Source organism: Rhinoderma darwinii, chromosome 6 (assembly GCF_050947455.1).
Source record: "Rhinoderma darwinii isolate aRhiDar2 chromosome 6, aRhiDar2.hap1, whole genome shotgun sequence".
Taxonomy (NCBI): Eukaryota; Metazoa; Chordata; class Amphibia; order Anura; family Rhinodermatidae; genus Rhinoderma; species Rhinoderma darwinii.
The window spans coordinates 54,056,671-54,345,028 of NC_134692.1; the positions used below are offsets into that span (position 1 = coordinate 54,056,671).

General features: G+C 43.1%; 3 protein-coding genes and 1 long non-coding RNA gene across 5 annotated transcripts in view; 3 read left to right on the top strand and 1 right to left on the bottom strand.

Moving 5' to 3' along the window:
- The first annotated feature begins 6,292 nt into the window (after positions 1-6,292).
- Positions 6,293-10,163, top strand: FZD7 (frizzled class receptor 7). The gene has a single exon (XM_075829744.1). It carries the CDS (start codon positions 6,625-6,627, stop codon positions 8,296-8,298), a length of 1,674 nt encoding a protein of 557 aa, XP_075685859.1. The 5' UTR covers positions 6,293-6,624; the 3' UTR covers positions 8,299-10,163.
- Positions 10,164-68,518: 58,355 nt separating this feature from the next.
- On the top strand, positions 68,519-80,991 carry LOC142655507 (uncharacterized). The gene is made up of 3 exons (XR_012849509.1): positions 68,519-68,676; positions 75,431-75,589; positions 80,908-80,991. It is a non-coding gene; the product is annotated as an uncharacterized LOC142655507 (long non-coding RNA).
- A 714-nt stretch (positions 80,992-81,705) lies between these two features.
- KIAA2012 (KIAA2012 ortholog) lies at positions 81,706-233,290 on the top strand. The gene is made up of 22 exons (XM_075829745.1): positions 81,706-81,979; positions 83,670-83,767; positions 86,860-87,064; positions 90,589-90,738; positions 109,184-109,375; positions 110,420-110,557; positions 116,190-116,258; positions 164,041-164,126; positions 169,838-169,894; positions 182,734-182,898; positions 185,369-185,491; positions 186,801-186,863; positions 203,244-203,376; positions 214,751-214,918; positions 216,625-216,721; positions 218,180-218,336; positions 219,688-219,829; positions 220,730-221,088; positions 222,710-222,912; positions 224,308-224,480; positions 228,821-229,040; positions 232,371-233,290. The coding sequence occupies exons 1-22, from the start codon at positions 81,835-81,837 to the stop codon at positions 232,528-232,530; spliced, it is 3,303 nt and encodes a 1,100-aa protein (XP_075685860.1). The 5' UTR covers positions 81,706-81,834; the 3' UTR covers positions 232,531-233,290.
- Positions 233,291-269,461: 36,171 nt separating this feature from the next.
- Positions 269,462-288,358, bottom strand: part of SUMO1 (small ubiquitin like modifier 1) — a 20,470-nt gene continuing 1,573 nt past the window's right edge. For both annotated transcript variants that reach the window (XM_075831211.1, XM_075831212.1), the window contains exons 2-5: positions 274,790-274,867; positions 272,714-272,791; positions 271,234-271,305; positions 269,462-270,072 (exon numbers count right to left, since the gene is read on the bottom strand). In XM_075831211.1, the coding sequence (XP_075687326.1) occupies positions 270,004-270,072; positions 271,234-271,305; positions 272,714-272,791; positions 274,790-274,867 (297 nt within the window). In that variant the 3' untranslated portion in view covers positions 269,462-270,003. The remainder of the gene's footprint in view (positions 270,073-271,233; positions 271,306-272,713; positions 272,792-274,789; positions 274,868-288,358) is intronic.

The following is a 288,358-nucleotide window of genomic DNA, read 5'->3' on the forward strand; positions in this document are numbered from 1 at the left end:
CTGGTCCTTTAAGGCCTTTATTTATATATTTCTTCTGTTTTGATTCCATTCTAGGGTTTGACTTAAAAATACATGCAAAATCTGCACTGTGTGAACAAGGCCTAAAAAGACATCCAGGCTGTTCTCACAGATATTAAATGGTCAGCAGATAAAAAATGTCACATTTATGTACGGTACAGACTGACATTACCGTCGTGGTTAGAAATTGGTCACATGATGGTGAGACAGGACATCATCACAGCAACCAAGCTGTTAGTGCAGGGAGATGCGGCGGGGATAGGGTGACATCCCTCTGAAATTACTTTGATGCCGAGGTTGCTATTGACCGTAGCATCTAAAGGCTTTAACGGCTGGGATCCGAGGTAATTCCGATCCCAGCTGTTAGAGCAGGAGCCCGGCTATCGTTAGACAGTCCAGCACCCACTCCACCTGGCACGGGACACACGTGCTGGGCTTATGACACAGCACCATGAAAATACAGCACTGTGGCATAAATACCTTTAATGACCGCAGTAAAAACATGTATGGGCAGTCATTAAGAGGTTAAAAGAAACATACCTGCGCTATATGGTGTAGTCGACAGTCAAAGGAGGAGAACTTATTTAATCAGGAAGGTATTGCACTCACCAAATCCTTTTTAAATGACAGGCACATAGCACTCAATGGCGCATGAAAACCGTCTTCAGTTTCAGAGGATCCTTGTCAAAATGAAACCCAAGCAGTTGTATTCGCCGGATTGGGTGGCTCAATGTTAAAGAGCTAATACATAATACAAACCCATCAATGTATTCAAATGGGTGTTTTATATTACAAAAAAATGAAATAAACAAATCCATAACTATAAGAGCTCAACATAACGCTCTACGTACCTCAGTGTCCGATTCAGAGGTTCATGAAACGTTACGTTGAGCTCTTATAGTTATGGATTTGTTTGTTTATTGTCTTGCGAGCAGGGTCCTCACTCCTCGTTTGAATTATTAATTTGTTTGTCAATTGTCACTATGTAATGTCTGATATTGTCTGTACATGTTCCTCCTGAAAAGTTTAATATTATTATTTCATTTTACCGAATGGACATCTTATTGAATACATTGATGGGTTTATATTATTTATTAGCTCTTTGGACTGAGCGAGCCAATCTGGTGGATACAACTACTTGGGTTTGATATCGATCAAGATCCACTGTGATTAAAGACGGTTTCCATGCATTTTTGAGTGCGATGTGCCTATCATTCAAAAGAATTTGGTGCGTGCAATACCTGAGTGCTCTCCCTTTTAGGCTGGGTTCACACGTGGCGGAATTTCACTTAAATTCCGCTGCGGACACTCCGCAGCGTTAATCCGCAGCGGAGCCGTTTGTCCATTGACTTTCACTTTAATTTAGCAGTGTTCGTTTAGACGATGCGTAAAATTCCGCTGCGGAGCATAGGCTGCGGAGCGGAATTTGGTGTCCGCAGCATGCTCTGTCTGTTGCGGAGCAGTGGCGGACTCATGGCGGAATTTCTCCATTGACTTCAATGGAGATTCTAATTTCCGCAATGAAGTCCGCAGCTGTCATGCACATGTTATGTGTGCTGCGGATGCGTCTTGCTTTTTTAACTTGACATTTCTTCATTCTGGCTGGACCTATGTATTTCTAGGTCTACAGCCAGACTGAGGAAGTCAATGGGGCTCCCGTAATGACGGGAGCGTTGCTAGGAGACGTCTGTAAATAGTCACTGTCCAGGGTGCTGAAAGAGTTAAGCGATCGGCAGTAACTGTTTCTGCACCCGGGACAGTGACTACCGATCACAATATAGAGCAACCTGTCAAAAAAATAGAAGTTCATACTTACCGAGAACTCCCTGCTTCTGTCTCCAGTCCGGCCTCCCAGGATGACGTTTCAGTCTAAGTGACGGCTGCAGCCAATCACAGGCCAAGCACAGGCTGCAGCGGTCACATGGACTGGCGCGTCATCCAGGGAGGTCGGGCTGGATGCCGAAAGAGGGACGCGTCACCAAGACAACGGCCGGTAAGTATGAAATTCGTTTACTTTCACTAGGGAAAGTGCTGTCCCTTCTCTCTATCCTGCACTGATAGAGAGAAGGGAAGTACTTTTCCCGCAGTCCGCAGCAGCTAGTCCGCATCAATGTACTGCACATTTTGTGCAGATCCGCAGCAGAATCTGCAACGCAGATTCTGTGCGGCATTGATGCGGACAGTTGCGGAGGAAATCCGCCACGTGTGGTCATGCCCTTACTGCCTTCTACACTATCTGGTGCGGGTATTTATTTCTTTATATTTCTATATATGCAGTTTCTGAGGATCATCCGGACTTTGAAACTTCGCTGCCAGCCATATCGGGATCTCTGAACATTCCTGCAAAAGGTCTTTGTGCTGACACCATTTTGTTGTTTTATTAAAGCTTGGACAACCCCTCTAAGGAAGAAAGAATAAAGGACCTTTCACACTGGGCGATTATCGTGCAGACGAGCGTTCATAGAACGCTCTTTGCCGATAATTTCCCTGTGTAAACAGGGCAGCGTTCAGCAGATGAACGAGCCAACGCTCGATCATCGGCTGATCGTATCGTTTTAAAAAAGTTAAATATTATCGTTGTCGGCAGCACATCACCCTGCGTAAACAGAAGTTACGACCGCTCGTCCCCATCCATAGCTCTGTGTGACAGGAGCAAACGAGCACCGATCAACGATATTTCGTTGATCAGCGCTCGCTGCATTGGCCGGCGTAAAAGGCACTTAAGTTGTTCTCAAAGTTGATCTCACACCATGTATGCAACTTTTAATGGTAAAAAAAACATATACTTTGCAAAAGGTATGACAGATGTCTGACCACAAAAAAAAGGTCCACCCCTTTTTTCTTGGGGGGGGGGGGGGATTCTGGACACAAAAAAAGATAGGCTATAATGCATTATAAAATAGACCATATTATCTCATTGACTTTTATTATAAAAAAAAAAGTATATGGCATGCATACAATTTTTTATATACATATTGTAAATGCCTGCGCTGCACCTGAAAAAAGCATTCATGAAGTATTCTACAAAAACATATGGCAAAGGGTACCAATTCTGGCATACGTTTTACCCGTAGACAACAATGGGACCCTTTAGAAATAAGTATATTTTATTTGTTGCTGTAATTCAATTCAATTTCACTTTCTTTTTTTATCAATTAGATAAAGAAATAGAATGCAAAACTACTAAAGAGCCACACCTTTATTATGCTATGTCAAAAAAGACCAAAAAACGCTTCACAAAACACCTAAAGAAAAAAAAGAACTCAAAATAATACAAAACATCCCTGTGAACCCATATCAAGCAGTGATGAGGCTTTCCATATGCACAATAAAAGACCAAGTAAATAAATATTAGATCACACACAGTTTTGATGCAGTTCTTGGCTCAGTTTTTTTAGCTAAACACAGGAGCAGACACAAAAAAGGCGATGCATCAGTCTTTTCTTTATACCTTTCCATCCTTTTGGATTCACTTCTGGCTTCGGCTCCAAAAAGTGAGCCAGAAACTGCGTCAAAACTGTGAGTGATCCTAGCCTAAGGGTATGTTCACACGCAAGATCAAAAACGGCTGACAATTAGGGTATGTTCACACTAAGGGCAGATTCACACGAGCGTTGCGTTTTTGCGCGCGCAAACAACGCAGCGTATTGCGCGCGCAAAAACCATTTGACAGCTGCGTGTGTCATCCGTGTCTGATGCGCGGCTGCGTGATTTTCGCGCAGCCGCCATCATAGAGATGAGGCTAGTCGACGGCCGTCACTGTCCAAGGTGCTGAAAGAGCTAACTCTTTCAGCACCCTCGACAGTGAATGCCGAACACAATATCGCAAAACCTGTAGAAAAAAAAGAAAAAGTTCGTACTTACCGAGAACTTCCCGGCCGTTGCCTTGGTGACGCGTCCTTGATGACGCGCCTCTCTTGACATCGGGCCCCACCTCCCTGGATGACGCGCCAGTCCATGTGACCGCTGCAGCCTGTGCTTGGCCTGTGATTGGCTGGAGCTGTCACTTGGACTTAATTGTCATCCCGGGAGGTCAGACTGGAGGAAGAAGCCGGGAGTTAGCGGTAAGTCAGAACTTCGTTTTTTTTTCTACAGGTTCATGTATATTGGGATCGGAAGTCACGGTCCATGGTGCTGAAACAGTTTAACTCTTTCAGCACCATGGACAGTGACTATCTCCTGACGTCGCGTACCGATAATTTTTTTGCCGGGTTCGGCCAAAACGAGTTCGGTCGAACCCGGTGAAGTTCGGTTCGCTTGTCCGGCTTCGCTCATCGCAAAGACACTCCGTTTGGATGTTCGGAAACAGAAAAGCACGTGGTGCTTTTCTGTTTTCATTCATCCTTTTCACTGCTTTTGCGCGAATCACGCTCGTCCCACGGAAGTGCTTCCGTGTGGTGCGCGTGGTTTTCACGCACCCATTGACTTCAATGGGTGCGTGATGCGCGAAATACGCAGAGTTATTGAACGGACTGTCTGTACTGCCCCATAGACTTGTATTGGTCCATGCGTGCCGCGTGAAAACCACGCGGCCCGCACGGACCAAATACACGCTCGTGTGAATCCCCCCTAACTGTTTTCAGCCGTTTTTCGGGCCGTAAACGTCCCAAAAAAGTCTGAAAAAACTGAAGCAGAACGCCTCCAAACATCTGCCCATTGATTTCAATGGGAAAAACGTCATTCTGTTCCAACGGGGAGTTTTTTACGCGTTTTTCAAAACAGCCGCATAAAAAAATGGCCGCGAAATAGAAGTGCATGTCACTTCTTCAGCTGTTTTTGGAGCTGTTTTTCATAGACTATAGAAAAACAGCTCCAAAAACGGACGTAAAAACGCTGCAAAGAACGCGAGTTTGATTAAAAAAACGGCTGAAACTCAGGAGCTGTTTTCCCTTGAAAATATCTCCATATTTTAAGACGTTTTTTATTTTGTGTGTGCACATACCCTAAGGCTGGATTCACACGAGGTCATTACGTCCGTAATTGACGGACGTATTTCGGCCGCAAGTCCTGGACCGAACACAGTGAAGGGAGCCGGGCTCCTATCATCATAGTTATGTACGATGCTAGGACTCCCTGCCTCGCTGCGGGACAACTGTCCCGTACTGTAATCATGTTTTCAGTACGGGACAGTAGTTCCATGGAGAGGCAGGGACTCCTAGCATCGTACATAACTATGATAACTTTGTTCGGTCCGGGACTTGCGGCCGAAATACGTCCGTCAATTACGGACGTAATGACCTTGTGTGAATCCAGCCTAACGGAGCTGTTTTCTGAGAAACAGCCTCTGATATTCAGCTGTTTTTTATGGGGCTGTTTTTTAAAGCGGCTGCGGAAAAAAACGCCCCGTCTGAACTATGTCTTTTATCCCATTGAATTCAATGGGAAGATGTTTGTAGGTGTTTAGCTACCGTTTTTTCCAGGCGTATTTCGGGATGTTTACTCCCCGAAATACATCTGAAAACACAGCGTGTGAACATACCCTTAGGACTCGTGCACACGGTCGTATTGCGGCTTCCATAGAGGTACATGGGGCCTCATCTGTACGTCTCCGATTTTATTTTGTCAGAATCTGACAGAAAAAAAATTGTGACACTGTCCATCGGATGCCGTATGTACAGAGGTATTTTCTGCTAGAAACTCTGCTTCTAGGGGAGAATATATCCGTACTCCGTACATACGACACCTGACAGAGACTGTGTAGCAGCACATGGAGCCATTTTTGAACGACGTGCGTCACACGACACCATCATATAGATAGGGTGTAGTTATGTATGTTAGAAGACATTCTAACGACTATGGTGCCAGACAAAGAATAACGGTTTTAATGACCACTACAGTGTGAAATACCGATATATGGCTCATAAGGGATATTTTCTTTATTTAATGCTACATAAAGAAGAGAACTTATTACTGATATTTAAGAATTAAACTGTTGAATTTTAACCTTCACATAATATAACTTTGTAGTAAATGGGACAGCAGAGAACTTATTTACATTTCCCTCACACACTTTCCATCTGAGTTTCACTACACAACGCCCTCCCCCCCTTTGGGCGCCCCTTGCTTTGTTCAGTTTCCAACATTCCCCCATTTAATCCCATCCAATGAGGACGGGCGCTGTGAAGAAAAACAAAAGTGGCCATTGGTGGACTCTTCAGCGTGACACCCCGCCCATTTTGAGTCTGCCACGGGTTTGTGAATGGGGGGTCCAGCACACTGATTAGTATAGTGGGCGGGGACTAGGAGTTTGGCGGAGACCCCGCCCCTTTCCCTTGTTGCAGAGTTACGCCTTCTTATAAGGAGAGGGGCGCTTGTTGCTGCACTGGAGTGAGTTATGTTTGGAGAGGAGATTCAGCTGACGGACATTGTTATTTACAGCTGTCCGCATTCACATTACTGGAAGCGCCACAGCGGGACTCTCTGACTATTTCCCGCGACTGTTTCTGGACTACGAGCCGCTGTATAACTCTGGACACCCGAGTGGAGCTTCTCTTCAGTGCACTAAAGAGTCCGTGGATTTACTCTCGGATTGCTCCCTGCGCTCTGGCGCCTCCTTTTGATAGGAGTCGCGCACAGCAGACACTTGTTGCCCGGGACTAGTACACGATGAGGAGTGCGGGGCGCCTGCTGTGTGCGCTCACCCTGCTGCTGCTGGGGGTCCCCCTTCCTCCTGGCTCAGCAGCCCAGCCCTACCATGGAGAGAAGGGTATCTCTGCCCCGGAACACGGCTTCTGCCAGCCTATCTCCATCCCCTTGTGCACGGACATTGCCTACAACCAGACCATCATGCCCAATCTGCTGGGCCACACCAACCAAGAGGACGCAGGGCTGGAGGTGCACCAGTTCTACCCGCTGGTGAAGGTGCAGTGCTCGCCGGAGCTGCGCTTCTTCTTGTGCTCCATGTACGCACCAGTGTGTACGGTGCTGGAGAACGCCATCCCTCCGTGCCGGTCGCTGTGTGAACGGGCCAGGCAAGGCTGTGAGGCCCTGATGAACAAGTTCGGCTTCCAGTGGCCAGAGAGACTCCGCTGCGAGAACTTCCCGGTGCACGGAGCGGGAGAGATCTGCGTGGGGCAGAACACATCGGACACACCGGCCGGTCCCACCGCCAACCCGACGCCGTTCCTGCCTGATCTGATCACCTTCCAGCCGAACTCCCCGCACCGGGACTTTACCTGCCCCCGCCAGCTCAAAGTGCCCCCGTACCTGGGGTACCGCTTTCTGGGAGAGAAGGACTGTGGTGCGCCGTGCGAGCCCAGCAAAGCCAACGGCTTGATGTACTTCAAGGAGGAGGAGGTGCGCTTCGCCCGGCTCTGGGTGGGCATCTGGGCCATCCTGTGCGGCATCTCCACCCTCTTCACCGTGCTAACCTACCTAGTGGACATGCGGCGCTTCAGCTACCCGGAGCGGCCCATCATCTTCCTGTCCGGCTGCTACTTCATGGTGGCGGTGGCTTATGCCGCGGGCTTCCTGCTGGAGGAGCGCGCCGTGTGCCTGGATCGCTTCTCGGAGGACACGTACCGCACGGTGGCGCAGGGCACCAAGAAGGAGGGCTGCACCATCCTCTTCATGATCCTCTACTTCTTCGGCATGGCCAGCTCCATCTGGTGGGTCATCCTGTCTCTCACCTGGTTCCTGGCCGCTGGCATGAAATGGGGCCACGAAGCCATAGAAGCCAACTCTCAGTACTTCCACCTGGCGGCCTGGGCCGTGCCCGCCGTGAAGACCATTACCATCCTAGCTATGGGCAAGGTGGACGGCGACCTCCTGAGTGGCGTGTGCTACGTGGGTATCAACAGCGTGCCGTCCCTCCGCGGCTTCGTGCTGGCGCCGCTCTTCGTCTACCTGTTCATCGGCACGTCGTTCCTGCTGGCCGGCTTCGTGTCCCTGTTTCGTATCCGCACCATCATGAAGCACGACGGCAGCAAGACGGAGAAGTTGGAGAAGCTGATGGTGCGAATCGGGGTGTTCAGCGTCCTGTACACGGTGCCCGCCACCATCGTGCTGGCATGTTACTTCTACGAGCAGGCGTTCCGGGAGACGTGGGAGAAGACGTGGCTCATGCAGACATGTAAGAGCTTCGCCATCCCGTGCCCTAGCCATCACTTCTCCCCCATGAGCCCGGATTTCACCGTGTTCATGATCAAGTATCTGATGACCATGATCGTGGGCATCACCTCCAGCTTCTGGATCTGGTCCGGGAAAACTCTGCAGTCCTGGCGTAAGTTCTACCATAGACTCAGCAACGGCAGCAGCGGTAAAGGAGAGACCGCGGTATGAGGAGCCCCCCCACCCATATGAACTGCCTGATCTACCCCACAGTGCTGCCGGTCTGTGGATCATTGACTCCTTACTGGTCTTATTGCACATGTTCCTCCAGGTCTTCTCCTTCATCCCATGTGGACTGTTTCATTATAAGTTATAATAACTTGACTGCAGTTGGGCCATGCACATTGTTCCACACCCTGTGATGTATGATAACCCTGCTGGAGATCGGTGTACTCTGTGCCTCACTGATAGGGACTCTTAAGCCCAGGTCCTACCTTTGCTGTGAAGTTGAATACAATTGATTGCTCTCTGTTATCTGCTGTGACTTTTACCAATAGGGATTATTGCCAGCAAGTCCAGAAGATCTACCCAAGGATCACTATCTCGCAGATCTCCAGTGAGATCATCTTCTATATCTGTGGATGATGCTAGCAGATCTTCTTATTGTATAAGCTTTGTACTTTTTTTGTTTTTTCTCACTTTTTTGTTTTTGTTTTTTATATAATATATTTGCTTGTAAATGCCAGGATATTTAGTAAACAGCAGTGGTCTGCAACCTGTGGCTCTCCCATATGATAGAATGCCAACTCTGCATTCCCTGATGGCCTGTAGTTGCCACTTAAGAGCCACAAGTTGCAGATTGTTGCTGTAACTTGTAGTGGAGACATTGTTACGTTTGCCATTTACTCAGCTGTAGGACAGGCCATGTTTACACAGCAGATCAGGCTTTGTGGGTGCCCAATAACCCGGCTCCTTTGAGTTCCATGCAGACAGTTAATTAAAGTTCCAGTGACTGGAGTGTCACCTACCCAGCAGCTGGGCAAATAGCACCTTTTGGTGGAGATTCTCCTACTATTATGTCAACAAGGTTCACACAAAAGCTCTGTGTCCCACAATCTATTGACCTTAAATCTATGGGATCCAATTTACATGATCTGTATGCTTTTAATTTGGGAATGGGATTTTTAAATGCAAAAGTTTGTTCTTTTTATTCCTATTGTCATGGCTTGTTGATAGATGTATTGGCTAGTGTTAACCCTTGTGGGGTAAGAAGTGTTCTTGCAGGTCAGGGGAGAAATAGTTAAATATTCTAGTGTCTGGGGCTAGCAACACATTCTTCTTGCAAAGCATTGCCATCTTCTCCAGCTGCAAATTGGGTTAAAGCATTTCCTTTGTAGACAAACGCCAAATGGCCTTTCTGATTAATCTGCCACCCATAACTTGTGGGGGAGGGGGGAGTTTGGGCTTTAACAATATCCAGGCATTGTAAAGTGAATTTTTATGGTTTAAAGAGTATTATGTCTTTTTAAATGGTCTTACAGCACTAGCAAAGCAATGTTTAACACTTAACACCATTTTTTTTATAGCTCACCCCTTGTGAGCAGAGGTTAAAGGTGACCATACATATCATCCTTTTTTTTTATAGCGGAGTATACTGACTGTGTCCAGTCTGTAATGGCAACTTATTAGTTCTCAGTCCTGGTACATTCAATGGTCTTTATCTAATTCTAGGAAAGTATTTAGAACAAAAAGCTTAGGCAGGTTTAACTTTTTTTTTATTTTTTTTATTTTCCGGTGTATTGTCAGTTCTATCCCCAGATGAAATCTCCATTTATTTTTCTACACCCAGGGAGTATAATAGTTGCTGCATAACGTGTATTTTGACAGTCATACTATGTACAACCTTTAAGAGACTATTTTATAAATGGATTTTTGTAATGTGCATGTCAAGCTATTGACAGATGAAGACGACATTGTTATATATTTTTTGTAAATAACTACCTTTTTTGTACGAAGATATATATGTATTTATACATTTCTAAGCCTCACTCTTATCTCATGTACAGAACACTAAATAAAGCCTACTTTTTAGGTAATATTGTTGGTGTTTTTAATGGGGATTTGTGTTTTTATGTAAATGGTAGAACATGTAAATCGGGTATGCAATCGACAGTCTAACAAATGAAAACTGAAATATAACATATAGCAATTTTAAAATTTCAGTTTATCTGATATTGACTTAAAAATATTTAGTAAGGGTATGCTCACACGCTTATCAAAAAACATGACAATACGGAGCTGTTTTCAAGCGAAAACAGCTTCTGATTTTCGGCCATTTTTTTTAGGCAAACTCACGTCTTTTTACGGCTGTTTGTGGAGCCTTTTTTTCTATAAACCATGAAAATCGGCTGCAAAAACTGGTCAGGAAGTGACACACTTCTGTTTCGCAGGTGTTTTTAAACACGGCCGTTTTTTTTGTTTTTTTAAAACGACATTGTCAAAAAAAACGCCCCGTCGGAACAGAATGCTGTTTTTCCCATTGAAATCAATGGGCAGGTGTTTGGAGGCGTTCTGCTTCCGAATTTATGGCCCAAAAATAAGCTGTGTGAACGTACCCTAATACTTGCTATGGAGAACATCCTGCCCAGTGGTAGCAAACGAAAGATCATTTGGTACCTGTTGGCCATGTGACCTCGCAGGGAGCAAAGAAGCCGAATGGAACTTGTAGTATGGATGTTGCTGCCAGTCTCAAAAGGACACTGCTTCCTGTCGGTGTAGGGAGATGAGAACAAAAACAGCCGGGGCTTACAGAATGTGTTTATAATTAAAAACAGAGATTAACCAGTTCCAGACCAGGCCATCTTCCCCTGGTTATGACCAGATGTATTTTCATTCTTTTTAGCATATAGCGCTTGGCTATGTGTGGCAGCCTCATGGAAAAATGAATGGAGCAGTGGGTGAGTGTGTGCAGTACTGCTTCATTCCCGTAGGACACTCCAGGACCCCTGCTCTTGGGATCAGTGGGGTCCCAGAGGTTGGACTCCCATCGATCAGACATTTAATCACCGATCCTGTGCATAGATGATCATTATGAGAAACATATTTTAAAGCCTGTTTAAAGAGGTTCTGTCACCAGATTATAAATGCCCCATCTCCTACATAATCTGATTGGCGCTGTAATTTAGATCTCGGCAGTGGTTTTTATTTAGAAAAATTATCATTTTTGAGCAATTTTAGATTTATGCTAATTCGTTTCTTAATGACCAAGTGGGTGTTGTAAAGAGAAGTGTATGATGCTGACCAATCAGGTTGTGGTCAGGGGATCTGTTATCTAGCATATCTCTTCATAAAACATGTGAATGTATCAGCAAGGGAAACATTCCTGAATATTTTCTAAGGGAATGTGGTATCCATTTTTGATGGAAAAAGACTTTGACCAAAGTATCACTGTGTAGAAGTGGCCTGCGTTTTGCATATTTGTTACCCAAAACTAGGGAGTGAGTGCAAAATATGGAAAGGTGCAAACCTTTCCATTAGGCCTTATTCACACGGTAGTGTCCGTTTTGCATGCGCAAAAAATGCTGCGTTTTGCGCGTGCAAAAGGTCCGTGTGTCAGCATACGGTGCGCGGCTGTGTGATTTTCGCGCAGCCGGCATCTTGATGACACTGGCTTTATGTTTACAAACGGAAAAGCATGTGGTGCTTTTTGTGTTTTCATTCATTGTTTTTACTGCTGTTGCGTGAATCACTAAGTGCTTCCGTGTGCCGAGCGCGATTTGCACGCACCCGTTAACTTCAATGCGTGCAGCGTGAAACACAGTCTTATATAGGACATGTCGTGCGTTTCATGCAACGGACATACGCTGCGTGAAATTCACTGACCGTCTGAACGGCCCCATTCAGTAACGTAGGTCCGTGCGACGCGTGTGATTTCTGACTCTTTTCTGTGAGATTACAACAAGCCACGCGTAATCTCGCGAGATTACGGAGGTAAACGAGATTTCGTTTCCCTTGCTGGAAATCTCAAAGAAAAGAGTCAGAAGTGTCAGGATTCTGAATACACATGATGTCCAGGCTGGATTTCATTTGTAGTCATTATCAGGACACTTGTGTATGTGGCTGCACATCGTTCTAGTAAGAACACTATGTGCTGTGTAAATGAATGGAGAGGAGTGCATGACGCTGACTGGTCACGGATTGGTCAGCGTCATACACGTAAACACGCCCAGTTGGACATAATGAAAAAAAAATGCCCAGTTGTCCATTTCAAAGCTCATTTGCATATATATATATATATATATATATATATATATATATATATTAGCTCATAACTTGGCCAAAAATGAACGTTTTTAAAAAAACAAAACGTTACTGTTATCTACATTGCTGCGCCGATCACATGCAATAGGAGATAGGGATTTGAGAATCTGGTGACAGAGCCTCTTTAAGCGGGTGAACGTACCCTTACAGAATGGCAGATCTCCTCTATGCGGCGCGTTGTCCTTCCTGCTGTGTATCTTGCAGGTGCCTGAGTTCTGTACTAGGATTTTTAGTGTGGTAAGGTTCTGCCTGGCTCATTTATGCTGAGAGAACTATTAAACTTAAGGGAATTTCATGAACAGCAATTCCTTAAATTCCATTTTTGTTTTTGCTGAAACCTCTTCATTCACAAATAGGTGCTTTTTTGCTAATTTATTATATCACTTCTGCTTGTAAGGCTGTGCTCACATCAGCACTGCCCTTTTTGTTGAGGGGTTCCGTCGGGTTAACACCTCCACGGAAAGGCAAACGGAAACCTTAGCTTCAGTTTCCCTCAATATTGATAGCAATGGTGACAGAAACATTGCTGTTGGTTTCCATTTGTCCCGTTTTGACGGAATCCGACTGCGCTATTGGTTCCGTCCAAAAAAACGGAACCCTATCACAACAGTGACAAACGGAAACCATTAGCAACGTTTCCATCACCATTGAGATCAATGGTGAGGGAAACTGAAGCGAAGGTTTCAGTTTGCCTTCCTGTTGAGGGGTTAACCCGACGGAACCCCCTCAACGGAAGGGCAACGCTGATGTGAACAGGCCCTAAGGGTGCGTTCCCATATATCAGTTGCATCAGCATCAGGTTTTTTTTATGTCGCTCAAGTGATTACAACTGATGCAAAAATGGATCGGTTGCCATCAGGCTTTTTCGAAATTTTTACTACAATACCATCAGTTGTCGTTAGTTGTCATCAGTTTTTATTATCCATTTTTAACATCAGTTTTTACCACAATGCTCCACCACAAAGGTAGTCTAGGGTCTGCAAATGTGCCAATTTTATCAGTGTTCCATAGTTTGTGGTGGACTGGATACGTGATAGATTAGATACATGTTGTGTATCATGTCGGGACTCTCCTCTGCTCTCGCCTCAGCGCTACACTGAAGTCTGACACACACATTGTAATGGCACGTGTGTCATATTAAGTGCAGCGCCAAGGCCGGCACCGAGAGAGAGCCCAGAAGGCAGCTGCTATCCACTGACCTCACTTTAAATCAGATCTTTGAAGCAGACATGGGAGCCTGCAAAGACACCAAACACTAGCCCTAACTTCAGGGAGTAACACGTTTTTGGTGCTTTTACAGCTACCCAATCCCACCCCGCATCTCCTACCCACAGCACTCTGGGATTGCTGTTGTATCTATTCACACAACAGGGCCTGGGTGTTGGCCGTTAAAAACGGCCATCTCCGTACGTTTTTGACGGCCGTTTTACATCTGTGTTTTATCCGTTCTGTGTCCGTGTTTCTGATTTGGACGAATTTTTAAAAACAGATGAATTTGTGGAGATTATGCTGTAGTGCTTTCTGTAGATAATGCCGCCTTGCCGTCTGTATATAGTACCACACATACTGTGTGGATAATGCCACAGTGCCCTCTGTAGATAGTGCCGCACTGCTCTCTGTAGATAGTGCCACACCCCCTGTAGATAATTCTGCAGTGCCTTCTTTATAGTGCCACACACCCCTGTAGATAGCGCCACGTTGCTCTCTATATAATGCCACACCCCCTGTAGATAATGATGCAGTGCCCACTTTAAATAGTGCCACACACCACCTTGTATATAATGCCACAGTGCCCTCTAGATCGGGCCACACTGCTCTGTAGATAATCCTGCTGTACGCACTTTGTAGATAGAGCCTCACTGCACTCTGTATATAGTGCCACACCCCCCTGTAGATAATGTGGCAGTGCCCTCTTTAAATAGTGCTACACTCCCCCTTGTACATAGTGCCACACACCCTCTGTAGATAATGCCACAGTGTCCTCTGTAGATAGAATCACACTCCTTTATGTATGTAGTGCTGCAGTGTCCTCTGTAGATAGTGCCACACCTCTCTGTATATAGTGGCACACACCCCGTAGATAATGCCGCAATGCCCTTTTTAGATAGTGCCACACAACCCCTTGTATATAGTGCCACATACCCCCTGTAGATAATGCCACAGTTCCCTCTGTAGATCGTGCCATACACCCCTCTGTAGATAGTGCCACAGTAACCCCTGTAGATAGTCATAAAGCCCCTTGTATATAGCGCCACACAGCGCCTCCTGTAGATAGCGCCACACCCACTGTACATAGCGCTATCCCCCTTCCCCTGTAGATAGCGTCGCTGAAGCGCCCTCTGTCAGTGGAGTCCCCGGCCAGAGAATTACCGACGCTGTGGCCAGCGATTCCCTCCAGGAGGAGCCCTTAATGCCACAGTCCATATAAGGAAAGTGATGTTAGCGGTTACCTCTAGAAGTTGAATATCCGGCTAGTGTTGCAGTCATTCTGCTGACTGGGGATTCCGCTCCAGGAGAAGCCCCTGACGTTACTATCCATATATGGACAGTGACATTAGGGGCAACTCCTGAAGCAAAATCGACTGGCCACAGTATTGCAGACACTGTGGCCGGGGATTCCCTCGAGGAGGAGCCCCTGACGCCACTGTCCATATGCGGACAGTGATGTCCGGTTACCGCTAGGAGTGGGATCTCCAGCCACAATTTTGCTGTGGTAGGGAATTCCAGTCCTAGCTGTAACCCCTGACGTCACTGTCCATATATGGACAGTGACATTAGGGGCAACTCCTGAAGTGAAATCGACTGGCCACAGTATTGCAGACACTGTGGCCGGGGATTCCCTCAAGAATGAGCCCCTGACGCCACTGTCCATATTCGGACAGTGATGTCGGGTTACCGCTCGGAGCGGAATCTCCAGCCACAGTGTTGCTGTGGCAGGGGATTCCGCTCCTAGCTGTAACCCCTGACGTCACTGTCCATATATGGACAGTGTCGTCAGGGGCTCCGCCTGGAGGGAATCCGCTTATAGAAGCAACCCCTGACAGTACTCATTCTGGAGGGAATCCACAGCCACAGATACAGTGGCACTATCTACTGGGGGGGGGACCTGTCCTATTTTTGACGGAACGGCCACACGGTTCCGTTAAAACAACAGAAGGGTGCATGGCCCCATTGAAATGAATGTGTCAGGGTGCTATCAGTTAAAAAAACAGATAGAACCCTGACGAAAATAACGGAAGTGGGCATGAGGCCTAAAGTTTTTGGGTCCGGCTCCTGCATAGGTCCAGCGCCATATGGCGCCACAACTGATGTCCCCTGTACCAGAACAGATCCCATAGCAAGCTATGGGATCCGTTCTAGCATCAGTTTCCCTCCGGCTGTTCTGCAACACGCCAGAGGGAAACTGAAACTGACATATGTGAACGGCCCCTAAGTAATACTCTGATTATTGGAATACTGTACTATTACTGTATTTTGTCCCCACCTCCGCAACTCCTGAATCCATGTATCTGACCTGATGTGGTCAGGAGGAGGAAGCATAGAGGCAAAATGCAGTGTAATTCCACCCCACTAGGACTTCTGATCTCATGTACTGCCCCTGCACCTGCCCTCTGGCGCCCTGTGTTGTGCTGCTATACTGTCAATCCCACCCATACGCTGTGGTGGATGGGGACATACTGCTCTGTGGACTTGGAGAGTGCTGCCTTTTACCATATAGTATGAGTAATACATATGCTACCGCCAATGTGTAAAACTAAGGCATTGTACAGAATGAGTAGGTATTCTGTAGAACGTCTAAAACTTCAAGACAATATATGAAACAAATCCATCTGGACATTTCTTGGGTACCGCTGTAGATTACCAAGTTAGTTTCAGGCAACGTGGGAAACTGATTCTATAGAATAACTAGTAAATAAGGTGTCCCCTCTATGTTTTAAATAAGAAATCCATTTATAACGTGACCCTCCCCACCCCTTGTCTATTGTATATTTGCCAAAAAGGGTATTGTGTAGAATGCCTAAAACTTCTAGACAATGTATAAAATAAATCCCTCTGTACACATTTCCTATGTATTCTGTAGATTACTAAGTTTATTTTAGGCTCTGTAACTGCTACACATTCTATACATTAACTAGTTAATTACGCCTCCCCCTGTTGTCTATTATATTACTTTGCCAAACAAAGTGCTAGACAGTCTATAGAATAACTAGGTAATAAAGTGTCCTTCCACTTGTCTATTAGAAATCCGTTAATAAAGTGTCAATGACTAGGCATTTCTCAAATAACAAGGTAAATTATGTTAAGTCAATATTTGATACTTTGGCAAAAAAACGCTAGGCACTCTATACAATACCTTAGTTTCACACTTCGCCAGTAACTCATACGCCTAGACGACATAACTTTGATTAACGAGGCCCATATTGTCATTGGTAATCATGATAACATTTGTGATATTGCTCCACCCTAAGGTTTATTGCTCAATAACTATCTTTTGTTGCTCTGTCTGCTATAAATTAAGCCACATGCTGGAACTGTTTCGAGAACTTGTTCAGCCAAAATCTAAAACTGAAATATATCAATGTGTATAAAGCTCATATTTTGTAAATGTTGGTATTTGATTTAACCCCTTAATAACAACCAGCCTATTTTAAACCTTAATGACCAAGCCATTTTTTACGTTTTTCCATCGTCGCATTCCAAGAGCTATAACCTTTTTATTTTTGCGTCGACATAGCTGTATAAGGTCTTGTTTTTTTGCGGGACAAGTTGTATTTTTTAATAGCACCATTTTGAGGTACATATTATTTATTGATTAACTTTTATTAAGGGGGGGAATAGAAAAAAACCTGAAATTTCGCCACTCTTTTTCGCGTCTTAAATCTACGCCGTTTACCGTGTGATATAAATAACACAATAACTTTATTCAGCGGGTTGTTATGATTGCAACGATACCAAATTTGTATCGTTTTTGTATGTTTTACTACTTTTACACAGTAAAAACGCTTTTTTTCAAAATTATTTGTTTTTGTTTCTCCATATTTGAAGAGCCATAACATTTTTATTGTTCCGCCGATGCAGTTGTATGAGGGCTTTTTTTTTTGTGGGAAGACTTGTAGTTTTTATTGGTACCATTTTGGAGTAGATGCGACTTTTTGATCACTATTTATCAAATTTTTTTTAAGTCAGGATTCACAGAAAACAGCAATTTTTCCATAGTTTTTTATTAAATTTTCTACGGCGTTCACCGTGCGGGTTAAATAATGTTATAGATTTATAGTCGGGGTCGTTACGAACGAGGCGATACCAAATATGTGTAACTTTTTTACTTTATTTTGGTTTTTTAATAGTAAAGCATTTTGTAAGGGGAAAAGGTGGGTTTTTCATTTTTTTCAAATTTTTTTTAAATTAACTTTATTAAACTTTTTTTAAACTTTTTTACTAGTCCCACTAGGGGATTATGATATGCGATTCTCCGATCGCTATTATAATACACTGCAATACTTTTGTATTGCAGTGTATTACTGCCTGTCCATTTAAAACGGACAGGCATCTGTTGGTCATGCCTCCGGCATGATCTAGCAGGCATTCGCTGCAGGCAGACCTGTTGGCCTTTATTAGGCCCCCGGCTGCCATTGGAGACACAGACACAGACATCTTTCAGATGTAATTTGAGCCGTTCTTCATTGAACTCAATGAAGCACAGCTCAAAATTTATGGCTATCAGAGAAGCCTCGCAAAATGCGAGGAGGAGCATTTACGTCTGAAACGAGGCAGCTGTTTTCTCCTGAAAACAGTCTGCCTTTTCAGACGTAAATGCCTGCTATCGTGTGCACATACCCTAAACGTCCCGAAATACGCCTGAAAACACTGCATGTGAACATACCGTAAGGGTATGTTCACGTGACAGCGTCCGTAACGGCTGAAATTCCGGGGATGTTTTCAGGAGAAAACATCCCCGTAATTTCAGCCGTAACGGCATGTGCAGGCGCTTGAACGCCGCGTCCATTACGGACGTAATTGGCGCTGCTTTTCATTGGAGTCAATGAATAACGGCTCCAATTACACCCCAAGAAGTGACAGGTCACTTCTTTGACGCGGGCGTCTATTTACGCGCCGTCATTTGACAGCGGCGCGTAAATATACGCCTCGTGTGAACAGACAAACGTCAGCCCATTGCTTTCAATGGGCAGATGTTTGTCAACGCTTTCAAGGCGCATTTTTCGGACGTAATTCGGGGCAAAAACGCCAGAATTACGTCCGTAATTAGTGTGTGTGAACATACCCTAAGGCCTAGTTCACACAGGCGGAAAAATAGACCTCAAAATTACTTCAGGAATTTTGAGGAAGGTTTTGACCTGCCTGCACTCTCTTTGCCACTTTTTTGTGGCTTTTTTTGGCCGCAGCCATTGAGCGCCGCAGGCAAAAATGCTGTGAAAGCCGCTTTCTCTGTCTTCCATTGATGTCAATGGGAGATCAGAAATGGAAACGCCTGAAGAAAGGGCATGATGCTTCTTTTTCCTGCGAGCGTTTTTTTTCTGCACGTGGAAGTTTTTTGGCACGTTTTTTGGCGCGGTTTCAGCATCAGAGACCACACTAAAAAACTGAACTAGGCCTTACCCAAACACGCTCACACTTGACTTTTTGCATCAGTATTTGTAAGCCAAAACCTGGGCCGTGTTTTGGACCCACTAAGGGGTTGTTCAGGATTTTAAAAAAAATATCGTTAGAGCAGGAAAATTAATAAAATAGACAATTCTAACTTATTCATTTGTTTCAGTGTCGGTGGTCCCCGCCGGTCTTTGTTGACTTGTCCTGCAGTGATTACATGCCGTTCATTCATGTGACCCTTGCAGCCAATCACTGTTTTTAAATAGATGCAAGCATCACTGCTGATGCCAGTGATTGGCTGCAGTGGTGAACTACACGCCATCTTTGCAGGAAAGTCAACAAAGACTGGCGAGGACGAGCGGAGAAGCACCACTGGAACGGTGGGTATTGAACAAGTGACTTGTTTTTTTTAATCAACTTTCTTGCTCTTAGCCATACAGAAAACAGGTAGGCGGTACGGGAACACTGGGAACTTTAGAACATTAAGGGACCACTTGCAGAGACTAACACGGCTAAACACAACAATGCTCAGGCAATGAAGGAAGGGGCAGGGCCCTTATAGACGAGGGTGAGTATGGGCTAATTACAGATTTTCTACATGTGCGTGCACTGGCCCTTTAAGGCTCGGGCACAAGCGTGCACGCGCACCCTATGGGACACCGTAGAACGAAGTGGAAGTGAGTGCTGGCATCTCCTGAGGAGGATATGCGACCCAGCGCTCACAGATCCATGGCTGCGGCCGTCGGGGGGTGAGTAATCCTGACGGTCCGTGGCCATGGACGTTAAACTCAGTACATATATACAGCACCAGAACCAAGCTCAGTACATAAATATAGCACCAGAACCAAGATCAGCACATATATACAACACCAGAATCAAGCTCAGTACATATATACAACACCAGAACCAATCTCAGTACATAAATACAGCTCAATTTAGTGCAACCCCTGCCGTATAGGTTTGTACGGCGTAAAGCTACAGCTCCCAGCATGGCCCGAACAATGGTAAGCATATGCTGGGAGTTACTGTTTCACAAAAAAAATTCATACCGCCTATCATCTCGCTGAAGATCATACAGTGACTACAGTACTAATTAGAAGCAGAATAAATATTTACATTGAGTAACTTACAAGTGACGTCATCTCAGATTCTAGTTGTTCTTTTTCTCCTCCATCCGGTATAGACCTCTATGATGACTTCTCCCGGCCACAGCCCATTTCTGCAGTTTGCCGCACAGATGTCTTCAGCTTCTCACTTTTCAAACATTTCTGCACCTATAGACAAAGATAAAATTCTCACGGTGCCACACACTACGTCCCTAAGTATAATAGCGCCATACACTGTACCTCTAATTATAATAGCACCATACACTGTGTCCCTAATTATAATAGCACCATGCACTGTGTCCCACAAACACACACAGCACCCCCTGTAGAAAGTGTCCCCCATAGAGCCCCCTGTAGATAGTGCCCCCTGTAGACAGCTCCCTACATAGATCTCCCTGTAGATAAGGCCCTACATAGATCCCCTCTAGATAGTTGTCCCCAATAGATCCCCCTGTAGAGAGTAGCCCCTGTAGATAGTGCCTCACATACAGCCCCCTGTAGATAGTGCCCCACATATAGCCCCCTGTAGATAGTGCCCCACATATAGCCCCCTGTAGATAGTACCCCACATATAGCCCCCTGTAGATAGTGCCCCACATATAGCCACCCTGTAGATAGTGGCCCACATATAACCCCCCCTGTAAATAGTGCCCCACATATAGCCACCCTGTAGATAGTGGCCCACATATAACCCCCCTGTAGAATGTGCCCCACATATAGGCCCCTGTAGATAGTGGCCCACATATAGCCCCCTGTAGATAGTACCCCACATATAGCCCCTATAGATAGTGCCCCACATATAGCCCCCTGTAGATAGTGCCCCACATATAGCCATCCTGTAGATAGTGGCCCACATATAACTCCCACTGTAGATAGTGCCCCACATATAGCCCCCTGTAGATAGTGCCCCACATATAGCTCCCCTGGAGATAGTGCCCCACATATAACCCCCTGTAGATAGTGCCCCACATATAGCCCCCTGTAGATAGTACCCCACATATAGCCCCCCGTAGATAGTACCCCACATATAGCCTCTATAGATAGTGCCCCACATATAGCCCCCTGTAGATAGTGCCCCACATATAGCCCCCTGTAGATAGTGCCCCACATATAGCCATCCTGTAGATAGTGGCCCACATATAACTCCCACTGTAGATAGTGCCCCACATATAGCCCCCTGTAGATAGTGCCCCACATATAGCTCCCCTGGAGATAGTGCCCCACATATAACCCCCTGTAGATAGTGCCCCACATTTAGCCCCCTGTAGATAGTGCACCACCCTGTAGATAGAGCCCCCTGCAGATAATGCTACTCACACTTTTAAGTGGAAAAAACTTTTACATACTCACCTGATTTTCGCGCCTTCCTCTTTCAATGCAGGCCTGCTCTCTTCTGAGCAGGTCTGCTGCGGCTGAACGACGCAAGCGGTGCGATGACGTCATTGCGCCTTTTGCATCGTTAAAGGAGCTGAGTGGCAGGGCAAGTCATTCTGCCCTGCTAAATGACGCAAGCGGCGCTATGACTTCATGGCGCCGTTTGTGCTGTTGAAAGGCGCTAATTGGCAGGGTGCCTTACCCTGCCATTCTCCCTGCCATTCCACGGCGCAAGCGGCTCAATGACGTCATGGCGCCGCTTGAATCATTGAAAGATGCTGAATAACAGGGCACGGAACGTGCTTTGCTATTCAGTGCTTATGCATGAAATTGTGTCTGCATCCTATAGACGCAGGTAAAATTATCCTGCAGGAGGGGGTGACGATGGCTGGCTTCAGTAACGCTGACGCCACCTCAGAGAGGCCGCAGGACACCGCCTGAGGCGAGAAGGTCATCTGGCCTCATGGACGGTGCGGCCCTGGTCTCTGCAATATAAATGAAGTCCTCCCCATCGCTGTAATCAGCAGCAGCTCCAGCTGAAGGAAGGCACTGCTGCCCTGAGATGCAGGAGCACCGCTGGCTGGGTCGGCAGGGCAGGAGGTCAAGGAGAGGTAGGAACCACCCACCACGCCATCCTGACAAAAATGGGGGGAGAGGAAGTGAACGGCGGAATTGGCATAGCAGGCCACATACTGTTGAGGGGGACAGTAGAGATGGCAGAGCAGGAGTGTGGCAGGGCTGTGCAGGTGATGGAGTCTGGACACGCAACTAGCAAGGAGGCAGAAGATGGATCCCCAGGCCCCTAGTCGCCAGTGGGGAGCAGCCCAGAGCGGGGGCAGCAGATTCTCCTCAGCAGGCAAAATATTGGGGTCACTGGAGACAATGATGCAAGACCAGGGGACAGCACTCATACAAAAGGGGTAAGCAAGCTGGAATTTTGCTGACTACCCTGCTCCTTTACTTGCCACCAATCACATAGCAGCTCTGGAAAAATAGCTCTTAAAGGACCACATACCTGCTTGCAGTCATGGACCTAATTGTTATACACTAAAGGGCCCTAAAGATAATCCACAGCTTTACGGTCAAGCATAACAACAGTATGTGTTCTCTGGTTATTTAAATAACCAGACTAAGAGACTATTTGCTCTTTACACAGCCGGCATTCCAAAGTAGCAGTAAGAAATGCCAATACTTCCAAAGTGATTGACAGCAAAGGAGAACCTTCATGACCCTCTAGCGAGGACAGCCTAAATATACAGAATATGTACTTCCTTTTATTCCATAACACTTGTTTGATTTATAGCCACAAGTACTTGCAGACACTATGAGAAATTATAAGTATTTCCTAGAAAAAATGGTCTCTTCTAAAGCAGACAAAAGCTATGTGTTTTTTTTATTATTCCATTTATTTCTAGATAATGACATTTCATGAAACCAGAATATAAGGCATTATAAGGCATCTGTCACCTGATGGAGCGCAAAATGTTAGGGCATCTATAAAATGCACTAATATATACGGGTACTTTTTTTTAAACTATCACTCTAGTGCTACAAAAAAGTGCAGGGTGCCACAGAAAAAGTGTACAAGGCTGCGGTATATCGCAAGCCCTCTCCAAAAGGAGAAGGGCCTCTGACCTTCTCCCCATACTTCAGAGACCAATGTCCTCCCCTCGCTGAAGCTTAGAGAGAAACTGTCTGTGCTGTATAGGCTGCCGACCCCACATCTACTGGAGCTCAGAGTATAGGTTTGTATGCCCCAGGTGCCAGACTGCAGAGAGAAGAGAAACCTCATGGCCACATGTGTCCCCCCCCCTCCCCCTAGACTCTCAGGAGAGACAAAGTTATAAGGACACTGTGCCATAATAAGTCCTTGGAAAGTGATAAAAATACAGTGAAAGAAACAATAAATAAATAAGGATGTGCGCCAAGTCACAATAGTCTGGATTTATGTAGAAATATTCTGCAATATTCGTTAGCCAGGAGGCCAGGCAAATAGAGGTGCGTGTGTGTGCAAGAAAGAGTGAAAGTTAAGTGCGTGTAAATGTGCCTGCAATCAGTAGGATTCAATCCCCAGTGATTAAGGGAACTCCATGGACACCACTCCTGGGACACTTTCTGCTTCTCAAACTTTTAAACTACTTCTGGCTTCAATCCGGATGCTGCTGGTCACTTGCGGATGGCAACTTTAAGCCCCCAAGTTTCCCCCTGAGCGCATGTGACCTACCACCATGTGTAGATCTATCTTGCACAATGGCCACTTATAAAAACAAATACTTAAAGAGGCTCTGTCACCAGATTTTGCAACCCCTATCTGCTATTGCAGCAGATCGGCGCTGCAATGTAGATTACAGTAACGTTTTTATTTTTAAAAAACGAGCATTTTTGGCCAAGTTATGACCATTTTTGTAGTTATGCAAATGAGGCTTGCAAAAGTCCAAGTGGGTGTGTTTAAAAGTAAAAGTCCAAGTGGGCGTGTATTATGTGCGTACATCGGGGCGTTTTTAATACTTTTACTAGCTGGGCGTTCTGATGAGAAGTATCATCCACTTCTCTTCAGAACGCCCAGCTTCTGCCAGATCACGCTGTGACGTCACTCACAGGTCCTGCATCGTGTCAGACGAGCGAGGACACATCGGCACCAGAGGCTACAGTTGATTCTGCAGCAGCATCAGCGTTTGCAGGTAAGTAGCTACATCGACTTACCTGCTAACGCCGATGCTGCTGCAGAATCAACTGAAGCCTCTGGTGCCGATGTGTCCTCGCTCGTCTGACACGATGCAGGACCTGTGAGTGACGTCACAGCGTGATCTGGCAGAAGCTGGGCGTTCTGAAGAGAAGTGGATGATACTTCTCATCAGAACGCCCAGCTAGTAAAAGTATTAAAAACGCCCGAGATGTACGCACATAATACACGCCCACTTGGACTTTTACTTTAAACACACCCACTTGGACTTTTGCAAGCCTCATTTACATAACTACAAAAATGGTCATAACTTGGCCAAAAATGCTCGTTTTTAAAAAATAAAAACGTTACTGTAATCTCCATTGCAGCGCCTATCTGCTGCAATAGCAGATAGGGGTTACAAAATCTGGTGACAGAGCCTCTTTAATGTTAGCCAAAAGACAGAGAGGCGGTAAGTTTCTGCATGTGCATTTACAAACTACCCTGCATACTGCAATCTTCAAACCATACTGTAAAGGATCTGCCAGACACAGCTTCTGTGTCGATGCCCGTGGTTAATCAGTCTGCATCTGTTCCTAGGTCTGATAGAGTGACATGATCTGCTACCACTCAGGCCGCACATCACCTTATAAATATATTCAGCGCGCTAGCGCTGCTAACTGCCGAAGATGAGGAGGAGGAGCAGGGAATTGGCCGGGAAAGGGGTAGGACACGCCTCCCTGACAAGTGCGGGCCGCCGCCATTGAGTAACAGAACAGCGACGGACGGCTGTTCTGTTACTCCAAAGTAGCAAGAGACGAGCCGGGCGGGCGGTCACCGGCGCTGAGGTTAGTTGGCTTAACCTCCTGCCCAACTGGTTCCCGACCGCTGGCTGTATTTTTACGGCCAGCGGTCAGGAACGGGTCGTTAAAACCCGAGCCATAGACTTTCTACGGCTCGGGTTTTAACTTGCTGCCCGCGCGATCGGGCAGCTGAATGTCGGTTCTCCGGCTGTCAGTGACTGCCGGGGACCCTGAGGAGAAGATAGAAGCAGCTTTCACTGCTTCTGTCTTCTCTGATCACTTGTACACAGCGCTTATTTGCGCGAAAATTAGCCTTACACAAAGTTTTTGGGACTAACTCCTCTCCTATCTCCTCATCTACTTACAATGAACTGAGAACCTTGACTGATCTAGAGGCACTTCTTGATGAGAATGAATTCGGAGCCATTGCGGCCACCGGCCCCTTTTCATCTCTGCGACCAAAGTCACGCATGACACCATCCTTCTCCCAGTATGGTCACATAGACAGTTTTGTTAAGATGGTCAGTGCAGACTTACACAAATTAAAATTTAGTAAATCTAAAGTCCTTGGCAATCTTAATAAGATGGAGCAGGCTGCTTTGGCTGAACTCAACAAGAATGAATCCATTATCATTAAGCCATCGGACAAAGGGGGCAATATTGTTATCTTGGACAGGGTAGACTATACAGACATGGTCCATAAACTTTTGGACGATAGATCTACCTATATCATCCTCAAAAAGAACCCCACTGAAGTCTTTCTTAAAGAATTACATTCTGTGTTAATTCAAGCGCAATCTCAAGATCTGATTACTATGGATGAGTTCAAAAGGATGTATGATGCCAACCCTACTCTGTCCTCCTTTTATGCCTTACCTAAGGTCCACAAAACAACTCGTCCTATACCGGGTAGACCCATTGTCTCGGGCAACGACAATCTTACGCAGGGGATCAGTTCATATGTTGATGAGATGCTTGCACCCTTTGTCTCTACCTTACCTTCATATCTTAGAGACACTAAGGACGCTGTCACCAGGATCCAGGGAATTTCAGTCACACCTTCCACTCTAATAGCCAGCATTGACGTTGAATCTCTATATACAAATATTAGACATGATCTGGGTCTAATTGCTGTCCAACACTTTTTGAACACCAAGGGAATTCAGTTTAAAGCACATAATGCACTTATCATTTCTTTACTCCAATTTCTTCTATCTCACAATTATTTTATTTTTGATGGTAAATTTTATCAGCAAATAAAAGGCACGGCCATGGGCACAGTATGTGCACCCACGTACGCCAACCTTTTCCTAGGGTGGTGGGAAGATACTTGTGTTTTCACCGAAGATCTGTCTCTTTTTACCTGTCACATTTCATTTTGGGGCAGGTACATCGACGACATTCTTATATTTTGGGATGGGGATAAAGCACTCTTTCTAGACTTCATGGAGATTCTTAACGTTAATGACATAGGCATGAAGTTTACATCTGAAATACATGAACAAGAGATTAACTTTCTCGACCTTAGGATTTCCCTTGATCCTGGTGGCAGTGTCCATACCGATATTTACCGTAAGACCACCGCCACTAATAACTTTCTTCACTGGGAAAGCTACCATCCTCCAGCCCTTAAAAGGGGCATACCGATAGGACAGTACCTCAGAGCAAAGCGCAATTGCTCTTAGGAGGTATCATTTCAATCTGAATGTGATAAGCTTTATCACAAATTTCGTGCGAGGGGATATCCCAAGAAATTTTTACATAGGGCGTATGCTAGGGCCCGAGCGACCACTAGGGAGGAGCTACTCCATGGAAGGAGGAAAGAAAAAGATATCTCTACATCCACCATTAGATGCATAGGGAATTTTGACGTGGGTTCCCCACAGGTTTTCAGGATACTCCAAAAACATTGGCCGATTCTTCAGGCTGACCCTGATCTTGCTAATGTTATTTCGAATACACCCAATATTACGTTTCGTAGGGGTAAAAATCTAAGAGAGTATCTTGTGCATACTCATTATTCCAAACCATCCATTCCAAAAAGTACTTGGCTTCCTCCCCCCATCAAAGGTTCTCATCCCTGTGGCAGATGCTCGTTCTGCCCCTTGATGCCAACCACTAAGTCCGTCATTAATCCTGTTGATGGTAAATCTTATACCATCAAACAATTCATCAACTGCCAAAGCAGTGGAGTTGTTTATGCGATACAATGCCCTTGTCCCAAATTGTATGTAGGTAAAACCATACAGCAACTACGAAGACGGATTTCAAAACATCTAAGCACAGTTGTCAGTGGTGAGGACACTCCACTCTCCAGACTCATCAGATCCATACATAATGGAAATACAAAGAACCTTCAAATTTGGGGAATTACCCAATTACAATTGGGACCTAGAGCTGGTAACCTTGATAAGAAATTACTTCAAGAAGAAGCCCGATGGATTCACAGGTTGAGCTCATTGAGCCCCCTTGGTCTAAATGAAGGCTTCAACTATACAGCTTTTCTCTGATAGGTACTATATCCTTAATCTAACCCTTACCTTTCTTCTTTTTTTCCCCCTTCGTTTTGGGAAAAATTCCCCTCAGATCGCCATTTATATACAATTCCGTATATCTGTGACTCTATAGCTAATGATTATTGATACTTATAAATTAATACTCAGACAATATGGACATCATTCCAGAACTTTTATTAATACGGCGTATCCTATATGCTACTCTAGCCTTATGGATTATCTACAATGTCCGTCTTTTCAACCTCTGTTACTATTACTCTTATATTTATAATGTTCTTTTGTTCATGCCAATAATAATTCTATGGGACCTCTTCTTTTTGAGGACCTTATATTCATAATATAGGATATCCATCCCTATACCTCTCTTTTATTAATTAATATAATTTTTACATTATAACCCCTTTTTTTCAGATTAGTCATCATCTTCACTCATTAGCATCACATTTTATCTTTATTTCTATTTTTATTTATTTATGTTTCATTTATTTTTCTTAGCATCACACTTAATTACATGGTCTTTGGTCCCCTTCCCCCCCCCCCTTCCCTTCCCCCCCCTCTCTCAAACCCCCCCCCCCTTCCTTTCCCTCCTAATTCACTTCACTTTATTTCTTTCACATTCCCATATCTATTGGAAGTGACCTAATATACACTCTTTTCATATTTTGAGCGTCCTTTAACACTATTTTATCGCTCATCTACTTGTTAATTAATTTTTATGCACTATTATTATATCTATTCATCAACATCCATTCCTTTTTTATTTTCATATCCATTGTATTTTTTATTTTTTTCTATATATTTTTTTCTATTTATTTATTTTTATTATTTCTATTAATATTCGTTCTATTCTCATTACATTAATATCTAGCACTATCCATAACTATTATATGGTCTCTACCATATATTGTGCAGAGACACTGGCAATACACATCACTATACAGTTTTTCTTAGGCTTACTGCCGATAATATTTGCTTACTCTCTCTCTTTTTTCACCTCCGATTTTCTAAGTACGGTGACATGCGCAGTCTTTGCCCCCTCACACTTAGTTTAATTTCACCCTACCGCAGTTCAATACCAACCACGCAGGCGCGCCCGCTCCTGCGTGATTGGTGCTTCCTCTCTTAGTTTCTGTATGGCTGACCAAGCTGGTCGTCATACCTATCATAGCTGGACTGTGCCAGCCTTCCTGATTGGTCCCTTATGAACCACGCCCACTGTCATGGCGGCCCGAGGTCTTAAGAGGGACGGACCCTCCACGTGCCGTTCAGTTGCCCCATTTACCCCTGAAGACGCTGCGGATGCAGCGAAACATGTCGGGGGGGCTTCGTTATTATAATTTTTAAACCTCAAAGTTTTCACTGACCTAGACACAGACGCTACTCATCTGTGTTACCCGGCGTTCTGCAGACGCCGCAGGTGACACATATATAGACAGATTACATCATATACTGATTGCATCTGACTGATGCAAAATTTATATCTGTCAGTGAACTTTGGCTAAATTTTAAATCCATTCTTGTTTGTCCTAACTATATTTAACCCTAACCAAATAAAAGTTATGTTTTAACATATACACATCACTATAGCCTGGCTGGTAATAAAGGCACTTCTCTTTGCTTAACCGCAAATTTGTATTTTTTCATGATCTGCTACCACTCAGGCTGGTAGGCTGAGGAGCAGTGGCGGATTATCATATAGGCGGTTCGGGCGGCCGCCCGGGGCCCGAGGCTTCCAGGGGGCCCATCACCTTATAAATATATTCAGCGCGCTAGCGCTGCTAACTGCCGAAGATGAGGAGGAGGAGCAGGGAATTGGCCGGGAAAGGGGTAGGACACGCCTCCCTGACAAGTGCGGGCCGCCGCCATTGAGTAACAGAACAGCGACGGACGGCTGTTCTGTTACTTCAAAGCAGCAAGAGAAGAGCCGGGCGGGCGGTCACCGGCGCTGAGGTTAGTTGGCTTAACCTCCTGCCCAACTGGTTCCCGACCGCTGGCTGTATTTTTACGGCCAGTGGTCAGGAACGGGTCGTTAAAACCCGAGCCATAGACTTTCTACGGCTCGGGTTTTAACTTGCTGCCCGCGCGATCGGGCAGCTGAATGTCAGGTCTCCGGCTGTCAGTGACTGCCGGGGACCCTGAGGAGAAGATAGAAGCAGCTTTCACTGCTTCTGTCTTCTCTGATCACTTGTACACAGCACTGAATGCGCGCTGTGTACAGGAATAGAGACAGCGGCAGCGGCGCTGTCTCTATTCCTCCCGGTGATCATGTGACTAGTCACATGATCGCCGGGTGCCGTTAGTGGCAAACTGTTGCTGGGTCTAACTAGACCCAGCAGACCCCTATTAGTGACAATCGTCACTATGAGAGGGCTGATTTCCCCTGTAACTGGGGCTGCTGTGCAGCCCCAGTTACAGTGGAAAAACATGGTGTAAAAGAAAGAAAAAGTATATATAAAGTTCCCCAAAGGTCTTTTTTGACCTTTGAGGATCAGACCATAGTAATAAAAAAATAGTAAAGTAAAGTGCAAAAAAAATTGAAATAATAAATACACAAAATACCCACCCCAAAAAAAACGTTCCCCCCGCCAATCATTGTTGTAACGCTAGCGCTGACCCAATTACCCTAATATAGACATGTAATATATAAAAATTTACGGTAAACAATGACGATTACAAATAAAAGGTCTATTTTAGGGTAAAACTATATTACCAAAAAAAAAATAGCTGAAACGTAAAAAAGCTTATTTTTTTACTATTATTTTCAAACTTTATGAATAAAAATTCTAAAATTGCAAAAAAGGTGCGTATAAAAACGCTAAAAAACGAAACCTGCATTGTCTACGGAAAAACGTAGCAAAAATCACGTCGGTTTTATTTTTTTTTAATAAAAATGTGTGTTTGGTGCAACTTTGTAATTACGTTTTATTAAAAAATATTTTCACTTTTTGAGATACAGCTGCTTTGTATCCTGTATCCGTCAGGTCAGCAGGACTGACGGGATCAGTGAAACGGGCCCTGCGCTAAATTATAATCTTAGATGTGATAGATTTGAGGTGGATCCTGCGTGTCACTGATCCTGTCAGAAACAAAGCACCTGTATCTCAAAAAGTAAAAATATTTTTTCATAAAATCAATCAATCACACTGATACACACACATACTAATATATATATATATATATATATATATATATATATATATATATATATATAATATATATATATTATAATATAAAGTTTTTAAATGTGTACCTAACATTGTGGCACTATATACAAGGGGGAGCGCTGTGTGGCACTATATACAAGGGGGAGCGCTGTGTGGCACTATATACAAGGGGGGGCTGTGTAGTGCTATCCACAGTGGTATGTGTGTGGTGCTCTTTATAGGGGGGGCTTTTTGGTGCTATTTACAAGAGGGGGAGGGCTGTGTGGCGCTCTCTACAGGGGGGCTGTATGGCACTATCTATAGGGGGCTGTGTGTAACGCTCTCTACGGGGGGGGGGATGTGTGATATATTGAGGGGGCTCTGTATGGCGATATCTATGGGGGTGTGTAATATCTACAGGGGCTATGTGTGGCACTATGTACAGGGGGCTGTGTGTATGTGGCGTTTTACAGTGTGTGGTATTATTATATTCAGGCGCGCAGTGTTTGGTGCTATTATATTTAGGGGTACAGTATGTGGCACCATGATAACTTTATTTTCGTTTATAGGTGTGGAAATGTTGGAAAAGTGAGGAGACGTCTGAGTGGCAAATTCTGCAGAAATGAGTCATGGCCGGGAGAAGTCGTCATGAGCGCTGGACCGGATGGAGAAGAAAAGAGGAAAAAACTACTAGAATCTGAGACGTCGTCACCTGTGAGTCACTAGATTTATAGAGAATCTGTCACCTTTCCTGACATGTTTATTATAGGAATCCTTGTATTTCACAAAAAGTATTTCTGCCGTCCAGGACTGATAGACAATTCCCCTTGTCAGGAGGATGTGTCCCTGCACAGTGTGATACTGTCAGTATGTACGGACACCGCGCTGTGACAAGGGGAATCGTAACACTGTTAATGCTTGCCCAGAAAGGTAGTGTTACAAAAAAGATACGGCGCGGCAGGGCGGCGGTGAGGAAGGGGGGCCCAAGTTTGGGTAACTAAAACCACAGAAAAGGCCATACTCACAGATTAGGTGGTGGGTAAACTACCCGTTCCAAACAGGACGCAACCAGGTCAGAGAATGCTGTTGATGGGAAGTGCCCAGGTGTGTTTAAATAATGATAGCCACTCCCACTAACCTTGAGGGGAGTGGTGTGTTGGGCATGGAAGTAAATGTGTAATAATAATAAATAAATAATAAAGTACTGTGTATAGTGCACATGTGAGGTATAGGGGACATGACTAAGTGTAGTGTGTAGAAATCAGGGCTGTGAGTGAAACAAAAAAAGTGAGTGGAGAGTGTAAAACATGGAGGCATAGTGTTTGGATAGTGAGGCACAGCATATATCGCCGAATAGCAGCCTATTTATAACGCCCATACTGTAAGAGAGCGGGCTGCCCTGCATGCAGTGCCAAACATCCGCACACCAGGCTATCCCAGCATCATAAGACCCGGGCGCGTCCTGAAAAAAAGTATGTACAATGTAAGTAACCATGAAAAAACATGGGGTATTAGTTGTTGTTTTGGCCAAAAAAACGCAAGCTCGCAATCCACGTCACGGATCCCCACACTTGCGAGTCCCTACCTAGAACTTTTCGTTCCAAAATCTAAGATATACAACAAAATGGGACATAGAATGTAATTAAAACCACAGAAAAGGCCATACTCACAGATTAGGTGGTGGGTAAACTACCCGTTCCAAACAGGACGCAACCAGGTCAGAGAATGCTGTTGATGGGAAGTGCCCAGGTGTGTTTAAATAATGATAGCCACTCCCACTAACCTTGAGGGGAGTGGTGTGTTGGGCATGGAAGTAAATGTGTAATAATAATAAATAAATAATAAAGTACTGTGTATAGTGCACATGTGAGGTATAGGGGACATGACTAAGTGTAGTGTGTAGAAATCAGGGCTGTGAGTGAAACAAAAAAAGTGAGTGGAGAGTGTAAAACATGGAGGCATAGTGTTTGGATAGTGAGGCACAGCATATATCGCCGAATAGCAGCCTATTTATAACGCCCATACTGTAAGAGAGCGGGCTGCCCTGCATGCAGTGCCAAACATCCGCACACCAGGCTATCCCAGCATCATAAGACCCGGGCGCGTCCTGAAAAAAAGTATGTACAATGTAAGTAACCATGAAAAAACATGGGGTATTAGTTGTTGTTTTGGCCAAAAAAACGCAAGCCCGCAATCCACGTCACGGATCCCCACACTTGCAAGTCCCTACCTAGAACTTTTCGTTCCAAAATCTAAGATATACAACAAAATGGGACATAGAATGTAATTAAAACCACAGAAAAGGCCATACTCACAGATTAGGTGGTGGGTAAACTACCCGTTCCAAACAGGACGCAACCAGGTCAGAGAATGCTGTTGATGGGAAGTGCCCAGGTGTGTTTAAATAATGATAGCCACTCCCACTAACCTTGAGGGGAGTGGTGTGTTGGGCATGGAAGTAAATGTGTAATAATAATAAATAAATAATAAAGTACTGTGTATAGTGCACATGTGAGGTATAGGGGACATGACTAAGTGTAGTGTGTAGAAATCAGGGCTGTGAGTGAAACAAAAAAAGTGAGTGGAGAGTGTAAAACATGGAGGCATAGTGTTTGGATAGTGAGGCACAGCATATATCGCCGAATAGCAGCCTATTTATAACGCCCATACTGTAAGAGAGCGGGCTGCCCTGCATGCAGTGCCAAACATCCGCACACCAGGCTATCCCAGCATCATAAGACCCGGGCGCGTCCTGAAAAAAAGTATGTACAATGTAAGTAACCATGAAAAAACATGGGGTATTAGTTGTTGTTTTGGCCAAAAAAACGCAAGCTCGCAATCCACGTCACGGATCCCCACACTTGCGAGTCCCTACCTAGAACTTTTCGTTCCAAAATCTAAGATATACAACAAAATGGGACATAGAATGTAATTAAAACCACAGAAAAGGCCATACTCACAGATTAGGTGGTGGGTAAACTACCCGTTCCAAACAGGACGCAACCAGGTCAGAGAATGCTGTTGATGGGAAGTGCCCAGGTGTGTTTAAATAATGATAGCCACTCCCACTAACCTTGAGGGGAGTGGTGTGTTGGGCATGGAAGTAAATGTGTAATAATAATAAATAAATAATAAAGTACTGTGTATAGTGCACATGTGAGGTATAGGGGACATGACTAAGTGTAGTGTGTAGAAATCAGGGCTGTGAGTGAAACAAAAAAAGTGAGTGGAGAGTGTAAAACATGGAGGCATAGTGTTTGGATAGTGAGGCACAGCATATATCGCCGAATAGCAGCCTATTTATAACGCCCATACTGTAAGAGAGCGGGCTGCCCTGCATGCAGTGCCAAACATCCGCACACCAGGCTATCCCAGCATCATAAGACCCGGGCGCGTCCTGAAAAAAAGTATGTACAATGTAAGTAACCATGAAAAAACATGGGGTATTAGTTGTTGTTTTGGCCAAAAAAACGCAAGCTCGCAATCCACGTCACGGATCCCCACACTTGCGAGTCCCTACCTAGAACTTTTCGTTCCAAAATCTAAGATATACAACAAAATGGGACATAGAATGTAATTAAAACCACAGAAAAGGCCATACTCACAGATTAGGTGGTGGGTAAACTACCCGTTCCAAACAGGACGCAACCAGGTCAGAGAATGCTGTTCTCTGACCTGGTTGCGTCCTGTTTGGAACGGGTAGTTTACCCACCACCTAATCTGTGAGTATGGCCTTTTCTGTGGTTTTAATTACATTCTATGTCCCATTTTGTTGTATATCCAAGTTTGGGTAACAGCCCAGGGCCCATGGTCTACTTAATCCGCCACTGCTTCTCGTCTTTGCCTGTGATTCTATCTTGTTTCCTGGCTCTGCTGCTCCAGCTATTACTATTGACCTCTGCTTAATTTTGACCCTGGCTTTACTGACTACGCTCCTGCTCTGCGTTTGGTACCTCGTACACTCCTGGTTTGACTCGGCTCATTCACTACTCTTTTTGCTCACGGTGTTGCCGTGGGCAACTGCCCCATTTCCCTTAGCTTCTGTGTACCCTTGTTTGTTTGTCTGTCGTGCACGTATTTAGCGTAGGGACCGTTGCTCAGTTGTACGCTGTCACCTAGGACGGGTCGTGCAAGTAGGCAGGGACTGAGTGGCGGGTAGATTAAGGCTCACCTGTCTGTCTCCCTACCCCGTCATTACACATACTTTCTGGCATGCTACATGCTAAAAGTATCTATTTGTTAGAGCATTTTATGGATGTACTAACATCACAGTTTCTGTCAGGTGGCATATGCTCTTTACAGAGGTTTCCCATGCCCTAAGAATATATTCAAGCTTAACATTTTTAAATTAGACCTTTAAATTCAACACTGTACCTGTGCTACCAGCCATTGGTATCACCTTCCACTTTACCACGAGCAATGACCTGAAGCAGCACAGGATCCCAGGAACTACTATCTGTCTATAAACAGTAAATGTTCATTAATGGGCAGTGTAAACAAGCACCGATCAACGAGACAGCTAGTTGATCGGCGCTCGTTTGCTCCTTTCACAATGAGCCATGTTTACACAGGGAGATGTGCTGCCAACAACGATTATATTTCTTGAAGTATAAACGATACAATCAGTCGATGAACGAGCGTTTGCTTATTCATTCGCTGATCGTTGCCCTGTTTACGCAGGCAATGATTGGGAACGAGCACTCACATGATCGCTCGTTTGCCCGATAATTGGCCTGTGTAAAAGGGCCTTTAGTCTATCTGCATTTTCATGAATGAAATTTTTTTCACAAGGTCAAATATTTATGTGTTCATAAATACTTTCTCGTTCCGATGCGGCTTGCACCAAAAAAATGGAAGGCTCAACAACAGAGCATCAGAAAATATATCAAAATTGTTCGGCAGAGCACAGGGAGGTCAAGGACTTGCAGACATTTACCAACAATCTGTGCTGAAAACATATTGGGGGATTTTATTAAATGATTTATATAGAAAAGAAGCAAATATTGGCGCATACCATATTTCTGCAAAAAATTGTGACATTACACTTCTCTCACCACTTTTGAAAAGTGTCAAGAAAAGTGTATGGGGAATTAGGGGGCGGGGCCACCATCGACCCAACACATTTAATATAATTGACGCCAAAAATTTGCGTAAGCTCATAGCAGTCATAGATTACAATTTCTGGCGCACAGGGCCATGGAACCATTGTCTCTGGCTTGCTTGGGTCTTAAGACTTCTGGTTTCCTGCTTGCTAGAATTATCAGTCACAAGAATTATTAACATTGTCCCGGAGCTCACCGCTTCATGTGAAACATACTGTGTTACAAATGCAGATTTTTATTTTTTTTTACTGTATACTCACAGTACTCAGCTATCTATCTATCTATCTATCTATCTATCTATCTATCTATCTATCTATCTATCTATCTATCTATCTATCTATCTAACCATCCTATTTTAATTTCTATAATGTTATGGTGGGAGGCAGCCAACAATCTTCAGCGGTCTCCCATTTTTCAGATGCTTCAGATTGCAGCTGTACAAACCTTTCCCTCTCTGTCACCCATCCTTTCCATGATATTTGTAAACTAATATTTGCTTCCCTCATCCTCCTGTGTTCTTTCACACTAACATGCAGAACTTCCTTATCACATGGACATGACACAGCATGTGATGTACTGCATTATGCTTCTAGTAAGTGCATTTTATTTTTGTGCTACTTTTTGAACCACATATTTTAATAAATTACAATATTGTTGTAGTTGTTGTTATTATTATATGAGTTAATTTTTTTTCTCAACCCCTTGAAGTCCAAGCCATTTTTAATTTTTTTGCTTCGTTTTTCACTCCTCGTCTTCAAAGAGCCATAACTTTAATATAATATTATAATATTTCTTTGTCGATGGAGTGGTGTGAAGGATTATTTTATGTGAGAGTAGTTTTAGTTTCTATTGGCACTATTTCAAGTACCATGCGGTAAAAACGAAAACGTACCTTTATTCTGTTGATCAATACAATTACGGTGATAACAAATGCATACAGTCTTTTTTTTTTATGTTTTGCTACTTTACAAAGCAAAAGCTATTTGTTAAAAATAAAATAGTTTTGTGTTGCCACATTCTGATTGCGAAAACTTTATGTTTTCGTCGTTTGATCGGTCTGAAGGCTTATTTTTTGCAGGCCGAGATGTCGTTTTTATTGGTACCATTTGTTGATACATACGTTTATTTGATCACTTTTTATCATATTTTTTTTGGAGAGCTAAGGTACCCAAAAAGGGGCAATTCTGGCTGTTTATTTTTTTTTCTTTACGGTGTTCACTGTGCGGTTTATATATTGTTATATTGTAATATTTCAGACTTTTACGTACGCGGCAATATTAATTTTGTTTATTTTTTTATATTACTTTAGAGGATAAATGGCAAAAGGGTTTTAAACTTTTAATATTTTTTGTTTGTACTCTACTAAAAACATAAGTTTATCTATTTAAAAAAAACGTATTAGTCTCCATAGTGGATTTGAGCCAGCGATCATCAGATTGCTGTGTATTGCTTTCATTAGGTGCCCAGGCTGCCATGGCATCCATCGGCACCTTGCAATTGTATCACATCAGCAGGGCCAGTTGGCTGTTGAAGGTGACTGCCCCCGTCTTTCTAACAGCTTAGATTCCGCAGTCGCTATTGATTGCGGCATCTAAGTGGTCAATCGGCCAAGACCAGAGTTCTCTCAATTCCTGTCTCTTAGTCAAAAGTGTCAGCTGTAATACACAGCTGACACCCACAGCGTATGGTGCGGGCTCAACATGTGAGCCCACTCCATACTTCAACCCTGGCACCATGATGTACAGTGTCGTCGTCGTGCATCAAGATGTTAATATGCCAGCTGTGGAGATAAAAAATAAATTCTTAAAGGGTAACTAAACTTTCAATAAATTCTCAATAAACTTCTGACGTGTCATAGTGACATGTCAGAAGATTGGATTGGTGGGGCTCCGAGCACTGAGACCCCCACCAATCGCTAGAATGAAGCAGCTGAAGTGCCTGTGTGAGCGCTCAGCTGCTTCGTGTCTGTTCGGCTTTTTCCGGAAAGCTGATGTATCTGAGTACGGGCTCATAGACTTTCTATTGAGTCCTTACACCGATACATTTATTTCCGGAAAAAGCCGAACAGACACGAAGCGGCTAAGCGCTCACACAAGCACATCAGCTGCTTCATTATAAGGATTGGTGGGGGTCTCAGTGCTCGGACCCCCACTAATCCAAACTTCTGATATGTCACTATGACATGTCAGAAGTTTGTCAAACGTTTAGCTACACTTTAAGATTCCATACCCTTCCTGTTGTCCATTTAAATAACTGATGCTCCACATTGAACTACATATTCACTACGCAGTCGCATCAGTGCTTTATAAAGTGGTAAAATAATACCCTCTCCCCTTGATACCAGGTCCCCTATAATATAACACAATCATTAAATACAGCAGATTGGAGGTGCATGCAGCTATCGTTTATAGTTGTTTTACCTGTGCTTGCCATTACTTGTGTTTGACCCCAGTATGATGCCTGACCCCTCTCTAATGTGACTGGATTTCTTCCTCTATGATTGTCGACCACGGCTCATTTTCTGATTTTGTATAGGTTTGTACCCCTTGTACTGTATTTGGCTTCTGACTACCCCCTGCGTTACCCTGGCTATTCTTTTGACCACAGTTCTGTTTTTCCTTTTGGTGCTATATCCGTCTTTACAGGTGTTTCGACCCTGCTAGGTGACTTAGAGATGGTATGTTGCTACTAGCAACCACTTTCTCCTTCATTCTTCCCTCATGCAACCCTCCCTGGTTTCTGTATACAACTACTAAGAGTCAACTACTGCCCAACCAACATGCACTAAAGTCCTGGGGCCAAGAGAGTACCTAAACAAAAGTGCCAGAAAGTGATATACTATAGATAAAACATGCGGTCCAGTTTAACTCTTTCTCTGGGTAACTAGGAACCAGGTCCAATTGAGATCCATGCAGGATAATATTGACATGCATAGATCTTTTATCAGGATTTATAACCATATATTTATATCTATCAAAAATGAACTTCATCTTCCATTTTGCTGCTCATTCAGCCAGTTTATGCAGGTGTTCCTATAGGATTGAAGGGAGTCTTTACACCAGGAAACTAACAGTTGCCCTAAGAAAGATAGGCCAATGATATGGTTATGGACACCTTTGACATGGAAAAAATATTTTTTATATATTGTAATGCTCGTCTGGAGTAAAAAAAAGTTTCAGATTGCATTCTTCATTACTTCATTAATCTGATATTTAGTTTGCAAGCTGCTCTAGTTTTAGATTTTTGTCCCTTGGACATGTTACTCCCAATAATACATGCTGGATGTGACTCCAGGATGCTGCCTCTTTCGCTAGCTCTCATGTATCAGCACAGCGTTCTCTCTACATTGATAGCCTTTGTGATTACACCTATCTGCACTCTGATACTTACAGCTTGTATGATCTGCCCCCGCTGAATATTTGGAAGTTTTCCCTCTCTCCATTCTCTCATCTGCCGTGTACCACCTCCTCGCCCTCCCTACTGCTACCTCTAAGGCCTCACGCACACTTCCATCACCATTTTCACGGCTGTTTCTCACGGATCCGTGTGTCCGTTATGGTATTCGTGTGGTTTCCATGTGTGCTCCCTGTCCATTCCATGTTTCCGTTTCAAACGGACGTTGTGCTTCCGTTTGGCTTCCGTGTTTCCGTTAAAAAAACGGAAGGTATTGAACTGTATTTGAACTTGTCACATATCCCACACGGTGAACTTTTCCACGCCCTTCCGTTGCTAGGGCAACGGATCCGTCAAAAACGGACGCACACGGAAGCCTTCCATGTGCCGTCCTTTTTTTTTGACGGATTTATTGACTTCTATGGGCCCCACGGTCACGGAATCACTGAACAAAGTAGGACATGGTCTACTTTTGATGGAATGGAACAACGGATCCGTCAAAATAACGGAAGTGTGCATGGGCCCATTGAAATGAATTGGTTCAGGGTGCTATCAGTGACAAAAATGGATAGCACCCTGAAGAAAAAACTGAAGTGGGCATGGGGCCTAACACTAAGAGCAGATTACTTCCACCCCGTCAGGAGCAGTGGACTGACGGATTTGAGATATAATTTGTAGGAGACCAGCTGTCTACACAGACTGTAGAGCAGCAAAGTGGTAGGATATTTTTAATGAAGATTATTTAGAAAGTTTCTTAATTTTGCATTCACCAAGCAAATGAACAATAATAAAAAAAAAAAATCAGTGCAAAGGTTTCCATGGCCTTTAGGTGCTCTTATGCAAAGTAGAAAGCTGTTAAGATATAGTTTGGACAGATAGATACAAGTCGTTGGGTTATTGTAAAGGATTTGCCAGACACAGCTTCTGTGTCGACGCCCGTGGGCAATCAGTCTGCACCTGATCCTAGGTCTGTGAGACTGACTCCATCTTCCACCACTCCAAGAAGTTTGCTCCCCGGTTTATAGGGCCGTACAAGGTCATTGAAGTCCTTAACCCTGTCTCCTTCCAACTGGAGTTGCCTCCGTCTTTTCGAGTGCACAACGTTTTTCATGCCTCCCTCCTTAAACGCTGCTCCCCATCCTTGGCTCCCTCGAGGAAACCTCCGGTCCCTGTTCTCACCCCTGAGGGGGTAGAATTAGAGGTGGCCAAGATTGTGGACAGCAGGATGGTCCAAGGCTCCCTCCAGTATCTGGTCCATTGGACAGCATACGGGCCTGAGGAGAGGACTTGGGTACCCGCCCGGGATGTTCACGCTGGGGTATTGCTCAGGAGGTTCCACCTTCGTTTCCCCAATAAACCAGGTCCACCTATAAAGGGTCCGGTGTCCCCTCATAAAAGGGGGGGTACTGTAAAGGATTTGCCAGACACAGCTTTTGTGTCGATGCCCATGGGCAATCAGTCTGCACCTGCTCCTATGTCTGTGAGACTGACTCCATCTTCCACCACTCAGGATGGCAGGCTTAGGAGTGGGAGAGCCTATCACAGCCTGGCCAGACGGAGCTAGCTCCCGCCCGCTGTCTATTTATACCTGCCTTTCCTGTTCCTCCTTTGCTTGTGATTCTGCTCTGCTTGTTTCCTGGCCTTGCTTTTACTGCTTGTACTACTCATCCTCTGCTTGTTATAGACCTTGGCTTTCTGACCACTCTCCTGCTCAGCGTTTTGTACCTCGTTCACTCCAGGTTTGACTCGGCTCGTTCACTACTCTTGTTGCTCACGGTGTCTCCGTGGGCAGCTGCCCCGTTTCCCTAGCTTCTGTGTACCCTTGTCTGTTTTTCTGTCTTGCACTTACTGAGCGTAGGGACCGTCGCCCAGTTGTACCCCGTCGCCTAGGACTGGTCGTTGCAAGTAGGCAGGGACTGAGTGGCGGGTAGATTAGGGCTCACCTGTCTGTCTCCCTACCCCGTCATTACAGTTATCTTTGAGTTTCCAAAGGGTTATTGCCAGTTGTACCCTCTTGTCCTGGTTAAGATGGCATGATTAGGAAAGGTGGAGGGCTTCACAGTAGGAGCCTTTCTTTAGAAGAAAAGGCTTTGATTGATCCAATGTAAGCTGTTTCCAGGGAAGCAGATGCCTTGAACAGACCTCTCCGGTAGCAGAAGAATACAAACCATGTGAGGACTGCAGAGACCAAAGTCTTTTGTTAACCCTTCTGATGCTGGTACAAATGAGAAAGTAATTGTATTCAAAGTTCATCGCTTCCCCCTCCCTTTGACATAGAAAAGTCTATAATTAAATGCCCAGCTCTAAATTCTGGGTCTTTGTATTTTCTTCAAAGCAGGTTCATAGGGCAGGCACTGAAATAAAGGTGGAATGCCTTTGAATGAAAAGATCAATCTGTTAATGCTCCAAATTATTCAGCCTTTCTTATAGTTATAATGCTCCAGCAAATTTCAAAGCCTTCACGGTGAGTAACAGTATGTATTCATATTGTATTGTACGTGTATACATACATTTCTACATAATGCAAATTCACAGAGGATGACTTGCCACAGACTTTGTCAACTTGTCGCTCACCAACAGTTATGAAACCCCAACCATGACATTCCTTTTGCATGCTGAGGCTTGCAGTGTTTTCTTGTTTTACATACTTTATGTTTGCGGAAGTTTATTTTACAGAGAATTTTGGCCGCAATTGCTTTCATAGAACATTTCTGCAATGCTTGTTACCTGCACCAAGAAATGGGTGCAAGTTTTCAATGTATGTAGTTGTCTACGGTTTCATCCAGACTCATAACTGCCCTCATATGTACTGCTCATTTCCCTTCACTATATGGAGAGAAAATGGCAGCCAACACGTGAACGTAGTGATTATGGTGGCATAGAAAGTCCTAAGATTTTATTATATTGCCGCATTTGTTTCTCCGCAACACACACAAGAATAAAGCAGCCAGCTTACACATAGTGTATATTCCAACAGCTTCCAGATTTGCTCCAAAGTTTTACTTCTGATTTTGTACATGGAGAATGCTGCTTAGTTATAAATGTTATGATTCTGTTTGGGGTGGCTCTTATTCTAGCCTTGTGATTGGCATGAGTTGAGGTGGTTTGCACTGAGGCATGGGAACCCCAAATTATTTTCTGCTCTCTTTTGCTGCAGCTTGGCATGAATGTTAAGGAGGGAGTATGTCCTTTTTTAATTTTTTTTAATGTTAATTCATTTACTTATTAGAATCTTTTCTACCACTAGAAAATAGATATTACACCACAGCTTTTTCTTTTCTGGTCCTGGACCATTAGGCCATTCTGGACTAAAGGCCCTTTTATAACCGGCCGATAAGCGGCCGGTGAAGCGAGGGCCGATCAACGAGACATCGTTGATCGGCGCTTGTTTGCTCCTGTCACACAGAGCTGTGGATGGGGACGAGTGGTCGTTACTTTGATAGCTCATCCACATCCATTATTATCATGTTGGCAGCGTGTCTCCTTGTTTACACAGGGAGATGTGCTGCCAACAACGATAAACTTTAACTTTTTTAAAACGATACGACCAGCAGATGATCGAGTGTTTGTACGTTCATCTGCTGATTGTTCCCCTGTATACACAGGAAAATTATCGACAATGAGCGTTATAGTAACGCTCATCTGCCCGATAATCGTGCTGTGTAAAACCCCCTTAAAAGGCAAATTCTAGGGATTGTTGGACATTCAATGTATCCACATAATTAGAGTATTACTATATATAGCTATACATTGTGTTTAAAGTGTACCAATAATTTCCAAAAACTTTTGACATGTCCCGCGTAAGGACTCATAGACTTTCAGGTGAGCGCTGTGCCGCTTAGTTTCTGCTCGGCTTTACTCGGAAAGCTGAGCGGGCAGTGTGTTAACTCATAGACTCCCTATTGAGCCCGTACACCACTCACTCAGCTTCTACACCACTCACTTGAGTGCTTCTGCCGCTTCATTTTAGCGATCGGTGGAGGTCTCAGTGCTCAGACCCCCACAGATGAAAACTTCTGACGTCACTGTGACATGTCAAAAGTTTTTTGAAAGTATCACCTTGAAGTGAAGCTCCACATTTATTATCTTAGGGTATTACATAAAAAGCAGTTGCCTAATGTAGTGTTATCAGAAACTCTACTTGTAACTTCAGGTATATTCTGATAATTTCTAGTGCTTCAGGAAACGTCATTTATCCTGTACCTGGAGTTGTCTTCCTATTTTATGTTTCTACAAATAATTTTCAAGCATATCTTAGGGTGGTTTTACATGCGTCAATTTTCAACTAATTTCAATCATCAAGTACGATCGTCTCATTATGAAGACTCGCAGGGGACTACTTTAGAGAGAATCCCAATTGTCAAAAAATGTAAGAATTTCAGATTGGAAGATCACCAAATCGCGATATGTAAATGCAATTAAAAATGGATTACTGCCATGCCAAATCATCTAGTGGTGTGTACAATGATGACTGTGAATATGATTTCAACTTCATCACAACATTGAGTAATCATCACATGTAAAGATGCGTTTTAAGGCCCTTTTACACGGGCCGATAAGTGGCCAGTGCAGGGAGCGCCGATCAATGAGGCATCGTTGATCGGCGCTCGTTTGCGCCTGTCACACAGAGCCATGGATGGGGATGAGTGGTCGTTACTACGATCGCTCGTCCCCATACATTATTATCATGTCGGCAGCGCGTCTCCCTGTTTGCACAGGGCGATGTGCTGCCGACAACGATAATCTTTTACTTTTTTAAAACGATAGGACCAGCAGATTATCGTGCGTTTGCTCGTTTACATGCTGATCATTATCGGCAACTAGCGTTATATGAACGCTCGTCTACACGATAATTGCCCAGTGTAAAGCCCCCTTTACACTTCCTTCACAACTAGGAGCTTTAATCAAACATTAGTTGGCCACTGAATACATCATTTGGCCAAAAGTGTGTTAACACCTGGCCATCACAAATGAGCTTCTAGGACATCCCATTTCCTTTTAGGACTAAGTCATTTTTTGTTTATACACTTCGTCTTTCACTCTCCGCATTCCAAAAGCCATAACTTTTTTATTTTTCAGTCAATGGAGTGGTGTGAAGGCTTATTTTTTGAGGATGAGCTGTAGTTTTTATTGGTACTATTTTTTTTTTATCACTTTTTATTTAAAAAAAAAAATGTTATCGCTGCGGTGACCAAAAAACAGAGATTCTGTTGTTTTAATCTTTTTTTTTTTTACATCATTCACCGTGAGAGTTAAATAATGTTATATTGTAATTTTTTGGACTTTTAGAGATGCGGTGATACCAATTTTTTTTTCGTTTTTTACATTACTTTAGAGGAAATATGGGAAAAAGCTTTGAGTTTAATACATTGCAATACTAATGTATCACAATGCATTGTCCTTTTAAAAGGCTCCTGTTAAGACCTGCCAGAGGCAGGGCTAAATGGGAGTACAAAGAAGGCCTGCCATCGCGTCTTAGATGTCGCAGTCGCTATTGACCACGGCATCTAAAAGGTTAAACGGCCAGAATCAGAGCGATCTCTATTCCTGGCCGTTAGTGCGAGGTGTCAGCTGTAATACACAGCTAACACCCACAGTGTATGGAGCCCGCTTCCTACTTCAACACTTTCACCAGGACGTGCAGTTACGTCCAGGTGCGTAAAGGGGTTAATATGGAGTTGGGCCCCTTTTTGTGGCTCTAACTGTCTTCTGGGATGACTTTCTACAAGATTTTGGAGTGTGTCTGTGCCCAGTCAACCAAAAGAGCATTTGGGAGGTCAGGCACTGTTTTGGTGTTCTAATTCATACCATAGGTGTTTGATGGGGTTGAGGTCAGGGCTCTGTGCAGCCACTCAAGTACCTCCACACCAAACTTGTCACACCATGTTTTTATGCACCTTGTTTTGTGCAGAGGGGCACAGTCATGCTGGTACAGGAAAGGGATAGAAAGTGAAAAAAAAAACAGTCCTACCACACTTCTAAATGTCAAATTATCCTTCTTACGCAGCCATATCTGGATGACTAGAGCCCTGTGTCAATTACAGTATATTAGTTATTACTCAGTTTTCACAGAAGGAGATATAACTAAAAGGTGGCTGGAATTAATTTTACCATTAGCAGGGAAGAGGATATATAGATAGTTGAATTGATTGATTACAGATTATTTTAGGTTGAAATGCTTTTTTTCTATGTTTAGCTTTTTTATGAACGTAGCTTATCATAAACCAGTGCAAGCCGTACCATAATGAAGCATACAAAAACCTGGATTTAAACCAGTAGTATTTGCTTGTAGATGGAGGCAGTAGAGAACGTCCCTGAGCTAATAATACATATCAATGTCATCTTGATTTATCTCTGTATACAATAAATACAAATATACTCCCTCTTGCCCTCTGAATTGATCCGTGTTTGTCAAGCATTTTTTTCTTTACACTTTTCTGCTGGTGTCATGGGATGAATTTATGGTTTTAACCTGTCTGATCTACAAGTAAGCAGGCTAGACACATCTAATGTTGACCAAACCCGCCGATTTTTGCAGTATTGGCTGCTGATTTATAGTATTTGAGTATAGAGGAGTCCAAAATATATGTTGCTTTTTCCAGTGTTTTATTTTTCCATGTGCTTTACCAACGCTAACAAATGCAGAAAAAAAAGGTAACAGAAGGGCACAATTAACAAAAATGCCTCATTTTCTGAAGATAGTTTGTATGTTCAACCAAAAATGTAACACATGTCCAATGTCTCCATGCTAAAAAGCATTTTATTCTAAGGTGATCTCATAAATCGTTTTGTAGTCCAATAAATCTTTTTTTGGTAATTTGATGACCTTTTTTTAAAAGTTTACCATGTTTTTTCAAATTTAAAAAAAAAGTGTGGTCTGTCTCCTGGGACTTCCTCCATCACAAAAATGGGGGTCCCATTTCTCCCATTCGCTATAAATTATCCGGCAGGAGAATAGAGGTGAAGAACAGAGGAGGCCACTCATGCATGGACACTTTCTATGGGACATATGGAAACAGCTGAATACGCTCACTCAGCTGTTTCTGTACATCCCTTAGAAAAGGATGGGGAGTCTGCACAGGTGCAGGCTCCTCTCTATTCTTCTCCTCCCCTCTCATGGTACATGGGACTGTTCTTGTGATTGTGGATTTGTGTGGGTTGGGGTTTCCCCCATTTAAACATTTACGAAATGGCCGATGGATATGTGGTAAATTTTAATTGTAGGGACTCATCTTTAATTGTTTGAGACTCAATACTGAGTGGAGGTTTGCTGCACCTTTATAAGCGATCACCAAAGTACCAACACTGCAGCAATTCCCGTTTTTATTAGCTTCTGAGCTGAGCCATCATTGCTTGAAGTTAGAGACCCAAAGCGTCGCGCTCCTGTGTTCCCTTGACAGCACTTTTTGCTTTTATAGGTCCTTAAGTTTTTCGATTGTCCAGTCAAGTTGGTAAAAATTCTATGCACACCTTTCTTGGTATATCTATTCTAGGAAAGCTGGGTAACAAGCAGTATGGTCATCTTTACAGCTCCCCCAGGACACCTGAATAACTGCTCCGCATGGTCATACAATTAAATAATTCCCACTTTTGTATAGCTGCTTCTACAGGCAAATTTGAAATTCTGGACTCAAGGAAAGCTGGGTGACAACGTTTGCTGCAATGGTTGCTATATTAGTTGTTACTTTCCCAGAAACAGATGTAACTAAGAAATAGCTGAAGAGGTTTTTCATTTAACAAATGATATAAGGAGAAAACTCGAAGTACTTTATTTATTGGAGATTTTGTGTAGTTAGCGGGAAAATTCTCCTAAATATTTGAACGTATTACTTTATACCTAGGCTACATAATAAGGCATCAACTACTATACAATGATGTTTTATAAAATAATATTGCAATTAAAATAGGATTAAGGACAGTACACTGTGACCATTTTACTTCTGTTCCTATATTTCTACATAGGGGAATATTTTGTCTGTATGAGCATGTACCCAGTGATTGCACCAACTTCACCGCTGGTATTTCCATACATCCCTGAGGGCTCCTGATCTCCGGCACTCGCTACCAAGGTAACACCAGAAACAATCTCTTTTAACAATGAGGAGCAGTGAAGAGTTTCAGAGAACGACTTGGGACAGTGCAGTCTATGGCAACCAGTGCAGGGCAGACAACACAAACTGTGTGAGCGAAGGGCGGGACTGGAAATCCTGACACAAATGTTTGCAAATATACGGATTCTCTTCTCTGACTGTAAACTAATCACTGGATAATTCTGTGTACCCCCATCCATCCCACAGGATTTAATAGAAGAAGGAGACAGGGTTCTGCACTGGAGGCTGGCAGCCCTGGCATGTGAGGGTGAAGGGCTTTCGGAAGTCTGCCATTGCTGGAGGCTGGCCATGAAAAATGTCAACTCTGTCACTGCTGAGCCGTGGGAATGCCCAGGTGGTCAGAACCACTCAGGAAAAGCTAGTGGTTCACTATGAGCCCGAGGTGAGATAGATATTTCAGATGATTAGTGTGTTTTTTTTATCTGTCTGTTTTTTGTGTGTTTGTTTATATATATATATATATATATATATATATATATATATATATATATATATAGTCTATTGGAATCTGTGAAAACGGGACCAGTATGGGGGCACCTCGGATGTGAAAAAGTCAAGTTTTTCATGTCCGAGATTCCCCACGTTCGTGTGAATCTAGCCTTAAACGAGAACTGCCCTTTGTAAAAAACAAAAAGTTGCCACCAAAACAATTTCCACCATTTTCATGACTGAAATTGGTCCCAGTGCTTTCCAACAAGCCAGGAACCCACAATGCTGGGCAGCTTTTTATGGAAGTTCCAATAAATCATTGTGCATCTTTTATACAGATATTATTTTTCACGATTATTGCCCTGCGTAAACAGGGCAATGATCAGCCGATAAACAGGCAAACGCTCGGCTGATCGGTTCGCTAGTCGGCAGCACATCTCCCCGTGTAAATAGGGAGAAGTTCTGCCAACATGATGCAAATGCATGGGAATCAGCGATCGTATCAACGAACATTCGTCCCCATACAGTAACGACTATTGCTCCTTGTGAATAGAGTAATGAGCGACAATCAAAGTGCTGTATCATTGATCGCCGCTTGTTTTTTTGTTAAATAGTAACCCTTGATCCCGCTAATTGTCTGCCTTATTCCTGTATGTAAGACTATCTAACCTAACATTTCTGTAAGTTATTAATAAACCAGGCGCATTTTACTCCAACCTTCTTTATATTAAGACTAGGTTGCATTCAGAATATTCCCTGATTTTTTTCCATACCGTCCATGTTTGTCATTGACAAATGACAGATGATATGTTCACAAGTTTGTGACCGTGCTCTGTAGACTCAAGGGCTCTTTGCTATGATAGATTTTGGGTGCTTGGGGAGACAGATGGAGCATTGTAGCCTGTACGTCCTTATCTGTATGTACAAAGTGTGATTAATGAGATGAAAAATTAGTTCCATAGTCTGTCAAAATTTGTGACTGAAATCAGGACAGATTTTCTCCAACACTTGTCTGTGGTGCACTTTGAATTGCAGAAAGCTGAGTTGGAAGATATGTTGCTTCTCAAAAAGCAACTCAAATTCGACACCCTTTTGACCATTAAAGGGGTATTTCCATCTCGGACATTCATAGCATATCCACAGGATATGCCAGAAGTGTCTGATAGATGTGGTTTCGACACCTGTGACCCGCACCGACAGTATATCTAGAACGGGGTCCCCTGACCTCCAATTCTGCCTGCTGTCGCAGTCGTTGTCGCTAGGCCCCGGCCACAGAGCTACGAGGTGGCCTGGGTTTTCTGAAAACAGACAAGCGCTTTCACTATGCTGTTTACAGTACTCCCACAGAAATGAAGTTACTTATACAGTGTAGTACAGTGAGCTACACTGTTTCTGTAGCTCGAGAGTTCCAGAAATAGCATAACTTATTGTGCTATGCTGTTTCCATAACGCCCATTCACCTCTATTGAAGTTACGGAAATCGCGTAGATCAGCAAGCTCGGCTGTTCCCGTACTCTCGGCCACCTCGTAGTTCAGTAACCGGAGCCAAGCGACAGAAGGTAGGGTGGGGGCTCCATTCTAAAAATAGAAGCGGGTCGTCGATGTGCGAATATTGCGAGTTGCAGAATATTTTCCCCTTTGGACATGGTTTTCTGCAGCTTTTTTTTTACTCGCAGGAAATACAAGGCAAATCCGTCACATGTGAATGCACCCTAAGGGTATGTTAACACGCAAAATCAAAAATGGCTGAAAATGACAGGGCTGTTTTCAAGAGAAAAAAAAGTTTTTTGGAGGCGTTTTTTGGAGGCGTCTTTGGAACTGTTTTTCCATTGACACATATGAAAAACAGCTCCAAAAACGTCTCAAGAAGTGACATGCTGCTTCTTTTTATGGGGCGTCTTTTTACACAACATTTTTTAAAACAGCGGCATAAAAAAACTCCGCGTCTGAACTAAAGCTGTTTTTCCCATTGAATTCAAGGGGCAGATATTTGTAGGCGTTTAGCAAGTCATATATCAAGGCGTTTACTTCCCGAAATACGCCTGAAAACTCTGCCTGTGAACATACCCTTAGGTTATGTTCACACGCTTAGCAAAAAACGTCTGAAAATACGAAGCTGTTTTCAAGGGAAACCAGCTCATGATTTTCAAATGTTTTTTAAGCAAACTCGCGTTTTTCGCAGCCATTTTTACAGCCGTTTTTTTACGGCTCGAAAAACGGCCGAAAATAAGCCGTGTGAACATACCCTTAGGGTATGTTCACACGGCCTATTTTCGGCCGTTTTTCGGGCCGTAAACGGCTGAAAAATCGGAAGCAGAACGCCTCCAAACATCTGCCCTTTTATTGCAATGGAAAAAAAGATGTTCTGTTCCGATGGGCCGCTTTTTTACGCGACCGTTTTGAAAAACGTCCGCGTAAAAAAACTGTGCGAAAGAGAAGTGCAGGACACTTCTTAGGACGTTTTTGGAGCTGTTTTTCATAGACTCTATTGAAAACAGCTCCAAAACCGGCCCTAAAAAACACAGCGAAAAATAGCTCCGTATTTTCAGACTTTTTGGGTTTGTGTGTGAACATATCCTTACAGTACGCATGTAAACACCATTGATTTTTTTTATATGTATTTCCTGTATTTTGTATCTCTAAACGTCTTGCAGCCTCTCAAACAGAGGGAAATTGAATTTGGCAAAGCTGTTTAGCAAAGGAAGTTGACATAGCCGCTATGATGGTCACTTTAGTCTTTGCCACTGATCTAACAGAACGGTTGAGGCCAAAGGTTTAACATTTTCTCATGTTACATCCTGTTTAGTAAAGTAATCATGTTACCAGCATGTAAGTGTAGGTAATTTACTATCAATTATTGTATATCAATGCGTAGCAGTGTTGCACCCACATTTAGGTAAGGACAAAATGGCATCATGTGTTGTGTAATACGATGCAGTATTGTCTCATGGTTGCTTTGCATCCTTTGGCATAGCAGTGCATCATACTATAAACATTTCCAATGCAGTGTAATGAGATATTGGTGCAGAATTTTCCCTCCGCAGCATGCACATTATGTTGCGGAGAAGCAGCGGAATTTCACTGCGGATTTCAGCCTTTGCAATGCAAAAACTGAAATCTGTGGCAAGTCCCCTGTGATATCTGCAACGACTGAATTACCTGTCAAATATGCAAATGTTGGTGCAGATTCGTTGCGTAATTGCCCCAAATCTGCACCAACATTTGCAGAGGAAAAATTCTGCCACGTCTGAACGTGGCGTAAATTTCTCTATAGAACTTCAAAAATGGCCTAAAAGAAGCATGTACAACACTAAGGCTGGGTTAACACGACCATGTTACGTCCGTAATGTACGGAACGTATTTCGGCCGGAAGACCCGGACCGAACACACTGCAGGGGGCCGGGCTCCTAGCATCATAGTGATGTACAACGCTAGGAGTCCCTGCCTCTGCGTGGAACTACTGTCCCGTACTGTAATCATGATTACAGTACGGGACAGTTGTCCTGCAGCGAGGCAGGGACTCCTAGCATCGTACATCACTATGATGCTAGGAGCCCGGCCCCCTGCAGTGTGTTCGGTCCGGGTCTTCCGGCCGAAATACGTTCCGTACATTACGGACGTAACATGGTCGTGTGAACCCAGCCTAAATAAAGAAAACTCCACCAAAAACTCATGTTACATTTTGCTAGAGTTTGAGTAGCATTTTTTGATGCGGTTTAAATTACTAGAAAAATTGTGTGGGCAGGAGGCCTTAGGGCTCATAAACATGGACAGAGCCATATGCACAGAGCCTGTATGGCTTCTCAGTCCGAAGCATGAAACAGATTTTTGTTTTTTGTGTTGGATTTGTACTGAATCCAACAGAAAAACCTCTGTATGAAATTAAAGATGTATAGTAGAGAGTTCATGGACCTCTATGGTAGCCCTGTTAATAAGGGCAGATTTACACGAACGTGTAATACGTCCGTGCAACGCGCGTGATTTTCACGCACGTCGCACGGACCTATGTTAGTCTATGGGGCCGTGCAGACTGTCTGTGATTTTCACGCAGCGTGTGTCTGCTGCGTGAAACGCATGACATGTCCTATATTTGTGCGTTGTTCGCGCATCACGCACCCATTGAATCACGCGCACCACGCGGAAGCACTTCCGTGTGACGCGCGTGATTCGCGCAACAGCAGTAAGAAGTATGATTGAAAACAGAAAAGCACCACGTGCTTTTCTGTTTACAAACATACAAACAGAGTGTCATAATGATGGCGGCTGCGCGAAAATCACATCACAAAACGCACACGGTCATGTAAATCCGCCCTTAGTCTGCGTGAATAAGACCTAAAATGCCCATACATACAAATTTTTTTGTTGGCAGAGCCCCAATTTAATGCGCACTGATGTCAACGTACCCCTGTCAGCTGTTCATTGTAGGAGACAAAAGGGTTGGCAGTTTTTCTTTTTTGGCTGATCCTCCTTTGTTCATCTTTGGGAATGGGCTCTGTATGCCAAAATACTGCTTTTACCTCCCCCTACAGAAATGTCAGTGAGGTACTGTGAGGTGATAATAACCAGCTGAAAACCATTTGGCTGGCACTGTTATCGGCAAAGAAGAGTTGTAGTGGTTGAGATTAAGGGTATGTTCACACGCTGAGTCAAAAACGTCTGAAAATACGTAGCTGTTTTCAAGGGAAAACAGCTCCTGATTTTCAGACGTTTTTTGAGCAACTCGCGTTTTTGCTGCGTTTTTTATGGCCATTTTTTTAAGCTGTTTTCAATAGTCTATGAAAAACGGCTCTAAAAACGTCCCAAGAAGTGACCTGCACTTCTTTTTCGCAGCCGTTTTTTTACGCAGCCGTTTTTCAAAACAGCCGCGTAAAATAACGGCCCGTCGGAAAAGAACGCCGTTTTTTCCATTGCAATCAATGGCCAGATGTTTGGAGGCGTTCTGCTTCGGATTCTTCGGCCGTTTTTCGGATGTTTACGGCACAAAAAACGGCCGTGGAAAGATACCTTTAAACTGCATCAATATTCTTTAAAAAAAAAATACATACTTGAAATGTACTATGTGCTACGATTGTTCCAAGGGGGGACATGATTAACTTATATAAATATATGAATGGCACATACAAAAAATATGGTGAAATCCTGTTCCATGTAAAACCCCCTCAAAAAACAAGGGGGCACTCCCTCCGTCTTAAAAAAGAAAGGTTCAACCTGCAGAGGCGACAAGCCTTCTTTACTGTGAGAACTGTGAATCTATGGAATAGCCTACCGCAGGAGCTGGTCACAGCAGGGACAGTAGATGGCTTCAAAAAAGGGTTAGATAATTTCCTAGAACAAAAAAATATTAGCTCCTATGTGTAGAAATGTTTCCCTTTTCCCATCCCTTGGTTGAACTTGATGGACATGTGTCTTTTTTCAACCGTACTAACTATGTAACTATGTAACTATGTAAGATACTGGAACTAATATTCTGTAGAAAACTACAACTGCTATACCTCATATAAACATTTATCTGATATTTTTTCCCTCATTAAAGTGATAAAAATGGCACATCTAGAGCATTCTGCAACATGAAGAAAACAAATCACTAGCATTATATATGTGGTGGCTGGGGTAAAAAAAACTAAATAAACAGACGCAATGAAAAAACACAAAAAAATTGCGCTGTAGTAATCCGTTTAAAATTGCAGTCACAGATGGCAGATTTTGTTGAAGAAATTTTCTTCGGCTGAAAATCAGTTCCATTCTTCTGAATGAAACTTGCAGAAATCCATATAGATGCTGCGGAAACAACCACATTCAGATGACTAGAACTGATTTTCAGTTGCGGAAAATTTCTGCAACAAAATCTGCTGCGTGTGACTGCCAACTCAGGCCACTTTCCACGGCAGTATTTTGGTAGTATTTTGTTTCAGAACACAGAAGATGCCATTTAATCCATTATGCTAAGCAAAATGTGCACACAAAGCGCATATTTTCCGCTGCAGAAGTTGCCCAAAATCTGTGGAGAATTTGCCAGGATTTCACCCTTTGCAGATCAAATGTGTAAAAATTCAAATAATCATTTGAGAATCCACAACATTTTCTCTAAGGCCATGTTCAGACGTGGCAGAATTTTTCATGTGATAATGTTGCTGCAGATTTGTTGCGAATTTGCAGCAACATTTACATATTTGACAGGTAATTCAGGCATTGTGGATATCACAGCAGACTTGCTGCAGATTTTAGCCTTTGCAATGCAAAACTTGAAATCCGCAGTGAAATTCCGCTGCTTCTCCTCAACATAATGTGCGTGCTGCGGAGGGAAAATTCTGCACCGCAGCCTAAATTCCGCACAGTTATTTTCCGCAACGTCTGAACTAAGTTTCCTATAAATGTATATAAATAAATGTAAAAAATGGTTGATGCAGAATTCCACTGCGGACTGTCCGCAACGGAATTCAACAGCAATTCCGCCACGTCTGAATGTGACCTAAGGGCGGGTTCACACATGGCGGAATTGCACTTAAATTCCGCTGCGGACACTCCGCAGCGTTAATCCGCAGCGGAGCCGTTTCTACATTGACTTTCACTTTAATTTAGCAGTGTTCGTTTACACGATGCGTACAATTCCGCTGCGGAGCATAGGCTGCGGAGCGGAATTTGGTGTCCGCAGCATGCTCTGTCTGTTGCGGAGCAGTGGCGGACTCATGGCGGAATTTCTCCATTGACTTCAATGGAGATTCAAAGTTCCGCAATGAAGTCCGCAGCTGTCATGCACATGTCATGTGTGCTGCGGATGCGTCTTGCTTTTTTTACTTGACATTTCTTCATTCTGGCTGGACCTATGTATTTCTAGGTCTACAGCCAGACTGAGGAAGTCAATGGGGCTCCCGTAATGACGGGAGCGTTGCTAGGAGACGTCAGTAAATAGTCACTGTCCAGGGTGCTGAAAGAGTTAAGCGATCGGCAGTAACTGTTTCTGCACCCGGGACAGTGACTACCGATCCCAATATACATGTATCTGTAAAAAAAAATGAAGTTCGTACTTACCGAGAACTCCCTGTTTCTGTCTCCAGTCCGGCCTCCCAGGATGACGTTTCAGTGTAAGTGACGGCTGCAGCCAATCACAGGCCAAGCACAGGCTGCAGCGGTCACATGGACTGGCGCGTCATCCAGGGAGGTCGGGCTGGATGCCGAAGGAGGGACGCGTCATAAAGACAACGGGCGGTAAGTATGAATTTCTTTTACTTTCACTAGGGAAAGTGCTGTCCCTTCTCTCTATCCTGCACTGATAGGGAGAAGGGAAGCACTTTTCCTGCAGTCCGCAGCGGCCAGTCCGCATCAATTTTCTGCACATTTTGTGCAGATCCGCAGCCGTAATCCGCAACCCGGATTAGGTGCGGCATTGATGCGGACAGTTGCGGAGGAATTCCGCCATGTGTGGTCATGCCCTTAGGGCACGGCTAGACGTGGCGGAATTGCTGTTGAATTCCGCTGCGGATAGTTCGCAGTGGAATTCTCCAGTGGACGTTTTTTAGGGCATGGCCAGACGTGGCGAGATTCTTCCGCAACTGTCCGCATCAATGCCGCACATAATCTGCGTTGCAGATTCTGTTGCGGATCTGCCCAAAATGGGCATTAAATTGATGCGGACTAGCCATTGCGTATTGAGGTGAAAGTACTTCCCTTCTCTCTATGGGTATGTTCACACGAGGGCGTCCGTTACGGCTGAAATTACGGGGATGTTTCAGCCTGAAAACATCCCCGTAATTTCAGCCGTACCGGCATGTGCAGGCGCTTGAACGCCGCGTCCATTACGGCCGTAATTAGCGCTGCTATTCATTGGAGTCAATGAATAGCGGCTCCAATTACGGCCAAAGAAGTGACAGGTCACTTCTTTGACGCGGGCGTCTATTTACGCGCCGTCATTTGACAGCGGCGCGTAAATTTACGCCTCGTGTGAACAGACAAACGTCTGCCCATTGCTTTCAATGGGCAGATGTTTGTCAGCGCTATTGAGGCGCTATTTTCAGACGTAATTCGGGGCAAAAACGCCCGAATTACGTCCGTAAATAGGCCGTGTGAACATACCCTATCAGTGCAGGATAGAGAGAAGGGACAGCACTTTCCCTAGTGAAAGTAAAAGAATTTCATACTTACCGGCCGTTGTCTTGGTAACGCGTCCCTCTTTTGCAATCCAGCCCGACCTCCCAGGATGACGCGGCAGTCCATGTGACCGCTGCAGCCTGTGATTGGCTGCAGCCGTCACTTAGACTGAAACGTCATCCTGGGAAGCCGGACTGGAGGAAGAAGCAGGGAGTTCTCGGTAAGTATGAACTTCTATTTTTTTTACAGGTTGATGTATATTGGGATCGGAAGTCACTGTCCAGGGTGCTGAAATAGTTACTGCCGATCACTTAACTCTTTCAGCACCATGGACAGTGACTATTTACTGACATCGCCTAGCAACGCTCCCGTAATTACGGGTGCACACACGTAGTCACCCGTAATTACGGGAGCCCCATTGACTTCCTCAGTCTGGCTGTAGACCTAGAAATACATAGGTCCAGCCAGAATGAAGAAATGTCATGTCAAAAAACCAATACGCTCCGCAGCACACATAACATCTACATAACATCTGCGGACTTCATTGCGGAATTTTGAATCTCCATTGAAGTCAATGGAGAAATTCTGCAATGAGTCCGCAACACGTCCGCAACAACCATTGTATGCTGCGGACACCAAATTCCGCACCGCAGCCTATGCTCCGCAGCGGAATTGTCCACAACGTGCAAACGAACCCTACTAAAAAGCTGTGGAAGGCAATGGAGAAACGGGTCCGCTGCGGATTTCCGCTGCGGAGTGTCCGCAGCGGAATTCCAGAGCAATTCCGCCACGTCTGGCCATGCCCTTACAGTTGTTTCAATACATTTTTAGGCAAGTTAGTTCAGATGTTGCGGAAATCTCCACTGCGGACCATGGGCTGCAGTGCAGAATTTTCCCTCCACAGCATGCACTGTCTGTTGCGGAGAAGAAGCAGAATTTCACTGCGGATTTCAGCCTTTGCAATGCAAAAACTGAAATCTGTGGCACGTCCGCTGTCTTTTCTGCAACGTCTGAATTACCTGTCAAATATGCAAATGTTGGTGCAGATTCGTTGCGTAATTGCCCCAAATCTGCACCAACATTTTCAGCGGAAAAACTCTGCCACGTCTGGCCGTGCCCTAAGTCCACAGCAGTGTAAGTGGGGTTTTGGGAAACCCCAATCACATGCATAGTACTGTATGTTAGTTGTGAGCTGCACACAAAAAATCTGCAACTAGCCCAAAGTTACTCTGTAATATGTGTGCACATGGTTTAACGCCGGGTTCCCATGTAGCGTAAACGCTGTGGAATTTTCGCAACAGGATTGTGCGGAAATTCCGCATCATTGACAGTAGCAGTAAAGTGAATGAGAATTAGAAAATCTCATACATACGCTGCGGAAAAAAAACACAGCGTAAACGTTAATAAATTTACCTGCGGTGTGGAACTTGAATCAGCAGCATGTCCGTTTATGCTGCATTTTCGTTGCTTTTCTTTTGCGGGTTTTACCTACTGAATTCAATCGGGATGCCAAACCCACACCATAAAGCCAAGTGTTGCGAAATTTGCAGCGGAATCGCAGCGATTCCGTCACAAAAATCGCAACTCAGGAAAAAAATTGTTTATACTTACCCAGAACTCCCTGCTTCTTCCTGCAGTCCGGCCTCCTGGGATGATGTTTCATCCCATGTGACCGCTGCAGCCAATTACAGGCTACTGCGGTCACATGGCCTGCACCATCATCTTAGGCGGCCGGACTATGCACAGAAGAGAGGGAGGGGGTAAGTATTAACGCTTTGGTTTTTTTCAGCACTGCTTTCAGTAGCAGAAATTCCACCAGAAAAACTGCACAATGTGGTGCGGTTTTACGGACTAAATGTGCTGCCGGTTCCAGGTCAGATATGCTGCGTAATTTCTGCGCAGCGTATCTGACCCGTGGGAACCCGGCCTAAGAGTTTGGCCTAGTAACAGAAGAGTCATAGGCCCTTTTTTTAATGAAAAAAAATATTAGTATTTTCTATAGCAACCAATCAGATTCAGTCTTTCATTTTCCAAGAGCATATTTGAAACAAAGAGGTGATCTAGTTGGTTGCTATAGAAAACACTGTCTCTTTTTCTTAAAATCTTTTTTTTTTATGCACGAGGCCCAATGTATTTTGATTGTGAATTGTGTTTTACATTCTTTTTTTTTTTTTTAAATGAAAACTTTTTTAAAATTTTTTTAAAATCAAAACTTTTTTTATCATTATTATTTTTTTTAATCAAATCCACATTCTAAATTTTTTCTTATTTCTTATTTTAGGATTATTTCAACTGGAAGTCCCGTCAAGATTTTCACCTCAGACAATTTCTCAGTGGAAGATATACTTCCAACCACTACTGGGCGGTGCCAACTCACAAGACGTATAGCACTAGGAAGGGAGCATTGGTTCTCTATTCTGAGGGTTTGGCATTGCCAGCATGGAATGTATCACAGGACAGGAGGGTAAAAAAAAGTAAACGCTACAAAACGAAGAATTATAAGGTTGAGCTCAGTACTCTTCAGGATTTGACTGGAGCTATTTTATCTTATGGAAGAAAACAGGTAAATTTGGAAGAACATGCACATTCATTTATTCTTGATGCAGGAGTCAAACTGTAAGGGTATGTTCACACGGAGTGTTTTCAGCAGTTTTCGGGCTGTAAACATCCCAAAAAATGGCTGAAAAATCGGAAGCAGAACGCCTCCAAACATCTGCCCATTGATTTCAATGGGAAAAACGACGTTCTGTTCCGAAGGGCCATTTTGTTTGTAAAAAAAACGGCCACGAAAAAGAAGTGCATGTCACTTCTTCAGCCATTTTTGGAGCCGTTTTTCATAGACTCTATAGAAAAACAGCTCCAAAAACGGCCATGAAAAACGCAACTTTGATTTAAAAAAGTCTGAAAATCAGGAGCTGTGTACCTGTAGTGTTTTCACCCGTTTTCCTGCCCGTAAACGTCCCAAAAAACGGGTGAAAAATCAGAATCAGAACGCCTACAAACATCTGCCCATCGGAACAGAACTCTGTTTTTCCCATTGAAATCAATGGCCAGATGTTTGGAGCTGTTCTGCTTCTGATTTTTCGGCCGTATTTCGGCCCGAAAAACGGCTGAAAATAGGCCGTGTGAACATACCCTAACTGTATGCAGTCTTTTTTTTGTAAGCTAAGTCGCTTGTGCTCCAGGCTACTCTATCCTATCATTTGAGCACAGGGTGCAGTTATCATGTGGACACTGTACTATATGTGAATTTTATTTTGGCCATGTGGGATGTTATTATTTGGACATTGAATTGCAATATTACGTGAGCACGATATGGCAGTATTATTTAGGGCACATGAGAGCTGCATGAGAGTATTACTTTGGCATTATATGGTGGAATTTGAATATACACATTCAGGCAACAAGTACATATACATACACATGTATATACATATATTTTGTTGTGTTATATGCATGAATTTACATTGCTAGCAATATACAGGTTCTTTAATTTATTAATGGGGCCAATTTATTAAGACTGTTGTTTCAAGCGCCAATTTAATCGATGAAAGTTGGAGTAAGATAGTACTGTTCATTGTTCAATTCCTGGTATAGCAAAAAAACAGAAAACAAAAAAAAAACTGCGATTCTAATGAACCCAGTTTTGTCCTTGTCTGGTATTTCATAGAAAGGTGGATATTTAGTGATGGGACTGTGGGGTGTGATTTTGACAACTTTTATACACACAGGTTATGTAATCAAAAAAGATCAAGTATCTGTGTTTTTGCACTCTTTTGGAGCATTAACTATTCCTGCATCTACTCACTTTGTGACCATCACCTCTTATACCCGGTGAATGTTAAACATAGTCCTGCCATCTGTCAGGCCTCATGCACACGACCGTAATTTTTATCAGCAAATACGGATCCGTTATTGCGGATAAAAATACTGATCCATTAATTTCTATGGGCCTTGGACACCTTCCCGTATATTTACGGGCAAGTTTCCAGGCCACAGAAATGACCCGCAAAAAATAGGACATATCCTATTTTTTGCATTTATGGACCCTGCTCCTGTACTTTTATGACAGTCCGTGGCCTGTCCATGCCATAATCACGGACCATACATACGGCTACGGCCGCCTACCGGGGGCCTTAGATGGAGGATAAACAGCAGAAACCACAGTAACAATCTACGAAAGCGAACGCGGGTTCCTGTTTTATAGAAATAATAGTACGGTCTTCCAGTAAATTTGTTTTACATGAATGTGAATGCCTCTGAAGTGGTTGATTTCTCTGCAGGAACATCCATGTTTGTGTAAGTCACTATGTGTGTTTCCACAATGTTCTTCATCCCAGAACAGAGATAATATTGCAATAAACTGGGCATTCCTGCATGGAATTGCTTCAACCCCATTAGACCGAGGAGTTTACTGCAGCAGCCAAATGTAAGGCTGAATTCACACCGCATTCAAGGTTTACATACGGTAGGCCTTTGACTGCCTTTAAAATAAAACATACTTTTTTTGCTCACAGTTTTATTGAAAAGCACCTTGAGGCCTTATTCACACTAGCGTATTTCACGTCCGTGTTACGCGCGTTAAAACAACAGACGTCACACGGACCTATGCAATTCAATGAGGCTATTCAGACATTCAGTGTTTTTGAAACTCACTGCATGTCCTATTCTTCACATCACGAATCAATGGGAGCATGAAAATCACAGACGCACATCCGTGTGCTGTCCGTGATTAGAGCAACTGTTGCTAAAGAAATGAGAAAAAGAAAAACACCTTCAGTTTTTTTGCTGACGTAAAATACGCGTGACTTACGGATGACATACGCCTTTAAAAAATGCAGACGTGGCACTGTACACGGATGCCACACGGAACTGCAACACAGGAAAAACGCTGCGTTTTTTACGCACGCAAAACGGACATGTTCGTGTGAATAAGGCCTAAGGGTAAGTGCACACAGTGGGGATACGCAGCCTAAATGTACTAAGCGTATCCATCCTAGAAGCCTCAGGGAATTTCGACCAAAAAAACGAACCAATTTGGCGTGCAGTTTTTTGGGCAAAATCTCCACTGCGAAAATACTGCTAGAAAAAAAAAAGTTCACAATTACCCCGTTCTTCGTTGTCATAGTAATGCATCCCTCTGTTGTGAGTACAGCCTGGCCTTCTGGGATGACTCTGCAGTTCATGTGACTGCTGCAGCCTTTGATTGGCTGCATCAGTGACATGGGATGAAAAGTCATCCCAGGAGGCCGGACTGCACTCACAACAGAGGATCGCGTCGCTATGACACTGTCTAGGGGTAAGTATGAACCTTTCTATTATTTTTAAACAAAAATCTGATTTGAGATTTTTTCGGAGCAATCGCAGCTTTTTCACTGCAAAAATAGCATCATTTGCCTATTTGTTGCAGGTTTTACCTCCCCATTGCATTCAGTGAGAAGAGCAGTGATTCCGCAGCATAAATTGACATGTTGCGGATTTAAAAAAAAACATACTGCATGTCAATTTATTAACTTTTTTTCAGAATTTTTACGCAGCGTGTGGATGAGATTTGTTACATCTCACCCACTTTGCTGCTACTGTATTCTGCTGCGTATTTTCCGTCCACAGTTCCGGACGGAAAAAACGCAGCAATTTGCTACGTGTGGACAAGCCCTAATGCATGCTTCAAAACAAAACATGCATCATAAGGGAGAATGAGAAAAAAGCTAGATCTTCTCAGAAATAAATACTTCCATATTGTGCTCTGGACTTGACTTAAAGGATAGTAGATTCCTACCGTGAACCTCCTACCTTACGCCTTTATACCAATAAAAACACTTAGTCTTTAATTTGGTGGAAAGGCCACAGCATCCATTTTAAACAAATTTTTAATTTGCAACAATTCAAATACCATATATATTATTATAAATAACATAATTAACATAACCTCTTTTTCGCTTAAATGATGGAGTCCTTGAAGGCATTCCCACTTCCTGTAATCCATTGACAGGCCTATGGTTTCTGCCCTCAGGCGTGCCGCACGTAGCCTGAGGACCCATTATCTTCCAGACCTGCCGCCCTTCCTGGGGACCCTGCCCACAAGAATGTAACCAACGGGCTGGGTAAAAAACTCTCCCAAGCCCAATGCCACCATCATTTTTCATGGTTCTTTACCTCTACCTTCAAGAACTCCTCATACCCCGCTGCTATGACATTTAAATTACCCTACCAACCACACCCTATCCACACTTTTCCTGCTGGAAAGGGACCCTCCCTAACTATTCCTTCTTTTTATATTTTCTCAACTCCTCCTCCTCCCCTTATTTACTAAACTTCGTACTGTACACATTAGCCCTTTCTTAACTTTCCTTAAGGGCAGATACAGACGGACGTTGCGTTTTTGCGCGCGCAAACAACGCAGCGTTTTGCGCGCGCAAAAACCATTTGACAGCTGCGTGTGTCATCCGTGTATGATGCGCGGCTGCGTGATTTTCGCGCAGTCGCCATCATAGAGATGAGGCTAGTCGACGCCCGTCACTGTCCAAGGTGCTGAAAGAGCTAACTGATCGGCAGTAACTCTTTCAGCACCCTCGACAGTGAATGCCGAACACAATATACAGCAACCTGCTAAAAAAAAAGAAAAAGTTCGTACTTACCGAGAACTTCCCGGCCGTTGCCTTGGTGACGCGTCCTTGGTGACGCGTCCTTGGTGACGCGCCTCTCTTGACATCGGGCCCCACCTCCCTGGATGACGCGGCAGTCCATGTGACCGCTGCAGCTTGTGCTTGGCCTGTGATTGGCTGGAGCTGTCACTTGGACTGAATTGTCATCCCGGGAGGTCAGACTGGAGGAAGAAGCCGGGAGTTATCGGTAAGTCAGAACTTCGTTTTTTTTTACAGGTTCATGTTTATTGGGATCGGTAGTCACTGTCCATGGTGCTGAAACAGTTTAACGCTTTCAGCACCCTGGACAGTGACTATCTCCGGACGTCGCGTACCGGAAATTTTTTTGCCGGGTTCGGCCAAAACGAGTTTGGCCGAACCCGGTGAAGTTCGGTTCGATTGTCCGGGTTCGCTCATCTCAAAGACACTCCATTTGGATGTTTGGAAACAGAAAAGCACGTGGTGCTTTTCTGGTTACATTCATCCTTTTGACAGCTGGTGCACTGTTTCAGTCGGTTCGCACGGAAGTGCTTCCGTGCGACCTGCGTGGTTTTCACGCACCCATTGACTTCAATGGGTGTGTGATGCGTGAAATACGTGGAGATATTGAACCTGTCGCGCTTTTTGCGCAGCTGACAAACGCTGCGCAAAAAGCACGGACTGTCTGTACTGCCCCATAGACTTGTATTGGTCTGTGCGTGGCGCGTGAAAACCACGCGGCCCGCACGGACCGAATACACGCTCGTGTGAATCCCCCCTTACACTTATCTCATTATCTTATTATCCTGTGATGACGTTTCATTTCATGTGACTGCTGCAGCCAATCACCTGGACTGCAGCATCATCCCAAGAGGCTGGGCTGTAAGGCCGGATTCACACGAGCATGTTCGGTCCGTAAAGGACGGAACGTATTTCGGCCGCAAGTCCCGGACCGAACACACTGCAGGGAGCCGGGCTCCTAGCATCATAGATATGTACGACGCTAGGAGTGCTGTTTTTTTCCACTAAACTACTACTTTTTGTCATGCTGTTACCGGGTTATCTGCATATTTAGACATTGTCTTAAATAGGCTATTTCTACTATTGGTTCTTTTTTTAATTAATTACTAAACTGGTACTGAGTGGATTAAATGTACTCACTACTATAAACAAATCACTACCTCGGTATCCCCTATTACTGTTTACAGAGACGCATTATACTGGGAATTTTCAGAAAATACTTTGGACACAAGTGTTCTGTTAGCCTTATTACATTGTTCTAGGGACTTGTTTTAGAGCATATTTTTTGGTAACCTGTTTTGGGAAATTTTCCCGATGAATGTGACATATACAAACTGTATTAATTAAAGTAGCTTTGTGGCTCCACATTGTCTCCTACTTTGGAGATATGCAGTTATTGGGTTTGTAGTCTGTTTTTTAACCAATGTATTTTTGTATTGTCCAATAAAATGTGTCATTTTCTATATTTTGCGCTTTTTGTTTAATAGTTTTGACTCCTTTTCTCGTGTATTTAGTATTGACTGTGACTGTAGCTTTAGTTGAAGTGATGCGTTGTGGCAGATTGATCTGATTCTGTACTTTCCACTCACTGCGTTGCTCAATGACAAAGAAATATGGCAATCAGGTCCTGTGAAAAAGTGGCCTGCAGAAGGCAGCGGATAGTTATGACCTGTTCGTACATGCCTCCGGTCTGGCAGCCTCCTCAACTGTTTTCAATATCTGGCTCCATTATCAACACAAAGGCGGCTTTGTCACTTGTGGAAAGAACTGTAGTGAAAGATATTGTCATTGTGTATTACCAGCTATGGAAAGTGAACATTCATGTAGCATGGACATAGTTTGCATTTTCCTAGCAAAGATGCAGCAAATATGTTAGATATGTGTATATAGTAGAACTGATTTTCAAGATTGAGATTTTGTGTCTATTGTTAGGGTATATTCACACAAGGCGAATACACTGCGTAAAACTTTCATACTTACGAAGCCATGGCGACGCGTCCCTCTGACGTCCTGCAGCCCGGCCTCCTGGGATGACGTTTCATCCCATGTTACCGCTGCAGCCTGTGATTGGCTGCAGCGGTCACATGGGATGAAACATCATCCCAGGTGGCCGGCCTAAACGAAGAAGCACAGAATTCTGGGTAAGTATAAGATTTTATTATTTTTTCTGAGTTGCGATTTTTGCAGCTGGATCGCATCTTTTCCACCACAAAAATCACAACATCTGCTATCAGTGATTACGCAAATACAATTAACATGCTGCGGATTATAAAAACGCACCGCAGGTCAATTTCTGAGCGTTTTTTTGCGCTTATTATTTACGCAGCATGTGGATCAGATTTTTCTAATCTCATCCACGCTGCTTCTACTGTATTATTCTGCAGATTTTCCGCAACAAAATCAGTTTCGGAAAATCTGCAGCATTTACGCTAGTGCTATGCTTCAGCACTGAGTGACAACACAAGTTATCCCCAAAATTCCTGGGGTTGTCACCCACCCGGTGGTACTAAGCAGATGAGGGAAAGAACCCCTAATGAATAATTACAAAAAGAAAAAAAAACGATTGTTTCCATTTAAAGCGCTATATGCAATTTAGGGGAGACTCATTGAATATATGTTTTCTTTTTGTGTGGTTTTATATCTGTTTTTTATCTTTTTTGTTTTATACTTATTTGATATTTCACTTTGGAATATGTTGGTATGGTATAAATAAAGGCGATTAGTATTAATGCTGCTGTGAAGGGTTTTGTCACTAAGTAAAAACTCTTTTTAAGTCAAGTGCAACTTATTTTTAAGGGCATGTATTATGGAGTATTGCTGAAATGTATTGTTGAGAGCTTACCAGAAGATCTGTGCTAATACACACCTCAACAGACTTTGCTTAACAATAGTAATTCAAACAGCTTAGCAACAAAGAAATACAAACACTGCCAGCACATATCTACAGCTGCGTAAGAAAGTAGCATACAACCAGGAGTTTACTAAATGAGACATTCTATAGTAGAAGCAAAACAGGAAAAAGACATAAGGTAAAAGAATATTCGGTTGTAAAGTCAAACCTAAACTGGCTATACACATTAGATAAATGTCAGCCAAATCTTCTACCGGCAGGATTGGACAACAGTCTAAGGTCACGTTCAGACACCGCAGCCTTTTTTTCCATTGGTTTATATATTTTTTTAGGTTACTTAGTTCAGACATTGCGGAAAATAACTGTGCGGAATTTAGGTTGCGGTGCAGAATTTTCACTCCGCAGCATACACGGTCTGTTGCGGAGAAGCAACGGAATTTCACTGCAGATTTCAGCCTTTGCAATGCAAAGGCTGTAATCTGCGGCAAGTCCATTGTGATATCCGCCACATCTGAACATGCCCAAAGCCAGGCTCCCACGTAGCGTAAATGCTGCAGAATTTACGCAAAGGGAATTCTGTACGGAAATTCCGCAGCTTTTGCAGTAGCAGCAAAGTTAATGAGATTTTGAAAATCCCATGCCCACATAGCGAAAACATTAAGGGCATGTTCAGACGCAGCAACATTTGCATATTTGACAGTTAATTCAGACGTGGCGGATATCAAAGCGGACTTGCCGCAGATTTCAGCCTTTGCATTGCAAAAGCTGAAATCCTCAGTGAAAATCCGCTGCTTCTCCACAACAGACTGTGCATGCTGCGAAGTGTAAATTCTTCACCGCATCCTAAATTCTGCACTGTTGTTTTCCGCAATGTCTAAATTAAGTTATCTAGAAAGCTATAGTAACCAAAGGAAAAAAAGGCTGCTGCAGATTTCCACTGCAGCCTGTCCGCCACGTCTGAACATGAATTCCGCCACGTCTAAACATACGCTAATAAATTGACCTGCGGTGCGGAATATAAATCTGCAGCATGTCAATTTATGTTGTGTTTTCGTTGCTTTTCTGTTGCGGGTTTTCCTCATTGAATTCAATGGGGATACAAAACCCGCAAAGAAAAGCAGGGTTGCAACTTTTACAGGGAAGCGCAGCAATTCCGCCGCATAAATTGCAACTCAGAAAGAAAATTAATTCATATTTACCCAGAACTCCCTACTTCTTCCTCCAGTCCGGCCTCCTGGTATGACGTTTCATCCCATGTGACTGATGCAGCCTGCCACAAAAGTCACAACACTTGGCTATTCATTGCGGGTTTTGCATCCCCATTGACTTTAACCCCTTAACGCCGAAGGACGGATATATCCGTCCTCAGCAGCTGCTAGTTCGCGCAGGAGGACGGATATATCCGTCCTGTGATCGCGCGGGTACTGACAGTTTACCCACGCGATCAGCGGCAGGAGCACGGCTGTTATACACAGCCTGGCTCCTGCTGCAACTGCCGGAATCGAAGCACGCGCCGATTCCGGCAGTTTAACCCATTAAATGCCGCTGTCAACAGTGACAGCGGCATTTAATGTGTTTGACAGAGGGGGGAACTCCCTCTGTCTCCCGATCGGCGCCCCCGCAAACAAATCGCGGGTCGCCGTCGGGTTTCCATGACAGCCGGGGGTCTAACAAAGACCCCCAGGTCTGTCTTCAGCATCTGCCTGTTAGGCGATGCCAGAGGCATGACCTAACAGGTTGCCTGTCAGTTTTACACTGACAGGCAATAATGCTTTGGTATACTAAGTATACCAAAGCATTATATATGCGATCGGCACATCGCATAGTGAAGTCCCCTGGTGGGACTAAAAAAAAAAAAGTAAAACCGTTAAATAAAGTTTGTGAAAAAAAAAATAAAAAAAATTACAGTCAAAGTCAAATAAAACTACTTTTTTGCCCCAAAAAGTGGTTTTATTTAATAAAACGGTCAAAACAAATCACACATACACATATATGGTATCCCCGCGATCGTAACAACTTGACCAATAAAATGAACACATTAATTAAACCGCCGGATGAACGGCGTCCAAAGAAAACGCAAAAAACAACGGCAAAATTCTCTCTTTTCTCCCATTCCCCCCATAAAAAATAAAATAAAAGTTCATCTATAAGTCCTATGTACCCCAAAATAGTACTAATGAAAACTACACATTGTCCCGCAAAAATCAATCCCACGTACGGCCACATCGACGGAAAAATAAAAAAATTACGCCTCTTGGAACGCGGCGATGCAAAAACAAGTAATTTTTTTCTAAAAGGGTTTTTATTGTGCAAACGTAGAAAAAACATATAAAACCTTTACATATTTGGTATCCCTGTAATCGTGCCGACCCATAGAATAAAGTTAACATGTTATTCACGCTGCATAGTAAACGGCGTAAATTTATAACGTGAAAATTAATGCTGGAATAGCTGCTTATTTTCAATTCTCTCCTAAAATAAAGTTAATAAAAGTTAATCAATATATTATAAGCATCTAAAAATGGTGCAATTACAAAATACAACTCGTCCCGCAAAAAACAAGCCCTTATACGGCTATGTCGACGGAATAAAAAAAGAGTTACGACTCTTGGAATGCGACCATGAAAAAACAAAAAATAATCCTTGGTCATTAACGTGCAAAATGGCCCGGTCATTAAGGGGTTAATGGAGAAAACCTGCAACAGAAAAGCAATGAAAACACAACATAAATTGAAATGCTGCGGATTTAAATTCGCAGGACTAGGACTCTATCATTCAAGATGAAGCCACACTGCTGCTATATAAAAGGAGAAATTTAAAACTTTTTTTCTCTAGAAGATACAATATGATATCTTGTTAGCTTTTAATGCAAGATCTTTATTGTGAAGGTACCAGTAGATTTTGGTGACTACCTATGCCTATCTCCCTTTCAGGATGATTTTACAGTTGAAATGCGCTTGTCATACCTGTCAGTCAGACACCATATTAGCTAAATGAGATATCTATCTATCTATCTATCTATCTATCTATCTATCTATCTATCTATCTATCTATCTATCTATCTATCTATCAGAGGCAGCACACCAAAAAATGTTTATTACTAGATTTATTTTAATTTTTTAGAGTGCTGCCCCTTTTTTATATATATTTTTGTGGTCTTCTAGTAAGTAGTTGTGTGATTTTTGTTCACGTCTGTACTTATTTATAGTTACATTACTGAGAACATATGATAAGCAAACCTCAAAATAATCTGTGATTACTGTGACTTCCTGACTAGTGTGGTGTTGTCTTTCTCTAGAAGGATCACCCTGAGCCTCATTGGCAGCCGTACCTGCATTTTCTAAATGAAGAGGATGTTCAGTGTGGAAGACAGATCCGGCCTGGATATTCACCAAAGAGATATCTAACTCGTCTCTTCCGATCATGGGATCCAAACACAGTTTACAAGTTACAACAAGCAGGTCGGTATCACTAAACTATCAAACACTAATTTCTTAAAGAGGACCTGTCACTAGATCATATAAGTTGGACTGGTTAACTGACCTGAAGAGAGCTGTCTCCCTGATTCCAACGCTGTTTTCTTTTTCTCCTGGATCCCCCCCCCCCCTTTACAGAGATATGACCCACTGTTGGGTTGGCTTTGTATATGCTAATTTGCTGTAGTTAGCCGACAGGGCATGAACCAAATGTATTCTCACAAGGTGGAGCTAGCTTCCCAGTCTCGGGCGCTGACATATCAGCGCGAGGCAGCTTTAGGGGAATTTATGCCGCGTTGGCTAACTACATCAAATTAGCATATAGGGAGCCAACGCAACAGTGGGCCATATCTCTGGAACGGCAAGGTCAGGGAAAAATAGAACAGCGCTGGAATCAGGAATACGACGCTATCCAGGTCAGTCAACCAGTCAACTTATATAACCTAGTGACAGGTTCTCTTTGAGGTCGTCACATGATCTCCAAGCAACTACATCAGAAGAGGCTGCTGGCCTGCTGCACCCATCACCCCACCATCATAAAGAAACAGTAGAGCCCAAAGCAGATGCCACTGCAAAGAAAAACCAACAACCACCACTAGAGGGAGCTCTATTGATTTTAATGCAGAACAGTATGCAGTTAGTTCCTAAGCTCCCTCTTGTGGTGGCTGCAAGCAGCCAGCATTCTATCCTTTAACTCTAGTGGGAAATTAATTAAGACTGGCGTTTCACAAGACAGTCTTAATAGGAAACAAGCTGGAGTAAGATGCGACAAATTAATAAAGGGGCATGCCTAACATAAAGTGATTACATGTTTCTAGGATTTGCCAACCGTTTATAAGTGGTGGACATCCAACCTCAGGCCCCCCCATCCTGAGAATGACAAGAACGCATCGTTGATTTAGTGCAATGTTCCCTTCTACGTTTTCTCTGCACACAGAGCTCCTGGCAACCCACTGCGTTCGCTTCATTCTCAGGATCGGGGGTGGTCCAGAGATCGGACCCCTTCCCATCAGAAAAAGATGGCAAATCCTAGCTAAATGCCATCACCTTATAAGATAGGAATACCCCTTTAATTTCACTGGATGCCAACAGTCCCCCAGAGCAGACAGCTATACGACTCGGTTCTCAACTCTTTCTAATAGAGCAAGAGGGTGTCTGAAGTAGACAATTTCTTCAATTGAGAAGAGGGTAGGTTGGATTGTTTGAACATCACAATAAAACTAAGCTGGGACGTGAATATTTTGTTTTAGCAGATCTCATGTTTTTGGGAACAGTTTGACTTTTTGTCGGGGAAAACCATGACAGGCTGTCTGATCCTATTTTCCCCAAAATCAGAGCTGTCTGGCAGCTGTTTATCTCCTCCCTCCATAGAAGTGAATCGGAGTAATCGTAGAAGATAGCTCTTAGCCAAATGATTGTTCAATTGACAACTATCTTATGTCCAAATTCAATCCCTTGGCAACATGCACCGTACATTTACAACACTGTCGCTAAGTCGTTAGCACCAAGCGTTATAAATGGACGATGGGAGCAAGAGCTGTGCCCACACAATCTGCGGAGGGTGTCAGCTGTATATAACTGCGATATCTAAGTGGTTAGAAAGAATGAGGTGCCTCCCTCTGTCTCCCTACTGGCGCCCTCGCAAAATGATCAGGTGGTGCTGAAGGGTTTCTATGGCAGCCGGAGGTCTAAAGAAGGCTTGCCATCTGTATATGCCTATTAGACCCTGCCTCTAATGGGATGCCTATCCGTTTTAGGCCACGTTCACACGTGGCAGAATTTTTCCGCTGCATATGTTGGTGCAGATTCGGGGTAATTAGGCAACGAATTTCATAGGTAATTCAGACGTGGCAGATATCACAGCGGATTTGCCACAGATTTCAGTTTTTGCATTGCAAAGGCTGAAATCCGCAGTGAAATTCCGCTACTTCTCCGCAACATAATGTGCATGCTGCAGAGGGAAAATTCTGCACCACAGCCTAATTTTTGCACAGTTATTTTCCGCAACATCTGAACTTAAGTTTCCTAAAATTGTATAGCAACAAATGTAAAAAACGGCTGCTGCAGAATTCCACTGCGGACTGTCCGCAGCAGAATTCAGCAGCAATTCTGCCACGTCCGAACGTGGCCTTATACTGACATGCATAATACATTGCAATACAGAAGTTTTGCAGTGTATCATTGAAGTGATCAAGCTATCAAATTCCCCTAGTGGAAATAAAAATAAAATGTAAAAAGTTATATAAAATGTTCCGAAAATAGTAACGACCCATACTAAAAAAAACAATGTGTTATTTATTCCACATGGTGAACGCCATAGAAAAAGAACAACTTTTTTTTTATCATCCCCTCTCCCAAAGAAAGGAATAAAAGGTTCATCAATAAGTTGAATGTACCTCAAAAGAGCACTGATAAAAACAACAGCTCACCCTGCAAAAACAAGCCCTCATGAAGCTTCGTCACAGAATGCGGTGACACAAAACAAGTGTTGTTATTCTGCAAAAGTAGTAAAAACAATAAATTTGGTATCTCCGTAGTTGTACTGACCTGCGTATTATAGTTAAAGGAGATCGGCGCTATAATGTAGGTGACAGTAATGCTTTTTATTTCGAAAAACGATCTATTTTAAACCACTTTATGAGCGATTTTTTGCTTTATGCTAATGAGTTTCTTAATGCTCAAGTGGCCGTGTTTTACCTTAGACCAAGTGGGCGTTGTACAGAGGAGTGTATGACGCTGACCAATCAGCGTCATGCACTTCTCTCCATTCATTTACACTGCACTAGCGATATAGTTATATCACTATGTGCAGCCACATACACAAACACTAACATTACTGTAGTGTCCTGATAATGAATATACATCACTACCAGCCTGGACGTAATGTTTATTCAGAATACTGACACTTCTGAATATTTTCTGTGAGATTCCAGCAAGGCAAGCGTAATCTTGCGAGATTGCGATGTAACCTGTCATTTCAAACACGATTACGCTTGCCTTGCTGGAATCTCACAGAAAAGATTCAGAAGTGTCAGGATTCTGAATAAACATCACATCCAGGCTGGTAGTGATGTATATTCATTATCAGGACACTACATTAGCATAAAGCTAAAAATGGCTCATAAAGTGGTTTAAAATAGATAGTTTTTCTAAATAAAAAGCATTACTGTCACCTATATTATAGCGCCGATCTCCTTATATGGGAGCTAGGGCACTTATAATGTGGTGACAGAGCCTCTTTAACATGTCATTTATAAAGAACGGTGAACGTCGCAGCAACAATACCCAAAAAACAATAGTTTGGTTTTACGTTTTTTAATGCATTATATGTATCCATAATGGTGCTATTTAAAAATACATCCGACAAAAAACATGTCCTCATACGTCTATGAAAGAATTAAAAAAAGGAATGCCTCTCATAGTTCAGTAATGAAAAAACAAAAAAATCCCTGTGTCCTCAAGGACCAAAATATCTGCGTCCTTACACATTTTAACTTTTTTTCATCTAAATAGGTCCAGAATTCTGGGTGGATTCATTTCAAAGTATATGTTAATAGGGGGGCAGAGCTCTCCTAATTTCTGATACAGAGCTTCAAAACATAATATTTCTCATTTAGCCAAAATTAAAAAAAATTCCACTTAACCAACCACAGAACATCCTTAGGCCTCTTTCACATACACATTTTTAAAAATATTATAGGGCTTTTTATGCCCTTTTTGGGGCTGTTTTTGCAAATAGTGTGTTGTACAAGTTACTTGGTCCGTAAACATGACCAGAGACCTTGCCAGCCCACCGTGCCCACCTGAAAAACAGTGTAAAAACAGCAACAACATTCAATAACCCCTCCACGCACTTGGACGTAATTGCACAGTCTGGTGCGAGAGGTGAAGCATAGAGCGGGATCACGTGCTGAACCCTAATGGCCAGGAACAGAGATCGCTCTATTCCTGGCCGTTTAACCACTTAGATGCCGACCGCAGCATCTAAGCTGTTAAAAAGAGGGGGAAAACGCAAAAACGAAGCCCCCACAGCACTCAATCGGCGAAAAATTATAAGCGTTATGGCTTTTAGAATGTTGTGATACAAAACAAATCTTTTTTTAACATAGATTTTTCTTTGTAAAAGTAGTAAAACATAAAAAAATATATATGGTATCACCATAATTGTATTGAGCAACAGAATAAAGTTAAGTTGGTTTTTTTACTGCACGGTGAAAGACATAAAAACAAAACCTTAAAAAACAATGGAGGAATTGCATTTTTTTCCAATTTCACCCCACAAATAATATTTTCGCAGTTTCCCAGTACATTATATGGTACTTTAAATGGTGCCAATAGAAACTGCAACTCCTCCTGCAAAAAATAAGCCCTCAAACCACTCCATTGACGGAAAAATAAAAAAAAGTTATGGCTTTTGGAAGGTGGGAAGTGAAAAAAGAAAAAACAAACAATGGCTTCGACCCGAAAGGGTTAAAGGCACAATATCTGTGAATAAAAGTAGGTTAGCAACATTTTGGTATATTGTACAACACAACAGAATGTTCCGTTAGCTTTACTCAGGTATCAACTGTTCACATACATGGAAACAGAGGACAGTTGAAGTGTACTATAGTGTTAGGGTATGTTCACACAAGTAAAAAACGTCTGAAAATACAGAGCTGTTTTCAAGGGAAAACAGCTCCTGATTTTCAGACATTTTTTTAAGCCACTCGCGTTGTTCGCTGCGTTTTTTACGGCCGTTTTTGGAGCTGTTTTCAATAGAGTCTATAAAAATGGCTCCAAAATGTCCCAAGAAGTGACCTGCACTTCTTTTTCAAAACGGCCGCGTAAACAAACGGCCCATTGGAACAGAACACAGTTTTTCCCATTGAAATCAATGAGCAGATGTTTGGAGGCGTTCTTCTTCCGATAAGCCGTGTGAACATACCCTTAAGGGGTGCTGGTTCATGCTCATGTCCACTTTTGAGGAAGCACCGACTTACAAGCTCTGATATTAGCAAATACAATAGAGGCCTGCAGATTCATAGATGTTATCCTGGAATATTATATTTTACTTTTGAAAGAAATTTTCTTGCGGTAGATCAGTCTGAGGGCATGACCACACGTGGCGGATTTCCTCCGCAACTGTCCGCATCAATGCCGCACAGAATCTGCGTTGCAGATTCTGCTGCGGATCTGCACAAAATGTGCAGTACATTGATGCGGACTAGCTGCTGCGGACTGCGGGAAAAGTGCTTCCCTTCTCCCTATCAGTGCAGGATAGAGAGAAGGGACAGCACTTTCCCTAGTGAAAGTAAACGATTTTCATACTTACCGGCCGTTGTCTTGGTGACGCGTCCCTCTTTCGGCATCCAGCCCGACCTCCCTGGATGACGCGCCAGTCCATGTGACCGCTGCAGCCTGTGCTTGGCCTGTGATTGGCTGCAGCCGTCACTTAGACTGAAACGTCATCCTGGGAGGCCGGACTGGAGACAGAAGCAGGGAGTTCTCGGTAAGTATGAACTTATATTTTTTTGACAGGTTGCTCTATATTGTGATCGGTAGTCACTGTCCCGGGTGCAGAAACAGTTACTGCCGATCGCTTAACTCTTTCAGCACCCTGGACAGTGACTATTTACAGACGTCTCCTAGCAACGCTCCCGTCATTACGGGAGCCCCATTGACTTCCTCAGTCTGGCTGTAGACCTAGAAATACATAGGTCCAGCCAGAATGAAGAAATGTCAAGTTAAAAAAGCAAGACGCATCCGCAGCACACATAACATGTGCATGACAGCTGCGGACTTCATTGCGGAAATTAGAATCTCCATTGAAGTCAATGGAGAAATTCCGCCATGAGTCCGCCACTGCTCCGCAACAGACAGAGCATGCTGCGGACACCAAATTCCGCTCCGCAGCCTATGCTCCGCAGCGGAATTGTACGCATCGTCTAAACGAACACTGCTAAATTAAAGTGAAAGTCAATGGAGAAACGGCTCCGCTGCGGATTAACGCTGCGGAGTGTCCGCAGCGGAATTTAAGTGAAATTCCGCCACGTGTGAACCCAGCCTGACAGTGAAATGGTGAAGTCCAAAATCTCTACAAATAATTTTCCAACCATTGTGGTAAAGACTTCGAAAGAAAAGACTCTTTTATATATTTTTTTTAAAACTCTAGACACCCAACCCTCTTTTAATTGAAATTATAGTTTTAGAGATTCACATACTTTTGCATATTATATATTCTATTCATCTGTTTGGTTCAAGTTTATAATTTTAGGTAAAATTTTTGCAGGAACATTTCTCAAGGGTTCATAAACTTCGAGCAGCACTGTTTTGGGTTTTATTCGCAGTGAGTTGAATTGTATTCTACAGTTTTCTTTATCTTGCTATAAACAAAAATATGCAGTTTCCCGGTAATGTCATCTTACATGTCTACATTTATTTATGTCAATATATTCGTATGCTTTATGGGATGGATGCTATATGTTATTGGTCATTTAGGTTCTGGTAATGGATTTTTTACGAGACAGAATTGCATTAAAGAGATTAAATGGAAACAGACAATGTTTCGTATGACGGCAAAGCTCTTAAAACTGCTCCTAAAGTTAAACATATTGTATTGGAGAGACTGACCCGACTTCTTATACATTCTTGGTATTATTGTTTCATTCGGTTTCGTCTAAATTTTTTCATTTTCTGGTTCGGGAAGCAGTTAATGTATAGTCTCAAAAACATTCTTTTGTACGTTTTTTATTTTCAGGAAGCCTTAGAGACTCGGTACAGCTTCAGCAGCTCGCAGCCTCAGGAAATAGTGGTGGAAGACATCCAGACTTGTCATCTACACCATTAAAATATCATCGACTACCTATCTTTACCTCCTTACCTTTCTGGAGCAATACAGATGCTTTCACCAATCCAGGTATCTTTCCAATGTATTGCATATGTGTCCTACATATTATTTTATGTATTACTTCCAAAAACACAGGTGAGCAAATATCAAGTCATATCATATTCAATCCACGACGTATAACAGACATTTAAAAAAAAAAAATGTTCATTGACATTTGTAGATGATACTAATGGACATCTGTTTATGGACATGATAAAAAACTATATGGAGTTACTAAAACGTTTCTAAATCTTACCATATCCAGTCATTTTCATGCAGATCTGTCAAATTAAAACAGGTCTGTAAATTCTCCAATGCTATCTATATGAGGGCAGCATAGGATATAGGAGTTTTAAGATACATAGGTGTCTATGATTTGATTCAGTACTTTATTGTAAAAAGCTTTTTAAATGCTGCCAGGACACGGTTTTTTACCCTCCCACACAGAGTGATTGACAGTTTTGCTGTTTGGACTTGTATACAGGGAGAGCTGTCAATCACTCTGTATGGTTGGGGTTAGGTCGGACTCACAGGCTTTCTCTGAGTGCTGGAAGCATTTAATTGGCTTTTTACATTAACGTACTGAGTCAAATGATAGAAAACTATATACCCACCCTAACCTCAGTTCTCACTAAATTTCCAATACATGGTCCAATTTTTGACCTAATGCATGAAATCAGGCGAAATAAAAGGAACTTTGTATGGCCAGCTTTAGAGTAACAAAAAATGACACATTAGGAATTAAATAAAAGAACACAATTAGCTTCCAAACACAACTGAGCAAACACTAAATATCAGTTTTTTTCCTTATCGCTGCAACATTTTGCTATGGATGAATGTAAATCAGTTTGAAAAATTCACCATTATAGAAGCAGGTAAGTAAAGTGACTATAAGGCTACATTCACACGAGCGTATCAGATACACCCGCGTGAAAAACACGCGTGAATCTGGTCCGTGTGTGTTGCGTTATGCATCAGTGTGTTTTGTGAGTGGCATGCGTTATTCACGGACTCGCAAAGCACATCTTTTTTTATTTTTATTATTTTCAATTGAATTGATGCGCAAATAATTCACCGCACAAGGATGTGCATCCGTTTGCGTGGTTTTCGCGCACCCATTGACTTTAATGGGCGCGTAGGTGCGTGAAAACGCACTAATATAGGACATGCAGTGATTTTCACACAACGGACTCTCGCTGCGTGAAAACTCCTGCATGGGTGAACGGCCCCATTGAAATCAATGGGTCTGTGTGCTGCGCGTGATTTCCATGCGCAGCACACGGACGTTATTCACCTTCGTCTGAATGAACCCAGTGTTGTAGCAATAAAGAATATATTTATTATAATTTATAAAAATGTATGCAGTCATTTTACCATATTATATAGCTTGCTTTTTCCCTCATGTATATTTTCATTGTGTTGGTCAGAAAATTAATTCATAGTATTGTATGGCAGAAAAAGACATATGTCCATTCAGTTCAGCCTACTATTCTGCAATGTTGATCCAGAGGAAGGCAAAACCCCCATGAGGTAAAATCCAAGTTTCCTCATCCTAGGGAAAAATTCCTTCTCGACTCCAATATGACAATCAGAACAAATCCCTAGATCAATGGCCCATCTACAGTAATCTAGTAAACATAACTTGTAATCATTTTATACTCAAGAATGGCATCCAGGCCGCTTTTACTTTTTTGGGGGGGAATTCACCACCACAACTCTCACTGCTCTTACAGTAAAGAATCACCTTCTATATTTGTGCACAACCCTTCTATCCTCTAGGCGAAGAAGATGCCCCCTTGTTAAAGTCACAGTCTTGGGTACACATAGATCGGGAGCGAGATCCCTGTATTGACCTTTGATATATTTATACATAGTTAGTAGATCACCCCCTAACCCTACTTTTGAAAATCTTTCTGGGTACTGTAGCCCACCCATTCCATTTATTACTTTAGTTGCATGACTTTAAACCCACGCAAGCTCTACACTGTCTTTCTTGTTCACTGGTTTCCAAAACTGTACACAATAATCCATGTCCAGTCTTAGGGTATGTTCACACGGCCAAATTACGGACGTAATTCAGGCGTTTTACGCCTGGAATTACGTCCGAAATTACGGCTTGAAAGCGTTGACAAACATCTGCCCATTGAAAGCAATGGGCTGACGTTTGTCTGTTCACACGAGGCGTATATTTACGCGTCGCTGTCAAAAGACAGCGCGTAAATAGACACCCGCGCCAAAGAAGTGTCATGTCACTTCTTCAGAAGTAAATGGAGCCGTTTTCCATGGACTCCATGGAAAACCAGCTCCAGTTACGTCCGTAATGGACGCGGCGTTCAAGTGCCTGCACATGCCGTTACGGCTGAAATGACGGGGCTGTTTTCTCCTGAAAACAGCCCCGTAATTTCAGCCGTTACGGACGCTGCCGTGTGAACATACCCTGAGGGATTTAGAAAGTGCTAGAATAATGTTCACGTCATGTGCATCTATGCCCCTTTTGATGCACCCTATGATCTTATTTTCCTTGGCAGCTGGCTGCCTGACTCTGGTTGCTACAGTTAAGTTTACTGACAACTAAATTAACAACTAAGTTCTTTTCCATGTCAGTTTTACCCAGCATTTTTCCATTTAGTATGTATGTAATGTTGACGTGTATTTTCCCTTCCTAAGTGCAGAACCTTACAATTATCAGTGTTAAACTTCATTTTCCACTTCTCTGCCATTTTCTACAGATCCATTTGTAACTGAATAGTATCCTCATTTGTGTTTATTACTATGCACACTTTAGTATGATATCCAAAACGTAAAATTTCACTGAGCAATCCCTCTACAAGGTCATTACTAAATATATTAAGCATAATAGGGCCCAACACTGACCCCCTCGGTTCCCCACTAGTAATGATGGCACAATCTGAGTATGTACCGTTAATAACCACCCTCTATTTTCTATCACTGAGCTAGTTACTTACCCACTTACACACATTTTCCCCCAGTCCTAGCAATCTAATTTTATGCGTCACAGTATTAACCCCTTCCTGTCGTAAACAACTTTCAGATATTAATTTTCGTTTTTTCCTCCCCACCTTCCAAAAGCCATAGCTCCTTAATTTTTCCATCGATATAGTCCTATCAGGGCTTCATTTTTGCAGGATGAGTTGTAGTTTTTTGTAGCGCCATTTATTATGCCATAAAATGTACTAGAAAATGGAAAAAAAATATTTGTGGGGTATAAAATGAAAAAAACAGTGATTCCGACATAGTTTTTTGCGCTTAGTTTTTATGGAATTTACTGTGCAATTAAAACAACATGTTCACTTTATTCTGCGGGTCAATCCGATTACGGTGATACCAAATATATATAGTTTTTTCTCTATTTTACTACTTTTACAAGTAAAAAACGAAGTGTAAAAAATAACATTTATTTTGGGTCGCCAAATTCCGAGAGCCATAACTTTTTTATTTTTCCGTCGATTAAGTGGTATGAGGGCTTATTTTTTGCAGGACAAGCTGTAGTTTTTAATGATATTATTTTGGGGTACATGCGATGTTCTAATCACTTTTTATTTCATTTTTTGTGAGAGATAAGTTGACCAAAAAATAGCGATTCTAGCGCTTACAATATTTTTTTTTTACAGCGTACATCGTGCGGGTTAAATAATGATATATTGTAATAATTCAGACTTTTACGGATGCGGATGGGGGTTTTTTGAACTTTGAATTGAATTTTTTTTTATTTTTACACAAAAAAAACCTTTATCTAACAAATTTTTACTATTTTTATTAGTCCCCCAAGGGGACTTCAACAAGCGATCATTGGATCACTTGCACGATATACTACAATACTAATGCATTGCAGTATATCGTCTTTCTGACAGGCTTCTATTAAGCCCTGCCAGAGGCAGGGCCTAGTAGGAGCACAAAGATGGCGGACCTGGGGGCCTTCATTAGGCCCCGAGGCAGCCATAGCAACCCTCGCCACCCCACGATTGCATAGCGGGGGGGCGCGATTAGCTGCTAAAGGGGGTCGCCCCCCCTCTTTCTAACTATTTAAATGCCGCGGTCGGTATTGACCACCGCATTTAACAAGTTAAACGAGCGGAATCGCTCGTTACTGTGAAATATTACAGCCAACACCCACATCGTATGGATCGGGTTCGCTCCGTGAGCCCGTACAATTTTTCTCCAACCGTGTATGATGTAGCCATACGTCAAATGTCGGGAAGGGGTTAAATGGATTGGAAAAATCAAGATATATGACATCCAATGACTCACCGCAGTCTAGTCTAGCACTTACCTCCTCACAGAAGCGGATCAGATATGTTTGACAAGACCGATCCCTCATATAACATGCTGATATGGAGTTATATCTTTTTCCTCATTGAGATGCTCCATGATAGCATCTCTTAGAAAACCTTTAAACATTTTAATTACACGAACGTGTACATTTTGCGCGCGCAAAAAACGCTGCATTTTTTGCACGTTGCAGTTCCGTGTGTCATCAGTGTTTGGTGCGTGGCTGCGTGATTTTCGCGCATATGGCATTCTTATGACACGCGGTTTCGAAAATGAAATGAAGGAGGTGGTTTTATTTTTCCCGTCATTTCTTGAACAACTGTTGCGCGAATCAGGAGCAGGACACGGAAGTGTGTCCGTGTGCTGCGCGTGATTTTCACGCAACCCATTAACTTCAATGGGTGCGTGATACGCAAAAACCGCTAAAGTATAGGACATGCAGTGAGTTTCACGCAGTGGATACACGCTGCGTGAAAAACACGGAATGTCTGAATTGCCCCACTGACTTACATAGGTCCGTGCGACGCACGTGATTTTCACGCGCGTATCACAGATGTGAAACACGTTCGTGTAAATAGGCCCTTACAAGCCTATAGTTTCTAGGCTCACTTTTTGACCCCATTTTGAATATTGGCACCACATTTGCTATGCACCAGTCCTGTGGAACAGACCTTGTCATTACAGAATCCTTAAATATCACAGATTACCATCAGGTTAGTTTATACATCTTGGCTCCCATCTGACATAACCTGTTATCACCTGCATAACATAACTAAATTATTATCACCTCTCTGTAATCAAAAGAAAAATAAAGAATCACCAAGCATATTTAGCACAAGGCTTATTGAAATATTTATATGCATCCGTCACAAATTGTGTGCATGGGCACAGTGATTTTCATATGAGAGATTGTATTATTTTTTTGATAGGGTTTGAAAACCCTATTCAAATGTTGCAGATTTTTCTGCTGCAGATTGGAAGGCATGCTGCAGAGTTGCAATGCAAAGGGTGAAATCCGGTGCAAAGTTCCCATGTAACACGTTTTTTGCTTTTGCTAGGGCGCTGCACTCCAGTGGAAGAGGAGACTGAAAATGAGGACGAGCTGGAAATATTTGAAATATATGGGAAAAAGTCAACTATACCAAATACAGCGACCCTAAGAAAATCCAGTCCAGAAGGAACAGAATTTCATGTTACACAGAGTTCCCGGAAAATGAAGGAGCAATGCAATTCACATATGGTAAATTCATTAAGAAAGTACCATGACAGATAAATATGGTGAATGCTAGAATGTAAGGGTGCAAAAATAAAAGAAACGTGTAGGGGTTGTCTATCTTGGGCAACCCCTTTCCATATGCATTGTTAGGGCATATCGATCCCTAGGTCAAAACAAACCCCATGGACCGAATACGTACCAAGTGGTTGCTATGGACAAAAAAGCTGAATGTAGGTTGCACTAAACCAGTGAGATCTCCAACCACAGTCATCTAGTTACTGGCAGACCTGACCACTGAAATAGGGTTGACCAAAGAGTTTATAGTGTTTTCATACAAGATTTTTTTGTATGGACCAGATATGTCATGAACAGTACAACTAGAGGGACTAGTAAAGTGTTTTTCTATCTCAGTCCCCTAGGTTTTTTTTTTTCAGTCAAATACAAATCTTTACACTATTATTACATAGATAATATTTGTGAAAAAAGACTTGATTCTATCAAATTCAACCAGGGGAAGGGGAGAGGTTTCGGATGACAGGAAGGGGAGGACACAGAAGAGCCATGCTTCTGGAGAAGAGAGGGTTTATGCACCTTACTCACTCCCATGCATTGCCTATATGTTGTACAATAGAAATATTATTCATTTGAGGTGTCATCTGTAGTGCCCCAGGAAAGCTCTCAATATTCATGTTTTACTGTTATTTGTTCAACAAATTTTGCTTTTGAGCAGGGAGATGCACAGCAAAATCAGTCAAGTGGAGATGACACAATGAGCAGCATGACTGACCGACATGAAAAGACTCCAGCGCCTGTAGACATGTCTTTTTGGAAGGAAAATTATGCTCCCCCTCATGGAAAGCCTCACACGACCTTCTATGGCGGCACTTTTGCAGGGCAAAGGAAATACCCACACAGTGAGTACTAATCTCAGTCCTCATGAACACGACTGTAGTGGTGTGCACGGCCCGTGATTTGCGGCTCGGACGGCCGCGGAGTGTCATCTGCAAATCACGGGCCGTGCACATGTCCATGTACATTCATTTCAATGAGCCCGGACCGCAAAATGCGTCCCATATAGGATATGTCCTATCTTTTTACGGTCCAGGCTCCCGGGCAATACACGTACCGTGGAAACCACAGTCGTGTGCATGGGCCCATAAAAATGAATTGGACCGCAGATTTGCGGGTGAATTGCGGCCGCAAAAACACGTTCGTGTGCATTATGGCCTTAATCATGATAGGACCTTCAAGCTGCATGCTTTTGTTTAGTGCTTTGAAAAAGGTTCTGCCCCCTCCCAGATGACGCCTTTTATTGCATATTTCTCATATTAAAGGAAATGTTTAATTTAATTATTAAAGGAACAAATTATCTAACGTCTATATCACTCATGTGAAAAAGTAGGTTCCCCCTTGGGTACATAGTCGCGCACCAGTTGGCTATGTTTAATTGAAACTTTGAGATTCAGCAGAGCAGGATTTTTTTTTTTTAGATTTATCAGCTTAAAATGAGTTACAAGGCCATTTCTTACCCTCCGGGACACCATCAGTCCACAATAAGAGCTATTATCTTCAAATGGAGAAGACTAGGAGTAGTGGAGAATTCCTGGGATTGCATGAGCTTCAAATGTACTCCAAGAGATAAGGGCTTGTTCACACTTATCTGCGGGCATCCATGGTTTGATCTTCTGCAGTGGAAGTCTTGTTTCACCAGACATGAAAACGTTTCATGGAAGAGTATACAAAGACATTTTAGACAATTATATGCTTCCATCTTTGTGGCAACAGTTTGGCGAAGGCTCTTTTCTGTTCCAAAATGAGTGTGCCCCTGTGAACAAAGCGAGGTCCATAAAGACATGGTTTGACAAATTTAATGGGGAGGAATTTGAATGACCTGCACAGAGCCAAGACCTCACCCCCTTCCAACACTTTTGGGATTTTCTGCAACACTAATTACAGGGCAAGACCTTCTCATCCAACATCAGTGTCTGACCTCACAAAAGCTTTTGTAGTTGAATGGGCATAAATTCCCACATACACACTCCAAAATCTTGTGGAAAACCCTTCCCTGAAGAGTGGAGGCTACTATAACTGTAATGGAGGGCTAACTCCATATTAATGCCCATGCTTTTGGAATGAGATGTCCAACAACCTCAGATAGGTGTGGTATTCAGGGATTCACATACTTTTGAGCATATAGTGTAGAATTCTTTGAACAACACTATCCTAATATAATATGTCCAGCATAAAGTAAATTACAGCAATTCACAGTAAGAACATCATGCCAACACTGCCAAACTTGGTGGTGATGGTATATGGATGATTTGCTGCATCAGGACACGGACAATTTAGCTGTAGTTAATAGGAATGGGCTTGAACCATTAGGGCATTGCTATCACCTTGGAATTTTTCTGGTTTGGCTATAAGTATCTCAAAACCTGCAATATAGACTTCACTGTTTTTGTTTTTTAGACAAAATTGACCACATTGGTTATTGGCATTTATCTCTACGACTATTTCAAAATATAGAATATTCTTATTATAGAAATGTAAACCTGTTTAATGCAGCATCACTAATAGGTTATTTGGTCATATTTCTCTGTACAGGTAAGCAGCAAAAGGAATATGTAGAACATCTCCCAGAGGGAGGATTTCTACCACCAATTCCTCAATCCCTTTGCCCAGAACCAGTTCAAAATACCAAAGTAAGTTTCATATTTAACCTCTTAATGACCAGGCAAGAAAAGGCCTTAATGACAACTACATTTTCGTTTTTGCCTCTCTGTCTTTCAGCAGTCATAACTTTTATTTTTTCATTGACGTGGCTGTATGAGGCCTTTTTTTATGCAGTAGAAATTGCATTTTGTTTTCTGTGCAGTTTGGGATACAAATAAATTACTGTGTAATTTATGTAATTTTTTTTGCGGCATGAATATAGATTTTCTGGATTGTTTTTCGTTTCGTTTTTATACCGTTCACATTTCATTCAAAATAACCTGTTCAATTAATTCTTTGGGTTATTACTGTTGTGTAGATACCTAATATGTGTAGTTTTGTTTGTTTTTATATAGTGTATTGGCAATAAATTATATTTTAACCCCTTAATGACCGCCGATAAGCCTTTTCACGGCGGTCATTAGCATTAGTAGCCTTTATTCTACAGCGCCACCATTCCACGGCGCTGCATTAGACTAAAGTAAACAGAGCAGGGAGCTGTCAAATCTCCCTGCTCTCAGCTGCCAGAGGTAGCTGAGGGCTGGGGGCGTCCCTGCTCGACGGGGTGAGATCGATATAAGTAAAACCCCTCAGATGCGGTGCTGAATAGCGTGAACCGCATCTGAGTGGTTTTGGAGAGAGGGAGGGAGCTCCCTCTCTCTCCCACCGACACCCGGCGATAAAATCGCTCCCAGGTCTGCCTGTAGTGAATGCCTGCTAGGATATGCCAGAGGCATGTCCTAGCAGATGCCTGTCTGTTTTAAACGGACAAGCAGTAATACCCTGCAATACGAAGTATTGCAGTGTATTATAATAGTGATTGGATGATCGCATAGTGAAGTCCCCTAGTGGGACTAGTATAAAAGTTAAAAAAAGTTGAATAAAGTTAATAAAAAAATATGTGGAAGAAAAAATGAAAAAACCCACTTTTTCCCCTTACAAAATGCATTACTATTAAAAAAAAACACAATAAAGCAAAAAAGTTACACATATTTTGTATCGCCGCGTCCGTAACGACCCCGACTATAAAGCTGTTATATTATTTAACACGCACGGTGAACGTCGTAAAAACTAAAATAAAAAACAATGGAAAAATTGCTGTTTTCTGTTAATCCTGACTTTAAACAAATGTGATCAAAAAGTCGAATCTACTCTCAAATGGTACCAAAAAAAACTATAAGTCGTCCCGAAAAATTAAGCCCTCATACAACTGCATCGGCGGAACAATAAAATAGTTATGGCTCTTCAAATATGGAGACGCAAGAACAAATAATTTTGAAAAAAAAGTGTTTTTACTGTGTAAGTAGTAAAACATACAATATCTATACAAATTTAGTATCGTTGCGATCATAACAACCCGTTGAATAAAGTTATTGTGTTATTTATACCACACGGTAAACAACGTAAATTTAGGGCGCAAAAAAAGAGGGGTGAAATTTCAGGTTTCCTTCTATCCCCCCCAAAAAATGTTAATAAAAGTTAATGAATAAATTGTACGTACCCCAAAATGGTGCTATTAAAAAGTACAACTTGTCCCGCAAAAAACAAGACCTTATACAGCTATGTCGACGCAAAAATAAAAAAGTTATAGCTCTTCGAATGTGACAATGGAAAAACGTAAAAAATGGCTTGGTCATTAGGGCCCAGAATGCAAGCAGGGCGAAGGGGTTAAAATAAATAAAGACTTTTTTGTGGATATTTCTTTATTATTTTTTTGTTACATTTTTTTTAATCTCATGAAGGATTAACTCTTTAGTAACTTTATTTTCTACTTTTAATGTATTAGCATGTTCTTGTATGCTTATACATTATACTATGTCACTATTTTACAGGCTGCTATTAGGGCAACACATAGTGTGGCTTGGGGAACAGACAGGCTGGGGTTCTTTCTAGGCCCCCATGGCTGACTGCAGAGGGTTTCCCCAGTTTCAGATCGCATCAACAGGTTTCCAGTGAAGCGATCGAAGAAGGGAGTCCTCTTTGATCATGCCGTGATCATGGAACGCGGCGATCAAAGGGTTAAACAGCTGGGGTCAGAGTTTCCTCCGATCCCAGCTGTATTCAGCAGGCTTCTCTAAGTACAGGTGCTGTTAGTAACAGCTCCTGCTTAGAGAATGAGTTCATTCAGGGTTTAAGAAACTATTTTAAACCCCGCCCCACATTTATAGACACTTATAGGTTTCTGTCTCTCCAGTCATTTCAATGAAGAGTGAATGTGCATGCAGGACATCTCTCCTATACAGGATTTCACCAACAACACATTAAAATGGTTTTCTGATAAAAAAAATATTTTAAAGCCGTTTTCCAGGATGTGAAACTAAAGTTTTGTATGTTGAGAATGTAAAAAAAACCTGATTATAATAAACTTACATTAATGATTCTGTGCCGTTCCTGTGCCATCTCTCCCCAATGCTCTGGGTTTTTTTTTGTTTACAAGTGTATGCAATGCCGTAACATCCATTTGATGTCACATCGTGTGAGTCACAGCGGCCATTCATCACCACAAGACATCAACTGGAAAGAAACATCACTGTGGGAGCGGTGGTCTGGGAACGGATCAGAATCAATAGGGTTAATATATTACTACACTATTTTTTACATTTCCAGCATATTCAACTTTAGTTTTACATTCTGTAACAATTGTTTATAAATATGGATGTGGATCCTTTCCAATTCATACCCTTAATCATGCAAATGTATTCCCTGCTCTAATTCTCAGATATATTGGTAATATATAAAAATTTGTATATACTAGTAAAACAGTAGTCAAATGTGTCAACAGGAAAGGCAGCCATATTGGTTGCCACTTATTAGCTTCTGAGCTTTATAGAAGCCTTGTGGGTTGCTTTCCAATAGTTATACCACAGTTTATAACACTGTACACCACATATTCACAAAATGAAGACTGTGCGTTTCCCTATATCTTTACAGCATATTAGTTCACTAGTAATTGCAAGCATGAGGCTTGTGTAGTTTGTACTGTATTTGTATGTGTCAAGAATTGACGCTCATGATTTCATATTAATTAATACACTGCTCTTGATCCCAAGATATGTTGGAAACATTTATATATTTTTTTCAGGTACAAGAATCCTTAAAATTACCTACACTTATTGAAGAGGCTTCCAAAATTCCACAAAGAAAGAGAAGACGTCAAGCAACTGACCCACCAAAAGAACTCCTGGTCATACCATTACTAGTCTGTTTTGAGAATCAGAAAGTAAATCAAGAGGAGAAGACATGCATGGATGAAAAAACTAAGAGTGCAATTTCTAATAATAATGAAGGTATATTACAAGCTGTTATAATATAGTGTTGCATGAGGGTGGAATGTATTAGGCTAGTATCAGTAATGCAATTATTGCTTTTTTTGTCATCCCATACTGCCACTTACTAAAGTCATGATATTCATTCTTACATGAAATAGTAAATGTCTTAGGCTTCGTTCACATCTGCGTCAGGGCTCCTTCCAAGGGTTCCGTCGGAGCTTTCTGTCAGGGGAACCCATGAACGAAGTCCAAACTGAAAAAAATGGAAACCATAGGTTTCCGTTTGCATTACCATTGACTTCAATGGTGACGGATCCGGTTCAAATGGTTTCCGCTTGTCACCTTAAGGGTTCCGTTGTTTTGACGGAATGAATAGCACAGTTGACTACGGTATTGATGCCGTCAAAAAAACTAAACCGTTACACAACAGTGAAAAACTGAAACCATTTGCACCGGATCCGTCACCATTGAAATTATGGTGATGCAAACGGAAACCTATGGTTTCCGTTTCTTTTAGTTTGGATTCCGTTCATAAGTTCCCCTGCCGGAAAGTTTCCGACGGAACCTATGAACGGAGATGTGAACGAAGCCTTATTTTGCTGAAAATGTGTTTATATAACCAGATAATACCAGGATACAAATCTTCATATGTCATCCATGAACTTTATCTCAGGATGAAGCTTCTTGTTGGTTTTCTTCCTGTCTTTCTACCACCTGACCCTTTGACTCCTTTCTTTTTATCTTCTTATACCACTTCCTACATCCATTGCCCAGACACTGACCCACATTCTTAATCTATCTCTGTCAGTTGTTATCTTTCCTCCTCCACACAAATCCTCCTCCTGCTTTCGGCTAAAAAAAAATCTGGGGGAAAAAAACACACAATCAAAACTCCCTAATACCTGTTTTTATTTTTACTTCCCCAAGAAACACCTTGATCGCATCATGTTTTACCTGCTGTGCTTAGATCTTTAATAACATTATCTCTAATTTGGCCAATAGCAAACAAGCGAAAGCTTTATAGCCTGTTGGACTTATAATTTATTTCATTCAAAAGTGAATAGTCGTACAAGTTATATAATATTATCATATAAAATGGAACAACTCTTGTCCAAATGTCAGCTTTTTTTAATCTGTCTTGGAATAAGGCTTTTGGACTGACTAAAGCTGGCTATAGATAGTATTTTTGTGTCTGAAGCTCTTACAGTTTTCAGTGGGATCTGCTAACTATTTAATGTCTGAGAGCACCATCCGTCCTCACCAGCTGTTCGTTCTCAGAGGAACATACTGCATACTTATACTGTATATTTATTTGATATATTAAAAAAAAGAAAATAGAGAAAACAAATGTGTTTCCTCTGCATAGGACCTCTGAAGTCAGAGGAACCTATTTCCAGTATCTATGGCCTAGATTACATTGTCTGACATGGAGCAGACAAACTTTTTCAGTATGGGATCTAATTATTGTGGAGACTTGGTTATGTTATATACTAGCGGATGAGGGACAGGCACTTGTCAAACGTGGATGACCCTGTTGCACATGCTCATTTAGGCCTCAGACACGCATCCTTGTCCTTACTTGTGTGTGCGGTCCATATTTAACGGACCATTGAATAGAATGGGCAAGACAGATCCGCAAAAACTGACAGGGATAGGACTAGCTCTGAGTTTTGTGGATCGGGCACACGGATCTACAAAAAATAAACGGATGTGTGCATGGCCCCATATAAATTAATGGGTCAGTGTGCTATCCGTTAAAAAAATGGATAGCAAACTGAAGAATTTAATTGATGTGTGCATGAGCCCTTAGGGCATGACCACACGTGGCGGATTTCCTCTGTCCGCATCAATGCCGCACAGAATCTGCGTTGCAGATTCTGCTGCGGATCTGCACAAAATGTGCAGTAAATTGATGCGGACTAGCTGCTGCGGACTGCGGGAAAAGTGCTTCCCTTCTCCCTATTCAGTGCAGGATAGAGAGAAGGGACAGCACTTTCCCTAGTGAAAGTAAACGAATTTCATACTTACCGGTCGTTGTCTTGGTGACGCGTCCCTCTTTCGGCATCCAGCCCGACCTCCCTGGATGACGCGCCAGTCCATGTGACCGCTGCAGCCTGTGCTTGGCCTGTGATTGGCTGCAGCCGTCACTTAGACTGAAACGTCATCCTGGGAGGCCGGACTGGAGACAGAAGCAGGGAGTTCTCGGTAAGTATGAACTTATATTTTTTGACAGGTTGCTGTATATTGGGATCGGTAGTCACTATCCAGGGTGCAGAAACAGTTACTGCCGATCGCTTAACTCTTTCAGCACCCTGGACAGTGACTATTTACAGACGTCTCCTAGCAACGCTCCCGTCATTACGGGAGCCCCATTGACTTCCTCAGTCTGGCTGTAGACCTAGAAATACATAGGTCCAGCCAGAATGAAGAAATGTCATGGCAAAAAAGCAAGACGTATCCGCAGCACACATAACATGTGCATGACAGCTGCGGACTTCATTGCGGAACTTAGAATCTCCATTGAAGTCAATGGAGAAATTCCGCCATGAGTCCGCCACTGCTCCGCAACAGACAGAGCATGCTGCGGACACCAAATTCCGCTCCGCAGCCTATGCTCCGCAGCGGAATGTTACGCATCGTCTAAACAAACACTTCTAAATAGAAGTGGAAGTCAATGCAGAAACGGCTCCGCTGCGGATTAACGCTGCGGAGTGTCCGCAGCGGAATTTAAGTGAAATTCCGCCACGTGTGAACCCAGCCTTAGAGTGAAAAAGCTCAATTTATACTGACTGCCTGCATCTGTCATGTCCAGGCTGTTAAAAGGGGTCTGTTATAGGAGCGACATTTAAAAATGCTTGAATTTTTTTATTTTTTTTGTGATCTTACTTGAGAAATATGCAGTAGTTATCCTGCATTATGGATGTGCGGTTTGTGTTGATCAAAACAAAATAAGCCACATGGTCATATTGTTTAAATGACTTGCTCATCCAGCTGCAGAATGGAAATGCTGCTTAACCTCAAACGTTTTTTGTGGCCGGCAGCTTCTCTAGTGATGAGACGCTCTGTCAGTCCTCAAAGCTTTGTGTTTTACTTCTTGCATTCCAGGACATTCATTTCTATTGATTATTAGCCAAGCAGATAACCATTAGAAGCCTGTGTGTTCTTAACCTTGTTTCTCACATAATATAAATGAGCAGAACTGTTCAGATTTTTGTAAAGATGCCAATGGTCCACCAGTGTAATGCTATCCATTTAAAAGTGGAATAAAAGGCTTCTGAAGATGACACAGAGACATGAATTCCTGTTTCATTTGTAGTGTGTAGTAGCCCTAAATAAACATATATACAAAGTATCCCTGTTGGCTTTGATCCAAGGTGGGCAAAGATTTTTGTGAAGCCTCTTTCTTTCGTATGCACGTCTTAAATGTATGTGGTCGCTACGTTTAGATTACTTAAGACACAGGTGTGCAATCCGATTCATCGCCATTGTTTTCTTTGGTTTCCATTATTGTGAAAGTATTGAATAACGTTTTGTGCTTTTAGAACCTGCTGATGGTAAATCAAAGAGTGAGGAGGGTTTTAATGAGGAGCAAGTGGACCCCCTGCCTACCAGAGAAGCACCCACGGCATTTGCAGAGGGCAGAATCAAAACCCTTCAGATGGATATTGACTGGAACTTGGATCCTAACACAGGTAGCACAGCCTTACATTTCATAAATACACGGACACTAAGGGCATGGTCAGACGTGGCATATTTCTGCAGACACTGTCCGCATCAATGCCGCACATAATCTGCGTTGCAGATTCCATTGCGCCTTTGCCTAAGGCCTCATTTACACGAGCGTGTGCGTTTTGCGCACGCAAAAAAACGCAGCGTTTTGCGTGCACAAAAGGCACTTGACAGCTCCGTGTGTCATCAGTGTATGATGCGCGGCTGCGTGATTTTCGCGCAGCCGCCATCATAGAGATGAGGCTAGTCGACGTCAGTCACTGTCCAGGGTGCTAAAAGAGTTAACTGATCGGCAGTAACTCTTTCAGCACCCTCGACAGTGAATTCCGATCACAATATACAGCAACCTGGGAATAAGAAAAAGACGTTCATACTTACCAAGAACTTCCTGCTTCCTCCAGTCCGGTCTCCCGGCCGTTGCCTTGGTGACGCGTCCCTCTCTTGTCATCCGGCCCCACCTCGCTGGATGACGTGGCAGTCCATGTGACCGCTGCAGCCTGTGATTGGCTGCAGCCTGTGCTTGGCCTGTGATTGGCTGCAGCTGTCACTTGGACTGAATTGTCATCCCGGGAGGTCAGACTGGAGGAAGCAGGGAGTTATCGGTAAGTCAGAACTTCTTTTTTTTTTTACACGTTCATGTATATTGTGATCGGAAGTCACTGTCCAGGGTGCAGAAACAGTTTAACTCTTTCAGCACCCTGGACAGTGACTGTCTCCTGACGTCGCGTCCCGGAATTTTTTTTGCCGGGTTCGGTCAAAACGAGTTCGGCCGAACCCGGTGAAGTTCGGTGCGCTCATCTCTAAATTCTGACACTCCGTTTGGATGTTTGTAAACAGAAAAGCACGTGGTGCTTTTCTGTTTACATTCAGTTTGACAGCTCTTGCGCGAATCACGCAGTTCGCACGGCAGTGCTTCCGCGCGGCATGCATGGTTTTCACGCACCCATTGACTTCAATGGGTGCGTGATGCGCGAAAAACGCACGATTATAGAACATGTCGTGAGTTTTACGCAACGCACTCGCGCTGCGCAAAATTTACGCATTGTCTGCACTGCCCCATAGAGTAATATAGGTGCGTACGACACGCGTGAAAAGCACGCGCGTCGCACGCACGTATATTACGCTCGTGTAAATGAGGCCTAAAATGCAGTAAATTGATGCGGATTAGCCGTTGCGTATTTCGGTGAAGAGTACTTCCTGCTATTTTTTAAAACATTTAATCTTATTCTGGCTATAGACCTCAAACACATAGGTCCAGCCAGAATGAAGAAATATCCTGTTCGTAAAACCAATCCGCAACGCAACACACATAACATCTGCGGATTTCATTGCGGAATTTGGAATCTCCATTGAAGTCAATGGAGAAATTCCGCTACAAGTCCGCAACAGCCAGTGTATGCTGCGGACCCCAAGTTCAGCACCGCAACCTATGGTCCGCAGCGGAGTTTTCCGCCACGTGTGAACGAACCTAACTAAGAAGGTGTGGAAACCAATAGAGAAAATGTCCGCTGCGGACTTCCGCAGCGGACTGGCCGCAGCGGAATTCCAGAGCAATTCCGCCACGTCTGGTTATGCCCTAATTATAGAATCTAATCCAATTAAGGCCTAATTCACACTGACATCTGGAGGGGTCCATTCTTATGTCTGTCAATATTTATCAAAAACAAGAAATACTGCTCATATTATTTGCACATACAGTATATACCGTAAATGTTTCTTGAGGTTATCAGAACTGGAAATATTGGAGAAATAGTAGCGATCATATGGGGTCAGGAATTATTCTGGCCTTTCTATTAGTCATCTCATTGAAAAAAAAATACAAGCGGCATGAAATAGCTGTTTACCAGGAACAAATAATTGTCTTCAACTACACAGCAAATGTACTGTAGATAAGAAAGTTTAACGTTCATATAACGCTTGTTGCCAATAATTACCCAGTGTAAACAGGGGAACGATCAGCAGATGAACGAGCAAACGCTATCGTATCGTTTTAAAAAAGTGAAATATTACCGTTGTCGGTAGCACATCTCACTGTGTAAACAGGGAGACGTGCTGCCGACATGATAATAATGGATGGGGATGAGCGTTCGGAATAACGACCGCTCGTCTCCATCCATAGCTCTGCGTGACTGGAGCAAACAATCGCTGATCAACGATGTCTCGTTGATCGGCACTCGCTGCACCGGCCGCTTATATTTTTACACTGGAGAGAGAAGAGGAGCTTAGAAGCCATGTATTAAAATATAACTTTATTGACACATAATAACATACGTACAAAATACTTAAAAAGGTACAAAATGGACAAGAGGACACTGTTACAATTCCAGTAAGAACACGTTGTAAACAGACTACCTATAGCAAATGGGGAAAATTATCAAGTTCTCAAAGAGATAACTATGAGGTATGGGTGGTAAACAATGTAAGAAGCACTGGTTATCATGCCATGACACAGTGTCAGTAGTGCTTACTGGTAGCAAGGATATAATAACGTGCTAATGAATAAATCGTTCAAGAAACAAATGCAGCCACCCTTTCCCTCTGTTAGTAGAGAGTCTTACCCATTAGTGGTTAGTAGCAGAGTCTGACAGCCGTGCACAGGACCCCAATGCGCGTTTCGCAATTTAGACTTTGTTCACATCTGCATCGGGATTCCGTTCATGGGTTCCGTCGGAGGCTTCTGTCAGGGGAAGCCATGAACGGAATCCAAACTGAAACAAATGGAAACCACAGGTTTTCGTTTGCATCACCATTGATTTCAATGGTGACGGATCCGGTGCAAATGGTTTTTGTTTGTCACTGTTGTGCAAGGGTTCCGTTGTTTTGATGGAATGAATAGCGGAGTCACCTACGGTATTGATTCTGCCAAAACTATGTAGCCCTTACACAACGTTGACAAACAGAAACCCATTGCATCGGATCCGTCACCATTGAAATCAAAGGTGAAGCAAACAGAAACCTTATGGACGTAACCAATGAACAGAGTCTCAACGCAGATGTGAACAAAGCCTGAACTGTATACATAGGTAGCTATCAAAGATTTAGTTCCTAATGTATCATCCATTCTCCTGTTATAATCCTCTAAGTATTTGAGGGGATCATTATCTTGAAGGTCAAAATTTTAAGCCTATACAGTAAGTGGCGTTGATTAATTGCACTATTATAGCCAATTGAAATGGGTGTATTTTGTGCTTGTACATTTTATCCTGTCCAGCTCTCATTTAAGGCCCTTTTCGCAATCGTTCGTCCCCATACATTAAGGGTATGTTCAGACACTGAGTCAAAATCGTCTGAAAATACGGAGCTGTTTTCAAGGGAAAACAGCTCCTGATTTTCAGACTTTTTTAAGCCACTCACGATTTTCACTGCGTTTTTTAAGGCTGTTTTTTGGGTGGTTTTCTATAGAGTCAATGAAAAACAGCTCCAAAAACGTCCCAAGAAGTGAACTGCACTTCTTTTTCGCGGCCGTTTTTTTACGCGGCCATTTTTCAAAACGGTTGCGTTAAAAAACGGCCCATCGGAACAGAATGCCGTTTTTCCCATTGAAATCAATGGGCAGATGTTTGGAGGCATTCTGCATCCGATTTTTCGGCGGTTTATGCCCCTGAAAAGCGGCCGAAAATAGGCCGTGTGAACATACCCTAACAATCGTTGCTCCTTGTTTTTCCCGCCAGTATCGGGCTGCGTAAAAGCACCTTTAAAAGCAGTATTACTAACAAATCTGTGACTATGCATATGCAACTGGAGTTAAATATGTACAATTCTAGCGTACTTCATCCGTAGCTACGATTAATTAATATACACTACATGGTTAAAAATATGCGTATCGGTTCTAATTTTGGGTTCAACCATTTCAGCCTTACCCATTACTAACAGGTAGATGCAGTAAAGTCTCGATTAAAGATGAGCGAATCAATTCTACATCAATCAAATTTGTTACAAATTTCCCAATGTTTCAGATATTAGTGAATCCGAAACAAATTGGCCACAGATGTTTTAGAGATCAGAACAAGACAAGAAGACAGAGAAGAAGGATCACATAACCTTGGGCAGCAGGACAGCAGGCTTCCCTATAATGCTTTGCGGGCAGCCCTCTCTCTCTAGCACAGCCAATCATGAGGGGTATAGGTGTGAGTCACCGATAACTGTCAAATTAGTCATATGGGGACAGATAGGAGAGATAGAACATCAGACAGAGAGTTAGAGATAGTAAAACACAAAATACAGATAGATAGTGGATTAGTGTCAGTGAGTGTGTTTTAAAGTGAGTATAAGCGAATAGATAGCTAGATTTACAATAATTTGATAGAGACAGATTTTAGAGAGAGATAGGAGTCAGTCAGTGTCAGTGTGTTAGATAGGCAGCCACAGGCAGCCATTGCTGTGAGTGAGTGCTGCTGCAGCTATACAATTCTTACAATAATTTGGAAATTACCAATCTTCATCACATCAGTCACAAATCGACTTCAATAATATTAATCCTGGTGCCCCTGCCTTCTAATACAGACGTCATGGACCGCTTGTTAAAAAGCCATTGCTACTTCCGATACTACCGTATTAGGGTATGAACACAAGCAGGAATCTGCCACCAAAAAGGGATAATTTTTGGACCACTTTTTAATTATGAAAAGCAAAATAAATCTGACTGTGCAGTGTGTTTCCAAACAGGCTGTTTATTACCACAGGCTACCATCCGTTTACCTATAGCTATATATGTTGCTGTCACTTTGAGCTTGAAAGGGGTTGGATAGAGTCCTAGAAGACCTCAGAATGTCATACACGACATTTTAGGGCACTTTCGATTGCAACAAATTTATTCAGACCAAGTCGAATCTGATGGTCGGCTCGATAGAATTTAACCCAAAAAGAATGTAAAGGATCTGCCAGGCACAGCTTCGGGGTTAACGCCCATAGGTAATCAGTCGTCACCTGAGTCTATGTCTCTGAGACTGACTCCAGCTTCCACCACTCAGGCTGGCAGGCTTAGGAGCGGGAGAGCCTATCGCAGCCTGGCCAGACTCAGCTAGCTCCCGCCCTCTGTCTATTTATACCTGCCTTTCCTGTTCCTCCTTGCTTGTGATTCTTCTCGTGTGATTTCCTGGCCCAGCTACAGCTTCTGACTATTTGATCCTGCTCCATATTGACCCCGGCTTACTGACTACTCTCCTGCTCTGCGTTTGGTACCTCGTACACTCCTGGTTTGACTCGGCTCGTTCACCTCTCTTGTTGCTCACGGTGTTGCCGTGGGCAACTGCCCCATTTCCCTTCTCTTTGTGTACCCTTGTCTGTTTGTCTCGTGCAATTACTGAGCGTAGGGACCGCTGCCCAGTTGTACCCCGTCGCCTAGGGCGGGTCGTTGCAAGTAGGCAGGGACAGAGTGGCGGGTAGATTAGGGCTCACTTGTCCGTTTCCCTACCCCTATCATTACAAAGAATTTCATGGAATTCGCTCTTTTCTGGTATATATAAGTTGTAGAACCAAACATTTTACAATCTTTCAACGTGATACTTCCAACAAGTTAGTTTATGACATTTTTGCCCTGATGGCCAATTGTAAATGCTATCATTGTGAAGAGGACCTGTCTAAAAGGCCAGGTTCACATTGCAATTTAACGTGTACCTCGGAAAAGCTCCCGACGTACACCCTAAACGTGTCCATATGGCTCCATTAGATCAATGGAGGCCAAAAGAGTGTCCTTTTGGCCTCCGATGGGCTGGATTATGTTGGTATACCTTTTTTTTGGAGGATGGAATAACATAGTAGACTATGTTATTCCATCCTGAGATATTATGCCAAAAAATGGGGATTTCAGACCTGGGAATGCCTCTGACATCACTGTCCATATTTGGACTGTAATCTCAGGGGCTTTCAACTATGGAGTCCCTGACCAGAGCATCGATAGTGCTCTGGTCGGGGACTCAGGGACTGGAGAAGTCCCTGACGTCCCTGTTCATATATGGACAGTGATGTCATGGACTTTCAACTACTGCGTCCCCGACCAGAGAATCAGTATCGCTCTGGCCAGGGACTGCGGGAAAAAGCCGGAGAAAATGCCCCTGACATCACTGTCAATATATGGACAGTAATGTCACAGGCTCCTCTAAGGGCGGAATCCTCGGACAGAAATTCTGTGATCTTAAAGCTCCTAACGTCACTGTCCATATATGGACAGTAAAGTCAAGGGCTTCCATAGGGCCGGAGTTCCCGGTTACAATGCTTGGGATGCTCTGGCCGGGAACTCCGGCATTGTAGCTTCTGATGGACAGTGATGCCACGAGCTTCCTAGGGCACACAGGGCATAGTCCACTGGATGTCACTACAGTGGGATACGTCCCTAACATAACTGATAACTGATATATGTTGGGACTTCTCCCAACATATACCTCCGATGGAAGAAAAATAACGTGATGTAAACCAGGCCTTAGACTTCGTTCACATCTGCGTCGGGGCTCAGCTTTCCATCAGAACGGAACCCTGACTGAAACAAACGGAAACCAATTCAGTTCTGACGGAAAGCTCCGAGGGAATGCCAGAACGGACCCCTGACCCAGATGTGAACGAAGCCTTAGAAACAACACCTCAGGCATGAAGCAATAGGCCAGACCAGCTCACAAAACTGCAAGTACAAAATCACATTGTGCTGTGTGCTCAGTTGCAATATTCATTACTCATTTCCAAACTCCTTCTGGAAGCAACATCACAAGAACTGCATATGGTAGGCTTCATGGACAGGGATTTCATGGCTGAGCAGCACACACAAAATTGTTATCAACATGTGTAAAGGATGGAAAAACATTGTAGGATGAAATAACGTTGTAGACTTTGCTATTCCATTATGAGGGATCCCACAAAAAAAATGTGTACTGTGCAGTATATGTTTATTTACATAGGAGCCTATGTATAACGGATGCCACTGTATGTACGTTAAATGTGTACATCGGGGAGCTTCCCTAGGGCCAATGTACCCGGAAAGAGCATCTGGTAGCATTGGCCCCAGGATATGGACAGTGATGTTAGGGGTTTTCAACCATGGAGACCCCGGCCAGACTATTGGTAGCGCTCTGGCCAGGGATTGCAGGACTGGAGAAACCCCTGAAGTAACCATGGACAGTGACTTTAGGGGCTTCTCCAGGACCATAATCCCTAGCTAAAATGTTTCAGTGCTCTGGCTGGGGTTTACACCGGCATCTCAAAGTTCTGGGCAGGAATTCCAGGATCTGAAAGCTTCTAACGTCACTGTCTATATATGGACAGTGATGTCAAACACCTAAAAATCATCTGTTCCTTGCAACTTTTTTCCCCACAGGGAAACATTGAAGTTGCGGCAAGGCTAAGATTTTGCCACGAATCGCGGGCAACTCTTTGTTGCCATGGTGCCTTACAGGCGTCTTTCTTCACGTCGGCAAAGGTGTGGATGGTTTTACACAAACCATGAAAAATAGCTCTATGGTTCCTCCTCCACCAAACTTCATATTTTAGCCTTATAGAAGTAAGTCTATAGATCAGAATATTAATGTGACCACATTAGCAGCATCTACTGTGAACTGTAAATTCTGATAATTCCATCATAGCAGCCCGTACAAACACCCCCTGCTTAAAAAAAAAAGTCACAAACCAATTTCTTTTTTTATCATGGACACTGGTCCTATTTTTAGTTCACTATTTTTACATACTGTCCATGAATGTACGTTGTACCCTGTTCAGATGTCCTAATACTTTTTGGTCATGTGATATATATTATGTGCCCAAATTATTTCCCAACATTTATCATTCATTGTTTAATTGCCTAGTAACAGCAGCTCACCTAAATTATTTTTCTTTGCTTGCTTTTCTGCTGTATATACCACTAGCTTTTATACCCGGCGTTTCTCGGGAAATTGACTTACGCTATAGATGGCGTCTGTCAGAGCGCCATGCGCATGTGTCAGACACCGGCGCCATGTTGGATGACGCGGAACTCTGCGCACGCCCAGTGCAGCATGAGAACACCCCCCTGCCCGTGCTCTAAAACCTCAGCTTTTTCACCAAATATAATTTATATATATATGTATATATATATATATGACTCTTTTTCTTACTCCCCCAAAGCTTCCTCTGGAATACGGTGCTGGGATTGAGTGTAAAGCAGTGTATGAGTCATACATATATACATATTTTGCTGGTAATTCCAGTACAATCCTTGGCACTTGATCAGGAAACAAAACGTGACTAAACTAAACTAATTTAAAACGTTTGTTTTATAAAGGATTTGGCAGAGATAATTCATCCCTTTCGGACTCTTATACTGGTCCATTCTCAGAGAGCACTAAAATGGAGATGATTAATTTTCCTTTTGAGTTTGTATAGCTATGTTTCATCCATGATCAATTATAAAGTATCATGTTAATGAATTATTATTAATTGTATTTGAATCCTGGTAAAAATTTGTGCGTAATGGGGCTTTATTTCAGTTGAATTCTTCATGTCAATAGCGACCGAGGCATCTAAGACGTTAGAAAGAGCGGGGCGGCCTCCTCCGACAGCCCATCGTCCCCCTACGACGAAAACGCAAGGTGCCGATAGCCTGCAAACTATTACAATATGGCATTATCTAACACGCACAGTGAACTCTGTTAAATAAAAAAATTAAAAATGCAGAATTGCTGTTTTTTGGTCACCTTAGCTCCCCAAAAAGATGGAAGAAAAAGTGATCAAAAAGTCACATGTAGCTCAAAATGGTACCAATAAAAACGACAGCTCACCCCGCAAAGGATAAGCCATCACACCGCTCAGTCGACGGAAAAAAAAAAAGTTATGGCTTTTAGAATGTGGAGACACAAAGCAAATTTGGTATCGCCATAATCATATCAACACGTACAAGAGAGTTAACATGTCGTTTTTACCACATAACACATGAACGCCATAAAAATGAAACCCAAAAAAACAATGGCGGAATTGCAGTTTTTTGCCCATTTCACCCTACAAAGACTTGTATTTCAGTTTCCCAGTACATTATATGGTACATTAAATGGTGCCATGAAAAACTACAACTCATCCTGCAAAAACAAGCTCTCATACGGCTACGTAAATGGAAAAATAAAAAAGTTATGGCTTTTGAAAGGTGGGGAGGAAAAAAAAAATTAATTGACCCGGTCATTAAGGGGTTAAATCTTATAGAAAGCATTCCCGGAAGAGTGGAAGCTGTTTTAGCTGCAATAGGGGTACCAACACAATATTAATGCCTATGGATTTAGAATGGGATGTCATAAAAGATCATAAAGGTGTAATGTTTAGGTGTCCCAATATTTTTGTCCATATAGTGTATATAGAGAAACAAATTGGCACAGTATTTTGTTACTATTTTGATTTTGATTTACTTATAAGTCGTTAATGAAGTCTTCAATTATGTGCATATGATTTGTGTGCTAAATGTGAACTCTAACCTGTCAATCTAAACCTATGCAGCCAACAAAAGTTTTCAGTTTAATTCTAAATTGTTAGCGAAAATACTACATGTAATATACTGTACATTATATATGCAGTAAAACCTCTTTGAGCCGGGGGCGTGGCTTAGCAGCGCATGTGAGTGGAGGCATAAACCGGAGCTCCCGCTGCCGATATCCTGCAGAATCATCCTAAGACTCGCTTCTCCTATCGGAAACATACCTGAGAAGAGAGGGGAACCTGTTGTGATCAGGGAGACGTAATTCTGGACGCATCGGAGGCTCTGATGACCCGGTCCAGGAGATCCAAGACGGCAGAGGACGGTGAGCTGGGGGCGCAAGATGGCGCTGACATGTGCTCCTATGCAGTGAGCAGGGATGTGAGAGGGGCGGCGGCATCGCGGCTGGAACGCTTTGCCAGAAAAACCCCTGTGAAAAGTGATAAGAGAGAGAGGATGGCGGATGGAGGGAAGGAGCAGGCTGGCCGTTCCGGATCCAGATTTGAACCGCTGCGAGCGCAAATGGAGGCAGAGGAGGAAGAGAATGGGGAGACTGTTGCAGATAACTCAGGAGGAGGATTGGATCGAGACGTACAGACCCTGGACAAACCGGGCCCAACGCTGGCAGATGTTTTTTCGGCGGTAAGCCTGAGCAATAGCACGCTAGCTAAACTTACCTGCCAGGTGGGGGGAATTAAGGAAGATTTGTCCATAATAAGGCATGATCTACAAAAAGTTTCGGAACGCACGACAGCGATGGAGGGTCGGGTCAGCGAATTAGAAGACAGTATACTGCCTATGAGGAGAGACGTGAATGCTGTGGCGGTGGATGTTACGTATCTTTTAGCAAAAACCGATGACCTGGAGAACCGCCTGCGTCGAAACAATGTCAGGATGGTGGGCATCCCTGAAAAAGTTGAGGGGTCCAATCCAGATGCTTTCTTCGAAAAATGGCTATTGGAGGTTTTTGGCAAGGAATCGCTAACCCCATTGTTTGCGGTGGAAAGAGCCCATAGAGTGCCCACACGACCGGGCCCACCTGGGAGGCCACCGAGACCGGTGCTAGTGAAATTGCTTCATTATAAAGACAGAGATCTGATTCTTCGGCAGGCCCGAGAAAGGCAAGATATAAGAGTGAACGGGGTGAAAGTGTCGTTCTACCCGGATTTCTCTGCGGAGATACAGAAACGGAGGATGCAATTCCTGGACATTAAAAGACGACTGAGGAATCTTCGAGTTCAGTACTCCATGTTGTATCCGGCTAAGCTCAGAGTGGCGGCATTAGGATCCGTACAGTTCTTTGAAAATCCGAAGGATGCGCTGCGGTGGCTGGATAGTCACGAGGCTCGCCTACGACATGATCCGGAGGAAGCGGCGGCGTGATCAACAAATGGATGGATGAAGTCGGGACTCTGCTATGGTGGAAGGAAGATGATTTGCGCAAGAATATAAGGCATTATTTTCTGCATTTATATGTTGATTTTTGTTAAGATGATGTCTATATCTCATTGTTGGCGGGAGGAGAGGAAAGATGCTGTCAGTTTAAAGGCAGAATTGAATATAGGAGTCATAAAAATGCTACTTGTTTATTGAGGAGAAGGCGGCGGGAGGTTCTTGGTTTTGGAGGTTAAATTGTAGAAACAGATGGATTTCTACAGTGTGAAAGGGAAGCTGTATGGTCATAGTGGTGAAGTTTTTTTCACCAGCCCGGGCCCTCTGAGGAGGGTATGTTTATGGAAAGTTGAGTGGGAGGGGGTGGTGGGAGGGGGGATGTTTGGGAGGGAAAGGGAGTTTGAAACGCAGTATGCTCTGATTGTCATTGTCATTGTCACTGGGAATAATGGAAATAGCCACTGTAAAATGCAAAACAGATTCAGATGGGGGGTAGGGTAAATCTTCTGTCCTGGAATGTGAGAGGTATGGGAGAGGTAACAAAAAGGCGAGCTATCTTCGAATACCTGAAAGGACAGTCTGTTGGAGTGATGGGTTTGCAGGAAACTCATCTTACTATTGACACGGTGCAACAAGCGTATAGGGTTTGGATCCGACATAGTTTCCATTCCTTTCATTCTACATACTCAAGGGGGGTTAGCCTCCTGGTTCATAGGGATGTGCCTTTTAGCTGTATAGATTCCTTTAAAGATAGGGCAGGTAGATATGTTGGGGTGCACTGTAAATTGTTTAACTGGGAATGTATAATTGTGGTGTTATATGTGCCTCCCCCGTACTCTGTGGGTCCGATGAGAGAGGTGCTGGAGAAACTGGCTGGGTGGCCTATGATACCGACTATATTAATGGGAGATTTCAACAACATAATGAACAAAGGGTGGGATAAATTTCCAAAAGGGGGAGGGGTGGGGGATACTGGCCTGACGAGATTCGGAAAGTACATGATGGAGGCTGGGTTTACAGATATTTGGCGGGCAAAATGGCCCTCTGCTACGCAATATTCGTGTGTATCATCTACATATGGATCATTATCACGAATAGACCTAATGTTTAATAATGGAATGGGGATGGAATGTGTGGAAGGGGTGGAATACTTACCACGAGCACTGTCTGATCACTCCCCAATGTTACTTAAGCTCCGAACAAGCTCAGAGATGGGGGGGGTGAGAATGCACTGGAGGTTGAACCCGTTCTGGGTACGGTTAGTGGGAGAGGAGATAATAAATATAAGTCTGCGAGAATACTTTGAGTTTAATAAGGGTACAGTCCCTACGGATATTTTATGGGATGCTATGAAGGCGATTATAAGGGGAGTGTATATACGGGAGATCTCGCTCATTAAAACTAAGTCGCGACAAATGGGTCAACATTTGACAGACAGGGTCACAGTAACAGAGGAGAGGCACGTTACTAATAACACTGCGGAAACACTAGCCCAATGGAAGGGTGCTCAGAAATCTCTTAGGGAACATCAGTTGGAGCAAGCGGCTAATAAAAGACTATTTTTACAACAAAAATACTATGAGGAGGGTGAAATGGCGGGCAGACTGTTAGCAAATATGGCACGGCCGATGCGGGAAAGTGCATTCATTCATCAGTTGCAGACAGTGCACGGGACTCTGGTTGGAGAAACAGGGGATATATTAGAGGTGTTAACATCATTCTACATGGAACTGTATCGTACTAAGGTGGACTACTCGGAGGATCTGCTGTCAGAATATCTGGCAGAAATGACATGGGTCACCCTGGGGGAGGAGGAGAGAGAGAGATTGGAAGAGCCAATTACGCTAGAGGAGATACAGGAAGCGTTAAGTTCTATGGCAAACGAAAAGGCTCCAGGGATAGATGGTATACCAACTGAATTGTATAAAACATATGGGGAGACGGTTCTGCCGGAGTTATTGGAAGTGTTCCAGGATAGTTTCACCAGGGGGCGTTTACCGCAGACAATGTACGAAGCCGTTATAGTCGTAATCCCCAAGGAAGGGAAAGATCGGAAACAACCTGACTCATACAGACCGATATCTCTATTAACCACGGACATTAAAATTTTAGCGAAAGTACTTGCTAATAGGCTGTCGCGAGTAGTGACTAAAATTGTGGGGACAGACCAGTCGGGATTCATGCCATCGCGCTCTACAGCAGTTAATCTACGTAGACTTTTCCTGAATTTGCAGACAGATGCTCCGGATGCACGGGATAGAGCAGTGCTGTCTTTAGATGCCACCAAGGCGTTTGATAGTGTGGAGTGGGGGTATCTGTGGGCTGTCTTGGAACGGATGGGCTTTGGAAAGAAATTTACAAAATGGGTACAATTATTATATAAGGAGCCGGTAGCTAGGATAAGAGCAAATGGAAGGATGTCAGATTCCTTCAGACTGGAGAGGGGGACGCGACAGGGATGCCCACTTTCGCCACTACTATTTGCGTTGGCAATTGAACCCCTAGCCAATATGGTAAGACAGCATCCAGGGATAGAAGGGTTTCGTTGTGGGGAGCTGGAGGAGCGCATAGCATTATATGCGGACGATATATTGATGTTCTTGGGGGAAATAAATTACTCACTGCCAGTGATAATGAATGTATTGGAGCGCTTTGGTAGATTCTCAGGACTAAAAATTAATTGGAATAAGTCGGTGTTGTTGCCACTCCAGCCAATAGATACGCCGTTGGTGATTGGAGGAATTGAGGTACCGTGTGTACAGAAATTTAAGTACCTGGGAATCATGATATCGGGGAGGGTGCAGGACTTTATTGAATTGAATGTGATACCATTGTTGAGCAAACTCACGGATAAGACCAAAATATGGCTCGGGCTGCCACTGTCAGCATTGGGTCGAGCAAATCTCATCAAAATGATTCTGATGCCCCAGATTCTTTATGTGGTGCACAATGCCCCAGTGTGGTTACCTAAATACTGGTTCAGGAGAATCCATAACTTGTTTAGGGACTTGGTGTGGAAAAGGGGGATTCCCAGTATAAAACTGGATAAGCTACAACTTCCAGTAGAACAGGGAGGGTTAGCCATTCCGAATGCATGGATATATTATCTAGCGGCCCAATTACAACACCTTAAGGGCTGGAAGAATAGGGAGGAGTGGGATTCTAGTGGGAAACTGGTGTATTATTTGGGTCAGAGAACGGATGTATTAGAGGCCATGGAATCCCATAAATTAAAGAGGGAGGCAAGAGGGAAGCCGACTTTACTATTAATACATAGGGTTTGGTGGGAAAGTAAGAAATTATTGGGGGTTACAGGATGCTCCAATTATATGCCTTTATGGGACAATCCATACCTATGGGAATTTAATATGCTGGAAGGATTTCAAGACTGGGAACAAGCAGGGATTAGATATGTATACCAGTTGTATGAAGGAGGTGTTTTTAAGCCCTTTGCTCGAATACAGGAGGAGTTTGGACTCCCACATCGGCTGTTCTACCAATATCTTCAATTAAGGCATGCGGCGCAGGCTCAAGAGAGACTGGTGGATTTGAGCTGTTCCACCATGGGAGGGATGGAGCAGGTACTAGGGGCAAAAGACACTAAAGGGATTATCTCGGTGCTATATAATACGCTACTCTCTAGTTTTCTGGGAGACCCATTGGTGGAGATCAGACGTAAATGGGAAGAGGATGTAGGGCCTATAGGGGATGAAGACTGGGAAGAGGTACTGGGATCATCTAAAAAACTCTCTATTAGTGTAACGCACAGGAGGTCACAACTTTTTCTATTACACAGGGTGTATAGGACGCCTAAGGTGCTATGGCAAATGCGCATTAGATCAACTAAGGAATGTCCCAGGTGCATGTTTGATGGGGCGGACATAAAGCATATGTTTTGGAGCTGCCCGCTGCTAGAAGGATATTGGAAGGAAGTTAAAAGTATGGTGTCTAACGTATATGGGAGAGATTTCCCAATAGAACCTAAAATATTCTTACTGGGTTGCATTGGGGAGGAAGGAGGGGATGGAGTGGAACTACTGTCTATTAAAAAGATTTTATATCATGCTAGGAAACTAATCGCAAAATATTAGCTGCAGGCGGATCCCCCGGAGGTAGCTGAACTGGTTGGATATGTTAACCACACGGTATCACTGGAACATCGGATATATCTGAAAAGAGGGACAATTCAGAAATACGAGAAACAATGGGGTAAATGGGTGCACGTATATGGCAATGCGGATCACTAGATGAGATTGGGAGGGGGGCGGACACACATGCATGTCTAAGGTCTGATGGAATATTGGTTTACTATGGAGGAGACACGGAGGAGGAGTGATGGGAAAATCAGGAAAGAGAGGGGGTACTGCAAGGGAGGGGGGTAGTTTAGTTGGGGGGAGAAATAGGTTACGGTGTAAACAAAGATGTTGTATACATGCCATAAAGCACTTGAAGAAATTTTGCAATATTTAGGTGAGGTTATGTTATTCTCATTTGTTTTCTGTAAAGTACTGTAAAAAATGTACAGGCTGTATAACAAATGTTGTATTATTAATAAAAACTTGTTTGATTTAAAAAAAAAAAACCTCTTTGAGCCGACCACCCAAAATTGCACAGAAAAATTATCCTTTATGGGGGTCGTCCTCTCAAAGCAAAAAGGTGTGTAATACAGTCAGCAAACATGTACAGCATACAAATAAACAGCCCTCTCATTCTTAGTCCCCATCATGGCTCCCCCTCTTATTCTTAGTCCCCAGCATATCTCCCCTCTTATTCCTAGTCCTCAGCATGACTCCCCTCTTATTCCTAGTCCCCAGAATGGCTTTCCTCTAATTCCTAGTTTCCAGCATGGCCCCCTCTCATTCCTGGTCCATAGCATGGATGCCCCCTAAATCTTGTTCCACAGCATAGCTCCTCCTCTAATTCTTATAAAGTACATTCTCAGACACATTCGTTTTCCATATCCACCCTCACTGCTAATTTTGACACCCTAGTGACCGTCTGCGGGCTCCCTAGCTCAGCAATCCCAGAGGCTTTTCAGTACTGCATAACGCTTGCTGCACTATTTCCTACTCTGACGGCCTCTCCCCTCCTCCTCGCACCTTTCCTATGATTCTCTGCGGTTCTGCAAATGCTCCTCCCCTGCTTTCTCTGCCTCAATGAGGCAGCGCGATGCTGGCAGCTTCTCTCCCCTGTTGTGATAAGCAAGTCTCCCCCTCCTCCTGCTCTCTCTGGTCCGGTAAAGTGTTGCGGCGCCGGCATGCATCCGCATCCAGATGATTTACAGAGCATGTAAATCCAATTTGTGGACTTTTCAAAGAAGTTCCCCTTGAAAAATGGCTGGTCTATTGTCGGATTAGGGAGTGGTATGATTATATGGAGGGGCAGATTTAATAGACTTTAATGTTGGGGAGAATTGGTCACAGAAAAATTCCGTCTTGATGGGGGTCTTCTTAAAGGCGTGTTCTTCTTGGGAGGTTTCACTGTACCATTCCCTTCAAATTAAAATTTAGACTTTGGCAACAGTTTCTTCAAAGCAGTCACATATCATTTCTCTACTTATCTAATTAGTTCTCTATACTTAGGTGCGAGATCTTTGGGCAATGTACAGTACATTCTATGCTCATTAAGACAAACTTAAATATTAATTGAGATAGAAAAGCTTCAGTCCTCTCAATAATTGGCAGAATTTTCATCCTCACCTATAAGCAACCCCTTTTCGACAGTTCTCACATTAAGTCTTTCTTAATTTATTACATGGCCGCAGAAATCATTTTAACCATTGGTATTTTACCAATCGTGACTAGTTAAAACCCAAACTTTTGCCTTAATATCTTATCATTAAACAGTGCCATATCCCATAAAGTGCACAGGGTGTTCTGACATTCCAATCATATTCCATTACTAAGTAAAACTTGTCATTTTCATGACTAATAGGCTGGAGTACAAAAATTTGGACAGCTATTTGGCAACCTGACAGTCCCCAAAGGAGATCAATTTGGTTCTCTATGCTCTTGCGGAGACCAGAGTGGTCACCTTTTATACTACAGAAATGCTGTTACTGCACTTCCCCATTTTCTAGGAGAAGGTGGCCCTAAGACTTGAAATGGAATTATCCGGTTAAATTCTTTCTCTTTTTTACTGGTGCTGTGCTTTTAAGCAGAGGGCGTGTTGTCTATTTGCAGGAGGTTTCCTTTAAATAATTCTGTATACATCTGTAATAGCAGTCAGGCCTCATGCCCACGACCGTAGTTTTTATCCGCAATTACAGATCCGTATTTGCGAATAAAGTACTGACACATTAATTTCTTTTGTCCACAGACACCATACCGTATATTTACGAGTATGTGTCCGGGCTGTAGAAATGAGCCGCAAAAAATAGGACATGTCTTATTTTTCACCGTGCTCCTATACTTATTGCTGTGAGCACGGTCCACAAATGCGGATGACACTCCGTGGCTCGTCTGCGCAGAATTTGCTGACCGTAAATACTGCACGGACGTGTGCATGGGGCCTTACATTGATTTGTAAGCTCTGTGTTTTACATACATTCAGTACATCTAATATCAAGATAGAGCATTCGAAAACCGGATTTAAGCTTATGATGTTCAAGCCTAAGCACTTTTAATACATCTGTAGTGAGTTAGTGCATTGCCAAAACAACATGTTTTTGTTTCATGTGTTAAGCACACTCTCACATAAAGTCTGTTGAAAAGCGCATTAGCAGGACCTTACTGTCATATGTTTTACATACTCTTGAATGTCATTTTTAGCTAAAAAATACGTCAGAAAATTGACCTAAAGTGCTACAAGTAATGAAAGTGCATACAGAACACATGTAAGGTTTTATTTTAAAAGGGTTTTCCCACTATAGACCTTTATGGCATATCCTCTGAACCCCCCCCCCCCCCTATTGGTTGGATGAAGGTCCCCTGAAGCTCGTTCCACCGGCTTGCTTGGCTGTTTCTTTAACTCCACACTTGCTCTGCTCCCCCCGAGGCAGCCACCTGCTTGCTTAGCTGCTTCTGGAACTCCATATTTGCAGCCGCCTATCCAGGAACCGGGCACAGCATATCCTGTTCTCCCTGTAGGAGGGGGTCCCAGAGATGGAAGTCCTACCTATGTCCTGTGGATATGATACATGTCTATAGTGGGAAAATCCCATTAATGCGTATGTATAAATATAGTTTTGAACCTAAAATGTTCAAATTGAATGTACATTCTACCAATAGGCTTGGGGCAATTTACCCTTTTTCACACTTATAGCCCACTAAATGTCATGTAAATATTGGCTTAATATATCAAATAAACATTGTCCCTCTATTTCTCCTAAATAGAAAGAGGGATGACATAAATTGTATTATATTTTCTTTTTTAGGTTGCATTGTGATTTATTGTGTTGTACTTTGTCAAAACAGCTTGGATTTGAAATAGAATTTTAGATTAATCCAATATGTTCACCACTGACAACTATGAAAGAAGCTGGGGCAGTATAAGACACAGCATAACTGTATTTGTCATGTGATGCCGAAAATGTGTCAAATCAAAGTGCCACAATGTCATTATTCATGCACCTAATTTTTTTTGTTTCTTTTTCCAAGATGGTGATCTTTTAGGCCCAGAAGCCCCTCCACTAGGTTCACTCCCCCCAATAAACGGCAAGAAGGGACCTGTGAACCAAAGCAGAATGGCAAATTTAAAGGCACCCAATGCCAGCAATAGTGCCAGTGTAATAAACGCAAAGGGTTTGCCAACTGGTATCATTAGAGGATCTCTACCTGAAGAACTCAAAGGTCAGAAAACATTGTGATGGTCTGGGTTTTGCAGCATCACATATTGTATATTGTCTTGTAAACTGTCCCATGCATGTGATCTATGCTAAACTGTCTGTGGGAAAATGTACTAGTTGTCCATAACAAAATATATTAGTTATAATCCAATACAATAACATTACATAATTGCTATGCCGCATACAAAAACAATATTTTATTAAATAACATACTTTATAATAAAATTAGTAAAATGCTACAATTCAATATGACAGTCACATAGACTGTGATGCCATACAATCACATTGCAGTAAAATTGGGTGTGAGAAAAGCTACTCTACTATTGGTGCCTAAAGTGGTGGTATCATGATGTGCCCCACCACCCTCGATCCTTGGAGTTCAACATGATAGCTGTTGTATATACATTCATTGAATTGTCACCTGTTGCACATCTCAACACCAATTAGCATTTGTATTTATAAAGAGAGGCAGTTGCCTACTTAAAGTCGGGACAGCCCCATACACATTAAATAGTCAGCTGATCTGGACAAAATTGGCTGGTCCGGCCAACTGTCATCTAATATGTATTGACACCTTAAAGGGAACCTGTCACCAGCATTTCACCTATTAAACCAGCAATACCTGGTGGAAGTGGGTGAAAAAAATCAGTGTTCCTGCACTGTAGGCTAATGAGCATAAAAGAGTCATATCTTCATTCGAAAAGAGTCATATCTTCAAGCCTTTCTGCGTTAACTCCTTACTTTTGATTGACAGCTCCACGCCTCCCCCCAGCACACACTCACATCAATCCCCATCCCCAATGGGGCTCACAATCTAAATTCCCTTTCTCAAATACAAATAGGCCTATTTCATAGGAAGCCATTAAACTGTCTATGTTTTTGGAGTTTGGGAGGAAACCCATGCAAACATGATGAGAACATACAATCTCCATGGAGATGATGCCCTTGGTCGGATTTAGAACCCCAGTGCTGCAAGGCAATGGTGCTTACCACTTAGCCACTGTGTTATAGTTTCCATAGATTTTAATGTATGTCTGTTTTTTTCTAGAGTGCTGTAAAGGAAGTTCTGTAGGAAGCCTTATAATGAGTCCTGACGGGGAGATTGTATGCCTCTCTCTAATGGGAGCAACGCGGGATGCCGACATTCCTATTCGTTTTGATTTCATACCCGAGGAAGAGGAAGAAGGTAACATTGATAGTGAAATTTGGATGGATGTGGCTAGATTCTATTTCTTTTAAAGTAAACTTATTCTTCTAAATTTCCAGGATATTTCTATTTAAATACATGGTTTCATGGTCTAAGGACTAGTGTATTCAGTCCCAGAAACTTAATTTAGACTTTAGGCTTAGTGCATTGGTAAAAGCAATATGCAATAAAAAGCTTAGAAAATATAATTTATGGTTGGTTCTTTCAAGACCTAATAAAACAATATAATCTCTCTCTCTCTCTATCTATCTATCTATCTATCTATCTATCTATCTATCTAAAGGAAATCCGAGCAGCACCAAATATTAATAGTCAATGGCGGTGCAGAGCCCACGACTTGTAGCCTGCAAGCCTCAGGGGCTCATAAAGTCCAAACTTTTTTTATTTATTTTTTGGAGTGCTGCCTATTTTCTTTTTATTGTATTATCTATCTATCTATCTATCTATCTATCTATCTATCTATCTGTCTGTCTATCTATCTCTCACAACAGGCAGCCATTTTGTGCCGTGAAATAGACATACGAGATCTATTAAATATTTGTGTTTGTATGACCTGTTCTCTAAAATCTTGGTTCCTAATCTGTTGTTGTCTTTTATGCAGAAAGATGAGTTAATAGGAGGGAGTCTGTTTTGGGGGGCTGCTGACAAGTACAGATGTAAAAACATGTGTGTTCCATTTATAGAACTACTCCGGTGGGCTGTGATGGCCTATCCTGAAGCAGTAGTAATCTAACCAGATTAACCCCTTATTGCATGTTAGGGATTGTATAGCCATAATTGCTTATTTTAGCAAGAAGTATTTCTTGCAGTTTATATAAATGTTAAGTCTGACTGCAACTATTTTGTGCACACTGGGAAAGGTATCAACCACAGGGCATAAATAATATTAATATACATCATTATGGACTGTTGGAATAAAGGACTAAACAGGCAGCCAACTTGAAACTGAAATATTATTAGCTTAGACTTCATTACTGATTTATGGTCATTGAAAAAAGGGTTGGAAAGCGAAGTTCATTAGACATTGATGGGTCGCAGTGGGTTCTTATTAGTGCTTACCAAGCCACAGGGGAGAGAACAGTTTAAAACTCCCCTTATATTTTCAACGGTAAAACAGATTGGAGAGGCGACCCCCTCCTTCCCCTTCATGCTTTCACATTGCCGCCCCCCCCCCCCCAGTTTTGCCCCCTCCACTCATCGGCTCCAGACTAAATCAATAGTCCACACTTGCAGGCTTGACTCCATCACACTGTGATTGTCAGGAAGAAAAACAAACCTCGCTGACAAAGGTCCCAGCAGAGAGCAAAGAATACAAGACTGGGCGAATGTCAGACAGATGTCCAGAAAAAAAATGTGAAAAGAAAAACATTCAAGGCACTCGATTAATATTAAAGGATTTTACATTTCGTAGACGCAGTTATTTCGTTATTTTTTTTTAGAAAATACAATGACTACATTTTGTGTGCTATGGCTCTTTGGACATAAGACGTAATTTCTTGGCCACTTTATGGTGTTTTAGCAAAAGGATGCTAATTGTGGGATCTGCTGCAGACTTATATTTTACAGGCTCACCACTTATCAACAGAACTGTAATTACCACCTATGTTAATGAGGTAGAAGCCAAGGCCACCTGCGTCCTGGACATAATGTTCATTTGATGTACTTTTTTTTATTTACAATTTTCTTTATTTCGTCTTAGTTGCCATCTCTTTATTTAAAACTACAGCTAAGATTTCTTTACTCTGTCATGAACCGGACAGTGCAGCAATATCAAAAGGATTATTAGATGCCTATCTAAAATTATATAAAACTTGAACTTTTAAAAGGGTTTTCCAAGAATTCATTGTTTTGGTGAAAAACCTGAAAAAAAAAATAGAATACAGGAAAACCACTTTAAAAGAGGAAGTCTTTCCTTTAAGGGTATGTTCACACGGCTTATTTACAGACGTAATTCGGGCGTTTTACACCTCGATTTACGTCCGAAAATGCACCTCGATAGCGTTGGCAAACATCTGCCCATTCATTAGAATGGGTCTTACGATGTTCTGTGCACACGGTCATTTTTTTTACGCCCCGCTGTCAAAAGGCCCTGTCACTTCTTCAGACGTAAATGGAGCCGTTTTCCATGGACTCCATGGAAAACCAGCTCCATTTAATGTCCGTAATGGACGCAGCAAAAAGCGCCTCAACATGCCATTACGGCTGAAATTATGGAGCTGTTTTCTCCTGAAAACAGCCCCGTAATTTCAGCCGTTACGGACGCTGCCGTGTGAACATACCCTAAGCGTTATGGGGATATTATGGCTCTGTGCATGTGCCATATATTTAGACCCAAGAACAGGACTGGATGCCATCCTATAATATCTGGAAACCCTTTCCCAAAACCTTCTTTCAAATAAATTGGCGACCATGTAGTACACGTGCAAGTGCACCACATTTTGAAGCAGCTATCCTCTCTAGCGCACAGAGAGGGTTACGAGTGGTACTCCCCCTCTATGGTTCATATACCCTTTCAGGCTGGCATAAAACTGAACATTTTTAAGGGACATTCTGGAGCTTTCCTTTTGTTCTTTTCTAGGCCACAGCTGACGCCTGTGTTAGACATGACCAACTTTCATGAGCTAGTATAGGAAATACTCCAGCTGCCACTACTGCTGACCACAGATATATTCTGTCTATTATATGTATAGGCAAAGTGGTCACCAATACTGGGAGTCATACAGACTCAGTACATAGAATAGAATACATAGACAGTACAGAAGTGTAAGGATTACATGTGAGAACAAATACTTTGGGCATGTGGTCACTATCGGAATAAAAATACTTCCATGCCACGTGGAGTAGGGGCAGTGTGGCATATGGAGGTTGGTGCTTGTTTCAAGAAAGGTGAACGTCTACTCTGAGGAATGCATAACATCCTTGTGCTATGGTACCCCCCAGGTACATCTTTGCAACAACATTAACTCGATGTGTGTAGAACCAACAAAAAATAACTCCTTGCTCATGCTATGTTCACACAGGGCAGATACGCTGCGCAAAAGCACACAGCGTATCCACCCTGTGCGCCGCAGGGAATTCCGGCTGGTAAACCACACCAAATTGTGTTGCAGATTTTCGGCCAGAATGTCCGCTGTGGAAAACTGCACATAAAAAAAGTTTGATACTTACATAGCCATGGCAACGCGTCCCTCCGCTGTCCTGCAGCCTTGCCTCCTGGGATGACGTTTCATCCTATGTGATCACTGCAGCCAGTGATTGGCTGCAACGGTCCCATGGGATGAAACGTCCTCTCAGGAGGCCGGCCTGGATGAAGAAGCACAGAATTTAAGTATAATTTTTTTCTGAGTTGTGTTTTTTTGTGGCGGAATCGCTGCTTTTCTGGCAAAAGAAAACACATCTATTATTTGTCGTGGGTTTTACCTCCCTTTGAATTCAATGGGGAAAACCCGCAACAAACAAGCAATAATTACGCAAATACAATTGATATGCTGCGGATTAAAAAAACTCACAGCAGGTCAATTTCTGACGGGTTCAGTGACAGCGGTTCCTGCGTGTCACTGACATGCAGGATCGAGCTGTTACTGATCACATGTAAGTTCATAAGTTAAGGTCTCAGAGCTAGATACAGTTACTCTGTATCATTGGCGTAACTAGGAAAGACTGGGCCCCATAGCAAACTTTTGACAGGGGCCCCCCCTCCGCTGGGTATCACTCAACCCCCCCCCCTTGTAGATAGTGCCTCCTTATAGATTCCACCCCACAGCGCCCCCTATAGATAGCACCATACACAGCCCCCTGTAGATAGCGCCATACACAGCCCCTGTAGATAACGCCTTACAGCCCCAAATCCCCCCTGTAGATAACGCCATACAGCCCCCTGTAGATAACGCCATACAGCCCCCCTGTAGATAATGCCATACAGACCCCCCTGTAGATAACGCCATACAGACACCCCCCTGTAGATAACGCCATAGAGACCCCCCTGTAGATAACGCCATACAGACCCCCTGTAGATAACACCATACATAACCCCCACTGTAGATAACGCCATACAGACCCCCCCCTGTAGATAAAGCCATATAGCCCCCCCAAAAAAACGGCCTATATTTTGTCCTACAAAAGACATGCATCCCCTATCCACAGGATAGGGGATACATGTGGGATCGCTGGCAGCGATAAGGAGAACGGGGGACCGAAAGTCCCCCGAAGTTCTCCATGAGAAACCTCGGACTTCCGGCGTCTGCGCAGTTCAATAAAAATGAAAGGAGCGCTGGTCACTCATGCGCACAAGCCCGACCGGTGCGCAAGTCATTTCTATGGAGCTGCAGACAGAACCCGGAAGTCCGAGGTTTGTTATGGAGAACTTCGGGGGACTTTCGGTCCCCCGTTCTCCTTAACGCTGGGCGTCCCAGCAATCACACATGTATCCCCTATCCTGTGGATAGGGGATGCATGTCTTTTGTAAGAACAACCCCTTCAGTGGCGTCGTGCTGTAGCAGCCATAGCAGCTGCTAGCGGAGCCTCCGGCCATGGGGGGGGCCCGTGCATCCTCATGCTGCGGGCCCCGTAGCAGCCGCTATGGCTGCTATAGCGGTAGTTACGCCACTGCTCTGTATACAGGATACAAAACAGCTGTATCTCAAAAAGTAAAAATAATTTTTAATAAAAAGTATTTAGAAATTTGCACCAAGCACACTGATAGACATTTTTTATAAATAAATAATTTTGTTCAAAGGTGTACATGGCCTTGCACACATGAGTAATAAATCCTTTTGGTGCAAGAACTCTGCAAAGGTGATTTTCTGCTACTTTTCCATAGTTTGGCTCGGCAAGTTTCACTTGTAAAAACCGCACAGGCAAAAACTGCATTGAAAACCGCGGCAAAACCGCATGAGTTATGCATTTTTTACTGCACGCCTAAAATGTATCATCTAAATGCACCCTTAAAGTGTAGCTAAACGTTTGACAAACTTCTGACATGTCATAGTGATGTGTCAGAAGTTTGAATTGGTGGGGGTCCGAGCACTGAGACCCCCACCAATCGCTAGAACGAAGCAGCTGAAGCGCTCGTATGAGCTGTATCGTTCCGACAAAGTTGATTCCGTCAGTTCAGCTGAATTCATAACTTAGATGTGATCATTATTAGCTGGGTCTGAGTGTCAGAGACATGCAGGACCAGCTTTCAGACAAGCCGTCAGTTCAGCTGAGCTAATGGAATCAGTTTTGATGGAACGATACAGCTTCTATGTATATAGGATAAATAGAAGCTGTATCTTAAAAAGTAAAACAATTTTTTAATTAAAGTCAATGTAAAAGTTGTTTAAAATCACATAAAACATTAATCTATATATATATATATATATATATATATATATATAAATAAATTCTCTTCATAGGTGTACATAACCTTTAACCTAAGGTTGTTTCACCTGCAGTCACACTCAATGCCCTTATTCAGCTAAGATTCCACATGGCGTTTTTGCTATGTTTTTTTTACCTGCGTTTGTTTGTTAAATTGTGTAATCTGTGTTACATGAATGATGTCACTTCAGTATGCATTTCATTAAGACCATGCTCCATTATAAACATGCCTTATCTGTGTGACTTCTAGATTGCCTTCCAGTGGAATCTGCAGGTCAGGAAGAACAATGGTCAAGCAATCAGCAGGATTCTGAGAAAGGTAAGAGACCCTGCAGTGTGCAGATCATTGGGTATCAGTTCCATTAACTGACAACCAATGGGGCTGACAAAATAAAAGCCCACTTAGGCTTCGTTCACAACTGCGCTAGGGCTCCGTTCCGACGTTCCGTCTGAGCTTTCCGGCGGAACGGAGCCCTAACAGACACAAACGGAAACCATAGGTTTCTGTTTCCATCACCATTGATTTCAAGGGTGACAAATCCGGTGCCAATGGTTTCCGTTTGTCTCCATTGTGCAAGGATTCTGTCTGCTGCTAGCTGTCATAGATTTCACTCTGTGGGGCGTAATAAGGAAGAGGCGCGTGTCAAGCCATGTATGTTCCCCCACTACTTATACGACAACTCGCTCCTTATCAGACAACAAAAAAAAATTTTATTTTTTTATTTTTTAAAGTACTCACCTTGTTCAGACTCTCACAGCATACATTGTACTGACCCTGGGCAGCCTCAAGACGTTGCATGTGACGCAGCACTCAGGATGTTTAGTGCTGCGTCACATATAAGGACCTGACACTGCTTGGTGTCAGGACCTTGTATGCGCCGTCGTGACCGTGATTGTTACGCCTTAATTGTGGCGCACAGCAAGCTGAAAGATGCAACACATTTATTAAGAGGCATTCGCCTTTTAATAATTGTGTTGCATTTTACTCCAACAAATTGTTTATTAAAGAGGCTCTGTCACCAGATTTTGCAGCCCCTATCTGCTATTGCAGCAGATAGGCGCTGCAATGTAGATTACAGTAACGTTTTTATTTTTAAAAAACAAGCATTTTTGGCCAAGTTATGACCATTTTCGTATTTATGCAAATGAGGCTTGCAAAAGTACAACTGGGCGTGTTGAAAAGTAAAAGTACAACTGGGCGTGTATTATGTGCGTACATCGGGGCGTGTTTACTACTATTACTAGCTGGGCGTTGTGTATAGAAGTGTCATACACTTCTCTTCACAACGCCCAGCTTCTGGCAGTGCAGCACTGTGACGTCACTCACAGGTCCTGCATCGTGTCGGCACCAGAGGCTACAGTTGATTCTGCAGCAGCATCAGCATTTGCAGGTAAGTAGCTACATCGACTTACCTGCAAACGCCGATGCTGCTGCAGAATTATCTGTAGCCTCTGGTGCCGACACGATGCAGGACCTGTGAGTGACGTCACAGTGCTGCACTGCCAGAAGCTGGGCGTTGTGAAGAGAAGTGGATGACACTTCTATACACAACGCCCAGCTAGTAAAAGTAGTAAACACGCCCCGATGTACGCACATAATACACGCCCAGTTGTACTTTTACTTTTCAACACGCCCAGTTGTACTTTTGCAAGCCTCATTTGCATAAATACGAAAATGGTCATAACTTGGCCAAAAATGCTCGTTTTTTAAAAATAAAAACGTTACTGTAATCTACATTGCAGCGCCTATCTGCTGCAATAGCAGATAGGGGTTGCAAAATCTGGTGACAGAGCCTCTTTAAGACTGGCATATAAAAACGCCACTCTTAATAAATCTCCCGCAATCTTTACAGGTGCACTAGTATTAGATAGCACTTGACGCTGCAATGCCATTCACTCATAGTTGCAGTATAAGCTGTGGTTACTGTATAAAGTGTGAAATAGTCGCTAATAAATTGTAACCTCCAGTCTCTACCTTTAGTTCTACTAATTAGATTAACTCAAAAACGTTAACGCCATGTTCACACGGCATATGTTCTGGTTGAATTACACAGCATATTTCCCATTGAAGTCAATGGGAAGTTGTTTGCAGGCGTATTTCAGGTGTACTTCATAGCGTCATGCGTGTGAAAATATGTTGTGTGAACATGGCCTAAGGCCAGTTTCCAAAGCACAACAGATATATCCAACTACTTTATTTACCCAAATAAGTTGAGGTCTATGTACCTTGCATAATTAGAAGTATGTTTAAAACATTTCTGTATATCTGGCCATAGACATGGGGACTGTTTGTCCTGCAGTTATGTCGCTATAAACATGCCTGTTTTGGCCATCTGAACCACAATGTTATTTCTATGGTTAAAGCAATATAAGCAGCCGCCAGACAACTATGACACCGCCTATCTAGGGGTGGGGCTGACAATAGAATCGGATTCTTTGAAATACAACTTATACAGTTCTGAAATCATTGGGATCTGCCAACAAAAAAAATTGACTATGCCCAGCTAAAAGCTGGCCATATAATATAATAATTGATGGCTGACATACATGCTAGGGAGATGGGAATAAACTGCTGTAAGATTCTCCTGAAGATTAAACCATAGTGACAAGAGATTTTACACTTCAAAAAGGGACATCAACCTTTCAGAAGACAAAAATATCAGTGAAAAACAGGTTTTAGAACATGTTGGAAAATCATTTTAAGACAGATGTTATAATATACTTATATCAATGCAAGAACGGTATATGGTTTTTTAAATATATACATTTAAATATGTCTGGCCATGCCTTTGGCTGGAAGTTTTTGAACACATTGTTAAGGAGCAGATCAAATAGAATAGATGAAAATTTGTGCTTGAAATCTGTATAGAGGAAAGAGAAAAAGACTGAGGCTTTCCATCTTGGTGCTGGTTAATGACTCTACATACATAGTCTCTTCCACCCCAACCACCCCCCCCCCCCCCCCCCCAAAACTATCTTGGCACAGGTGGACATGCTTGTTTGCTTTTATAGGAAATACTAATAGTTTTATTTCTGCCTTTCACTGTATACATAAGCAGTGAACATGTCAGAAAGCAAATCCTATATGTAAGCAGCATTTTATACGGGATGAGCAATAAACATTTTAGCCTTCCATTTCTTGAATAGAATGACTAAAGATCAGAGTATCACAGCGTGTTGAGCCATGAGACAATGAGCTGCTGAGAGTAGGTTGGAAATCTGTGTAGAGAGCATGTTCAGGCAGTCCCAAATCAAGACAATTGTTATGGTGCCCCTGTGGTTGTAACAGTGCGTAACTAAATTAAAAAAAGAAAAAAGCCAAATTCCTCTGGATGTCTGGAAACAATAAGGCAGATGGTAACCCTGACATCATAGATCAGTGTTTCATCCCTGTTTTTCAGGACAGATTTTTACCGCATGTTGAAGTAATTACAGATTTCTTTTCAGCAATAACTAATTGGTCCTCATGCATTTGTTTAAATAAAATGGCCTACCTTTCAGGGATTGCTGCCTTTAGCCTAATACATCAGCTCTGTCACTTGAGTTCAAAGGTGGACTTACCAAATTCCTACAAACTAACACACTCTAGGGCTGCTGGAAGGTTCATTATTTTCTGTAGTCTAACAAACATCTTTTTTTGCTTTTGGTACTTAATATTCAAATAAATAAAAGTCCTACAGTAGAGCAAAACCCTTTTTTGACGCAGGTCCATCAAGTCCAACCAATAATTCTAAAGTGTTGAGCTGTAGGAAAGCAAAAACTCCCATGAGGCAGTTGCCAATTGCCTCATATAAGGGGAGAAAAATATTTCCTGACTCTGAATATGCCAATCAGAATAAATCTCTGGATCAACGACCCATCTCCTGCAATATCGTACTCATTACTTGTGATATTACATCACCCAAGACAAGCATCCAGACCCCTATTGAACTTGTCCAATGAATCAACCATCACAACATCCCGTGGCAGAGAGATCCATAGTCTCACTGCTCTCACAGTAACTCTGTGATGATGGTGAAACTGTCTTTGCTCTAGACGTAGAGGATGCCCCCTTGTCATAGGTACAGATCTAGGTATAAATAGATCATTAGACAGCAATCTGTAATGACCAATGAAATATTTCTTCATTGTAATTAGATCTCCCCCTAAGCTATCTTTTCTCCAAACTGAATAACCCCAAGTTTGACAATCTTTTTTGGTACTGCAATCCACCCATTCCCTTAATTACCTAGGCTACTCTCCTCTGTCCCCATTCCAGTTGAGCTTTGTTCTCACAGGAACCCAAAATTGTATTAAAAATGTAATGTTTGGTCAGAGTTGTATGGTTAGTATAGAAGCAAAACTATGTTCTTTCCATTTGCATCTACGCCTCTTTTGATACACCTTAGTATTTTTATTTCCCTAGCAGCGCCTTCCTGGCACTAGTTTCTAAAGTTAAAATTTGTTTTTGGCCCAAGTGCATTTCCTTAAAGAGGCTCTGTCACCACATTATAAGTGCCCTATCTCCTATATAAGAAGATCGGCGCTATAATGTAGGTGACAGTAATGCTTTCTATTTAGAAAAACTATCTATTTTAAACCACTTTATGAGCGATTTTTAGCTTTATGCTAATGAGTTTCTTAATGCCCAAGTGGGCGTCTTTTACTTTAGACCAAGTGGGCGTTGTACAGAGGAGTGTATGACGCTGACCAATCAGCGTCATGCACTTTTCTCCATTCATTTACACTGCACTAGCGATATAGTTATATCGTTATGTGCAGTTACATACACAAAAACTAACATTACTGTAGTGTCTTGATAAGGAATATACATCACTACCAGCCTGGATGTGATGTTTATTCAGAATCCTGACACTTCTGAATCTTTTCTGTGAGATTCCAGCAAGGCAAGCGTAATCTCGTTTGAAATGACAGGTTACATCGTAATCTCGCGAGATTACGCTTGCCTTGCTGGAATCTCACAGAAAAGATTCAGAAGTGTCAGGATTCTGAATAAACATCACGTCCAGGATGGTAGCGATGTATATTCATTATCAGGACACTACAGTAATGTTAGTGTTTGTGTATGTAGCTGCACATAAAGATATAACTATATCGCTAGATATATAGGATAGATGGCGCCCTGTGCGAAATGATCTTTCGGTGCCCCACCCCATCCTTTAAAAAAAATGCCCCATAAAAAAATTATAATGCCCCTTTAGTGCCCCCATACAGTATAATAGTAATATTTATTAATATATTACAACCCCTTCAAGGACACAGTATTTTGTCCTCTAATTGTGCCCACAGTATTCTGCCATCTATAGTATAATGTCTGATTAGTGGCCCCGACACAGTATAGTGCCCCCCTGTAGATTTTGCCATATAGCCTCCCTGTAGACAGTGCCATAATCCCCACCTCCTTTTTGTAGATCGTGCCATACAGCCCCCCCACCTCCCCCTTGTAGACAGTGCCATACAGTCCCCCACCTCCCCCTTGTAGACAGTGCCATACAGTCCCCCCACGTCCCCCTTGTGGACAGTGCCCCCAAACAAAAATTTTACTCACCTAGGCCCCGTTCCCATGACGAACTGAGCTGCTCCATGACGGAATCCTGTAGCCTAGTACAGAGTTTCCCAACCTTTTCAGACTCAAGGCAGCACTGGAAAAATAAAATTTCCTCAGGGCCCCCCTACTAAAAATTGTTTCGAGAAAGACAGAAAACGGCTAAGAACAAGCACTACACTCGTAGGGTATGTTCACACACGTTTTTTGTAAGGCAAAAAAAATCGACCTCAAAATTCCTTCAACTGACAGCGTTGTGTGACCTTTTTTTTGTGTTTTTTCTTAAGCTGTTGAAGCGAATGCAAAAGGCGCAGGAAAAAAAAGCTCCAAACGAGCGCCGCAGGTATTTTCTGCCTCCTATTAATTTAAATTGGAGGTCAGAGACGGAAACCACTTGAAGACCATCAGCCCCCCACTCACAGTAAAATGACCATCAGCCCACCACTCACAGTAAAATGACCATCAGCCCACCACTCACAGTAAATTGACCATCAGCCCCCACTCACAGTAAAATGACCATCAGTCCACCACTCACAGTAAAATGACCATCAGCCCACCACTCACAGATTCCCCTGTAGGTAGCGCCACACAGCCCCTTGTAGGTAGCGCCACACAGCCCCTTGTGGGTAACGCCACACAGCCCCCTTGTGGGTAGCACCACACAGCCCCTTGTAGGTAGCGCCACACAGCCCCCTTGTAGGTAGCGCCACACAGCCCCCTTGTAGGTAGCGCCACACAGAGCCCTTGTAGATAGCGCCACACAGCCCCCTTGTAGATAGCGCCACACAGCCCCCTGTAAAGAGTGCCACACAGCCCCCTTGTAGATAGCGCCACACAGCCCCCTGTAGGGAGTGCCACACAGCCTCCTGTAAGGAGTGCCACACAGCCCCCTGGTAGGAAGTGCCACACAGCCCCCTGCTATGGAGTGCCGCATGGCCCCCTGGTAGGGAGTGCCGCACAGACCCCATGTATGGATTGCCGCAAAGACCCCTGGTAGGGAGTGCCACACAGCCCCCTGGTTGGTAGTGCCCCACAGCCACCTGGGTGGTAGTGCCCCACAGCCCCCTGGTTGGTGTGCCACACAGCCAACAGCCCCCTGGTTGGTAGTGCCACACAGCCCCCTGGTAGGTAGTGCCACACTGGCCACAGCCCCCTGGTTGCTAGTGCCACACAGCCCACAGCCCCCTGGTTGGTAGTGCCCCACAGCCCCCTGGTTGGTAGTGCCACACAGCCCACAGCCCCCTGGTTGGTAGTGCCACACAGCCCACAGCCCCCTGGTTGGTAGTGCCACACAGCCCACAGCCCCCTGGTTGGTAGTGCCACACAGCCCACAGCCCCCTGATTGGTAGTGCCACACAGCCCACAGCCACCTGGTTGGTAGTGCCACACAGCTCACAGCCCCCTGGTTGGTAGTGCCACACATCCCACAGCTCCCTGGTTGGTAGTGCCACACTGCCCACAGCCCCCTTGTAGTTCAAGGACTACGAAATGACCCTGATAGCTGGCGGGCAATAGACATTCAAAAAAGGACAACTGTGCAGGAGCACACAAAATACCCAGCTTTCCCAGCTATCAAATAAATGTGTAGAAATAAACTAAGATATAACTTTTATTTAGTCTAGCTAAAGGATTAATCCCCACGTGGCCGAGGATTCCGCTCCTGGAGCGCTGCTTGATGTCTCTGTCCATATACAGTGGCGCTAGTAGATAGCTACAGTGCTACAGTGGCGCTAGTAGATAGCAGAGCAGGGAGATACCTCCCTGCTCTGCTATAGTGCCGTCGCTACCGCTATAGCAGCCGCAGCGGCTGCTAGCGGCGCCACTGCCCTCATGCCCGGTGTCACCGCTAGCAGCCGCTATGGCTGCTACAGTGGTAGCGATGGCCACTAAGTTAAGAAGCGCCCAAGTGGAAAGGCGACTGCAGTTAGTGTGTGTATCCCCGCTGGTAGTTGCAACGGCGTGGGGATACACACACCCGCTGGAGCCCCTCTTGCAGTGTGGTGGCTGGCGCCCTGTGCGACCACACTGGTCGAACGTATGCAAGGCCGGCCATGCATCCACTGGAGGATGCCACGATTCATATGGCAGCTTACAGAAAATAACCTCTGTATGCCTATGTATGTTACACTTGGGCCCTATAGAAGACTATGGGTGCCCTATTAGACATACATACATACATATATACATTACACACGTACACATTACACATATACACAAACATATATACACATTAAACATATACATATATACAAATTACACACATATACAAATATATATATACACATTACACACATTCATATATACATATTACACACATACATAGACACATTACACACATACATATATAGACACATTACACACCCATATACAAACACAGCTATACATATATACACATTACACACGCAAACACACATACATACATATATCCACATTACCCACATATACAAATGTGCAGGGTGATTAAAAAAGGATGGTGCAAAAGTAAAGGCCATCAGTGGTAAATGGCCAGTGACTGAAAATCAAAGCAAAACTGGCTTAGTTGCCCAAAGCAACTAATCATAGCACAACTTTAATTTTCAAGAGCAAAATTTGAAATGTGTTTACATAGTGTGACGTAAGATGGGAACATCGGAGCAAAAAAAGCTTTTTGCATGTTGGAATATGCAAGTACACGGTCTTTTGTGACAGTACAGTGAAACGTTCACAATAAATTTGGTAAATGTGCGCCGCATAGAAACTTCTTTTCGTGTTGGGTAAAGCAATTCGAAACCACTGGGTGTTTATGTCATGGGAAAAGTCTGGGTCGCCCAAAGACTTCAGAAGAGACAGTGAACAGGATTCAAGCCGTGTATGAGCGTAGTCCTAGAAAGTCGACCAGGCTGACTAAAATGGAACTACAGGTGCCACAAACCATGGTATGGCGTATCTTACAAAAACGTCTGCATTGTAAGCCATGCAGATTACATCTTCTTCGGGAGCTGAAACCAGTTGACAAACTGAAAAGCTGTGACTTTTGCATTGACTTGCAGAGCCAAATCGAAGAGGACGAATTCATTGACAGGCTGGTGTTCAGCGATGAGGCAACCTTTCACCTCAGTGGGAAGGTCAATCGCCACAATGTTAGCATTTGGGGCTCAGAAAAACCATGTCCCCTTATCGAACACATGAGGGACTCAACCAAAGTAAATGTATTCTGTGCAAGCAGCAGGTCTACGATCCCTTCTTTTTAGGACTAAATCATAACCAAAATAACCCATGCGAGAACAGTTATGGAGGGTTATGGGAAGTGCGTCGATACCCAGGCATTCCATAGGGACCAAAGCTGCATGAAACTTTCATGTTTTCTAGATTCCCAACTAGTTAGTTCTTCCAATCTATATATTTGCCTGACTTTAGAGACCCACATAGATACGTCTGGTGGTTGTTTATCCAGCCATTTAATGGGTATGAGCGGCTTAGCTGCCATTATGAATAGCGAGTGTAGGTTATGTTTTATGAGGCAGCAATCTGGAGAGGGTAGGTTCACTAGTCCTAAAGAAGGTGTAAGTTTAATGTTAGTAGAGCAGATCTGGTTAATATGAGATTTGATAGAAGACCAATAAAGTGAAAATTATGGGGCATTCCCACCAAATATGTAGAAGAGTGTCTGGGGATCTACCACATCTCCAGCATACATCTGGGGTATTAGGAAACATTTTTGCTACTAAGTCTGTAGACCTATACCACCTGGTAAGAAGCTTAAAGGGAAGGTGCCATGAATTGTTTTTATTTTTATCATACTGCTTTTAGTATGATATGAACATAAATTTTATTTACTTTTGTTCTTGTGTTCTACTTTTTACTTTTTTCTTACTTTTACTTCTCTATGGGGGCTGCCATTTTTTTTTCATCTCTGTATGTGTCGATTAACGACACATACAGAGATGGAATACGGCACATACATGCCCATAGGGAATGCAAACGGGAGCCTTTCCATTCTCTGCGGCGTACGCCGTCTGTGTGGGAACGGCGCATGCGCCGCTCCCACACAGACCAAAACGAAGCTCGTTCCAAGAGCGAAATCCGGCGCCATTTTCATGTGGACCAGAAGGCGCTGCCGGACAGTAAAATGACGACTTCGGGCCGTGGCTTCCGGCCATATGTTCAAGGAAGCGAAGACGCAAGGAATAGGAGTGGAGCAGCTAATTTATGTTTGTGTATGTGATGTGTGTATTATGTTCGTGTATGTGAGTGTTAGGCTGGGTTCACACGACCTATTTTCAGGCGTAAACAAGGTGTACTATGCCTCGATTTACGCCTGAAAATAGGGCTACAATACGTCGGCAAACGTCTGCCCATTCATTTGAATGGGTTTGCCGACATACTGTGCAGACGACCTGTAATTTACGCGTCGTCGTTTGACAGCTGTTTGCAACGTAATTTGAGCCGTTCTTCATTGAAGTCAATGAAGAGCAGCTCAAGATTTACGAGCGTCACAGACGCCTCGCATAATGCGAGGAGGAGCTTTTACGTCTGAAACGAGGCAGCTGTTTTTCTCCTGAAAACAGTCTGTCTTTTCAGACGTAAAAGCATCTCATCGTGTGCACATACCCTTATTGTAATGTAGGGGTAAGGAGACAGACAGGTGAGCCCTAATTTACCCGCCACTCAGTCCCTGCCTACTTGCACGACCCGTCCTAGACGACGGCGTACAACTGGGCGACGGTCCCTACACTCAATACGTGCACGAGAGACAAACAGACGAGGGTACACAGAAGCTACGGGAAATGGGGCAGTTGCCCATGGCAACACCGTGAGCAACAAGAGTAGTGACCGAGCCGAGTCAAACCAGGAGTGTACGAGGTACCAAACGCAGAGCAGGAGAGTAGTCAGTAAAGCCAGGGTCAATTTGAAGCAGAGGTCAATAGTATTAGCAGGAACAGCAGAGCCAGGAAACCAGACAGAATCACAGGCAAGGAAGAGCAGGAAATGAAGGTATAAATAGAGGACGGGAGCTAGCTCCGTCTGGCCAGGCTGTGATAGGTTCTCCCACTCCTCAGCCTACCAGCCTGAGTGGTAGCAGATGGAGTCACTCTATCAGACCTAGGAGCAGATGCAGACTGATTAATCACGGGTGTCGACACAGAAGCTGTGTCAGGCAGATCCTTTACAGTTATACTGTCTGCTTAGCACTGTATCTAATCCTCCTACACTGTGCAGTTGCTCAGAAAATGGCGGCAGACAGTGTAGGAGGTTTGAAGATTCAAACCCCTCCTTCTCCTGGCACTTGCCGGAATAAGGGAGGGGGGATTGTGTGAGGACACTAGAGCGAGTGTGTCTACCCCAAATTTGCAGCATAAAGCAATGAGGTTGCTTTACCACATTGACCATGCTGCAATTTTGGGAACTGCTCCCTCTAGTGACCAGCACATGGAAATGTTATAAATTAGAATCTAATTTATAATATTTCCTGAGTCAAAAAATTAAAACAATGTGTAATCACTTAAATAATAATTGTGTAACTAAAAAAAAAAAAATTCTAGCGACACATTCCCTTTAAAGGAGTGCTCTTTTGTTCTAATGCATCTTGACATACTGTATGAACTCTTGAGTATAGCTGATGAGTCACTAGGGGAAAAAGATACTCTCAAGTCCCTTCCCAAGCTATAAGAAATGGGGGTTTATCTTGCATATCAGAGGAAAGTCATTTGTTGTATAATATGGAGATTAGTTTTTTAGGGAGAGTAGTGGTACAAATTAAAGTCTAAAACCATGAAAGAGGTCTAGTTACTTTATTTTTTTCAAGGAAATCAGAACTGATTTGAGTGAAATGTTCGTATTGCGCTGTGGACCTATTTTGTCCATCTCTCATGCTGTTAATAGAGGTAAGGGTTGGGACAATACGACTCCTATATAAGTCACCAACTTAGATTGAGTTTAAGGTGTGCCACAAATTCAAAGGGTCATCAAATTGTGGTTTAAAAAAATATGGGATCAAGTGTGACAGTGTCAAAGGCGAAGGGAATTGTAAACAAGACACATGAGCATGAGTGAATCTCCAACTACACCGTGTTCCAAATTATTATGCACATTGGATTTAAGTGTCATAAGCATTTAATTATTCGTTTTTCAATTAAACTCATGGATGGTATTGTGTCTTAGGGCTCTTTGGATCATTGTAATCAATCTCAGACACCTGTGATAATTAGTTTGCCAGGTGTGCCCAATCAAAGGAAAACTACTTAAGAAGGATGTTCCACATTATTCAGCAGGCCACAGGTTGCAAGCAATATGGGAAAGAAAAAGGATCTCTCTGCTGCCGAAAAGCATGAAATAGTGCAATACCTTGGACAAGATATGAAAACATTAGATATTTCAAGAAAACTTAAGCGTGATCATCGTACTGTGAAAAGATTTGTGGCTGATTCAGAGCACAGACGGGTTCGTTCAGATAAAGGCATAATGAGGAAGGTTTCTGCCAGACAAATTAATAGGATTAGGAGAGCAGCTGCTAAAATGCCATTGCAAAGCAGCAAACAGGTATTTGAAGCCGCTGGTGCCTCAGGAGTCCCGCGAAGGTGTAGGATCCTCCAGAGGTGTGCAAGTGTGCATAAAGCTATTATTCGGCCACCCCTAAACAATGCTCACAAGCAGAAACGGTTGCAGTAGGCTCAGAAATACGTGAAGACTAATTTTCAAACCGTGTTGTTTACTGATGAGTGCCGTGCAACCCTGGATGGTCCAGATGGATGGAGTAGTGGATGGTTGGTCAATGGCCACCATGTCCAAACAAGGCTGCGACGTCAGCAAGGAGGTGGCGGAGTCATGTTTTGGGCTGGAATCATGGGGAGAGAGCTGGTAGGCCCCTTTAGGGTCCCTGACGGTGTGAAAATTACCTCTTCAAAGTACGTAGAGTTTATGACTGACCACTTTCTTCCATGGTACAAAAAGAAGAACCGTGCCTTCCGTAGCAAAATTATCTTCATGCATGACAATGCACCATCTCATGCTGCAAAGAATACCTCTGTGTCATTGGCTGCTATGGGCATAAAAGGAGAGACACTCATGGTGTGGCCCCATATTCCCCTGACCCCAACCCTATTGAGAACCTTTGGAGCATCCTCAAGCAAAATATCAATGAGGGTGGGAGGCAGTTCACATCAAAACAGAAGCTCTGGGAGGCTATTCTGACATCCTGCAAAGATATTCAAGCAGAAACTGTCCAAATACTCACAAGTTCAATGGATGGAAGAATTGTGAAGGCCATATCAAGGAAGGGGTCCTATGTTAACATGTAACTTGGCCTCTTAAGTTTTTTTTGATTGAAAGAGCTTTTGATTTCTGTAAATATGACCTGATGCTGCAAATTGAACAAATTACCATTTTAGTTCTCTTTACAACCTTTAAAATGTTTTGATCTCTGTTGTGCATAATAATTTGAAACAGTGCATTTTGAGTTTTTCACTTCTAAAAAAAATCTGTCATCATTAGGAGATTTGTTCAATAAAATTCGCATTATGCTCCAACGGTTGATGACTTGAAGATTATACTGACTGTCATTTGCATCGACTATTTAGGAAAATCAGCGAAAAATAACATTTGCATAATAATTTGGAACGCGGTGTATGCAACAAATCTTTAAAAAGGGGGTTCTATCTACTTTCCCTATATGGCCCTTATTGCCCCATAAAGAGGTTAGTACCTGTATGTTGATGTTTTCCAAAGCTATTTGTTTTGCTAAGGCGGCGCAAGAGCAGGACAACAATTCGAGATTTGTTCCTTGTTGTACTGCATGATAATACATCAATATGTCAGGCAGCCCAAAGCCACCTAAATGTTTCAGAAGGGTCAATTATTTATATGCAATTCTAGGATGAGACTGTTTCCATAAAAATCTGGAAAACAGCCACCGGGTCTCTATGAAAAAGGAAGTCGAAACATAAATAGGAGCTGCTTTGAGTAAATATAAGAATTTTGGTAGTATAAAGAATTTCAGTAAAAATTTTTCTTCCCATCCACAAAACCATTGGGATTTGGAGGTCTCGTAATTGATCAGAAATTGACTTCAGCAATGGGGAAAAATTAAAACGACAGATATCATTTAAATTGCTAGAGATCTTTACTCCCAGATAAGTATTATAGGATGGTGCCCATCGAAATCGGAAATCTTTTGCAAGTGCAGAGATGATACTTGAGAGAAGGTTGAGATTTAAAACCTCACACTTCGAATGATGAATTTTGAAATTGGATAGTGAACCAAACTTGTCGAATAGAGTCAATAAGGCAGGAAAATGCCACTTTAGGGTTTGAGATGAATAACAACATATCGTCTGCGAACGCTGCGACTTTGTGTTCTTTGTTTGCTATCTTTAGACCCTCGATGTTGGTGTTTTGTCTAATAGCTTGTATCAAGGTTTCCAGAGTTAGGATGAAGAGGGTAGAGGACAACGGACATCCCTGTCTTGTACCATTGCTTATATGAAAAGGCGAAGACAGGATTCCATTTGCCCTAACTCTGGCTGAGGGCGAAGCGTAGTGGGTAAAGACAGCATCAACAAACTGCTTAGGAAAACCACATTTTAGTAGTGTGACATTTAAAAATTGACAGTCCACCTATCAAATGCTTTCTAAGCATCAGTTCCAAGTAGAACTAAGGGTAATTTCGTTTTTGAGACATGGTTTATAGCGTGAAGGACTCTAAGTGTTATTTCTACCCTCCCTACTTCACACAAAGTCAGTTTGTTCCAGGTCTATTAGGTTGGGTAATACAGAGGCTATTCTATTCGCTAATAATTTAGCCCAGAGTTTAAGGTCTGCGTTCAGCAGAGAGATAGGACGATAGTTATAGCAGTGAGTAGGGTCTTTCCCCTTTTTGTGCAGTATTACTATATGTGTCTCAAGAGCTTGTGAATGGGGAGGGCAGCCATTGTTTAGTGAGTTGAAGTATTCGACAAGTGAGGTAGCAAGTACATAAAAAAAATAATTGTAATATGATATTGGAAAGCCGTCTGGGCCAGGACATTTACCATTCGAGATAGTGTGCAAGATCTCCTTAATCTCTGAGATAGTGATTGGAGCTGTCAGTGGTGTGATATCGTCAGCAGACAGAGATGGGAGGGACAATGTATCCAAAAATTGTTGTATAACTTGGCCTCTAGAATCTAATGTAGGATCCAAGTTAGGAGAGGGGACTGTAGCTATTAAATTATACAAGGAGCTATAGAAGGAAGAAAAAGTATTAGCTACAGCGGAGGGATCGGACGAGAGAGAGCCCTGAGCTGTTAAGATATGTTTAATGAAAGTTAGTTCCTTAGCTTTTTTAACCAATGCGGACATAACTTTCCCTCATTTATCCCCATAAGAGTAAAACTTGTGCTGTATAGGCCTGGGCCGCCTTAATATTCAATACATCTTAAAGTGCATTATGTAGAGTAAATAAATTGTCCTGCTCCCTCATCGCCAGTGAGTGCTTATGTAGTTTTTCTATTTTAGTAATCTGTGAGAGGAGGGTGGATATCTGTTTGGTGCGTTCATTTTTGCGATACGCTCCAAGAGCTGTAAACACTCCTCTCATAAAAGCTTTATGAGCTTCCCATCTCGATGCTTGAGCAGTATCCATAAAGTGATTTGTATCAAAATAGGACTGTATCTTCTCCTCAAAACCATTCTTTGTTGTGATATTATCCAATAGAGTCTCATTCAATCTCCATGACCACTCTCGATGGGAAGAGTTGCTAAGTGCAACTGTTAGAAAAACAGGTGCATGGTCAGATATTGTTATATTACCAATCGAGGGGATATGGATCTGTGAAAGGCATCTGTTAAGGGTAAAAAAGTAATCCAGTCTCTGATAAGAACGGTGAACTGCAGAGAAGAAGGTATAGTCCTTAGTGTCAGGATATAAGAACCACCAAACATCAAGTAACTTGTTATTAGATAATGACAAACAAAAAAGTTTCTGAGCTCTATAGGAGATAGTTGACTTCTTCGAAGAAGAATCAAGTAATGGGTTTAAAACTAACTTAAATTCCCACCCTATAAACAAAAGCCCTTCAGTATAAGCTGCAATTTTCTGTAGGACTTCTGTGATACAAATGACTGTGTTGGTGTTTGGGGCATAAAGGTTACATATCGTAACCAACTGGCTACAAATATTGCCTTTCAGAAATAAATATCTCCCCTATCGAATCTACATATACAAACTGGGAATTCTTATGAAACCCAACGCTAACATCTCTACAAACCGATGACGGACTAGGTGCGTGATACCATTTGTTTTAGGATGCTTGTTGTAAGTTGGGAATATGACCTATTCGGAAAGGAGTCTCTTGTAATAAGAGTATTTCGTATTTGGCCTTAAACATTAAGGAGATTATATGACTGCGCTTGATTGTAAAATTGCATCCCTTGACATTAAATGTACAAAAACAGACAGTAGTGACAGTAGTGTTAGTCATAGAAATGGAAACAATAGAAATGAGTACCACATTTAGTAAACTAAAGATGAACATTAAACTATTTACAACAAAACCTTTGAAGACCAGCTGAAATGTGAAAACCTGTTGCAAACTGCATACTGGATAGAGCCTGCAAAGTGGGACTCCTGAAAGGAGATTAGTTGTGTAGAATTGTTTAGAATAGGAAGGTGGTAAGGAAGGCAGGGAGGGGAGGAAGGTGGAAGAGCAGAGAGGATCGTAACCCTGATCAGAGGAGCTACTAGAATCCTTAGTGTTACAAATGTAATTTTTATTTTTAACATAAAACTAGTTTTCATGGTGCTATTATTAAAAAAAATCGCTTAGTTGAAAGGATACTAATATGGATATGCTAAGAAAAAGTCTCAAGTGATGGACGATATAGCCTGTTGTTTCCGCATGTTCGGTGACTTCAGCTTGGAGACTGTGGACCAAGTGTCCTGTGTGGGTAGACAAGGCAGGTCATCAGATTCATCCAGTTGCAACCAAGAGGGTATATCCAGAGGGTCTATTTTAAGCTCACCCCACGCAGATCGAAGGTCTTCCGGCAGTCTAATAACAATCTTCTTGCCTTTGTTGTTAATTGCGAGGCTGAATGGATATGGCCAACGATATGGCATTTTGGATGCCCAAAGTCTGTCTGTCAGCGGTTTCAGAATTCTGCTTTTCTGTAGGGTAGAAGGCACCAGATCTTGGAAAATCTGAATGGCTGGCCCCTCAAATGAGAGATCCACTTTTTCACGCGTGGTGGATAGGATAGTGGATGGATCCACATGGCTCAAGAGTTTGCAAATAATATCCCGGGGACAATCATTTTGTGCCTGTTTGGGCCTGAGAGCCCTGTGCACTCTCTCAATAATGATGTTCTCAATATATCTATAAATATTTGGATAATAGATGACTTTAGGATATCTTGGAAATAGGATTCAGGTAGTCCTCTAAGGCTCTGTTCATATCCGCGTTGGGGTCCCGTTCTGACGTCCCGTCGGAGGTTTCCGTCAGAACGGGACCCTGAGCATACACAAACTGACACCGATGGAAACCAGAGGTTTCCCGACGGAAACCGGAGGTTTCCGTTTCCATCACCATTGATTTCAATGGTGATGGAGCCGGTGCCCGTGGTTTCCATTTGTCTCATTTGTGCACCGGATCCATAGTTTTGCCAGAAGCACTATGCTATTGCTTCCGGTGGTGTCAGTTTGTGTCTGCTCAGGGTTCCGTTCTGACGGAAACCTCAGACGGAACATCCGAATGGGACCCCAACGCAGATGTGAACAGAGCCTAAACCTTACATTATTCCTCCTGCTCCTATTCTCCTGGTCCTCCAGGAGAAGCAGCGTCTGGTTAACTCGGGCCCATTGCGAGAGGACTTTGTCCTTCACTGCTGAGTTAAATAAAATGGAGGACTGTTGAGCTTGTTCCAGGGCCTCCACCCTGCCGCCCACGTGATGTATATCTGTTTTTATATCTGCCAGTTCACATAGGGGCTTTTTCAAGAAGCCACGGGATATGGAGAGGGAGCCCGCACTTGCCTGTGTATCTGTGGCGCTTTCATCTTCTGAATCCTCTGAGTGGTGCGCAGCATCCTGTGGTTCAGGCGCCATCTTGGGTGTCCGGGACCGACATGCAGGCAAGGACTTTTGAAAGAATTTATCAGCCTCCGGTTGATTTAGTGGTTTCTTGACAGACTGGGTATGTTCCCGGTTTCTTTACTTAACTGTCAGCTTGCAACAGCCGGTGGAATCGGGGTTTCTAATGCTCAGCAGCGGGAGAGCAAGTATCACATGTCTGCCATGTAACGCGGTCACGCTCTGCCCCATACACATACATACATTTAAGGTTGTATGGGGCCGCTATAAGGCCATGTGTATGAGCCCTTATTCTTTAAAGAAATCTAGCTAAGAGTGTAGTTATTTGGAATCATTTATCTATTATTAATAAGTACATTTTTCTAAGGTTGCATAATGACAGCAGAACACTTTTCTTTATTCTGTCGCTATTGCATAAGATTACATTTTACTTGAAGGTGTGGTCAGTTTTAGGCAACCCCGTCTTAAACATCCTTTAAGATGGACATTCTCTGCTCCACTTGCAAAAGAGACTTCCCCATTAATTTTACATAATTTCCCATTTATTTACCATATTCTTTTCCTATCTTGTTTTTATTTTCCTTTCTCCTAGTCTTTGACCCATTTTTATTTGACTTTTGCAAACTTTATATTATTTTGCATCAGATAGTCATTTTTCTTCCTCTTCTTCCATCTGCCTTTCTCTGCGCTTCTTTCCCTTTTCGTGAATATCACAAATATGCACAGTTATGCCCTTTGATGTTTCCCACGCACCTTGTCCAAACCTATTAGCATCTTGGAGAACAAGAAACAGAGTTAATACAGGTCACATTCCAGGGTCTTAGGTAAAGAAACACAAGTTACTGAGCTTCCTTTACTAGTCTGACTTCTACCCGGTGTCTGCTTCTTGTTGAATTGTTGGGGGTAACCCAATTCCACTACACATTTAGACTTCTTTGGCTGCTCAAATCAACCCTTTGTGTTTCTCCCTTGCCCTTGTGAATTGACAGAAAACAGATAAACTTTAACTGTTCTTTTATTGAACAGACTAGCTTGTGATTGTAAAGGTGGGGGCAGGGTAGAAGACATAATAATGTTACATTTTTTTGTGGTTTCAACTTAAAATGGACCCCATCTGCTTTGTATTATTGTATACTGTTTTAAACATGCCTGGGAATAAACTCTTTCTCCCAGGTACCAGTGTGGTGGAATTGAATATAAAAAGAAACATAAAAAGTTTTCAAATTAAAAGAAAAACAAGCCAAACGGCATGGATATACTTCTCCGGTTACAGAGTCATTGTGGTTTACTCATGAATGGTGTTTATAATATTATAAACTCTATGTTATGATTACAAACTTTGGTAATTATGTAAAAAGAATCTGATGATAAGTTTTATTGTGTAAAGCTCTCCTTTATGTAATAATTGTAGTTAAAAACGGTAATAATTATCAATCCAATAATTATAATGCAATACTATGTGCTACATTTATAGCACTTACATGAGGGGCAGTGTAGGGGAAAACACTAAAGGAGTTTTCCGGGACTATAATATTGATGGACTATCCTTATCAGATCAGTAGGGGTCTTGTTTACCAGGCACATTGTCGTACATTTAGTTGTGGCTGTGTCTAGTATCGAAGCTCAGTTCCTTTCACTTGAATAGGACTGTGCTGCCGTACCAGGCAAAGCCACCACTTAAACTGCAACCCGTCCCACAACGAACAAGCCCTGACTTTTTTGACTGAAAAATAAAAAAGTTATGGCTCTCAGAATATGGTGACACAAAAAATAAATAATTTCAGAAAAATATGATTTTATTGTGCAAACGCTGCAAAACATAAAAAACGATATACATATGGTATCACCATAATTGTACCAACCCGCAGAATAAAGTAAAATGTAATTTATAGCGCATGGTGAACGCCGTAAGAAATAAAGAATTTAAAACGCCAACATTGCTGTTTTTTGGTCACCTTAGCTCTAAAGAAAATGTAAGAAAAAGTGATGAAAAAGTTCTACGTACCAAAAAATGGCACCAATAAAAACGACAGCTCGTCCAGCCAAAAATAAGCACTCACACCGCTCAATCGACCAAAAAATAAAAAAGTTATGGCTCTCAGAATATGGTGATACAAAACAATATTATTATTTTTTAACAAATAGGTTTTTCTTTGTAAAAGTAGTAAAATATAAAAAAAAACTATATAAATTTGGTATCACCAGAATCGTATTGAGACGCAGAATAAAGTTAAGTTGTAGTTTTTACTGCAGGGTGAAAGACGTATAAAGAAAACACAAAAAATAATGGAGAAATCACAGATTTTTCCAGTTTCAGCATGCAAATAATTTTGTTTTCAGTTTCCCAGTACATTTTATTGTACTTTAAATGATGTCAATAGAAACTACATCTCCTCCTGCAACAAATAAATCCTCACACCGCTCTATTGATGGAAAAATAAAAAAAAGTTATGGCTTTTGGAATGCGGGGAGTGAAAAATGAAAATGAAAAAGCAAAAAAAGGATCAGTCCTGAAAGGGTTAATTAATTTCTAATTAAAAAAAAAACAAAACATTTATTACCACATATGGGGTATTGCCGTACATGGGAGAAATTGCTTTACAAATACTGGGTGGTTTTTTCTCCTTTATCCCTTGCTAAAATGAAAAAAATCAACTTTTTAGTGGTCAAAAATGTTGATATTCATTTTCATGGCCTAATTCCTCTGAGTTCTGCAAAAAAAACTGTGGGGTCAAAATGCTAACTATAGCCCTAGATAAATTCCTTAAGTGGTATAGTTTCCAAAATGTCAGTTTTGGGGGTTTTCCACTGTTTTTGTCCCTTCAGGACTTTGCAAACACGACATGTCACAGAAAACCATTCCAGCAAAATCTGTGCTACAAAATCCAAATGGTGCTCCTTCCCTTCTGAGCCCTGCCGTGGGTCCAAAAAGGAGTTTATTACCACATATGGGGTATTGCCGTAATCGGGAGTAGATGCTTTACAAATTTTGGGGTGCTTTTTGTTCTTTATTCCCTTTTTCAGAAAAAAAGTAGATTTTCATTTTCATAGAGTAATTCCAATAAATTTAGCAAAAAGTTGTGTGGTCAAAATGCTAACTATAGCCCTAGATAAATTTCTTAAGGGGTGTAGTTTCCAAAATGGGGTCACTTTTGGGGGGTTTCCACTGTTTTGGCACCACAAGACCTCTTGAAACCTGACATGGTGCCTAAAATATATTCTAAGAAAATGAGGCCCCAAAGGGGCAGCGGTGCTACTTTTCTTCTGAGGCCTGTGCTTCAGTAAATTAGCACACTAGAGCCACATGTGGGATATTTCTAAAAAAAAACTGCAGAATCTGGGCAATAAATATTGAGTTGCATTTTCTGGTAAAACCTTCTGTGTTACACAATTTTTTTTATTACAAGTTAATTTCGGGGAAAAAAAATAAATGTGTACATTTTCCCTCTACTTTGCTTTATTGACCTGTGAAATGCATAAAGGGTTAAGAAACCTTCTGAATGTTGTTTTGAATACTTTGAGGGGTGCAGTTTTTAAAATGGGGTGATTTGTTGGGACTTTCTAATATATAAGGCCCTCAAAACCACTTCACAACTGAACTGGTCCCTGTAAAAATAACCTTTTGAAATTGTCTTGAAAATGTGAGAAATTGCTGCTAAAGTTCTAAGCCTTGTAACGTCCTAGAAAAATAAAAGGACGTTCAAAAAATGATGGCAACATAAAGTAGACATATGGGAAATGTTAACTAGTAACTATTTTCTGTGGTATTACTATCTGTTTTACAAGCAGATACATTTAAATTGAGAAAACTGCTAATTTTCTCTAAATTTTGGTGTTTTTCACAAATAAATATTGAATTTATAGACCAAATTTTTCCACTAACATAAAGTACAATATGTCACGAGAAAACAATCTGAGAATCGCTTGTATAGGTAAAAGCATTACAGAGTTATTGCTACAAAAAGTAACACTTTAGAATTAAAAAAAATCGGCTGTGCCACAAGGCCAAAATAGGCTGCGTCCTGAAAGGGTTAAATGTGTGTTCCAGGATTTAACATTGATAGCCTATCATTCACTGCAGTACCTGACACAGCACAGTTCTTGTTCATGTGTTTATGTTTGGAGCTGATGTGATCCATGACAGGAATCATAACGCAGATTTCCAGCAGGAGGACCAGTGGATAATATATATCATATAATGCTTGTATTGAAGAGTCTCTAAAATTGCAATGTGTGTTGCGGTGCTCGGGACCCCTTTCTCAAGTAAAAAACAATACAAAACAATACATAAACACATGACATATCGCTATTTAAAACAAGAAAAACTTCGCCAAAACTGCAAGTTCTGTGAACCAGTCCAACGGGTGTGTTAAAAACGCTGATAACAAACTTAGCGGTATAAAAATAAAAATTGCCGCATGGGACTCTAAATACATACAGTAAAATGCTCATAAGCTATTTTTTATTTACATACAAAAAAGTTGCTTTTGAAGGTTCAATAAGAAACATTGTTCTTTGTATTAACTATTGAGCAAATTTCTGATTCTGCATTTGACAGTTTTCAGTTAATGTGTAAACGTGAGATGTTGTGGATGTTGCTTGATGCCCCATGACTTAAAGAGGCTGTGTCACCACATTATAAGTGCCCTATCTCCCACATAATCTGATTGGCGCTGTAATGTAGATAACAGTGGTTTTTATTTTGAAAAATGATAATTTTTTAGCACGTTATTAGCAATTTTAGATTTATAATAATTTGTTTCTTAGGCTGGGTTCACACGACCTATTTTCAGACGTAAACGAGGCGTATTATGCCTCGTTTTACGTCTGAAAATAGGGCTACAATACGTCGCCAAACATCTGCCCATTCATTTGAATGGGTTTGCCGACGTACTGTGCAGACGACCTGTCATTTACGTGTCGTCGTTTGACAGCTGTCAAACGACGACGCGTAAATTGACTGCCTCGGCAAAGAAGTGCAGGGCACTTCTTTGCAACGTAATTTGAGCCGTTCTTCATTGAACTCAATGAAGAGCAGCTCAAGATTTACGAGCGACACAGACGCCTCGTATATTACGAGGAGGAGCATTTACGTGTGAAACGAGGCAGCTGTTTTCTCTTGAAAACAGTCTGTCTTTTCACACGTAAATGCCTGCTATCGTGTGCACATACCCTCAATGCTCAACTGGGCGTTTTTTAACTTTTGACCAAGCGGGCGTTGTACAGAGGAGTGGATGACGCTGACCAATCAGCGTCATACACTTCTCTCCATTCATGTCCATTTGTATTCACTGCACAGTGTGATCTCGCGAGAGACATACACCCACATTATCTTTACTGAAGTGTCTTGAGAGTGAATAGACATCACCTCCAGCCAGGGCGCGATGTCTATTCACACTCCCAACACTTCGGTAAAGTTTTTGTCTGACTTAATCACACAGCACAGCTGTGCTGTCATTCACGAGATTCGCGAGATCACGCAGTGCTGTGATTAAGTCCCACACAAACTTTACCGAAGTGTCGGGAGTGTGAATAGACATCGCGTCCTGGCTGGAGGTGATGTCTATTTACTCTCAAAAACCTGTATGTAATTATACTGCACAGGAGTCAATGAGCCACCTATTAGCAACATAGCCGTCCCTGTGCATATTAGACATGGGTCTGATGCATCTTCCTAGTTGCCTAGTGGGCAGAAAAAAGTACATTTTGATATAATCTACATATACTGTAAATTAATAACATTGTAACTGTTTTATAGCACTTTACTTTGTATTCTTTTGCACATATGATTGTTTTGTGTATCACTGAGTCTGTGATTTTTTTTTTCAAATTTGTATTGACTTTTTTAATTGTACTTTCACATAAGCAACTTTTTTTTATGTACAGTTAGGTCCAGAATTATTTGGACAGTGACACAATCTTCATGATTTTGGGCTCTGCATGCCACCACATTGGATTTGAAATGAAACAACTGAGATGCAATTGAAGTGTAGACTTTCAGGTTTAATTCAAGGGGTTGAACAAAAATATCCTGTGAAACGTTTAGGAATTGCAACCATTTTCTACACAGCCTCCTCATTTTTTTAATACTTTGTAGAGAATCCTTTGCAGGCAATGACTGCCTGAAGTCTGGAACCCATGGATATCACCAAACGCTGGGTTTCCTCCTTTGTGATGCTTTGCCCGGCCTTTACTGCAGCTGTCTTCAGTTGTTGCTTGTTTGTGGGTCTTTCTGCCTTAAGTTTTGTCTTAAGCAAGTAAAATGTAGCTCGATCAGGTTGAGATCTGGTGCCCATGCCATCACGCTGCCTCCACCATGCTTTACAGAGGATGTGGTGGCTTTGGATTATGAGCCGTTTCAAGCCTTCTCCATACTTTCTTCCTCCCATCATTCTGGTACAGGTTGATCTTAGTTTCATCTGTCCAAAGAATGCTGCTCCAGAACTGGGCTGGCTTCTTTACATGTTGTTTGGCAAATTCTAATCTGGCCTTTCTATTTTTGAGACTGATTAATGGTTTGCACCTTGTGGGGAACCCTCTGTATTTGCTCCCATGAAGTCTTCTCTTTATGACAGACTTAGATACTGATCCACCTACTTCCAGGATAGTGTTCTTCACTTGGGTAGATATTGTGAAGGGGTTTTTCTTCACCATGGAAAGGATTCTGTGATCATCCACCACTGTTGTCTTCCGTGGACGTCCAGGCCTTTTTGAGTTCTCGAGATCACCAGTGCGCTCTGTTTTTTTTGTTTTTTTTTAAAGAATGTACCAAACTGTTGATTTGGCCACTCCTAACATTTGTGCTATCTCTCTGATGGATTTCTTCATTTTTTTCAGCCTAACGATGGTCTGTTTCACTTGCATTGAGAGCTCCTTTGACCTCGTGTTGTGGGTTCACAGCAACAGCTTCCAAATGCAAATGCCACACCGGGAATCTACTCCCGATCTTTTACCTGCTTAATTGATTATACAGTAGATTAACGAGGGAATAGCCCATACAGCCCATTAAATAGCTTTTGAGGTAATTGTCCCTTGAAAAAGAGGCAGCTACATATTAAAGAGCTGTAATTCCTGTACCCTTCAAATTAGGATGTGAATACCCTCAAATTAAAGCTCAGAGTCTGCACTTTAAGCCCATATTGATTATATAACTAATTATATAACTATATTCAATATGTTTTGGTAAACAGCTAAAATGCCAAAACTTGTGTCACTGTCCAAATAATTCTGGACCTAACTGCATATAAGCAATTGATTATGAGCATTTAAATGTATGTATTTATAGTCCAATACTGCTATTTTTAGTTCCATACTGCTAACTTTGTTATCAACATTTTAAACATGTCCATTGGGCTAGCCCACAGACCCTGAGGCTTTGGCAACTCTACTTTTGATTTAAGTAAGCGATATGTCATGTCTATGTATTGTTTCGTTTACTTGTAGAAAAGGATCCCTAGAACCCCGAAAGGCGTTCTAATTTTAAGACCAAAGACATTTTTATTATTATTAATAGTGAGACAACCACCTGTCATCAGCATCACAGTCAAAAGGAGCAGTACAAAAACAAAAGGCATTAACACGTGACAAAGCTACACAATACAGCTTGTTCGCTTACAAATATTCAAAGCATGTATCAGGAATAAAGAGTCATAAATCCCAAAGCTCCCCCAATAGAGAGCCATAAGAAAAACAAAAGTAAAAACAAATAAAACAAGGGATTTAATTCATGACATGACAAGGAACAAGACAAATAAGAAGTAACACATGTGGAAGTACAAATAAAGGAAAATAATATAGGGAAAGTGATGTCCTAGTAAAATCAATCAGTATCATTACTTATATGTAAAGATGTAGCTACTAACATATTATATTCAAAAGAACAAGTTGTAATTTTAGAGACTCCTTAACCCCTTGATGCAATATCACGTACATGTTCAGGATAAGCGTTAACTGGTTGCCAACACAGGACGATAATACTCGTCCTGAGCGGCAGGTACTTCGCGCATTAGGATGAGCATTCTCGTCCTGTGTGACAGCAGTGTCCACGCGCGATCAGGAGCGGGGCAACGGCTGTAATACACAGCCACGACCCCGCTCTAATGGCGGAGAGAAGAGGAACCTCTTCTCTCCACTGTTAACCCCTTGAGTGCCGCGATCAAAGCTGATTGCGGCGTTAAAAGTAAATAGGAGGGGGGACTGCCCTTTGATCGCGTCAAGAAAATCCCTGTGACACGATCAAAGTCCATAACTTGTATGGCCAGACAGCCTAGGGTCCATTGAAGGACCCCAGGGCTGTCCGAACACATTTCCTGTTGTTAGGGCATACTGAGGTATGCCCTAACAACTGCCTGTGTAGAATCAGTACACAGGCTAAAGTACTGGCATATAGATCTATGCCAGTACATTACAGTTAAAAAATAAAAATAAAAACGAAAGATCCCTTTATGGGATTAAAAAAAAAAAAGTTAAATTAATGTAAAAAAAAAATAATGTTAAATAAAAAAAAAAAGTTACAAAATACACAGAAATACAATTTTTTTTACAATAAATAAACTTTTTAAAATATAAGTCCCAAAACATAAAATAATATAGACATATTGGTATCGCCAGGACCGTAACAACCTGTACAACAAATGTATAACATTATTTATGATGATCGGTATGTGGTGTAAAAAAAATAAATATTAAAACTGTGGCGGAACTGCTTTTTTTCTGCATTTTCGCCAAAATAAAAATGTATAGAAATGAAACAATAATGTATTTGTATCAAAAAATGATACCCACATAAAGTACAACTCGTCCCGCAAAAAACAAAGTCTCATACAGCCACGTCGTACAAAAAATAAAAAAAAGTTATGAGCGCCGGGATGCAAAGAGGGAAATATAAAAAAACTGTTCTGTCCTCAAGGCAAAAATTGTCCGTGTCCTTTAGGGGTTAAAGGGAAGTATGGAGCGCGCTCCATAATCAGTGAGTGTCAGCTGTGTATTACAGCGGACACCCGGGACTAATGGTCAGGAACAGCGATCACGCTGTTCCTGGCCATTTAACCCCTCAAATGCTCCGGTCAATCGTGACTGCAGCACGACCGGAATTTCCTGGGCTGAGCGCTATATGATGCTTCTCTCAGGCACTCTGGCCCCTCGGCAGCTCCCCAACGTATACGTTTAACATATACCTGTGACAGATGTCATACAGGGGTATCCATCACATATAGGCTCTCATGTTAAAAAATGTATACTGCGCAGTATACTTTTTTTTTTTAGGGATCCCTAAGGATGGAATATATATGTAGACCAGCCTACAGACACATTTAGCATGTATACCAGGAGCTTTCCCAACATACACAATAAACATAGCTGAATAACAAGCTGTGAACTAGGCCTTATTCTGAAAAGTCACCTGAAAGGTTAGGTATGCTGTAATCTCTGCAACAAGCCTGAAGAAGTCCTACAGATGGTTTGTACCCAGTCTTACATATTATTTCATTAATTTTTCTTTCAGACATGTGACCCAATAGCTTATAGTATCGCTATAGTCATCTTAGCTTCCTGAATGCACTGTCCTCGGAAAAGTAAGGGTATGTTCACACGCGAAACAGGCGAAAACAGCTCCTGATTTTCAGACGTTTTTGTAGCAACTCACGTTTTTCACGGCGTATTTTACGGCCTATTTGGAGCTGTTTTTCAATGGAGTCAATGAAAAACGCCTCCAAAAACGTCCCAAGAAGTGTCCTGCACTTCTTTTTCGCGGGCGTCTTTTTATGCGCCGTATTTTGACAGCGACGCGTAAAATTAAGTCTCGTGGGAACAGAACACCGTAAATCCCATTGCAAGCAATGGGCGGATGTTTGTAGGTGTAATGGAGTCATTTTTTCAGGCATAATTCGAGGAGTAAACCGCCCGAATTACGTCTGAAAACACTGCGTATGAACATACCCTAAAAGAGCAGAATTCTGAATTTAGTGTGCGATATAAACTGAGAAGAAACCGACTAAAACTGGTAGAGGATAAGTAATATAAAGCATCTGCAAAGCTAAAAGATCTTGTGTGCAGATTCTAAAAATTTTATAAGGTTATAATGTAGGCTGTTGCCTGAAGACCAGCTTAGTTACGTAAATGCAGCCTGTGGCCAATGCCTTGTAAAGAGCTGCAAGATATGAATTAAGGTATGTTCACACGCTGAGGCTGGGTTCACACGACCTATTTTCAGACGTAAACTAGGCGTATAAGGGTATGTTCACACGGCCTATTTACGGACGTAAATCGGGCGTTTTTGCCCCAAATTACGCCCGAAAATAGCGCCTCAATAGCGCTGACAAACATCTGCCCATTGAAAGTAATGGGCAGACGTTTGTCTGTTCACACGAGGCGTATATTTACGCGCCGCTGTCAAATGACGGCGCGTAAATAGACGCCCGCGTCAAAGAAGTGACCTGTCACTTCTTTGGCCGTAATTGGAGCCGCTATTCATTGACTCCAATGAATAGCAGCGCTAATTACGGCCGTAATTGACGCGGCGTTCAAGCGCCTGCACATGCCGGTACGGCTGAATTTACGGGGATGTTTTCAGGCTGAAACATCCCCGTAATTTCAGCCGTTACGGACCCCCGCCGTGTGAACATACCCTTATGCCTCGTTTTACGTCTGAAAATACGGCTACAATACGTCGGCAAACATCTGCCCATTCATTAGAATGGGTTTGCCGACGTACTGTGCAGACAACCTGTAATTTACACGTCGTCGTTTGACAGCTGTCAAACGACGACGCGTAAAAATACGGCCTCGTCAAAAGAAGTGCAGGACACTTCTTTGGACGTTTTTGGAGCTGTTTTCTCATAGACTCCAATGAAAACAGCTCCAAAAACGGACGTAAAAAACGCCGCGAAAACGGCGCGAAAAACGCCGCAAAAAAGCGAGTTGCTCAAAAAACATCTGAAAATCAGGGGCTGTTTTCCCTTGAAAAAAGCTCCGTATTTTCAGACGTTTTTGGTCACTACGTGTGCACATACCCTTAACCAAAAACGTCTGAAAATATGGAGCTGTTTTTGGAGCTGTTTTCAATAGAGTCTATGAAAAACAGCTCCAAAAACATCCCAAGAGTTTTTGTGTGTGTGTGTGTGTGTGTGTGTGTGTGTGTGTGTGTGTGTGTGTGTGTGTGTGTGTGTGTGCGCGCGTGCGTGCGTGCGTGCGTGCGTGTGTGTGTGTGTGTGTGCGCGTGAGTGTGTGTATATATACCCCTAATGGCTGTCTCAGCCCACCTTGTTTACTCATTTGTGAGACAATTAAGTAAAGCAAATACTATAGACTGTCATAAACAGTGCATTGCCTCTTGATTCGATGCAGAAACGCTACATGGTCTTTGAATTCTTCCAGCTGCCCCAGTATTTTTGGATAATTTTTACTGTTAACGAGAGGGGTACAAGTTACATTGTAACAATCTTCTCCTCTCACTAAAGGTTTTAAGCATGTCCAATAAATTAGCCAACAAATGCATCAGATTTCAATCACTTGGAAATAGTTGTTTTATTGCTATAGAAGCACAGATTATTGGAACCAATGCTCGGTATTACACATACCAGTATGTGTTGAATTATCTGTTGGGCTATGGCAAATTATCATTTGGCTGACCAGAGGCAGAAATTAACCATCTAATAGACTGATAGAAGGGAGAACTTTTATATTTTGATTATTTATTAAAGGCTATGTACACCTTTGAAATCTTTTATTTTTTTTTATAAAAATGTCGATCAGTGTGATTGGTGCAACTTTCAAAATACTTTTTTTGAGATACAGCTGCTTTGTGTCCTGTATACAGAGCAGCTGTATCTAGCGCCGAAACCTGTATCTGTCCGGTCCGCGGGACTGATGGGTTCAGCCTCTGACACACAGGTTAGAGCTGCTATCTTTCACATCTAAATTAATAACGTAAGCTTTATTCAGATGAACGTGCGTTTTTCACGGCTGATTTGCACTCGAGCCAAACCCGTTTTCACGGATCCCTCATAGACTTAAGTCTATTGAGGGATCCGTGAAAACGGACAAAAATAACAACGGCCGTTTGAACAGCCCAATTGAAATACATGCAGTTGTGTAACAGCCATTAAAAATAAGGCAGTCACACGGACGATTTACATGTTCCTTAGATGTGATTGATTACAGGGGGATCCTGCGTCAGTGACAAGCAGGACCCACTTTCACTGAACACGTCAGTCCCGCGAACCTGACGGATTCAGGTCTTAGCGCGCGATCCAGGTGCTCTGTATACAGAATACAAAGCAGCAGTATCTCAAAAAGTAAAAGTAACTTTTAATAAAAAGTATTTTGAAAGTTGCACCAATCACACGGATACACATTTTTATGTGCCAAAAAACATTTTAAAGGTGTACATAGCCTTTAGGGTATGTTCACACGCTGAGCCAAAAACGTCTGAAAATACGGAGCTGTTTTCAAGGGAAAACAGCACCTGATTTTCAGACGTTTTTTGAGCAACTCACGTTTTTCGCTGCGTTTTTCGCGGAAGTTTTCGCGCCGTTTTTTTCGGCCGTTTTTGGAGCTGTTTTCAATAGAGTCTATGAGAAAACGGCTCCAAAAACGTCCCAAGAAGTGTCCTGCACTTCTTTTGACGAGGCTGTAATTTTACGCGTCGTCTTTTGACAGCTGTCAAACGACGACGCGTAAATGACAGGTCGTCGGCACAGTACGTCGGCAAACCCATTCAAATGAATGGGCAGATGTTTGCCGACGTATTGGAGCCATATTTTCAGGCGTAAATCGAGGCATAATACGCCTCGTTTACGTCTGAAAATAGGTCGTGTGAACCCAGCCTTAAAGCTCTGAGTTTCAGATATAAATCCTTGATATAAACGTATGTGTATGTTGGATGCTGTCAGTAATAACACATGCATGTAGGGTAAATTGTAAATTGCTTTTTATTATAAGGCCAAAATGTTGAATACTTTCAACAACAGAGAATGTCAATGCGGGCACTATTGGGCACAGCCCTGACCCTTTTAAACAATCCAGGCAACAAACATTGAAATAAAACAGAGATCGTCTATAAAGGCTGGGAATAATGTCACAATAGACATGTCTGTATGCTGCTTCTCTCATTCACACAACATTTCTAGAAACGGGTTTATCACGGCTATTGAGTTCCTTCTAAAATGCATTTTTTCCTTCACACACATTTTTTTTTTTTTTTCCCGCAGATCAACTTATGAACGTTTTTACTGCGTTTTTTTACGCAGTGTGAGCATGTGTTGACGCAATCCTGCCCAAAATATATTAGACTGAAGTTTTAGATGGGCATGTCAACTGACACCCTCCCAGTAAACTTATCCAGATCCAAATCCATAAGTTATATCGGAGAGAAGTAAGAGACACAGAGACAATGCGTGTATATACAAAAATACTTCTCTGAGCTTTATTGACAAATGTGTTACAATAATAACTTTCATAAAGGGAGTAGGCTGGACTTCAGCCAATCATTTACAATGTGACGTTGACTCTTGTTCAGCCAATAGCATACAATGGGGAGATGATCGTGCTGAACCAATCACGAACAAGAAAGGCCTCTCACATGTAAGAACAGAATTTCCCATAACATGCTACGTCACCCAAATGATGGATGGGTCATAACAACCTGCAGTAAACAAACTATGTTCCCAGACTGTAGTGGGCGGCAGACTCATTTCTCATAATAAAACGGGTAAACATTTATCTTTATTCTACATAACAAGCGTTTTGCTAAGAATAAAAACATTTAAGGCTCTGTTCACATCTGCGTTGGGGTCCCGTTGTGATGTTCCATCCGAGCTTTCCGTAAAACTGACAGGCACCTGTTAGGTCATGCCTCTGGCATGGCCTAACAGGCAATCACTAAAGGCAGACCTGGGGGCCTTTGTTAGGCCCCCAGGCTGCCATAGAAACCATTGGCACCCCGCACCCATGCACACGGGATGCCAGTGGGGTGAGAGAGGGAGCTCCCTCTAAAATCACTCAGATGCGGCGCTCGCTATTTAGCGCCGCATCTGAGGGGTTAAATATGATCGGAGACAACTGCTATCGTTAGCAACAGCCCGGGCTTCAGCAGCAACCCGTACGATGCGGGAAAACTTCTTCTGAGGTGCCGAAAAGGCGGCGCTTTAGAAGAACTATCCCAAACGGCTGACGTAAAAACACTATATGCTGGTCGTTAAGGGGTTAAAGAAACAGATGACTTCTTAAAAATACAAAATGGATTCTTTCATACAAGATGGATACGCCATGCAAGATGGAGTCACATAACCATACTTTCAAAATAGAGTAACATAAACAAATTTTACTCACTTTCACAGCATGAGCTTTTCAAAATCTCATACACATTGCTGCTACTGTAAGTGCTGCGGAAATTCCGCACGTGGGAACCCAGCCTAAGGCGTTGTTCACACAGTGCAGATTTTTCATGTATTTTGTAAGCCAAAACCAGGAATGGAACCTAAACAGGAGAACAGAAGAAATATGTAAAGGAAGGTGTAGCTCTGCTCTCCTGGATCCAATTCTGGTTTTGGCTTAAAAAAATGATGCATGCAACATCTGCAGCAAATCTTCACTGTGTGAACAAGGTCTTCTACTTTTACTCTTTGTGGGTTCCACTCCTGGTTTTGGCTTACAAATACCAATGTAAAATACTGACCAAAATACTGGCATGTGAATGAAGGCTTACAGATCTGCAATACTATTAAAATACTGATGACATACTGGTACAAAATCATCACGTCCGTATTCGGGATCCGTTTTACTGATGTTTACCAATACGCTCATGTGAAAGTTCCCTAAGGAAGGAGGGACAGTGGACAGGGACTCCACGTGTATGCAGATACCTCCATACACGCAAAGTCTGATGTAGCATGCCACTATAAGTTTTCTTACAGATTTGTATCTGTTCCATCTGAAAAGTCCCCTGTATGAAATCAGAGATTCACAGTTAGGGCTTATTCACACTAACGTGTTTTACGTCCGTGCTACGTGCGTGATTTTCACGCGCGTCGCACGGACCTATGTTAATGAATGGGGCCGTTCAGACTGTCAGTGAATTTCACGCAGCGTATGTGCGCTGCGTGAAACTCATGAAATGTCCTATATTTGCCCGTGTTTCGCGTTGCACGCACCCACTGAAGTCAATGGGTGCGTGCAAATCGCGCTCGGCGCACGGAAGCACTTCCGGGTGCCGCACGTGATGTGCGCTACAGTAGTCAAAACTATGAATGAAAACAGAAAACCAGAGTGTCATCATGATGCCGGCTGCGCGAAAATTACGCAGCCGCGCACCATATGCTGATGACACACGGACCATTTGCGCGCGCAAAACGCTGCGTTTTTTGCGCACGCAAAACGCACACGCTCGTGTGAATCCGGCCATATAGTAAGGGTGCCTCTAAGCGATATTACAGCTCCAAACAAAACGGAGCCATAATACAGCCGTGTACATGAGGCCTTAGGGCGGGTTCACACGTGGCGGAATTTCACTTAAATTCCGCTGCGGACACTCCGCAGCGTTAATCCGCAGCGGAGCCGTTTCTCCATTGACTTTCACTTTAATTTAGCAGTGTTCGTTTAGACCAGGGGTGGGCAAACTTTTTGACTCGCGGGCCACAATGGGTTCTAAAATTTGACAGAGGGGCCGGGCCAGGAGCATTTGGAGGGAGTGTTTGGGCCGGATATACTAAAGCATTAAATGTAGTGTGTGCAAACCTCATAGCACAGTAAGAACACTACAACCCAATTTATTAACTGTCTTTCAAATGTGAAAAATAGCCCTTATCAGTTAATAAATTTGTCTCAAGGAATATGCAAGATATGGCATTTACATACTATTTCGCAGATACTGGGAGAAGGAAATGTAAATAGATTAAAATAACATACGCACTGTGATTTATCAAGAAAAAAGTTCTGTTGACTCTGTAAATTAGCTGCCAACCTCTGAGCAGTAGCCGCCCGTTCTTGTGTTGACTGCTTGCTAGCATAGTTTGCATGCTTCGTGGCAAAGTGACGGCTGATATTGTACTCTTTGAAAACCGAAGGGCTTAATGGTGACGTGAAACGAAGTGAAAATTAAAGTGAAATAAAGAGAAATACGCGCCACATTAACCCCTTAATGACCGGGCCATTTTGCACGTTAATGACCAAGGATTATTTTTTGTTTTTCCACGGTCGCATTCCAAGAGTCGTAACTCTTTTTTTATTCCGTCGACATAGCCGTATAAGGGCTTGTTTTTTGCGGGACGAGTTGTATTTTGTAATTGTACCATTTTTAGATGCTTATAACATATTGATTAACTTTTATTAACTTTATTTTAGGAGAGAATTGAAAATAAGCAGCTATTCCAGCATTAATTTTCACGTTATAAATTTACGTCGTTTACTATGCAGCGTAAATAACATGTTAACTTTATTCTATGGGTCGGCACGATTACAGGGATACCAAATGTGTAAAGGTTTTATATGTTTTTTCTACGTTTGCACAATAAAAACCCTTTTAGAAAAAAATTACTTGTTTTTGCATCGCCGCGTTCCAAGAGGCGTAATTTTTTTATTTTTCCGTCGATGTGGCCGTACGTGGGATTGATTTTTGCGGGACAATGTGTAGTTTTCATTAGTACTATTTTGGGGTACATAGGACTTATAGATGAACTTTTATTTTATTTTTTATGGGGGGAATGGGAGAAAAGAGAGAATTTTGCCGTTGTTTTTTGCGGGTTTTTTGGACGCCGTACATCCGGCGGTTTCATTAATGTGTTCATTTTATTGGTCAAGTTGTTATGATCGCGGGGATACCATATATGTGTATGTGTGATTTGTTTTGACCGTTTTATTAAATAAAACCACTTTTTGGGGCAAAAAAGTAGTTTTATTTGACTTTGACTGTAATTTTTTTTATTTTTTTTTTCACAAACTTTATTTAACGGTTTTACTTTTTTTTTTTTAGTCCCACCAGGGGACTTCACTATGCGATGTGCCGATCGCATATATAATGCTTTGGTATACTTCGTATACCAAAGCATTATTGCCTGTCAGTGTAAAACTGACAGGCAACCTGTTAGGTCATGCCTCTGGCATCGCCTAACAGGCAGATGCTGAAGACAGACCTGGGGGTCTTTGTTAGACCCCCGGCTGTCATGGAAACCCGACGGCGACCCGCGATTTGTTTGCGGGGGCGCCGATCGGGAGACAGAGGGAGTTCCCCCCTCTGTCAAACACATTAAATGCCGCTGTCACTGTTGACAGCGGCATTTAATGGGTTAAACTGCCGGAATCGGCGCGTGCTTCGATTCCGGCAGTTGCAGCAGGAGCCAGGCTGTGTATAACAGCCGTGCTCCTGCCGCTGATCGCGTGGGTAAACTGTCAGTACCCGCGCGATCACAGGACGGATATATCCGTCCTCCTGCGCGAACTAGCAGCTGCTGAGGACGGATATATCTTGGACAAGTTCGGCGGGCCGGATTAAAAAGCCTAACGGGCCGTATGTGGCCCGCGGGCCGTAGTTTGCCCATGTCTGGTTTAGACGCTGCGTACAATTCCGCTGCGGAGCATAGGCTGCGGAGCGGAATGTGGTGTCCGCAGCATGCTCTGTCTGTTGCGGAGCAGTGGCGGACTGGTTGCGGACTCATTGCGGAAGTTCTCCATTCACTTCAATGGAGAATCGAAATTCCGCAATGAAGTCCGCAGATGTTATGTGTGGTGCGGAGCGTATTGGTTTTACTACCATGACATTTCTTCATTCTGGCTGGACCTATGTATTTCTAGGTCTACAGCCAGACTGAGGAAGTCAATGGGGCTCCCGTAATGACGGGAGCGTTGCTAGGAGACGTCAGTAAATAGTCACTGTCCAGGGTGCTGAAAGAGTTAAGCGATCGGCAGTAACTGTTTCTGCACCCGGGACAGTGACTACCGATCTCAATATACATGTATCTGTAAAAAAACATATAAGTTCATACTTACCGAGAACTCCCTGCGTCTGTCTCCAGTCCGGCCTCCCAGGATGACGTTTCAGTGTAAGTGACGGCTGCAGCCAATCACAGGCCAAGCACAGGCTGCAGCGGTCACATGGACTGGCGCGTCATCCAGGGAGGTCGGGCTGGATGCCGAAAGAGGGACGCGTCACCAAGACAACGGCCGGTAAGTATGAAAATCGTTTACTTTCACTAGGGAAAGTGCTGTCCCTTCTCTCTATCCTGCACTGATAGGGAGAAGGGAAGCACTTTTCCCGCAGTCCGCAGCAGCTAGTCCGCATCAATGTACTGCACATTTTGTGCAGATCCGCAGCAGAATCTGCAACGCAGATTCTGTGCGGCATTGATGCGGACAGTTGCGGAGGAATTCCGCCACGTCTGGCCGTGCCCTTATACGCTTGCTTTTTTAATCTCAGCAGCAAGTCACTGCAAGAAACAAACAAATTCGGACTTGATTACAAAGTGCAGATTTGCTGCAGATTTTGCATTTATTTTTTTTAAGCCAAATCCAAGAACGGGAACTAAACAGAAGAAATATATAAAAAGGAAGGCCTTATAAGTCTGCTTTGCAGGATCCAATTCTGATAATTAGCTTTAAAAATCTGCATCAAATCTGCACTGTGTGAACAAGGTCTTTTAGTATCACCGCTCACCCTCAGCAGCTTAGCAAAACTTTCTTAAAGTAGGCAAGAAACTAATATCTATTTGCTATTTATCCTCATTACTACATATTATGTGCTGTACCATTACTTCCATGTGCACGACCCCAACACTGTCCGGCACTGAAGGTGTAAAATAGTTCCGCTTTGAAGCGGAAGAACCAGGTGCTAAATATCAGCCGTCTGTGACCTTGACCCAGTTACTACAACTCCCTTCAGGGTTTTATGACAGACTCTATTCTTTTTATGTTTCACGTTCTGCTCTATTACAATCACTACTTATTGATGGGTCATTTGTGTTATCAGAGGTAATAAAGGTAAGTTGGCAGCACACGCCATCCCGCTTCAAAGATAGTGATGGCATCTTGGGTCTGGCAAGCTATGCGACCCTTGTGTCAGTACAGGATGGTTTTGTGGTTTTGGAGCCTGGCTGTCTGTGCTGTATCAAGGGCTCAAAGAGAGGTCGGACAGCTGCCTCTCATCACAAAACAGCCTTCCTCATTATGTCTCCCTGCCATAGCGCTGTCTTCACTGCAGCCTGTACACACTGCTGGGAGGGCCTCCGCCATTATTACAAGCCAAGCTTTGAAGTTTTAAACCCTTTACTCCAACAGGAGCCAGCATTAGATAAATGTTTTTAGAAACCTATAATACCTTTAAGAAAAATAAATTAGGGATACAATGAAGCAAAATTTGCAAAATTTATACTTGTCGAAGAAACCCCTTCTTGGTAGCACCTTTTGGGATGGGCGCTCCAATGGGCTCCCTCTGCTTTGTCAGGTGGTATTCCAATATGGTAACTGAAGTATTAGCAGTGCACTGGGAGATCAATAAAGACAATAGCAATCTCTTGTCTCAATCAATATTCTCATTTACTATCAAGATACATAAGTTAATATACCCTCAGGGCGTACCCTTTAGTCACGTTGTTACCTTGCATGGAACAACCAGTCATAACATTTTATACGTATGACTGAAAATACGTCATAGTGACCTTCCCACTGAGGTCACATGATCTTTCTAAGACTCTGTTCACATCTGCGTTGGGGTCCTGTTCTGACGTTCCGTCTGAGGTTTCCATCAGAACAGGACCCTGAGCAGACACCAGCTGACACCGACGGAAACCAGAGGTTTCCGTTTCCATCACCATTGATTTCAATGGAGACGGAGGCGGCGCCCGTAGTCGACTACGCTATTGCTTCCGGCAAAACGACGGAACCGGTGCACAAAAGAGACAAACGGAAACCACGGGCGCTGGCTCCGTCACCATTGAAATCAAAGGTGATAGAAACGGAAACCTCTGGTTACCGTCGGTGTGAGTTTGTGTCTGCTCAGGGTCCCGTTCTGACGGAAACCTCCGACGGAAAGTCAGAACGGGACCCCAACGCAGATGTGAAAAGAGACTAACACCTGCAAATCGTGGCCTACAAACAATAGAAATGCAAAGATTTTTATAAGTGTATGTGATGTTTTCAAATATGTGTGAGAAATACTGAGATGAAGAGAATTAATTACAAATATGATGGTTATTTCAGGTCTGGGCGTTCTGCCAGACTTCTATCTACAAATATATGAAGGCCACATGAAGAACACAAAGAAATAACACATTTCTTTGTGACTCAAGTAGAACAATATAGAGGAAAGGTCATTACAAAATGGAGAATACATGTCTTCGTAATCCGGCATCCTACTTGATAATTCATCATGTAATTTGATACAGAGAATATAAGCAAATTGACCATCCATCACATACTATATCATCTTACCAAGTTACGCATCTTTTTTTCTGGCAGTAATTCACTCTCCCATCATTTTTGATGAAGTGTAATCAGTTATCTCATTAAAGAGACTCTATCACCACATTATAAGTGCCCTGTCTCCTATATAAGGAGATGGGCGCTGTAATGTAGGTGACAGTAATGCTTTTTATTTAAAAAAACGATCTTTATTCACAACGTTAGGAGCGATTTTGGTTTATGCTAATGAGCTCTCTTAATGCCCAAGTGGGCGTACTTTTACTTGCGACCAAGTGGGCGTTGTACAGAGGAGTGTATGACGCTGACCAATCGGCATCATGCACTCCTCTCCATTCATTTACACTGCACTAGCGATACAGATATATCACTATGTGCAGCTACATACACAAACCCTAACATTACTACAGTGTCCTGATAATGAATACACATGAAATCCAGCCTGGACGTCATGTGTACTCAGAATCCTGACACTTCTGACTCTTTTTTTGTGAGATTCCGGCAAGTGAAACCAAATCTCGCGAGATCACGGAGCTAAACGAGATTTGGTTTCACTTGCCGGAATCTCACAAAAAAAGATTCAGAAGTGTCAGGATTCTGAGTACACATGACGTTCAGGCTGGATGGTCATGTGTATTCATTATCAGGACACTGTAGTAATGTTAGGGTTTGTGTATGAGGCTGCACATAGCGATATAACTATATCGCTAGTGCAGTGTAAATGAATGGAGAGGAGTGCATGATGCCGATTGGTCAGCGTCATACACTCCTCTGTACAACGCCCACTTGGTCGAAAGTAAAAGTACGCCCACTTGGGCATTAAGAAAGCTCATTAGCATAAACCAAAATCGCTCCTAACGTTGTGAAAAAAGATCGTTTTTTTAATAAAAAGAATTACTGTCACCTACATTACAGCGCCCATCTCCTTATATAGGAGATAGGGCACTTATAATGTGGTGACAGAGCCTCTTTAAAGAGGCTCTGTCACCAGATTTTGCAACCCCTATCTCCTATTGCAGCAGATCGGCGCTGCAATGGAGATAAGAGTAACGTTTTTTTTTTTAAACAAGCATTTTTGGCCAAGTTATGACCATTTTTATATTTATGTAAATGAGGCTTTCCTAAGTACAACTGGGCGTGTTTAAAGTAAAAGTCCAACTGGGCGTGTATTATGTGCATACATCGGGGCGTTTTTACTTTTTACTAGCTGGGCCGTTGTGTATAGAAGTATCATCCACTTCTCTTCAGAACACCCAGCTTCTGGCAGTGCAGACACAGCGTGTTCTTGAGTGATCACGCTGTGACGTCACTTCCCCAGTTCCTGCATCGTGTCAGACGAGCGAGGACACATCGGCACCAGAGGCTACAGATGATTCTGCAGCAGCATCAGCGTTTGCAGGTAAGTCGATGTAGCTACTTACCTGCAAACGCTGATGCTGCTGCAGAATCAACTGTAGCCTCTGGTGCCGATGTGGCCGACACGATGCAGGACCTGGGGCAGGAAGTGAGTGACGTCACAGCGTGATCTCTCGAGAACACGCTGTGTCTGCACTGCCAGAAGCTGGGCGTTCTGAAGAGAAGTGGATGATACTTCTATACACAACGCCCAGCTAGTAAAAGAAGTAAAAACGCCCCGATGTAACGAACACAATACACGCCCAGTTGTACCTTAACTTTAAACACGCCCAGTTGTACTTTAGAAAGCCTCATTTACATAAATATAAAAATGCTCATAACTTGTCCAAAAATGCTCGTTTTAAAAAAAAAACAAAAACGTTACTGTAATCTCCATTGCAGCGCCGATCTGCTGCAATAGGAGATAGGGGTTGAAAAATCTGGTGACAGAGCCTCTTTAAAGGTGCTAATGACTTATTGCAGTGTCAGTAATATTCCTTTATTCCACAGTATTCAGGGGCGTAGCTAGGGGGCAGGCGGGGCATGTGCCCTAGGTGTTGGGTGCCATGAGGGTGCCAATAAGCCACTCTGCCTTGGCCAGGATATTTAGATAGAGGGCTACAGCGTCAAACTACATCTTTTGCCCTGGTAAAGGGAAGCCAGGCACGCTTTTGACAGTATTCAACATGTTTGCCTACTCATACAAATCTGTATTCATTAGTAGTCCATGATAACATGTAACAATTCTTTTATATTGTATTTTTGGAAACGTGGCAAGTTCCTGTCTCTGCATATACTGGTTTCATCTTGGATAAACTAATCCCAAGGGAACCCAAGTATTTGTCACTGTGTAATACTCCCCTCTAGTGGCAATGGTTGGGCACTACAGTGCCAGTATTACATTTCATACACATAGACCAGTTAATAACCTATATTCTGAATTAAATATTCTCTGTGTAACATGGATCGAAGGGTATATAGCACCCATATATTCTCAAGCAATGTACACTCACAATCTCAATATACACTTTTTGGAGTGAGTAAATAAACCCCCACAAATACATAGAAAACATACATATTCCCTGCATATTTGAACCCAGGACAGCAAGACAACAGTGCTAACCATTGATACGCCAGACCTGTGTCCAGTAACTACTGACTTCTTATTGCAGAACTTAAAGCCAGTCTAGGCAGGTCATCAACTGGATCTCGTAGTCTCTTATCTGGTTTCAAATATGTGGGAGAGCTTGATGATGCATCGGAGAGAAACTACACACTTCACACATTTTGTAAATGCAATCAGATTCTCTAGTTTATTAGCAAACAATACATAGATTATATATCATTAAAAGGGGTGTTGGCGATGTCTTCCTTTCTAATCACATAAGAAGGGTCGTGGCCTTCAGTCTATCCAATCAATATTGACCATGTCTCCTCCTTCTCTAAAGGGATTTTATCCTGGAATCATCAGAAAAGAACACGTATACATTATATCACATGGTTGGTTTTAATTGTAGTGATCATATATTTTAGCTACGTGCTCAGAATCATCATATTTTTAGCTACGTGAGCAGATTCATAGTCTGCCTAAGAAAGAGGAAGTATCTTTTTAGTTTGCGGTGAGACATCTCAAAAGTTACAGTGTTACATAAGTCATCATTAGATTTAAGATTAGAGAACAAATATATAAAATGGATAATAAAGTCCAGGCTTCCATCTGACCAGCATATATAGTTAAGGCCTCATGCACACGACCGTAGTCATGTGCACGGCCGTGATTTTCGGGTCAGACGGGGGCGGAGTGTCACCCGCAAGCCGCTCGCAAATCGCGGGCCGTGCACATGGCCGCGGCCATTATTTGCTATGGAGCCTGGACCGTAGAACACGGCCGTAATAAGACTTGCCCATTCTTTCTGCGGTCCGGGCTCCGGGGCCATGCACGGACTGTGGAAACCATGTTCGTGTGCATGGCCCCAGAGGAATGAATGGGGCCGCAATTCTCCTGTGGATTTTCGGGGGAATTGCGGCCGCAAAAGCATGTTCGTGTGCATGGGGCCTAACAGTTTATTCTTTTCCATATAAACTGTTAGCTATAGGGCAGGTTGCAACAGATTTCTAGGGAAAACAAGATGCATAATGATTTACTGCTGCCAGAAATGATAGAAAAAATAATGCCAGCTCATTGGTTAAAATAGTGAGAAACATGCATAGACAGCAGTTTGGAGGGGTAACAGGTGTAAACGTTGCTTTTATTTTTTGTACAATGATGATGGGCACAATGAAAGAAATACATGCCCATGAGCATAGGGGTTCCCAAAATGTCCCTTTGCCCATATGAGAGCTTTATGTGTACTACCCTATGTTTATAAAAAAGAATGGCTGGACCATTATACTGAACAAGCACTTTTTTACATTTTGTGTCACCACTATTTCCTCCGATTGTAAGCTCTTGCGAGCAGCATCCTCACTCATCTTGTGTCCCCCTTATTTCCTCATAGATTGTAAGCTCTTGCGAGCAGGGTCCCCACTCCTCAGGTTTGAATTGTAAATGAGTTTTGTCACTATGTAATGTCTGATATTTTCTGTACATGTTCCCGTCTGAATTGTAAAGTGCTGCGGAATATGTTGGCGCTATATAAATAAAGATTATTATTATTATTATTATTATTATTAGACTAGTACTATTAAGGATGTGTGATAGTTGGGGTGTCCCGTTGCAGTTTTTTTTATTGGTGCACAGGAGCTTTACGTTACAGCTCTGGATTTATCACTCCATGTCCCAAGTACCAAAATAGATTTGCTTGTATAGAAAGTATTTGTATGCTAGAGAAGTGAACTGTTGGTCAGAAAGTTTCTTTATTCTGATCTGTTGTCTTACAACCCCACACCAAAATGACAGCTACATGAATAATCAGTTTTACCTGGACATCAGAGAGAAAAGACAAGTGGTGTTCCTTCTGTGTATATAATACTATAGACAGCGGCGCTGATTCCTATATTACTCCTGGTGGTCTCAAGAAGCATCAGGTGATCTACGAGTGCCCCATTTAGGGTCTGTTCACATCTGTGCCTGGTATTTCTGTTGTTCTGCTCCGTCATAAGGGCAGAACAATAAAAATCCTGGACGTGCACCAACAGCGCACAACAAAATCCACTCACGCAGAAGTGAATAGTATCAGATTCTGTGTTTTACAAGACCTGGAGCACCTCTGATTGTGACAAAGCATTCAAATACAGGGCTGCTCTCCCTTGTTACTGGGACTGATACTTTTTGGGTATATTCACATGGTGCGGTTAAGGGGGCGTTCTTTGTTGTCTTTTTTGCGTGCTTTGAAAATGTATAACAGTCTGCGATTCATTTCTCAGGTAAATGAATGGTTGTTCATTATTTTTTATCCAGACGTAGCAGTACAAAACCGTCTATTATGTCAGACGTAATGCGGCTAACTTGCATTGGTGACTGCGGTATTCATCCTATTGTTTTTATTCGTTATGTCACACCACTGGCTAATCCACATGTTGGAATTTCTAATGCATGACCACTTTGAAAGACTGTGGGTCATCTTACTGGCACCCTGCATATGTAAAGAAAGTATGTCAGAAAAGTCTTGAAAAGTTCACATAACTGCATTCAAAACCGCATGATAACTGCCAAACAGCTGCACTAAGTTACCACAATAAAAAAATCAGCAGTGAAAAAACGAAGGCACTTTCAGCAAAATTAGATGCTGTTTGCCAATGCATTTTTGGACACGGCTCTGTCACAAAATCAATAATCACTTTAAAGGGAAAAATATAAAACATGTTGTACTCATTAAAGAGGTCCTGTCACCACCTCTGACATTTGTGTTTTAGTAAATAATTATATTTCCCATAAAATAAAATTTCTGAAGTATCTTTTCTTAGAACTCAAAGTTGTGCCATTCCTCTGTTATTCCTCCTAGAAATCTATGACTAAAATTACAACTGGGTTTTATCCGTTTGATAAGGGGAATGGTAACACCCAGCTGTCAATTTATGTAATAATATAGTATTATAGACACGTCAGAAGAGATGACAGTTCTTCCTTAAACCAACACTAAAGATTGCTCAATTGTATTTTGTTGAAGGTGGCCATACAATGTACTGTTGAAAAAAAGACTGACTGTGCCCTATAGCGTAGCAGCTCATAGCCAATAGGGTGGGAAAGAGTGCAAACAGGGGTACGCTCACCTGGTGTGGTCGTGCTAATGTCAGGCACAACACTGTACAGCATTTCAAATGTCAATTATCCGCGACTGCAGCACCAACCGGTAGAGCGGAATCCCATTCAGGTCTTGCAGAAAGACTGTAGAAGAAAAACTGATGGGGCCGGTGGATGGGCGCTGACGGGTTTTAGATTAGATATAAGAAGAGGTCCAGGAGGTGTAATAATCACGTTTTAATGATTCTCTGTGTTTCAATGTTTCTCTGTGGTTTTAGCCTCAGCCTGGCTAGTCATGTTAACACTTCATAAATAAATGATATTATTAATAATAATAATAATAATAATAATAATAATAATAATAATAATAATAATATAGCTTCTTCTATTCTAAGAAACGTTATAATTTATATTCTTAGGGCCGGCCTTAGGGGTGTGCAACTTCTGCAACTGCCATGTAAGCACAGCTGATGATCACTCAGCAAGCTGCAGAAAGCCTACTGTCAGGGACAAACTGATAAAATGTATTAGGGTATGTTCACACGCAGTAGCAAAATACAGCTCCTGATTTTCAGACTTTTTTAACAACTCGCGTTTTTCTCTGCATATTTTACGGACGTTATTGGAGCTGTTTTTCTATGGAGTCAATGAAAAACGGCTCCAAAAACGTCCCAAGAAGTGACATGCACTTCTTTGATGCAGGCGTCTTTTTACGCGCCGTCTTTTGACAGCGATGCGTAAAATTACACCTCGTGGGAACAGAACATCGTAAAACCCATTGAAAGCCGCGCCTATGGCCAGCCGCCTTGCCCAACAGACCCCCCAGTATACTCCCCCCCCCCCCCGTAGCTGCCCCATACAGTATAATACTCCCCGTAGCTGCCCCCATACAGTATAATGCTCCCTGTAACTGCCCCATACAGTATTATGCTCCCCATAACTGCCCCTATACAGTATAATGCTCCCCGTAGCTGCCCCCCACACAGTATAATGCTCCCATAGCTACCCCCCCCACACACAGTATAATGCCCCAATACAGTATAATGCCCCCCATAGCAGACCACATACAGTATAATGCCCCTCATAAATTCCCCCATACAGTATAATGCCCCATACAGTATAATGCCCCCATAGCAGCCCCATACAGTATAATGCCCCTCATAGCTGCCCCTACACAGTATAATGCCCCCCATAAAGTATAATGCCCCCATAGCGGCCCCATACAGTATAATGCCTCCATAACTGCCCCATACAGTATAATGCTCCCATAAATGCCCTCATACAGTATAATGCCCCCATAGCAGCCCCATACAGTATAATGCCCCTCATAGCTGCCCACACACAGTATAATGCCCTCCTTAGCTACCCCACACAGTATAATGCCCCTCATAGCTGCCACCATATCAGCCTCCCATACAGTAATGCCCCGCATAGCTGCCACCATATCAGCCTCCCATACAGTAATGCCCCCTCATAGCTGCCACCATATCAGCCCCCCTCCTTATACAGTATAATCCCTCCATATTTGCATAATAGAAAAATAATAAAGTTACTTACCTATCCCCGTTCCCACGACGGGTGGAGGAGGAGATCCTTCTCCTCCTTTGCCCTGTGTTATGAGTGACTCGGCGCAGACAGGCGCGATGACGTCACTAAATTGCGCCTGTCTGCGCCGAGCCGCTAATAGCTCACAGCAGTGAATAACTGGAGGAAGGAGCAGTCAGCTCCTTGCTCCAGGATTAAATTCAACTGGATCTGCGTCCTGAGGACGCAAATACAGTTGGAAGCAGGACCTCGGTGAGTGGTTCGCGACCCCCCGGAGGTCTTCACACGACCCCCCAGGGGGAGTGCGACCCACAGTTTGTAATGTATTGTGTCGTGCAGTTTGTGTTTGCGGTGGAGACAGGAGAGGGGGGCCTGTAATTTAAAGCCCCCCTCTTCTCCACCGCAAACACAGACCGTACAATACAACAGACAGTACAATATAACACACATACATTACGGGCCCCCTCTGCAGCTCACCTGCAGTCTTCCATGCTCTTCTGCATCGGCTCTTCCACAGTGGCTGGAACGCCCCCTCACGTGACGTCACGGTCACATGGTAGACTGAGTATACCATGTGACTGTGACGTCTAAACAAACCATGCCCGTAACCAGGAAGTGCCGGCATCACGGCACATACAAACTTTGTATTAGCGCGCTGCGTGTGCTTGTGGGCCCGGTCACTACTGAGACTGCTGCGACCCCTATAGCTACGCCACTGCGTGTAAACATACCCTAAGGCCTCATGCACACTACCGTGTTTTTGTCCACCCGTAAATACTGGCGTAAATACGGGTCCTTGGTCACACGTATTCGACCCATATTGCACCAGTATTTATGGACCCGTGCCCGTAAATACGGGTCCGGTGTCACCCGTATTCCACCCGTATTTACGGGCACGTTTTTGGCTGCAGAATTGCACAGCACTAACCGGCAGCCCTTCTCTCTATCAGTGGAGTAGAAGTAAAAGAAATTCATACTTACCCGGCCGTTGTCTTGGTGACGCGTCCCTCTCCTGACATCCAGTCCGACCTCCCTGGATGACGCGGCAGTCCACGTGACTGCTGCAGCCTGTGATTGACCTGTGATTGGCTGCAGCGGTCACATGGGCTGTAACGTCATCCCAGGAGGCCGGACTGGAGGAAGAAGCAGGGAGTTCTGGGTAAGTATGAACGTCTTTTTTTTTTTTTTACAGCTTTATCTATACTCTGATCGGTAGCCACTGTCCAGGGTGCTGAAACAGTTACTGCCGATCGTTTAACTCTTTCAGCACCCTGGACAGTGACTATTTACTGAGGTCACCTAGCAACGCTCCCGTAATTACGGGTGCACACAAGTAGTCACCCGTAATTACGGGAGCCCCATAGACTTCTATGGGCTGCCCGTGCCGTAATTACGGCCTGAAATAGGACATGTTCTATCTTTTTCAACGGCACGGGCACCTTCCGTAAGCATACGGGGAGGTACCCGTGGCCAATAGAAGTCTATGGGCCCGTAATTACGGGCTGTAATTACGGGAGTTTTTACGGTCGTGTGCATGGGGCCTTAAACTAAAAATTATTCTGGCTATCTGAACAAATACAGCTCCCAAATTTCCCACAGTGGAGGACACAGATCCAACAGCACACTTCTGCTGGCTGTGTAGGCTCTCTGCTCCCTGATAGCAGCAGGGAGGAGAGTAGGTTGTACACAGCAGATCAGAGGGGGGAATACATTCCAATTTTCAGGGAGGGCAGATCACACAGGCTGTAAGTATCAGAGTGTAGATTGGGAGGAGTACGCATCGGGGGTAAATCACACATGCTGTTAAGAGAGAGGGAAGGAAGCAACCACAGCAGACTGTGCAGGGGATAGAGGGGGGAGTCACACACTCCTCAGCATCAGTATCTGCTGGTACAAGGGAGAAGAGATCCCTCATGGGATGAAGACATACAGGAATGAAGCCAGGTGCGTTGCTAGTATCCGGAAAGATCAGTGGCATGAGCCCCAAGGAATATGTTTTGCCCCCACCCCAAAAAGTATATAGGAGATAGCATAGTTATAAAACAATTTATAGAACATGATCGACTTAGATACTCATCAGTACACTATCCCTGGTTATTACTTTATAATGAAATCTGTACCTATAGATACATCAGCGTTTCACCCAAATTATTTCTCCCTTACAAACGCTAATGTAGACACAATAGCATATCTCTAAATAATAGTCATGCACTTACCATGTAATACCATTATATAAGGGCCAAATAATTCCTCCACATCATCATCACATATAACTACCACCAAGACCAATATAACCAATAATATCACCATACAGAGACCATACAGTGGTCATATACCAATTCTACACAGATGCTCAGAAAAGTATAAGCACAATGTAGACCTTATATCAGTGATTACAGTACAGCAATATTCAGTGACTCACTGGTGATATCTTCTCTGATTGGAGTTGTTAACTTTTCTTTTTCTGCTTTCTCTGACCTTGAACGCCATGACCACTTCTCGTCTCTGCAGAGTTTGCTGCCCCTTCTAGTGCCCCACACTTTAATAGTTTCCCACATAGTTGTTTCTTAGTGCGCCCATAGTCATAGTGCCCTTTTGTGTGCCTCCACACAGTAATAGTGCCCCCCTTTGTGCTCCTCACTCAGTAATTGTGTCTTCTTTAAAACCCCCACTAAGTATTGGTGCCCCCACTCAGTAATACTGCCCCCACTCAGAAATGCTGCAACCATAGTGTCCCCACTCTGTAATGCTGCCCCCTTAGTGCCCCCACTCAGTAAGGCTGCCCCCTTAGTGCCCCCTACTCAGTAATGTTTACATTAATGAGACTTTTCTGTTGATCATTGACATAAAGACTAATTAAATCTGTTGTGATCCAATGTTTTTACACAAAAAAAGAACATTACCAATTCAAAGGTAAATAAGTTTTATGGGTACTTAATATATTCTATGACTTTATAATGAAGATCTCATCTTGTCTTTTGTTTCAGAGCAAGACAGTTATTATCCACCGTCTTTCCTCAACCCTGCAGACTCCTCAGACAGAATTGCCACACCTCCCTATCGCAAAGGAAAGGTATTAGCAAATATATTACTGATGCAAAAATATACTTTAACTTGAGTGAATTCCAGGAATGGATGGCCTATTCTCAGGATAGGCCATCAATATCTGATCATTGGGGGTCTGACTCCCGACACCCCCGCCAATCAACTGTTTTGAAGGTGCTGCGGTGTTTGTACGAGCGCTGCTTCCCCCTTATTCCTTATCTGCGTATGGTTGATGGTATACAGTATTACAGCCTTCAAGTAAACAGAAGAAGGCTGTAATACGGTGAATTGCGGCTACAAGTGTGATGGCCTATCCTGAGGATAGGACGTACATTTTTTGTAACTGGAAAACCCCATTAAGTAAATGCATAAGGGCTCGTCCACATGTAACAGAATTGCTGCATATTTTCCGTCCGCAATTTGAATTGCAGACGGAAAATACGCAGCAGAATAGAGTAGCAGCAAAGTGGGTGAGATTTAACAAACTCATCCACGCGCTGCGTAAAATGTCCGTCCAAAATTCACCTGCGGTGCGTATTTTTCAGTCAATTCCTGCTGTTGAAAGTGGACTGAATTGCTGCGTTTTTCAGAGGAGATATCACCATCTCCCAGCATTGAAAAAAGCGCAACAAAATCTGCACCATTTCTGCCGTAAAAAAGCACGAAATGGTGCGGTTTTTCTGCAGCTGAAATGCTGCAGACATTTTCTGCAGCAATTCTGTTACGTGTGGACAAGCCCTTACAAGTATTTCCCGAATATATAGAATATTATTAAGTCTTGTAGATATGTGATTTCACTAATAACATTCAGGACTCCAGGCAAGTTGAAATTCTCAAAGATTGCACTGCAAATCCGTCGGCAAAATATAGGCAGTCTTTCTGGGGCTCTGATGGAAAATTCCAATAGAATTGCTACTTATGCAGTTATCTAATATATCATTAAAGCGGCTCTGTCACTAGTTTAGTAATGCCCTATCTCCTAGCTCATCTAATAGGCGCTGTCCAACTGATAATGATAGTGAAAATTGTGTCCCAAAACATTTACTATTTTAAAAGTTATGAGCTTTTTTCCTAATATGTAAATGAGCCTTTATTAGACAACTGGGAGGTGACAGCAGCGATTCTCCTGAGGTGGAGCCTCCTCACAGCCTCTGAGGCTGTCCTATCAGCATGAAGCTGCTTCACACAGTGTGAGAGACTGAGGCTGGAGGGAAGGGGATCACTTCAAACAGCCATATCTCAGGCTGTGGACCACACATATGAAAGAGGAGATTCTAATCTTTCATATGACACCAGGATTGCAGTTCTAGCTGTGACACAACCAGAGATATCGCCAGTTGGAAACAGTCGGGAATGGAAGCTGTATACTGTATGATCACGCTGTGTTGCTGGGCAGGGAAGGGGGAGAAGCTGTGTGCTGATTGGACAGCGTCATACAGAAAACATTGCACCGCCCAGAGTGAAAAGAAAGAGTCACCTCCTATTTGGCTATTAGACCCAAATTTGCATATTTAGAAATGTTCATAACCTCGCAAATAATAAAAGTTTTTTTTAAAACAAATTACACTGTAGTTTTAGCAGCAAAGCGCCTGATAGATTTGTTAGGAGATAGAGAATGAATAAACTGGTGACAGGTCCTCTTTAAGGGTATGTTCACATGGGTCGGATACACTGCAGGAAAGTCTGAAGCGTATTTGACCCAGAAATAACAAGTAAATCAAGCCGACTATCCGTACCAAATCATGCTTATTTTGGTGAAGATATACCGTTTCAGGAAGATTTGCTGTTGCGGAAAACGGTTGACTAATAAAAAAGACACGTTGCTATGGGTGCACCAAGAGAAGTGAGTAAAGTCTTTTTTTTTTTCGTTTTAAATTCTGAAAATTGAGTTTTTTGGGGAGTTTTTTTACTTGCAAAATTTTCTGCGGATACGCAGATAATCTACAGCAAAATTCACAAAGATGGCCACAGGTTTTGACTTCTTCATTGATCTCAATTGGGGAAATCTGCAACGCAGGTCAATTTACCCACTGATTTGTTTCACAGCATGTGGATGAGATTAGTGAAATTACATTCACTTTGCTGCTACTGTAATATGCTGCAGCTTTTCCGCCCTATAATTCGGATGGAAAAGCTGCAGACTATTCGCTATGTGTGAACGTACCTTAAAGTGCAGTTTCCACAAATAGCTCACAACAGAAATTGAATTACTTTAAAAATGACTTGGTTTCCGACATCATAAATTCATATCATCTAAAAATTTACAGAATCGTTTTTGCGCTCTGTAAAAACTGTCAATAATTTAGGCAAATTTTTTTACATTTTTTTTAATGTTGCCTGGATCATCAGAAATGTCTCCAATAATAAGGAATATTGTACAATAGACGTCAGCTTTATACCACTTCTTTCCATTCTTGAATTTAAGGTGCATATAACACACAATGATTTTTCAATCCTAACGATGAACAATTAGTGGTTTGATAATCGTTGCCGAGAATCTTGTAGATGTTGATGCTTCTCCCAGCCAGATGAAGAGCGTCATTGTTGCCAAATAGTGGTGGCTCTCATGAGATCCTTGCACTAGGCAGCAAGGCCTATTGTAAATCTAAATGTCGCTACAAGGCAGTCAGTAACAATAATTATATTTTTTTGTCACAGCACAATCACATAGTTTTATCATTGATCTTTTCCTGTATTCACATTGGGTAATTCTAGCAACGATCACTCGGAAACTAGCAATTTGTGATGATAATTGGCCACCGTAAAGAAGCCATTAGTCTACATTTCTATAACAAAATTCTAGACATCAATAAATATGTTACATAGATGTTACAAACAACCCTTACCCACCATAAACTCCCCTTTAACACCCCTTTCTAAAGACAAAATTGTAATGCATCTTTAATGTCTTTACAGTCACAAAAAATAGTGAAATTGTTTAATAAATATGGTTCCCATCACCAGCAACAGTTTTGATAAACCTTTTGTAAGTGTGTGTGGGAGAATTCCCACCCTTTAGGCCTCATGCACATCACCGTTGCCGTTGATCAGGCCGCAAACTACAGATCCTAGTGTCTGTATTTGTGTCCATAATGCCTCCAAGTTGCTTCCGTAACTGCTTAGTATGTTATGGCCGTGTTGTTTCCAAGTGTCATCCTGATTTGGCGCCCATGATCGGATTCCCCAGACATTTCCAAGCAATGACTCTGCAAGATGCGGACAGCACACGGATGTCTTTGTGTGCTGTCCATTATTGTTGCGGACCCATAGACTTGAATGATGGCAAGGATCCACAAAAATGGACAGGAATAGAACATGTTCTATAATTTGCAGAAAAAAATAACGGATCCACAAAAAACACTGATGTGTGTGCGTGTTCCCATAGAAATTATTGGGTCAGTGTGTTATCCGCAAAAAAAGCAGATAGCATACTGAAGAAAAACACGGTCGTGTGCCTACTGTATATCTGGCCTGTAGTGGCATTCTATATACCTACACTGAACTTTATTAGACACCTGCCCTTTCACGATTGGAGCTTCCCTGTATGGAAATTAAACACGTGATCCTGAAGTCCAGCATAAAATCAAGTGAGCAAGTTTTCTGTAGGTCAGTTTCAATTTGAATCCACATTACAACGGGAAGATTGAGTGATCTGAGCTGCTTCGAATGAGGCATGGTCTCAGTGCTAGACTAGCCTGGGCTAGTATTTTAAAAACTGCCAACCTTGTGGGATTTTCTTGTGCAATGGTGTCGAGAATATACCAAGATTGGTGTGATCGAGGAAAAACATCCGGCGAAAGTGGAACATTGTAAACGTCAACAACTTGTCGACGAAAGAGGTCAGAGGAGGATGTCAAGAATCGTTCTGACGAACAGTCGATGCACAGTAAAGCAAATTGTAACCGAATACAACGCCAGTGCTCCAACTATTGTGTCCAAATGCACAACTTATCGTCCCTTAGCACGGATGGGCTATAACAGCAGATGACCAGTTTTAGTGCCATTGTTGCCGAAGGGAAATTGAAAGAGAAGACTCCAATGGACAAAAGACAGCAAAAATGAAATTACTGAACAGTGGGAAAACATCGCCTGGTCAGACCGATCCAGATTTCTGTTGCACCATGCTGATTGGAGAGAAGATTGATGCAAGCAGCATGAATCGATGAACCCTTCCTGTCAGGTGTCCACAGTTCAGGCTGATGCAGGTGGAGTAATGGTGTGGGGAATATTTTCTTGGCACACCCTGGGTCCTATGATACCTGTGGATGGACGTTTGAACAGTAGGGCTTAACTAAGCATTGTGGCCGACCAAGTTCATCTCTTCATGGCAGCTGTTTACCCTATCGCAGAAGAATGCTTTAGCAGAAACTGTGAGAAGTTATCCTGTCCTCATGGTCAGAGCGTGGCTACGCTGTATCGTGACGCCAAGGGCGGTGCTTATCTTATAGAACAGCAGTGTTCCGGCCAATCCTGGTTCATTGTTCAGGTGCAAGATTGGGAGAGATCCTGGGATGCGCAGAGACCAGATAGAGAAAGAGAGAGAGAGGCTGAGCTACTGGAGAGCTACTGCAAAATGTGGAGTCTAGAGAGCTGTCACAAGCTGCAGTGAGCGATGGCAATTTTGTTGGGCCTGAGGGTCTGTGGTTCTGGAACAAGTTGCGGCTGAGTGGCAGGAGCCTCCCCGTAAACGTGTGCATGAGTCATGTCAGCATTTGTGGGTACAGGTAAAAGTCTTTCCACAGACAGCAAGCAAGTCAAACAGTTAGCTAATTGCGGCCTACTAGGCCTTACCTTGCTGGATTAACCCCTGCATCAGAGAGGGATGCCTTTGGCCCTTTCTGCAACAGGAAAGCAAGATAGCTAGCCATCATCCACTTACCTGAGCCGAGTGTAAGGGCTTATTCAGACGAACGTATAATACGTCCGTGCTACGCACGTGATTTTCACAAGCGTCGCACGGAACTATGTTAGTCAGTGGGGCCGTTCAGACAGTCCGTGATTTTCACGCAGCGTATGTCCGCTGTGTAAAACTCACAACATGTCCTATATTTGCCCGTTTTTTGCGCATCACGCACCCATTGAAGTCAATGGGTGCGTGAAAACCGCGCACGGCACACGGACGCACTTCCGTGTGCCGCGCGTGATGCGCGCTACAGTAGTCAAAACTATGACTGAAAATAGAAAAGCACCATGTGCTTTTCTGTTTCCAAACATAAAAACAGAGTGTCATAATGATGCCGGCTGCGTGAAAATCACGCAGCCACGCATCATATGCTGATGACACACGGACCTTTTGTGGACATTTTTCGCGCGCAAAACGCCACATTTTTGGGCGCGCAAAACGCACACGCTCGTGTGAATCCGGCCTAAGACTGTTGCCTCTCATATTGAGAAGTCTTGAATGATCTTGCCGTACGCAGCATCGACACCGGTCAAATAAAGTTGAGTTTTCCACTACCCTCCTGCTTCATACCATCCTTGCTGCGACTCATTTGCAGGAGCCGTACTCTGCCCAGGTCCTCAGATTACACTCATGCCAATTTTGTACTTACAACAAAATAAGTTTGTCCTACTGACCTCTAGTATCCCTGAAATCTAGTGATTTATTATGCCATATATTACCATAATTTGTGGAACAGTCTCTGCTTCCTTTGGATTGTGCTTGAGCCAAATATGTATTTTTGTTGTTTTTGTTTAGAAGTGCAGTTGCAATTTTTCTTACATTTGTTTGTTTTGCAGAAAGGAAAACGGAAGAAGTCTATCAGTGAAACAGCCATGCAAGGGGAAAATGTTGAAGTGAGTGTTTACTTGATCATATATTTGCATTATACAACAATTTTAACCTTAGGACTGACCTATTTTGGGTCTTTAGGACAAATCATCATTTTTTGTCTTTTCATTGTTGCATTCTGAGAGCCAGACATTTTCTGATTTTCATCGATGTAAGGGCCTGTTTACATTCGCTTCGGGTTCCATTTTGGGTTTTCTTTCATCCATTTCATCAGAGGAACAGAACGGAACGGAAAGCCGAATGGAAACTATTGCTTCCGTTTGCATTACTATTGATTTCAATGGTAATGCTTCCGTTTCAGTTGGTTTCCGTTCCGTAAAGTTTCAGGTTTTTTCACGGAAACAATAGCATAGTTGACTACGGGACTGCAGGCCCTTATTGTATGAGGGCTTGTTTTTTGCGGGATGAGTCATATTTTGAATTAAACCATTTTGGGGTACATTTTGTGGGGGAGGCGAATGGAAAAAAAAAAGAAATTCCATAATAGTTTTTCTTTTTATATCGTTCAACGTGCGTTTAATTTAACATGTTAACTTATATGGGTTGTTACAATCAGGGTAGGTCCACACGTAGCATAAACACCACACATTTTATTGTGGAAAATCTGCAGCATAATACAGTAGCAGCAGAGTAGATGAGATTTGAACAAATCTCATCCACACGCTGTGTAAAAAATATGCAAAAAAGTTAATAAATTGACCTGCGTTGCGTTTTTTTAATCCGCAGCATTTAAATTTATGCTTCGGAATCACTGCTTTTCTGTTGCAGGTTTTACCCATTGAATTCAATAGGGAGGTAAAACCTGCAAAAAATAGCAGATGTTGTGATTTAGGCTGGAAAATCTGCGATTTCACCACAAAAATCACAACTCAGAAAAAAAAAGATTATACTTACCAAATTAAATCCAAAAGGTGAATATAGATGCCCATATAGATAAGGCCTAAGGGTGGGATTACGCTATATTCACGGCGCCTGGTTGGTATATAAATATGAGGAAAGCCTCTCTATATCTGCTACATCTCTATATCTCTATATCTAAAATGTGTCTAGATGCACAGGCTTTGACTTAATATATGTCTGTAGTGTACAGTAAAGGGTGGCATATATTGTGTAGTACTATAGAATATATGGTGGGAATGGAGGTAGGACAGAATGGTTCAGAGAAATTTTTAAAGTGGTAGTCTAGACAGGCGCCGTGAATTAGATCAGATGTTTTGGGTGGGTTGGAGATTGGGTAATATTTATGGGAAGATATTTTGTATGTTTATATTTGTCAAATACAATAAAAAAAAAAAAAATACCTACCCAGATCTCTCTGCTTCTGCTTCTGCTTCTAGCCCGGCCTCCAAGGATGAAGTTTCATCCCATGTGACTGCTGCAGCGGTCACATGGGATGAAAAGTTATCCTAGGAGGCTGGGCTGCAGGATGTCAGAGGAATGCATCACCATGACAACAGGTAAGTACCTGCTATTTTCTGCATCCGACATTCCACGCAAAAACCTGCATCACAACTTAGTGTGTTTTTTTGGCTGCAATTTCCTGCGGGGACCAGGGCAGATGTATTCTTTAACACATAGTATGGCAGCGATACCTTATATGTGTTTTTTTTGTTTTTTTTTTACACTTTAGCAAAATCAAACCACTTTCTAGGCATAGGGGGACTAGTAGGCATAAAGACATGGCAGGCCTTGGGGCCGTTGTTAGGGTCGCTATTGACTATGGCATCCGGAATCGACATTATCTCTGATCCCAGCCATTGCAGCTCGATGTCAGCTGTATAGTCGCAGCATAACTGTCCGTCGAGGTGCGGGAAGTTAGCCCTCACCAAGACGTACAATTACGTCATGGTGTCATAAGGGTTAAAGCGGATCTGTCATCATACTATGCAGCCCTGTTTAAGCATAGCACAGTATGGAGAAGGTGCGCTGCACAGTATGGTGCGCTGCACTTTTTGTCCGCACGGCACAAAATAAATATTGTGCCGTTTGGCTAATATCACCTGACAAAGAATACAGTGGAGTCATTGTAATCTGTCCCTTGTATAAATGAGGGGAGCACTCACAAATACAGGGGACTCCTCACTCTGTATTCTTTGTCAGTTGCTATTAGCCAAATTACACAAAAAAAAGTTTTGGCGTCAGGGCTAATAGTGAAGCAGGTCTGTTTCATACTATGCTGCCCTTAAACAGGGCAATATGATAACCGATCCCCTTTAACCCCTTAATGACAATATTCGCTTTTTCATTTTTGTTTTTTCCGCCACCCAAAAGCTAAAAGTTTTTTTTATTTTTTCGTCAACATAGCAGTATGAGGGCTTGTTTTTTGCAGGACAAGTTTTAGCTTTTCATGGCGCCATTTAAAGTAACATATAGTAAACAGGGAAATGGGCTAAAATGGGCGAAAAACAGCAATTTCACCCCTTTTTTGGGGTTTCGTTTTTCTGGCATTCCTCATGCAGTAAAAACTACATGTTAACTTTAGTCTATGGGTTGAAACGATTACAACGATACCAAATGCATATGTTTTATATGTTTTACCACTTTTTTAAAAAAAACTATGTTAAGAAAAAAGAATTTGTATCGTTATATTCCGAGAGTCATAACTTTTTTATTTTTGTGTCGATATAGCGGTGTGATGGCTTATTTTTTTGGGGGTGCTTGCGACCTTTTGATCACTCTTTATTCCATTTTTGGGGAGCTAAGGTTTAGACGCCTGGTGCGTCAAGGGGTTTAACGATAAAACTCTGCCACCAGGGAGAACTTAGAAGCTTATTAAATTTTACCGCTATGGCACTCAATGGATACAAAGCTCCAATTACTATAAAGATATGTTAAGAAATTATTAAGCACAGAATGTTGATTCAAGAAATTCACTTTAAGGGTATGTTCACACGACCTATTTTCGGCCGTTTTTCGGGCCGTAAGCGCCCGACAAACGGCCGAAAAATCGGGAGCAGAACGCCTCCAAACATCTGCCTATTGATTTCAATGGGAAAACGGCATTCTGTTCCAACGTAGCGTTTTTCGCTGCGTTTTTTTACGTGTAAAAAAACGGCTGCGAAAAAGAAGTGCAGGATACTTCTTGGGACGTTTTTGGAGCCGTTTTCCATAGACTCTATTGAAAAAAGCTTCAAAAACGGCCGTAAAAAATGCAGCGAAAAAACGCAGCGAAAATCCCTGAAAACAGCTCCGTATTTTGAGATGTTTTTGACTCTGCGTGTGAACATACCCTCAAGCGTACCTAACCTTTCAGGTGACTTGAATAAGCTGTTACGTGTGTGTGTACATGAGGAATAACACTATTTCTGGTCATTATATGGACTTGTATTCTGCATTTTTAGTTTTCTCCTCTGCAGGCTCTATTGCTAATTCTCAGTTTTCTCTGAGCTAGTGGGCGGAGCCTAACTGCAATTATGTTTCCTATACACAACGCACACAGAGCAGACAAGAATCCTGCTCTGCTATCTCTATCACATACAGTGAAGGAAATAAGTATTTGATCCCTTGCTGATTTTGTAAGTTTGCCCACTGTCAAAGACATGAACAGTCTAGAATTTTTAGGCTAGGTTAATTTTACCAGTAAGAGATAGATTATATAAAAACAAAAACAGAAAATCACATAGTCAAAATTATATATATTTATTTGCATTGTGCACAGAGAAATAAGTATTTGATCCCCTACCAACCATTAAGAGTTCAGCCTCCTCCAGACCAGTTACACGCTCCAAATCAACTTGGTGGCTGCATTAAAGACAGCTGTCTTACATGGTCACCTGTATAAAAGACTCCTGTCCACAGACTCAATTAATCAGTCTGACTCTAACCTCTACAACATGGGCAAGACTAAAGAGCTTTCTAAGGATGTCAGGGACAAGATCATAGACCTGCACAAGGCTGGAATGGGCTACAAAACCATAAGTAAGATGCTGGGTGAGAAGGAGACAACTGTTGGTGCAATAGTAAGAAAATGGAAGACATACAAAATGACTGTCAATCGACATCGATCTGGGGCTTCATGCAAAATCTCACCTCCTGGGGTATCCTTGATCCTGAGGAAGGTGAGAGCTCAGCCGAAAACTACACGGGCCGAACTTGTTAATGATCTCAAGGCAGCTGGGACCACAGTCACCAAGAAAACCATTGGTAACACATTACGCCGTAATGGATTAAAATCCTGCAGTGCCCGCAAGGTCCCCCTGCTCAAGAAGGCACATGTACAGGCCTGTCTGAAGTTTGCAAATGAACATCTGGATGATTCTGAGAGTGATTTGGAGAAGGTGCTGTGGTCAGATGAGACTAAAATTGAGCTCTTTGGCATTAACTCAACTCGCCGTGTTTGGAGGAAGAGAAATGCTGCCTATGACCCAAAGAACACCGTCCCCACTGTCAAGCATGGAGGTGGTAACATTATGTTTTGGGGGTGTTTCTCTGCTAAGGGCACAGGACTACTTCATCGCATCAATGGGAGAATGGATGGAGCCATGTACCGTCAAATCCTGAGTGACAACCTCCTTCCCTCCACCAGGACATTAAAAATGGCTCGTGGCTGGGTCTTCCAGCACGACAATGACCCGAAACATACAGCCAAGGCAACAAAGGAGTGGCTCAAAAAGAAGCACATTAAGGTCATGGAGTTGCCTAGCCAGTCTCCAGACCTTAATCCCATCGAAAACTTATGGAGGGAGCTGAAGATCCGAGTTGCCAAGCGACAGCCTCGAAATCGTAATGATTTACAGATGATCTGCAAGGAGGAGTGGGCCAAAATTCCATCTAACATGTGTGCAAACCTCATCATCAACTACAAAAAACATCTGACTGCTGTGCTTGCCAACAAGGGTTTTGCCACCAAGTATTAAGTCTTGTTTGCCAAAGGGATCAAATACTTATTTCTCTGTGCACAATTCAAATAAATATATAGAATTTTGACAATGTGATTTTTTTTTTTTTTAATATAATCTATCTCTCACTGGTAAAAGTAACCTAGCCTAAAAATTCTAGACTGGTCATGTCTTTGACAATGGGCAAACTTACAAAATCAGCAAGGGATCAAATACTTATTTCCTTCACTGTATACAGGGTGGGCCATTTATATGGATACACCTAAATAAAATTGGTCGAGTGGATTGGTCGTCGTGGGCCAGTTGAATGGCCCCCTAGGTCTCCCGATCTGACCCCCTTAGACTTTTATCTTTGGGGTCATCTGAAGGCAATTGTCTATTCTGTGAAGATACGAGATGTGCAACAACTGAAACTACGGATACTGGAAGCCTGTGCTAGCATTTCTTCTGCGGTGTTGCTATCAGTGTGTGAAGAGTGGGAGAAGAGGGTTGCATTGACAATCCAACACAATGGGCAGCACTTTGAACACATTTTATAAGTGGTCAGAAACTTGTAAATAACTCATGAAAGAATAAAGTAACGTTAAAACCAAGCACACCATTGTTTTTCTTGTGAAATTCTCGATAAGTTTGATGTGTCACATGACCCTCTTCCCATGGAAAAAAACTAAAGTTGGATACAAAATGGCCGACTTCAAAATGGCCGCCATGGTCAACACCCAGCTTGAAAAGTTTCCCCCCTCCCATATACTAATGTGCCACAAACAGGAAGTTAATATCACCAACCATTCCCATTTTATTTAGGTGTATCCATATAAATGGCCCACCCTGTATATTGAAGCTGCAGCAGCATGAAGGACATTATATAGCAGTAATGAGCAGCTGAGAATCCAGCACTGGGGTGAGATAAAACACTCACTAGAAGCTGCAGCAGTGTCTATCTGTAAAGGATCTGCCAGGCACAGCTTCGGGGTTAACTCCCAGAACTAATCAGTCAGCACCTGAGAATACATCCCTGAGACTGACTCCTGCTTCCGCCATTCAGGCTGGCAGGCTTAGGAGTGGGAGAGCCTATCGTAACCTGGCCAGACTCAGCTAGCTCCCGCCCTCGGTCTATTTAAGCCTGCACTTCCTTCCCTCGGTGCTTGTGATTCTTTCCTTGTGGTTTCCTGGCCCAGCTACAGCTCCTGCTATTTTTGATCCTGCTCCATACAGACCCTGGCTTACCGACTACTCTTCTGCTTTTCGTTTTGTACCTCGCACACTCCTGGCTTGACTCGGCTCGTTCACCACTCTGGTTGCTCATGGTGTTGCCGTGGGCAACGGCCCCTTTTCCTTGCTTGTGTTCCTTTGTATGTTTGTCGTGTTTGTCGTGCACTTACTGAGCGCAGGGACCGCCGCCCAGTTGTACCCCGTCGCCTAGGGCGGGTCGTTGCAAGTAGGCAGGGACAGAGTGGCGGGTAGATTAGGGCTCACTTGTCCGTCTCCCTACCCCCTGCCATTACACTATCTTTCTCTTTCTTTCTGCTCCCTCTCCCCCCCCCCCCCTCCATAGACTTTGATGGAAAGCTGTAACCTGATCCCTCAGTGAGCTGATAGTCCGTCTCGTTTTGAAATGATTGAAAAAGCAGTAAATACAGAGTGAGTGAACAGTTAGGAGCGGGTGAAGCATGATAGGTGGAGAAAGTGGCATTTTACTCTAATAACATATGTTATAAAGTTTCTTATATTCGCTTGTAGCATTGATTTAGGCAAAGTTTGAAAAACTTTAGTAACCATTTAATTTTCATGAACAATGCAAAACTATGCAATTTTAATAAAAAACCACAGCGGCTTTGCCCCAATTACAAAAAGTTGCTGCAAAAACTGTAAGAAAACGACTTATGTAATTGTACCCTTAGACCACCCCTATCCTTGTTTCCAATTAGGGTATGTGGATGTAATAGAGGAAAGTACCCTGCTCTGAACCCCGTGTTCTTTTAGTAGAAATATTTCGCTTTCTGGACTATGCTATGTCCATGCAATGTATATTTGCAGTGTTTCGCCTGTCCACATATAGGAACACTTCATCTGTTACATGCAATCTGTTGTTCACAGTGAATAGATTGTTTTGCAAATTCCATAAGGTTGGATGTATATCATGACATCAAGACACAACTGTATAAAATGTTATTTATACAAAAAACAGACTAATACACCTGTTTAATGCACATGAATTATGTCTTGTAAGACACAAGTAAAATCTGGTAAAAAGTTTACTTCTATAGGAATTTAGCTTAAGCTAAAAATTTTAACGAGTTTTGTGACTTTTGAATTTTTATCTCAGTCACAGCACCATTGCTTTATCTACCTCCTCCTTTCCCTGGCACTTTGGCCAATGCGGTAGAATAAGTAGTGTGAAGTTGTGGATGAAAGAGCATACGGAAGAACCCAGGCAGACACCTCTGAGCTATGAGATCTTCTCTCATCTCCTGTATGATCTGGCACCCTGCTGGGAGACCATGCACTATTTATGAATGCACTCTCTGAATATTTACTACCTTGCAAAGTATTCAAGCCTTGAAGTCCTTAGGTTTCATGTTGTCTGGTTTAGCTGATATAGGTGCGCTGTGTCTTTTCACTCCAGAAGCTTTTGTTTAAAAGTGGAAAATGATACCATCTGGCACAGCGTAGAATTTGGAACGGCTAATAGTTTTCAACTTTTGGGGAAAAATACCTCGTATATGTTGAAATGAATAACGGTAGCATTATACTAACTATGGTGTAGAAAACAGTAAAAACTATGTTTCCTATGTAAAAAAAAAAAAGACTACATTCTATTCTTTCTAAGTCATGCATGCATTTTTACCAGTAGAGACACATAAGCTTTCCAAATATTTGCTTTCAGTTTTTCATTCCCCAAAAGAAAGCTAGAATCTAATTGGTTGTTAGGTCCTATATTACATATTTACTATGCATACATTTCCATTAATAAGCACATAACTGTTTAAGATAATAGTATATAGCCCAATAGTGGTCAGTGGTTATCTTTAGTGTAGCGTCACCCATCCTCTCTCTGTCCGCCACACTATTCTCCCAGGCCGAAGATTCTGTCTAAGGCCTGAGGCCTTATTCACACGAGCGTATTTCACGTCAATGGGTGCGTGAAAATCACGAACAGCACACGGACGCACATCCGTGTGCTGTACGTGATTCACGCAACAGTTGCTAAAGAAATTATGAGAAAAAGAAAAACACCTCCAGTTTATTTTGCTGACATAAAAAACACGTGACATACGGATGACAAATGCGCGTAAAAAACGCAGACACGGATGTCACATGGAACTGCAATGCGCGCAAAACGCTGCATTTTTTATGCGCACAAAACGGACACGTTTGTGTGAATAAGGCCTTACGCGCGTTAAAACAACGGACGTCACACGGACCTATGCAATAAGAATCCTCATAATTTTGAAGCTTTTCCATCCACAATTCAAAACTGAAAATCTGCAGCAAATGCATTATGTGTGAACATAGCTGTAGGTCACATGATGTAGCTCTTGGGTTTCTCTTCATATCTCTGATCATTAAATGGTCTCCCACGCCTGTGAAGATTCACAACTTTCTTGAAGCTCCTCCATTTGTAAACAATCCTTCTCACAAGTATGGTGAATTTTAAATTGTTTGGATATAGACTTATAACCGTTTCCAGATCTATGAGCAGCAACAATGGCTTCTAAGAGGTCATGGCTGATGTCCTTTCTTACACCAGTTTATGTAAAGGAGTAAGTTGGAGTTATTTTCCACACATTTATTAAAAAGTGCACTTCGCTTAAAGGGTAACTAAACTTTCAAAAAACTTTTGACATGTCATAGTGACATGTCAGAAGTTTTGATCGGTGGCACAGCATTTACCCTGAGCGCTTCTGCTGCTTTGTGTTCGCGATCAATAGGGGGCTCAGTGCTCAAACCTCCACTGATCAAAACTCTGAAATTTTTTGGAAAGTTTAGTTCACTTTAATAAATTTGGTGCATTTTTAACTATCTGACAGTGAAGAAATAAAATGAGCAGGCCACAATTATAAATGTGGCCTAAATTAAGTCTCCTTTAGAGACTAAGCCCACTTTACTGATCGCTCACCAAATTTGGGAAAAGCTGCAAACTTTACCGCTAAAATGACGCACTTCATTTTAGCGCCATAGTTTATGCTAAAACCTGGCGCAAACTGCTCAATAAATGTGGGCCATAGAATTAGAGGAGGCTGTACTTACTTTTTCTCATGACTTTACAGTGAAGGAAATAAGTATTTGATCCCTTGCTGATTTTGTAAGTTTGCCCACTGTCAAAGACATGAACAGTCTAGAATTTTTAGGCTAGGTTAATTTTACCAGTGAGAGATAGATTATATAAAAAAAAAAAATGAAAATCACATAGTCAAAATTATATATATTTATTTGCATTGTGCACAGAGAAATAAGTATTTGATCCCTTTGGCATACAACACTTAATACTTGGTGGCAAAACCCTTGTTGGCAAGCACAGCAAGTCAGACGCTTTTTGTAGTTGATGATGAGGTTTGCACACGTTAGATGGAATTTTGGCCCACTCCTCTTTGCAGATCATCTGTAAATCATTAAGATTTCGAGGCTGTCGCTTGGCAACTCGAATCTTCAGCTCCCTCCATAAGTTTTCGATGGGATTAAGGTCTGGAGACTGGCTAGGCCACTCCATGACCTTAATGTGCTTCTTTTTGAGCCACTCCTTTGTTGCCTTGGCTCTATGTTTTGAGTCATTGTCGTGCTGGAAGACCCAACCACGAGCCATTTTTAATGTCCTGGTGGAGGGAAGGAGGTTGTCACTCAGGATTTGACGGTACATGGCTCCATTCATTCTCCCATTGATGCAGTGAAGTAGTCCTGTGCCCTTTGCAGAGAAACACCCCCAAAACATAATGTTTCCACCTCCATGCTTGACAGTGGGGACGGTGTTCTTTGGGTCATAGGCAGCATTTCTCTTCCTCCAAACACGGCTAGTTGAGTTAATGCCAAAGAGCTCAATTTTAGTCTCATCTGACCACAGCACCTTCTCTCAATCACTCCCAGAATCATCCAGATGTTCATTTGCAAACTTCAGACGGGCCTGTACATGTGCCTTCTTGAGCAGGGGGACCTTGCGGGCACTGCAGGATTTTAATCCATTACGGCGTAATGGGTTACCAATGGTTTTCTTGGTGACTGTGGTCCCACCTGCCTTGAGATCATTAACAAGTTCCCCCCGTGTAGTTTTCGGCTGAGCTCTCACCTTCCTCAGGAGTCAGGATCAAGGATACCCCACGAGGTGAGATTTTGCATGGAGCCCCAGATCGATGTCGATTGACAGTCATTTTGTATGTCTTCCATTTTCTTACTATTGCACCAACAGTTGTCTCCTTCTCACCCAGCGTCTTACTTATGGTTTTGTAGCCCATTCCAGCCTTGTGCAGGTCTATGATCTTGTCCCTGACATCCTTAGAAAGCTCTTTGGTCTTGCCCATGTTGTAGAGGTTAGAGTCAGACTGATTAATTGAGTCTGTGGACAGGAGTCTTTTATACAGGTGACCAAGTAAGACAGCTGTCTTTAATGCAGGCACCAAGTTGATTTGGAGCGTGTAACTGGTCTGGAGGAAGCTGAACTCTTAATGGTTGGTAGGGGATCAAATACTTATTTCTCTGTGCACAATGCAAATAAATATATATAATTTTGACAATGTGATTTTCTTTTTTTTCTTTTTATATATAATCTATCTCTCACTGGTAAAATTAACCTAGCCTAAAAATTCTAGACTGTTCATAACTTTGACAGTGGGCAAACTTACAAAATCAGCAAGGGATCAAATACTTATTTCCTTCACTGTATGTATTTTATTATATGGCTTGCTGACAGATACTAAAAGTAACGATAGAAATATTTTATTCACCCAAGCTAACCTCCTCCTTTTGGTGACACTATATTAGGGTATTTTTCTTTGTAGGAGAAATCTAGTCAAAATGACCTTCTGATATGTCATAGATACATGTGAGAAGATTCAGTGGCGTAACTACCTCTGTAGCAGCCTTAGCGGATGCTACGGGGCCCGCAGCATGAAGGGCCCATGCCGCCCGCCGACACGGCCCCCCTATGCTCGGTGGCGCCGCTAGCAGCCGTTTTGGCTGCTTTAGCAGTAGCGACGCCACTGCGGCTGGTAGTGACACCACTACTAACATTTATGGGCCGGGCGGCACAGGCCCCCTCATGCCCGGTGGCGTTACTAGCACCGGAGGGGCCCCCGGTGCTAGTAACAGCCACATTCACTTGTATCTGCGTCCCCTGAACGTAGATATAAATGAATATCATAGGCTGCAGGCCACTTTAGACCTGCAGCCTATAAGTCGCTGGGAAGACTCCATGCGCAGGCTGGCGTGATGACGTCACTACATCACGCTGGTCTGCGCATGTGGCCCGACCAGAGCCTGTGCAGTGCTTCGTCCGTCACGGGAACAGGGCGAGGGAAGTACAATATATTTTTTTTTTGGGGGGGGGGGCTGTGTGGCACTATATGCAAGGGGGGAGCAGGGTGGCACTATATACAAGGGGGGAGCAGGATGGCACTATATACAAGGGGGAGCAGGGTGGCACTATACACAAAGGCGGCTGTGTGGCACTATACCCAAGGGGGAGCTGTGTGACACTATCTACTGGTGGGGTTATATGGCACTATTTACAAGGGGAGGGCTGTGTGTGGCACAATCTACAGGGGGCTGTGTGGCACTATCTACAAGGGAGGGGGGCTTTGTGGCACTCTACACAAGGGGGAAGCTGTGTGGCACTATATGCAAGGGGATGTGTGGCACTACTTAGGGGGGCTGTGTGGCCCTATTAGGGAGGCTGTATGGAACTATTTACAAGGGGAGGGCTGTGGCGCTTTATACAGAGGTCTGTGTGTGGCACTATCTACAGGGGGCTGTGTGGCACTATCTACTAAGGCGGGGTGTGGCACTATATACAAGGGAGGGGGACTGTGTGGCACTATATACAGGGGGAGCTGTATGGCGATATCTACAGGGGGCTGTATGGCACTATCTACAAGGGGGAGGTTGGGGCGCTATCTACAAGTGGGGTGTGACACTGTCTACAGGGGAGCTGTATAGCACTGTCTACAGGGGGGCTGTATGGCACAACCTACAGGAGGCACTATCTATAAGGGGGGCTGCGTGTGGCACCTAGGGGGGCCCAGTCAAAAGTTTGCTATGGGGCCCAGTCGTTCCTAGTTACGCCACTGAACAGATAAAGTCTAAAATCTCAGACCGGACCACCACTGATTAACAGAACAACAGGGCTCTATAGGAATGCTTAATGGCTATAACCTTTGACATTTTGGTTTTTAATAAAATTGTGAATCAGTGTGTTTGGTGCAACTTCCTAAATATATTTTATTAAAAATTATTTTTACTTTGTGAGATACAGCTGCTTTGTATCCTGTATACAGGGCAGCTGTATCGTTCGCTAATATCTGAATTCGTCAGGTCCGCGGGACTGAAAGGTTCAGTGACAGCGAATCCTGTGTGTCTCGATCATCGTTGTGAACTTAGATGTGATCGTTAACAGCTTGAACCTGTCAGTCCCGCTGACTTGACAGATACAGTGTCAGCGGTCCTGCGTGTCCCTGACATGCAGGATTGAGCTGTTAATGATCATGTCTAAAGTGCGTCAAAAACACGGACAGCACACGGACGACATCTGTGTGCTGTTCGTGTTTTTTACTCACGAGTTGGTAAAGAAATAATGAGAGAAAAAAAAAAAGGAACACTGATGCCACACGGAACGGAAATGCATGAAATACGGTCTGTTTTTTTGCAGACGCAAAATGGACACGCTCGTCTGAATAAGGCCTTACATTGACAATTATTTACACACTTTCCCTATTCCTCACATCTGTTAATTTATTTTTTATATAGAAATTATTGTTCTGGCTTTCATATTGCAAACAATTTATTTTTTTCTTTTTAAGGAATTTGAACAACATAGTTTTGCTGAACAAATTCACACAGGAAATAAAGAAGATGTCAGAACTGGGCCGAAGAAGGACAAACAGAACAGACGGACTGTGGAGAAAAGTGATCAAAGAGGAGAGGACGTAGAAGGAAGAAATTCATGGACCAGATCTCAAGAACAGGTGCCAGTATTTCCATATAAACATTTTATTTGCCAATAGAGTTACACTTCATTTATGTCCCTTTTGGTAACTTGTGAAAGCTGTAAGGGTCAATTCCACTGGGTCAATATATGTCACAGAGATTATAATATACACTTCTTATACAATGATCATGCAGACTTCCAGACAATTGATCATTATTACTAATGTTTTCAACAAAAGTTTTGTAATCATTTTGGAAGCATGGTATTTTCTCACAGTGATCAGACCTGTAACATTATGATCGTCTGCATACAATACAGAAAATTCTGCACTCCGTTTTTGAACACTTCTACAACTGCTGCACACGATCCCCAGTAACTCCTCCATAGATAGTGATAAAAATATAAGTCAGAGCACTTTTTTTGTGTCAAATAGAGTTAGGCCTCATGCGCATTGGTTCTGCAGTCCGCAAAACCACAGGTCAGTCCCAGTTCATCGGACCACAAAAAATCTTGGTTGTGCATCCGTGTGTCATCTGGACTCACGAACCCACAACAATTCACTAGAATTAGTGAATCCGCAAATCCGGATCGTAAAATGACTTATCCTGAGTTTTCGTTGTCCGGATTCATGGCCCCAGCAGGGATCCGTGAAAACCACGGACATGTGCATGGGGCCATAGAAATGAATGGATCCACAATTTATCCTCAAAAGTGCGGATAAATTGCGGCTGCAAAAGCACAGTCATATGCATGAGGCCTTAAAAATTAAAGATAAACAGTGTAGTTCTTTAGTTTTATATTTTCACTTTCATGAATATGCTTGTGGGTGTAGATATCTAAATCAAATGCAGCTTATGGGAGGCATCATATGGCATATTTTTGCATATTTACAACCCCTTATTTACCCAATTAGTCATTAACGCTTCATTGTCCAGTATAGATAGGAAGATAACATTAAATGAAATGGCTAATGTATATAATATAAGTTTCAATTATTAAATTCTCTTAAAAAAAAAGAATGATATTTTTTTTATGTTGTAGCGGTTTATTTATTTATTGTTAAAAAACATTCCGGGAAGCAGCCACATTGGAGGTACACGCTTCCTTCCAGTGTAGTCTGTATAGACAGGGGGTGTGTGCTTTATGGCAGTTGTGTTTAATGATTAGAGAAATGTCATTGTTTGTTAGTCTCCAGGAAGCGATGGTGCTCAGCCCCCTTCCCCAGAGACTAGGGAGTGACAGGGAAGATGCATACAAAGCCTTATCTGTGTCTATAGAGCTGCCATTACATCCTCCATCCTCTGCTGACCCTGTTCAAGTCTACATAGCAAAGCTGACAAGTGAGCTGCAGAAAACAGGAAATGGCAGCTGTGTGTGTGCTCTAGTAACTCGAATATTTCAAGATTTTTCTTTATAAACCTTGGAAAGTCACAAGAAGAAAAAAAAACACACCAGATTTTTCTTTTTTTTTTAATTTGTACCTAAAAAAAACAAACCACACCATTAGGATTTATTTATTTTTTTTAATTGTGCCTTAACTATCAGTGAAAAACTGTGTAAAGTCTGTGCTGCCGGCGGCTCATAAGGGTATGTTCACACGCACTGTTTTCAGACGTAATTCGGGCGGTTTATGCCTCAAATTACGCCTGAAAAAACGGCTCCATTACGCCTACAAACATCTGCCCATTGCTTGCAATGGGTTTTACGGTGTTCTGTTCCCACGAGGTGTAATTTTACGCGTCGCTGTCAAAATCCGGTGCGTAAAAAGACGCCCGTGCATGACACTTCTTGGGACGTTTTTGGAGCCGTTTTTCATTGACTCTATTGAAAACAGCTCCAAAAACAGCTGTGAAAAGCTATGCGAAAATCGCCAGTGGCTTAAAAAACGTCTGAAAATCAGGAGCGTATTTTCAGAAGTTTTTGGTCACTACGTGTGAACATACCCTAACTCTTCAGTAGGAGACAGAACGTCCTGCTCGTCTCCATGCCTCCCTTATCCAGAACATCCACTAGCGCTATAGAATCCTATATCACTAACGGCCGTTCGGGATACGGGAGCCATGGAGACAAGATTGGCGTTCTGTCTCTAACTGCATAGTCATGATCAGCCGGCATATTATTGTTATAATACAAATCTGATCTAAATAATATGTAATTTTCTGATGATACTTTCCCTTTAAAGCAGTCTTCCCATCTTAACCTCCTGTTCAAATGCATACACTATAGATATGATTCCACCTAGTCCACCAGTGTTCAGCAATTCTTTGCAGTGGCTCTCTGCACTAGTTAATAGAGTTGGGTTCCCCCACAATGCCGTCTATAGCTATTAATAGGGCATACGGAAAATTTGAGCTTAGACAACCAGTTTACAGACACATTTGGATAGCTATAATACGACTTCGTTCCGGAGCAGTATATTTCAGGATCAGATCCCATATGGACAAAGCAGGAAAACCTATGTAGAAGCTTTGTGTACCAATACAGTGTACTTTTCTGTATGAAAACAGGAAGGCAAACATTATTCTGCAGAAATTGTTCCTGAAGATGGTGATGAAGCCTCTAGTACAAGTACAGATGATTTTCGGGAGCAAATCATTGAAGAAGACAGCACATCACATGAAAACATGCAGGTATGTTTCAAAGGGCAGTGAAAAACAACAAAACATTTGTACAGCCAATGTAGATAGATCAGCTGATTGTTCACGTAGGTGCCACATGTATTTCATTTCATGTATTACATTTCCTTAGGCTTCTTTCACACTACCGTTAGTATACGTTTACCTCTCTTCCGTCAGAGGAAGAGAGGATCGAAAATTAAACGGAAAGCAACGGTTCCGTTAGAATTACCATTGATTTCAATGGTAATTCTTTTATTTCAGTTGCTTTCCGTTTGTCTCTGTTCGCTAGATTTCCGCTTGTTTTCCAAAAGTGCAGTCTGCAGAACTTTTGTTTCTGTGAAATAAACGGAAACCTAGCGAACGGAGACAAATGGAAAGCAACTGAAATAAAATAATTACCATTGAAATCAATGGTAATTCTAACGGAACCGTTGCTTTCTGTTTAATAGTTTCGATCCTCTCTTCCTCTGATAGTAACGGATAGTAACGGTAGTTTACAGAAATATATTCAGCCACAATAAAAAGGTCTTCAGAGCCTATCCCAGTATTTTACATACCAAAATAAAGCCCCGGTATGTACTATGATCATGTGTGTAATGATTTTATGAGAGTTATTATTTTATCTTTATAACATATTGATTAAAGTGCATTTCCCAATCTGTGGAGCATTGCATAGCAAAGTGTATTGTATTTCCATCCTGTTGTACTCTGGGTAAGAAAATCCCTAAGGGTATGTTCATACACAAACTCAAAAACTTTTGAAAATACGGAGCTGTTTTCAAGGGAAAACAGGTCCTGATTTGCAGACGGTTTTTAAGCCACTCACGATTTTCGCATCGTTTTTCACGGCTGTTTTTGGAGCGGATTTTAATAGTCTATGAAAAACGCCTCCAAAAACGTCCCAAGAAGTGACCTGCACTTTTTCACAGCCGTTTTTTTACGCGGCCGTTTTTCAAAACGGCTACGTGAAAAAATGGACCGTCGGAACTGAAAGCCATTTTCCCCATTGAAATCAGTAAGCAAATGTTTGGAGGCGTTCTGCTTCCGATTTTTCAGCCATTTTTCGGCCGTTTACGTCCCGAAAAATGGCCAAAAATAAGCCGTGTGAACATACCCTTAAGGTGTGTTCCCTCGTGCCAATACATATGAGTACTGCGTTATGACAAACTGAATAATTTTTTTTTTAAAGTGCACCAAGTTTGTACCAGCACATGTGCGTAAACCATATAAAAAAAAAAATCATTCAACTCTTAATTAACCACCATGATGGACACAAACAAAACTGTTGTAATTTGCTCTACTGCACTCCTTTTTTTATCAGATACAAGCAGAGGCTTCTAGCAGGAACACCTCAGACACGGAGCAGCTGGATTCGTCCATACTGGTATATTAGATCAGGGGTTTTCTTCATACGCATACACTGACAAGCTGAAGCACAACAGACACAGTGTGCTTACAGTATGTGCCTCAATTTGTGCAGTATGCTTGTACATACCGTTACTTCTTGTATTATAGAATGAATGCCCCGACTGTACTGTATAGGCATTGCATATAGAATAGAATTTCCATGTATATCTTTCCTGGTGCGTTTTGCCAACGTGACTTTTCTCCCCATGGCCTGCCTATGTTCATCACATCTGGATATCTGTCTTCTAGTTGTACTGGGGAGGGATGTTTCATTGTGACTATGAGCCAAGTATATTGTGCTGCTCCGTTATTTCTAAATGTGGAGTTTCGAAACTGATGGTTTCAGGTTCAGGTTAGGTAATGGTCTGTAGAAATTGGTTCGGAATGCACTAGATCCGGGTAGGTGCACGAATAGGGTCCCAACCCAATCGTATTGTAAAAAGTATTCGGCACACTGAGTCGTAAGTGATGAATTCTTGAAATTTTTATTATTTTTGATGCCAAGGGTTAGGTGCAACGTTTCGGTCAAAGGACCTTCGTCGGGCACTATAGGTATACAGAATATTTATACATTGGTATATTAGCATCATATACGTTCATTGGTCAAAAATAATTTTTTTAAAAAAAGTAAAACATAACGTAATAAGGAAAATAAAATGTAGAAACTAGGATAAAATAAAGGAACAGAATTGTGTTGCGAAATATCACAGGATAAATGATGAAGCAGGAACAGAATGTATATACGGACGACATCCTCATCCCATGTACAGCAATATAGTCAGGTATACGATAATGCAGCGAGTTCCTCATATAGGCAGCAATTCTACAGAGACTATGTCAAAAATTACAGATGTCTATACTTAAATCGTTAAGGAAAAAGAGAAAGACTAAGCAGTATCTCTTACTGTAAAATAGACACATCCCTAGGGGCAACATAGTAGCATAATGCCACAATCACATAATAGTATAATAACATAGTATGGCAGACATCTAAGGTATGTAAAGACTAACAGTTCAATGCTAACTAGTATAACATAAGACCACAGTTGTATCATGTTGGGTATAGGATTGTTGCAGGCATACCTCGTTACCCTGGTTTCTGGTGTATCCAGAAGATCGGCGCTGTAAATAAGAATGGCGGATTTCCGCTCCTTTTTGGCGCTAAAATGGGGCATACACTGCAGGTTTAAATATCCCAGTGCGGGGCGGGCAGTGGGCGTGTCTTAGCGCGCGTCTGTAGACGTCATGCTATGGGTGTTCTGCTGGTCAGAGGACACTCGTCTCCTCTCAAACCCTGCCTCCCCTGCATCTGGTTGGTCAGTGCCGTCCCTAGTACCGCCCACACATTATCGAACTTGTGGTGGCTAAGGGGAATCTCTGCTGTCAGGTCTCGGCTGGTCTCGTAATTAAATGCACTTTGTGCCGTGCTAGAGATATGTTAATTTGTAGGGAAACATAGATGATGTGCATGTTATTGTGATTAGATGGCATCTTTAGGGAGTATACATCGAAGGGACAGCATATCTCGGACGTAATATATTAGAGGAGGTAGCTAGTAGTAGCTTGTCATGCTCGTGATTTTAAAGACTTGTAAATCTCCTGAGCTGGTATGAATAGATAGTAAGGGAACCACAGTTATTGGTTATGTGTACTGTGTTTGTATAAGTCTAAACATTTCTCTGTTCTAAGCCTCAAAGATTGGGGGGGAAAAAAATAAAAAATACAGTGATATATTTGTACAGTATAGAATAGTACAGTGATATATTAGTACAGTATAGGATAGTACAGTGATATATTAGTGATATATCAGTATAGTATAGAATAGTACAGTGATATCAGTACAGTATAGAATAGTGATATATTAGTACAGTATAGAATAGTACAGTGATATATTAGTACAGTATAGAATGGTACAGTGATATATTAGTGATATATTAGTATAGTATAGAATAGTACAGTGATATATTAGTACAGTATAGAATAGTACAGTGATATATTAGTACAGTATAGAATGGTACAGTGATATATTAGTGATATATTAGTATAGTATAGAATAGTACAGTGATATATTAGTACAGTATAGAATAGTACAGTGATATATTAGTGATATATCAGTATAGTATAGAATAGTACAGTGATATCAGTACAGTATAGAATAGTGATATATTAGTACAGTATAGAATAGTACAGTGATATATTAGTACAGTATAGAATGGTACAGTGATATATTAGTGATATATTAGTATAGTATAGAATAGTACAGTGATATATTAGTACAGTATAGAATAGTACAGTGATATATTAGTACAGTATAGAATGGTACAGTGATATATTAGTGATATATTAGTATAGTATAGAATAGTACAGTGATATATTAGTACAGTATAGAATAGTACAGTGATATATTAGTACTGTAAAGAATAGTACAGTGATATATTAGTACAGTATAGAATAGTACAGTGATATATTAGTATAGTATAGAATGGTACAGTGATATATTAGAGTACGGAAATGATAAGACAATGGGCAATAGTCTATCTATACGGTGGTACCTATTTTTTTGTCTGTTGTAAATAGACTATGTGTATAGACATTTGGTAAATATCTCTGTCAAAATACCTAGGTATAGGTTATTACATCCCCTGTTGTACAGGAGAATTAATATTCTAAAGGATACCTTGTCCGGCATGTAGGCAGGTATTATGCCCCGTGTTGGGTCAGCGTGTCTGTAAGAGAGATATTAGTCATATTAAGTGGTGGTTATTAGTTGCATGTTTACAAAAAACTGCTCACTTCGTACTCCCTGTTCAGGCCTTTGGGCTCCAATGTTTGCAACCTATGGATCCAGTACGCCTCTCTGCGTTTTAGTGTCTTAATCCTATCTCCTCTACATTTTATTTTCCTTATTACGTTATGTTTTACTTTTTTTTTTATTATTATTTTTGACCAATGAACGTATATGATGCTAATATACCAATGTATAAATATTCTGTATACCTATAGTGCCCGACGAAGGTCCTTTGACCGAAACGTTGCACCTAACCCTTGGCATCAAAAATAATAAAAATTTCAAGAATTCATCACTTACGACTCAGTGTGCCGAATACTTTTTACAAGGTAATGGTCTGTGTTAGACTCAGTTTCAGTATTTGGTCCATCTAACTTATTCCAAACAATAGGGCGAACAACTAATCATGGTGTTTTAACCCCTTCCCTCTTTGGCCACTTTTGACCTTCCTGACAGAGCCTCATTTTTCAAATCTGACATGTTTCACTTTATGTGGTAATAACTTCAGAATGCTTTTACCTATCCAAACGATTCTGAGTTTGTTTTCACGTGATACATTGGACTTTATGTTGCTTGCAAAATGTACTCGATACATTCAGTATTTAATTGTGAAAAAACACCAACATTTATTAGCATTTTTCTAAATTTAAAGTTATCTGCTTGTAAGAAAGGCAATTATACCACACAAAATAGTTTCTAATTAACATCACCCATATGTCTACTTTAGATTGGCATCATTTTTTGAACATACTTTTATTTTTCAAGGACGTTACAAGGCTTAGAACTTTAGCTGCAATTTCTCACAATTTCAAGAAAATGTCAAAAAGCTATATTTTCAGGGGCCAGTTTAGTTGTGAAGTGGCTTTGCGGACCTTACATATTAGAAACTCCCAATAAGTCACCCCATTTTAAAAACTGCACCCCTCAAAGTATTCAAAACAGCATTTAGAAAGTTTCTTAACCCTTTAGACATTTCACAGGAATTAAAGCAATGTAGAGGTGAAATTTACAAATTATTTTTTTTTTGCAGAAATTCATATTTTTATCACTTTTTTTTGTAACAGGTTTTACAAGAGAAACACTAATCAATATTTATTGTTCAGATTCTGCAGTTTTTAGAAATATCCTACATGTGGCCCTAGTGTGCTTATAGACTGAAGCACAGGTCTCAGAAGCAAAGGAGCACCTCGAGGATTTTGGGGCCTCCTTTTTATGAGAATATATTTTAGGCACCATGACAGGTTTGAAGAGAACTTGTGATGCCAAAACAGGGAAAACCCCCCACAAGTGACCGCATTTTGGAAAATACACCCCTTGAGGAAATTATCTAGGCGTATAGTGAGCATTTTGACCCCACAGGTATTTTGCAGAAATTATTGGAAGTAGGCCGAGAAAATGAAAATCTACATTTTTTTTCAAAGAAAATGTAGGCTTAGCTAATTTTTTCTCATTTCCACAAGGACTAAAGGATAAAAAGCACCACAACATTTGTAAAGCAATTTCTCCAGAGTAAAACAATACCCCATGTGCAGTCATAAACGGCTGGACACACAGCAGGACTTAGAAGGGTAAGAGCGCCATTTGGCTTTTGGAAACTTAAATTTAGTAGGAATAGCTTTGTCAAAATGCGGGGTGTGGACCCACTGGGCCGTACCGCATAGCAGGATGGCATCTGGCCAAACAGGTAAAGTACAGAGTCTATAGTCTAGAGAGGATACCTGAGGCAATGTAGACAGTAGCAAGGCGGGCTTGGCTGGGACCAGGCGGCAGGTAGACGTCAGGCATGGTGTAGCAGAACAGGCGTGGAATGCTGCACAACACGGCAACAGCTTGGCACGGCACTAGATCTGGATAGCACAGGAACAGGATACAGGAACAGGGAACACTAGGAAACAGGAAGACAATAGGGGACAGTCTCGCCCCCCTGAGACAGTCTCAATACCCGGAAGTGAGTGCCGGCACTTCACAGGAGGACGACGCTGCAAGGAACTCTTATGTCCATGGCCACGGCCGTCGAGGGGTAAGTCAGACCGACAGGCCGTGGCCATAGACGTTACAGTATCCCCCCCTCTTACACCTCCTCTTCTTGGGACTTGAGCGGGAGAGAAACTTCCTCATGAGGACAGGGGCATCGATGTTCTCCTCTGGCTCCCAAGACCTCTCTTCTGGACCGAACCCCCTCCAATCCACTAAATAAAACGTCCTTCCTCCCACCTTCTTGGTGGCCAGAATCTCCCTGATGAGCCGCCAGGGACCACTGCGGAACTAGGAGTGCTGGAGTAGCGGGTCAGGACCACGGGTTTCAGAAGGAGACATGGAAGGAGTTAGGGATCTTGAGGGTAGGAGGCAGCCACAGCTTGTAGGACACCGGGTTGATCTGTAACAGGATTTCGAAGGGTCCGAGGAACCTAGGGGCAAATTTGCAGGACGGCACCCTCAGCCGGATATTCCTTGAAGACAACTAGACCTTTGTACCTGGAAGAAACTGAGGAGGAGCTCGTCTTCTTGTATCTGCCTTTCTCTTCATGCGGTCCACCGCCACAGGATAGAAGATCGGGTCTGTTGCCATATTTGCAGAAAGTCCCTGAAGGTAGCGTCAGCTGCAGGCACCTTGGACATAGTAGAGACAGGAAGAGGTATATGAGGATGTTGGCCGTAGACAATGAAGAACGGACTGGAAGTAGTGGACTCACTAGTGTGGTTATTATAGGAGAACTCTGCCCACGGGAGCAGCTACACCCAGTCATCATGTCGCCTGGAAACAAAGTGACGCAGATAGTTCTTCATAATCTGGTTAACCCTCTCGACTTGCCCATTGGATTGGGGATGATAGGCCGAAGAGAAGTCCAACTTTACACCAAGGAGACCGCAGAGTGCTCTCCAAAACCTAGAGGTAAACTGGACCCCTCGGTCTGAGACAATATGCAGGGGCAAGCTTTGCAGACCGAAGATGTGTTGAATGAAGAGGTCAGCCAATCACGTAGCAGAAGGCAGACCAGTTAAGGGAACGAAATGAGCAATCTTAGAAAATCGATCCATCACCACCCAGATCGCACTGCAACCCGCAGAAGGAGGAAGATCCGTGACAAAGTCCATTGCGACATGCTGCCAGGGAGCAACGGGCACAGGCAGTGGTTGGAGTAGGCCAGCAGGTCTAGAGTGAGTAACTTTATTTGCTGCGCATACCGTGCATGAGGAGACAAAGTCCATAACATCTTTGGGCAGCGTGGGCCACCAGAATTGGTAGGCGATTAGATCTTGGGTCTTACGAGCACCCGCGTGACCTGCCAGCTTGGAACTGTGACCCCAGTGAAGGATTCTTCCTCTGTCTGCCAAATGCACAAAAGTCCTTCCCGGAGGAATGTCTTTAACTTGCAGGGGGTTCACAGAGAAGATGCAGGAAGGGTCAATAATATTCTGTGGGGACTCCACAGTGTCCTCAGTTTCAAATGACCTAGACAAGGCATCGGCCCTCACATTCTTGTCGGCAGGTCGGTAGTGGAGTTTGAACCGGAACCGAGCAAAGAACAACGACCACCTGGCTTGACGAGGAATAAACCGCTGGGCCGTCTGTAGGTATGTCAAGTTCTTGTGATCCGTGAAGAACAGGATTGGATGGACTGCGCCTTCCAGTAGGTGTCTCCACTCCTGCAGAGCCAGCTTGATGGCCAGTAACTCCCGATCCCCAATCGAGTAGTTGCGCTCTGCGGAAGAAAACAGCTTTTAATAGTAGCCACATACCACAGCCTTGCCTTTCGAACCTCTCTGGAACAACAGTGCACCAGCACCAACAGAGGACGCGTCAACCTCTAAAGAAAACTGTAGGGTTACATAAGGGTTGTGAAGAATAGAGGCTGACGTGAAGGTTTTTTTTAAGGATTCAAATACGGCTTCTGCCTCCGGAGTCCACAGTTTTTGCATTCATACCCTTTTTAGTGAGGGTAGAAATGGGAGCAATGGGGTCAAAGATGAGAAGTTGGGAATGAACAGCCGGTAGAAGTTGGTGAATCCCAGGAAGTGTTGTATGGCCCTTAAGCCTTGGGGGCGTGGCCACTCCATGACAGCCTTTACCTTCTCAGGGTCCATCTTGAGGCCCTGATCGGAGATGATATAGCCCAGGAAGGGTAGAGACTTTTTCTCAAACACACACTTCTCCAGCTTGGCATAAAGATGATTCTCTCTTAAACGAAGCAACACCTGGCGGACATGACTCTGATGAGTTACTGGATCTGGGGAAAAAATCTAAATGTCATCGAGATACACCACAACACAAACATAAAGGAGATCACGAAAAATGGCATTGACAAATTCTTGAAACACCGCGGGGGCGTTACACAAGCCAAAGGGCATAACTAGGTATTCATAGTGGCCATCACGAGTATTAAAAGCAGTCTTCGACTCATCACCTCGACGAATCCGAGTCAGATTGTAGGCCTCCCTCAGGTCCAGTTTAGAAAAAAAAATTCCCCCCGTATGCGATCAAACAGTTCTGAAATCAAAGGCATTTGCCCCCGTATGCGATCAAACAGTTCTGAAATCAAAGGCATTTGCCCCCCGTATGCGATCAAACAGTTCTGTAATCAAAGCCAGTGGGTACCTGTTCTTCACCGTGATCTGGTTGAGGCCTCAGTAGTCAATGCAATGTCGTAGGGATCCATCTTTCTTCTTGACAAAGAAGAACCCAGCTCCGGCCGGGGATGAGAATTTACGAATGAAGCCCATCTCCAGATTCTCTTTAATGTAGGCTGACATAGACTGAGTCTCTGGCAAGGATAGAGGGTACACTCTACCGCGAGGAGGAGAAGACTCAGGAACCAAGTCGATCGGAAAATCATGTGCTCGATGAGGCGGAAACGCCTCAGCTTCCTTCTTATCGAAGACATCGGAGAACATAGAGAAACAGGAAGGCAACCCTGCCAATGACTGAAGCGGAGAAGGCTTCAGTAGCTGGAGAACCTCTCCAGAGTTCCAATCCAGGACTGGGGCCTTGCAAATGGAGCCAAGGCAAACCCAGCAGCATGGGGTTGACAGCCTTGGACAGGACAAACAGGGAGATGAGCTCAGAATGAAGAGCTCCCACTTGAAGTCTTAATGGCTTGCTCACAAACACAACTGGGTCAGGCAATGGCAGTCCATCTACCGAGGCAACGATCAATGGCCTTTCCAGCAGGACAGTGGGCAACTGAAGAAGGTCCACAAGGTCTTGGCAGATGAAATTGGCTGCAGAGCCAAAGTCCAGGTAGGCAGAGACCGGATGGGGCCTCTCGCCAGCAATGATGGTTACGGGAATGAACAGTTTGGAAGAGAGTTCTCGATTAAATGCAGTGGTGTCCAGGGTTGCCTCTCCAACCAAACCTAGGCGCTGGTTTTTTTTGGCTTCTGAGGACACAGATGCACGACATGGCCAGCGAGGCCACAATATAAACAGAGTCCAGAGGTGCGCCTGTGCTGTTTCTCCTGGACGTGAAATTTTAGCCGATCCACTTGCATTGGAAACCTCGGGCAGAGCAGTAGAAGGAGGCATGAGGGGTTGCTGGAAGTTGGGCGCCAATCTAGGAAGCCGTCTCTACTGACAAACTTCATGAGATCTCTCCCTCAGCCTTATATCCACCCGAGTGGCAAGCAGAATAAAGTCGTCCAAGGCAGGTGGCAGATCTCGAGCGGCCAGTTCGTCCTTGATCTCGGACGATAAACCATGCCAAAAGGATGCCACCAAGGCCTCATAGTTCCAGGATAGTTCTTCTGCCAGGGTCCAGAACTGGATGGTGTATTCGCCCACAGAGGTGTCCTCCTGGCGAAGGTTAAAGATAGCAGTGGCTGCCGAAGAGACTCGTCCTGGCTTTTTGAAAACAGTCCGGAATAACAGCACAAACCCCTGGAAGTCTTGGGTCTCGGATCCCTGACGTCCCCAGATAGGTTTTGTCCATGCCAGGACCTTGCCAGCAATTAGAGACACGATGAAGGCGATCTTGGTTCCGTCCGACGTAAATGCTCGGGCGTGCGGGGTAAAATGGATATAGCATTGGTTCAGAAACCCCCGACACGTATTGGCGTCTCCATAGAACTGAGAAGGTAATGGCAGCGAGAATCGAGGATCCGAGCCGGAACTGCCAGGAGGTGTAGCAGGAGGGTCGATCTGAGGAGCTTGCATAGAGGCAGGAAGAGAAGCAGCTAAAGTCCCTAGCTGCTGTGCCATGGAGTCCACTGCCACAAGAAGTTGATCCTGTCTAGCTCGGAGATCCTGCAGGTCTGCCTGCATGGCTTGGGAGGGTGATATGCCCTTGAATTGACCAGCAGAGTCCATGGCCTGAGCGTACTGTCAAAATGCGGGGTGTGGACACACTGGGTCATACCGCATAGCAGGATGGCAGCTGGCCAAACAGGTAAAGTACAGAGTCTGTAGTCCAGAGAGGATACCTGAGGCAATGTAGACAGTAGTAAGGCAGGCTTGGCTGGGACCAAGCGGCAGGTAGACGTCAGGCATGGCGTAGCAGAACAGACGTGAAATGCAGCACAACACGGCAACAGCTTAGCACGGCACTAGATCTGGATAGCACGGGAACAGGATACAGGAACAGGGAACACTAGGAAACTGGAAGATACTAGGGGACCATTAGCAAGATAAACTTTGGGTAACAAACAACCCTCAGGCAAAGAACAAGAGGGCAGAACCCCTTTTATAGCCCAGAGCATTCTGGGTAGAGCATTCTGGGTAGATTGCAGACTTCCTGCAATTATGCGCTCACTGGCCCTTTAAGACCGTGCACACGCAGGCGCCCGTGCCCTCTGGAGACCGTCTTGATACCCGGAAGTGAGTGCCGGTGCCGATTTCTCATCAAATAAAGGGAAAAAAGAACATCATTTGTAAAACAACTTCTCTAGGGTACGGAAATACCCCATATGTGGTCATAAACTGCTGTTTGGGCAGACGGCAAGGATCAGAAGAGAAAGGAGCGCCATTTGGCTTTTGGAGCACAGATTATGCTGGATTGATTTCTTGGCACTATGTTTCTTTTGCAAAGCCCCTAAGGTACCAGTACAGTGAAAACTACCCAAAAGTGACTCCATTCACAAAACTACACCACGTGAAGAATTAATCTAGGGGTGTAGTGAGCATTTTGACCCCCACAGGTGTTTCATAGACTTTATTAGAATTGGGCAGTGAAAATAAAAAAATCCCTTTTCTTCAATAAGATGTATCTTTAGCTATAAAATTTTTCATTTTCTCAACAAATAAACGAAAAAAAGAACCACAACATTTGCATAGTTTGTTACATAGTTTCTACGGTTGAAAAAAGACACATGTCCATCAAGTTCAACCAAGGGATGGGAAAGGGGAAGTGGGATGGGAAAGGGGAAGTAAAACATTTCTACACATAGGAGCTAATATTTTTTTGTTCTAGGAAATTATCTAAGCCTTTTTTAAAGCCATCTACTGTCCCTGCTGTGACCAGCTCCTGCGGTAGGTTATTCCATAAATTCACCGTTCTCACAGTAAAGAAGGCTTGTCGCCTCTGCAGGTTGAACCTTTCTTTTTCCAGACGGAGGGAGTGCCCCCTTGTTTTTTGAGGGGGTTTTACATGGAACAGGATTTCACCATATTTTTTGTATGTGCCATTCATATATTTATATAAGTTAATCATGTCCCCCCTTAGTCGTCTTTTCTCAAGGCTAAATGGGTTTAATTCTTTTAATCTCTCCTCATAACTTAGATTCTCCATGCCCCTTATTAGCTTCGTTGCTCTTCTTTGTATTTTTTCCAACTCCAGGGCATCCTTTCTATGAGCTGGAGCCCAGAACTGGACTGCATATTCTAGATGAGGCCTCACTAATGCTTTGTAAAGTGGTAATATTACATCCCTGTCCCGCGAGTCCATGCCTCTTTTGATACACGACAATATTTTGCTGGCCTTTGAAGCAGCTGATTGACACTGCATGCTGTTATTTAGTTTATGATTTACAAGTACCCCCAGATCCTTCTCAACAAGTGACTCCCCCAGTGTAGCTCCCCATAGGACATATGATGCATGCAGGTTGTTCGTACCCAGGTGCATAACTTTACATTTATCTACATTAAACTTCATTTGCCAAGTGGACGCCCAAACACTTAGTTTGTTTAAATCTGCCTGCAATTCACAAACATCTTCCATAGTCTGAACTATATTACATAGCTTGGTGTCATCTGCAAAAATAGAAATAGTGCTATTAATCCCATCCTCTATATCATTAATAAATAAGTTGAATAATAGTGGTCCCAGCACTGAACCCTGGGGTACACCACTTATAACTGGGGACCATTCAGAGTAGGAATCATTGACCACAACTCTCTGGATACGGTCCTTGAGCCAATTCTCAATCCAATTACAAACTATATTTTCTAAACCTATAGTCCTTAATTTACCCATTAGACGTCTATGGGGGACAGTGTCAAATGCCTTTGCAAAGTCCAAAAACACTATATCCACAGCGGCCCCTCTGTCTAGGCTTCTGTTTACCTCTTCATAAAAACAAATCAGGTTGGTTTGACCGCTTCTGTCCTTTGTAAAACCGTGCTGGCTGTCACTTATAATACTATTTATTGTCACATAATTCTGTATATAGTCCCTCAATAGCACCTCAAACATTTTCCCCACAATTGATGTTAAGCTTACTGGTCTATAATTACCCGGCGAAGACCTAGAGCCCTTTTTGAAAATAGGCACTACATTTGCCCTGCGCCAGTCCCTTGGCACTATACCAGTCATGAGAGACTCTCTAAATATTATGAAGAGGGGGACAGAAATAACTGAACTAAGCTCCTTAAGAACTCTAGGGTGTAACCCATCTGGTCCCGGGGCCTTGTGTACATTTATTTTATTTTATTTAGCTTGCACCATATCTACATTCATCCAATTCAGTATATCAACTGATATATTAACAGCACTGGCAGCAGCTACATTTGTCGTAAAGCAATTTCTCCCGAGTACGGCAATACCCCATTTGTGGTCACAAACTGCTGTTTTCCCTCAGAAGGGAAGGAGCGCCGTTTGGCTTTTGGAGTGCAGATTTTGCTGGATTGGTTTCTGGGCGCTATGTCGCATTTTCAAAGTCCCTGTGGGACCAAAACAGTGGAAATCCCCCAGAAATTAGTGTGCGCTCAATGTTGCAGAGTGAAAATGGGATTTTTTTCCATAGATATGCCAATATGTGGTGTTTATGCACAGGCCAGTGTTGCAGTGATAAATGGCTTCCTTTCTTATCCCCTTTTGGTCCACACTCGGCACCTTTGCAGTTTGGGGAATTTTGTTGGGAAGTGTTGTCCTGGTATAATACGGCACCCTCACTTCCAGCAGATATGTTTGGGTCCTACCCTCCCTGGTTTCCTAATTTTAGGGCCTTGATAAATTGCCTCTTGAAACAGAAGAAATGTTCCCCTCGGGCCGGCACAACTGCATATTTTTTATTTCCAGACTTATTGGAGCCTTAACAAATTAATTTTTTCATAGACGTATTGGTATGAGGACTGTTTTTTTGCAGGACGCGCTGTAGTTATTATTGGTACCATTTTGGGGCACATGCGACTTTTTGATCACTTTTTATCCTATTTTTTGGGACGCAAGGTGACCAAAAACCAGCAATTCTGGCATAGTTTTTTACGGGTTTTTTTACGCCGTTCACCATGCGTTCTAAATTACATGTTAACTTTATTCTGCGGGTCAGTACGATTCCGGCGATACCAAATTTATAGCACTTTTTTATGTTCGACAACTTTTTGCACAATAAAATTACTCTTGTAAAAAGAATGTATTTTTTTCTGTTGCCATAGTGTCAGAACCATAACGCTTACATTTTTTTGTCAATAGAGCTGTATGAGGGCTTGTTTTCTGCGAGACGAGCTATAGATTATATAGGTATCATTTTTGGATACATGCGACTTTTTGATCACTTTTTATTCCAATTTTTGTAGGGCAAAGTGACCAAAAAACTGAAATTATGCCATTGTTTCTTACGTTGTTTTTTTTTTACGCCATTCACCGCCTGGAATAAATAACATAATAATTTTATCGTTCAGGCTGTTACGGACGCGGCGATACCAAATATGTATGGTTTATTTATTTTTTTCAATAATAAAGGATTTGATAAGGGAAAAAGGGCGATTGTGTTTTGTTTTATTTTATTACTTGAAAGTTTTATTATATTTCTTACAACTTTTTTTCACTTTTTTTTTACACTGTCCTTTAGTCGCACTAGGGAACTTGAACGTCCAACTTTCAGATTCTTTTCCTAATACATTGCACTACCTATGTAGTGCAATGTATTAGATCTGTCAGTCTTTCACTGACAGCAAGCCGATTAGGCATCGCCTCGGGGCGGGGCATAATCGGCTTCTGTAATAGCAGAGCAGGAGGCCATTGCTAGGCCTCCTGTTGCCATAGCAGCAGTCGGTAGCCCTGCTATAGAATGGCAGGGCTGCGGATCTGCTACCAACCACAAAGATGCAGCGATCGCTGCATCTAAGGGGTTAATGGCAGGAATCAGAGCTAGGATACCGACCATTACAGGTGGATGTCAGCTGTAACATACAGCTGACATCCACCGCTGATGACGCCGGCTCAGCTCCTGAGCTGGCGCCATCTTGCCGGCTAGTACGGAAGCATTTTAGGCCCCGCCTCCGGTCGGGGCATGAAAGTCTTCCATACTAGGCATACCGGGAGGCCAGTTTTAGGCCTCCAATTGCCTTTGCAGCCATCGGCACCCCGGCAATTTCATTGCTAGGGTGCCAATGAGCTGCAAACACCTTAAATGCAGCGATCGCTTTTGACTGCTGCATTTAAGAGGTTAATGGCGGGGATCAGAGCAAACTTCGGTCCTTGCCACTACCCCATTGTGTCAGCTATAACATGCAGCCGACACCCGGGGATGATAGCACCGACTCAGCTTCTGAGCCTGTGTCCACCATTTGTCGTATAGATACGGCAAAATGCGGGAAGCACTAGCTTTCCATGACATATCCATACGACAAATGTCAGGAAGGGGTTAAGATAGTTAAATACAAACTGTAAAGTTACTTTTACACCTGCCAATTTTGGCCAGTGCAACGAGCGCCGATCAATGTGACCGCTCCGTAGGTTAGGTAGCACTTTACAAGGATATACGGAGACAGGGAGACTGAGATATTCACAGGCAACAGCTGTTTCGCGAAGACGCGCTTTCTCAAGGCTTCTGCAGAAGGCTTGAGAAAGAAGGCTCGATCATCTGCAGAAGGCTCGTTCATCTGCTGATCGCTGCACCGTTTAGACAGGGCAATTATCGGAAACGAGCGTTTTTTTAACCTTAAGGCTGGGTTCACACGACCTATTTTCAGACGTAAACGAGGCGTATTATGCCTCGTTTTACGTCTGAAAATAGGGCTACAATACGTCGGCAAACATCTGCCCATTCATTTGAATGGGTTTGCCGACGTACTGTGCAGACAACCTGTCATTTACACGTCGTCGTTTGACAGCTGTCAAACGACGACGCGTAAAAATACACCCTTGTCAAAAGAAGTGCAGGACACTTCTTTCAGACGTAATTTGAGCCGTTCTTCATTGAACTCAATGAAGCACAGCTCAAAATTTACGGCTGTCAGAGAAGCCTCGCAAAATGCGAGGAGGAGGAATTACGGCTGAAACGAGGCAGCTGTTTTCTCCTGAAAACAGTCTGTCATTTCAGCCGTAAAAGCCTCTCATCGTGTGCACATACCCTAACACCGAAAAAGGCCATACTTGCAAATGGACACAGCCAGGTCAGAAACGCTGATGAAGGAGAATGAGCAGGTGCTTTAAATAATAATAGCCACTCCCACTAGTCTTGAGGGGAGTGGTGTGTGTGGTGCATGGGATGTGTAGTAAGAAATAATAAATGAATAGTGTGTGCGCAAGTGTAATACTATAAGTGAAATATAGGGGGCAGTAATGAGTGAAGTGCCTCAATAGAAATAAATGGATAATGGGGTGCAAGTGTGTGAAACATGGAGGGATAGTGTGTACGTCATGAGGCACAACGTGTATAGCCAGGTAGAAGCCTATTTGTGACGCCTTGATAGTTCATAGAGCGGGCTACCCTGCTTGCTATGCCAAACAACAACACACCATGCTCTCCCAGCATCAAAGACCCGGCTGTGTCCAAGAGAAGCGAATATACGTAATAATGAAAAATACCTGGGGTATTCGTGATCATTTTGGCCAAAAGGACGCAAGCTCGCAATCCACGACAAGGATCCCCAGACTTGCGAGTCCCTAACTCCTTAACTTTTTCTGTGTTTTTGTATATGTCCCCTTGTTTTTATCGGTTTTGTTGTTTTAACCTTGTTTACCCGACAATTGGCCAGTGTAAAAGGGCCTTTAGGCATACTTATTCCAAAAGATCTCCAGCCACGTTCTGTATCTAAGGACTTAATTGTCATCTCAGATGTGGGTGGCGGGTACTGAACATTTATGTTATTCTTAGTGGAACAGATTTTAATTTTATTCAGTCAGGTTAAGTCCCAAAATAGCACCAACCTGTAAGAAATAGAAAAATAAAAACATTTCTAAGATGCATATTGTTAAAATTCTGCAGTGTCCCAATGATAGACAATATATGCCTGTTATATAGGTAGTGTTATTTTGACACTGTATAAAAATTCATTTGTGACTTCATGCAGACCCACTATTTAGTTTGGGAAATACAATCACCACTTATCACAGTGTTCTCTCTGTATGTTAGGCAGGCACAGGGACAGCTAGAGTACTCTAAGAGGACATCACAAAATAGATAGTATTAGGCCCCATGCACATGTGCTTTTGCGGCCGCAATTCCCCCTAAAATCCACTGGAGAATTGCGGCCCCATTCATTCCTATATGGCCATGCACACAACCGTGGTTTTCATGGTCCATGCATGGCCCCCGGAGCCTGGACCGCAGAAAGAACGGGCAAGTCTTATTATGGCCGTGTTCTGCGTTCCGGACTCATTGAAAATAATGGCCATGTGCACATGGCTACGGTCGTGTGCATGAGGCCTTACACAGAAGAAGAATATTCGGGTTAAATGCAGACATAGTTAAATTTTACGGTTTTAGGTGGATTTTGGATTTTTAAAGCGGATCTGTCATCACAATATGCTGTCCCGTTTAAGGGTATTATATAATAGTGACAGGTCCGCTGGGCTATTATTCCGAAGGGCACAAAAAATATTGTGCCATTTGGTTAATTGCTGTTAATACAGAATACAATGGACTCCTAGTTATGAGTCCTTTATATCCATAAGAAGAGCGCTCCCCCCCTACCCCCAACCCGCTTACCAATGATTAACGGGTACTTTGTATCTACCTAAATACCCAGAAGCCATCAATCATTGGTGAGGGGAGCGCGAGGAGGCAGGGGGTAGTGCTTTCCTAACTATGGGTCCGCTCTGTTCTTTCCATTTAATATATTAGCCCATTATAGCATGCTGCTATATTTTAGGACATTATATATTTATGAGAAATCCGCTTTAATATAGTTGTGTAACATTGTAATTATTCCTAACTCCATGTATTTGACCTCAGCAATTCTTTATTTTATAGCAGAACAAAAATGAACATAAAGCAGACAGAGAGACAACAAATGTGCAAGGTACAGACCGACAGACAAAAAATGAGCATGAAACAGACCAACAGACAAAAAATGAGCATAAAGAGAACCACCAACCCCCGCCAGGTGACAAATTCCTAATTATGTTTTACTATTCTTCTACCAGGAAATAGTACCAGGTCTCACCAGGGACAGTCAGGGAAAGTAGAGTCCCAGGGTTGGAATTGCCCATGGGTCAGACTTGCCCACCAGCGTACTAGAGGATCCCCCGGCGGGCCTAGGCTACTAATGCACAAACCAATCTGAAGACAAACTGATACTATATTTTACAAAATTATCTTTATTTGAAGATGGCCAAACACAACCACAATAAAAACTTGTAAAATCACAAAAATGGGTTGGAGACTTACAACAGGCATATCTAATAATAAACAATGTGTTACTGGATCGCATAAGGGAGTATAAGAGAGCCAATGTAAATCTCACCAGTAATGCCTTCATAAAAACATTTATAAGTACAATTCATAATACTAATGTAAACCAAATTATTTGCACACCTATATGTGCACAAACAGTTACGCAATGCAATACCTAATGTTATACTGACCCGGGTTAGACACGGTGTATAGAATCCTGTACGTCCTTCATCCCATCCTCTGAAGTGCTACAGCGCGACGCCACTGAACACTACGGCAGAGCAGGGAGGTATCTCCCCGCTCTGCTATTAAACAAAAGACATGTATCCCCTATCCACAGGACAGGGGAATCATGTGTGATCGCTGGCAGCGATAGGGAGAACGGGGGACTGAAAGTCCCCTGAAGTTCTCCATCACAAACCTCGGACTTCTGGGGTCTGTGTCGGCAGCTCCGTAGAAATGAATGGACTTACGGTCCCCCTTTCTCCCTATCGCTGTCAGCGATCACACATGTATCCCCTGTCCTGTGGATAGGGGATACATGTCTTTTGTAGGACACATTTTTTTGGGTGGTTGGGGACGCTGTTTGGCGTTCCCTACAGGGGGGGGCTGCATAGCGTTACCTACAGGGGGGGCTGTATGGCGTTCCCTACAGGGGGGGCTGTATGGCGTTCCCTACAGGGGGGGGCTGTATGGCGTTCCCTACAGGGGGGGCTGTATGGCGTTCCCTACAGGGGGGCTGTATGGCGTTCCCTACAGGGGGGGTCTGTATAACGTTCCCTACAGGGGGGTCTGTATGGCGTTCCCTACACGGGGGGGCTGTAAGGCGTTCTCTACAGGGGGGCTGTATGGCGTTCCCTACAGGGGGGGCTGTAAGGCGTTCCCTACAGGGGGGGCTGTAAGGCGTTAGCTACAGGGGGGGTCTGTATGGCGTTAGAGAACACCATACAGTCCCGCCTGTAGATAACGCCAAACATCCCGCCTGTAGATAACGCCATTCAGCCCCCCCTGTAGATAACGCCATACAGTCCCCCTGTAGATAACGCCATACAGCCCCCCTGTAGATAACGCCATACAGCCCCCCTGTAGATAACGCCATACAGCCCCCCTGTAGATAACGCCATACAGCCCCCCCTGTAGATAACGCCATACATCCCCCTGTAGATAACGCCATACAGCCCCCCCCTGTAGATAACGCCATACAGCCCCCCTGTAGATAACGCCATACAGCCCCCCCTGTAGATAACGCCATACAGCCCCCCCTGTAGATAACGCCATACAGCCCCCCTGTAGATAACGGCATACAGCCCCTCCTGTAGATAACGCCATACATCCCCCCTGTAGATAACGCCACACAGAACCCCCTGTAGATAACGCCATACAGCCCCTCCTGTAGATAACGCCATACATCCCCCCCTGAAGATAACGCCATACATCCCCCCTGTAGATAACGCCATACATCCCCACTGTAGATAACGCCATACAGTCCCCCCTTGTAGATAACGCCATACAGCCCCCCTGTAGATAACGCCATACAGCCCCCCTGTAGATAACGCCATACAGCCCCCCTGTAGATAACGCCATACAGTCCCCCTGTAGATAACGCCATAGAGCCCACCCCTGTAGATAACGCCATACAGCCCCCCCTGTAGATAACGCCATACAGCCCCCCCCTGTAGATAACGCCATACAGCCCCCCCTGTAGATAACGCCATACAGCCCCCCTGTAGATAACGCCATACATCCCCCCTGTAGATAACGCCATACAGAACCCCCTGTAGATAACGCCATACAGCCCCCCCTGTTGATAACGCCATACAGCCCCCCCCCTGTAGATAACGCCATACAGCCCCCTCTGTAGATATCTACAAAGGGGGCTGTATGGCGTTATCTACAGAGGGTCTGTATGGCTTTCCCTACAGGGGGGATGTATGGCGCTAACGCCATACAGCCCCCCCTGTAGATAGCGCCATACATCCCCCCTGTAGGGAACGCCATACAGCCCCCTGTAGATAACGCCATACATCCCCCCTGTAGGGAGCGCCATACAGCCCCCTGTAGATAACACCATACAGTCCCGCCTGTAGATAACGCCAAACATCCCGCCTGTAGATAACGCCATTCAGCCCCCCTGTAGATAACGCCATACAGTCCACCTGTAGATAACGCCATACAGCCCCCCCTGTAGATAACGCCACACAGCCCCCCTGTAGATAACGCCATACAGCCCCCCTGTAGATAACGCCATACAGCCCCCCCCCCCCCCCCCTGTACAGTGCTCCTTTCATTTTTATTGAGCTGCGCAGATGCCGGAAGTCAGAGGTTAGTCATGGAGAACTTCGGCGGACTTACGGTCCCCCGTTCTCCCTATCGCTGTCAGCGATCACACATGTATCCCCTGTCCTGTGGATAGGGGATACATGTCTTTTGTAGGACACATTTTTTTGGGTGGTTGGGGACGCTGTTTGGCGTTCCCTACAGGGGGGGCTGCATAGCGTTACCTACAGCGCCATACATCCCCCCTGTAGGGAACGCCATACAGCCCCCTGTAGATAACGCCATACAGCCCCCCTGTAGATATCTACAGGGGGGCTGTATGGCGTTATCTACAGGGGGGGCTGTATGGCCTTATCTACAGGGGGGGCTGTAAAAAAGGCACTATCTACAAGGGGGGGTTGTGTGACACCCTGGGGAGGGGGGGCCCAGTCAAAAGTTTGCTATGGGGCCCAGTCTTTCCTAGTTACGCCCCTAGCCACGTGCTTCCTCTTTGGCATAATATAGAATCAGTTTGTTCCTAGGGTTGCCAGTTGCCTCATATTAGAGGGAAAAGTTCCTTCACGACTCCAAATATGCTAATTAGATCAACGTCCCATCTCCAGAAATGTAGTACATATAACTTGTGATATTGTATCTTTCAAGAAAGGAATCCAAGCCCCTCTCTAACTTTTTCAATGAATCAACCATCACAACATCCTGTGGCAGAGTTCCATAGTCTCACTGCTCTTACAGTAAAGAATCCCCTCCTATGATGATGGTGAAAAATAGTGGATGTCCCCTTGTCATGGTTGCATGCTTAGGTATAAAAGGATCATTAGAAGGACCTCTATACTGTATACTCATATATTTGTACATTGTTATTAGACCGCCCCTCAACCATGTTTTTTCCAAACGAAATAACCGCAAATGTGATAATTGTTACTTTACTCAGATCACTCGTCCCCATATAATTTCATCATGTCGGCAGCGCATCTTCCTGTTTACACAGGGAGATGTGCTGCCGAAAATTATGATTTTTAATGCTGCATAAAAGAGCAGATCAGCCGATGACCGAGCAGCTCATTCATTGGCTGATCGTTGGTCTGATCATTGGCCCTATAATAGGGCCTTTAAGGTTACTTTCAGACGTAGCAATTTTATTGCAGATAACAGCAACAAAGTACAGTAGTGATTCACATGAGATGGAAAAAATGCACGTATTTTAGGTCATGTTGTCGATTTCCAATTTTATGTGGGCAAAAAACTGCAGTGGAAAATATTTCGTACATCTGAATGTAGCCTATACCTAGAAATTAATGTAATGAATGTCCAGGTCAAATTTGAAATTTTTGATATTCACTTCTTTAAACGATAATATCTTTAGATATGTATGGGGGGATGGTGCTATCTACAAGGGGATGGTCCTATCTACAGAAGAGGTGGCACTATATGGAGAGGGGGTGGTACTATCTACAGGGTGGGTGGTGCTATCCGCAGGGGGATGGAGAGACGTCGGGGGCTCTCTCTAGGAGTGGAATCCCCGGCCAGAGCGCTCTGATCGGGGATTCAGCTCCTAGAGGGAGCTTACGTGTCGCTATCTACAGGGGGTGTATTCCGGGTATCTCAAAGCCCTGGCAGACATTAAAGTGCAGCACTGCTTACACTGAAGCAGTACGGCACTCATTAAACCCCGTTCCAGTCTGCCAACGTTTATATACGTAACAACTGCACGGACCATCGGCAGTTGGAACGTATATAGCAGTATAGCTGTTGTGAAGGGGTTAAAGAAAAATAAAAAATGGGCTTCTATAAGCTCTTGAAACAATTAATTTTACAGAGGAGTAGAGGTCTGTCACAACTTGGTTTTTGCATGTTTTGTCTGAAGAGTCTGAAAACGGCATTGCTAAATAAATAACTCCCTTTTTATAATCCTTCATGCTTCCAGGAAAATATAAAAATATATACTGTATGTGTGTATATATATATATATATATATATATATATATATATATATATCTATATTAGCCCTTGGATTGTGACTTGAAATAGAATATTGTCAATTAAGTGAAAAATATACAGTGGTACCTCACATTACAATATTTATTGGTTACAGGACAACCATTGTACATTGAAAATATTTTAGCTTGGGACTATACCTATGAAAAACTAGTAATTGATTCCAAAGACACCAAAATGTCAACCAGAAATAAGAAAAAAAAAAGGCTCTGGTCACACCACTGTCAGAAACTCCATATTTGATGGGAAAAATAGTGCAGCACGCAGCATTACACGGCAAAACAATGGACACCATAACAAAACCTGACGGGCCTTACTACAAGTCAATGGGGTGCGTCCAGGGCCGTTGGTGTAAGTCGTGTAAAGGCATTTTTGTTTTTCTGCTCATGTGACAGAGCATAAAAACTGAAAACTTGACGCTAGTGTGCAGTAAATCCTTACATATAAAAGTTAGAAATATCTGCTGGAAGCCTTAAATCACTTCTATAATGAGGACAGGAACTTCTTCGGAGACCTGTACAGTACACAGTATACAAGAAAAACATGGAGCCGCCCTCACCTGGTGTCCAAAGGAGCAGCTCCACCTGGTACAGGCAGTACCGTAATGTATTGTAGAGAGGCGCTACTATCCAATGGAGCATCCAGCCATTTACATGCCCCACAAATCCGGACTGTCTGTGACATTGTATATCAAATGGGGTTTTAAGTCACAATGGCCCAGCAAATTCCTCCATATGAACTCGGCCTCAGGCTACATTCAGACGAGTGTGTCCGATTTGTGGCCATAAAAAAATGCAGCATTTTTCCTAAATTTCATGTCCATGTGCTACGTCAAAACGACGGAACCCTTGCACAACGGAGACAAACGGAAACCATTGGCACCAAATCCGTCACTATTTAAATCAATGGTGATGGAAAAATTTGGTTTCCGTTTGTGTCAGTCAGGGTCCCATTCCGACGGAAAGCTCAGACAGAACGTCGAAACAGGACCCTGGCGCATATGTGAACGAAGCCTAACAAAATCAGTACAAGATAAATAATTTCAGAACTTTTTCCACCGTTAATATCACCTATAACCTGTACAATTCCATTGAAAAACGAACAAATCTTTTAGGGTGGAAAAATGAAAAACAAAAATAATGTGGTTGCATAAATATGCACACCCTTAGCCCTTATTCACACGACAGGGTTTCCCGGCCGGGTGACGGCCGTTCATAAATCGTCCGTCACCCGGCTGCAGTAGGAACAATAGACCCCTAATGGGGCTATTCACACGACCGATTTTTTGACGGCCCGGGAAACCTGGCCGTCAAAAAATGGGACATGCCCTATTTTCGGCCGTTTACCCGGCCGCCCGGCTCCCATAGAAGTTTATGGGGCCGGGTAATACACGGCCATCACCGGAATGTGTCCCGAGTGATGGCCATGTATTCTGTCACTCGCTCTCTCTCTCCTCCTCCTCCTCACAGTGCAGAGTGCATGTGAGGAGGGGGAGGGTCTTTTTTTGCTCCCTGTAGGAGTCGGAAACCCCAATCCCCGGCTGGGTATTGGGGATTCCGCTACAGGAGAAGTGAGTGACTACACTGTCCATATATGGACACAGCAACGTCACTCACTTCTGAAGCGGAATCCCCGACTCTATGGCCGGGGATTCCGCTACAGGAGAAGTGAGTGACTACACTGTCCATATATGGACACAGCGACGTCACTCACTTCTGAAGCGGAATCCCCGACTCTATGGCCGGGGATTCCGCTACAGGAGAAGTGAGTGACTACACTGTCCATATATGGACACAGCGACATCACTCACTTCTGAAGCGGAATCCCCGACTCTATGGCCGGGGATTCCGCTACAGGAGAAGTGAGTGACTACACTGTCCATATATGGACACAGCGACGTCACTCACTTCTGAAGCAGAATCCCCGACTCTATGGCCGGGGATTCCGCTACAGAAGTGAGTGACTACAGAGTCCATATATGGACACAGTGACGTCACTCACTTCAGAAGCGGAATCCCCGACCCTGTGGCCGAGGATTCCTCTCCAGGAGAAGTCAGTGACTAAACTGTCCATAGGGGGCTGTGTGGCATTACCTACAGGGGACTTGGTGGCATCACCTGCAGGGGACTTGGTGGCATCACCTACAGGGGGCAGGGTGGCATTACCTACAGGGGGCTGGGTGGCATTACCTACAGGGGGCTGGGTGGCATTACCTACAGGGGACTTGGTGGCATTACCTACAGGGAGCTGGGTGGCATTACCTACAGGGCGCAGGGTGGCATTACCTACAGGGGGCAGGGTGGCATTACCTACAGGGGGCAGGGTGACATTACCTACAGGGGGCTGGGTGGCATTACCTACAGGGGGCTGGGTGGCATTACCTACATGGGGCTGGGTGGCATTACCTACAGGGGGCTGGGTGGCATTACCTACAGGGGACTTGGTGGCACTACCTACAGGGGGCTGGGTGGCATTACCTACAGGGGGCAGGGTGGCATTACCTACAGGGGGCTGGGTGGCATTACCTACAGGGGGCTGGGTGGCATTACCTAAAGGGGACTTGGTGGCATTACCTACAGGGAGCTGGGTGGCATTACCTACAGGGGTCAGGGTGGCATTACCTACAGGGGGCAGGGTGGCATTACCTATAGGAGGCTGGGTGGCATTACCTGCAGGGGGCCGAGTGGCATTACCTGCAGGGGGCTGGATGGCATTACCTGCAGTGGGCTGGGTGGCATTACCTGCAGGGGGCTGGGTGGCATTACCTGCAGGGGGCTGGGTGGCATTACCTGCAGGGGACTGGGTGGCATCACCTGCAGGGGGCTGGGTGGCATCACCAGCAGGGGGCTGGGTGGCATTACCAGCAGGGGGCTGGGTGGCATTACCAACAGGGGGCTGGGTGGCATTACCTACAGGGGGCTGTGTGGCATTATCTACAGAGAGCTGTGTGTGGCAACAAATTTAAATGAAATTCATCCGATTTTAAAACGGACAGGGAAAAAAACGGATGCAAAACGGGTCAAAATCGGCCGTTAAAAACGGCAACACGGCCAGGAACGGAATCGGAACGGATGCAAAATGGATGAAAACCGGAAGGGAAAAACGGCCCAAAACGGACGATTTTATCGCCCGACACTCGGACCCTGTCGTGTGAATGAGGCCTTAAACTAATAATTTGTTGAATTATCCTTTGACCTTATGACAGCATTCAGTTTTTTGGTGAGAAGTCTATCAGCATGGCACATCTTGACTTGGCAACTGTTGCCCACTCTTCCTTGCAAAAGCGCTCCAAATCTGTCAGATTGCGAGGGCATCTCCTGTGTACAGGCCTCTTCAGGTCACCCTATAGATTTTCAATAGGATTCAGGTCTGGGTTCTGGCTGGGCCATTCCAAAACTTTGATCTTCTTCTTGTGAAGCCATTCTTTTGTTGATTTGGAGGTATGCTTTGGGTCGATGTCGTGCTGAAAGGTGAAATTCCTCTTCAGCTTCAGCTTTTTAGTAGAGGCCTGCAGGTTTTATGTCAATATTGCCTGATAGTTGGAACTGTTCATAATTCCCTTCACCTTGACTAAAGCCCCAGTTCCAGCTGCAGAAAAAACAGCCCCAAAGCATAATGCTGCCTCTACCATGCTTCATGTTCTTTTGGTGATGTGCAGTGTTGGCTTTGCGCCCAATATACCTTTTGGAATTATGCCCAAAAAGTTCAACCTTGGTCTCATCAGACCATAACACGTTTTCCCACATGTTTTTGGCAAACTTGATGTACAGTGGAGGAAATAAGTATTTGATCCCTTGCTGATTTTGTAAGTTTGCCCACTGTCAAAGACATGAACAGTCTAGAATTTTTAGGCTAGGTTAATTTTACCAGTGAGAGATAGATTATATTTTAAAAAAAAACAGAAAATCACTTTATCAAAATTATATATATTTATTTGCATTTTGCACAGAGAAATAAGTATTTGATCCCTTTGGCAAACAAGACTTAATACTTGGTGGCAAAACACTTGTTGGCAAGCAGAGCAGTCAGGCGTTTTTTGTAGTTGATGATGAGGTTTGCACACATGTTAGATGGAATTTTGGCCCACTCCTCTTTGCAGATCATCTGTAAATCATTAAGATTTCGAGGCTGTCGCTTGGCAACTCGGATCTTCAGCTCCCTCCATAAGTTTTCGATGGGATTAAGGTCTGGAGACTGGCTAGGCCACTCCATGACCTTAATGTGCTTCTTTTTGAGCCACTCCTTTGTTGCCTTGGCTGTATGTTTCGGGTCATTGTCGTGCTGGAAGACCCAGCCACGAGCCATTTTTAATGTCCTGGTGGAGGGAAGGAGGTTGTCACTCAGGATTTGACGGTACATGGCTCCATCCATTCTCCCATTGATGCGGTGAAGTAGTCCTGTGCCCTTAGCAGAGAAACACCCCCAAAACATCATGTTTCCACCTCCATGCTTGACAGTGGGGACGGTGTTCTTTGGGTCATAGGCAGCATTTCTCTTCCTCCAAACACGGCGAGTTGAGTTAATGCCAAAGAGCTCAATTTTAGTCTCATCTGACCACAGCACCTTCTCCCAATCACTCTCAGAATCATCCAGATGTTCATTTGCAAACTTCAGACGGGCCTGTACATGTGCCTTCTTGAGCAGGGGGACCTTGCGGGCACTGCAGGATTTTAATCCATTATGGCGTAATGTGTTACCAATGGTTTTCTTGGTGACTGTGGTCCCAGCTGCCTTGAGATCATTAACAAGTTCCCCCCGTGTAGTTTTCGGCTGAGCTCTCACCTTCCTCAGGATCAAGGATACCCCACGAGGTGAGATTTTGCATGGAGCCCCAGATCGATGTCGATTGACAGCCATTTTGTATGTCTTCCATTTTCTTACTATTGCACCAACAGTTGTCTCCTTCTCACCCAGCGTCTTACTTATGGTTTTGTAGCCCATTCCAGCCTTGTGCAGGTCTATGATCTTGTCCCTGACATCCTTAGGCTATGTTCACACGGGGTATTTTGCCGAGTTTTTTGACGCGGAAACCGCGTCGCAAAACTCGGCAGAAACGGCCCGAGAACGCCTCCCATTGATTTCAATGGGAGGCGTCGGCGTCTTTTTCCCGCGAGCAGTAAAACTGCCTCGCGGGAAAAAGAAGCGACATGCCCTATCTTCGGGCGCTTCCGCCTCGGACCTCCCATTGACTTCAATGGGAGGCAGGAGAAAGCGTATATCTCGCTGTTTTATGCCCGCGGCGCTCAATGGCCGCGGGCGAAAAACGGCGCGATAATTGCCGCGAAAATCGGCGTGCAGGGAGAGGAATATCTGCCTCAAAGTTCCAAACGGAATTTTGAGGCAGATATTCCTCCCCCAAAATACTCCGTGTGAACATAGCCTTAGAAAGCTCTTTGGTCTTGCCCATGTTGTAGAGGTTAGAGTCAGACTGATTAATTGAGTCTGTGGACAGGAGTCTTTTATACAGGTGACCATTTAAGACAGTTGTCTTTAATGCAGGCACCAAGTTAATTTGGAGCGTGTAACTGGTCTGGAGGAGGCTGAACTCTTAATGGTTGGTAGGGGATGAAATACTTATTTCTCTGTGCAAAATGCAAATAAATATATATAATTTTGACTATGTGATTTTCTTTTTTTTTTTTAAATATAATCTATCTCTCACTGGTAAAATTAACCTAGCCTAAAAATTCTAGACTGTTCATGACTTTGACAGTGGGCAAACTTACAAAATCAGCAAGGGATCAAATACTTATTTCCTTCACTGTAGGTCTTTGCAAAACATAGCGGGGCTTAGATGTTTTTCTTTGTTAGAAAAGTCTTCCGTCTTGCCACCCTACCCCACAGCCAAGAGATATGAAGAATATGGGAGATTGTTGTCACATGCACTACACAAACAGTACCTGCCAGAAAGTCCTGCAGCTCCTTTAATATTGCTGTAGGCCTCTTGGTAGCATCCCGAACCAATTTTCGTCTTGTCTTTTCATCAAGTTTTGAGGGACGTCCAGTTCTTGGTAATGTCACTGTTGTGCCAAATGTAATCCACTTCTTGATGACCGTCTTCACTGTGTTCCATGGTATATCTAATGCCTTGGAAATTCTTTGGTACCCTTCTCCTGACTGATGCGAATCAACAATCAAATCCCTTTGATGTGCTGTAAACTCTTTACGGATCATGGCTTTTGCTGTCACATGCAACAAAGAAAATGTCAAGCAAATCCTAATAGAACAGCTGAACTTTATATGGGGTTACTCCGAATCACTTTAAATAATGGCAGCTGTGTACTGACTACTATTTAACATGAGTTTGAATGTGATTGGATAATTCTGAACACAACCACATCCCAAATTATAAGAGGGTGTTCACACTTATGCAACCACATTATTTTTTTTATTTTTATTTTTCCCTTCTAAATGATTTCAGTTTGTTTCTCAATAGAATTGTACAAATTATGGATCACATTAAAGGTGGAAAAAGTTCTGAAATGATTAATCTTGTACTGACTTTGTAACATGACATAAACGGGCATTTTAACTGTAGACTTTTTATATCACTGTATATACATTGAAGGATTACAGCTATACCGCATAAAACACTATAGTTGCCATAATTACTATTTTGGCTTTTGCTTGTCTTCAATATGTCGTTCAGACGCATTCACATGAAATATTTGTGTAAAAATTGCACTTTATTATGAATATAAAAAATCCCAGATCAGAAGTAAACCTAGACATTTTATTTTTAACAAGGCTAAGAAAATAATAATTTACAGCATTTCATTTTCCTGCCATTAACATCCTATATGTTTATCCAGATTCTACAAACATCAGACCGAAACTTATGGAGACGAAGTCACATCATGAAATTGCATCTTATGGACAGGATACTATCAGCATACATGAAAGCAAAGACAATGATCCTTCAGCTCCCTCTACTGGCCAAGATCAGCACCACAACAAAAAGTCTGCACAAGTCATTAAAGGTATGGATATTGTACCAGTCTTTGATTATATTCAGCACAAAAAAATGCTATTTTATCCAGTTTCAACAAAATTGTAATATGGAGCCATGAAAATCAAAAGATGAATTGCTTCATATAGTTTCATAGTAGGATCATGTTTTCCACATATGTGTATCTAGAAATTCTTGGCCTTAGAAATCTTCACTTTATCTACAATATTCTGTATGGTAGATAAAGTGAAGATTTTGGAACGAAAATATTAATAAGATATATTAGGGAGTTTTTTACATTACATAACATGCAGGCCTAACTGCTATCATGTTTTATATACACTGCACACATAGAAGAGGAAAATCCTGCTCTCCTATCTCTATCTATCATATATATATATAAAGAAGCTGCTGCAACATGAAGGAGATTATACAGCAGTAATGAGCAGTGTAGCTGAAAATCCATCACTTGGGTGACATATAACTATTACCAGCAGCTGCTGCATGTCTATGTGTGCCGGTGACTCTCACTCTGCTTCCTCCACCTGCTCCTTCCCTTCCCTCTCCATAGACTTCTTTGGGCAGCATGTCTGTGTCCCTCACTCTGCTCCTGCTCCCCCTCTCCTCTCCATAGACTTGGATAGGCAGCATGTTTGTGTATTTTTCTCCCTGCTCCCCCTTCCCTCTACATAGACTTCTATAGGCATGTGTCTGTGTCTTTTTTTCCTCTTGCTCCCCTCCTCACTCCAAAGACTTCTATTTGCAGCATCTGTGTCTCTCTCCCCGCTTCCTCCTCCTGATCCACCCTCCTCTCTCCATAGACTTCTATTGACAGGGTGTGAACAGACACACACTTCCTGCAGTCTCCTCTACTTTATAACTAGAGACAGATTTTGCTTGACAATAGGGGGTTGACAGCAGATTACAGGAAGGTTCACATCTAGTGGCAGTAACCTCACACAGAATTTGCATGGATATAAGGACTACATTTTAACAGTAAGTAAATTACAGAGTTAATCTATATCAGGTATACTATTAGATTAGCATAAATGGTTTGAAAGGTTAGTGTCCATTAAAAGGGTTTTCCAGTCCCCAAAAATTGATGGTCTATCCTCAGGATAGGCCATCAACATGTGATCGGTAGGGGTCCTACGCATGGCAACCCTGCCAATTAGCTGTTTTGAAGGGGCTGCAGCACTTGAAGTGAATAGGAGAAGGCTGTAATACTGTGAACCACCGGCAATAATTTTTTTGGGACTAGAAAACCCCTTTAAGGGTATGTTCACATGGAGTTTTTTGCAGGCAGAAAATTCTGCCTCAAAATTCCGTTTGGAATTTTGAGCCAGATTTTGAGCTGCCTGCACACCATTTTTCGCGGCATTTTTCGATCACGCCCATTGAAATACGCTTTCTCAGCCTCCCATTGATGTCAATGGGAGGTCAGAGATGTAAACGCCCAAAGATAGGGCATGTTGCTTCTTTTTCCCGCGAGACAGTTTTTCCGCTCGCCGGAAAAAACGCCTCTACCTCCCATTGAAATCAATGGGAGGCATATTCGGACGTTTTTTGGCGTGTTTTCCAATGCGGTTTCCGTGTCAAAGAACGTGTCAAAAAACTGACCCTAAGGCTTCCCCACAGTACTCCATGCTCAGACTGCCTATTAATTAAAATGATAGTGTGCATATAATAAGACTATGCTTCCATTTAAAGTACCTTTCCTGGAATTTCCTTTACTAGGCTCAGGAAAACAACCAAACCTAAAACACAAGACCTCAGATGTTACAAAGACACAGAATTCAAAGTCCAGTGGTAAAAGTGGGAATAATCCTGAAATGTGAGTAACCTGCCGAGAATCATCTCTCATCTTAAAAATGTATTCCCATCTTAGACATTTATAACATATCCAAGGTATATGCCATAAATGTCTGAAAGTTGTGGGACCCAAATCTGGGACCCGCACCTAGATCAAGAATGTGAGTACCCATCCCGCCTAGTGAGGCTGGATGGAGGTTAAGGGACAACAAATCTCGACAAAGATGCATCCCAGAGCTGGGACCCGCATCTATCAGACAATAATGGCATATACCATAAATACACGATAAATGTACACAAATGTATAGATGGAAATACACCTATAATGTCTCTATTCTTACATAAGTTAGCTATTATCCAGAATTCCTGTAGATAAGGTCTTCTGAAGGAGTTTGTTATCATCTATAAACCTCGAAACTGTTGCCACTTTTCCATCATGAATGGAATACCAATCAATATACAGAATGTCTTTTAGAAGGGAATGAGGTTTAGCACAAATATCTAAAGTCTGAGGGCAACTTTCTATTACAACTTAATGGGTAACGGACAACTGTTGCATCTTGCTTATCTATAATCGTTTCCCGAGCGACAGTAACTTTTCCCATTGAGCCTGATGGGTCTTGGTCAAGTGCCTTGACACCATGTATAATGAATTGTAAAATAATGCAGCAGCAACACATATAATCTTTCAACCATACCCCATTTCTGAGGTGGAAGCCAACACCTTTGGAAACACTCCTCTAAAACCCTGCGTTTGCCCTTGAATGTTGTCACTATATGAATGGAAAAACAGTGTTGACTTTTTATTTTATAAGTCTCCATTCACCCTGCTACTGGAAAGCACCCGGTGCATATCCCAAATGTATTAATAAATGTATTGACTTAACATATGCTAAAAGTGTGTCCTGCGGGGAGGTCTGCATCGACATACCTTTTTTTTTTTACTGTATGGAATAGCATAGTGGACTGCGCTATTCAATACAGAGGCATCTAGTATAGAAATGTATATCACATGGTATACGTTTTTATATAATGGGATCATATGGGCAACCTTTGCCATTCTATGCCCATACAGTCGCATACATCAGAGCCTTTCTTGGGGGGTATATGTTGGGAAATTCTCCCAATGTATACCTCCAACAGAATGCTCAAACGTGGTGTGATTCGAGCCTAACTCTACTATAGCTCTACTATGTGACACTACTATAAATCCTTTGGTGGCTGCTCAAATAAGTATAGTTATGCTACTGTTTGCAATATTACAGTTCAGTTTACTGTTAACAAGTTGGGGCCCATCCCTGACTTTGCTATGGGGCCCCAGTAATTTTAGTTACTCCCCTCTTTACTACCAGAACATTGTTTATATTGTGAAACTGGTTAATACATAGAGAAAAACTAAAAATACACTGTTTATTTTATCATTGGTAATTCTGTTGAATGCGTGCTCATATTCAAAGAATCAAAACCAATATGTTCTTAGTTTTAAAGATGTGGAAAAAGTATCCAGTGAGAGAAAAGAGAATTTGCCTGCCATTCCACAACAGACAGAAGTCACGCAGGAAAACAGCCACATTGAGAAGCAGCAGTTAACTGAAGAAGAGGAGTTGGCACTACTACAGGAAATCACCGACACCGTAGTCAGTATCCTGTCCGCTTTCACCACTGCCAAATTTTTATCTGTCTCTTTTCACCAGAAAAGAAAACATTGATTGAAAAAGAACTTTAAAATTCAAATAAAAAGTTTCACAAAAGTGAATTGTAAATGTAAAGGCATTGTCTCACGACAACAATCCCTGTCCATATACCCTATTAAGGAACATGGATGTCATAGTAGGGCTACCCTGCTTGGGACAACCCTATATGAGCCAGAACAGAGAGCCACTTTGATAGACTCGGCGTGTCCATGCATTACATGGATGGCCATTATTTGAATGTTTGGCATCCAGGGGAAATATATAGTTAGACTATTGCCCTATATATGCTAAGCTATTGAATGGAATAACACATTGTTAATACCCCCATAAATGCCCCATCAGGAGAAGAATGTAAATGTATATAAAACCAAAAAAAGGACATATGTCTAGCAAGATTTATATAAAAAAAAAAAAAAGTGTACAGTTTTACTCCTGTGCCATATCAGATGTGAAAGTTAGAGACAGCCTGTCATGTATGCATGGGTGCCTATGATGCTTCTGTCTCTGTGCTCTTAGGGTATGTACACACACACTAATTACGTCCGTAATTGACGGACGTATTTTGGCCGCAAGTACCGGACCGAACACAGTGCAGGGAGCCGGGCTCCTATCATCATACTTATGTACGATGCTAGGAGTCCCTGCCTCGCTGCAGGACAACTGTCCCGTACTGTAATCATGTTTTCAGTACGGGACAGCAGTTCCACGGAGTAGCAGGGACTCCTAGCATCGTACATAAGTATGATGCTAGGAGCCCGGCTCCCTGCACTGTGGTCGGTCCGGGACTTGAGGCCGAAATACGTCCGTCAATTACGGACGTAATTAGTGTGTGTGCACATACCCTAAGATGAGGAAGATTGTTTTTTGTCTTCCTCTGGATCAACTTTGCAGAATAATAGGTTGTCCTGCAGCGAGGCAAGGACTCCTAGCATCGTACATAAGTATGATGCTAGGAGCCCGGCTCCCTGCACTGTTTTCGGTCCGGTATTGCGGCCGAAATACGTCCGTCAATTACGGACATAATTAGTGTGTGTGCACATACCCTTACATTGATTTGGAGCCACACAATGACAATGTCCGCACTATCTGCTGCTATTCACTATATACATGCTTTAAGGGGCTTTGTTAAAGTTATTTTGTTTTTTAGACATCTGAGTATGGGCATAGGGAATTTCAATGCATGGCTTATAAGTTTGACTCGTATATTTAGATACAATCAATTTGGCATGCTCATCAATTTACCATTGCTTTGGCACGTCCCTGTTTTGATATGGTTAATGTTACTTGTATACAGACAAAAGATACTACAAAGGGGAAGAAAAAGAAGAATGCCAAAAGTCAAAAGACACAAAAACCAGAAAGCACTCAAGCTTTACCAGTCAAAAAAGTAAATCTGAGAGCTGGAGCAGAACAAGGAAAAGCTGCTTTTGTTGCTGGTAAGTGCTTTGTCCAAATCACAAAGGGATCTTCAGTAGTTTCCAGTACAAACTGCGGGTATTATGGATTTTATTCATCAAGCTGAAAATTAAACCAAAAATTCTAATTATTTTTAGAAATGGCTGGATTCTTTATATGGGATGTCCACTTTTGATGTACACTATATGGTAAAAGGTATACGGACACCCCTCCTAATTATTGAGTTCAGGTGTTTCAGCCATACCCATTGCAAATGTGTATAAAATCAAGCACACAGTCATGCAATCTCTATAGACAAACAACGCAACAGTTCAGCCACAAAGCAGTAGACCCTGCAAACTTAGAGCGAGGGCACAGAGTGGTGAACCGCACAGTCCATAGAAATCGCCTATCCTGTGTTGCATCACTCACTACAGAGTTCTAAAGTCTAGAGCCTCTAGAAGTGACAGCATGACTGTGCCCAGAGACGTAACTTAAAGTTCCTGGGGCCCAATGCAAAATCTGTAACAGGGCCCCTACCTGCCATGTGCCATTTGTAATACTAGTATCTTCTTATGTGGCAAAGGGGCTGTTGGGTCCCCTTAGGCACGAGGGCCTGGGTTGGACTGCCACCTCTGCAGCCCCTATTGCTACTCCTCTGATTGTACCCTGTGCACAAAGCAAGGTCCATACAGATATTGTTTGAGTTTAGTGTGGAGGAACTGGAGTGGCCTGCAAGGCTGCACAGATCCCTGACCTCAACCCCATCAAACACCTTTGGGATAAACTGGAATGTTCATATGGATGGGCCAACAATATTAACGTGCTGGAAAACCCCTTTAATGGATCTCCATACAGTGTGCTATTCTTGGACCAGTTTTTACACCATCCCTTGTTTTGTTTTGTCTTTCATTTTTATGCTATCGTATTGTATTTTACAGGGCAGCCAAAAATTAAAAAAGGAGAAAGTAAAAAATATATTTTAAAGAAACCCTCAGAACAAGTGAAGATGGAAGAAACAATTCAGGAAATTCAGGAAACACCTGAAGAGACACAAGAAGAGGACGACAATGATACAGAAAAAGAAAGTGAAGACTCTTATGTTGTCATTGAATACCACGAGAGAACCCCAACTCCAACAGAATCCAAAGATATTCATTCTAAATCAGACAGAGGTGGAACACCTGAGACATCCGACCAGATATTAGGGCAGACAGCTGACACACTCGAAGTTACTGCCACACTTGAAGTGACAAGTCAAGCCAATGAGGATGATTATACTTGTAGTGAAACATCAGAGGTACCGTCTGCTCTTCCACTCTTATAAAAATGTGTTTTTACATAACATATACTAATCACTTGTAAGATCTTCACTAAGCGCGCATGGATGAACTGCCTATTAATTGTGGTTGTTTATATATAGTTTATATGGGGCTTGTCTCTGAAACAGTGAGGCATATCACCTGAGCTTTCATGTCAAGTTTTAAGGAACGAGAATGATATTCTGTCAATTTCTACAATCTCTCCCCTTGCTACGTGTATGATTTACATATATGGGAATCTGTAAAAAAACGAAACAATTGATTATAACACACGTGAAGTCTGTGAAGAGCTGCATTACAGTCTAAAGGCCCTTTTACATGGCCCAAATATCGGGTAAACAAGCGTTCACAGAACGCTCGTTCCCAATCATTGCCCTGTTTACCCTGTAAACAGGGCAACGATCAGCTGATAAACAAGCAAACAGTGGTTCATCGACTGATTGTATAGTTTATGTTGCAAGAAATATTTATCGTTGTCAGCAGCACATCTCCCTGCTGCCGACATGATAAAACTGCATGGAGATGAGCGATCGTAGTAACGTTAGCTCGTCCCCATGCACTGCTCCTTGTGAAAGAAGCAAACGAACACCGATCAACTAAACCGTTCGTTGATCGGCGCTCGTTTACATGGCCCATGTCGAGCTGTGTAAGGCCCCCTGCACATGGCTATAGCCGTAAGCATGGTCTGTGATTACGGGCACGGACGGCCGCGGACTGTCACCCGCATTTGTGTGCCGTGCTCCCATTATAAAGTATAGGAGCACGGTCCATATATTAAAAAAATAGGACGTCCTATTTTTTGCAGATCATTTCTGTAGCCCGTACACCTTCCCGTAAATATACGGTAAGGTGTCCGTGGGTCATAGAAATTAATGGATCAGTATTTTGATCCGCAATTATTGTCTTTATCGGTTGAGTAGTGATCAGTTTGGAGGCGCACAGACCACAATTTGAGCCTGCAATGTGAACGTGCATTGTAGTCCTTGTAGCTCTGTGTGATGTGTAGAGGCATGCGATGGAGCACGTCACAATTTGTTCACTCTCAGACTTGGAGGTACAGCAGGGGCCAATAGAATATTATTTGAGATCGATGCAACACCGATCCCCCAATATGCTTGTGTGAATAAGTTCTTAGAGCGAAATTTTGGTTGCGGTTTTCTTTTAACGGTACTGATTTGGGCTCTACAGTATCAATTTAGTCTGCACTACCCAAATGAAACTGTTTTACTTGTATATCACAGATTGTCTCTAGTTAAAAACAGCCAAATGGAATTTCAGTACCTAAAGCTTTTTGAGCTTCAGATTTTCAGGTCAGCTCAGTGAAGATCAGGGAAGAGGCAAAACCAGCGGGCACTTCTGTGGGTAATGTTCCATTTATCCACGTACTTTATCCTTAATAAGGACAACATATTTTATAGAGCTTGGTTGGTATACTTAATAGATGAAACACTGTAATAAGTTTATGATCTTGGTAGATGTTACGGACGGTTAATGAAAATGTGAAACAACTGCATAAATATGAAACTGGTAAAAGAAATAAAATGCTTGGTTTTTTAGTCTTAAATGATCATTTTAAATACAAACATTCCTAAATGTTAGGTCACTAGCAGTTCTGTCCGTCAGAGGAGGTCATCAAGAGCCCGTGAGCTCTCAGAGAAAGCAGAGAAGAGAAGACTTGAGGTAGAAAGGAAAAGAAGAGAGCGAGAGGAGCAGTTACGGCTAGAAAAGGAACAACAGGAGAGACTGGACAAAATGAAGGAAGAGCTTGAACAAGAGCAACTGAGAAGGGCAGAGGAAATGCGGTCAGTACAATACTGCAATAATATCCTCGAGTTGGTGCAGAACCATGCAACTTCCCTACCTACAGTACCTATGACTTTACATGTTTTTATGGTAATGCAATGGTGCATGGCTTCATCACTGGTAACTACAGTACCGTGAAGGGTTGTATAACATTGTACATTGAATGTATCTGCTCTCCTGACATGTCTGCTTTAATAGATAGTATTCCCCATGAAATGCTGAAGCATCTTTTCTTGGAACTTAACAATGTGCCGTCCCACTGTAAACTTATAGTCCTTAAAATAATGAAAAAGCCTCAGAGTTTAGGCCCTTAAAGAGGTTGTCCACTTTATGAAAACTGATGACCTATCCACCGGATAGGTGGGATTGAAGTTTCCTTCGATCTTGTTAGTCTAACCTCTTAGATGCTGCGGTCAATAGCGACCACGTCATCTAAGAGGTTTCAGAGGAAAGGGGCTCACTCTGTCACCCCATCGGCACCACCACAACGCGATTACAGGGTGCCGAAGGTTTCTATGGCAGCTGGGGGCCTAATAAAGGGTCCCTGGTTTGCCTTCAATGTATGCCTGAGGTTTAAATTGTAAGGCATAATACGCTCAAAACAGAAGCATTGCAGTGTATTTTAAAAGCAGTAAAATGATTGCATAGTAAAGTCCCATAGTGGGACTACAAAAAAAGTCAACAATGCTTTAATAAACCTACTAATAAATAAATGAAAAATCCCACGTAAAAAAACATGAAAAACCCTCTTTTCCCCTTACAAAATGCTTTATTTTGAAAACAAAATGAAAAATTTTGTACAAAAGCTACACATAATTGGTATTGCAGTGTTTGTAATGACCCAAATTATAAAACTACTCTGTTATTTAACCCACATGGTGAATGCCGAAAAAATTCTAATAAAAAACAATGCAAGAATTGCTGTTTCCTGTTTATCCTGCCTTCCAAAAAATGCAATTAAAAGCGATCAAAATGTCATATGTACCCCAAAATGGTACTAATAAACATTTCAAATGGTCCCGCAAAAAATAAACCCTCATACAGCTATGGAAAAATAAAAAAGTTATGGCTCTTCGAATACAGCTACACAAAAAAACAAATATTTTAAAACAAAAAGAATGTTTTTATTGTGCAAAAGTAGTAAAAAAAAAATCTATATAAATTTGGTATCGCCGTAATCGTAACGACCCGCAGAATAACGTTATGATATTATTTATAACACACATTAAACAGTGTAAATTTAACACGCAATAAAGAATGCCAAACTTTGTGGGGGTTTTTTTCAAAAACATATTCATAAATGCATATAAATATATAGCGCTACAGTACTGTGCAGCGAACTTGCTATGTATTAGCAATGATAGCCAATAATTACTACGTTGTTGTTCCTACAGTCAGCGAAAGCAACAAGACGAAGAAGAAAAGAAGCGCCAGGAGCAAGAGAGGGCTCGCAAAATGCAGCTGGAACAGCAAGCACTGGAAAGAGCAAGACAACAGCAAGACGAACACCGCCGCAAGATGCAAGAAATTCAGCAAAGGAAACAGCAAGAGGAGTTAGAAAGAATAGGTAAGATGAGAATGTAGTATAGACTGTAAGTGTGGACTGATGCTTAGCACACCGTGATGAAGTGAGTGAGTTCTCTCACTGTGCCCAGCGGTTTTGTAATTTTTTACTGGGACAGCTACAGTTTTTTACTGGCACAGCCACACTACGGCTCTAACAGTGACGATCAGAGACCTCTGATCTCTCATTTACCCCCTTGCAAAACTGATCGCAGCACACAAAGGAATAAACACAAAGAAGGGGGCGACTCCCCTTTCATCACATTGTAGAGCAAATGTCTGACATGATCAGTGCCCAAAGCTTGATCAGGGCCATCCGTAGCCTTTTTTGGGCCCAGGGCAAAAGATAATGTTTGGACCCCCTGCACTTCACAAAAATCACCAATGTTGTGAGAATTCTACGGTACAGCATAAGCAAAGAAAAAAAAAATATGAGTACCATAAAACATTTACCATTCACTGTGATCTGTTAAAGAATAAACCAGTAAATAAATAAGCAAATGAACAGCGTGTGCTGCCCCCAATTACTTATACATGTTGAGCGCTACACAACCCGGACTGATTTCCACTACAACAGGAGGACCAACAGCATAGGATCAACTTGTTTAAGAGAAAAAAACAGCCACCAGGTTGCCTGGCAAGGCACTAGCTGAGATTTGTTGGGGTGACCCCATGCTGTCTATTTGATTTATTAATTAAACAAACACGATACAGGGCCCCAGCAGACGTTTATCACACAAGATGGGCTTAGCTACAGGACCCCAACAGACCGTACCACACATGATAGGCTTAGATACAGCAGCTCAGCAGACATTATGATACTGTATATGATAGGATAAATACATGGCTCAGCGGACATTACCACATATGATATGCATAGATACAGGGAACCAGCAGACCGCATAACACGAGAGGCTTAGCATCAGACAGTATCATACATGATAGGTTCAGAAACAGGGCCCCAGCAGACAGTATCACACATACTGTCTGCTGGAGCCCTATGTCTAAGCCTGAGACATAGGACACATTAAATCCTTATATACAGGGCTCAGCAGAAGCATTCATATACTTACCCTCTCTACTCCTGAGTCAGGTCCTCCTCATCTCTGGGCAGAGCACTGGGTCCTGACGCCATTCAGTGTCATAACGTTATGCGCGTCACACATACAACGTCCTGATGCTGAATGTTGCTGGACCCAGTGATGCCAAAGAGGGTTCGACTCAGGAGCTGGGAGGGTAAGTATATAGAGATTTTACTCTAGTAACAGGGGCTCGTGTAGTTTAGTGCATGGGCCCCAGCAGGGGTGTAACTAGGAAAGACTGGGCCCCATAGCAAACTTTTGACTGGGGCCCCCCCTCCCCTGGGTGTCACACAACCCCCCCTTGTAGATAGTGCCTTTTTTACAGCCCCCCTGTAGATAACGCCATACAGCCCACCCTGTAGATAACGCCATACAGCCCCCCCTGTAGATAACGCCATACAACCCCCCTGTAGATAACGCCATACAGCCCCCCCTGTAGATAACGCCATACAGCCCCCCCTGTAGATAACGCCATACAGCCCCCCCTGTAGGTAACACTATACAGCACCCCCCTGTAGGTAACGCTATACAGCCCCCCCTGTAGGTAACGCCATACAGCCCTCCCTGTAGGTAACGCCATGCAGCCCCAACCCCCCAAAAAAATCCGACCTATAGTTTGTCCTACAAAAGACATGTATCCCCTATCCACAGGATAGGGGATACATGTGTGATCGCTGGCACTGATAAGGAGAACGGGGGACCGAAAGTCCCCCGAAGTTCTCCATGACTAACCTCTGACTTCCAGAGTCTGCGCAGCTCAATAAAAATGAAAGGAGCGCTGGTCACACATGCGCACAAGCGCGACCGGCGCTCCATTCATTTCTACGGAGCTGCAGACACAGACCCCGGAAGTCCGAGGATTCTCATGGAGAACTTCAGGGGACTTTCGGTCCCCCGTTCTCCCTATCGCTGCCAGCTATCACACATGTATCCCCTATCCTGTGTGATCCAGATGGATGGAGTAGTGGATGTCCCAACAAGGCTGCGATGTCAGCAAGGAAGTGGCGGAGTCATGTTTTGGGCTGGAATCATGGGGAGAGAGCTGGTAGGCCCCTTTAGGGTCCCTGACTGTGTGAAAATGACTTCTGCAAAGTACCTAGAGTTTATGACTGACCACTTTCTTCCGTGGTACAAAAAGAACAGTGCATTTTGAGTTTTTTACTTCCTCCTAATGATAACAGATTTTTTTTTAGAAGTAAAAAATGCACTGTTTCAAATTATTATGCACAACAGAGATCAAAACATTTTAAAGGTTGTAAAGAGAACTAAAATGGTAATTTGTTGAATTTGCAGCATCAGGAGGTCATATTTACAGAAATCAAAAGCTCTTTCAATCAAAAAAAACTTAGCAGGCCAAGTTACATGTTAACATAGGACCCCTTCTTTGATATCACCTTCACAATTCTTGCATCCATTGAATTTGTGAGTATTTGGACAGTTTCTGCTTGAATATCTTTGCAGGATGTCAGAATAGCCTCCCAGAGCTTCTGTTTTGATGTGAACTGCCTCCCACCCCAATAGATATTTTGCTTGAGGATGCTCCAAAGGTTCTCAATAGGGTTGAGGTCAGGGGAACATGGGGGCCACACCATGAGTTTCTCTCCTTTTATGCCCATATCAGCCAATGACACAGAGGTATTCTTTGCAGCATGAGATGGTGCATTGTCATGCATGAAGATAATTTTGCTACGGAAGGCACGGTTCTTCTTTTTGTACCACGGAAGAAATTGGTCAGTCATAAACTCTACGTACTTTGCAGAGGTCATTTTCACACCATTAGGGACCCTAAAGGGGCCTACCAGCTCTCTCCCCATGATTCCAGCCCAAAACATGACTACGCCACCTCCTTGCTGATGTCGCAACCTTGTTGGGACATGGTGGCCATTCACCAACCATCCACTACTCCATCCATCTGGACCATCCAGGGTTGCACAGCACTCATCAGTAAACAACACGGTTTGAAAATTAGTCTTAATGTATTTCTGAGCCCACTGCACCCGTTTCTGCTTGTGAGCATTGTTTAGGGGTGGCCGAATAATAGCTTTATGCACACTTGCAAACCTCTGGAGGATCCTACACCTTGGGGTTCGCGGGACTCCAGAGGCACCAGCGGCTTCAAATACCTGTTTGCTGCTTTGCAATGGCATTTTATCAGCTGCTCTCCTAATCTTATTAATTTGTCTGGCAGAAACCTTCCTCATTATGCCTTTATCTGAACGAACCCATCTGTGCTCTGAATAAGCCACAAATCTTTTCACAGTACGATGATCACGCCTAAGTTTTCTTGAAATATCCAATGTTTTCATACCTTGTCCAAGGTATTGCACTATTTCATGCTTTTTGGCAGCAGAGAGATCCTTTTTCTTTCCCATATTGCTTGAAACCTGTGGCCTGCTTAATAATGTGGAACGTCCTTCTTAAGTAGTTTTCCTTTGATTGGGCACACCTGGCAAACTAATTATCACAGGTGTCTGAGATTCATTACAATGATCCAAAGAGCCCTAAGACACAATACTATCCATGAGTTTAATTGAAAAACTAATAATTAAATGTTTATGACACTTAAATCCAATGTGCATAATAATTTGGAATACGGTGTATATAAATTTCTTTAGCATAAATCATTTTATGTACATGTGAACGGATTAAACTTTGTGTGAAAATCGAAGTGGCATCTTCCTCACTTTCCAAGCAGCCTGCAGTTCTCGTTTCCCTACGTGCAGGCTCTCTGTAGATATTCAGATACCCATTCTCCAAAAAATGTATCTATAGTAATAACGTAAATAGTAGTCAGGGAGGAGGGGGGGACGCAGCTGCTGCCTCTCTGTTTATCACATCACACATGAAAAAGCTCATCCACTCAGCATGCATGGAGAAAAGAACAGAAGAAGATAACCCAGAAAAAGCAGGTTAGACACATTTGATTGTAAAAGATAGATACCAAATAATATAGACATATTAGATATCCTAATAACAATATGTGCAATACATTTATTACATCATTTATAAAGACCAGTTTGCGTGGTAAAAAAAAAAGAACTAAAAATTATTCTTAAAGTGACATTCTGTGGTACATCTACATTTAAAAAGTACAACTATCCAAAACAGGGCCTCATACAGCTACGCCAAACTAAAAAAGGCATGTGCAGCCATTGCAGGGTAGAAGTAATCAAGTGTAACAGCCTCCCAGAGCTAACAGTAGTGAAAAAAACTGTAAACCGTGACATCCAAAGCTTCTAACATTGCATTTCAATTTTGCAAGAGTTGGAGCGTCAGAGGCAGAAAGAACAGGAACATTTAGACGCGGAGGAACGCATGCGACTTCTAGAGATGGCAACTGAGGAGAGAGAGGAATACCATAGAAAGAAACGGGAACGAGAGGAACAGGCCAGGAGAGAAGAAGAGGAGAGAAGACTAAAGGCAGAGGAAGAAGTTAGGGCTCTTATGGAAGAAGCACATAGACAAGCTCAGCTGTTAGCCAAGTAAGTGCATAAACATGGCGGGAAAATTATCCAGCCGCCTTTCCGGTCCTGTGAATGCAAATACGCATGTATAAATATAGGTGTCTGCTTAACATATTTTTGCTTTTCATTAAAAAAATGTAAAATACTTAACCCTTTGGACAGCGGGTCGTTGCAGGTTCCCATTCTGCAGTGACGTCTTTTGGTGTCTTTGCTTCAGAGCGGGGAGTGGCATTTCAATGAGTGCTCATGCTCTGTGAACAAGCTGGCAATAACAGCTCCTGTTCTAAGACCAACTGTGGCCCGACAAATTTACTATTATTTACGCCAGAAACTGGTATAAATTCTAGCTGAAATCTATGCCATTTCACTTTGTGGCCCACGGACACCCTATGGCCCACAGACAGCCCAAGCTGGGACAAATTTATTAAGAGACGTGCACCTCTTAATAAATTTGTCACATCTTATTCAAGTGGGCTTTAGTCTAAGGCTGGCGTATGAAACGTCAGTCTTAGTAAATCTAGGCCATTGTTTCAGTGTCCCCTCACATAATCAGGTGTCCCCCTAAAACATACTGTGAAGTTAAAGCATTCTTATCGCTAAAATACTGAATGGCCACTTTATTAGAGACACCAACTCTTTCACGATTGGAGATTCCCTGTATGGAAATTAGACACATGACCCCGGAATGCAGCATAAAATCAAGCGAGCAAGTTTTACGTGGATTTCAGTAGCTTCAGTATGAATCCACATTAGAATAGGCAAAACAAGTGATCTTAGCGACTTGGAACGAGGCATGGTCAGTGGTGCTAGACTATCCAGGGACAGTATAATGCCCCCCATAGCTGTCCCATACAGTATAAACCCCCCATGCAGTATAATGCCCTCCATAGCTGTCCCATACTGTATAATGCCCCCCATAGCTGCCACATACTGTATAATGCCCCCATAGCTGCCACATACAGTATAATGCCCACATACAGTATAAAGCCCCCCATAGCGGTCCCATACAGTATAAACCCCCATACAGTATAATGCCCCCCATAGTTGTCCCATACAGTATAATGCCCCCATACAGTATATTGCCTCCCATACAGTATAATGCCCTCCTCAGCTGTCCTATAAAGTATAATGCCCCCATATAGTATAATGCCCCCTCAGCAGCTACCATATGAGCCCCTCCCCTCCAATACCCAGTATAATGCCCCCATATGAGCCCCCATCCCATACCCAGTATAATGCCCCAATATGTACATACCTAATAGAAAAATAATAACATAATTACTTACCTATCCCCATTCCCACGACGGGTGGAGAATCCGTGCTGTGAGTGACTCGGCGCAGACAGGTGCAATGACATCACTACATCGCGCCTTCCTGCGCCGAGCCGCTCACAGCACAGGCTGCAGCATTGCACTGAACTCGCAAATACAGTTGGAAGCGCGGTCAGCGATGGCTTGGGGGCCCGGTCGCAATTGCGACCGTTGCGACCCCTATAGCTACGCGGTGTCATGTGCTGCTATTTGAGACCTTCTACCCGGCTTCACATAGCCAGAAAGGTTTTATTTAAGTGATGTTTAGATTCAAGAGATCTGGCAGTAATCATGCCTGGTTGTGGCTAGTAAAATTTAGCCCATTTGTTAATTGAATTTGGTTAACTGGTTAATTTAGTATCTAAAGGGGAAATTACTTTTTCACATAGGGCCAGGTAGGGCTGAACAGCATTTTTCCTTCAATAAATTATGTCATCATTTAAAAAACAGCATTTTGTGCTTACTTGGGTTATATCTGTCTAATATTAAAAGTAGTTTGATGATCTGAAACATTCAAGTGTGACAAATATTCAAAAATAGAAGTAATTGGGAAGGGGGCAAATACTTTTTCACAGCACTGTAGTAATGAGTACGGACTATGTCCACTGTTATGGGCATGTATGTCTCCATTAGTAGTACACATCGTTGCTCTTCTTGTTAGCCACACAATAATGAGTATGCAACATAGTTCAACACCAGGGCAAATAACCTATTTGAGGGGAAAGAAATAATTATATATATAATTATAAACACCTAGATGAATATCTTATGGGCCATAGTTTTGTGGGTTTTAAATAATTCTGGTAACTCATTGCCTTTACAAGTGTGGAATGGGACCTGAAAGGTTGTCAAACAAAATTACTGTCCTGAAAGCCATAACTATCTAATTTCCTTTGGGGCATGCTGTGTGTCTGGACAGCACATTAGGGCCCCAATCGGGGTATTTTTGAAGACACGAGTAACAGGGTGATAAATAATGGGGGGGGTGTTTCTTCAGTTTTATGTGTGGTGTACAAAAAAAACTGTCTTTAATATGACACATTCAATTATTAAATTAATTTTCGATATTTATTTATTTTTTATCACCTGCTTTGCAATTATTCCTGCAAAAAAAAATAATCTGTGGGGTCAAAATACTCTATATATACTCAAAATAATACATTGTGAAGTGGGGGTTTTAAAAAAAAGGGGTTTTCTATAATTCTGACATCTATGAACCTCTGAAAACCTGGCTTAATGCATGAAAACAAAATATATTTAAACCCATTTCTTATTTTTTTTAATTTGTAAGTCTTTTAATATGCTCAAAAATCTAAAACATGTTTTTAAAAATTGCTGACAAATGAAAGTAAAAACATGAAAATATATATCTGATAACATTTTTGAAGTGTGTATGTGACATTTTGCACAAATTGTAGTGTTTTTTAATAAATATAAGGCAAATTGCCCTACTTTAACTGACTAAATAAGGTACATTATGTAACAAAACAATATATTAAAATTGCTTAATAATCCGCACTATATCTAATAATTATTCATCATAGTTCTAGGACGCCTTTATTTATCATGTTTATAAACACTATGCACTAAAGTTGTGATTAAACAGCCAGGCCTTCATCTATTAGCAAGAACATAGGTACTATACAGGCAGACCATGCAGCTGCTATGGGGCCGCTGAAGTAAGTCCCATTACAAGTTGGCCTCAACCCCATTTTATTTGGTGGTAAAAACCTGCAGAAATGTGGTCTTCACATATGCTGCAATGTTAGCAAACAGGTATGTGGAAAATATTCTTGTCATGAAAATGACATGGGGTCACCAGGACCTCCTGCCGCAGGTAGTTATGAGTGTGATGATGTCATGCATTACATGATAGCAAACTCATTTTTATATTTGCTATGCCATGTCTATGTATGCCACTGTGTATGAGTAAAGAATAATGTAATTGATTCTCTACAGTGATGAACAATTATTGTGATTTTATAAGAATTTGATGCAGTTTTTGTGTGGAGGCCTAATACATCATTTACCTTCACAGGCAAACAGCAGCTCTGGAGCAACAACTGCAGTTTAATCGGGGGCTTTTGAAGGAATCTGTTGGCATGGACCAAACCCAAGGCGTTTCCAGACCCTGGGTGTTCTCTTATTTTGAGTTTCTGGAGCTACTTGGAATGCCCCTTCCAGTAGAAGGGGAGTAACACTCTGTTTACATGCAGCGGGTAAATTACACCAAACATCGACAAAATTTTTTGCATTGAAAATCCACACATCCAGATGAGGATTTCCCCATTCAATTGAAATGGCTAAAATACATAAACTATTGTAAGTCATGGATATGGATTTGAAAGTTCTTAAAATCCATGCATTTTTTTTGGGCAAAGAGTGAATGGAATTCACGTCATTGTGTGAACCCTACTGAAAAATTGAAACAAGTAGCAGCTAAATGTGGTTATAGGGCTAATACAAGAAAAACTTGCTCTACTTTAAAAAACAAACACACTCGGGCAAAACTTCTACACTGTGTTATGCTAGTACAGGACCAGAGGGCTGAGCATGACAAAGGTATTCAAAGTATACCAGAGAATCCCTGTGTCATGCACTGCCCCCTCAGCCCCTATACTAAGCATAACCGTGTGTCACTTTTACCTACAGTCCCTCTTTATGCACTCTTAAATCAGTCCTATGAGATGCTTCCTCGCAGGAAGCCACGTTTTTTTAATTACTGCTTTGTTCGGTAACTCATGAACTGCAGGAGTCTTTTGAACTTTACATACTGCGTTTAATTACCAATAATCAAAATGTGAAGAAAATAACAAACCATTTATATCATAGAATCATTATTTGTATGACTGAAAAAATATATGTTTATCCAGTTCATCCTATTATTCTGCAAAGTTGATCCAGAGGAAGACAAAAAACAATCTTCCTCATCTTAGGGTATGTGCACACACACTAATTACGTCCGTAATTGACGGACGTATTTCGGCCTCAAGTCCCGGACCGACCACAGTGCAGGGAGCCGGGCTCCTAGCATCATACTTATGTACGATGCTAGGAGTCCCTGCTACTCCGTGGAACTGCTGTCCCGTACTGAAAACATGATTACAGTACGGGACAGTTGTCCTGCAGAGAGGCAGGGACTCCTAGCATCGTACATAACTATGATGCAAGGAGCCCGGCTCCCTGCACTGTGTTCGGTCCGGGACTTGCGGCCGAAATGCGTCCGTCAATTACGGACGTAATTAGTGTGTGTGCACATACCCTTAGGGAAAAATTCCCTACTGACTCCAATATGGCAAACAGATTTCCAGCAATCTAGTAACCATAACTTGTAATATTATTACACTCAAGAAAGGCATCCAGGCACCTCTTTCAGTGAATTCACCGTGACAACTTTTTCTGGCAGAAAGTTCCATAGCCTCACTGCTCTTACAGTAAAGAATCCCCTCCTATGTCAATGTAGAAACATTCTTTCCTCTAGACGTAGAGGATGCCCCCTTAAAAAGTGCAAAAAGATCTGAAAAAGTGCTTAAGCGCCGCAGTCCTTAACAGAAATATTTGACCACTGACTTCAGAAGAATTGTTGTAAAACAGAAATATTAATATATTAAAATTACTTGACACAAAAGTGGTGTTGTTCTTAGCAACCAATCACAGACTTGCTCTCATTTTGTTGAAGAAATCATGGCTCAAAATATGTTAGACTGAAATTTTAGACAAGTGTTCCAATCGACACACACTCCGGGAATTTATCCAGATCCAAATCATAGGTTGTATCGATATATCGGAGAGAAGTAAGAGACACAGACATTGCTTGTATGCTCAAAAATACTCCTCTAAGTTTTATTGCCAAAAACAACTACAATAATATCTTTCATAAAAGGGAGAAGCTTAATTTAAACCAATTATTTACAATATAACAACTCAGATTCAGCCAATAGCATACAATGATAATATTTCATCTTGAGCCAATCACAGACATACAATAGATTTCAAATGTAATATTAGAATTTTCATTAGATGTTTGCATCAGACTTAACACTTGCACATTCTGGTCTCGAAATGGAGGAGTATGGGAGTTATTTGCAAATATGTAAGTGGATAATGGGATAGAAACAAATAATTAGGAATGTGATAACTTCATGTCTGGGCATTCAGCCAGACTGCTAACTGCTAACATATCAAGGTTACAGAAAGAACATACAGATATTATATATTTCTTGCAAACAAAGCAGACATGGGGGGGTGGAATAGAAATTACATATCTGCATGATCCGGCATCCTGCTCGATAATTCATATTCTAATTTAATACAGAGAATATAAGAGAATGACCCATCCATCACAATTTTCTCTGCAGTTGTAATCAAACTGAATGTGGTGGGTCGATGTGGGCTTCAACACTGTTTATGCTTTATAAGGGAATGTCTCATGATTAAATATTACATTTCTCTGTTAGATCACCCAAAACATAACAATTTTCAATAATGCTCCTGTGTCTAGATATTGCTGTTACATACTTGTTATGTTGCTCTCTGGTGTTCTTTTGATTCTTTTCTCAAGAAATACACCTAATGTCCAGGGCCGGTCTCGGACATATAAGCAGCCCTGGCACACAAACCGCACACCAGCCCACATTCAATACCACCAACCTCCTATATTCGAAAAAACATAGCTGCATGCAATGCACACTACGGGATAATTTGTTGTAATTCATCACGCCCCTCTCTTAAATATGTAAACCACATCATCATCAAAAATAAAATAAAAGCAAAATATAAAAACACCTATACAGTCAGGGACAGACATACACTCGCTTTTTCAGTTAGGGTCAAGTGTACGCTACCAATGTACAAGCACCAATAAAACCACTAATACCGCCATACAGTGACCATATAGTGGTCAGATATCAGTACTATACTGGCATTGTGCGGAGTATTATGGCGCTGCAGACCAGACAGTGACCATTAAGTAGTCAGATTACAGTTCTACACAGCTCCTTGCAGAGTAGTATCATGCTGCAGACTATACAAGATAATAATACAGTACTGATAAGACGCAGTCACAGGCACAATTAAATTTAACAATAGTCACCTCTCCTGACATGTCTGTTTTAGTAAATTCCCCATGAAATAACAATTCTGAAGCAACTTTTATTAGAACTCTGAAATTGTGCCATTCCTCTATTATTACTCCTGGAACTATATCAATAAATCGACAACTGGGTATTATCATTTCATTTTTAAAGGCTGTGTCCCTACATTCTATGACAGTTTCCAATCATTGCTGACAGTAGCACTCTGTGTAGGGACACATCCTATTGACAAGGGGAATGGTACACTGAGACTTTCTGTAGCACTACTGATTGATTTTAACTATCCAGTCACAGCCGCCATCCACAAGACAGTTGGAGCACCATAAAAAGTCTCCAGCTAGACCAAGCCTTATTCATACATTTCCAGGAGGAATAACAGAGGAATGTCACAACACAGTGTTCTAAGTGAGGATTCGCCCAATTTCATGGGTAATACAAGGATTTACCATAACAGACATGTAAGCAGAGGTGACAGCACCTCTCTAAACCTAGTTCCTCACAGGTGACATATTTTCAGAGTTTAGACGTTCTCCTGCCTTTTATTCTCCATCCGACCCAGACCACCATGATGACTTCTCCTGACGTTTGATGTGGAGACATCTTTTGCCCCTCACTTCTGCAGCTTTCCTCAGTCACTATAGCAACACAAGTAACTTCAGAACCAGACCAGACCCCTAAATTAATTCAAATCCAAGACCAGACCCCTTCATAACTTATATGAAATAAATAAGACTGAAGTCCTAGGGTCCAATGATATGCTTGATATTTATGCTCTAGCTACTAATTGAACGCATTTCTCCGTATTTCTGTGCGTAGGGAGAAATGTGTCAATCGGTGGCTGGAGGCGGGGGGAGCATGAATATCATGCATATCAGTGGCCTACAGGGCTGCAACGCTGGCCGACACAGCACATATATAGCATGTATGTGAAATCAGGGTGTCTGTCATTACTTTATGTTGCCCTCAGACATGACAGCATAAAAATCAGACAGCTCTGGTAGCACTACATCAGATTTGGAGTCAGTGGCGTAGCTATAGGGGTTGCAGCAGTCGCCATTGCGACCAGGCCCCGAAGCCAGGGGGGCCTGCGGCCCCCCGCACCACATCAATAAAAAGTTACTATAGTAACTGACAGTACTTACCCGCCTGGCCCTGGTTCTGGAGTGCAGCGGAGGTCCTGACGTCACAGCGCTGTGCGCGTGCAGAATATCCTGACCCTGGATAGAGTCAAGACCTCCGCTGCGGCTGAAGAGGAGGGTAAGATTAATATCCCTGTCTGCTGAAGCTGATAGGTCAGGTTCCGACTCCTGGGACCTCGCCAATCAGCCGTTTTGAAGGGGCCGCAGCGCTCGTATGAGAGCTGCTTCCCCTTCATTCCGGTCACTTGCTCACACTGTGAATCCATGTCGGCGACTCACAGTGTGAACAAGTGAGGGAAATGAAGGGGAAGCAGCTCTCGTACGGTACGAGCGCTGCAGCCCCTTCAAAACGGCTGATTGGCGGAGGTCCCGGGAGTCGGACACCGACCCATCAGCTATTGATGGCCTATCTGGAGGATAGGCCATCAATGTTTAGGGACTGGACAACCCCTTTAAGCCTACGATGTAGGAGGCTTAGAGGGCCCATGAGACAAGAGCACAGATTGTGTGATGCTGTCTGCTGGGCCCTGTATCTAAGCCAATCACATGATAGGCTTAGATACAGGGCCCATGTGTGATCCTGTCTGATGGGCCCTGTATATAATCCTACCACACGGTAGGCTTATATACAGGGCCCCAGCAGACAGTAATCATATACTGTATAAGTGTAAAGGATCTGCCAGGCACAGCTTCGGGGTTAACGCCCATAGGTAATCAGTCTTCACCTGAGTCTATGTCTCTGAGACTGACTCCAGCTTCCACCACTCAGGCTGGCAGGCTTAGGAGTGGGAGAGCCTATCGCAGCCTGGCCAGACTCAGCTAGCTCCCGCCCTCTGTCTATTTATACCTGCCTTTCCTGTTCCTCCTTTGCTTGTGATTCTTCTCGTGTGGTTTCCTGGCCCAGCTACAGCTTCTGACTATTTGATCCTGCTCCATATTGACCCCGGCTTACTGACTACTCTCCTGCTCTGCGTTTGGTACCTCGTACACTCCTGGTTTGACTCGGCTCGTTCACCTCTCTTGTTGCTCACGGTGTTGCCGTGGGCAACTGCCCCATTTCCCTTAGCTTTGTGTACCCTTGTCTGTTTGTCTCGTGCACTTACTGAGCGTAGGGACCGCCGCCCAGTTGTACCCCGTCGACTAGGGCGGGTCGTTGCAAGTAGGCAGGGACAGAGTGGCGGGTAGATTAGGGCTCACTTGTCCGTTTCCCTACCCCTATCATTACAATAAGATTACTGTCTGCTGGGGCCCTGTAACTAAGCATCTTACATAACCACATGGTAATCTTAGATACAGGGCCCATGTGTGATACTGTCTGTTGCACCCTGTAGCTAAGCCAAACTCATGGTAGGCTTAGATACAAGGCTCCAGCAGACAGTAATCTTATACTGTATAAAAAAGATGTTTATTTATTAATTTAAGCAACAACAAAGATAAAAACACAAATATATATAACGTATTACAAAAAAAAGAAAGAATGATATCAAAGTATGAGAGCACGGTCAATAAAAAGCAAAAGATAGGACATGTCCTATCTTTTGCGGAGGCTTTCTACGGTAAATATACGGGAAGGTGTCCGTCGTCAATAGAAACTAATTCTACGGTCGTGTGCATGGGGCCTAAGGGAGTGAAAATTACCTTCGCCAGTGATTTGATCTACTTGAGTCCATGGAGAACAAAGCTGCCCATACACATTATATTAATTAACGCATCACATCAACAATATAATATGTATGGGATGCTCCATTTGTCCCCCAACAACAAAATTAATAAGGCATTTTATAATTTAGCCATAGTACTAAGATCTGCATTTGTTTTGAGGGGTCAAATCACTTCATAAAAGGTACTGTTGAAGTAAAGGCCCTTTTACACAGGCCAATGACAGGGCAAACGAGCGTTCATATGAATGCTCTTGCCCTATCATTGCCCTGTGTAGACAGGTGACGAACAAGCAAGAGCTTGTTTTTTCCAAATATCTTTTTATTAAGAAAAAAAGCAAACAAGGAAAACAAGTTGACAATATAAATTGAAAGTCATTCTGGTACGCGGACCAGCAATCCGCAATACAATATACCATATTCATAAACATTATCACTGGAAAAAATAAAACATAATAATAGACAAATTGGGGAAAATTGAGAATAAAGAAAAGGTTGGTCATATGTGATGTAAAACACCTATCGGTAGGGACATATCAGATCAATGAATATGACAGGACATCAGTCAGTCAGGGTGTCAGAAATTCAGGGGAGGAAACCGTAGTTGTCTAGGACGGATGAGGGAGAAATCTATCTTAGGCCCCATGTACACGACCGTATTTTTCATCTGTAATTACGGACCGTAATCATGGACCGTAATTACGAACCCATTCATTTCTATGGGCTACGGACACCTTTCCGTATTTTTATGGCTGGGTGTCCGTTCCGTAAAAATTATCCGTAAAATATAGAACATGTCCTATTTTTGTCCGTAATTACGCCACGTACTCCCCATAGAAGTCTATGGGCACTTCCGTAATTACAGATGGCTATGAATGTGCACCCGTAGCCATCCATAATTACAGAAGCATTGCTAGAGGACCCCAGGTTTGCAGATGTTGCATATCATTTGTGGTTTTCTACTTCTTTTTGCGGATCTGTAAATATGGATGTATTACGCACCGTATTTACGGACGACTATGACTAGGGATCTGTAAATACAGATGGATGAAATCTACGGTCGTGTGCATGGGGCCTAAGTTGGAGTTCAGAGTTGAGGATCGGAAATCTCTCCAAGGTTTCCATATCATGGGAAATTTCTCATGGATTAATATTTCCAACTGGCCAGTTCTTCCATGACTGGCCTAAGTAGAGTCATGCCATGTTTTACCTAATGAACCTGTTCACCCCTTTCTCCTGCCCATCTCCCAATAACGACACGTGACAACCGAGGTTGGATATGAAATTGGCCACAGCAGCCGTTTATTTATTTACATTATTTAAATGCAATTTAATCCGAAACATTCGGATAACTCCACTTCTAATTCACATGACCCAACATGGGTCAGAATCAGAATTAACCATAACATATTTTAATACTTTAACAGAGCAGAGGAAGTCCTTGAAGCCATTTTAAAACCGAATTTTTTCTTTAAATTAGCCATCTGCAAACCACCACCAACTCTTTACCTCCAGCCGTAAACCAGCTCGGAAGCACCGCTCACCTCTGCAGATGGCTCCAACCACCAGAAGACCACTTCAAAGGGATAACACCCGATGAAGTCTTCAAATGATATACTTTCCACCAGAAGACCACTTCAAAGGGGTAACACCCTATGAAGTCTTCACATGATCTACCGTTTTGGGGGACGCATACCCCCGATGCGACCCCCCCACCATTTTGTACTGACCAACCTCAAGGACTCCCCCCGCCACAGCGAAACAGGCCGTGACTACCTTAAGCCTGTGAGTTCCTCCACACCAACACCGCCCTCTCAATTTCTTCTGCTAAGGCCAAGCTCCACAGATCAATTCCAACCTCGGTCAAATGCACCCCATCACTACGCCAATAGTTCCCAACCCCGGACTCCAGATCCCTGTGACGAACACAAATGCCCCCATTCTTGGCAACGAATCGTGACACCGCCCGATTCACCTTAATGCGGGCCTTGTTGACCCTTTCCACCGACCGTGCCAGGCGCCAAGCCTTCCTCGGAACTATGTCCGACCAAACAATCATCAAGGACGGATGGGACGCCCACAAACACAGCAAATCATGCTTTATATCCCGCACTAGCTCACGAAAGGGGCGTACCCCTAGATCGTTCCCCCCAACATGTAACACCAAAACCTCCGGGACTCTATCCAGGCAAGCATATGTTTGAAACTCGGCCAATACCCGGCTCCATAACATACCTCGAAATCCCAACCAATGTAACACCGCATCCCGCCGCGGAATGCGAAGCTGGCGGCCATCAGGGCGCACATCCGCCCGCAGTGCCCCCCAGTGCACAAAAGAATGTCCTAACAGCCAGACCAAACATGGGCGATGATCTGAAAGAGAGGACAAGAAACTTACATATCATCAGAAACAACATACAACTCATAACAAATGAGGGCGCACGTAAGACCTAAACCTATTGGACTCCCAGCGGCCAATCCGCCGCACGCCCTCGTCATCCAATCCCCAACGCCCAGCTTCCGTAGCCGCGCCAATTCTGAATGAGTGAGACGAGTAGCACCCGTCCCCAACCCCAACCACAGCCAAGCATTTTTTTAATATTGCATCAAATTGATATTTAGACAAAAACGCGCCATTCTCATGACGGAGCAATGGCGCCTCCGGCACCACTCCCACCGGCCTGAACGCACCCATGCAAGCGACCGGACACATCATTGATCCAGGGAGAGCAAACAACACTATCCGCTTACCGCGGCCCACCTGATCAGTCTTAGACCGCCGCACCAACATCTCGAGTCTATCCGGATAAAGACCAACATCCGCCTGTCGCAACCCCCCAGCCTTAGACTTACTAGGCGAGACCAACTCCCCAATTCGGAGCGCCCCAAAAAACGCGAGGGAAAAAGCCAACCTAAGCAACTCTACCTCATAAGATGACTTACAAACAGCCCCCAGCGATGCGCCCAGTGAACCAAGGAGGGCAAAAGACACGGGTCGCCTCTGATCTGCTTCGGCCCTGCCTCTCCGCAATCCTTTCAACGCCTGCTTCACTAGAAAATGCTTGGATACATCATGGAAACCCCGTAATTTGAGACCGAACGCCAAACCTGCCACGAAACGATTCACCTTAGCCAGCGAAAACCCCGCCTCCCACGCATCACCCAACCAATACAACAATGCCACCAATCTGTCTTGCTCCGTACGGACGTTGCCCAATGCTCTTACCCACTCCTCCCATTGCTGCCAACAAGCCGAATAAGCGTTCCAAGTCGCCTTAGCCAGCGACCGCTCAATCAACCCTTCCACGGGACCGAAACCAGCTCCCAGAGATGTTCCAGGCACGCCAAGCCGGACGCATCCGCCCCCGGTGCCAAATCGACGAAAACGATCCCACTGTGAGCAAGAAAGAGCATCAGCAATACAGTTGGACACCCCTGGCACATGCACCGCCACCACCCACGGGTTTAGCGACAAGCACAACAACACTAGATGACGCAGCACCTGAACCACCGGTGGAGATGATGCCGATAAGTTGTTAATTGCTAACACCACTCCCATGTTATCACAGTGACAACAAACCTTTTTATCCCTGAGCCTGTCCCCCCAAATGGTCGCTGCAACCACGATGGGAAACAGCTCGAGCAGGGCCAGATTTCGCGTCAGCCCACTGCTCACCCAGCTGTCCGGCCAGCTCCCCGCACACCATTGACCCCCCGCATATGCGCCAAAACCCCCGGACCCCGCCGCATCCGTAAACAACTCCACGTCACTCATATCTTGCACAGGGGACATCCACAACGATCTACCATTATACTGCCCAAGGAACTCGTCCCATACCTGCAGGTCTGCCTTGTGTTCCCCACCAAGCCTCACAAAATGATGGGAAGCCCTGATACCCGCCGTCGCTGCCGCCAAGCGCCTACTAAAAATTCTGCCCATTGGCATAATCCTACAGGCAAAGTTCAACTTCCCCAGCAGCGACTGGAGTTCGCGCAACGTGATCTTTTTTAGTCGGCAGGCCCGCCTCACCTCCTGCCTCAATGGTCGTAATTTATCCTCAGGCAGCCTGCACTCCATAGCGACCGAATCAATTGCGATCCCTAAAAAACAGATGGTGGAAACTGGGCCCTCAGTTTTTCCCGGTGCCAACGGAATTCCGAAATCCGACGCAACCTTCTGCAAGCAATACAATAGGTTACCACAAACCGGAGAACCGCTAGGGCCTACACACAAAAAATCATCCAGATAGTGTATCAACGAGTCCACCCCCGCTACACCCTTCGTCACCCATTCCACGAAGCTACTAAACGCCTCAAAGTATGCACATGAAAGAGAACACCCCATTGGAAGACACCTGTCGACGTAAAACCCCCCGTTCCAGAAGCAACCCAACAGCCGTTGGCTTTCTGGATGTACCGGCAGCAAACGAAAAGCCGCCTCAATGTCTGTTTTTGCCATCAACGCCCCTTGTCCCACCCCTCGCACCAACGCCACCGCTCTATCAAATGACGTGTAAACCACGAGCATAAATCGTGATCTATCCCCTCATTAACCGACGCTCCCCTGGGAAACGACAAATGGTGAATCAAACGGAATTTATGGGGCTCCCGCTTCGGCACAATTCCCAAGGGGGATACAACCAAATCCACAACCGGAGGCTCGACAAAAGGACCGGCCATGCGCCCCAACGAAACTTCTTTGAACAGTTTTTCTGAAACCACCGTCGAGTGCAAATAAGCCGACTTAAGATTACGCCGCATAACCGGCACCTCATACGGAGGAGGGGGAATAACAAAACCAAACGAAAACCCCTCCAAAATGAACTTGGCTGCAGCCCTATCCGGATATTCAGTTAGATACGGTGCCATTCTTTCCACCCTCAGCGGAGACCGACCCTTGACCAGCGGAGGAGGAATGAGGACCTGACCGTTTCCCTTTTCGCATACATTTTGCAGCCCCATGAGAGGACCCGTTACACTCCAAACAGACATGTTTAAATTTGCATGAGGCCCCGAACTTACACTGGCCCTCACTGAACTGCCAGCAGAACCCCAGCTTTGAACCGGAACCCTGTCCGGACTGACCCGACTGACCTCCTTGGCCAACGCTCCCGGGAAAGGACTGCTTAACTGGGGCCGTAACCCTTAACCACAGCGCAATATCTTTTTGATCCCACCGGATCGCCGGCCGCACCGCTTTTCGCTGCCGAAATTGCTCATCATACCTCAACCATGCCTGCCCACCGTACGCCCTATACGCCTCTCCGATGGCATCGAAATAACAGAACGCCGAGCAGTTTTCCGGCGCCTTTTCCCCGATCACGCTCGCCAGAATAGCGAAAGCTTGCGACCAGTTCACGAACGTCTGTGGAATAAGCCTATACTGCCGGCGTTCCTCCTCATCTTTTTTACTTTCATCCCGCTTGCTTTTATCCAAATTGAACTTAGCAAGCGGCAGAAGAGAAAATATCTCCACATATTCATCTTTCCAAATACGGTCCCTCACCTCCTGCTTCAAGTGAGCACCTAACGGACCTTCAAAACAGACATACACCTCCCCCCCGTGCGCGATCATCAAGCCTAATTCTATCCCCATCCTTCTGCGCCTCAGTTTGAACCGACACTGCTACCGCTTCTCTTGCTACCCCCGCAACATTACTACCCACGGACCGTGGCAAGACATCACGATGACCTCCCCATACCACCGCCGGGGACACCACTGGAACTACAGGGGCCGCTGCCCTATCTAAACGCCCCACTAACTCGCGCAAACAACCCACCAAATCAGCTAAGCCATCGCGCCTGACTACGCCACTATCGACAGCCGCAACTTCCGCGCTTGCTAACCCCCCCTCACAACCCGACATAAAAATTGCTGGATACGGTAACGTTGGAGTTACACACTCACCGGGCTGCCCAGGCGCTGTATTCCCGCCAGCCGGAAAATACTGACCGCGCTGCGTCTCATCCAGCTCTCCATCTTCCAAAACTTCTCTTGGTGCTGACTGGTTCTCACACCGACATCTACGACATGGGGACCCCGACATGCTGACCGAGGGGCCGGCCACCTGCCGCCCGACTGTAGGGATCCAAACCTCCGACCAGACTTGTTGCCTCGACGTCGGCGTTGATCTTGTCGACCTCCCCGACGATCTCGAGGAAGCCTGCCCCCTGGCCGGTACATCACCATGCGGGGCGGCCGTGGATTGTACACTGCATACTGCGGCTGAAGGCGGGGGTGTGATCGGGAGCCCGGCCTGCGACTCCCTGTTAGCCGCCAAGCCCCGTCGCGGCTGGGGATTCCTGCCAGGACGCAGGCCCTGGGAGGAGGCGCCCATCACAGCAGCCTGGCCTGCAGCGTCCTTAGAAGGGCTCCCCCTGCGACGCCGAGCCCGCGGGGCCATGTCTGGGCTCAGACGCTCTGGTGGACGGGACTGCCGGGAGCGGCGTGGTGACCTGGCCTGAGCCACCGCTCCCGACGACGCCACCTGCTTTATTGTAGCAGGGGCCGCGGGGATTATCTCTCCCCCTGCTGTAATGCCATTAACGCCCGTTAAAAGGGTGGGGGAAGGGGGCGCCTCTCTGCCGGCTGCCGACAAGGAGCGCGACGGGCCGGCCTGAGGGATCCGGGCCAGCCCTGCCACTGTTTCCTCCAGCCAGCCCGGATCGTGAAAAGCCGCTGCAGCTTGCAGCTGCTCGAACAGTGCAGCCAGGGAAGCCATCCTAACACTGCCACAGGAGGTAAGGAAACTAACGGTGGGAGCTCAGCTAACTACCTGTTGTTCCCCCCGCTGCTTCCGGCTCAATGCCGAAAACAGCGGGAAGAACAGATAACTCCCCCCGTCCCCTCCCCTCTCCCAACTACCTCTTCCCCTATTGGCTCTCTTCCCTCCTATGGCAGTCATGGAGGCTTCCCCTTAAGCCCTCCGTGCTGCCATCCAGCCTCTTCTTTCTGTAGAGTTCTTCTACCTTGTCGATCCACATAGCTATTGAAAGTTCATCTGTAGATTTCCAATTTTGTGGAATGAACAGTTAAGCCGATCTAAGAAGTTGTGTGATTAACTCATTCTTTGGCGTATTAAACAAACGGACAGCACACGGACCTATGCAATTCAATGGGGCTATTCACACTTCTGTGGAGAAAGGGCAGCCCTGTCTGGTACCATTACATATGTAAAATTTAGGGGATAAGGTGCCATTAATGCTTAATCTAGCATGGGGTGACTTATAAAGAAAGAATATTGCTCCAACAAAAGCCAGAGGAAAGCCACAAGAAAGGAGGGTTTTTCTCATATAGTCCAAGTTGACTGTCAAAGTCCTTCTCGGTATCTGTACCAAGGAGGACCAATGGTACTTTGTGATGAATGGCAAAAGACACAACATTGACAATACTAGTTGTATTGTGTTTCCCCTCTCTAGTAGGAATAAACTTGGTTTGTTCAAGCCCCACAAGACGTGGCAGAAGGCGGCTTAGCCTGTGTGCTAATAACTTTACCCACCATTTAGCGTTGGGATTAAGAAGCGAGATGGGTCGGTAGCTGCTGCATAAAGAAGTGTCTTTCACCACCTTAGGTATTACTGTAATGTGAGCCTCTAGACGTTGCGGGTGTAAGACTCCCCCACCCCCCAGAAGTAAGAAATTAAAAGAGAAGTAAACTTGAAAAGGAGGAGATCATTACATTTTTTTAGCAGATCAAAAATCCATCAGGCCCAGGTATCTTTCCGTTAGATATATGGACTGCAGCACCCGGTTTACCTCATCATCCGTAAAGGGCACTAATAGGGAGTCCATCTCTGGCTGGGATAGAAAGGGTAGTTGGATAGAGGAGAGGAACAATTGGATTTCTTTTATATGTGATGGGGAATCTTTCTCAGCTCAGGGACAGCGTAGGTTGTATATCGAGTGGTAAAATTGTGTAAATTCCTTTGCAATGTATTCAGTAGAAGTGTCTTCATCACCATTAGCAGTTTTGACTTTATTCATAAAGGGTCACTCGTTTTTGTAAGGTCTATTCAGCTCGAGAACTTTTTCGAAGGTTTTCTAGGGTGGAGATCTGTGACAGAATTGATTTAAGAAGTTGAGAGCACTTCTTCTTCTGGGCAGAACCCAAACCTATGAACTCCACTCTGAGAAAGGCTTTGTGGGCTTCACAGAGTGTCGGAGTGGAAACATCACATTTATTATTTAACTTAACATATTCTATCTGATAGTGCACAAGTAGTGGGGATCACCTAATAGGGTTTCATTCAGAGTCTAAGATAGGGGTCTCAAGCAAGCGGCCCCTGAGGCTGTCATATGTGGCCCGCGGGACACAGAGCCATTAGTATCGGCTCTGCTCCGGGACTCTGTGGAATTCCCTGACATCACTGTCCATATATGGACAGTGTGGCAGGGTCTTCCCCAGAGCGGAGTCCCGGGCAGAGCACTAGTATAGGCTCTGCTCTGGGACTCTGTGGGATTCCCTGACATCGCTGTCCATATATGGACAGTGTTGTCAGTGTCTTCCCCAGAGCGGAGTCCCGGGCAGAGCGCTAGTATAGGCTCTGGTCCGGGACTCTGTGGAATTCCCTGATATCGCTGTCCATATATGGACACGCTATGTCTGGGGCTTCCCCAGAGCCAGAGTCCCGGGCAGAGCGCTAGTATAGGCTCTGCTCCGGGACAATGTGGAATCCCCTGACATCGCTGTCCACATATGGACAGCGATGTCTAGGGCTTCCCCAGAGCTGGACAGTGATGTCAGGAGCACAGTTGGAGTCCCAGTAGGAGCGCTACTAGCGCTCTGCCCGGGACTCCAGCTCTGGGGTTGCCCCTAACATCTCTGTCCATATATGAACAGTGATGTCAGGAGCAGAGCTGGAATCCAAGGCAAAGTGCTAGAAGCGGCTCTGCTACAGGACTCCATATATGGACACTGATATCAGCGGCTTCCCCAGAGTTCCGGAGCAAAGCCTATACTAGTGCTCCGCTCTGGGACCCCGGGTCTGGGGTTGCCCCTGGCAGCACATTCCAGTCCACCAGGATCACCTGATGTCACTGTGTATGGACATGTCACGTCAGGGGCTCCTCCGGCAGAGGAATTCCTGGCCAAAGCATCAGCAACGCTCTGGCTGGGGATTTCACTCCTAGAGGGAGCCCCAATGGAGCTATCTACTGGGGGGGGGGTGTGGCACAATCTACAAGGGGTGTGTGTGGCATTATCTACAGAGGGCACTGTGGCAGAATCTACCGAGGGCACTGTGGCAGCATCTACAGAGGGCACTGTGGCAGCATCTACAGAGCGCACTGTGGCATCTACAGAGCGCACTGTGGCAGCATCTACAGAGGGCGCTGTGGCAGCATCTACAGGGGGCAAAAATTATGATAAGCGTATGGATGAGATTTACGCAGCGTGTGGATGAGATTTGTTCATGGGATTTTCCACATTCATTGCGGAAAATATGCAGTATTTATGCTACGTGTGAAGTTACCCTTATAGTCTATCCTATAGAAATGCCAAAAATGTGTGAGATGTCGATACCCCCTCAATGGGAGGCTGATATATAATATATGTATATGTACAGAGGTAGGAGGGGTCCCCTGTATGAAGCTGAGATATTAGCTGTTGTATGAAAATGACTAATATTGGTGACCTACAGAGTCTTTACCTTGACATGTGTCCACACCGAATGTGTGATGTTTTCTGTTCATGATCTGAATTCATATCCACAAAACTGCAGAGTAGAGAAATCATCTTGTGGTTACTTCTTGCTAAATCATTTTCCAAGAAGCAAATAGATACTAGACTTCTCTGTCTACAGCTAACAGCGCCATCCGCAATAAACGTGATAACTGCATGAAGAGCGCCCTCCCACGGTGAGACAGGACAGTGCAGCCTGGAACTGTGAGCAGGCAGTGACAGCGGAACTCCTCTACACTGTGCCCTCTGCTGGCAGCACATGGAACTCACTGCAATACTTTACAAGAAACATTCTACATGTTCTCCTCTTACTTCTGAATCATGGATCTGAAATTTCTGGATAAAGCAAGATTTCTAGAAGTCGCAGGACTCTTTTATAGAGGTGTATTATGACATCACTGATGACCAAAACACTTACCTCACATTCTCACACAGATTTAAAAAAAATCAAAAAGCTTTATTTATATATGTTATGTTTTACTCACAAAGGACAGTATATAGTAGTTATATTCTTGTACAGAGGGGGCAGTATTATAATAGTTATATTCTTGTACATAGGAGGCAGCACTATAATAGTTATATTCTTGTACATAGGGGCAGTATTATATTAGTTATATTCTTGTACATAGGAGTAGTATTCTAGTAGTTTTATTCTTGTACATAGGAGGAAGTATTATAGTAGTTATATTCTTGTATATAGGAGGCAGTATTATTGTAGTTATCTTCTTGTATATAGGAGGCAGCGGCAGCATTATTGTGGTTATATTCTTGTACATAAGAGCAGCAATATAGACTAAAATTTGCTTACCAAAATTTTCATTTCCTGTAGTCCGAAGGCAGCACACCAATACAGGATACAGCCAGAAGAGACCGGTTAATAAGATGTAATTAAAGTAATAGCAATTCTGGGGCGTGGCTTGGCTATCGAGGAAGATGGATGTCTGACTGGTGAGCTCCTGCACCATAGCTACCTAGACAGCGACTAAAGACCTCGTAATGCACACTATTCAAGTGCTAAAGTATCCCTACTAACCTCCGGGATGCCGAGGAGGAAGAGGTCGGTGGTCAGGCCAACAAAGCTGACAGATTTTTACCCCCGCCAGCCGAGCAGGGAACGGAACGACGCAGACTCCGGGTCTCAGGCCGGGTCTTTAGTTTCCGAGGCACCGCCTGAATGTTCACAGGGCAGACCGTTAGAGATCCCCACGCCCGCACGGCGTAACTCTGATCCGCTTGTGTCCCCTCACTTTGGGGAGTAAAAACAGGAACTCGCGACAATGGGAGACAGATACTCGCGGCGACAGAGAGGATACCGTCATCAGCACCTCACGCCACGTTGTGCGGTAGCATCGGCGCCATCTTCTCCCCTGGTCGGAAGCACATTAAGGTCATGGAGTGGCCTAGCCAGTCTCCAGACCTTAATCCCATCGAAAACTTATGGAGGGAGCTGAAGATCCAAGTTGCCAAGCGACAGCCTCGAAATCTTAATGATTTACAGATGATCTGCAAAGAGGAGTGGGCCAAAATTCCATCTAACGTGTGCAAACCTCATCATCAACTACAAAAAACGTCTGACTGCTGTGCTTGCCAACAAGGGTTTTGCCACCAAGTATTAAGTCTTGTTTGCCAAAGGGATCAAATACTTATTTCTCTGTGCACAATGCAAATAAATATATATCATTTTGACAATGTGATTTTCTGTTTTTTTTTATATAATCTATCTCTCACTGGTAAAATTAACCTAGCCTAAAAATTCTAGACTGTTCATGTCTTTGACAGTGGTCAAACTTACAAAATCAGCAAGGGATCAAATACTTATTTCCTTCACTGTACTTGTTATGCAGCTTTTACTGCTTTCTTGTTTTTGAACCGAGTTCTTTGTATGTGATCCGACATGATCTTCTATCTGGAATCGCACAGCGACTGCTTCTCTGCCAACATTTATATTTCCGTTTCCGTGTAGCTATTCATTTTGATTGCTTATGTAATGTCTATTTTTGCATTTCTAGGGGTTTTCTCATGTGTCTTGATAATGTCCATCAGGAGGTATATAGTATGATTGTAAGTGTCCTTTGGGGTAAAAGAAGTACTGGTAGTCAGCAGCATACTCTTACTTTAGGAAACGATTCTTAAATTTGCATCCTTAAATCTGAATGGAATCAACACTACTCAAAAATGCAATTTTATGTGGACGGAGGCCAAAGCCTTGGCTTGTGATGTCTTCTGTGCACAGGAGGCACATCTCCTCGCTAAAGATGCTCATCGTATCAAATGTCACAATTTTCCACATATCTTCCAGGCTCACTATAGGACAAAATCCAGGGGTGTTCTGCTGGCTATTAGGAACTCCGTAGCGTTTCAACAGATACGGGTTCATATTGACCCAAATGGCCGATATATCTTGCTGGTATGCTTAATTAATAACGTTAAATATACTGTGGTAACATTATATGCACCTAACACACGTCAAATGCATTTCTTCCACAAATTGTTCAGGATTATTGATAAACATAAAGAGGGTAAGCTGATAGTATGTGGGGACTACAACATGGTAATGAACACATCAATGGATTCCACCTCTAGTAGTAGAGTCGATCAATCCTCATTGAGAAAGTTGGTCTGGAACAGGGAATTATATGATAGTTGAAGGATACATCATGGCACGGAGAAGGATTTTTCTTTTTTTTCAAGTCCGCATAATTGTTATTCTCGAATTGACATGTTTCTCATAGATAAAGATCTCTTGCTTCTCATGGAAAATTCTACCATAGAAGTTTTCAAGTGGTCTGACCACGCGGCCATAACTCTATCTTTAAAGGACGGGTGTCGCGAAAAAAATTTTTTTTATATCAATTTGCTTTTAGTGTTTTATTAAAACATTTTTTTTTATTTGTGTGTTTGTGTTTTACTTTTTTTTATTTTTGCACTTTTTCTTGTCTATGGGGGCTGCCATTTTTTTAACGACACATACAGACATGGAATACGGCACATACAGTCCCATAGAGAATGCGAACGGGACCCGTTCCATTCACTATGCTGTATGCCGTCTGTGTCCACACAGTCCAAATTGAAGGTCTTCGGCCGAGCGACATCCGGCGCCATTTTCTTGTGGACCGGAAGCCGCGGCCGGACAGTAAGATTACTACTTCCGGTCGCGGCTTCCGGACTTGTGTTCTAATGCAAGCACTTGGAGCGGAGGGAGCAGACGGAGCGGACGGACCGGATGGAGAGGCGGCGGCGGCAGGTAAGTTATTTCTGTGTATGTACGTGTTTTACTGTGTGTTTACTACTGTATGTAAACCTACTACACTGTGTGTTAGCTCAAAAAATGGCGACAAACAGTGTAGGAGGTTTGACCGTTCAATCCCCTCCTTTCTCCTGGCACTAGCCAGGATAAGGGAGGGGGGATTCTGTGAGCTCACTAGAGCGAGTGTGTTTTCTCAAATTTTGCAGCATAAAGCAATGTGATTGCTTTACCACATGCCAATGCTGCAATTTTGGGAATTGCTCCATCTAGCGACCAGCACTGGGAAATGTTATAAATTAGAATCTAATTTATAATATTTCCTGACTCGTGAAAAAAATTAGAACAAGGTTTAATCATTTATACACTAACTGTTTAACTAAAAAAAAAAAAAAAAAAATTTCTAGCGACACATTCCCTTTAAAAGAACATAAGAATTCTAACCCCACCTTTATGTGGAGATGTAATCCGTTTCTACTGTCCCACTCCAAATACAAACAGGAAATAATTAGAGCTTAAAGAATATTTTGAAACTAACGACACAGGAGAGATTCATATTAACTCACTTTGCAATGCGCATAAAGCGTTCACAAGGGGATCCTTGCTACGCATGGGCCATATTGTCAGGAAAATGCGATTAAATACCATTACAAAACTTACAGAACAAATCCAAGCAATGGAAATGTTAAACAAATATGTCCCTTCCATTCCTCACACCACTAGATTACATAGCCTGCGTCAAGAGTTACGCCTGGCCATGGTCTCTGACTATGAGAAAAATCAAGTCAAGTCTGTAATGCTTGACAAAGGCCAAGTGAGAGGCCCATTTTGCTGCCTTTCATATTTGGCCCAAGGGAACTTGACCCAGTTCAGCCCATGAAGTAGAGGTTGACCTTGTAGAATGTGCTCAGAAATGTATGGGTGAGTCTTGAACTTGAAGACAGTAACATTCTCTGACGGTATCTCTTACCCATCTGACAAGAGTTGCCTTGCTGGCTTTTCCATTTTGATGCACCATAGAACTACACGAAAAACGGCTCCGTGTTTCTGCAAGGAATGGTGCTTTGTAAGTATTGAAGCACAGACCTTCTGACATCCAAGGTGTGCAGGGATGCTTGGTTTTCATCTTCTGGATTAGGAAGGAAAGCTGGAGGAACTATTTCTTGATTCAGGTTGATAGATAAAGCCACTTTGGGGGTAAACCTAGAAAGTGTGCATAGTATAACAGTTTTGAAGCACGCGAAGGTATGGCTCTTTACAAGTTAGAGCCTGTAGTTCTACCAATCTTCGAGCCGATGTGATGGCCACTAACAGTAGGGTTTTTAAGGACCGACGATGTCTAAGGCTCGCTTGAGATATGGGCTCAAAGGGACTACCTGTTAAATATTGTAGCACCAAAGGTAAGTCCCAATATGGTATTAGATTATTTAAGGCTGGCTTCAAATTCCTTATGGCTTTAAGGAAGCATCCTATCAGAGACTGTATAGAGAAATTAGAGTCCAACTGGGCATTAAGAGCTGTAAAATGGACTTTGAGAATTTTGTCAAAATCCTCTTATAGGAACGGCAAGATGGAAGGGAGAACATCTGGAGCAACTTCTTTAGATGAACACCAGGTCTTTGTAAATTCTCCAGATTCTGTTATAGACTGTGTTAGTATCAGGCTTCCTAGAGGCATTAAATTTGTTTTTCACAAAGACCGGAATTAATCGTAATCTCCCGCTCAACCTCCAAGCCGTGAGATGGAGATTGTTGACTTGTGGATGAAACAGACCTCTCTGTGACAGAAGATCTTGTTGCACTGGAAGCCTCCAGTATCTGTCTTTTGATAGAGATGATACGAGTGTGAACCAGGCTCTGTGGGCCCAAAAGGGTATTATCGCTATGGCCTCCGCCTGTTCCTCCACTATTTTCCTCATTACCCTGTGGATTAATGGAATTGGGGTAAACACATAAATCAGTCTGGTCCTCCAACTAATGGAGAGACCATCTATAGCAGCTGGTGATCCAGTCGAGATAGGGAGCAAAAGCTCTCTAACTTTGTGTAGACCCTTGTCGCCATGACATCTAGGTTGGGCAATCAAATCTTATCCACGATCTTCTGGAAAATCAAGGGATTTAGGTTCCACTCGGACAAACGAAGAAGTTTGCGGCTGAGACTGTCCGCTTTTACATTGTGAATTCCTCGGATATAAACTGCTGTTATATTGAACAGATTGACTTCCGCCCATGTCATCAAAATCTTGGATTCTCTAAGGCACGGCACATGATTCCTCCCTGTTTGTTTATGTAATAAACAGAAGGTAGTTGTCTGTCTACACCAGAACATTGCGGTTGTGAAGAAGTTGGTGGAAATGGATGCTTGCTCTTCCGATCGCCCTCTATTCTCAATTCTTTGCCCTTATATTTGAGGAAAGTTTACTTTCCCGAGGAGACCAGATCTGCTGACACCATTGATCTAACACATGAGCCCCCCATCCCCAGGAGGAGGCATCTGTTGTGAGTATTATCTGGGAGTGAGGAGTCAGGGACTTGCCAAGGAACAACCTGGCAGGGTCTATCCACCATGTCAAATCCAGCATAGTGCTTTGGGAGATGGTTATCAGATTGTCCAGAGATGCAGATGTCCGTTCCACAAAGATAGAATGTCTGCCTGTAAGGAGCGAATGTGCGCTCATGCCCATGGAACAGTATCTATGGCTGACGGGAGTAGACCAAAATCCTCATTGCTGTGCATATTGAGCGAGACACTCCTTGAATGATATTCAAGCATCTTTCTGGAGATAGTTTCAGATTCATCTGCTGAGATATAAACCAAAAACTAGCAAAAACTAGCATATAGACTAGAGTATATATTGTATCACAAAATATATTTATTTATTAATTTACGACAACAAAGATAAAAACACAAGTTTATAATGTATGACAAAAATAAAATTAAAAAGATTATATCAACACCAATATACAACGCCAAATTGTTACCATGGAGTAAAGTGTGGTACTATTTCGCTACATTTTGTGGACGTAGCATGGCAACAAGAATGTGTTACGGATACATGTCAGTATGTGAAAGTCAAAACATATCACGGTAGAGGTATATTGAATCACCAATTTGGAAAACCTCTAGATGTGAATATACATACATATAAGACTATGTTCTTGCCAAAAAGAGAAAGTTAACTCTTACTCACATGAAAGAAGGTGCAGTGACTAGTGTGTATAGCCGCCTCGACGCGCTTTTCGTATCAGTTCTCCTCAGGAGGCGTGTTTATGAGGTGATCAAGGATGTCTTAAGTATATGTCTTGAGCCAATAAAAACAAGCAGACATGATGGACAGATTGTATGAACCAATGGATGGTTCATCTGCTGAGAGTTGATCATAAACCCCAGATATTTTATCTCCTCCACTGGAAGAAGTTGTCACTTTTTCTTGTTGACTGCCTGAGCTTCTATATAATCTAAGATGAAGAGATAGAGTTTCCCTTGTCAGTGCTATAATTAAAGAATCGTCCAAGTAGGGAGTGTTGGTGATCCCTTGAATACAATAGGCTGCCGTGAGAACTACCACAATCTTTGTGAAAATTGGGGGAGCAGAAGTGATGCCAAAGGGGAGGCACTTGAACGCATAATGCAGAAGTTGAGATTTGTAACGAATTGCGTCGGTCAGATCTATAGATGCCATTAAGCTGTTTCGCTGAAGGACTGCTAGGACCAAATGTATGGTCTCCATTTTTAACCTCTTCTTTCTTACGTGACGGTTCAAGAAGGTCAAATAGACTGCGAGGCCCCATTTATTCTCCAGTTTTGGAACCAGGAAAATTCTCGAATATATCCCTTTGCCATGTTGGTGATAAGGCACTGGTTCTAGGCCTCCCTTCTGCAGGATTAATTGAAACTTGTTGAGGGTGGAAATGCTCAAAATTCTCTGAGTTTAGTAGAGGACATCCACTCATCTGAGGAAGTCCGAGTCCAAAGGTCTAAAAAAATTCAGTCTTCCCCCTACAATGGGAGGACCGGCGTCATTGTTTACTACATTTTTGGATATACGCCTTTTCTTGAAAGCAGCAGCATTGTCTTGACGCAGTCTGTACCTCCCTTAATTACATAGAAAACGAAAACTTATTTTCGTTTTGGGTGAGCATTTACACTGGAATCCAAAAGACTTGTTGGTTTTTATACTGGGTTGTGGGAACACATGACCTTTACCCTTGGATGAGGACTCTAATATCTTCTCCAACTGGGACCCAAACAATCTTTCAGACTGGAAAGGCATGTTACAAAAATGAATTTTTGATTGCACATCTTTCCATAATTTTAGCCACAGTACTCCCCTGGCAACTGTAGCAGACGCCATGGATCTAGAAGAAAATCTAATACCAGGATCTGGCTTCCTCCTGCTGAGGATCATCAGGCTGTGGAGAAGGTTCAGGTGCCTGACGTGCAGAGCACACATCAGCGGTGCAATAATCAGCAGAGGACACATCAGCGGTGCAATAATCAGCAGAGGACAAATCAGCGGTGCAATTATCAGCAGAGGACACATCAGCGGTGCAATAATCAGCAGAGGACAAATCAGCGGTGCAATTATCAGCAGAGGACACATCAGCGGTGCAATAATCAGCAGAGGACAAATCAGCAGTGCAATCGTCAGCAGAGGACACATCAGCAGTGCAATCGTCAGCAGAGGACACATCAGCAGTGACATCATCAGCAGAGGACACATCAGCGGTGCCATCATCAGCAGAGGACACTTCAGCGGTGCCATCGTCAGCAGAGGACACATCAGCGGTGCAATCGTCAGCAGAGGACACATCAGCAGTGCAATCGTCAGCAGAGTACACATCAGCAGTGACATCATCAGCAGAGGACACATCAGCGGTGCCATCATCAGCAGAGGACACATCAGCGGTGCCATTATCAGCAGAGGACACATCAGCGGTGCCATCATCAGCAGAGGACACATCAGCGGTGCCATCATCAGCAGAGGACACATCAGCGGTGCAATCATCAGCAAAGAACACATCAGCAGTGCAATCATCAGCAAAGAACACATCAGTGGTGCAATCATCAGCAGAGCACACATCAGTGCTGCAATCATCTGTAGAGCACACATCAGAGGTGCAATCTTCAGCAGAGCACACATCAGTGGTGCAATCATCTGCAGAGCACACATCAGTGGTGCAATCATCAGCATCAGGAAGGCTTATTCCTGACAGAGCCAGTGTTTGGACTTTCTCTTCCTATTCTCATGGTTTGAGGTGGACATCTGAAACAACAGACACAAATCAGTATCAAGGATCACAACATTAGAGGACGTTATTCTTATAAAGGACCCCTACATGGAGCAACATAGTAGTGGGGGGGGGGAACCAAGATTACAGTCCATAAGATATGCAGAGTATGAGGTGCAGTTTACCTTACAAGCTAAGGGATTTTGCTGCCTAGCAGTGGCGCCATGTTTAAATGCAAAAATTGTTAAAATATGGTGTTTGCGCACGCGTGTCTCATACCTGTTTGGTGAGGGAGAGCAATCATCTCCAAGCTCCGGCGCACAGCCAATGGGAACTTCTGCTACAGGACGTAATTTGTGTCATCCCGATCCATAGTACCGCCTCCTAGCCAGCCAATAGATGGAGGTACAACTCACGTCCGGAAAGGCTACACAGAAGTAGCTGCTGGCTCCCCATGACAACCGTGTTGTCGAACTCTCGCAAGGCGAGGTTACAAAGGCAGTGCGTGCTATGGCCATCTTGGTATGGGATTAGTGCAACTCACAGCATCCACATGGAGGAAAAGAAACACCGTCCTTTCTCAAAGATGCTTAACAGACCTGTGGGGCAAATATGAATGTTCTTCAGGGCAAGGGACCCGTACAGCCTTGAGCATGATTGTAGAAATAATAAAACTTAGAAAAAAATAGCAGACTCACAGAGTCTGACCTGCTCTTCTTGAGTATCAAAGAGAAAGAAAAAATACAAGTTGGTGAGGCCGACCTTCCTCTGCCTTTATAGGCAGGCTGTAGCTAATTGCAATTCATTTAATTATTGCTTATTAACCTGTCTCTTCTGGCTGTGTCCTAGGGAGCTTAACCCATTGGTGTACTGCCTGAGGACGACCATAAAAGTAGTTATATTCTTGTACATAGGAGTCAGTATTATAGTACTTACGGTATATTTTCATACATAGGAGGCAGTATTATAGTAGTTATAATCTTGTACTCATATACGGACAGGGACATCAGTGGCTACTCCTGGAGCGGAATCCCCGGACAGAGTCGGCAATGGGGATTCCGCTCAGGCAGTAGCCACTGACGTCACTGTCCATAAATGGACTGTACTGTCAAGGGCTTCCCCGAGCACAGCGCTTAAAGTAGCGCTGTGCATGGGGAGTCCTTCGTGAGCGGAGGAGCTCCCTCTGCTCCTCCGCTCTGAACTAATTCTGAAGCAGGGAGCTGATGGTTCCCTGCTTCAGAACTAGTGGCTATTCCTTGAGCGGAATCCCCATAGCCGATGATCTGGCTGTGGTTTCCGCTCCTAGAGGGAGTCCCAATGGTGCTATCTACAGGGGGGGCGGTACTATCTACATGGACACTGGGGCACTATCTACAGGGGACACTGTGGCGCTATGTACATGGGCACTATCTACATGGGTACTGTGTCACTATCTACAAGGGCACTAACACTAGGGGCAGCTAAGGGGGCATTATACTGTATGGGGCAGCTATGGGGGCATTATGCTGTATGGGGGAATTTGTTTGGGCATTATACTGCATGAGGGCATCTGTGTTAGCTTTATACTGTATGGGTGCATCTATGGGGCATTATACTGTATGGTGGCAGCTATGGAGGCATTATACTGTATGGTGGCAGCAAGAGGGCATTATACTGTGTGGGGGCAGATATTTGGTATTATACTGTGTGGGAGGCACTATGGGAGCATGATACTGTGTGGGATGAATCGGGTTTGTATGGGCGCTGATTGGTTGGGATCAGAGGCGTTGCTTAAAAGAAAAAAACGCGCCGCATCGGTTGTCCCTCTGTGATATTTGAAAGTTGGGAGGTGTGGTATATGTGTGTCTAAGTGCGTATATATGTACAGCGAAGGAAATAAGTATTTGATCCCTTGCTTATTTTGTAAGTTTGCCCACTGTCAAAGACATGAACAGTCTAGAATTTTTAGGCTTAGTGAATTTTACCAGTGAGAGATAGATTATATAAAAAAAAAACAGAAAATCACATTGCCAAAATTATATATATTTATTTGCATTGTGCACAGAGAAATAAGTATTTTATCCCCTACCAACCATTAAGAGTTCAGCCTCCTCCAGACCAGTTACACGCTCCAAATCAACTTGGTGCCTGCATTAAAGATAGCTGTCTTACATGGTCACCTGTATAAAAGACTCCTGTCCACAGACTCAATTAATCAGTCTGACTCTAACCTCTACAACATGGGCAAGACCAAAGAGCTTTCTAAGGATGTCAGGGACAAGATCATAGACCTGCACAAGGCTGGAATGGGCTACAAAACCATAAGTAAGACGCTGGGTGAGAAGGAGACAACTGTTGGTGCAATAGTAAGAAAATGGAAGACATACAAAATGACTGTCAATCGACATCGATCTGGGGCTCCATGCAAAATCTCACCTCGTGGGGTATCCTTGATCCTGAGGAAGGTGAGAGCTCAGCCGAAAACTACACGGGGGGAACTTGTTAATGATCTCAAGGCAGCTGGGACCACAGTCACCAAGAAAACCATTGGTAACACATTACGCCGTAATGGATTCAAATCCTGCAGTGCCCGTAAGGTCCCCCTGCTCAAGAAGGCACATGTACAGGCCCGTCTGAAGTTTGCAAATGAACATCTGGATGATTCTGAGGGTGAATGGGAGAAGGTGCTGTGGTCAGATGAGACTAAAATTGAGCTCTTTGGCATTAACCCTACTCGCCGTGTTTGGAGGAAGAGAAATACTGCCTATGACCCAAAGAACACCGTCCCCACTGTCAAGCATGGAGTTGGAAACATTATGTTTTGGGGGTGTTTCTCTGATAAGGGCACAGGACTACTTCACCGCATCAATGGGAGAATGGATGGAGCCATGTACCGTCAAATCCTGAGTGACAACCTCCTTCCCTTCACCAGGACATTAAAAATGGCTCGTGGCTGGGTCTTCCAGCATGACAATGACCCAAAACATACAGCCAAGGCAACAAAGGAGTGGCTCAAAAAGAAGCACATTAAGGTCATGGAGTGGCCTAGCCAGTCTCCAGACCTTAATCCCATAGAAAACTTATGAAGGGAGCTGAAGATCCGAGTTGCCAAGCGACAGCCTCGAAATCTTAATGATTTACAGATGATCTGCAAAGAGAAGTGGGCCAAAATTCCATCTAACATGTGTGCAAACCTCATCATCAACTACAAAAAACATCTGACTGCTGTGCTTGCCAACAAGGGTTTTGCCACCAAGTATTAAGTCTTGTTTGCCAAAGGGATCAAACACTTATTTCTCTGTGCACAATGCAAATAAATATATATAATTTTGACTATGTGATTTTCTGCTTTTTTTTAAATATAATCTATCTCTCACTGGTGAAATTAACCTAGCCTAAAAATTCTAGACTGTTCATGTCTGACAGTGGGCAAACTTACAAAATCAGCAAGGGATCAAATACTTATTTCCTTCACTGTATCTGTATATATTTCTGTGTGTGCATCTACTACATTATCTGTACTCAGAGTTATCACTTTGTGTTATCTGTGTTGTTACATAGGACTGTAGGTCAAAGCTACTACATTATCTGTACTCAGAGAGTTATCACTTTGTTATCTGTGGTGTTACATAGGACTGCAGGTAACATCTACTACATTATATGTACTCAGAGTAATCACTGTGTAGGGCTGGGTGATTTTGAAAAAAAATAAAATCTATCTATTTTTTATTTGATTCACGATTTTCTTATTTTTAGGAGTAATTAAGGAATTACTGTGCATGCAATTCCCTAATCTAAAAAATACCAAGACACAATTCTTTTACATAAGAGAATTGCAGGCAGAGTTATCCAATAATATATATTGATTATCAGAATTGTCCCTTAGCTGCTACGTGTGATCACGCTCACTTATAAAAGAGACAATCCTGATAATCATATATATATTTGGCAAGGACGTGGTGTCCGAGGCACAGTTGAGTTTGCGAGGACGTAGTATCCGATGCACAGTTGAGTTTTATTTTTACTCAATTGCTTTTCTCTCTGTTACCAAATACAACCAAACTCTATGATACGTGCCAAACCTGATTTCTCTCCTTTATTCAAACTCATTATTATTTCACTTCGACGATAGAAGCAACAACCACAGGTAAGTGTTACTGGATGTGGTGGACAATCGAGTTGAAGCTTAGGATTTTCGAAAGGGAGTGGTGGACAATCGAGTTGGAGGGTAGGATTTTCGGGTGGAAGTGGTCGAGTGGTGGATATTCGAGTTGAAGCGTAGGATTTTCGAGTGGGAGTGGTCGAGTGTTGGAAATTCGAGTAGGAGAGGTCGAGTGGTGGATATTCGAGTGGGAGTGGTCGAGTGGTGGATAAGGGCGGGAGGGGGGAAAGCCAGAGGTGGTGAAGAGGGGGGAAGCCCGAAGAGGCTACAAAACGCCCAAAGAGGCGTAACCACCTTAAGTGGTGTAACTGCTCTAAGGAGCGAAACAACCTTAAAAGGCGTAATTGTTTTAAAGAGTATAATTGCGTTAAAGGGTGTAATTACACTAAGAAAATGCCACCAAAAAGAAAAAAATTTGTCAGAAGATGAGATAATCGCTAAAAGACAAAGGAAAACAGAAGCTCAGATAATAAGAAGAGTAACTATGAGTGCAGAGGAACGCCAGTAACAACAAGAAACCAATTCTCAAAACAAGGTGTTAAGGCAAAACCCTGAAGTAAGACAAGCCTGTAATGAACAATGTCATTCTCAAAGAGCACAATTATAAATACTTATTCCTTTTGCTAGCAAACCCATGTAATGGGATTTCTATACTAGTACTAGTTATATTCTTGTATAGTGAAAATTGCTTTACCCGTAATTTTGCTTTCCTCAAGTCCGTAGGCAGCACAATAGGGATATTTTGTCCCTCAATCCCCAAACTAGGATAACCCACCTATAAAAATTTTATCAGGTTTTTACATGCAGCGCCACAACAGTAGGACTTCTAAGTCTGCAAAGACAGGTGTTTTTTTAAATTCTGCCGACTGTAGTGTCCGGCAGAAAAAAAGCACAGTCTGGGATTTGGTTCTCCCGGAACATTGCACTACGCATGCGCCAAAAGGGACAGGCGCAGTGCAAAGGAAAGAGTAGGCAGCCGCGGGCATATTTTCAATCTGAAAATATGCAGGCCGCGGCCAAGTGAGTAAATCTGGGTGAGGTCAGTGCCGTGAGTGAACCACTCCAGTCATCTGACCTCACGTCGGTAACTAGACTGGTTCATTCGCGGGCCGGCACCGACCTCACTCAGACCGCCGCAGCGTGACCTGCTAAATGGGAGTCACTTTGGTGCCTATGACTCATACCTCCCAACCGTCCCGGATTCCGGGTGTTGTCCCGCTGTCAACTGTATCTGTGTCCTTAGGACGCAGATAGAGTTAAACCCAATACTGAAGCAGGGAACCGTAAACTCCCTGTTTCAGCATTAGTTCAGAGCGGAGGAGCAGAGGGAGCTCCTCCGCTCTCCAAGGACTCCCCGGGCAAAGCGCTACTTTAATGTACAAATATGGACAGTGCCGTCAGTGGCTACTGATTGAGCAGAATCCCCGTTGCCGATGATCTGGCTGGGGATTACGCTCCTAGAGCAAACCCGAGGTCACTGTCCATATATGAACATTGATGTCAGGGACTCCCCCTGGAGCGGAATCCCCAGCCAGAGTCGGCAATGGGGATTCTGCTCAAAGAGTAGCCACTGACGTTACTGTCCATATATGGACAGTGACATCAGGGCTTCCCTCTAGGAGCGGAATCCCCTGCCTATGCTCTGGCTGAGGATTCCGCTCCTAGAGGGAGTCCGAATGGCGCTATATACAGGGAGGGTGGCGCTATCTGCAAGGAAGCTGTGTGGCACTCTGTACAAGGGGGGCTGTGTGGCCCACTGTACAAGGGGGATTGTGTGGCACTCTGTACAAGGGGGGCTGTGTGTGGCACTTTGTACAAGGGGGGCTGTGTGTGGCACTTTGTACAAGGGGGCTGTGTGTGGCACTCTGTACAAGGGGGCTGTGTGTGGCACTCTGTACAAGGGGGGCTGTGTGTGGCACTCTGTACAAGGGGGGCTGTGTGTGGCACTCTGTACAAGGGGGCTGTGTGTGGCACTCTGTACAAGGGGGCTGTGTGTGGCACGCTGTACAAGGGGGCTGTGTGTGGCACGCTGTACAAGGGGGCTGTGTGGCACTCTGTACAAGGGGGCTGTGTGTGGCACTCTGTACAAGGGTTGGCTGTGTGGCACTCTGTACAAGGGTGGGCTTTGTGGCACTGTGTACAAGGGTGGGCTGTGTGGCACTCTGTACAAGGGTGGGCTGTGTGGCACTATCTGGAAGAGGGGGTGTTTCGCGCTTTCTACAGGAGGCTGTTTGTTTGGCTATCTGCAGGGCGCTCAACTGGGGCATTATTACTGAGGGGGCACTTTTATTGTGTCGAGCACTGAGGATTCATTATTACCATCTGGGGCGGGCACTGTGGATTAACATAAATGTAACTACTCCTTAACAGTTAAGCGAGGTGTTACATTTATACAGTGTTACAATTAAAATCGGCCCTTTCAAGGCAACCAGAAGGCTGATGTGGCCCTCTGTGAAAATGCGTTTGACACCCCTGCTGTAAGGGGTTCAAAAGGATGAAGAGTACGTTTATTCAAGACTAGACATAAATTCCATGAGGCCATGGGACCTCTTTGTAACAGAAGATCCTTGTGTAGACGCGTTTTAAAAAATTCTCCCTTCCATAGACATAACAAGACAGGAAAACAGACCCTCCTGGGCCAGAATGGGGCTAGAAGAATTGTTGTAGGCTTCTCTGTCTGGATCTTGGCTAGTACTCTGTTTAGAAGACACACTGGAGGGAATATGTAGATAAAAGGATTCCTCAAACTGATTGAAAACGCATCCAGGATATATGGCTGATCGGTCTTGCTGAGAGACCCAAAGTTTGACAGTTTACAGTTCTTCCTGGCCATTAGATCTATCTGGGGAGTACCCCAGAGGTCTACCAGATGTTGGAAACATTTCTCGTTCAAGTCCCAGTCCAGCAGATTCAATTTTCTCAGACTCAGAAGATCCGCTTTCATATTCACACAACCTATGATATGTAGAGCTTTTAGATCTATTAAATTCTGTTCCGCCCAAAAGAGGATCTTTTGCACTCTTTCAGAAGACTTGGACTATCCCAGAAGAATCTGTTGTTATCACATTGCATTCTCTTACCTGGAAACTCTTCCCTCTGGACACATTTTGGTCTTGTAACCACCACTGTAGAGTCTGGCGGGTAGATGGAGATAACCTGAGCTTCCAGTTGAGATGACAAGGATCGTGATCCCAACTTTGAAGGATCTCCTGTTGTAGGTCCCTGATGTGGGCTTTTGCCCATGGGACAGCCTCTATTGCCATACAGAATAAGCCTAAAACTTTTATTGCAGTTCGAATCGTGACTTTAGGTATTTGAATGAGATGAATCACCTCCTTCCTAATCATCACAATCTTGTCCCTGAGGAGAAAAAGTGTTTGTGTCAATGAATCCACAAGAAGACCCAAATGAGCTTTTTGGTTCCCGGAATCAGATCAGACTTACGGAAATTTTTAAGAAATCCCAAGTCTTTCAGGAGGGATATGGTCAACTGTAAATGGAATAACAGCCCTTCTCTGGATGCTGCCACGGGCAACCAGTCGTCTAGGCAAGGAATTATTTTCACCTCTTGAAGGTGTAAGGAAGCTACAGCAGCAACTGCCACTTTCGTGAATATTCTGGGGGCTGGCGACAGACAGAATGGCATGGCTCTCCATTGTGGATAACAGACCATCCCCTGGTGATATACAGCCATCCTTAGAAATCTTCTGTCTGAGTCTCTTATCGGAACGTGAAGGTAAGCATATGCAAGATCTAGAGATGCGATGTTTACATCCTGAACTTGGTCTTTCTGAGAAGACGATTCAGATAGCGTAGGTCGATAATAAGACGCCAAGCGCCATTGGGTTTGGCTACAGGAAAATCTCTTGAATAAACACCTATCTCTTCTTGATCTCGGGGAACTGGTCTTAGAGTTTGCTTTGAATTAAACTCTTGAATGAGATCTGATACCCTCTAATCCATTTGATGATTCACAATAAACCTGCCGAGAGGGAGGTGACTAAATTCTAGAGCCAGGCCATTCTTGATTATAGCCAGAACCTAACGGTCAGTGGTGATATTCGACCAGGAGAGGAATAAATTTAGCAATCTTGCTCCTACTGCTGGAGAAATTCTGGCATCAGAAGTCTTGCTTGGGCTGGAAAGGACCTCCTTGTTTTCTTCTAGATCTGTCCTATAACCAATTCCAGAACTTTCCACCAGATCTTTTTGTTCAAAACATCTACAGCTTCCAGGACGAAAGGAGCGAAAATTCTGCTTTATTGAAAAGTTAGGAAAAAGTAGACCTTTTTCTGATCAGGAAGTCTCCATTCTCTCTCTGGTGGAATGGATTACTGAATGGCTGGGAAGAACACAAGCCCACTTTTTTGGAAAATAGAATAAGTTATCCACATCACTAGCCGCGGATTGCTTTTCTGTTTCCATAAGGTGTTTAATATCTAATCATCTTTTCAGTATTTTCTTTATTTGAAGAGAAAGTTATCTTCAGCTGTCTCAGAATAACGTGGGTATATGTGGAACAAACAGTCCGCAAACTAAAAACAAGGACAGCGGAACATTGCAACAATATCAGGAAGGGTACATTAGATCATAGTGTATCTGCACGTTATTTCAAAGTGCATAATAAAGATCCTAAAGACACTAAATTCCTAGCCATTGAGGTTATTGATAATCACTGGAGCGGGGAGGATTTTATTTTAAAAAAAATGAACAAGAAAGCTTTTGGATATATCAATTAAAAAAGCTTCAACCTCTAGGACTCAATTCAGACTTTAAACTAAAGTGTTTCCAATAAAAATATCTATAAGGATTACCCTAAGCACTTGTCCCACTTGTATATGACAAAGTAGTTATTACCACAGGTAGTAATAAGTTAGGAATTACCTTTGAATAGACTGCGGATAATGCGATCTTGAGCCTCCATTGATTAGGTAGAAGTTCTTTTTTTTTTTTTTTTCTGAATTATTGTTGACATTCTGTACTAGTTCTCCAATTGGTTTACCTGCCCTTGGCTCTGATTGGTGCAGAGATTAGCTTGATACACATATTGGGTGTCTAGACTAGCGGCAAATATAAATTGGTGAAAATAAATAAAATTGAATTATATGTAATGCCTTAAATTAGCTAATTATATGAGGGTTTATAGATAAGTTAAAAAGGTTCATACATACATATCTTACGATCTTTTGTTCGGCTTAGTCACACAATGTCCGCACAAATAAGTATATAAACTATACATCATTTTAGATTTGTCTTTTTTGTATATTAGTGTGATTGTGGTTACATTTTATTCTTTTAATGTTTTACAATGTTAGAGAAATGCTTTTTGTATGTATACACAACTGTTGTAGCAGCAATTTAATCACGTCAATTGACACATGCCCCAGAGGAAGCTGGTAGAGGGAGAAACTCAGTATCGGGCGAGATTGTTTGGCGTGCCACTTTTGCTAATCGATTGTGTCAAATTATTGAAGTTTTTATGCATTGTAAACCTTGTCAGTATGGATTAAAACCAGCGTGGAGCAAACAGTTTTCGGAGGGTGTTGCACTACGTTTCTTTTTTGTTTGTTTTTTAACATACTAGAGATATAGGATTTTATCCTCGCAGGAGTTCCAACGTGGGGAAGTCCGTACGGGGCTCTGTGGAACTACAAGAACAACTATCCACACTGGATAGCAGATAGTCTACACATCGGACTGTTCATTCCGTGCCGTCTGAGCTGTAAAAGCTTGCTGTGTTATATCTCAGGCTGTTAACGACCATGGCTCCATATTACTACATAAACCGCCTCTATTTTGAAGATCCCATTACAATTCTGCACAGCTTGGGGACTATGACAGAAGCAAACTTACAGCCTGGCTAAAAGCTACAGTATGGGAGCCACATATTTGATGCCGTGCTCAACAGTGCCACCATCACAGAAAACCGTTCTATGCAGGTGGAGGGTAAGGGCATGTCCACACGTAACGGAATTGCTGCGTATTTTCCTTCCGGAATTGTAGACAGCAAATACAGAAGCAGAAAAATGGATGTGAATAAGCAAATGTCATCCACGCGTTGCGTAGAATTTAACCCCCGGTACTCACCTGCGGTGCATATTTTTTGTTCCGCATCATGTCAATTCCTGCTGCAGAAAGTGGACTGAATTCCTGTTTCAAAAACGTCACCATCGCAGACTTGGGGGGGGGGGGGGGGGAACCACCGCAAGATCCACACTATTTTCTGCAGTAGAAAAACATGCGTTTTTTCCGCAGTGAAAGGTCTGCTTGTTTTAGCGGAATTCAGTTGTGTGTGGACAAGCCCTAAGAATGCAGGGATAGTCCACCAGGCCTATACAAGAGTCACCCCTCAAGTGTTGGTACATTAGGCCAGGTTCAAACATCAGCTTTGCTCTATTCCAGCTACTTTGGTCGTTTTTAGCCAGAGCCCATAAGAATTCCAACTTGAGCGGAGACTCCACCAATAAATCTTTAAAGTGCCCGATGTGTACTAGACAAGGGTTTACTTCACTTATCTCAAACTAGGGCTGGACAATTATGACCTAAATCAAAATCACAATTAATTTAACATGTAACCTCGATTACGATTCTTGAACAATTATTTAGGCCAAACCCCTTTTGCATGCCACTCCCCCTATTTGAATGCTACCCCATTGAATTAATATTTATCCCGAGCCTGCTGCCTACTACTGTATATAATATACCCAGACACTGCCCACACAGTACATTGCCCCATAGTGCTCCCCACACAGTACATTGCGCCATAGTTGCCCCAACACAATACCCCTATAACTGCATTCACACCGTATAATGCCACGACCATAAGTGTCCTCCAAAGTATATTGCCCACATAACCGTCATCCAGAGTATAATGCACCATAACTGCCCTCCACACAGTATAATGCACCCATAGCTGCCTCTACATAGTATAATGCCCCTATAACTGACTTCCACGCAGCATAATGTCCCTATAACTGACTTCCACGCAGTATAATGCCCCTATAGCTGCCCTCACACAGGATAATGCCCCCATATATGCACCCGCACAGTATAGAGTCCCCCATTGCTGCCCCCTCGCTGAATAATGCCCCCACAGCTGCCCCAATAGTGCCTGATAAAAATAATAATATACTCGCCTAACCCCGTTTCAATGACGAGTGGAGGAGATTCCTCTGGTCTGTGCGGCATGACGCAGACAGGCGCGATGACATCACTGCCTCATGTCCAGTGATACATAGTGAATGGTAGAGAAGGGACCCCTGCTCTACTCCGGGTTTCAACTGTATCTGCGCCCTGAAGATGCAGATACAGTTTAAAAATAATTGCTAAAACCAAAATTTGCAAGAGGACATCGATTATTTGCACTGTATTGAGATTTTGATTAATTGCCCAGCCCTATCTCAGACTATCATTTCCAGGGGAGTCTCATCTATAATGGATATTACTTAAACATTTTCAACCCTAGGGTCACTGCATGGAGTTGGCATGTAACAAGTATGGCTGCTGGACAGTGTATGGAAGGTGTAAACCATGGGAGTGAAAGAGATAGCTCAGACGTTAGGTAACCATACATCTCGTCGATACTGGATATGTGGATCTTCCAGTGGGCCCAGAGATGCTTCTCTCCGGCAGGAGGAGCAGAGAGCCATTGGCTCCCTGCCCCGCAGTTTACTCTTGTAGGCCAGAGGCTGTTTAAGCCCTGTGGCCTACTAGAGAACGTGGAGCGGGGGGTCCTTAACTGGCGGAACGCAATCGGACGCCAGTTGTCTGGACTTGTGGAGTCGCTGGGCGATTGCCACATTCAATTGTATCTGCGACCTCAAGACGCAAATACATTTGAATACAATGGCAGAACAGAAAGCCATTAGCTCCCTGCTCCGCCATCCGCTAGGCTACAGGCCACGTTAGGCTTGCAGCCTATAAGACGAACAGGAACCCTGCGTGAGGACGTCACTGCTTCGCCTATGCAAGGATCCAGTCTCGGCGTCTCATAGGCAGCAGGCCTAACATGGCTGAGGCTGTGGAGCTCCATTTGTCACGGTACAGAGATAGGGGAGTACAATTTTTATTTTTTTTGTTTGGAGGGCACTATGTTTTTATGGTGGCACTATTTTAAAGAGAACTGTAGGGCACTATCTAAAAGGGGCATTGTGTGACATTGTCTACAAGGGGGAATGAATGGCAACTATCTAGAAAGGGCACTGTGTGTGCCACTATCTACAGGGGGAAAGGTGTGGCACTCTCTAAGGGACACTGTGGCAGATAAGCCTCCGATTTCTGATGCAGATCCACGTGTCGGGATAACTATAGCAAATCTGACCCGTATGAATACAGTCTAAGGCCTCAAGCACACTTCAGTGAAATGCTTCAGCGTGCTATCAGTTGTTTAAGAGAGCACACTGACCCATTCATTTCTATGGGGCCATGCACACTTTTTTTTTTTTTTTTTTTTTTTTTTTAACGGAACCATGCGGCCAAAAATGGAACAGGCCCTCTTCCGGTCCGTTTTTTTTTGCGGATCAGCCTCTCTATTCATTTGGTCCGTTAAAACAGACTGAACATGGAAGCCATCCGTGTGTCGTTGATGTTTTGCAGATTCGTGACTGTATATATGGCAACGGATGTGTGCTTGTGGCCTTACTTGGTGTTTAGCTCCGAACTTCACCTGACAGCAGACTCCGGTAAATAGACCTTCATTAAAAATAGTGGAGTATCCCTGCACTATAGTATAACATCTGGCTGCTACAGCAAATTACCACCGTTAGGACCAAGTGCAGGACAGCGTGTGACTGTAAAGCAAAGCTATAAATGCCGACAACTATAACCTACTCTACACTTACAAAAACAGGAGCGTGGAATATAAATATAGCAGCATTAATACAAGTCCTTACAATAATAGTCTTTAAAATGTTCACAACAAAGACAAATATGATCTCTGATTTTACAAATGTTTCTTCTTTTTTTAATATTACTTCAATTAAGCCAATACAGATAATGCTTTTTTTTTTCTTTTCCTATTTTTTTAAAACCCATGCCCCACAAAAATAAAAGATACAACATACATTTTCTCTATACATAAGGTTTTTGTAGCATGACCACTTCTAAAACACAACTCCTAACTCTTCTAGGCAGGCGCTGGAACAATGAACTTATGGTGCCAAGGTTATTCAACTTTAATATGAAGCAGAGTCCCCAGTAAGTGCTCTCCTCTTGTCAAAGTTACCATGTAGACTCCAAAGCTGGATCCTCATAGTCCAGAGGCAGAGGTGACAAAAAGGCTTGAACTGGTGAAGTGTGCAGATGCTGCTCATCTTGGTACATAGTGTGGCTGCTGAAATGATGCGATGTTAAGGTGAGGACAGCAAGTGGATTACAACAAGAAATTAACCCTTACGGCGGGGGGAGGTAAACAACTTATTACAAAATAAAAAATAAAATAAATCCAGAATGTCAAAAGATTTTCCAAATTAAAAATAACTAAAATGTTAAATCAACGAATGACCCCCAGTCTGTTCCTGATAAACCTCAATAACGTCTTCTTCCTCCATGCCCAGCTGTTAGGAAAGAAGTTGAAAAAGGTAAGAAAAACGAATATTGCAGACAATCAAAACTCATAAGTCTCTTCATTTCAAAGCAACAGATATCAGAGAACTAAATATATCTTCCACCTGGGGAAATGGTAATAACTCGCCACTTCTCTCCTCTATTAAAAATAACATGCACATTTTGAGAAGCCGGTCAGAGGAAAATTCAACCCATAGCGTGCAATTGTGACATTATCCCAGGTCTATGGTCCTCTTCAGAAGGGGCTACCTTACTCAAAATGACAGGTGAAAAAAAAAATAAAAAAAATCTGAAAAGTTTGCACAATACAGAAGACCTTCATATATTTCTTCCATCCGGGTAATCTCTTCAGCTAAAGTTCAGGTTCACCACATTAAAAGAAAAGGGATCCAATAAGAACATGAACATAAAGAATTATAATTCGAAGAGTCCCGGACAGGTCCTCTGTCAGTTATTCTTGACGTTTCTACGCACGGTACCCCCTACTTGAGTAAATTACATCATAGTAATTCTTAAGACTATACACTATGCTGCACATTAATAGCACAGCATGACGACACTGCGAGCACCCCCCAGAAACATGGAATGTACCACAGGTTGAGAACCTAGGCTCTATGTGACCCTATCAGAAGGCAGGATAGGATCGGGGTGGGAATGCTGAGCTCGGAGATAGCTCCGTATTCCTTTGCCCACAAAGCGTGATTGACAGCTTTTTTACTATGAGGGTGCATACACCCTCATATTGCTTTACAAAAATTGGATAGATTTTTGGTAGTATTTTTGATAGATTGGTAGTTAGCGGGTAAAAGAAAAATATATAGAAAAATTGCCAAGGCAATAGGAACCCATTTTTTCCCAACAACTTACTAACTAAAAGAATAGGATAGTACAATAAATGAAATACCTTTATTAAATTAGGGACAAACATGAAAATGTAAGACTACAATGTGTACTGGCACATGCAATTTGCAGACAAATCTGTCTATAGAACATGAGAGATATAACCCAATGCAAAGTTGACACTGAGTACATCTGCTAGCTATGGTCAATTATATGAAGAATCAGCTCCAGTTATCATTGCACTAAAAGACTAGTACTTTAACTTTGTCTGTAACTTTACAGACTGGACAACATGTATCCTCATTACGAACCTCTTTAGGGGTCTGGTGATCTGCAATCCTCTGCCCTTCAAAGAGAAACCTTAGGGAGTTCATAGGAACACCCTAAAAATGACAAAAATAAAAATAGTTCAAAAAACATTTCATGACAAACATCAATGTCATTTTTTTTTTAACTATTACTTGTCATTCTTTTCAATTTTCGTTCTCTTACACCACATTGATATTATAACGATTGTTACTTTACTAATTTTAGAAATCATAAACTTGAAGACTGGAACCTCAAAACTGAACAGAAATAATAAGTAACTATTTCTGAATGGAAACGAACGGGACAACATTCATACATGTTCTATGTCGAAGTATTGGCATAAGATGTATTTATTAAATTGCGCACTGAATTTGGAGCAATTTTATAAAATAAATGCACTTTAATAAAGATTTAAAAAAAAAAAAAAAATATGGGGGCGGTGTCCATGACTGAACATATGCAAATAAGGTTGCAACTACATTTTCTGAGGAGGCGGCAATATGGCCACCGGTCACTAGCACTGGATTGTTGATTGCTATGTATATTTCTTATATCTTTTTTTTATTTTTATTTTAAACCTCAGTGAGGTCAGGTTCTCGACTACGGAAGAAAATGTCCAGTTAAAGGAAGGGTGTCAAAATAAATCAGCTTTGAACGTTAACTGTTGGGAAAGTAATGCCTGCCAGATATTTAGGTCAAAATGATCGATCAGATATACGAATGCTATTAAGGCTCCTTTCACACTACCGTTAGTATACGCTTAGGACTCTTCCATCAGAGGAAGCAGCGAACGAGAGACCAAAACGGAAAGCTTCGCTTCCGTTAGAATTACCATTGATTTCAATGGTAATTCTTTTGTTTCAGATGCTTTCCGTTTGCCTCCGTTCACTAGGTTTCTGGGTTTTTATGTCACGGAAGCAAAACTGCAGCAGACTACGCTATGATTTCCGTGAAAAAAAATAGAAACATGCTGAACAGAAGCATTACCATTGAAATCAAAGGTATTGCAAACAGAAGCCATAGTTTCCGTTCATCTGTTCCTCTGATGGAAAGGATGAACGGAACCTGAACGCGGATGTGAATAGACCCTAATGGTGGAGGATCAAGAGTATCGCTTTGATTTGCAAATGAGCATTCCACCAGAAAAGGGTGGGATCAGGAACACAAACGTTTGAGAATATAAAATTCCCACTACTGTGTAGAAGTCGGCACAACTGGCTTAAACTAACATTTGAAACACACCGATTACTGTCAAATACAGCTGGGAATATGTTTTTTCCAAACTTCACCAATAACCAAGGCTGACAACGCATTGTGTCGGGTTTCAAAGGGTCCCAACAATTTATCAAGTGTCAGATCCGACTTGGCAGCCCAAGGAGTAAACCTTACCTCAGTTTCTCAGGGTCACCGCATATTATAATTGAAAACTCAGTACTGGTGAAACGTGACATTTCTCCTGCTGATAAATCTAGTTTCATTTACCTGTCTCTGACAGTAGGACTCTTTCAGCTTTTTCAGGTGCGTCGTCATCTTTACCTTAAAATGAATTTCACTGCTGTCCTAAAAAAATAAAAAAGGGATGGTGCAATATCAGTTCAAGTGTATAAGAGGACTCATTGTTTTTGTTTTTTTAAAGTTTGGAGAAGCCATCACCTGCCTATTTGTGAATATGCTATCTTCATCATGGCTGTATAAATGTCTTCTTAACACAAAATTACCAAGTAACAACAAGAAGTGAATAAAGTGTTTGCTTCATCCCCTCTATAGGCCAGAGTGGAGATCTGCCAACAAGAAGCTCTCTAAGGCCATGTTCCCACAGGTCGGATACGTCACGTAAAAACTACGCAGCATATCCGACCTGGAACACGCAGCCCATTGCGTCCGTAAAACCGCACTCTGGTCTGTTTTTTCAGGTGGAATTTCTGTTGTGGAATGCATTGGTGAAAAAAAAAATTAAAAAATTATAAAGTTTATACTTACCCACTCCCTCTCTTCTGTGCGTAATCCAGCCTCCAAAGAGGACGTTGCAGGCCATGTGAACGTTGTGATTGGCTGCAGCAGTCACATGGGATGAAACGTCATCCTAGGAGGCTGGACTGAAGAACCAGGGATTTCTGGGTAAGCATAATTTTTTTCTTCTCTTACTTGCGATTTTTTGCGGCAGAATCGCTGTGATTCCTCCGCAACAGTCGCAACATTTCATTTTGTTGCGGGTTTTGCATTCCCACTGAATAAAAAAAAATAAATGAAAAAAAACGCAACAGAAAACGCAGCATAAATTGACATGCTGCGGATTTAACCTCCGCACCGCACGTCAGTTTATTAACGTTTACCCTGCGTTTTCCTTCCGCAGCGTGGGCATTAGATTTTCTAAATCTCATCCACTTTGCTGCTACAGTAAATACTGCGGAATTTTCGCACACAATGTCGTCTCAGAATCCTGCAGAGTTTATGCTACATGGGAAACCAGTCTCACTGTGGCAGACCTGGTACGTGCGTGTATTAGCCTGTAATATTACATTTGCCCTGTAGTGGCTACGGCAAGGAAAAAAGGCCACTTTACTCCAAGCAAAGTCAGCTGTGATTTTGGCCTGTGAAAAGCCAACCCTTTAAAACAAGGACCTAAAAAAAAAAAAAAAAAAAAAAGTTGGAATGCCCTCATCCTAAGGGTAGATCCACACGTAGCGTCAACACTACAGAATTAGGCGATGTTCACACGTTTAATAAAAAAGGCCTGAAAATACGGAGCTGTTTTCAAGGGGAAGCCGCTTCTGATTTTCAGCCGTTTTTTAGGCAACTTGCGTTTTCTGCTGCATTTTTTACGGCCGTTTTTGGAGCTGTTTATCAAATGAGAATTTTTTTATTTTTTTTACACAGCAGTTTTAAAAAACGACCACATAAAAAACGCCCCATTTCTGCATTTTTAGCAGTTTTTCGGGGCATTTTATGGCCCGAAAAACGGCTGAAGATAGCCCATGTGAACATACCCTTGCAGTTCGTATTGTGTGCAGAAATTCTGCAGGGTTTTTGCAATAAAAACATACATGCTGCAGATTGAGTATCTGCATGACAGGTAAAATTTCCATACTTTTCCATAGATTTTTTCCACATCATGTGGATAAGAATAGTTCAAACCTTATCCACTTTTCTGCTACCGTAATGCACTGTGAAATTTCCGCAAGGAAAATCGGTTTAGAAATTCTGCAGTGTTTACGCTACGTTCGGGTGTACCCCAACACCACTAGCATCATGTTGGCAGCACATTTCTCTGTTTAGACAGTGAAATGGGCTGGCAGACTCTTGACCATTTTATTGGCCGCAAAAATTAGCAGATTAGCTGATGAACGATCATTTGCTCATTCATTGGCTGCTAGTTGCCCTGTTTACACAAGGCAATGATCATGAGCATTCTTATGAGCGCCCGTTTGTCAAATCATTGACCCATGTATAAGGGCCTTAATATCCCAATGTGTTACAACCAAAGGAACCAGTTCACACAACAAAAATAAATTTTCATGTTAAGTTTCACTCTGACATAATTTCCACACCACCACTTACCTGGCCAATTACTTTCAGTTTAATATAGTCGCCTGCTTCCTTCTTATCTCCTAAGTCCTCACTGGATGGTTTGGCTTCCTGCAAAATGAGAAGATAGAATTATAAAATAACATCTACACAAAGACAGTGGAAAAAATAGCCCAGTAAACATTGACAGTCCAAAAAATAATAAATCAATAAAAACTGAAAACTTCCAAAACTGAGACAAACGGAAGCTATGGCTTCCGTTTGCCTGTATGAACTGCGGATGCAAAAACCCATTTGTGTGCACGAGGCCTAAGGGTATGTTCACACGGCAGCGTCCGTAACGGCTGAAATTACGGCGCTGATTTCAGGAGAAAACAGATCCGTAATTTCAGCCGTCATGGCATGTTGAGGCGCTATTTCGCTGCATCCATTACGGACGTAATTGGAGCTGCTTTCCCATCGAGTCAATGGAAAACGGCTCCAATTACGTCTGAAGAAGTGACAGGCACTTCTTTGACGCGGGCGTCTTTTACGCGCCGCCTTTTGACAGCGGCGCGTAAAAAAAATGACCGTGTGCACAGAACATCGTAAGACCCATTCTAATGAATGGGCAGAGGTTTGCCAATGCTATCGAGCCGCATTTACGGGCGTAAATCGAGGCGTAAAACGCCCGAATTACGTCCGTAAATAAGCCGTGTGAACATACCCTTAGACAAATAAAATACTTCCCAAGTACTATGCGGCTATAAAGATTAGGGAGAGACGAATACCAGGAGAAATACCTGGAGTAGTCTAAGGCTAGATTCACATCTCCGTTCTGCTCCATCAGAGGAGCAGAACAAGGGAATAACTGAACCAGTGGTTTCGTCTAAGGGGATAAGCGAACGGGATCTGTTCCTTACAGTGAAGTGTTGGCTCTAACATGCAGCCGACACCTGCTTTGTATGGAGAGCGTTCAGCCTGCGAGTCCGCTCCATACTTCCACCTACCTGGCTATGATGTAAGTATACGTCGGGAAAGCGTTACGTAAGCATTATAATTATACACATAAGCGAGCTGCACATGTTGATGTTTTAGGCTACGTTCACATCTGCGTTGTGACTTCCGTTTTAGCGGATGCGTTGAGATTAGAAAAAAAACAAAACAGACTGATACCAGACTGAATGCAACGGAAGGTAAAAGTTTTTTTTTTTTTTAACTAATCAGTTACCGGATCAGTCAAAACAACTGACTTTTCTTTCAGTTGGTCATCTGTTAGAACGGGATCAGTTTTTATCTTTGCATCTGTCTTGCTTTCATTTTAAGGCTTCGTTCACATATGCGCCAGGGTCCCGTTCGAATGTTCCGTCAGAGCTTTCCGTCAGAACGGGACCCTGATTGAAACAAAACGGAAACCATATTTTTCCATTTGCATCACCATTGAATTCAATGGTGACGGATTTCAATTTGTTTCAGTCAGGGTCCCGTTCTGATGTTAAGCTCCGACGGAACGGGACCCTGACGCAGATGTGAACGAGGGCTTAGGCTGCGTATGTGCAGAAAAGAAACTGATCCGTTAAACGTAATGCATAACTGATACAAAGTTATGCATAACTGTGTGTCCGTCTTCCATGGACTTCAATGTAAAAAAGACAGAAAGCTCCTTTCCGTCATTTTTGATAGAAACAATAGCACAGCAGATTATGGTATTTCTTCGGTCAAAAAAAACCCGAAAACCTGACGGAACGGAGCCCAACTGATGCAAAAATAAAACCTATTGAAACCAATGGGTTTGACAGAAACGTTACCTTCTGTTCTTGTGGTCCCCTGACTGATACACTTGAACGGAAGCCACAACACAGATGTGAACGCAGCCTTAAAAGGGGTTTCCCCCATGAGAGACATTTATCACCTATCCACAGGCTGTCATACATGTCAGACAGATGTGGGTCCCAACTCTGGGACCTGCACCTATCTCCAGAACAGGGCCCCCTAAACCCCATTCAGCCTCTGTGTTGTGACTGTATTAGGTGAATTCTGACAAATAAAGAGGTTATATAGTCGGGCATTACTTAAACTGCGTAGCTCGCTGAGCTACGCTGTTTCCGTAACTCCCATAGTAGTGAATGGCAGTTACGGAAGCAGTGTTGAATGCGAGAGATAGGAGATAGGTGCGGGTCCTAGAGGTGGGACCCGCATCTGACATTTATGACCTATCCTGTGGATGTTGTAAATGTCTCATGGGGAAACACGTTTAAGGCCCATATATACAGGCCCATGATCGCGCAAAATTCTAGTTTGTTTACTGAACACATCTTTTATGCAGCCTATAAAAGAATAAAGCCACTCAAAGAATATGTTCATTAACTATTAGAATTGTAATATTTACAGTCCTAAAAAGATAGAACAGAGATCTTGGACAGTCGGCCAATTTACCAGTATGGTGCTCCCCCACAATGTAGGGTTTGTCTCATCACAGACAGCCCCATTAATGAGAGCCGGTGTGGTGAACTGGCTCCTGAGAACACCACCTGACAGCCGATTTTGCCTTGGGGAGCAAATGTCGGCTGCTCATTCCCCCTGCAGTGTCTGTTACAGGAGAAATGTTGTATTGGATGCAGTCAGTCATTCAAGTGAATGGACGTCTATGTAGCACATGGATGGACCAGGTCGAGCAAAGCAAGAATCGGTGCTAATTAGCAGCTCCTGGTTTTGGCTCAGAGAAGATAAGGGGGATAAACTCTAGTGGAATCTAGTAGGGAATATAGAAAAGTGCTATTGCGATGGGACCACCTCTTTAACCCCTTAGTGACCACTAATACGCCTTTTTACGTCGGTCACTAATGGGCTTTAGGCTAGGCTGACGCCTTTTCACGTCAACCTAGTCTAAGTCCTGCACGGGTCTCCCGTGAAGGCAGGAGCCGGGGCTCTGCTGTCTGATGACAGCTGAGCTCCTGCTCCAACGCCCGCGATCCAAGTTTACTTCGATCGCGGCCGTTTAACCCGTTAAATGCCGCCGTCAATAGCGACCGCGGCATTTAACTTTGTTTACAGAGGGAGTGCGCTCCCTCTGTCACCCATCGGCGGACAGCGAATGAAACCGCGGGTCTCCGATGGGGTGTCATGGCAGCCGGGGGCTTGATAAAAGCCCCCAGGTCTGCCCTGGACATATTCCTGTTAGGACGCGCCGGAGGCACGTCCTAACAGATTGCCTGTCAGATTTACACTGACAGGCAATAATGCTCTGGTATACGAAGTATACCAGAGCATTATAGCAGCGATCGGAACATCGCACAATAAAGTCCCCTAGTGGGACTAATAAAATCAGTCATCAAAGTGAAATAAAGATTATTAATAAAAAGTACAGTAAAAAAATAAATAAAACCATTTTTTTCCATAAAAAGTGGTTTTATTTAGTAAAAGTGTAAAAAAAATAAAAATAATATCAGATGTCTCATATGCGCCGTTAACTAAAACGAACAGCTGAATATCAGCTGACAGGCTCTTTCTAAAACTGTACGTTAATAATTCAGGCAACTCGTACCCCTGAGGACGCTCCCCTACAAGGTGCAGAAACCCGTTGGGAGTGTGGCTGTTAACTAATCTGTGGCAATCAGATCTTATCAATATTTGCCAAGCACTCTGAGCTGGTTGATGTGACAATTCACCTCTGATACAATCAGGCATCCATGAATGGGTGTGTGCTGATTGTCTCTCCCTTTTTTTCACATACAATTCAGTCTGCGCTCTTGATCTGGTTGCCAACGCCTGTACCTGGATCTTTTGGCACTCCGTGCCCTACCAATTTTAATAATTTTGATAATAAATAAATATTTTAAACCTTTATACAGGCAGAATATTTACATCTTAGTAATTTAAACGTATACCTCTATACTGTTACTCTTGTAATATTTCAAACAAACTCAGCTGCAGTCTCCAAGATCAGCTTTTGACAGTTTACAAGAGAAAGTTTAAAGGAACAGTGTCATCACAAATTTTTTTTTCATATGTTAAAGATGTAAGTGCTTTATTAAAAACGTTTATATTTATTTGTGTGTTTGTGTTTTACTTTTTCTTATTTTTACACTTTTTCTTCCCTATGGGGGCTGCCATTTTTTGTTCCATTTCTGTATGTGTCGATTAACGACACATACAGACATGGAATACGGCAGCCACAGTCCCATAGGGACTGTGAACGGCTCCCGTCCCATCCACTTCTGTGTACGCCGTCTGTGTGGGAACTGCGCATGCGCCGCTCCCACACAGTCCAATTTGAAATTGGCGCCGTCCGGCGCCATTTTCCTGTGGACCGGAAGTCGCGGTCGGACACTAAGATTACTACTTCCGGTCGCGGCTTCCGGACTTGTGCACTTGGACCAGCGGCAGCAGACGGAGCGGACGGGCCGGAGGGAGCCGCGGCGGCAGGAGCAGGTAAGAGATTTCAATGTATGTTCGTGTTTGTGTGTGTTTACTACTGTATGTAAACCTACTACACTGTGTGTTAGCTCAAAAAATGGCGACACACAGTGTAGGAGGTTAGACCGTTCAAACCCCTCGTTTATCCCGGCATTAGCCAGGATAAACGAGGGGGGGATGCTGAGAGCTCACTAGAGCGAGGGCTTTTTACCCAATTTTGCAATGCTGCAATTTTGGGAATAGCTCCATCTAGTGACCAGCAATGGGAAATATTATAAATTAGAATCTAATTTATAATATTTCCTGACTCGTGAAAAAAATAAAAAAAATTTGAACAATGTTTAATCACCTACACACTAAATGTTTAATTAAAAAAAAAAAAATCATGTTTTTCTGGCAACACATTCCCTTTAAGCATAACATTTGCTTATTCTGTTAACCCCTAAAGGATAAAAACGTGGAGTACTAGAATGTACACAAGCAAAGGTAACACAGGCTATCTGAGGACCCAGCTTCCTCTGTTCTGGTTAATTGGCGCAGGATGATCGTACATGCAGCTTTAGAACATAATTATTTATGCCATTTAATGTTTTCTATGTAGTACCGCTATCTTTTACCTCCTCTAGGCATGAAATCAATGTAAAAACCTAAACTAAAAAAGGGGAAAAAGACCAAGTTTTATTAATGTCAACATTAGATACTTGTAGGAATAGGTTAAAATTGCAGTCATCTCAGTAATATTTGAGGCGACAGACCATAGGCAGTTAAAGGAATGGTTTCCTTATCCCTTCTCTTTCACCAGCATTGGGATTCCTAATGCCCCTTTTAAACAGTCTGTTCACGCGTCTTAATGTCCTTTTAGAACCAGTGTTGCTGATTCAGCCCTGCACGGAGCGAGCGGCTTCCAGAATGTGGAATCAGCAGGTTCCTCATGCAGAAAGATGATGAAAAAACGTTCTGTAATGCAACAAGGGTCTAAAGTAGAGCCTACAAGACGGAGCATTCAATCTGATGTGCGCCCGCACCTTCACAGAGCAATAGTACCATTTTAATGTGGAATCACTATACCAGACATTGTAAAAAAGATATAGGAGATCTGGAGAGGGTTCTAGGCGGGCAACTACATTATTAAATGGGATGGGAGGTATCTCTTATATAAAGAGAGGCTAAAAAAAATCATGCTCTTACAGCTTGGAAAATAGACGACTCAGGCCAGGGATCAGCAACTTTCAGCACTCCAGCTGCTGTGAAACTACAACTCCCATAACGCACTGATAGCCAAAGGCTTTATTATTCCAGCCAAAGGATGTCACGACAACAGCTGGAAGGCCGTAGGTTGATGACCCCTGCCTTAGGGTCCCTTTACACTGGCCCATTTTGGACATTGAACAAGAAGAGCCGATCAATGAGACAGCTCGTTGATCGATGCTCATGTACACCTTTCACAAGGAGCTACATATGGGGACGAGCGTGCGTTAATACAATGATTTGTCCCCATACATTTCCCTCATGTCGGCAGCGCATCTACCTATTTACACAGGGAGAGACGCTGCCGAGAACGATAATACTTTAGGCTGCAGAATCTATATGATCAGCCGACAAACAAGCGTTTGCTCGCTCATCAACTGATCATTGCCGTGTTTATTGCCCCAGCATGCTGCGCTATATTTTCCGGTAAAACAAGGGACACTGACGGAAACCACACAGAACCAGTCAATAGGTCAGATGACATTGGTGTCTGTCGCAACAGAACAGGCACTTACGGTATTTTTGTTGTTTAGCTCCTATGACGGAGTAATACATAGGAAAGAGAGAGCAGATGTGAACTAGCCCTGAGTGGTGGTCTTATATAGGCCCAACGCACACAACCGATGATCAAGCTGCAAACCACAGATCCTAGTGTCCGGATTTGGGTCCGTAATGCCTCAAAGTGCCTTCCACAACCGTTTCTTATTTATGTTACAGCCGTGTTGTTTTTGTGTATCATCTGTATTTCACGATACGCAAAAAAAAAAAAAAACTGTGGGCAGGGCTAAAAACTCCTTGCTGTTCTGTAGCAAGCGTGGTTGTAAGTGAACTAAGATCATACCACGCATGCTCAGCCTCCGACGCAGGAATTGAGCGTGCACTGGGCTCTGGTTACACGATGTGCGGAGCTAAGAGAAGCACAAGAGGAAGTGTCTGGGAAGTTGCTTCTCTCTTCAGAGGACTCTGGGTCTTGTAGGAAAGAGCACAGGATGTGTTGTGTACATGAAGTGCTGGATGTAAACAATGCACCAGGCTGCCTGAGGAGCCAACAGAAGGACAAAAAGTGGAAAAAGGTACTTGGAGGACATTAGGGTAACTAAGGAAAACTATTAGGATGCTTTTTAAAATTTGACTGACACCAGAAAACCCCTTTAAACGATGGACTACCCTAACCAAAGACTTAGTAATGGTGAAGACAATGACAGCATTCAAAAAAAGGCTAGATACTTATCAAATGACAAATGGCATAGAGGCTTATAACTAATCTAGCAATGAATGACGTATAATAGATCACGAAAGGTAGCACTTGATGGACACGTGTCTTTTTTCAACTCACGTAACATGAATGGAATATGCATAGGTGACAGTTTACAAACCCTATATTTAAACGTCTATAGGGTTTGATGGAGGGATCACTACATTATAGGGCATATTTATCAAAACAGTGTAAAACAGAGAAAACTGCAGTTTGTTGCCCATTGCAAATAGTCACAGAAAGGAGGAAGAAACCGCAGCACTCGTTCAGTTTGCGAAAAAGGTGTGTAGATTTATTCACCGAATCACGGAACAGTTCAACCCAAAATAGGTATTTTTTTTTACAAGCATATGCTTGAAAAAATATATATATGTTGGGTTGAAACATTGCATGAGTCGAGCGTAAAACTACATACCTTAGATCACCCCCGCCCCTTCCGCTAAGCTTCACCGCTTCTTAGAAAATTGCAGTGATCGGCTTAAACAGCACAAAAACCGCAGTTTTTTTTGCAAATTGCAACTTGTGTGCCATTTGTAACTTTTCACCAAAAAAAACACACAGAACAAGTAATAAATTCCCCAACTGTCATCCAGCCGCTTTCAGTCACTAAAAATTGTTTCAAAAAGCCATGAATACAGCAACTAATCATTGGCCACTGTGTTGATCTGTCGACTATTGTTAAAGGGGTTTTCCGGAACCAATTAACTAATTTCTATTTCACTGCACATATAAAAATAATGTAATTTGTAATATACTTACGTTTTGATTTCATTTTCTAACACCCGATTCCAGCACTGGTCATGTGATGCGTCTCCAATAGCAAAAGCCTTACTTCTGGCGTTAGCCCGTCCATGACCAGAGTTCCGTTTTCCGGCTGGCTCAATGTACGGGTACATCATTCCTGATGCCACTGTACACTGAGGGAAGTGGTGGACCGGATACTCCCTTTCTTCTGATAGTTTTCGGTCTGCTGCTAGGGTAGAGAAACACTGCTTGTCCCTGAGCAGGAGTGGTAAACACTGCTAGTCTCTGAGCGTGTGGTTTCTACACTAGCTGTGTTTACCACGCATGCCCACTCCTGCGCTATCACAGCACCTGCACGTAATTTTCTCCCCCTAGCAGCGGACCGGAAACTATCAGAAGAAATCAGGTGTCAGGAGCCAGTTGCTAGTAGCGCTATCACAAGGACTCCGGTGCTGGGATTAGGTAATTCCACTGAGTCCCGGAACAGAGCCTATACTAGCGCTCTGCCCGGGACTCCGGCTCTGGGGAAGCCCCCAACACTGTCCATATATGGACAGCGACGGCAGGGGATTCCACACACTGTCCATATATGGACAGCGACGGCAGGGGATTCCACACACTGTCCATATATGGACAGCGACGGCAGGGGATTCCAAACACTGTCCATATATGGACAGCGACGGCAGGGGATTCCAAACACTGTCCATATATGGACAGCGACGGCAGGGGTTTCCAAACACTGTCCATATATGGACAGCGACGGCAGGGGTTTCCAAACACTGTCCATATATGGACAGCGATGGCAGGGGATTCCACAGAGTCCCAGAGCAGAGCCCATACTAGCGCTTTGCGCTGCTCTGGGACTCAGTCTCTGGGATCAAATTACGTTTTTTTTTTACAAATATGTAAAAGAGTGTTGTTTGGTACAGCACTGATATGTTGTAGGTTTATCGTTAGCGCTCATTGATCTAATGAAAGCAGTAAAATGCCAACGGAGATGGTTTAAAGCTGGCTGTAGTAGGCGTGAGGAGTCCCTGCTGCCAGCACATTGCATGCTGGGACACAAGCAGTGCATGCCGGGTACTCTATGACCTGAACAGCAAGACAACGAACACACAGAGGTAAACAAACCAATCAATGTAAACAAGAGAATAATGGTAAATTAAAAATGTAGATAATATTCAGGGGGTATGAATAGATAAATTGAGAAGCATTGCTGTAATAAAAAAAAAAAAGTATTGGCAAACCCCTTTAAGGGGGTTGTCCACCTTTGAAAAACAATTATGCAATACATTATACATATGTAATGAAGTATCTTTGAAACGGTAAGTAGTGTCCCGTGACTGCCAGCATCGTAAATATTCTCTTCTGCTGTTCTTTTTCATTCTGTACTTCCGGACGAGCTCCTCTTCTGCTTGAACAGTGCGTCACCTGTGACGTCCCTGTGGTGGGCTCTTCCGATCGTCGTCTTCGTGAACTTGCACTTGCGCGTGTCAACTTTTTTTTTTTTTTAACAATGACGCATGCGCAGTAGAATAAGATGTATTGCTCCTACGGATTAAAAGTTGATTTATTGTCCCTGCGCAGTAAAAATCTAATTTATTTCACCTGCAAAAATCGATTGCTTTTAATGCGCAGGCACAATACATTTTGTTTTTACTGCGCATGCGTGAATGTAAAAATAAAAAATAAAAAAATGTGAAAAGTGCAGGAGCAAGTTCACGAAGACATCGATTGGAAGAGTCCACGACAGGGACATCACAGATGACGCACTGTTCGAGCAGAAGACCGGAAGAGGAGCTCGCCCAGAAGTATAGAATGAAGAAGAACAGTGGAAGAGAAGACTTACGATGCTGGCAGTCACGTGACACTACTCCGTAGTAGAAGACATCTACACCTTTGAAACGTTATGTATATTACAAAGATACTTCATTACATATGTAGAATGTATTGCATAATTGTTTTTCAAAGGTGGACAAGCCCTTTAAAGTCGCTGAAGATTTTTCGTGATACGACTTGAGACGACACATCTTCACACAGCAGTTGGCAGGGACCTAGTGACTGCTCCCAAAATTTAAAGAGAAGTAAAATAGAAATTATTTGTTTCATACACTATTGGAAACCACATGTAAACGTGCTCTACAACAATAAACACTTATGGCAGATCCGTAGGACCCATGCTGTGTAACCTCCACTAGTGGTAGAATGGAGGTCCATTGTCATCTTAACCACTTAATGACCGTGCCTGAAAAGGCCTTAATGACCAGCTACATTTTTCCGTTTTTACCTCTGTCTTTCAGCAGCCATACATTTTTTATTTTTTCATTGACGTGACTGTATGAGGCTTTGACTTATGCGGGAAAATTTTTATTTTTTTCCACCGTTTGGAGGTCGGAAATTTTTTTTTTACGGCGCGAAAAAGCGATTATCGGCATATTTTTTCTTATTTTTTTTTTATCCCGTTCATGTTTTACGCTAAATAACCTGCCTTAAATGTTCAATATAATTATCATGGGTTAAAGAGGCTCTGTCACCAGATTTTGCAACCCCTATCTGCTATTGCAGCAGATCGGCGCTGCAATGTAGATTACAGTAACGTTTTTATTTTTAAAAAACGAGCATTTTTGGCCAAGTTATGACCATTTTTGTATTTATGCAAATGAGGCTTGCAAAAGTACAACTGGGCGTGTTGAAAAGTAAAAGTACAACTGGGCGTGTATTATGTGCGTACATCGGGGCGTGTTTACTACTTTTACTAGCTGGGCGCTCTGATGAGAAGTAACATCCTCTTCTCTTCAGAACGCCCAGCTTCTGGCAGTGCAGATCTGTGACGTCACTCACAGGTCCTGCATCGTGTCGGCACCAGAGGCTACAGTTGATTCTGCAGCAGCATCGGCGTTAGCAGGTAAGTAGCTACATCGACTTACCTGCAAACGCCGATGCTGCTGCAGAATCATCTGGTGCCGGTGTCCTCGCTCGTCTGACACGATGCAGGACCTGTGAGTGACGACACAGCGTGATCTCTTGAGAACACGGCTGTGTCTGCACTGCCAGAAGCTGGGCGTTGTGAAGAGAAGTGGATGATACTTCTCATCAGAGCGCCCAGCTAGTAAAAGTAGTAAACACGCCCCGATGTACGCACATAATACACACCCAGTTGTACTTTTACTTTTCAACACGCCCAGTTGTACTTTTGCAAGCCTCATTTGCATAAATACGAAAATGGTCATAACTTTGCCAAAAATGCTAGTTTTTTTAAAATAAAAACATTACTGTAATCTACATTGCAGCGCCGATCTGCTGCAATAGCAGATAGGGGCTGCAAAATCTGGTGACAGAGCCTCTTTAAGGCTATTACGGTCGTTTAGATACCCAATATGTGTAGTGTTTTTGTTTTTATTTAATGTATAGGCAATAAAATATATTTTACGCAAAATGACGACTTTTTGGGACTTTTATTATTTATTTATTTTTGTCACTTTTTTTTTTTTTAATCCCACTAAGGGATAGCTTTATTTACAACCTTAGTTTTTACTTATAATGTATTAGCATACTCCAGTATGCTAATACATTACACTGTTTCACTATGACACAGGCTGCTGTTAGGGCACACTATGTGCTGCCCCAACAGCAGGCTCACTGAATAGACAGCCCTGGGGTCCTTTGTAGGTCCCCAGGGCTGACTGCAGAGGGATTCCCTGCTCTTTGATCAGGTCACCATGTTTCCAATGACACGATCAAAGAGGGGATTTCCCTTTGATGTTGCGGTGGCGATCAAAGGGTTAAACAGCTGGGGTCCAAATGTGTTCCGACCCCAGCTGTGCTCAGCAGGCCCTTCTAAGATCAGGAGCTGTAAGTTACAGCTCCTCAGAGGATGAGCGCTCATCAGCCTCTTCTACAGCGACGCCAAAAGACGTCGCTGTAGACTAAGCACCTGCACCGCCTGCTGTCAAAAGACAGTTGGCGGTCGTTAAAGGCTACGTACACCTTTGTAAACATTTTATCAGTGTGTTTGGTGCAAATTTGAAATTATTTTATTAAACATTATTTTTACCTTTTTCAGATACATCTTTGTATCCTGGATACGCAGCAGCTGTATCATGTGCTGAAACCTGAATACATCAGGTCAGCCTGAATGATGGGTTCAGTGACAGCGAGTCCTGCGTGTAGACCCACCAGTTATCAAACACATCCAAGTTATGAATTTAGATGTGGTCGAGAACAGCTTGATCCTGACCAGATGGCACAGAACTCGTCAGTGCCGCTGACTTGACCGATACAGGTTTCAGCGCACAATGAAGCTGCTCTGTTTTCAGGATACAAAGCTGTTGTATCTGACAAAGTAAAAATAATTTTTAATAAAGTATTTACTAAGTTGCACCAAACACTGTTTTATAAAAAAAACAAATGCAAAAAAACAAAACGTTTTCAAAAGGTGTACATAGCCTTTAACCCCTTAGTGACCAGCCCATTTTAGGCCTTAATGACCAAGCTATTTTATTTGTTTTTCTATAGTCGCATTCAAAGAGCTATAACCTTTTTATTTTTTCGTCTACATAGCTGTATGAGGACTTGTTTTTTGCGGGATTAGTTGTGCTTTTTAATAGCACAATTTTTGGGTACATATAATTTTTATATTAACTTTTATTAACCTTTTTGGGGGGGGGGATTATAACAAAAACCTGAAATTCCGCCATTGTTCTATGCGTTTTTAAATTGACGCCGTTCACTGTGCGACGTAATTAACATGTTACCTTTATTCTATGGGTCGGTACGATTACGGCGATTCCACATATGTAGAGGTTTTTTTATGTTTTACGACTTTTGCACAATGAAAACATTTTTGAACTAAAATTATTTGTTTTTGCATCATCGCTTTGCAAGAGCCGTCATTTTTTTATTTTTCCATCAATGTAGTGATTTTTTGGGCTTGTTTTCTGCGGGACAAGACGTAGTTTTGAATGGTACTGTTTTGGGGTGCATGGGACTTATTGATTCATTTTTATTATGACTTTTTTGGGGGGCAATGGAAAAAAAATTCAATTTCGCCATGGTTTTTTGCGGTTTTTTTTTACGGTCACCTTGCGGTTTAAATGACATATTAACTTTATTAATGGAGTCATTACGGTCGCGGCGATACCATATATGTGTACTTTTACTAAATAAAACCACTTTTTATGGAAAAAAATGATTTTTTTAATTTTTTTACTGTACTTTTTAGTAATAATCTTTATTTCACTTTGATGACTTATTTTATTAGTCCCACTAGGGGACTTTACTGTGCGATGTTCCGATCGCTGCTATAATGCTTTGGTATACTTCGTATACCAGAGCATTATTGCCTGTCAGTGTAAATCTGACAGGCAATCTGTTAGGACGTGCCTCCGGCGCGTCCTAACAGGCATATGTCCAGGGCAGACCGGGGGCTTTTATCAAGCCCCCGGCTGCCATGACACCCCATCGGAGACTTGCGATTGCATTCGCGGGCCGCCGATGGGTGACAGAGGGAGCGCACTCCCTTTGTAAACAAAGTTAAATGCCGCGGTCGCTATTGACGGCGGCATTTAACGGGTTAAACGGCCGCGATTGAAGTAAACTTCGATCGCGGGCGTTGGAGCAGGAGCTCAGCTGTCAGACAGCAGAGCCCCGGCTCCTGCCTGCACGGGAGACCCGTGCAGGACTTAGACTAGGCTGACGTGAAAAGGCGTCAGCCTAGCCTAAAGCCCATTAGTGACTCACGTGAAAAGGCGTATTGGTGGTCACTAAGAGGTTAAAGTCTTGCAGACCCCAGCTACAAAAGGGGAGAAGCAGGGCAGAGTAGGCAGTGCACGTGCGCAGGTACTCTCCATTAAAATATATAATATCTAAAACAACCAAGCGTGCGTCCACCATTGGGACACCCCATGTTTCTGACTTCTCATATCCTATGGATATTCCCCAAATTTTTATTGTGAAAATAT

Coding starts and splice junctions, on each gene's coding strand:
- FZD7 (XM_075829744.1), top strand. CDS start 6,625: ATGAGGAGTGCGGGGCGCCTGCTGTGTGCGCTCACCCTGCTGCTGCTG.
- KIAA2012 (XM_075829745.1), top strand. CDS start 81,835: ATGAGCAGCATGACTGACCGACATGAAAAGACTCCAGCGCCTGTAGAC. Junction 214,919..216,624: donor GTCTGCACAAGTCATTAAAG/GTATGGATATTG, acceptor TTCCTTTACTAG/GCTCAGGAAAACAACCAAAC. Junction 216,722..218,179: donor AGTGGGAATAATCCTGAAAT/GTGAGTAACCTG, acceptor ATATGTTCTTAG/TTTTAAAGATGTGGAAAAAG.